This window comes from Chelmon rostratus, chromosome 14 (genome assembly GCF_017976325.1).
Source record: "Chelmon rostratus isolate fCheRos1 chromosome 14, fCheRos1.pri, whole genome shotgun sequence".
In the NCBI taxonomy this organism is placed as follows: domain Eukaryota; kingdom Metazoa; phylum Chordata; class Actinopteri; order Chaetodontiformes; family Chaetodontidae; genus Chelmon; species Chelmon rostratus.
This window is the reverse complement of record NC_055671.1, coordinates 23,632,300-23,893,752: the sequence shown is the minus strand read 5'-3', so window position 1 is coordinate 23,893,752 and position 261,453 is coordinate 23,632,300. Positions and strand designations below refer to the sequence as shown.

The 261,453-nt window shown below is 41.6% G+C and overlaps 10 protein-coding genes and 1 long non-coding RNA gene across 20 annotated transcripts; 6 read left to right on the top strand and 5 right to left on the bottom strand.

Moving 5' to 3' along the window:
* Positions 1-9,869: 9,869 nt before the first annotated feature.
* vps37d (VPS37D subunit of ESCRT-I) lies at positions 9,870-43,145 on the bottom strand. Its single transcript, XM_041952467.1, has 4 exons — positions 42,939-43,145; positions 36,816-36,987; positions 22,198-22,280; positions 9,870-14,269 (listed from the first exon to the last, which is right to left on the bottom strand). The coding sequence occupies exons 1-4, from the start codon at positions 43,059-43,061 to the stop codon at positions 13,730-13,732; spliced, it is 918 nt and encodes a 305-aa protein (XP_041808401.1). The 5' UTR covers positions 43,062-43,145; the 3' UTR covers positions 9,870-13,729.
* Positions 43,146-45,711: 2,566 nt separating this feature from the next.
* On the bottom strand, positions 45,712-57,998 carry LOC121617728 (DNA-directed RNA polymerase II subunit RPB1-like). Of its 2 annotated transcripts, XM_041952946.1 has the most exons (5): positions 57,859-57,998; positions 56,930-57,048; positions 52,153-52,201; positions 51,442-51,518; positions 45,712-49,678 (listed from the first exon to the last, which is right to left on the bottom strand). In XM_041952946.1, exons 2-5 carry the CDS (start codon positions 57,045-57,047, stop codon positions 49,197-49,199), a joined length of 726 nt encoding a protein of 241 aa, XP_041808880.1. In that variant the 5' UTR covers position 57,048; positions 57,859-57,998; the 3' UTR covers positions 45,712-49,196. The 2 variants fall into 2 exon arrangements, with proteins under 2 accessions (XP_041808880.1, XP_041808879.1); XM_041952945.1 differs by lacking the exon at positions 57,859-57,998 and having other exon boundaries at positions 56,930-57,439.
* Positions 57,999-58,793: 795 nt separating this feature from the next.
* Positions 58,794-84,947, top strand: rabep1 (rabaptin, RAB GTPase binding effector protein 1). Of its 2 annotated transcripts, XM_041952581.1 has the most exons (19): positions 58,794-58,923; positions 62,530-62,658; positions 62,885-63,088; positions 64,091-64,251; positions 64,829-64,948; positions 66,212-66,347; positions 66,792-66,970; positions 68,481-68,591; positions 69,746-70,207; positions 71,014-71,118; positions 71,214-71,330; positions 74,038-74,136; positions 75,389-75,529; positions 78,072-78,261; positions 78,441-78,452; positions 79,727-79,782; positions 80,500-80,598; positions 81,038-81,154; positions 82,221-84,947. In XM_041952581.1, exons 1-19 carry the CDS (start codon positions 58,878-58,880, stop codon positions 82,320-82,322), a joined length of 2,586 nt encoding a protein of 861 aa, XP_041808515.1. In that variant the 5' UTR covers positions 58,794-58,877; the 3' UTR covers positions 82,323-84,947. The 2 variants fall into 2 exon arrangements, with proteins under 2 accessions (XP_041808515.1, XP_041808516.1); XM_041952582.1 differs by lacking the exon at positions 78,441-78,452.
* Positions 84,948-87,403: 2,456 nt separating this feature from the next.
* On the top strand, positions 87,404-104,413 carry mpzl1l (myelin protein zero-like 1 like). The gene is made up of 6 exons (XM_041952587.1): positions 87,404-87,538; positions 91,404-91,585; positions 94,706-94,916; positions 96,879-97,008; positions 99,011-99,116; positions 99,600-104,413. The coding sequence occupies exons 1-6, from the start codon at positions 87,466-87,468 to the stop codon at positions 99,693-99,695; spliced, it is 798 nt and encodes a 265-aa protein (XP_041808521.1). The 5' UTR covers positions 87,404-87,465; the 3' UTR covers positions 99,696-104,413.
* Positions 104,414-108,890: 4,477 nt separating this feature from the next.
* On the top strand, positions 108,891-117,468 carry lrrc32 (leucine rich repeat containing 32). Its single transcript, XM_041952862.1, has 3 exons — positions 108,891-109,102; positions 110,817-110,910; positions 113,053-117,468. Exons 1-3 carry the CDS (start codon positions 108,951-108,953, stop codon positions 114,892-114,894), a joined length of 2,088 nt encoding a protein of 695 aa, XP_041808796.1. The 5' UTR covers positions 108,891-108,950; the 3' UTR covers positions 114,895-117,468.
* A 13,162-nt stretch (positions 117,469-130,630) lies between these two features.
* On the bottom strand, positions 130,631-167,019 carry emsy (EMSY transcriptional repressor, BRCA2 interacting). 4 transcript variants are annotated; one of them, XM_041952970.1, is made up of 20 exons: positions 166,826-167,019; positions 163,667-163,775; positions 163,218-163,317; positions 163,010-163,084; positions 162,704-162,879; positions 162,467-162,622; positions 145,834-146,093; positions 145,508-145,742; positions 144,324-144,542; positions 143,938-144,087; positions 143,264-143,437; positions 143,038-143,174; positions 141,993-142,184; positions 138,450-138,615; positions 138,160-138,327; positions 136,915-137,070; positions 136,014-136,180; positions 134,651-135,220; positions 133,590-133,994; positions 130,631-132,563 (listed from the first exon to the last, which is right to left on the bottom strand). In XM_041952970.1, the coding sequence occupies exons 1-20, from the start codon at positions 166,826-166,828 to the stop codon at positions 132,393-132,395; spliced, it is 3,789 nt and encodes a 1,262-aa protein (XP_041808904.1). In that variant the 5' UTR covers positions 166,829-167,019; the 3' UTR covers positions 130,631-132,392. The 4 variants fall into 4 exon arrangements, with proteins under 4 accessions (XP_041808904.1, XP_041808903.1, XP_041808902.1 ...); XM_041952969.1 differs by having other exon boundaries at positions 130,631-132,575; positions 133,590-133,991; XM_041952968.1 differs by having other exon boundaries at positions 130,632-132,575.
* Positions 167,020-168,939: 1,920 nt separating this feature from the next.
* LOC121617046 (rho guanine nucleotide exchange factor 12-like) lies at positions 168,940-206,307 on the top strand. 4 transcript variants are annotated; one of them, XM_041952037.1, is made up of 38 exons: positions 168,940-169,561; positions 183,647-183,738; positions 185,678-185,776; positions 185,924-185,973; positions 186,545-186,602; positions 187,135-187,364; positions 189,490-189,567; positions 189,818-189,931; positions 190,193-190,318; positions 191,047-191,172; positions 191,368-191,469; positions 191,660-191,770; positions 191,935-192,033; positions 192,157-192,199; positions 192,375-192,480; positions 192,623-192,754; positions 192,862-192,894; positions 193,250-193,364; positions 194,263-194,368; positions 194,506-194,739; positions 195,601-195,751; positions 196,412-196,578; positions 196,679-196,825; positions 196,994-197,079; positions 197,863-197,988; positions 198,844-198,958; positions 199,038-199,138; positions 199,251-199,328; positions 199,452-199,527; positions 199,694-199,861; positions 200,478-200,565; positions 200,645-200,725; positions 200,808-200,902; positions 201,233-201,523; positions 201,680-201,913; positions 202,348-202,544; positions 203,002-203,074; positions 203,174-206,307. In XM_041952037.1, the coding sequence occupies exons 1-38, from the start codon at positions 169,530-169,532 to the stop codon at positions 203,185-203,187; spliced, it is 4,374 nt and encodes a 1,457-aa protein (XP_041807971.1). In that variant the 5' UTR covers positions 168,940-169,529; the 3' UTR covers positions 203,188-206,307. The 4 variants fall into 4 exon arrangements, with proteins under 4 accessions (XP_041807971.1, XP_041807972.1, XP_041807969.1 ...); XM_041952038.1 differs by having other exon boundaries at positions 196,409-196,578; positions 199,041-199,138; XM_041952035.1 differs by having other exon boundaries at positions 196,409-196,578.
* Positions 206,308-207,076: 769 nt separating this feature from the next.
* Positions 207,077-209,263, bottom strand: LOC121617730 (TLC domain-containing protein 5-like). Its single transcript, XM_041952949.1, has 3 exons — positions 209,144-209,263; positions 208,524-208,719; positions 207,077-207,737 (listed from the first exon to the last, which is right to left on the bottom strand). The coding sequence occupies exons 2-3, from the start codon at positions 208,711-208,713 to the stop codon at positions 207,196-207,198; spliced, it is 732 nt and encodes a 243-aa protein (XP_041808883.1). The 5' UTR covers positions 208,714-208,719; positions 209,144-209,263; the 3' UTR covers positions 207,077-207,195.
* A 2,918-nt stretch (positions 209,264-212,181) lies between these two features.
* Positions 212,182-225,915, top strand: rcc1l (RCC1 like). The gene is made up of 12 exons (XM_041952479.1): positions 212,182-212,322; positions 213,292-213,577; positions 213,934-214,063; positions 215,131-215,259; positions 216,466-216,532; positions 217,679-217,730; positions 218,116-218,200; positions 219,738-219,919; positions 220,456-220,543; positions 222,709-222,882; positions 224,548-224,633; positions 224,735-225,915. The coding sequence occupies exons 2-12, from the start codon at positions 213,293-213,295 to the stop codon at positions 224,810-224,812; spliced, it is 1,356 nt and encodes a 451-aa protein (XP_041808413.1). The 5' UTR covers positions 212,182-212,322; position 213,292; the 3' UTR covers positions 224,813-225,915.
* Positions 225,916-229,367: 3,452 nt separating this feature from the next.
* Positions 229,368-236,358, top strand: LOC121617253. Its single transcript, XR_006007395.1, has 3 exons — positions 229,368-229,903; positions 230,495-230,528; positions 235,546-236,358. It is a non-coding gene; the product is annotated as an uncharacterized LOC121617253 (long non-coding RNA).
* Positions 231,442-249,988, bottom strand: castor2 (cytosolic arginine sensor for mTORC1 subunit 2). Of its 2 annotated transcripts, none has more exons than XM_041952366.1 (9): positions 249,803-249,988; positions 244,589-244,659; positions 242,590-242,783; positions 239,814-239,946; positions 238,639-238,762; positions 237,140-237,250; positions 235,898-235,980; positions 234,111-234,205; positions 231,442-233,849 (listed from the first exon to the last, which is right to left on the bottom strand). In XM_041952366.1, the coding sequence occupies exons 1-9, from the start codon at positions 249,913-249,915 to the stop codon at positions 233,793-233,795; spliced, it is 981 nt and encodes a 326-aa protein (XP_041808300.1). In that variant the 5' UTR covers positions 249,916-249,988; the 3' UTR covers positions 231,442-233,792. The 2 variants fall into 2 exon arrangements, with proteins under 2 accessions (XP_041808300.1, XP_041808299.1); XM_041952365.1 differs by having other exon boundaries at positions 231,442-233,820.
* Between the last annotated feature and the right edge of the window lie 11,465 nt (positions 249,989-261,453).

Here is a 261,453-nt window from a genome sequence, read left to right as displayed (position 1 = left end):
ACTTTTTCTTCAGTCTTTATGTCTTTTGGTGTTTTTGTGGAATGTGTAAATACATTTACTCTCATGCTGCAGTTCAATTCCAACATGAAGTACTATTTTAATTGAGTATTTTTATATTTCTTTACTACATTTAGCTTGGAAATATTGTGTACTTTTTTAAATTTCAGTGCATATATTTACTTTACAGAGAAAGATTTTATGCAAAATCAGATCAACTTTATTGATCTCCTGCAGGAAAACTGAAGTGTCACAGCAGCAGTGCTGGAAGAAGTACTCAGATCCTTTGAAGTAAAAGTACCACAGTATGAAAATACTCTGTTATAAGTAAAAGTCCTGCATGTAGCTGACCCTGTTTCTCCGTCTCTGTATCTGTGGATGTGGCCTTTTGGTGCCGCTCCCTCTCTCTTGACACCTGGATACCTGCTTAACCTGCACACCTGCCTTGCATCAGCTCATCACCTTCTCCGGTGCATCATCCCCGGCTCGCCTCCCGCTCGTTTCCACATTGTTCTGCAGTGGCAGCCACATGAGTTATGATTCATTTCTTTGTGTTTCCTGTCAGTAACTGCTTTCCCTTGTGCCTCAGGATCGTCCTTCATCTGCCTGCCAGCCCACACCCAGAACGGTACTGTTTGTGTTCAATATGTCTATTATTTATTCTGCATTAAGACACATTTTAGCCCCAGGATTAAACTGTACAACAATTATCCTCATCAGTCTTTGGCTAAAGGTGAATCATGTCCTGTCAGGCCCAGGAACTGCAAACCACCACCTTTTCAGTTGTGTTTCTCTGGAAGAAAGAAGCTGCTTTGTGGTGCAAATTTCCCCAAGGATAAAGGTACGTAATCCAGATATGATCAGACATGACACGCTAAAGAAAGGATGACACTAAAATAAACTGAAGGAATGAGCGATCAGCAAACACGTATGTGCTCTACAACTGGAAAATAGTTTGTGTTAGCAGAGGGTTTGTGTTGCTCAGACAGGAAAGCCGAAGTGTAAAAAGAAGTTTGATGTTAGGAGAATACTTCATATACTGCAGTAATGGTACTGTTTTGTGTCTTTGGTTGCTTGTATATCTGCAGCTCTTAGAAAAGTACTGACTCCACTGCACTTGAATTCATCGCTCTTGAAAAAGGCATCTTATTTTCATCTGTCAGAGCGAGAGCATCACTGTGACCTCACGGCTCAGTCCCCACAGCTGCATTTCAATTGGCTCTTCACTCAATCAATCAATGATGGCTCTGACTGACAGAAATCACCCAGCATGCACCTCTGAATCCACAGCCTCACACCTCCTGATTATCCCAATGTGGGAAATTAGCACATTTACTTGTAATGGAGTATTTTCCGTGTGGTATTAGTAATTAAACATTCCATCACACATGCAGAGAAGTGTTGATGGAGCTATAATGTTCGTATGTTTACCTTTCTGTCTCCAGCAGTGTTGTTCTCACTGCTGAACAAGAGGTGAACTAAGGCGCACAAAGGTCAGCTTAAACAAGCATTAAGGGATTTCACATGCAAATACACTGCATACAGTGTTAGCAGCTATAAATCTAACTATCAGCCACAGCTAACAAGATTACCTTAAAGGATTCAGAAGCTTGTTTATGTGTGCAGGGCGCCATGTTTAGCTGTGCAAGTACTTTAGTTGCTGCTCAACAGGCTAAACAACTGGACAACAGGCTGGGCTAAATGTTATCAGTTAAAACTGAGCTCTGTTAAACTAGCTTTTACAAACATCAGCAGCCGTTTTCAAGCAGGTCACTTTGTTTTGGTGGGACAGTCCACTCATGTCAAATCCACTCATTGCCCAGTCATATGGCTGTAACAGTCTAACTGGCATTCAATCATTTTTCAAGAAAAAAAGGCAAAATCTTCTGATTCCAGCTCCTGAAATGTGAATGTTGTCTCGTTTCTGGTACTGTAAACTGCAGATTTTTGGGTTTTGGGACAAAACGAAACATTTGAAAATGTCATCTTTGGGTTTTGAGAAATTGTGATGAGAGATTTTCACAATTTTCTGAGATTTTACAGACCATGTCAGCCATGATAAAAAGTCATGAGACTGAGCTCCACTTTGACGAATAACATTAAAATTCTTGATAATCAACAGCCATTCAGCTGAGTGATGATACCTTTACTTTTGATACTTTAAGTACATTTTGGTTGAATGCTGGACCTACAGGAGTATTTTTGCATGTTGTATTTCTACCTTTCAGTGCTGGAATGTGACCAAGCACATTTACTCAAGCACTGCACTTAAGTACACCGGTACTTCCACTTTTATACTTTTTACTACAATTCAGAGGGAAATATTGCATTTTTTTTACTCTCCTATACTTATTTGCTATCTGTTAGTTTCTAGTAACTTTGCAGTTATTAAAATTAGCTCCACCTTTACCAGCTGCAGCATTACAATGATGAACACATCAATGCATCAATAATACAAGTTATATTGCTGCTTTTACTTGAGCAAAGGTCTGAGTACTTGTTCCACCACTGCTGGTTATTATTTCAGTACTAAAGGGAGTAAAAGAATACAAGGCAGCGAGGACTCGTCTACTGTCCTTGACCTTCTCTTTATCAATAATCCCCGTCTCTCTCCATTACAGGCTGTACACCCATAACAACTGTGGCCGCTGACCTGGCCACTAGAGAGCATCAGAGAGCTGCTATCATTAGCATAAAAATATTATAATAAACAATTAATGCTGCAAAAAATAGTGTTTTTTTTTCCTAGTGTGTCCCAGTTCTGCCAGCAGACTCTCTTTAATATGCTCAGTGATGTTTGAAAAGGTTCAGCAACAAACTACAAACTTTTGATGTTCCCTCTTTCCCAGATGCCCTTCAGTTTACAAAGCAACATCTGATCACCTGCTGCGTCACGCTGCAGTGATGGACCTCGCTGAAGCAGCAGTGTGTCTCCAACGGGGAGCGAGGTTGTTCATTTAAGACCAGCTCCAACATGAGGCACATTCCTGTTTAACAGCTTTCATCCCATTTGGATTTACAGAGGCGAGTTAACTGGGCTTCATCTGCATAACAATGAGAAGTGTAGCGAGGGATCGGCACAGCGAGTCTGAAGAGGCTGAGGCAGTGATGAGACGAAGATAGCAGCGTATGATAATGTTAAAAAATTAAGATTCCCAGCTTCTCTGGCCAACCTATTCTCAATACAAAATGTCTTGTTTCCAGTATTAGTTTAAATTTTTCATCATTCTTGTGCAACAACCTGCTTCATTCTTTGTTTCGAGCTACAGACGCTCATTTCTGGAGGTTTTTCAAATAAATGAAACTGAAAACATCAATCAACACTTCTTCCACCACAGATAACTTCACAAAGTGGCGTAGCATGAAATTCACCTCGTTCTTAGAGGTAACGCAGGGTTACCACTGTAGGTAGGAGGCTAAGCTAGTTAGCAGGACATGCTAACGTTGGAAAAGAAACTCACTCTTGTATTTTTGTTTGTGGACAAAGTATAAAAGAAGAAACCAAACTCTTAATATGAGGAGTATCACTCAGGTGAAATCCATAGTAACTGTAACTACACCTGCTGAGAAAAGATACGTTGCTGAGCTACGATTGGACAGTTGCAGTTTGGGGGCGGGGTTTAGCAGGGTTTTGGTGATGTTTTCTACTGAGGGAACATGTTTGTTATAGGATACTGTGAAAAGTATATGAGAAAAAAGATACTGTAGTGTGTATGTAGTATATCATAGTAAAGTATACTGTCAACATTTCACTGCAAAGTATTTTGCAGATAAAACTGACTTCTTTCTTTTAACATCACCACTTTACTCAAAACTTTTCAGATTTTGTTTACAAAATTCTGGTTCGTTGCCTTTGCTGTCACATACTCATTTAATATCTGAAGTTCTTTGTGACTGCAGCAGAAGAAGAACTGGAATTATCACATTAAAAAAAAGATCAAACTCCTTGAATCAGTGTCAGATGTGTTTTATTGACAACTCCTGTATCCATACGGGAAGCAAAATGGAATCATCTCACATGTAAACATGTTGTTTAAGGTCACTTGAATGTTGAGTGTTGGCAGGACGCACGCACTGTAGCAAGAAGAGACGATACCCTCTGAAAGTCTTCTTCCATAATGGGCTTCGTCAACGTGATCGTATTTTAGATTGTTTAAGTAAAGCTGAGCATGCATAAGAACCTCCCCAGCAGCCTTCATTCCACCACCTACAATCATTCATTAAGGTCAAAGACAATGCATCCGCTGCAGAACCTTTTTTATGTTTCGGAAATTTTCATCACGTCCTTCAAATCAATCATGTTTAACACCTGAGACACCTCATCGATAATCAGTGTTTGTGCCCTGAAGTAGAATGAATTGGGATTTATATGCTTAAAGCAACTGCTTACAGGCCAATGATCACCATTAACGGAACAGGTTGCACTTTTGGGGCAACACCTGATACAGGATGAGTACGTATTAGACACCGAAGCATCATGCTAACACCTGCACGCTCACAGTGTTGACTGACAGAAGGCTACGAGCTTCATCCAAACACGCCTGGATTTCTACATATTAAATGTTGTTTTTCACATCTTGACAAAAAAATTCAAACTACTCTGACAGTTGATTAATCGTTTCAGCCATTAATCAAACAACGAGACAAAACTTCTGCAGTCGTGCTAGAGGCTCTGTCAGGCCAGAGGTATGAGCTAAATGCTAACATCAGCATGCTAACATGCTTAAAATGACTGTTCACATGCTGATGTTAAGCAGGTTTAAGTTACCATGTTCATTTTACTTCTTAGCATGCTAACATGCTAATTAGCATAAAACACAATGCGCAGCAGAGATTGATGGTGAATGTCATTAATTTAGAAGGTATCCGACCTGATGATGGCACTACGTGAAAAGTTAAAGAAGTTATTACAAATCATCCTGAAGGGGAACATGAATTTGTGTTCCAAATTTCAATTCGGCCAATAGCTGTTGAGAATTTTACGCTAAACTGCGAATGTCAACCTGATGGTGGCGCTAGAGGAAAATTCAGTTGATCGCCAAAGTCATTGGGATTCATCCTCTGGGAACCATGAACGTCTGTAGGAAATGTCAAAGTGGTGGACTGACAGTGCCTCTCAGCACAAACACCGTCTGTCTGCAGCTTCTCCAATGTGTTTTCTTCTTTTCTTTGTTTAATTTAATTCTAAATTTAACGGATTTGGGACTGTTGATCAGACAAACAGGCAATGTGCAGACATTAGCTACAGTCCGAACTGAAGCCATTTTTCACATTTTATGACATTTTGCAGAATAACTGAATACAAAACTCTCAAAACATACTGACAATGAAAATAATGGTTACAGCTACAGCCGTCGTTTTTATTTCTTTTATGTGGCTTTAGATTCATGGAGGTTCAAGCAATCATTGTCACTTCTATAGTTTATTGATTCATTTAAAAGCATGTTTTTTAAAAAGAAAAAGCGTAATTTGTTATTGACGATGGGTTGAGGAGCATCATGTCGTGAACTGCTGTTTCAGAAAATACGCACAAATGCCTGAATTAGCTGAAAAGTTCTGTTAGTTTTGTTAGTGGTGAGTAAATCCGGTCTTGGACTTCCAGGTAGACGGATATAACATCATCACGTTAACACAGAACGAACTAATAACTGGCGCTCAGGACGATTACGGAGGCTGCACGCTGCGAGGTGACGGCGCTAACCACTGAGCAACTGTGCTGCCTTTTAATTAACTATTAAGTGATTAATTATTGTAGCTAATGGAGCTACCTTTTAATTATGACCTATTTCTGGTGGGTAATCACTGCTGTGCTTCATTTTTAGATGCTCATTTTCCACACACACACACACACACACACCTCCTTCAGTTCCCATAAAACCGAAGTGGCGTCTGCCTGTTTTTGATTCTGTATGTAAATTTTATAAAACTGCCAGATTTGACCGCATATTCTCAAAGCTTGCACACACTGGTTTTTACTTCCACACCTGAGATCACCTGTGAGTAAACACAGCTGTTACATTTTTAAGTCAACCTCATGGTGGCGCTTGAGGAAAACCATCGCTCTTCCTCTGGGAATCATGAACTTCCTGCTAATCTATCCAATAGATTAAAATCATCAATTAATGAAGCTTTAAAGGTTAAGATGCACACTAGCGACGGGATTTAGGTGAAGCATCTGTGTCTGCTCTGGTGTTAGCGGCTAACTCCCAGATGTGACTGTGGTGAAGGGACAGTGACATTTTCATTTCTGCAGCTTTTCTCCGAAAGCTTTCTGATGCCGGCGAGGAAAATGTTGCGCAACCCTTTCATGCTATTATTCTTGAAATTGTCTCCATGAGCAGGCTGGACACACACAGACACAAACACCCAACATCAGCAAATCAGATGTTCAGACAGCGTCTGATTGGACCAGCTGGTCAGCTGCCAGCGTAAATATCCATCACATTTACATTCAGTAGCTTCTCAACCACACGGAGAGAGGCGGAGGACGGTCTGATGGAGCTGATATGAATATTTTAGCGTGATTCTGCTGAGCTGCTTCATGAGGACGTGTTTCAGAACGTCCCACAGGAGTCACTCTGGGCTCAATGTAATTTACTTTACAAATTATGTTGTGAAATGATCAATTAGAGGTGAATTTCCCACAGAAAGACTTACTGAGCTCAAATCAGGTTTGTTCGCTATAGAACAGATGAGGTTTCCACGCTGAGGGTCACCTCTGACAGGTGTGAACACTCATGGTTTTCTCTCACAGCTGGACCAGCGATATAAAGCAGTGACCTTCCACTCACACGCCTGCTGGCACTAAGATAAGGGCTTTTATTCTTCTTCCCATTAAACACTTATTGCCCCTGTAAATCTGAACTATTGTAATATCGAGTCTGCACTTTTGCCTTCACTGAAGAGGAAAGACTGGATTTGACTTCTTCCTCTGTCAGTGGCTCAGAGCTCTGAATACTTATGAGACCTCTTCTCTTCCTTCATGTCTGTTGTGATCAGTTTAACCAAAGACTGATTTTTCCAGCATGATTTATTTTAATAATTTTTACTGGACCGAAGAAGTAAAATTATCCAGTAATTTAGAACTGCATTAACTCAACACAACACTGACATACAGTTTTATTATCCTCTTATGAAGCTGATATGGACAAGTTAGCAAACAGTTGCTTGTTTATAAATCCAGCAGACATGGTGGTACATTAGCGTTCGTCTGGAGGTGCATTTATGGTCGTTAAGTCCAGTGTGACCCTGTTTTTAGCTGTGGTTTAGCTGCTAAATGCTCCACTAAGGCTTGAACGCATGTATACTGATATTTCGTAAAACGTCTTCATGACTTTCATTATATAAAATATCTCTGTACACACAGGAACGCAAAAATAATTGCGGTCAAACAAGCATGCCGGGCCAGTAGGTGGCGATAACGTCTGCATCAACCATACGTCAAATACCATAGAGGAACGTTCTGAGCGTGCACATTTTCCTTCGTTGTTATTAACTTCAACACACAAACCAATCGTAACGCAGCAGTCCACCATTGTTGCACCCTCATTATGGCATAATTTCCCCCGCACAGACACACAGGCGTTTTAAAAAGTACGTTACCTGCTCCAGCTGTGACACTGAACCACGTAAAGTTGAGGTCTGTATAAGCACAACGATGCGTTCAAAGACGTTTAATTCTGGCCTGTTATCAGGTGACATTAACTGCACCTGCGAGGTTTATCAACTAAACCAGTGAGAAGTGACTGTTAGCGACGGCTTAAAACGAGAAGCTACCAGCTGCATGCTTTGTTTAGGTTTCGATAGCAGATGTTAGCACCTGCGCTCTCAACACCTCAAATAATTCTCACATTTTCAGTCGCATGTAGTGAAAGTTAAAGGAGAGCAGCTTTACAGGCAACTAGCTGAGGTGAATAAAACAGCTCAGCATAGAAAGGATCAGAATTTAATTGCTTTATTTTACCCGACACGGATCCATTACATTACATCCAGGATCAATACTGATCCCTCAGGACATGCTACTGGTTAGAGCAGCTTTAACGAAGCAAATCTAAGATTCTTTGCTTATTTTCAAACATAAAACTTTTACTTAGGAGAAATTGGGTTTGCTTATTTCTGTCTTCAAACGCCGTGAAGCGTTTTTTGTTTTAAAACAGATCATTTATATTTTTTTCAAGGTAATTTTTTTGCAGTACTTGACTTTAAATGTTTATTTTTATGCACCACCCTTGTATGTGAAAACCAACTGTAACCTCATTCTGTTGTTAATTACCTCTGGACCCCTCATATGCATCCTGTGGCCCCCTGTGGGGTCCCAACCCATACATTAGCAAACACTGTTCCTTACCACTTTGCCATTGTTTTACTTTTACTTGTTCCTTTATTGAATTCAGATTTTGGATGTTTCTGCTGGCTGCTCTGTTAGGCTCTGAGGTATATTTGACTTCTCTTGTGTATTTGTAACCTACTTAACTCACAGCTTGAATTGAGCTAAAACACATAAATAAGGATTTGCTTCCTGCGCTGAGCTTTTGTCAAACTGTTTGAATTTCAGCGTGAGTCTGGATGTTGTTGACAGACTGTTTCCACACAGAAGTTTCTGTGTTCTCTAACATTAAGTCGACGGGTGAAGCCTCTCTGCGTCACGTGCAGACTGAAACGTTTCCATCTTTAACGAGGAGCTGTGACTGTGGTCTTTTTGGTTTAAAGAGGCTGGAAAATGTAAAAGCTGTGTCTTCAGATCATTTAACACAATTATTTTGGCTTGGAAAGTAGCCGTCACGGCACATTATGGCCGCGCGTTATGCAGCACGAAGCCTCCTCTGGAGATTTTACGATACTGGAGCATCTCAAGTGAGAAAATGTATTCAAGGTCACAGCGCTGATGTGTTCTGCACACAGGAAGACGTGTTCACATGTTCTGTCATCATACAGGAGTCCGTGCGGTCGCTTTTCATGCTGCCCGTTAACATGAATTAATGATAGTTACTGTATGCAGAACAAACGTTTGATTCACAAACTGTGACATCTTCTTATTTCTTATTTTTTACTTTCTACCTGAGGCTCCTGCAGTTTTAGTTCGCCGCCATTTCAACAACATCTAAAGAGAGAACATCATTTCTTCTCCTCTGTGTGCAACCAGGTCAAAGATCATCTCTTGCAAGCTGACATTTCCTTCCTTCAGCTCTGTTTGTTCTGACAGCCACACGCGTCCAGTCACACATACTGTACCGAGGCTGCTGAGCACACGAGCTCCGTGCTGAGACGCGGGGATAGGAAATGACTTGACTTGGATATTATTAGCTCATCTTCACTCACTGCAGCGCTGATCGGCTTTGACATCGCTCATAATCATCTGGTACGAACGCCCGCAGCCCCGGTTCACTTCATCTGAGATGCTGCAATGCAAATCAAGTGAAATGTTTCAGGGCGTTTGGCTCAGCGAGTGGCCGCACTTTATCTACATTTAAATTCTGAAGCAATGTATTTCATTACAGCTTTCTTTTTCTTTCTTTCACACCCCTTCGAAGAAGGCTGCTGGGATAAATCCTTCATAGAAAAGAGACACACAGTATAATAGACTGGACAAACAAACCACAGCCGCAGAAACAACCACTTTACATTTTCAGAATATTTCAAACACATAAGCGTCCAATCTTACATGAATCATCTGGCCTGAATAAAGTGAATTCGTTGAGGGGGGGATTCTTGGTTGTTTTGGCCACAACAGACAGCACTGCTTTAAAAAAAAAAAAAACCTCAGGACTCAGCAATAACTGTTTCCACCTCCAATCAAATCTCACTGACACAAAGAGGACACCCAGGTATGATCTGAGTCTCTCTGGCATGCACCTGTAAAAAGGGGGGGGGGGCTCATCTGTGCTACAAGATAAGAAGCAGCACTGAGTTTGTTTGGAGCCAGCGCCCAGTTACATCACAAGTTTACGTCCTTACGATGTTTCTGGAAATGATCGTTTACAGATTTGTGGTTAAAGAAATAATTTGACACTTATTTGCTTTCTTGTCGCGAGATGACAAGATTGATACCACTTCATAGTGCACCACACACTTGTGCACTATGAATAAGAAGCTGGATCCGGCAGCCAGTTAGCTTAGCCTAGCATAAAGACTGGAAACAGGGGGGAAACCGTCCAAAGAGGTCAAACTTCCTGCACCAGCACCGCTAAAACTCATTAATTTACTTGTTCTATCACGTTTGTTTAATCTGCACAAAAACCACAAGCAGAAACCACAAGTTGCGGAAACTTCCTGGGGTCTTGTCATCACTGAGAGGTTGCCAGGCAACCAACGGAAACTTCAGGAAGTTGCTGCTTGCAGCTAACAAATAATTTAGCGCACACACTTACGAATCCTGACACGGCAAATGGATGATTCCTGTATGTGTTGTTGTGAGAATGAAACAAAATATAACGAGTTTATTACTGACCTTTAAAAAACTGGTGGGAGAATTTTATTACCTTTGAACAGAGCAAGGCTAGCTGTATCCCTGTTTACAGTCTTTATGCTAAGCTAAACTAACCAGCTCTTGGTTCTAGCTTGATATTTGCGTGCAGTAAAATAACGAGTGATTTCTCAAATCTTCGTTACAAATCAAACTTCTTTCTGTTGTGTTAACAGTTTGTATATTAAAAGGGCGAGATGTCCTTCCTTTATTTAGCATGAGCTCATGATCAAAACCCTGCAGGCAAAGACATTCAATTAAATAAAAATAATGACAAACAAACAAACAAATATAGAATTAAATGTCAGGTAGAGAAAAAAAAGGCTAAACTGGACTAAAGAGAAAAAGGAAAAAATATTGCAAAATAAAAAAGTCCTTTCATTCACCAATAAAAACAAGGATTTAACAATTCTTGTGTACCAGAAAACAGACTTCTCTTCTGTCTCTACTGGGTCTGTGAACCATAATTCATTTAACAATCACAATAACATCGTGTTAATCAAAGTAAGATCTGTGAATGTGGCGGCGTCGCTAAAAAGAAGGTCAAGAAACAAAAGCAGTCACATGAGCAGAAACCAGCCAATAATTAGAGCTCATAGTTCTACCATTCACCTTCATTTCCTCTCACTTTGACTGATCTGGAGGTTTGTTCGCAGCCTGTCTGATGGTCCGACTGCTTCTTTCTTTTCATCGTATTTTTATTCTTTTGAATTTTTCCACACAATAAATAGAAACACAAAGAGCAAAACAAAGCAGATGCACAGATACAAAAACCTCCCAAACAAGCCAGAAAAACACTAAGAATGAACAAATAAACTAAAGTGTTTGTATCGCTCATTAACTCATGTCGCTGCCACAAAAGCTGCATTTCTGTGTCAAAGTGTTGGGTGATGTAGTTTCCAGGTACGGTGTGAAACGGCCTCATGTTTTTTTTTTAACATCTGTAGGTGATGTTGAAAAGGAACCCAAGATCCAAAGCTGTGGGCAGAGAGGTAGAGCTAAAGACACAATATCACATCACAGTGCTTTCACTCAGAGATGTGGCATCTCTTCCACCTCCAGTTAGCGATGCAGCTGCACTCACAGATCTCAGCAGTTTGTTATTAGACAGAAACCGAAACCATCAGAGCCTTGAAATGCTTTCACGAATCTGACTCATTTCAGAAAATTTCCAGGCAATGACGTGAAATTAGACCTACTCAATGCAAATCTTAAAAGGTCTTTTCTTAAGATGCTTTATGCAACTGGGCACCGGCCTGCAAAAGGCATTTTCATGTACTTTGTCAAGCTGTAGTAAGCATGCACTTATGAGTTATTAATGAGCAAAATGTATGTTCAAGAGCAGAACCATCAAAAACTGCATCCCAGAGCTTTTCCCTTTTAAATTCTGAAGGATGGATAATAAAAAAACAGGAGAGTGAAATGAGAGGGAAGCCTCCTAAACCTCCTCATACTCGACTGTGGGCTGGCAGAGCGCTGGCATTCTCATAGAGATTAAATTCCCTTCACTCTGCATCAGTTCGGGGGGAGAAAGAAAAACAGTGGCTGCCTTGAAAGGAGATGCAGCTCTTCATTTAGCACGGTAAACAAGAAGCTTTGAAGTCAGCCATTTAAAATAGGATTTACATGAATAAATAAATCTTGTGAGCTGCAACACTGTTCATGAAATCGCACAAGAAGGCAGACGGCTTCGGGTGATGCTGACACACGTGACACTGACGGGCGAACGTCTGGGTATCATTAATAAACACCAGCTGCTGTTTGTTCCTGTTTCAGTGATCGAATATCAGCATTCATGATCTCGGGAATGTTTCCAAGCATGAATGTCTTTGTCTTATTGACGACAAGATGAAAAACAATGAGAGTTCATATCAAACATCATTTTATTGATGCCACATTCATGTCAGTGACTCCGGGCATCTCACAGCGTCTCTCTGTGCTAAGCTGTAGGAATGAACGATGACATCCTTTGTGCTTCACAACCCGGTGCTTCGCTTCCTCCCAATTATAAAGAAAAAATAAAATTAAAAAATAACAATAATAACTTTGGGATGGGGTTCGATAGCATGGAGGGTTACCTTTAAACACCTGCAAGTAATGAGTAAAATGAGTAACCCCGAGATTCTCCGTGACGAAGCGTTAGCGGTGTGTTTTTGTTCCGTCTTCCACCGGGCGCGTTTCAGAAGCGGAACATTTTGTCTCCCTGATTTTGTTACCTTACTCAGATTTTGCTGATTTGATCATTTTTTCTTGATATTTGTGCCTCCACCATGATTAAATATGCTTCATAGTTAAATGGTTTCTTTTGCTGTACGATCGGGAGTCTGCACAGGGTGTTTTATTTTGAAAAGATACCAGAGTCACTGCCCTCTTTCTGTGTCTGACTTCCTGCCTGCCTCATCCGCTCTGTGCAGACTGACGCTTCGTCTGAAGACACACTCGGTGCGTATTCTCCGGATCGGAGCGTAGAGACGCCTCTGAAACGCGCCCGGTGGAATTAAACACATCAAATAGAATGGCAGCGATGAACTCTGACGGACGTGTTGTGGACAGAAATCGCCCAGTGGAATTTAGAAAGAAGATGTTTAATCCGCACCTATAAATCAGATGAGCAGCACGGTACATGAAATGTATAATTCTAATTTTAGACTGAACATTTATTAGTTACAGCTGATCTGAACTGCTGTCGAATTAATATTCGAAGCTTTTCCAATAAAGAATTCACGGAGTTTGGTGATTTAAATAAGCTAGCAATCTATTCATGATGGGTTCAGTTAGCAAAAAGCGATGTGTTAATGTTATTTTCCCCCCAAATCTGTCCAAACCAACGTCAGACTGACTGACCTCCACATTCACGCCGTCAGAGCTGCTGATCGTGATCAACCTGAGCGTCGCTGCTTCCACTGTCGGTGTAAATGTGTTCGGTTTGGCTCTGCCGCCGCAGCGGTGGCAGCAGATGAATCAGCGGCCGGATTGGTCTAATATGTTTAGAGAAAATGAGGAGAGATAAAAGGTGGGATAAGGGATTGGTCGGCTATCGGAGCCCACCCCCGGTCCCTGTCGTCTGCCCCTCGCTGTCTCTGCTCTGGTTACATTTGTGTGTCGTGGATGGAGGACAGAAACGGACGTCTGCAGTGCTGCCTGTCTCTGGATCAGTCTTTGCTAACATGATTGTGACAGCCACTGTTTGGTTCCACGTCTTGGAAGACCTCTCAAACCAGCTTTTCACCCTCCTCCTCCTCCTCCTCCTCCTGCCCCTCCTCCCCCAGCTTATCGGTACGGCGGTTCAGGCTGTTGAGGGTTCGGCCTGTAAAGCTGCTGCACCCTCACCGGCCGCCCGTTGGCCGGCCAGCCGCCCGGTAACTGTCCGATGACCCTGAGGCCGACCGGCTGGCCGTGTCCTGCGAGTGGGGTGCTGGGGCTGAGGATGTGGGTCTGTCCCGGTTGGGGTTCTGGCGGGGGGGTATTACCTTGATAGCTTGGAGCCGAGGCAGGGGGAGAAACGGGGTAGTGCGGGAGGAGGATGGCTGGCGTGAGGCCGTAGCGTACCTGGAACACTCTAAGAGGTCCCTGCGCTACGAAGCCGTTGGGCCGCTGAGGCTCCTGCGGCTGCTCCGAGTCCTTCTTCACCTCCGGGACTTTGTTCTCCTCCGCCTTCTTGGTTTTGCCCGGCTGCTGCTTGGCCTGGGCCGCCTCCTGCATCTTCTCCGCTTGAGCCCGGCGGATGTGATACGTCTTCCTGGAGCTTTGGAAGGAGTCCAAGAACTCATCCAGGCTTAGGTTTCCCTCCATGAACTTCTCCAGCAGCTCCTGTGAAGAAGGGCAGACAAATAAACCAACATCGGCAGACAGGACAACACACAAAGGGAGGTCCAACCGCGGGGAATCGTTCAAACAAACTCCTCTGAGTATAAAGAGGATTTAATCAGCTCCGGGATGTTTACCCATGAACTTTGGCACAGTTTGTCGGCCACAATATATCACTGTAAGTACATTTTACAGCGCTAACAGCTAACGCTCCATGTGCTGCAACTGTTACATTTGGCAGGGCTTGAAAGGGGGGGGGTGATCTGTCTCTGTATGTGTTCCCAGGATGTGAGAAGCTGAGTGTGGGCCTCCTCTGCTTCAGGACAGAAGTTATATTTGAGAAGTAATCGCTGCGTAAACCGCAGTGATTGTTTAAAAGCCAATTCTGATTTAGTTTGGTTTTACAAGCCTGGGATTAAAAAGCAAGAGCTTATTCACATTTTGGTCAGTTAATAACATTCTGCGTGTTCACATTGGAAAACAGTGGGAGGTTTGTTTCCAAAATAAAGTGCTTCACGTGCAGCTCCATGCACTGAAGTACCCAGCATGCTGCTGGCTTTCTGCAGTAACCTGATTTCTTTCTTATACATCATGCAAATGAGGTTTCCATAATCGGGGAAAAGGATTAGAGAAACACAGTTAACGCAGCTGCATTTCAGCTGCTGGAACCTGATTTCTTGGTCATGTAGTCACATCACAGGTTCTTCTTTTTTTTAAACAAAAAAACGTGCATGACAGAGACTTAATGCACGGTATGAAGTACAAATATCGCTGTAAAATCAGTGTGGTGGGATGAAAGGGAAGATCCTCACACTCAGCTGTGCGTCTTTGTATTTCTGATTTCATGCAATATCTGACTAAAAGTGAAACTAACGCAGAGCTCCAGAAGTCTAAATTAGCCGGTTAAACTATTTATACTGAGAGGAAACACTGAGCGCTTCTGACTGTACTGCCACTTCAACTGTTAAACTAAACTAAAAACTCTGTTTATCACCTAATAATCAGGTTTCTCCTGCAGAAATCAAACCACATCAACCGGATCTCTTTCATTTCCATGATCTGAAAGAGGAAACCAGGTTTTTTTGTGTGACTGTGAGTTTCGACATCTATTAAACAGTGTGGAGAAGGTGAATCACAAACAATAACTGGTTGTTTGTACATGTTTTGTTGACAAAAACTAAAAAAATCTCTGCAATAACTAAACTAAAACTATGACCAAACTTCCTTTATGAATGAAAACATGACAATATCAGAGACAAACAACTGATTGAACATGCTGTTTGTTCATTTGATGTAGTTCTGCAACAAATCCTTTTCACTAACATCTTTTTGTCAATAAAATGTCAGAAAACTGAAAAATGCAGAGAGGTGAAATATCCAAGTATCGTGTTTCATCTGACCAGCTGAAATATTTTGTTTACTGTCACGTGAGACAATAAAAAACAGCAATTACTCACAATTGAGAAGCTAAACCAGCAGATTTTTCACATTTTAGCTCAAAATGTGACTGAAAACAATCAACAGATTACCAAAAGAGTCCTTTCTGACCTCCACAGAAATGGCTATTAAACAAGAGAAAATTTGCAAAAGCTGCAAATGCAAAGCACGAAATCCTCCCAATGAGCTGCTCGGATGGAGTTTATTAGTCTTTTTTCCACCAATAAACGGCCGTATTTCAACTGGAGGCCGACAGGAAGGAGAAGCAAGCAGCACGACCCGAAAACAGACACACCACATGGAGACCTAACTGATTCAGATTCAGCTGCAGCTTTGTGCTTTGTCCAAATTTGATTTCACGCACTTCTTATGAGCTGAATGCAGATTACTGTTTGCACATACCAGATCAAATTAAATGAGCGTTGCAGGTAACAGCTGTTGTGTATCGGCAGTAGGGCCGAAATATTCACTGCGACCTGCAGGTGGTTTAATGGCGTCCGAGCCAGATGGAGAAGCTCTAAAGTCACAGTGGGGGACGACGCGGTGGGAGGACGCATAATAAACCACCCATCACATGATGTGGTTGACCGGTGCTTAATGGAAGGACAGCGAACAACAGCTTTGGCAGAATTAACATTTGGTCTCTGATTTAAGACGGACTTTTCTTGCTGTTATTCTATATTTTTCTCACAGTCCACACATTTCAGGAATTGAGCCTGATAATAATCATTGTCTGAGCATCTAAAACCTGATAGGTCGTCTTCCTCTGAGCCACGGAGCTCCAGTGTTTTCCAAAACCCATTAAAAGCACATCAATGAGCCACACTGGGTGACATGTTCCTTTATTACCTGTAGTTATTCTGAGTCAACACGCTGTAACACCACAGCACTACATGTGTATTAATCAGCAGCTAAAAATAGTCCCCATTACATGCACTATTTGCTACAGTTTCATTAGCCTTTGCTAACGACTGTAGTGACCAAGTGTTTCAGCAAATTACTGACTTATTGTTTGTGACCTGTTCATGTGTATCTTCAGCAGACTGACTGGGCTTCAGACCGGTTAGATAAGACACACTAAATATTTCCTGACAATGAGAAAAAGCTAGAATAACACGAGCTGTACCCTTTAAATCTCACTGCAGTTTCTCTTGTTTGAGGACTTCTCTGGATATGAGCGTCAGGACGTGTAAACACTTGACTCGTGTTGAGAACGTAAGATTTTTCATTAACAGACGCTGTTAGACAGCAGCAGTGCATCTACATGCACGGGAGAAAGCAGGTCACTGGGACGAGACATTTAGATCTGAAACAGTCAATCAGCCGGTCGACAGAACAACCAGTGGCAACAATTTTAATAATCAATAAATCATTAGAGACATTTTTTCAAGCAAAAATACCAAACATTTGATGCTTCCAGCTTCAAACATGAGGATTTTCTGCTTTCCTATGTAACAAACTGAATATACTTATAATTTTTTATAGACAAAACAATTCATTGAGAAAATATTCTACTGGATAAAACTATATCAAATGAACTAAAACCACTTCAATCATTGTCTAATTTGTTCCTCTCTTTTTGATTTCTTCTGATTTAATAAATGTCAAACTTTCAAATTAAAGCTTGGCCCAAGTTTTGTCCATAATTAACATTTTATTTAGTTATTATGAGAGTTTTCATCAGTTTGTCTCAACACAGTCCATCCTCATTAACAGCTAATTACCATTTCTTTATATTTCGCCTCCTCATCACATTTTTTTTTACAGAGACTTTTATTTTGACATACAGCAGAAACAAAACTCTGCTTTTCTTCATCAGTTTAAGGAAATAAGAGAAGCAACATTTCTGCCGGAGAAGCCATATATCCAGTTTTCTAAAGGGTTTTTGTATCTGTAAACGCATCTCTTTGGCAGCAGTGCATCATTCCCCTCTTGGCTGCAATCCGACATCCAAACACAGAATCAGCAGGAAACTGAAGCTGTGAACTCGAGTTTAAACCCAGACCAGCCTGTGTGCCCTCAGTTCAGCAGATATCTGTACTGGAGCTGCACCAATCCACGTTTTTTCACCTGAATTTGGATGTGACAGCCTAAGCCATCGGGAAGCTGGTTTTATACACGTTACAAGAGGAGGAAGCTGCTGGCTGGAGTCTTCAAAGGCAGCGATCTTTGTCTGACACTGAGGCCAAGGAGAAACAAGCTTTTCCAGCTTTTCATGGTTGCGGTGCCACTACCGTTAACTCATCTGAGTTCTGAGAGAAAATGTTTCGTAAAGCGCCGCATTCATTATAGAACTACCACAAAAATCAAAACACACTTTTCATTGAAGCGATGAGCCTCTGAGGGCTTAATCTGAACCGACTGAGATCAGAGGAGAACAAGAGGCGCTGCACAGACGTCTTTGTATTGATTCTGGTCTACTAAAACAGTTACGTAGCACACGCCTACACACCGATGAGTGTCATTTTAAGGATTCCTTCATCAAGAGGTTCACAGAAATGTGACAACATGAATTAGTGAATATGTCAATCTTTAATACTGGGAACTACTGTTTGTCGTTTATTTATTAAAAAAATACAGGTATAAAATAACGGACGTGTACCAAACATACAGTGATTTGTCCGTCTCCTAAACAAACGCACGGAGGAGTTTTCTCAGCACTCGTTCAGCTGTTTGGTTTGTGCTGGGTGTTAATCAATCAGCGGACAGCCGCTCTAATGACTGAGTCATGGAGGTATTGATCAGTGCCACGTGAGGCGGGGGAGGTGTGCTGCACGGATCAATCCGAGCCTGGAGCAGCGGTGTGGGTTTCATGTGTGAGTAACACTCCCTCGCTGTCCTGATTAAGCCCAAGAACATGCCAGATTCAAGCAGGACCGCTTGTTCATGCATCATGTTCACAGGAGCGACTGTTATTAACCATCAGGCTGAAGCTCTTTGAGACTAAGATAAATGATGCAGCCTCTCCAAAGACAACACGGTTTAATTCCTCCAGCATACTTTATGTTTACAGAGTGGGAATAAAACACTGATAGGATAAACACGAAATGATTTGATCTTTAAAGAGTCAAAACGATTCTCAGACTGATTAATATTTTTTATGAGTGACAGAAACGAAAGATCAGAAATGCTCCTTTAGCCTCCAAGCCTGAGCCGTCAGGGTCCAGCATAAACCACCGCTGTGATGGACAGACGAACGTTTAGCATCAAAACGGACCAACGCTGATGTTTTTAAGCTGTTTAAAGATTTAATCCTTAAGACTTCTATCATATCTGACCCGATTTTTGATGTTATTTATGGCTGGCATTTTTATCCTCTCTGTATAGTTGTTTACACAGCCGTGGTGGACACATCTGTGTCACCAGGTCAACCAGAGCTGAAATGTTAAGGACTCTAACTTTAGATGAACTTATGACGTTCCATCCAAACAAGTTCAGGTTCGAACCTTTTGAATATCCTTTTCGGCGCATTATGTATATAAGAGGGAAAACCAATACAAAAGACATAGTATTTGTACATTATTTCAACATAAACATACCTACACATTACAAAACAAAGACATAAAATAATGTCCTATACTGTGCTGAATTATTCCCTCGCCTCAGCTTGACCTACATTTCATTTTCAAAGTGACGTGTGCAGAGTTTCCAGTTGGTGTCCGGGACGATCTCAATGTTCGGGACAAACTTATTATCTGATTATGGACCTGTTTTCCCATGTTTTCATGTGCGAGTGACAGATTTTTCAAGTTTGTTCAGTATTGCAGTGCAGCAGCTGGCAGCCATGAAACGGGCTGCAGCGTAATCCCCCCGGACGTTTGCACACCGTCAACATGTGTCCACTGGAAGTGTTTGTTCAGGCCACTGACAGCTCAGATTGTTATAAGTGTTTGACGCCTCAATATGAACTTTCACAACTGAATGGTCTGGATTTTTAGAATATTTGCTGACAGCCTTATAACTTGTGTGCTAGTTGGTTATCTAACCTTCAAAGCTTTCACCGGTGGATGTTTGGCAGCTCGTTCAACAAGCCGAGGTGCAGCACAAAGCACGCGGCCATGATCACACATAAGGAGGAGGCATCAGGTACGAAGCGTGGTTCAAAGTCGGCGGCTCTTTTTGTGTTGTGTTTGGCTGGTTTACTGCTTTACGCAAATTAATTTCTGGCTGCATAGTCAGAGAAACAACGGCGTTCCGGCTGGTTAATGAACAGACAGGGGACACCGAACATCTCACCGTTCTGGGTACTGATCTTTTTAAGTAATCTGCAGAGCACATCTGTGCAGTTCCTAACATGAAAAATATGCAGTTTCATTTCAGTAGGACAATGATTTGCTGTTAACAAACAGCCTGTGAAAAATCCTCCTATAATCCACAAAGAGCTGACTGGGCAGGTGAGACGAAGTCAAAAATAGAAATCTATGAAGACGTTTGAGGAAGACAGTATTAAGAGATTTCGGTCCAAAAATCTCTACATAAATAAAACCCACTAACTGCTATTCACCACAATTCAGAGAGAATGATGAAGAATGGGCCTCTGCTGACAGCTGTGGGTGCTTCCTGTGCTGTGTGTGCACACATGTCAGTACACGCATGTGAAAGAAAGCGTGTAGTTTTATGACGGGGGTTACACAATACAGGCCTACAGGCGAGAGGCAGCGAGCTCATGGAGGTAAACATGAGAACATGAACACTCAGCTTTTGTACCAAGCTGTTTGTTTGTCTGTAATGAAGCAATGCAACAATAATGAGCTCATCATCCTTCCACAGCCTATTTATTAGGACAGCTATGAATGCATCAAGGTCACCGGATAATACATTCTGTACTGTATTTTTCCAGCTATATCGACTTATTTAGTTCATGAGCCAGTCAATCTACAATATTAAACACGAAAACTGGTGCCTGCACACTTTGTTCGAGAGTTAGTCACTCTGCACCGTTATGATGTTGTAAAAGTTAGACAGGGTTTCATATTTTCACTGTTCAAACACCACCAGAGCGACGAGGCCGCCAGGAATAAACTATCCAGTGTTAGCTGACTCCGCGCCGTTCTCCAGGCCTGTACGTTGTAGCTAGACAGCAGTACTGACAAACTGCTAAAGCTAAAGTAAAGCTAGAGTAAAAATAATCAAAACCAGACAGAATTCCCTCGACACTTTTAAGCACATCATTATTTTAATCACTTTACCAGCAGCTTCCTGTCAATCTGTGAAAATGTAACTTTAGCTAATGTGACGGTAGCTAACGTTACTTGAGCTAATGTGAATTGAGCTAACGACACTTTAGCTAGTGTAACTTGAGCTAACATGACTTTGCTAATGTAACTTTAGCTAACATGACTTTAGCTAATGTAAGTTTAGCTAGTGGGACTTAAGCTAATGCGGCTTGAGCTAATGTAAGTTTAGCTAACATGACTTTAGCTAATGTAAGTTAGCAAGTGGGACTTAAACTAATGTAAGTTTAGCTAGTGGGACTTTAGCTAACGTGGCATTACCTCCACATTATAAAAACACGTAGAGCAGTCAGCAGCATTTACATCATATCTGAAATGTTCAGCTTTTACTGTCAGATGTGTCTAGCAGGTCCTAGCAATTTTCCATTAATAATTAGATGAAAGAGTAAAATTAAGCAATAGTCATGTATTTTCCAGTTCTTCGAAGTTGGCTTCAAACAAAAATGATTATCTTTGACTGGTTAGTAGTAGTGTTTGTCAGTGACCAGCTGCGGTGAAAACAAATGTTCCATACGATTTATAATTTCTTTATCATTTATCATTTTATCATTATATTTTGTGTAATAGAAAACAAAAATAGTTACTGTAAATGTCTATTTGTCTTGCTATCATTCTTGTCATTGTACAACATCGTTGGGTATTTTATTTTATTTTATTTTTGTATCATTTGTTATTGTCTGATTTTATTTGCCTCATTGCAGTCCTGAAATAGTTTAATCCTGGTTCAGCCATGTATTCATATTAATAATGGTATTATTATTATTATTATTAGTAGTAGTAGTAGTATTACAACAATATGTCCAATATCAATTCTCATAATATTATTTTGAAGCAATCACTGGGGTGCACATCTTTAACAGCACAGTCTATCGGCCTCCTTGTTGATCTGTGCAGCTGCAGCTGGTAAATATCCATCTCAAAAACAAACAAATGCTTCAGCACCACAATAAATGACCTGGACAAATAACATTTAGTAGCAAGATGCAGCGATTAGGAGAAAACACGTTTGTTCCAAAAATCCTTAAATCTGAGTGCAGGACTGACAGAACGCATGAGGCTGGGTTCGGCTGCTGTCAGATGTTGGTGGATTGCTCACTGTATGTATATGCCTCATGTCTCCAGAGATCAGATTGCACAGAAGTGGGTGGGCTGTCAGCTAGACTGCAGACATGCTTTTCAAGAACCATCAACAACTGATGAAAGAGTGTTAAGATTCTCGGCGAGAACCAGAGGAAAGAGCTCCATTTCTGTTCGTTTTACCTCTGAATGCTCCTCAGCATGTGCCACCTCTTCCTGCAGGAGGTTCTGCGCCGTCTGCAGGCTGTGCTTCTGGACACGAGCCTCTGCAATGACAAAGAAACATCAGTGATGTATGCGGAGAAAGGAAGATGAGGTATGACTTCACTGAAGTTGGAAAAAAAAAATCCAGTAACCAAGAAACCACAGCAGACAAAATTATTTTCCGAATCACAAAGAGCCTTCAGGGTATGTGCTGACGAGGAGATGGTGGTGATGGGGTGGACAGTTGTTGGCTAGAAAAAAGGGAAAGCAGGGGCTGTAAATATTCAACTTAAAGCTATTTTGGGAAGCTGGTCTTAGTTTGGTTTGGCCACGAAACTGAAACCCATTTTGGAGTCTTATTTATGCCATCCACTCATATTACTGTCTCAAATACAGCATTTAGATTTTATCATCTCTCCTCTACGCAGCCAGTTAATCTATAAAACCTCAACAAACAAATAATTATGGGTTCAATGTTTTATTAATTCTTTCAATGTTTTCTTCAACATCGTACCTCAGTGTTAACTCAATGTTCATATGTATTCACACACACACACACACACACACACACACACACACCATGTTTGAATTATTTATGTCCATGTCAATACAATGAAAAATGCAAGTAGCCTTGAGAAAAAGATGGAGGCATGGAATAAAATCTGCCGCAGAACATTCAAACCTGCTCATATCAACATGATATCAGGACAGAACAAGCAGTGACATGATGACAGGACCAGATACCGTCAGGTCTACAAACTGTCAGGAGACGCTGATGAGTTCCGAATGCTCCAAATTCTTCTTGAAAGGGTCATTAATTACAACTTGGGTCTTGTTTTTGTGGTTTTGACCACCATCTTTTCAGCTATGATTAGTAGTTACAATGGCCAGAACAATGTTGTTATTCATGATGGTGGCCCAAAACTACAAAAATGTGACGCAAGGTGTGAACATTTTTTCAAGGAAATCCTCAAGGCCTTAAAACATATTAACAAATGTTAGTTATTTAAGGATATTTCCCAAGGACGTGACTTCAGTTAAATTAGAATAACCTTTGTTGATAATGGAAATCTTAAAAGAGCTACGATTGGGGAGCTCTGGTTGCTCAGGGGTTAGAAAGCCGGCCCTGAACCACAACATTTGTTCATGTTGTTTTCGATCTCTCTCTCTCTCTGCCTTCGTTTCCTGTCATCTCTCAACCGCTAATGAAGCAAGGGCTTTCAAATAGTGAGGGTGAGTTGAGGCGGGGGAGACCTGAGGCACAGATAATGCGTGAGGTCAAAGATGTCGGTGTTCTAAAAACAACAGGAAGTCAGTTATTGTAGTTTTGCCCACTGATTTGGCTGCTTAGTAACGTGGTCAACAGTTGGAGCTGCAGCTGTGACAAACAGCTCGCTGAGGAAGATAAAACACTAAAAAAGGCTGCGTGATTGACGCACTTTGCATCAGAAATCTCAAATCTGAACAGGCATGGTGGACAAATTTTTAGATTCAGTGTGACTTTTACTTTCTGAGTATATCACTATCTCTGATGTCTGTCACGGTGAAACATACCATAAAGAGAGGATACTCCTCATAACTCCAGAACCTGCCCGAGAATCATCACGTTTTTAGGTTTTCTTTGATATCAAAATAATCCGCTGATATTTGTGTGTATATCCATGAGTGCTTTGCAGACAGGAACTGCTAACAGCTAATTCGTCTTATTTAAATGGTGTCAATTTGTCCAAATGTGAATAAATACAGCTTGAGATTTGCGCAAGTGACGTCCAACAGATACAGGCAGTAATGGGCACAGCCTGGATAATAAATATGTATAAGTGCAGCACTCTCACACGCTGTATACACAGCATGTGTTCACCTCCTGGGGATTGTGGTCAGTCATCATTATGAACAGGTTTGACCCAGCTGACTGCAAAGTGTGTCACGTGCCTCCAAGAGATGCTGTGACAGCAATGTTAACCCCCCACAAGTCAGACTGGGTTCGGCGGAGACTGAGGGGCAAAGAAAGGTCACAGCAATGACTCTAATAACGCTAAGCTCCTGAGGGAAATCTCTGCTCCCCATCTAGACAGACAGAGAGAAAACAGACAATGTGTGCAGGCAGTTTCATTTCCAGTCGAGATGTTCTCTTTAAATGTTCCCTGCTTGGCGCTGGCAGTCAAAGCGTCCACTCAGATCTTTACAGGTGATAAATTCCCTTTACAAAGAGGAGGATTTCTGCGCACATTATGGCTTCAGCAAACCTCCACTCTGATGCTGCACATTACTTTCTGCTTTCTACACCGCGGCCATCAACATTAATAATCTATCACACGTTACATTTCAGCGTTCTGGCCATCACGTGTGAACGCCGACTCTGCTGTAGTAAAAGCAAGCGTGCATTAAGGAACGGCCTTGTTCATGACCCCACACTGTAGATGTTGGGTGATGGGGGTGTAATGAGAGGTGACAGCCGGGCAAACAAAACACTCCTGCAGCAGCTGTATGTGACCTACATTTGAGGTGGTGGAGGGTGACGGGGGGGCGGTTGGACCTGGAGGCCAGGGCAGCGTACCCAAGTGAATGGTGTCAGTGATGGAGTAACACACTTTGTCTGGGAGCAGATATGAGATGATGAGGAGTCGAGGTAGCTGAGCTGCTGCAGCCGTAGAGAGGAAACACTGAGTTTATAAAACCCATATACAGATCCATAAAATCCCTTATTGACGAAGCAACCGGTCTTGCATAAATGCTTCATAGCAGACACTAAAGCTAATGTGTTGAGAGCTGATTAATCGATCAACAGAAAGCTAATCAACACATATTTCCATGTCTACAGTCTGCAGACTGTCCATTAATGGCGTCTAGCAAAATACTTTGCATGGACGATACAACACAACAACCGTTATAACCATTAAAAGCGGGTTCGTAAGCTCGTAATTGGACTTGGATGTTAACGTCAGGGACGTCAAAGCTGAACCAGAGTCGGTCTGTAAACTGTGATGGATGTTTACGGCTGATAATTTTACTGCTCATCTTCGTCGAAGCTGCCGGTTTCTTTACAAACTGATCGTCTGACTGCTCATGTTGCCCCACTGGACGTCTTTTTAGTGATGGTGTTTTCAGCTCTCAAGAAATAACTTGGCAAGTAAAATGTTGTTATCACGGACATCAACCATTGTGGATTATTAATCATTTTGATAATTGATAGTTTTTAAGGATTTTTTAAAGAAAAATGTCAAATATACCAGACTGCTCAATTCTCCAATGTGATCATTTGCTGCTTTTCTGTTTCATATTATTGGAAGTTGAATATCTTCGTTTGTTTTGTCCAACCGGCTCTGTGATACTGTGAGCGCCATTTTTCACTTGTTATGAAAGTGTTAATAAAACGAGGCTTTTGTTAAACAAGGCTAACGCGTTCAGGCCCTCCAGTGGCCCCTTGAGGCCTCAGTGGTTACTACACCCCATATAAGAAAACCACTGGGAACTGTGATATCTGCAGCAGGACCAGCGTGCTCGTCAGGCCCGACATAAAAAACACTTCATGGGTTAGAAAAACTATGCCGAATTATCCTCTGGAACAGACGGATGAGCAGGGGGAAGGACAGATGGACAGAGTGGACACCTCCCTCTGGTCCTGCTGTTGATGGGTCAGTTCACGAAGTTCAACTTATACAAAAAAACATATTCACCCAGTTACCCCGAGTGGCACCTATCCAGGCAGATTCTTTTGGTTTTGTTTGTGCAGGTTTTGAGAAATTTGCCTCTGAGATTTCTGTTTGCATTGGACATCCTTTCTACTGAGGAAATAGTCCCTATGAAATCTGCTGACTGCGCGTTCTGAGCATTACTGGCGATTATAATGGCGACACTGTTTCTGAAAAGAGATGTTGCTGCTGTATTTTTAAATCTACGCTTTAAGTGCTGTGAGCGCCACAAATGAAATCCCATCCATCCAACTGTACTGGAGTCGCAGCCTCAGAGCCAAATATCTCCTGGACGAGTCAAAGCAATACTGTGATTTGGCAGATAAACATGAGTGTATTCTGGAGTGACGCTATTAAAAAGATACCTCAGACTGTGACTGCATACTTGTTAGTGATAACATGATTGGTTGATTAAAGCATGAAAAGTATTAATCAATTAGACAATCAACAGAAAATGAATTAGCAATGATTAAAAGTCATTAATTCAAGCAAAAATGTTAAATACTCACTTGTTCAGTGTGTACAGTTTGGACCTTTTCACTATTTTTGGACATTTTATGTCTAATGGAATTAACGATGAATCTAGAAACAATCATCAGATAAGTCATTAATGAGAATAACCACTGGTTGCAACCTTGATTAGATTAATTACTGAGGTCATTTAACAAGCAAAAATACCAAACACTGTCTGGTTATATCTGTTTCTCAGTTTTATATCACTGTAAATTACACATATTTGGATTTTGGATGACTGGTCCAGTTCAACAGGTTATTTGAAGACATCATCTTTGGGCTCTGTGAAATAGTGATGGACATTTTTCACCATTCACAAGCATTTTAACAAAACACAGATGAGAGATTAATGGATAATGAAAAGAATCATTAGCTGCAGCCCCAAATCGATCAAGATATGTAGGAAATAAAATGATAACTTTCGTTTTTTTACAACCTGGACCTTATTTCTAGCATTAAATACGATTATCCTTTAAATGCATTCCTTTTAAGGGAATTATGAACTTATCATGGTGAACAAGAGGGGTTAGATATTTCTTCTAATGTAAAATGTTTTTAAAGTTGTTAAAATGAATTTCTGGTTCATTTTCATTCTTTTCTTCTTAAAGCTCCATCGGTCATTTCTCCGAACTGCAGTGAACCGACCAGACTCGACCAACCAAATCAAACATGTTTTCAAAACTCATTCTGTTGGGCTGTGACAGCTCTGGAGTCATTTAAAGTTGAAGAGCCTGTTCCCACAACAAAATAATCAGTTCGACCGTCAGGCACCGCCGCCCCTCGAGCTCCGGCTGTCAAGATGTCCGGTCCGGTCAGGTTTAGAGTCAGCATTAAAATCCTCCGCAGTGACCTGAGACGCAGCAGAGTTCAAACCTGCATCGTGTTCTTGAAGGAGTGCTGGAAACACTGATCAATGTGACAGTCACCGTCGCTGCGTGGGCACAGCAAACAGCTGATGTCGGCATGTTAACGGTCCACGCTGAGGCTACCGGAGACCTCCAGTAAACACTGAAACAGGGTGCAGGAGTGATCCACCTGTCTCAGATACAGATAGCGGCTGCAGATGCTCTGCTGCTTCTTATAATCACTTGTGTTTCTGCTGTGCTTTCGTCCCCATTCTGTGAGAAGATGTAACCATGATGCAACATCCCCAACACTGCTTCTATCAAACACTATGAGAGGGAGAGGGTTGGTTTCATGTCATGATCAGATGCTGAGGAAGAATTAAAGCCTCAGTGAACCTGCTGGAAATATTTTTAACTTTCTGAAACAGGCAACCCAGCAACCTCACTGACTTTATGTAGGGATCAACAGGTGTGCAGGAGAGCCTGAACGTCATTCTTCACACAACTTCTTCTCTGATTACAACACTGGGAATGCCTTTGAGGGGACGCTGTGAAAGTGTGAGCTCTTATCTGCATTTGTACAATTCATTGCATCGCGACAACAAAGGCACATGGCTCTATTTTAATCGCAGTGGGAGCTCTTGGGAGCATGGACAGTGTGGGCATCTCCAAGAGCCACTGCTTTTTGGGTTCATGTATGTGATGTATGTAGATCAGAAGGTGAGGTGATAAACAAATAGACTTTCATCACTCTGAACCGACCAGATGCGACAACAACAGCTCAATAAATGAAGAATCCGCCTCTTCAGGAAGTCATGTTGTCTGGATGAAGCTGTGAACACGCACACAGCACCGCAAACACGCAAAAATGCATTTAAAAATCAAAATATGAAACAACATTTTACTTAAAAACAGGTTGGAAAGGAGGCAGTGACGCACAGGAGTGATGAGTCGCTGTAATCTGATGACTCTTGTATAAACAGGCAGAGTACAGAGTTATATTAGATCGCTCTGATGTTTGCAGAGTTGAGTGTGGTTGGCCTGGTATCATTTGCATGTGCAGTGGATTGATCAACATATCTGCTGCCGTCAGAAGGCTGCAGGGTTTTTCATGCAGCTGTGGACAACAGATACTATAAGAGTCATTAACATGAATCTATCGATCAGTGCAGACTGATAGTTGTTGTCTTTGATGCAGAATTATTCACACATCCACTGGTTGGTGAGTGTTTAACTAAAATAGCTTTTTGCATTCAGGCATTTTTCCATTATTGCAATGCATTTAGTCCGATGACATTTTTCACTGAGCGAGCAAATCAACCACAAGAGACTGAAGATTTAAATGCTGCTCATTTATCATGAGATCGTTTTGACAAGAGAGACTTTTGAAAGCTTCTATGAAAATACATGAAAGTTTGGTAAAAATGCACATCAGGAAGAGGACCGATTCCTGCATTTGAACAGAAATGTCAGGAAAATATCAGCGCGGCTTTTCTTGCAGCATCCACTGTTGCCTTTAAGCACAACAGATTTCCGCGTTTCATGCCTGACCTGCCAGTAACATCGTCTGTGGTCAAAGGCTGCTAGATATCAGTGCAACTGACTGATGGAGCGCCAGCTGGAAACGAGACAAACATGGAGATGCCATCGGTTGATGATAATGAATGCAATTCTTTCCCCTCCAAAAGCTGCTAACACTACTGTACTGAACGGTTTTGAGAAATCAAGTGAAGAAACGCAGTTTAACATGCCGGGCAAGCGATCTGCAGCTGATTATACACAAATAGGTCACGGTATTACAGATGGGGCCTTGCAGGGCACGGACGTATCCGAGGCTTGAAAATTAGCCAGCGAGTCAGCAGTGAATTACACCCCTGCAGCGCTCCAGCCTCATGTTTGTCCTCTTTAACACAACGTCAAAGCGTGGCAACCTGAGAGGGTTTCTGTTCAATCCAACACGGGTGTGATAACGGCCTCACAGCTTCTTGCCGCGCTACAAACGGAGTAACACTCTGCTATTTTTAAGTTCATTCAGGATTCTCAGCCGAGTTTCGCCGCGCTCCACTGATAGGAAATAGCATTTGTAATGAAAACGATCAGCCGATGCATTTTTTTTTTCCATCATCTGTTCCTTTTACGCACTCACCACTGCGGTGTGTCCTGTCAATCACACAGTGCGATCGGCACCGTGACATCTTTTTTCCTTCTGTTGTTCGAGTTTGTCCGGGTTGATGATCTTTCCTCAGTCTGTTCAGTCATGGTCAATGCAGCTCATGGGATTAATGCTGGCTTTCAAACAGCCGTTTAAAGCCAGAACCCATGTGTCTGCAAGTGGAAGAGCCCCTCTGACAGCTTCATATTAAATCTATTTCAAGGCTTTTACAATGCTTTGTTCCCATTTGGAATACCCAAATGCCTGTGCACTGTGATCTATGTCATTGCTAACCTTGTTGTTGGTGAGGGGAGGGCTGGGTGGTACTTTCACACGATCCCCCAAATTAAATCCCCACTGTGTGTGCGGGGGCCCAGACAGTCACATATGTTATTTGCAAGAGTGTGATGTTCAAATTGAAAGAGCCAAGATTTTAATTACAACCTCACATGATTAATAGTGTCTTAACAAGCTTTAACAAGTGACAGTTTGAGCCGCCATCTGTGGATTTCAACCGTAACTGTGACATCCGGTAACCTGTAAACCTGTAGCAGGGTGCACATAACCTGGCTTTATTCTGTCCAGCCACATCTCGCAATATGGCTTCAATCGAACTCTGAAAATACACGTTCAACTCAGCAGTCTATAATTTTGACGTTTGACAAAATAAGGAGTGCGTCATTTTCAAGTGAGTCTTTTTCTTCATCAACAAGGCCGGTGATAGACTCGTGTCCATTTCAGACAGGTTAGCTAGCAGGTAGCTCGCTGGTTGTCGTACAAATGAGCAGCGCGTCATGTCAGTCTTTGGAGCTAACGTTAGCTTTAGAAGCTACAGTCCACAGCTGTTAGCAGCATCGCTCGATTGTCAGATATCATAAAATTATTAGATGTGAAGTACAACCCTGACTCCAAAAAAAGTTGGGACTTCGTGTAAAACATAAATAAAACAGAATCAATCATTAACAATCAAACTGTGTTTCCAGACAAAAGTGTTCCTGAGTTCATGTCATTTCATACCCAATCATGATGCTATCACCTGTAACCAATCAACCTGTTTACAACAGGTGTTTTTGGAGCGTTCCACATCTCTCCCAGTCTTTTGTTGCTCCTGTTTGAAACGTGTTGCTGCGTCAGATTCAGAATAAGCAGATATTTACAAAAATCAATGAAGCTGATGAGTTCAGACATTAAATATATTGACTTTGTGCTGTTTTCAGGTGAGTTTGTCAAAAAAGATCAGCAGGTGATCACATTCTGTTTTACGGTTTCAACAAAGTCCCAACTTTTTGGGGGGGGGGGTTACACTAGCAGTTGCTCATTAACATAAATGAGACATTAAAAATCTGTTGTGACTTACTAATAAATATAATGCCTCTTGGAAATATATCAAAAAAAGTACACTAATACTGTAATATTTGAAGAAATCTGAGTTAGACTGATCAGTTTTCCCACTGAAGGGGTTAACTTTTCTCTGAAAAACCCACAGAGGACCACACACCTCGCAATATTGGTCAGAAAAATCACAATTATCACAATTTTCCTCAGATCATTCAGCCATAGCGGCAGCAACAACAACAGAGAGAACCTTTGCCGGCTTCCCACCAGCAAACACAGCCAATTACACTGGAATGCACAAACCTCTGCTTCGACCAGGAATCCAACCCCGGGTTTAGGTTGACAGGAACTTTACCCCCGTGCTTTGTCTGACACCTTTACCTAACTGCCATCAACTGTGAGTAATACCCTCAGCATCCTTTCTTTCTCTGCGTATCCTCTGACACCACTTCTTTTCTCCGATTCCCTGAAATATGTATCAGAGACAGAGAACATGGATTTGAACTCACATACAAACCATGAATGTGACCTGACAGCAAAAAATATATGTCTAAATCTACAACACACGGCTGGTGAAAGAAACATTCAGATCTCTCACATCTTTAAAACCTACGAGTGACTTGTTGACTCTCAGTCAAAGAGCATGATGCTTTTATTCCAATCTGAATATGGAAAGTCCCAAACAAAAGGCTCAGTTACTAGACAGCATGTGCACTTTGTTCTCCACCTACAAACAGTCAGCTGGGTTCCCAGAGGAAGTGCATATAAAAGCCTCGTCTCACAGTCCACATTCACTTAGATCTGGTATGGTGGCAACAAACAAGCCCATAATCCCATTTTGATGACCACACCCAACATCACAAATACAAGTATGAAAAGCTAGCACAGTCCTGAGTAGGATGTTCAGAGGCTGACCTCTACTCGTCCTGAACTGGTGGGTGTTTGGTGAATTTAGTGTGCGGTCAGTGGGTAAAAGTTCAATTTCACAGTATATTTCTTATTTGTCACAGGAATATGTCGTCATTTTCATGCTCCTTTGATTTAAACACGGATTGGCACATGGATTACGGGGGATAAATAAAGAACTGTAATAGACAAAAGATGCAGTCTAGCCGTTGTCAGTAGACTGCAGCAGTCAAACAGCTGAAAGCGTTCAATGGCATCAAATGATCCGCCACAGTCTACCTACAACAGTCTGACTAAAGTGATGCCAGGAGCCAAACATGAGGCTGCTGCGCTGCCATACAAGCTGACAAATGGTGTAGCTGTTACAAAGCTGTCAAAGCCGTGCATTATTTCACGCTGTAGTAAAAATGTTAATATCTCTTTAAAATTTAACCAGATATTGACTTCAGCATCTCATAACAAAGGGTTTATGATGGTTCTTAGCTGCAGCAGGGAAGAGCTAAGCTACAGAGATAAATATCATCCATTTATGAATACTTTTCAGGAGCTATTTTGTGCTAATGTGTTAGCACGCCCTCCTGCAGCATTCAGTGATAACAGACTTACAGTAGAAATTATTTCTGATTTCAGACATGCAACTGTATATTTTGCCATCTGAAATGACAACTCTTGCTAGCAGATTTTGCTAGCTGCTGCTAACAGGTCAACAGCTAACATTAGCTTCATGAGTTGGATGAAAACAGATTCTCGTGGAGTTTTATTTGTTTCTAGCTGACTTGTTTTAAAACAAGAATCATGTTAAAAAGTAACTTTATTATGTGCTTGATGGCTACATACATGCGATCATGCTAATAGACTGATGCTAAAGCTAACAATGTAGAAGAAATGAGAAACAGCACTGCAGAATATGTGTGATTCTCACTGTTATTTTATTCTAACATAATGCTGTTACGACAATTAGCGTACAAACTCAGATAGAACAGAGATTAAGATTTATGATTCATTGTTTGTATATTGAAACAGTTATTTTTGCCTTTAACATTTCAAGAAAAAAGGCTTTTAGGATGAGGACTGACCAATGTGTTTGGTAAAAGTAACAGTATGCTGGATAACGAGTTAGCCTGTGGTTGCTGTGCAAACCTCCCTGAATGCAATAGAGCAAGTTGCTAACACTAGCCTACGTATTGATATCGTAGCATCCAGGCCTGTATCTCTCACAGGGTGTGGAAATACTTCACAGTGGAGGTGCTGGGGGCCGAACCTCACCTCACGAAATAATGTAATATGAAATGAAAGTAACGCTGGGTTAAGTTCCTCCTGTAGGTCGTCAGCTAGTTAGCCAGACGTGCTAATGTTAGCACCTTAACAGGAGCAATGAGAAGCTCTTTTCCTACATTCTTGGTTTAAAAGAAGGTAACAAACAAGAAACTACAATCCAAACTCTTTATATACAGATTATTCCGGATATAAAAGCCCCAAACACTCAACTTCAACACGCAGGAAATCCAAAGCTCGACAAGCCTGCTGTGCCTAGTTACGGTTGCTAGGCTAGGATTGGCCGAGTGCTGTGTGGGGGAGGGGTTTAACAAACTGTCCGTTTACCTGGGCCTGCCTCAGCTCGCCTACGTCTCCTTCAGTAATGACTTCACTAATGTGTCCCAGAATGCATTTCAACACCCACTGAGGACTTCGAAGTGGCCACATGAGCACATAAATACAGAAAATTAGCCACTTGTTATGTGAACGCTGACACAGGCTCATCACTGTGGACGTACAGCATCTTTAACTCTAAACAACACAGGTACAGTATGTTGTGGCTGCAGCACGTTCTGAAGCTGCCGCCTCTTGAAATGCTGGGATCTCTGACTGTTTTATGGATTTCTAATTGTATAATTGTTAAACCTCACTGCAAAATCTAGAGAGAAGCTCTTGCATTTTGATTCATAGTCAGTGACAGTGTGTTGATGTCGTAAATAGCGCTGTGACTGTGCCGAAAATATCTCAAAGAGATCTGATGCTGTCAACATTTGACCCATTATCCATGTAAATAAAAAATAGGGCTCAAGACTAAATAAATCAGTGTCTCACAGTGAAATTCCCTTTAAACAACCCTGTTTATCTGCTGTATATACTGCTAATTTACAAATCCAAATTGTGTTTATTCCATCAACATGAGGACATGTTGAAAGAGTAAATTAAGAGCAGCAGCAGGAAAGCATTGTTTCACTGATGGGCGCGTTCAGAAATGTGCTTTGTTGCACCTGCACCTCCCTGTTTTCCCCTGAATTCATGATTTGACAGATGGAGGCGTCTATAGGGTTTTAAATTTCATACCAAGACAAATACTGCGACAAAAGACTGTTCATTTCAGCACAGCAATCAACACGAGAAAACCTCTTTTTGTGCAACTTGTGCAATCTTTCTGCACAGCTTTTACTCTCCTGCCTCATTTTTTTGATAGAACAAAAAGGGAAAAGTTGAAGATGAGAATGATGAAGAAAAAGTTTTCCAATGCGACCAGTGGACAGATACCAGCAGGTGGGTCACATGACATGGAAGCTATAAACCAGTGCTGAATCTTGATTAAAAAAAGATTTATATAAAATAGAAGAAGCACTAAAATCTAATAATCTAATCCCTCCAACTATTTGTCCAGTCACTGGGTCACATGACATGGAAGCTACTGAAAAAAACTGCAATTCTATTCCAAATAAATTAATAACACAGCGCCAATCAAAGCAGACGTGCCACAGGAGACCAATTTAGCATATTTTTTATCATAATTTTCACTAATATGGGCGAGTCTGCACAAACATACTGAAAATAACATGGTGTCATTCCAACAGTATTTTATTTACGGTCCCTAAAGTGAAATCCTTGTGGTTCAGAGCGGAGCTCAGAGGTGAGCTAACCGTCCTCTTACTGCCAACACCGAGTGAAACCGAGTCAGAAGATGCTGAGTGAATGTTTGTCAAATATTCAACTCAAAACTAACTTCACCGCAGTGAATTTCTGCTCTCTAAAGCGATCGGCTCATAACATGGGCTGCTGGTGAGGTTCAAAATCCAGTCCTGCAGTCCTATTTACATCTGTAGCTCGGGATAATGCAGCTTTCATTACAAACACACATTCATTTGCCTCACGAATAACAGAATGCATCTTGATTACCTTCTTTTCTTGCAGAAATTATGAATGTGTCACATTCAAAATGGTAACGTACATTCATGCATGACTGGCGGCGGCTGCGCAGCCATCGGTCACTATCGGAGGTAATACTGATCGTTTAACTGCTGCGACGTTTAGCAGCTAAAGCGTTTTTTTACAGTTACATTTAGGCACTTTCAGTCCTTAGTTACACTCGGTCTAGACTGCGGTCTTGGTTTGATGCTGAAATATTCAACAGTGACTGGAACTTTATTAAACATTAAACTTAAGTAACTTTTTTAACGTGAATCAAAACCACAATCTTCCCCGAAACACCAAAGTGCTTCTGTTGCCTAAAGTAAACATGAGAAACCAGAGTCAGATTCCTTGTATGTTTACATGTACTGCCAAAAAGGCTGATTCTGATTCTGAACGTCAGCACACCTCAGACTCTAAAAAACCTCACAGAACATGATCTGGCCAGCGATCGCATTTCCTTAAAAACGTATGTGACAAAACAAATTTTCTAAAAAGACGCTTTAACAGACAGGGTCACATCTGTGCGCGCAGCGGCTCATCTTTCATCTCAAAAGCATAAAAGTCCAGTGTCGACGTTTAGCAGCAGAAGGGAGCGAGGGAAGGGAACCCGATGCCAGTAATAGTTGTGAGAAACTTTCCAGAATAGATGTTAAGAAACACTCAAGGTTTCAACTCCACCTGGGGACCACAACCGCAATACAGGCTGCCAGCTTTCCCTGGTCACAGATCCCCATCCACCAAACAGCAGGATGCATTAAACAATACAGCTGTCTGCCTTGATCCGCTCCCCAGTTTGTCTCTGCTGCCATTACCTGCCTCAAGAAAACCCTCTTCATTCATCTTTTTTTTTCCCCTCTCCCTCGTTGCGGCAAATGGGAATCAGATGTTTTGCAGAGGAAGGACAGACCCCCACCCATCCTGCCTTGCTGGGGAGGTGGGACAGCATCTGTGTAATGTGCACACATTGACAGGAAGTTTAACATTCCACCCAACTTCCATCACTGGCCAGCAGCTGAGGCTGCAGCACAAATCTGCCAGCGCGTTTTCACGAGGGTAAACCAAGCGCTGGGCCCGCTCCATAAAAGCTTCCACTCACAGTTGTAAATAAGCAGCGGCAGACATTACCTCTGGAAATTAATGCAACAGGATTTATTTTATCACCTGCTCTTGGCTCTTACGCTGCGAGGAATTTCTAAAGCTTGCCCGTGAGGCTTAAAATTTAGGGCTGAGGCTTAAAAAGACATCCTCTGGTGCTGCCCCGTCAAAAGCATGACTTGCCTAAACAAAGACAAGGCCCCTTTCACCCCGCAAATTCCTTGACAACTGCTGCAAGCTTCCTGCTGGCATTTGATATGCTCCGTTTCGTTCCCATGACCAAACTCCAGTCATGCTGAGGCTTTCCGCCGAGCAGTTGAAGGCTCATCTCGCTGACACTCTGAAGCTTTTCTGTACTCTGATGTGAAACTTGCCTCGTTCTCTGCACCGGCGGCAGTGTCACAGCGAGTCAGGGGAACTCGACGTGCATTCTGCTTTCTATGTCTCAGAGCGTGCAGGAAAGGCTGAACGTCTCACTGCAATCACAAGGTGAGACAATGAGGAGCCGCTGCGGGACATCACGTGTAATTAGTTTTAACCTTAAGTAGCTGGGAAGCAACCTTTTCTTCTCTGATTTCTTCTTTTGGTTTGTTTTCACTCAAGTCTACATGAAACCTTATGAAAGCTCTGTGGCCATTTAAATAAATACGGACACAACAATAGTCAGCTGTCTAAGGTTATAGATGCAGCTGCTTCACTTTCACTTAGCGAGGCCGTATTTATGCATCCAGTCCTGGAATCTGAACCAGTGACCTCGTCATCACAGCCACCAGCTCCTCCTGACGGATGTCTCAGCAGTGATCATCCACTGGCACCCGATATGAAACCAGACACAGCCCCCCTCTCTTTGTCTCGTCAATGATGGGGTAAACTCACCAAGCTGACTCTGTTTTTCCCAGCATGTGGTTGCCAGGTTGGACAGTTCCCGGTATTTCTCCGCCAGTTGGAGTTTGCCGTTACAAAGGCGGGGTCGTCGAGCGAGGCTCTCCTCGGCCAAACTCCGGTTGGAGGTCAGCAGCGTCTCCCGGTCCACTTGAAGCTCCTGAAACTGAACAAAGGTGCAAAGTCAACAAAAGATGAGCCTGTCCTGCATGTGATTCGGCTGTGCAGCGGTGTGCGTGCTGTTACCCTAAATCCTGTACGAGACATTATAAAGAGGAGGGACTTTTATTTTGAAAGGTATACGTTATTTTTCCTACTTCTCTGACCCTTTCTGAAGTGTTGTTGATGTATTGATGCAGGCTGGAGTCATGGTCTCTGCAGGATTTTAAGGACCTGCAGAAAGCCTGCACAGTATAGCAGAGTAAATACTTAAATTCATAGACTTTCCTACAAAAGGTAATGTCCTGGATTCGAACAGGAAATCTTTACTTCGTGAAATGCACTGCATACTTAGATAAGCTCTACTTCCTCTATTCAGTCTAAACTTTTCTCTGAAAGTTTGAACATTTTCTTTGCTTTCAGTATTTTTTCTATATATCAGAGCTGCAGTGATCAGTCAACTAATCTATTCGACAGAAAGTTAATCTGCAGCTACTTTGATATTGTAGAAACTCCCATCACTCGCTGGTTCCAGCATATTAAATATGAAGATTTGTTGCTTTTCACTATTTTATATAATTAGAAATGGAAAATCTCTGGGTTTGGACTGCTGGTCGGACAAAGAGAATGAAGACATTAGAAGATGTCATCTTAATAATTGTTAGATTAACAGATAAAGAAAATGATCGTTGCAGATATGTGTGACATTAAGTTACTTTGAACAGACTGTACTTCTGTTTTGGAGCTGCAGTTCCTGTGTCGGCTGCACCACTACAGCGGACTGTTGAGACCGTGATGACTAGCATAGCGCAGACAGAGACTCCGTCCACGGTGCTATAGAGGCTCAGAGAGCATCTATGTAGGAGAGACTCTTAATGCTGTTTCTCTACAGCTGCAGGAAAGTCCCAGTGGTTCCTGTTCAACACGAGGCAGAGTCAGACCCACTGCAGCTGCAGGCCTTCATATACCCTGAATGACCCCGGAGTCGGGAGGGAACCGTGGCTGAGCTGAGAGTTTTCTATGCATCTGAAGCTCACTGGGAGCTGCATGATACAATCACTGTCGTAGGCAGGATGCTTTATCTTCGACGCAGGACACTGAATCACCTGAAGGTGAAGTGTGCTGCTCAGGTACAGCTCAGCAACACCTGCTGACGGAGGGAAGAGGGTCAATCAGTCACATTCTCCACCCGCATCCCACCTGGAATACTGATGTCCACAGGCCTGCCTCTCAAACAACCATCAGGCAGGCTGAAGGTGGAAACAGAGACTGACAACCTCACAAGTCTGCCACAATCTCCCCAACCTACCTGCCCCCCCTGGATTACAGCAGCCTGTTCCTGACACAAACAATATCAACCGCTGGTCGTTTTATGACTTCATAGTACGTTATTTTTGAAAACAGAATTATTTATATCTTACAAATAGACTTTTTATTTCAAAATCAAAGCATTCTGGAATAAAACCCTCCGAGCGTCCGTGTTTCTGAGCTCCAGAATGAGGGAAACAAGCCTTTAGCATGTATTACTGTCGTTCTAAAAATAATCATGATTAAACTCTAGGATCTGACCCCACAGCAGTACCAGGTCCTGTTCTTCATGTGTTCCTTGTTCACATCATAACTTCGGGCCTGGACCATGAAGTGATATTAGTGCGTTAGTCGACCTTTGTTGGGCTCAACTCAGGCTGCCTTGTATCACAATGACTGCTCACTTTCAACAAGTTCACATCGCCATGGTAACTACTGATGGCTAGTCAACCAATCTCCTCACTTACTGAATACTGCAGTGATGAAAAGTAATTAACTACATCTACTCATGTACTGTACAATTATGATATTCTTGTACTTTGCTTGTGTATTTCCATTTATGCTACTTTATGCTTCTATTTCAGAGGCGAGTTTTAAACTTTTACAGCCCCTCAGAGAGCAGCGTCTTGTTGGGGCCTCCGGTCACGTTTCAGATGTCAACGAGTTGTTAGCAGTTCCACCAAAAAAAAAAAAAAAACCTTCTCTGACTGTTTCATTGAAATCATGTTTGAGGCCCAAAGGGCGCAAATTTATGGTCAAAGGTCATAATTCTGGGTGCTTTTGGCTTAAACGTGCTGTTGAACGTCATCGAAGTGCTGCTGGGAGAGATTGTGGTGGGGGTGTGTGGATATGGGGGAAGGGGGCGGGTAATCACTGTCGCTAGACCATACGAGCCAAAACTATGAATTATTCAACTGAACGCCACTCCCTTTAAGTGCAGCCAAACAATGCTGTGACGGTGCCGCCGTAAAGGACCAGTCGGCGTCTCAAAATGCCACTTCATGAGCTTCACACTGCGAAAAATCTGAATCCCCGATGACTATTTCATCACCGCGAGCATTCCTGCTATTCTGCCCAGCCGGATACTTTTCTTGCTCAATTGCTTTCTTTCAACAGTCAGTCACTTAGAGCCTGAAGGCCACATCATCGAGTCCAGCGCTGTACGGTGCATCTGTCTCACATTTTACGGGTCATCAAAAGGATGTACGAGTCCCAAGTTTAGAGGAATTTGCAGAATGTGCCCCGTAGTCAAAAGAAGGTCTGTCTGAGTGCAGGAGGAGATACTACAGATGTGCTGTTCATTCTAAAAATGTGTCCTCGGAGAATAAAGATAACGCTGTTAGTTTCAGACTTGCAGAACCAAATCATGCATCCTGTTTTCCTTAAACAGGAATCAATACGGACACTCCATTTCCTGCTTTGGTTAGTCCGCCCGCCTGTCAAACAACTGCCGCCGTCTTTGGGGAGCGAGTGTTTTTTGAATTTGATGCACGGGCCGTAAAGCAGGGCCGACAGTGTTTACCGTCCCTGACAAATGACACTCTGGGAGCACTTAAGCGTCGGGAGTTCTGCGCCGGAGAAGACGAGGAGCAGCGCTGTTGTTTTCTGCGGTTCAACGTGTCTGACCGCAGGAAAACGCAGTAAATAGGTGTTTTTCTTTCATCTCAAATGAGGCTCAAGCTTAATTAGGCTTCTGCAGTCCACAGCCGCCAATTTAACATTCAGCCTGCGATGAAATTGACGGGGTGCAAAAGTCTTTTCCATGAAAGAGAATTCTTCATGTAGCAGCAGGCCTGAGAGGAACGAAGGGCTCCAGACTGCGAGTCTCTGCCGGACGGCCGGCTCGATCACTCGCTGCTGTGATCAATATTTGTATAACAACCAACGATCAAACGTCTACGTGATGTGACAAACCCGCTGAACGCCACCTGCTCGGCTTTAAACAGCAGACACACAAAGTCAGCGAGTAGCCGGTGAACACGATGGAGCATTTAGCAGCTAAAGAGCTGCACATTTCCCTGAGGAGGTGGTGGAGACCAAAGCAGAGCTAAAAGGAGAGTGGATATTGGACTTCTATTCAAGACTTCAGATAAATGCTAATGTTTGTTTACAGCTTGTTGCTGGTTTAAAGGAAATTCCACCATTCACTACTCTTGTATGTTAATTTCTAATGGTAATGAAGGAGTTATCTGTAATCTGGCTGGACACTGTTTAAAAAAACGTCATTACTGGTGGAATGATGTGAGGAAAATATCTTACTGCTGTTTTTCTGCCCACCACAGCCACTATGATTTAAACTATATATTACATTATTTTCTCCAGGCTTGCATTTGTGGTTGACATATTTTTAAACAAGATATGTTTGCACCATGTTTGTACCACATGTTGAATGCTGCAGACATTCACGTCTGAGAGGTTCAACACCAGCCCGGAAGAGTTTAACGTCCTCTTCTGATACGGCTGGGTTTTTTTTTTTTTTGGGGGGGGGGGGGGGGGGTTACCTGTTTTGCTGTTGTGGCTCTCAGACTGAACTCCTGAGCCTCGATGAAGTGCTGCAGCTGTAGTTCACTGAAGGCTGCCGAGGTCTCCACACTCCTTTGTTTTTCTTGCAGTTTGTTCCTGCTAACTAGCTTCCCCTCTCGGGATTAATAAAGACATTTATCAGTCGATCTGCATCATTATTAACGGTCAATACAAAAAGTGTCCAGGAACAAGCTCCCATAGCCCCGATGACAAAACCTCATGTGACTTGATGATGATTCAGATCATTGCACTAGAAATGTTATGACACGCTGCTGAAGCTGGTTGTGTGGTCTGCTATTAATGAGAATTTGAAGAACGCTCCACCATTCAGGCTGTAGCATTCATGATTATGAATGATTTAACTCGGTGGTTTACATAACACTCATCATTAACATGAGATTAATGAAGCGTTCTGCTCCCAGAGCTCATGTGGAGATGAGAGACGGGTTGTGAAGCCGGCCAACCGTGATAATATATACAACCACATGTTTTGGTATATTCTATATACAGTAAAGCAGACGACATCACTGGGAGGCAGGCCACTTACTGAATAAACGTCCTCTGCAAACACACGTTCTGTATTATAAATGGGAGCCTCGATGAATGGTTTCTAAAACACCTCCGAGCGCTCTGCATTGTGGATCTTAGTGGCTCTGCTTTGCTCCCGGGGGAGAATTGTATGACCTCTCGGTGAGATTCGACCACTTTGGCTCCATCATCCATTCACAGAGCCAGGTTTCAAATGTCACAGCCTTCGCCAAGGACCCGGCAAATAAGTAATGTCTTTCTTTGTTTCTAAGCAAAATCACATGACAATCAGCTTTTGGCGTCTTCATCAATCAAGGAAGAGGAGCGTAGCAGAAGACAGCAATGCAAAGGACCCGTCCAGTTCTCGAAGCAGAGTCCCCAACCCATCGGAAACAGATGAATTTCTTGATTAATCAACTCTCTGGATGTTTGTACAATCACAATGAGCACATGCATGAGGAAGACTATCCCGCCCTGGTTATGTTTCACTGCACACACTGTTGCTATCACTCCACCCATGGCTGTGAAAGCAATGCAATTCTATAGCCGACTGGATCCAGACTGAGAGAGTCTTTTCTGTTTGAGGACCCCCAAGGCAAACCTAATCAAAATGGGGCCCATGAAAATGTTTGGGAGCCACTGGTGCACCTTGTATCTGTGTGTGTGTGTGTGTGTGTTAGTGTGTGTGACAGAGAGAGTGATGAGGTATCGCTTTACGTCAGGAAGGTCATCATGTAGCCCCGAAACGTGCCTCTCTGACACGGAGAGGAAGGCACGTGGAATTCGCTTTAAAAATCTGCCTATTTTAATTTGCCATGCTTAAACACAAAGACACACTCATGAAAGGATGCGACCGAAGGTGTTTCCTGCTTGTCAGAGACCACTGCTCAATTCGGCATAACTCCGACAAATCAAGACGCAACTTACTGCAGCCAAAGTCCACTTTTATTCAAAATGAACTCTGCTCGCCGACGCATCGTTTTGGAGACGAGAAGTGAAGACGACCAGTTGTAAAAGTTAAAATTTTATTCAAACAAGTCTTACTATGTACACCGAATTAATGCCGAGTTGAATAGTATGTTGTAAGAAGTCTAATATTTTCTCAATGCATCTTCTGCTTTGACTGCAGGTCCTCTATCTGATGAAGAAACACAATATTGCTATATTTTTAAAGGGAGTTCGGCGCACGGACGCATCCACATAACGGCGCGTATGGGGTCTTCACCACCTGGATATGATGCTTCCTGCATTAAATTAATCACTTGTACAGACCGCACAAATACATATCTTTGTAATGCATCTCGGCTTCAATAACTAATAATTTACCTCAGATATGGGGAGACCGGGTTCGTGGAAACGAATTGGAAATCAGACCACTCGCCACGCAGACAATCGATGAGCCATGTAAAGCGGATTTACGTTACACATCATTTGTGGTGACCAAAAACACCTAAATGCTGATTTGTAGCGGCGAACAAATGTACAGCCCGGAAACAACGAGACCACGTCGGTGAGGACAGAATAGGAGCTCAACAAAGCGTTAATAAGGCGCAAATTCCTGCTGGCACTTTGGTTCTTTGGGGAACAGAAGATGCCTACCTTCTCATTGAGCCGAATGATTTGGTCCATTTTGTCGTCGTTTTGTAAAAGCTCCCTCAGCTCACTTGTGCTTAAAGCCCTGTAGCCGTCGGGACAAGTGTTGGACTCCTTCAAGTTGGACATTTTATCCCTTCAAATTGCGGCTGAAGACGGTTTGGAAACATAGAGTCCACGCAGCGGTTTCATCTCGCTCACATCGGAATGCGATGCGATCAGCCCGCATGGAGCGTCAAACCAGACACCAACCGGCAACCGGTGCGCTTCCTGTCAACGCCTTCAAAATAAAATAAGTTTCCTCTTTTAGCGCTCTGAATGGGAAGTGGCAGGGGTGGAAAGGAGCGAAGTACATTTACTCAAGTACTGTAGTACTACTTAACGGCAATTTAAGGGTACTTGTGTCCACTTTCTGTGAGAGTATACTTCTACTCCACACATTCATTTGACACCTTTAGTTACTTTGCAGAATCACATTTATTAAAATCTAATAAACAAAATAAAATAGTATATGTGTGTATTTCAGTGTAAGCTACGACTTTGACTTTTAGAGCTCCACATTTACCATCTGCAACATTAAAGTGCTGTATTAATGATGCATAAAGAGTACATTTACTTTTGGTACTCTCAGCATGTTTTGATGCTGATACTTTTGCATTTTTAAGTAAACATTTGAGTGCAGGACTTTTACTGGTAACAAAGGATGTGTGGGAAACTTTGGTATTGCTACTTCTACTGAAGTACACAGTGATTGGTCAAATCCTGAGACGTATATTAAGCATATGTGATAGGTGGTAGCAAGACAGAGATAATTTTAACATGTGTGTATACTATTGGCTGGTTTTATAACGATGTGTATGTTGTAAAATGATGATTTGTTTGACTTATAAGACAGTTTGTTAAAAGTTATGAAATACATGTATAATATTTCCCTCTGAAATGTAATGGAGTAGAGGTGTGCATAGACTGGAAATACTCAAGTAAAGTACAAACACCAGGAATTTGTGCTGAAGTACAGTAGCTGAGTAAATGTACTCAGTTACATTCCACCACTGGCACATTACCACAAGCCAAAGGCCCCACACTGAAACCAGGTTTTTGGGGCCCCAGCGATCTGAGGTCTTGAACACGAGTGTGTGAATGAATCTGGGAAACATAAACATAAAAAACTGAGCCGTAAATCTTGTTCCTCAGTGTTTTATTTCCGTTCTTTACTTTGTTCGAAGTATTTTATTTGTGTGCTGTGTTTTATGCATCAGTGGTGTTTTCTTACATTGTGTGGTGAGCTAAAGACAATTTTCCACTCTGGTGGACAATTCTATTATTTTCTGTTGTTCCCTGCAGTCTTCTTATTCCTTTTTTTTTTTTTTTTGCTGTAATAGTGTCAATAAAGGTTCTCTTAGACATTAAATTATTTATATTTTAAATCAGCTGTTTCACAAATTGCCCTCAAAGGCTCATTACTCCATTTAAAAGGTGTCATAGTGGCAAACGCTGATTTTTAACTCTAGAGCAATTAACACAAGGCTGATTTTTATAACATTAAATGTTTTCTGTATTAAATTCCTTTTTATTTTCTGATTTTTACTGCCAGTTGTCATGCTGATGAGTTTCTTTTTGAAAAAAAAAAGTGACAACTGTCCCTTTCGTCTGTGTCAAGCTAGCGCCGTTAGCTCTAGCTTCACTTCCGTTTTAGATTTTTCAACATTAAAGTCCACGTGACAAGGTACAGGCTGAGAGCCCTTCATTAATAGCAGCAATGGACAAAGCATTCAGATTCTTTACTTAAGCAAAGTACAAATACCATACTGTAAAATACTGCGTTGAAAATGTGAGCCTACTTAAATAAAAGTATGTAAGTATAATCAGGAAAATGTACTTAAAATATTCAAAGTAAAAATATGCAGAAAAAATGTGTTATACTGTTGTATATGATATCATTAGATTATTATTACTTACACATTGATGTTAAAGCAGTATTTCACTGTTGTGGGTGTTTGAGGTGGAGCTCATTTTAAACTCTTTTGTACAGGGCAGCACCTAAAGATTATTTTCATCTTGGATTATTCTGAGATTGTTTTCTCTATTAATCGATTGATTGTTTATTTGGTTTATAAAAACAGAGGAAATGTAAGAAATGTCATCATGATTGCCCGGATCTCAAAGTGACATCCCAAACCTCAGCATCATTAAAACAGATGAAAATAATCTGTAACATTTCATCACTATCGTGTGTTCGGGCTGTTTTGTTCCCACATTTCTCAGAGCTCTCAGCTACTTTCTGAGGAAGTTCGGCCTCTCTTTGGACAGCTCTCATGTGATCAGTTCACTAAACCCTGAACTGTGGCAGACTACCAACATCCAAACCCTCTCATATCCATTGAACGTCTCAGGACTAAGTGAAGCCATGACTGATGGCTGACAAGATATCATTATGTGGTCAGTGTGAGGGATTATTAGACGCATGTAGGTCACCAAACTGTTGCTTTAGGGCGTTTTTTCATAAAGAGAGTCCATACGATGTTTTTGAACATTTTTGCCTTGTCTGCAGTCTAATACCTGGACTCAGCATGACCTGCCTGAGGCATAGACACAACCTCATGAACTGCCTCGGCTGCTAGGGGCCCTGCTGCCACCAGGGGGCCCCAAGACACCCAGCGTGAAAACGAAAATGAAAATGGATGAATGATGAAGATCAACATTTGTTTTGTTTTTTTTTACCAAACATGGTAAATTTATTAAAGACAATGCATGGTTACAGATTAAACCACTGGTTTCCTCAATTTGTATGTCCGTATAAAAGAATTAAGTGAGTTGATAGCAGCTGCACCAAAGAGACATTTCCACTCCAACCGCTCAGATGGTTCATTTAAATAACTTTTCAATGCCTAACGAGGTCAAATTATCTACTAGTTTATAAAAAAGCAAAGATTAGAGAAAGTCCCCCTTTCATTAATTAATCATAAATTGATTATAATTAACCATTTATTAATCCATATAGACCATTTATAATCCATTAATTAATCCAATTTATAATCCTCCTCCAGCACTGCGTTGGACCCTTTGACCACTTACCTTCTGTTAGATGGATTTTAAATATAAACTGTTCATTAATTATTTATTAACTTTTGCATTTGACGTTGACTGAACATTTTGCTGATGTTTTATGAGAAAATAAACCCACAATTGTTTATTAGTGACTAAGCAGAACAATCTACTCGTTCAGTAAATATTGCAGAAGTGGAATGAATGTAAATGAATTTCCATGTTGTGTTGCTTCTACTTCCACTTCATTACATTTCAGAGGCAAATATTGTACTTGTTCCTACTTTATTCAGATGGAGATTTACATTGAAAACATGTAATCAGATCGTTAAATACGACACGCTGTGGTTTCCAGTGATTTTGGGTTTGTACCACCTTGTCTTTGACATCAAGTTTGACTTTTGAGCGGTCAGAAAATGAACTCAGGTTTGGTTTGTTGCCGCTCGGTTGGCAGCAGGAGAACCACATCACCACTTCTGCTGATTGCTGCTGCAGTCGCTGCCAAACGGTGGCGAGATGCATAAACTCTGGTTTCAGTGGACAAGGCGCTCGTTCTTTTTTGTGGACTGAAGAAACGTGTCGGCTTCTAGTCAGACATCAACACAAAATATTGACTTTCTAACCACTCAAAACATTTCCAGGCGGTTTTTATTGTCAAGTGTTCTTCCTCTCAAGCTCAAGGATCATTTTAACAACTATATTTTCCTGATGTGGGATCAATAAAGTCTTATCTTATCTTAATTTTGTGCCATTTGGACCAGTTTTATACTTGATTCATCAGAACTAAAGCAGAGGCCCAAGAATGGCAGTTTTTCCTCTATGACGTTTTCAATAATGCAAGATAACAACTTCCTTTTGCATAATTTAATAGCTTTAATATCTTTAATACACAAACAATTCCTCTAAACTCGAAAGGCTTTGACGGGGCTCGAAAACCGCTGAGAAAAGGAAAATAATCTGAACCAACTAAAGGGAGCAAGAGGCTGAAGAAAAGCCAGAAAGCAAAACAAAAAAAACAAAAAAAAAGGCAACCATATGGGGCAAATTACACCCAAGAAGAGGACATATATAATTAATTGTGAGGATATTAAAGATGTTTTTTAAGCACTGACATGTTCTAATCAGTCTTCTGGCTTTGAAAGATGCTTTTGGAAAGACAGAAATCAGCTTTTTTCACAGCAGACTTTTTGATTTGTCAAAGCAGAAGTAAAAATGAGATGAATTCTGGTGCCGACGGCTCGGTCCCGTCAACGGTGAGTCGGTGTCCACAACCTGATCATTCTCATTCCAAGGTACTTTCTGCCAGTCTTAGAGACGCTAAAGGGTTAGCGATCTGTATGAGACGCTGAGGGACCTGATAAAGGTGTCGGTGTTTGATGGCAAAGGAATGAGAACGGTCCGGCTGTGCGAGCTGACTCACTGTGGTTTGACACCACGCTTGAACTCAGGAAGAAGCTCGCCGACTCCTGAGCTTACCCTGCTTTTACCCTGCCAAACCATCTCCTGTGAAAGAGTTCTACAGTGAGACAATTCAGCTTCCTGGAGTGCTTCATATCCTGCAGAGAATTTCAAATGTGCAAATTGATCAAAGGTTACGGTCAGTTCACAGGAAGTGAAAGACGAGGTTTTGTGATTGGTGCAAAGTGTCCGTGACCCCTTTAAATTACAGCCGTTCCCTCCTTCAAAGCAGTGTGGTCCATGACGCAGCAGAGAGCAGACAGGAAATCCACCAGAAAAGCTTCTCTCAGAAGGAAAGTGATCAGGAGTAAATCCACAGCAGGACATGGAGGTTCAGGTGACATCAGGTGAAAGGCCAAAGCAGACGGCAGGAGGCGGTCTGGTGACAGGAAACAGTCCCTCCTCAGCTCTCAGGTCGCGTTCAGCAAAATCAAGGCTTATTCTATGCTGCTGTAATGCCCAAATTTCCCCGGCTGGGTATAAATGAAGTTTTATCTTATCTCATCTTATAACACCTACATGCTCATTAAAGTCATTGCAATAGCAAACGAAGTACTTTTGTGCAATGTGTTTTTTTCCTGACCGAGTGGACTATCTTTAAGGATGTCAACAGAATCTCGCCAGCGTTATTCTAGTTTTTGCTATTGTCAACAAATCAATGGAAAAATCTGCATTAGTCTGTCATTCAGTACTCTGTGACTTCCTTACACTGTCTGTGCCGTTCAGCCTCACGTCTTTGTTCTTAGTGAAGATGTTAAATTTTCAAAAATACATCACAAAAAAGGCTAAAAAAAAAGGCTTAATAATCCCCTGAACCAGCTGGGCACTGTGGTTTTTAGCAAATGTCACTCAAAGAGGAGTAAATTGTGCATCTGTTGGGGACTATTTTCAGCTGTGGATTAATACATATTTTGGAGCTCTGGTATTTCTGGCAGCAGGTGACTCAAAACAATCCACAGCGCTAGTGTTAATCATAAAGGAGGAACGGGTCGGCCAGCGCAACAGTGTGGCTCTGTGACACACAGGAAGTAGATACATGTCAATACTTGTTAGTGGGGTCAATTCATTGCTGCTTCTGGATTTGTTGACAATAATAAAAATATATATTATAAAATTTAAAATAGTAATTCTGTTTTTGCACAAATTAAACGGACGTAACATGTTGGACAAAGCCTGGCTAGCTGTCTGCCCCGCTTTCAGTCTTTATGCTAAACTAAGCTAACCGCCTGCTCAGCACAAAAACAAAGGCATATTTTTAAAAATATCAAACTATTCCTTTAAATGGAGTTTTTAAAAACTTGAAGCATTTTTTTTAAATATACCGATATTAAATTAAAATAATTAAAAGTCTAGTTTTATTCTGATAGACCACCGCTGTCTGATCAGTTAGCCACATTTGTCAATAACTGACAAATACTGCTAGTCGAGTGTCCAGTAGGACGACTTTCTGTGGCGTATCTATACGGAGACTGTTTGCAGCCTGTAAACAATGTTGGCTAAAGGTGGAATAAATTAGCTAAAGGTTAAACCTTTCACCACTTTAACTTCCAGCAGATCTCTGCCTCTTCAGTGCTCTTCTTTGTGCCTTCCTGTCTAGCTGGTGCACATAAAACACAGATAACTTCATCGTTTTTTTCCTTTCTATGATTAATATCAAAAAACACAAATGTCAAAAGGTAACGTCTTTCTGGTCTCTCTGATCAGCAGGATCCAGATAAGAAATGTCTCTTAGAATAGTCTCCTATTTGCTCTCTTGTGGTCTTATCCCAGGTCATCGTAGTCTTCTTCGTCCTCGATTTCACCTTCACCTCCGATGTCATCGTAGTCCTCCATGGAGGTGTTGTCTGCTGGGTCTGGATCCTGGTATGGTGGTGGAGGAAGGAGAATCTTCTCTTCATCCACTTTCACATAGTCAGGGATGCTCTCCTCGTAGTCAGGTGTAGTCTGCACATAGTCAGGTGTGGTCTGCACGTAGTCGGCCACGTCCTGCTCGTAGTCAGGTTCGGCCTGCACGTAGTCGGCCACGTCCTGCTCGTAGTCAGGTTCGGCCTGAACGTAGTCAGGTGTGGCCTGCTCGTAGTCAGGTTCGGCCTGTACGTAGTCGGCCACGTCCTGCTCGTAGTCAGGTTCGGCCTGGACGTAGTCAGGTGTGGCCTGCTCGTAGTCAGGTGTGGCCTCCTCGTAGTTAGGTGTGGCCTCCTCGTAGGCGGGTTCCTCAGCCAGGTTCTCGTAGCTTTGAGCCTCTAAAACAACAAATTTCACTTTACTTCACTTCAAATCCTTTTCATATTATTACTTTTCAGAGTTACAGCGCACCAGTGTGAAGTTTGGTTAATAATGGACAATGTGATGGCAGTTTGATGGCTTCATTGTATGAGTTGATTGACTATAACTGGCTAAACATGAGAAGTCATTTGTTGCATTGATTATAAACATACACAGATTCACAAATTTTATTTGTCTCCATAAAAACACACATAAATACTTCATACGTGGCAAAAGCTATTTCTAATCTAATTCTTAAAATTATTCTTTATGGCAGCTGTGTGTCTCAATTTCATAATACGTACTATACAGTACGTACTATATAGTAATGTGGAAAAAATAGTGTCCATCAGCCGCACAGGTGTAAAACACACTTGAAGACACAATGAATAAATGTTATCTTTGACACCATCTTCACCGAAAATTTGAACTATCAGCTTTCACTTAAAGGAATAGTTCAGGATTTAGGGAAATACGTTTATTTGCTTTAGCCGTAGAAGAAGATTGAGACCACTATCTTGTAAAAGTCTGTTAACATGAAGCTACAGCAACAGTTTGCCTAACTTAGCAAACAAAAAGACTTAAAACAGGTGGAAACAGCTAGCCTAGCTCTATCTGAACAAAATCCACCTATCAGCACATCTAAAGCTCACGACTTAACATGCTATATTTTGTACAGTTTTACAGGAAGTTATGTGGCGGACTTTTCTTGGCCAGGCACAGTAACTTCCTGGTGTCTCCAGTGGTTGCCGGGTAACAGCTCCAGAAACCAGGAAGTAGCCAGCCACTAATGTGGCTAAAAATTACTTTTGCTTTTTTCAAAACTTTGTTGACAAACACAATATTATTCTCAAGCAACAAGGTAATCTTTATCCCACGTTAGCTTACTAACTTTAACAATGATACGTTTAGAGTTACGTTAGACACTTCTTTGTGTTTTTTACGTTAGTGTCAAAGGTTGCTATAAAAGACGCAAAGTTAAGCTAAATTTTCTTGAGTACTTGAACATTTCAAAACTTATAGCATCAGTCTTATACCGCAGCCAGGTCAAACCCAAGCAGCTTGTTCTTTTCTGGGCATTTAGCCCATAAGTAAATAACAACATCTACTGTATAGCCTATAGGCTTTTACTGCAAACTATTACTTATGTGCTTTTATATGCAGAAGTTAGCTAAAGCTAATCAAACTGCAGGAAAAACAGGGTAAAAGCTGCTGTGCATCCCTCCACAGTTTGTGGATCAGTTGCAGTTTTTTTTTTGGCGCGTCACTGCGCCAAAAAAATAATGTATTTTGGTCTGATTTGTAAAGAAACTGCCACTTGCTTTGTTTGGCCCGTGAACATCACTCAGTCTGATTTCATGACGCACGGATGAACTGATGGACTGAAACCTTGGATCAGAGTTTGTGGTTGTCTCTTGGACATGAATTCAGTTTGTGGGATCTTGCAACAGCAACAAAAAGAAGTCAACGAGTGATCTTTAACTGCCCTTCGTGTTGTCTAATTTCAATTGTCATCAGCGGTTGCATGTTTGTTTGGTTTGTCAAGACATATTCATTTGATACCAGAAATATCGGCCCATTGTTTTAGCCTTTAGATTTTGGGCTATTGTCAGATGGCAGATGAGGTTTGTTGTGATAATGTGGTGAAAGCGGGTGGAGGATGTGTGGTTCAGAAGAGGAAGGGGAATTTTCAGGGGAATCACTGTCATGTGATCCATTCTGAGAATCCACAGAGTCTTGCCTGCCGTGAGAAACTGTGTCCGAGGAGGTAAAGGTGGAGTCCCGGCTTTAAAGCTTCTCTCCTGGTATTTGTTGCTCCTGAGAAGTCGAGAAGACAAAGAGTCTGAATGCATGTTCTGCAGCCTGGAGTGAAAATTGTGACCTAAAGGAACGGTTCCACAATTTGGGAAATCCATTTATTAGCTTTCGTGCAGCGAGTTGGATGAGAAGATTGATACCACTGACAGATCAGTCTGCTACAGCAGGCAGCTAGTTAGCATAGCTTAGCATAAGGAGTGAAAACAGGAGCACACCTGGCTTGGGTCTCCTACCAACCTCTAAAGCTCAACAATTATCAAGTAATGTCTCAATTGTTCAATCATAGAAAACTTTGACGGGACGTAATGTGGGAAACCTTCATTCTCCCGCCCAAGAAATAGTCAGGCCCATAATAAATAACCACAACTTGATGTTTTACACTTCAGCTCTCGATTAATTAAACAGACAAGACGCTGTCTGACGTGTTACTTCACTGTAGAGGTACAGGTAGGATTTATCCTTTTTTCTGTGCCTTTATCAAGCTAGCCGTTTCCCATTGATTCTCCAGTCTTTATGCTAAGCTAAGATAACCACTTCATATTTAACAGACGAATATGAATTCGGCTAACTTTTAGCAATCCTGAGAAAATCCATGGATTTAATATCAAAGGTGAGAAATATATTCATGTATTACTTGATACTGAAGTCAGATCCTTTGTGGAGCTGTGAGATTCTGTGTTTGCCTGTGGAAAAAACAAAAGAGCATGCAGTTCAGCTACAGGAAGAACAATCTTTAATTAAAATAAAATAAAACTAAAACCCCAAAACACTTGATGTGAAACCGTTGAGGACAAAAATAAATTCAGGCCATATAATGAGGTTTTTAATTTACTTTCAGCTTTAAGTAGGACATAATCACAATAACAGTCAACGGTCACATTTGCACGTTGGCTGTTCCCTTAAATCCTGTTTACATCTAAATCCATGCACATGCAGGATTCATGGTTTCACATGTGCAATCTCCTTTTGTCTCCACATGTGCTGCTACTTATGATGATGAGTTGTGTTATATTACGTTCCCTTTATTTGCTCTATGTTTATCCATACCGTAAACCATCACTGAGCCCCCCTCTTTGCTGCTGCGGCCCAGTTTCCCCACAGGGATCATTAAATTTTCATCTAAGCTAATCAAATCCAGAGGGTAACCCTAATAATAGCAATTCATACAATTATAATAGTTTTTCCTCTGCTATGCAATGAATCCCTCAGATTAATTCTTTCACATGACAGCCTGGTTTGGTTTGGTTTCCCCTTTTTCCTCTTAATGTGCCTTGTGGTAACACAGTACAGTATATTGGTTTTTCTGTTAACTAAAAACAGGTAGTTGCTGACTGAAAATGAAACTCACTGCTCTCTTCTTTGTACTGTGAAATTTACTTTTTCATGGAATTCTTTGTGAACATGGAGGCCTGATGAGCACATTACATAGAAAAGTGTCTGATGGTTTGCCACCACTGTTCTACTGGCCATCGGTAGAAAGTAACTAAGTACATTTACTCAAATAATTCAAGCTACTTTATACTTCTACAGCACTACAACTCAGAGAGTTTAAGATTTTACAGACTACAATGAACAGTTTATAACATACGATGCACTGTTATATCCTAAAGTATCCAAAAATAGTTCCAGTTAGCTCAACTTCGACCAACTCTAACAGTAAAATACTGCTATCACATTTTTATGTTGCTAATAATATTTGCATATTTTTACATGAGATTTTCAGAGCAGCATCTTGTCATAAATTATGATATATGCTGCTGGTTTGTGCAGTTTATTAACAGCTTTTCAAAGCAAATGTCAATATTTCCAATAGAAATTATAGCTACTACTGCTATTTATTAACTGTATTATACTACTGTACAAAAAGCTAAAGAAACAGCAGTACTAGAACTAATAGTAATACTTCCTCTGTTAGCACAGGTTATAAAGGAGAATATATGTGCACCAAATCCTGGTGCACATATACTTCTCATATACTTATCTATTACTACATTATTTCCCACAAGAAGACTCCTTAGTTTAGGTCATGTTAACACTTCAGTACTTGGTATTTTCAGGATTTAAGACTTGTCGGGTCAGTAATTTTAAGTTAGCATCACTTTATTTAAACTCTGAACGTTTTGTTTATACCCTCTCTTTCACGGAGGAAATGTGCACCACAGGAGAAACACACTCTGTAAGAAGTGGTCTAGTTTTCACTGCATGTTCTGTTTTTTGTTGTTTTAATATTGCACATTTTATTGGTTTTGCTGTCTTTCGCACAGTCTAGCGTCACTTTACATTTCCCTTCATAGCCTGCCGACGCATAAGAATCCTTGAGTCCATGAACTTCTGATCAGTATCAGTATCAGACACATGTTGTAGCACGTTTCATTGGTGGGTATCATAACATTGGCTAATGAGGTGTGAGGTAATGCACGCCAAGACCTACAGTGAGGTTAAGAGCCAGCAAGAGCCAGCAAGTTACTAAAGCTTTATATTGCTGAATAGGAGCTATACGCTAGTGCATCCTAATATTACTAAGCTAACGCTGTTTTCCCATTAGCTCACTATTCGCACTGCTGCCTAGCTGGTTAGCTCGTAGCTTGAGCTAGTCTGACTAATTTGATCTAAAGGTCGGCACTGGCCTCCGTTAGCCCGGCCCAGCCTTGTCAGTCATTATAACATGGATCATATGGATCTTATCAGTCCATTACAATGTGCTGTGTATGGCCCGCACACTCGGGGGGTTGGACCATAATACAGGAGGCTGATCCTGCAGGAGGTTTCTCCCTCTGGTTCTCAATCATTGGTCCGGGGACCATTCTAGGGTCCTGCAGGGATCCTGTGCTGTAGCTTTAAGTCAGTGCAAATTATGATTAGGATTTTATTTTGCAGAACAGTCACATCTACTAGACAGCAATTTATGGCTAGTCATTAGTCACTGCTAAGAATTGTACTCATTAATATAGTTGATATAAGCAGCTTTTAATGTTTTGGTGGCAGTGAGCATAATTGTAGATTGTCAGAGATATATAATTATTATTTATTGTTCCTAGTTTTCACTCAGCACACTAATATTTAGCTTTACATTCAATGCTATAGCAGCAAAATCTCTCCATATACATCATTGGGACTAAAGTAAGATCCCATTTTCATCCTGCAGTTTCACTGCTGTGAACACATAGGAGAACCACAAAATAATGTGATTTACTGGTGGTTTTTGCAGGACTTCTACCAGCATTATTGAGCACCCTCTGGCAGTCACTCTGTCTTTGTTTGTTTCAGGGGTTGCAAAACATTTTCATGCCATGTACTATTCCTCCATTTGGTCATTGGAGTGAGCCCTATTCAACAGTGTCAACGTGAAGTTTGATTTGTGGTATATAGAGTATAAACACAGTATAATGACATAAACTTTGACAAACCGAAGGTACTGACCCCCAGCATATTCAGTAATACCTTATGTCCACACCTCAATGTCTTTCTAAATATAGGAAGACATTGCAAATGGAAAAAAACGTATAGATTTTTGGCCATTTTAATCAATATTTGGAAATGGAGTTTGTTGTAATGGTTTTAGTGTAATATAATAATAGTTATTATTAGGATGCTTTTGATTATTCAACTGTAAAGACTGATTCACCCTAACCCCCCCCCCCCCCCCCCCCCCCCCCCCCCCCCCCCCTTTTTTTTTTTTTTTTAGAAACGGTTATTACATCTAAAAACACTCTATAGGATGAGGCCTAAGCTAATCAAATCCAGAGGGTAACCCTAATAATAGCAATTCATACAATTATAATAGTTTTTCCTCTGCTATGCAATGAATCCCTCAGATTAATTCTTTCACATGACAGCCTGGTTTGGTTTGGTTTCCCCTTTTTCCTCTTAATGTGCCTTGTGGTAACACAGTACAGTATATTGGTTTTTCTGTTAACTAAAAACAGGTAGTTGCTGACTGAAAATGAAACTCACTGCTCTCTTCTTTGTACTGTGAAATTTACTTTTTCATGGAATTCTTTGTGAACATGGAGGCCTGATGAGCACATTACATAGAAAAGTGTCTGATGGTTTGCCACCACTGTTCTACTGGCCATCGGTAGAAAGTAACTAAGTACATTTACTCAAATAATTCAAGCTACTTTATACTTCTACAGCACTACAACTCAGAGAGTTTAAGATTTTACAGACTACAATGAACAGTTTATAACATACGATGCACTGTTATATCCTAAAGTATCCAAAAATAGTTCCAGTTAGCTCAACTTCGACCAACTCTAACAGTAAAATACTGCTATCACATTTTTATGTTGCTAATAATATTTGCATATTTTTACATGAGATTTTCAGAGCAGCATCTTGTCATAAATTATGATATATGCTGCTGGTTTGTGCAGTTTATTAACAGCTTTTCAAAGCAAATGTCAATATTTCCAATAGAAATTATAGCTACTACTGCTATTTATTAACTGTATTATACTACTGTACAAAAAGCTAAAGAAACAGCAGTACTAGAACTAATAGTAATACTTCCTCTGTTAGCACAGGTTATAAAGGAGAATATATGTGCACCAAATCCTGGTGCACATATACTTCTCATATACTTATCTATTACTACATTATTTCCCACAAGAAGACTCCTTAGTTTAGGTCATGTTAACACTTCAGTACTTGGTATTTTCAGGATTTAAGACTTGTCGGGTCAGTAATTTTAAGTTAGCATCACTTTATTTAAACTCTGAACGTTTTGTTTATACCCTCTCTTTCACGGAGGAAATGTGCACCACAGGAGAAACACACTCTGTAAGAAGTGGTCTAGTTTTCACTGCATGTTCTGTTTTTTGTTGTTTTAATATTGCACATTTTATTGGTTTTGCTGTCTTTCGCACAGTCTAGCGTCACTTTACATTTCCCTTCATAGCCTGCCGACGCATAAGAATCCTTGAGTCCATGAACTTCTGATCAGTATCAGTATCAGACACATGTTGTAGCACGTTTCATTGGTGGGTATCATAACATTGGCTAATGAGGTGTGAGGTAATGCACGCCAAGACCTACAGTGAGGTTAAGAGCCAGGATTTTAGAGACTCTGTGATCATGATTCCACATAAAAAGACATTTTTTACTTTATATGTGACATTGTATGTACTTTATTTCCCTATGTTATGGTCCAAATGCTGCTCCAACTGTATTATCATTCTGTTAATGCTCACACAAGCTCTGCATGTGTTAAACATAAATTACATAATGTTTTGTCACTCAGCTTTTCTTAAGATCATCAGTTTGTATGAGTGGCATTTCTTTTACACTAAAAGGAAAAGAAGAAGTGTGCGACAGAACAGGAAAAAGAACTAAACATTTTTATGTTGGCATGCAAATTGTGCCACTTCCACTAACTTCTGATAGATGTGTTGAGCAGAGATTCAACCTACCTCCTCTGGATATGCACTTGTTGATGAGCAGGAAGATGAGGCTGATCACCAAACACACAAAGAGCATCCCACCTATCACCCATACCCACATGTATTTACGCAGAAGGTCCATGTGCATTCTGCTCGACACCACCGAAGATTAAAGAGAGAAAAATGATCACATCAAAGCAGCCAAAAACTTCACAACGAGAAAGCATGTGAGCTGCTGCTTTTCAGTATACAGCACTGTGGATCGGAAAGAAGACCATTCACCACTTCCCCTTTTGTGCGTTGACTAAGTCACAAGGTTATTTTAGTGACAACTTTAGCATTCTGAGAGGCAAATGAGCCTCTTTACAATCTCTAGGGAATATTTTTTGTGAGGAAGTCGACCTCCTGCACTGCAACAATCACAAAAATGTTGTAGCGTCTGTTGTCGCTCAGCTGAAGTATCTGTGCCTGCACTTGACATGAACTTGTAAGGAGAAGGCAGTTTTCAAATTAACTCGTTACGCCAGCAAGAAAGACGTGTTTATGTTCCCATGTCTCTGTGAACACAATGATATAAATGCTATTTTCTATTTATCTGTCTGCCCCATATCCTCTCTTTGCAACAGCTTCCTGTCATCTTTAAAGACGGCAGAGAACGATCTGACGAATACTGCTGATTCAGAATTAAGTCTGGCTGGATATTGTGATAGTGTTTTGGATGCACACAAAGCCGTCAAGTCATCTTCTTCAGTTCCAAGTGACTTTTATAGTTAAAGTTAGGCTCAATATTTACATTTTATGGTAAATTCTCAGTTATTCACTCAAATGTCAATACAACGATTTTTATAAGTAATAATTTGATCTTTAACGTTCACTTCTAAATGCATTCGTGCATCAAGTTCGGCCTTATTTTACCAAAGATCAACTTCTTCTTTCCAAATGCTCAGAAGGCACCTTACCTTTTCAGAAAACAGCTGATTGCTTCAGGGCTTGGTTGTAGCGGGATGATGATAGTGGATGGCGATTTATGACGGCATATATTGTATTTGGATGACAGTTTCTAATTTTCTTAGTTAACCGAAGGAACTCGGAGGGTGAGACTATCTCCTCCCCACCCTCTGCCATGCTCCAGTGACTACAGCATTTGTGTGTGTGTGTGAGAGAGAGAGATAGACAGTCAAACATACATGTTAAATTTATACATCTCTGTGAAGTAGTGTGTTCTGAGGGAATGTGTGATGTTTTTGAAGGAATCATGGGCCTCACTCTGTCTCTGTGATGTTAAAGATGTCAAAACCAATATTTTTTTCACTGATGTCAATGTCTTATGACACTTCATGTCAAAGCCGACACAGAGCATAACATTCATTTCCGAGTCTCTGTACATTTTCAGTTCCTCTTAGATTAGCATAATGTTACATTGGTTTTCATCACTGTTAAGAGATTACATAAAAATGTGTATTTTGTGCATATTTTTAAATAAGTTTTTTTAACTGTGTCTTTGTCAAAGAGAAATAACTTGAATTTGATTTTGAAAGCTGGTACTTTCTAGTTCTCAAAAAAATAATTTAGCGTACATTACATTTATTTTGAAAGGCGCCACCGGAATATCCAAGTTAGACAAATTTAGTAAGCGTGATACAGGAAACAGACAGTTTGTCCTCTAAACATTAGAGCAAAACGATAAATTGTGAAAAATTAGTGGGACTTGTCTATAGAACGTTGGCGTCGACTTTCAAACGATCAATGCAGCTTCCTTTTCTGTTATGCTGTTTGTTTTTGTATCCGTACATGTTATGGCTAAAAACAGGCGTCATCGAGCAGCGACACATATATTTTATTTTGAAAGTTCAATCGGAAATCTTGCTCTTTCCCCTCGCTAGCTTAATACTAGTTGTGATGTTAGCCTGTTTTCTTGGACGCTCCTAGCGCTTATCCCACTTCCCTGGTAATTGCCTCAAGCCCCCCTCAGGAAACCATGGCCGAGCAGGCCTCGGGACCTCCTCTGTCGTCCCAACATGACGGTAAATTTCTTGTGTTTGTGGGGTTTTGTGGTGGGAGTATTGAGGGCTGGGAGCACCGAAGCAAGCGGCCTCTGCATCCTTGACAACATTAGCAAGTTAGCATCATCAGGGCGACGTGTCACTGGCTGTCACTGGCTTATGTTGATCATTTAACACTACGTAGTTGGTGCATTTACGAATGTTGACTTGAGCTAATTTGCGGGAAGTTACTAAAGCTTTATATTGCTGAATAGGAGCTATACGCTAGTGCATCCTAATATTACTAAGCTAACGCTGTTTTCCCATTAGCTCACTATTCGCACTGCTGCCTAGCTGGTTAGCTCGTAGCTTGAGCTAGTCTGACTAATTTGATCTAAAGGTCGGCACTGGCCTCCGTTAGCCCGGCCCAGCCTTGTCAGTCATTATAACATGGATCATATGGATCTTATCAGTCCATTACAATGTGCTGTGTATGGCCCGCACACTCGGGGGGTTGGACCATAATACAGGAGGCTGATCCTGCAGGAGGTTTCTCCCTCTGGTTCTCAATCATTGGTCCGGGGACCATTCTAGGGTCCTGCAGGGATCCTGTGCTGTAGCTTTAAGTCAGTGCAAATTATGATTAGGATTTTATTTTGCAGAACAGTCACATCTACTAGACAGCAATTTATGGCTAGTCATTAGTCACTGCTAAGAATTGTACTCATTAATATAGTTGATATAAGCAGCTTTTAATGTTTTGGTGGCAGTGAGCATAATTGTAGATTGTCAGAGATATATAATTATTATTTATTGTTCCTAGTTTTCACTCAGCACACTAATATTTAGCTTTACATTCAATGCTATAGCAGCAAAATCTCTCCATATACATCATTGGGACTAAAGTAAGATCCCATTTTCATCCTGCAGTTTCACTGCTGTGAACACATAGGAGAACCACAAAATAATGTGATTTACTGGTGGTTTTTGCAGGACTTCTACCAGCATTATTGAGCACCCTCTGGCAGTCACTCTGTCTTTGTTTGTTTCAGGGGTTGCAAAACATTTTCATGCCATGTACTATTCCTCCATTTGGTCATTGGAGTGAGCCCTATTCAACAGTGTCAACGTGAAGTTTGATTTGTGGTATATAGAGTATAAACACAGTATAATGACATAAACTTTGACAAACCGAAGGTACTGACCCCCAGCATATTCAGTAATACCTTATGTCCACACCTCAATGTCTTTCTAAATATAGGAAGACATTGCAAATGGAAAAAAACGTATAGATTTTTGGCCATTTTAATCAATATTTGGAAATGGAGTTTGTTGTAATGGTTTTAGTGTAATATAATAATAGTTATTATTAGGATGCTTTTGATTATTCAACTGTAAAGACTGATTCACCCTGACCCCCCCCCCCTTTTTTTTTTTTTTTAGAAACGGTTATTACATCTAAAAACACTCTATAGGATGAGGCAGGGGCTGATTTGATTAAATGCTATGTAAAGTTATCTGAAGCTGGTGATGTATAGGTCGCTGCAGAGTTTCCATGTGGGTTTCTGTGGGTTGGACTGTGTGGATGGGTTATTATCTGCCTGTCTACTGTATCAAGATATGCTTGTGCTGTTCTGTCTCAACGGTATAAAACTAACCCTAAAGTAGTAAAACATTTGGCTTTTTTATGAGGTGATAATGCAGTAAGTGTCAGGCTCATAGCATGCAGCTTTGCATAGTTTTATATGCACACCTTTAGCACTACAAATGCTCAGAGATGAATTCAGTTCTTAATCTGCTGTCAGTCAGCAATGAAAGCAGTATTTCCACTTCAGTGTCTACATTGACCCTGTTTATATGTTATGTTTTCTTATGATCTCCTAAGCCTCTTATGCGTTTATGTCCCCAGGCTACTTTCATTTGGTATTTTCATTGTTAATTCAGCAAACTGATTGTAGATGTTCGTGTGACTGCTGGACATTGCGGTGAGATTTAGCTTCATCCGTATTTGCTTCTCAAGTGAACTGGTGTTGTCTCTTGGTTAATTACCGGCTTTGTTTATATAGAGATTCATGTGATCTTTGTGCATTCTGGGCGTAAATGACTACTTTTTTTTCACAGCAACGCAGACAGTATGACAAGTCCACAAAAGTTGGTTTGGTTAGTCATTATATTAAAACCACAGAAGTAAAGCCTGACTGTGCTTTGAGTTAAAGTGAGTTGCGACAGAGCAAAAGGGCTTAACATACTGTAAGCTAAATTCTCCGAGAGCCCATATGAGTGTATGTTAAGCTCATGTAGTGATGGAATTTCTGCTGTGGAGTCTGTTCAGCTATCACATGATCGCGGTGGAGCTGAATCGCCCTGCTGCTTGTCCTCGTAAATATTTCCATTTGCCCGTCTGTGATTGGGGATATCATCGTGTCTCTCCTCGGCCCAATGGCTATGAATAAGAAAGGAAATAAATGAGATCGAAGCAGCTCTAGATGCAGGAAAACCCTGTGACTTCGAGCCAGTTTCATAGTCATATTTTATGCTAAGTATATATTTTTTAAATCTAGATTTGTCTGAAAGTATTTGTATGAGAAGACTAATGAGTCACCTGATATGCACTGATGAAATGATAGTGTGTGGCTAGATGGGTTTGAATATGCTTGAATGGTCCTGAAAGTCACACCTGTTGTCCAGAATCAGGTCTGGACCTTACAGAGGCTGTGTCTGTGTGCTTCATGTCTGATGGGAAATTAAAGTAGTTCAAGAAAAATCCACTCTTCAAAAATGAATCAACACTCAGAAAAGAAACAGTTTGTTAAAATCATAATGGTTATTGGATTGTGTTCGCTTGTTTTAGTTTTTTGTGTAGTTTTTTATGTGTTTATGTATCACTGATGTGCTCATTTTCTTTATTGTATTTGTCTTTGTGGGGAACAAGTGTTGCTGTCCTCTTTATACTCGTTTCTTCTGTTTTACCTCCTTAAGACCTCAATATTACAAGACAACACTATTATTTGAGTTGATTTTGGTGCTTCATAGGGACGTTTATGTCGAAGGAAATATTAAAAACAATCAGTAATGGTGGATGTTATGTTGTAATGTGATGTTGGCCTAGCAGGTAGAGGGTTTCACTCTTTATTTTACTTTGTTAGTACAGTCTGATGCTGTGGTTCAAAGCCTGATGGGGGCCGAGACCCCTGCCAGGTAACCTAAACTAGAATCATGATTTACTCTGCAAGCAGCTACTATTAAAATTAGAGCTGCAAATTGTTTGATTGATATGTTTTTTTTTGATTAATTGGTTGTTCTGTAACATTTCAAATTCCCTGCATCCAAGCTCGCATCAAAACAATTTAGTTTTCTTTCACGGAAGAGGAAGAACAGCAGTAAAAGCCCACACTGGAGAAGCTGCATGTTCGCCATTTGTGCTTAAAAAAAATTACTGAAACATTGAGTTGTCTCTCAGAGTTGTTGATTATTGTTATTTTGATTCGTTTGGGTCCTTTCTTATAAAACATGGAGTGATGTAGTGAATGAAAGTTGAATTTGTTCATTCTTTCTTTTAATTTGAAGCTTGAAGCTTTGAAGTTTTTAACTTTAACAGTTGATTGATTGTGTGTGTGTGTGTTTGTTTTTTTTTCCTCCATCATCCAGAGGTGCTCCAGCAGCGAGTGGCAGCTCTGGAGCAGGAGAGGGCCGAGTTTATCAAACTCAAGCAGCAGCTGGAGGCCGAGTTCAACCAGAAACGAGCCAAGTTCAAGGAGCTCTACCTGTCCAAGGAAGGTATGGATCCAGTAATCATTCAAGCTCACTGGATAGGCACATAATGTATCTTCCTTTGCTAGATAAATAATTAAAGGGAGAGCTTAGATAGGTACGGTAATAACGTCTTGGTGAGGAAGGAAGTCTCATAATGCACATTCATTTATGCAATAATACAATACACAGGTTTTCTTTATCTGTACCCCCATTAATGTTGTCATCTTTGATCCGACCCGTCCCTCCTCAGAGGAGCTGAAGAGGCAGACCGTGGCGCTGGAGGGCGCCCAGGTTGAGCTGAGCTCCATCCAGGACCAGCTGGCTCAGGCCCGGTCTGAGATAGAGACCATCAAAGCCGTGGCCACCGTGTCGGAGAACACCAAGCAGGAAGCCATCGACCAGGTCCGCAGCCAGTGGCAGGAGGAGGTGGCGTCGTTGCAGGCCATCATGAAAGGTAAACTGTGTGTGTGGTGAAAACCTGAAAATCATATGGTATCATTTAACAAGGAGCGTGTTATTAAGTACGCCACATATCATCACTTTGCTGTGGAAATTTCAACTAAATCAAAGTGTTCAAAATGAACCATTAAGTCTTAATTCCTGCTGTAAATTATTTTTATTATACCCAGATTTTTCATTTCATTTATTTATTTCTAAGGACAAAACACATGAATCAGCTTTACTGTAAATGTGCCAGCATTAGCCAGCTGGCTAATTTTCAGCTGCAGTCCTTTGGCGAGATGTTCTGAAACCTATAAAGGGATAAAATTTACAGAATCAAGACAACCAGTCGTCATAAAGACAGCGACAGCAATAAAACACGAATATTCAAGACAGAACACAAGCCATGCAGAGTAACACGAAGCGACAACACACAGCCAATCAACACTCACCTCAAGCATCTTTTTATACAAGCAAACATGCAGAGTGATCTGATTGGCTCTCATAGCGTTATCAATGAAATGGTTCAGACAGAGAGAGACGGGCGAGGCTGATGTGATCCTCAGTGAGAAGTAAGAAAGAGATAACACTGTTTCCATCAGTAGCTGGCAAAATCTATTGACTGGTGTGAAATATGCAGTGCTGTATTTTTTTTATTTTATCATGTGTTTTCATCATAGCTCTGCTAAATTCATGTGGACAGGAGGAGCTGGTCTGTGTTTGGGTGAGCGAGGAAGGCAGAGACTGAGAAAGAGGAGGGAGAGACATAACTCACATTTTGTTTGATGTGGCATAAAGACAGCAGAGGAGCGGCTGAGTGAAGGAAGAAGGCAGTGACACTGTAGTAAAGTAGTGGAAGAACCACCAAAAACAGTCAAACAGTAGTGCTTCTATTATAAGTACATGAAATATTTTGAAATAAAATTGATGCTCCTGCAGTACTTTCACTTTTCAGCAGATTTCCAAGGTTTGGTGCATGACTAGATGATTTGTTATCCTCTGTCTCATCCCGCAGAAACAGTGTGTGAGTATGAGGTCCAGTTCCACCAGCGTCTGGAGCAGGAGCGAGCCCAGTGGAACCAGTACCGGGAGGCCATGGAGAGGGAGCTGGGTGAGCTGAGACGCCGCCTCACCGAGGGCCAGGAGGAGGAGAACCTGGAGGACGAAATGAAAAAAGTAGGTTTCATTTTCTGTCTTACTGTGGGAATTTACACCTCTGCAGCACTGTTTATGTACTGTTCCAGATGAGCAATCAAAAATGTTTTAATGTTTTACTGGAAGAGAAAAGAGAGATTTGAATATGTAGATACTCAAAAGGATTTATGACACATATCTGTCAGATAGAGAGAAGAGAGATGACTCAGGGTTAGGACCTGGAAATTGTATTTTTTATGTCAGTAACTTAACACCCCTCCAGTGGTTTAACTTCTCACCTTGCAGCAGTGATGTGCAGGTGTACTCCAGGACCCTGTGACATCACTGTTAAGGGTGGTTACAGGTGGAGGTGTGGTTGAAGGTGAAACAGTGAAACATTGCTTTCAGGCCTGGTGTTAAGTTACTCTTTAAGTTTTGTGTTTTTTGGAATAATTTCCTGCCTTTGCGTGTTAAAGACCAGTTCAAATCTCTTTTTTGTTTAGACGGAAAATGTTTTTCAAACTAAAATGCAGCATTGGTTTCTGTAACATGTGCAAGCACGTTAAAGAAGGCGCACACATGTACTATAACTTTTAAATGAGTGTAAAACCTTTTACAGGCTCAGGAGGATGCAGAGAAGCTGCGTTCGGTGGTGATGCCCATGGAGCAGGAGATCGCAGCTCTGAAGGCTAAGCTGACAACAGCTGAGGACAGGGTGAAGGAACTGGAGGCCTCGAAGGTTAGTGAGCACTAAATCAGTGATTCAGCTTGGAAAATGAGTCACTAAGATGACGCTAACTGGCCGTGATATTGACCAGCTTTATCTAAGCAAATTTCATTTGAAAATGTGTCATTATATTAGAAGTAGAAAACCTTTGGGCTGCGTCAGACATTCACAACTTAAAACAGCTTTTACAAGGACGGTAACTCTAACCGGAGGACGGTTAGAGTTACTCTTCTTCACTTTAAGCATACTTCAAGTTAAGCAGTCTTTGTTAGTTCTGAAAGCAGTACATCCACAGGTCTAAAAACTTTTGTATTCTTTCTACTCACAACAAAGAAATAGTTTCTCTTGCCCTCTGTAGGTATTAATGTTTACAATGTTGTGCTAGGTGACTGGGGCCTGTCTGCAGTGATGTTGTATATGCATCAGGCCAGAGAGACTGAACAGGCACAGTAACGAGTTTTAGTTAAAATATAGAATAAATTAGAATTAGTAAGATTTTTTTCCTTGACTTTTTTGACTTTATTCATGTTTTGCTGCCAACTTTTTCAACCTTTAATCTATGAAGTTTATATAATGGGCCTTAAATTTATTCAATATTTTTTAATTAGTTATAATTGAAAGTTCTGATTAATTCTATTATTTTAAGTTGTTGTACAAACAACCTGAAAGTTCCTAGTAAATAATTCTAGGTGTTGTCACTCCTACTGCTTTTTCTTTGTACCTACGTACAAGCACCTACGTGCTTTGGTTTTGATTGTGAAACAGGTATTAAGTTTAATTCTATTGGGTAATAAAAAGGCCTTAAGAAGTCAAGAGTATTATCTATATATCTAGAGTACAGATTTATTACTATCAAACAGTGTTTGTAAATATATACAGTCACAAAAAGTCAGTATTTTATTTCAGTTTTAGCACAAAATAAAAAAATGGTTACGCTGAACCTATAATCTATTTTAGTGTCATAAGCCACTTGTAGTTTGTTTTTCAGACAAAAAGCTTTGATTAAATTTTACATTTACACTACCTGCACCCACAGTAAGCAACTAGCTGCTGCAGAAAGTGGAGCATTTAGCAGCGAAAGTTTCCCTCCAGTTAGTGGAGACCAAAGCGGAGCTGTAAGGAGCACGATTTCAAATGGATAGCCACTGTTTACGACAACAGCTTTATAAGGTGATAATATGTCAGTGTTGTGTTTGCAGCTTGTTCTGCTGCCACAGAAGTTTCTAAAATGAATTTTGAGCTCGAGAGTTGCATGTTTGTCATTTTCTTTTGCAGGTTAAGGAGCTCAATCACGTTCTCGAGGCGGAGAAGTCGTGTCGTACGGACCTGGAGATGTACGTGGCCGTGTTGAACACTCAGAAGTCGGTTCTGCAGGAAGATGCAGAGAAACTACGGAAAGAGCTGCACGATGGTACTTTGTTATACTATATATGAAAGCCCTTTGATGATTGGCAGGAATGATGGCAGGCTGGTTTCAGGTAGATCTGTCAGGAGGATGATGTGTTAAGTCCATTTTTTAGTTGTTGATTTCTCAGGACAGGAACATTTCCCTTTTAACGTAGGCTGCTGTCTACACCAGCTCTATATGCTTATCTCACTTACATCGCTGCTGTCTGAAGTGTCAGATAAAAACTGGCACCTCAAGAGATGACCTGGAAAATTCTTATGTCGGTACAGCCAGACTTGAAATTGCTGCACAGGTTAACGATTCCAAACTGTCGATGCATTTTGATGCAGTGTCGTGTTACTGTTTCTGGCATGAAACCCTTTCTACCAGTGTAAAACAGTGTCATCTCCCCCTGCTGTCTCCCTCCCTCTCTCTCTGTCTGTCTCTCGCTGCTGTTTGTTGTCTCAGTCTGTCACAAGCTGGAGTTGGAGCGGCAGCAGCACAACCAGCTGAAACACACGTGGCAGAGAGCCAACGACCAGTTCCTGGAGTCCCAGCGCCTCCTCATGAGGGACATGCAGAGGATAGAGAGCGTGCTGTCATCAGAGCAGCTCCGCCAGGTGGAGGAGATGAAGAAGAAAGACCAGGTACCAGACACACACACAGACCCATCAGTGCCTCATTTACTTCAGTTTACTGTGTTTGAGTGATCAGAGATCTGCTCTGGAGAGACTTTCACACTTCATGGAAACACAGAATGTGAGTTTTTTTTTGTCCAGTCAGCAGATTAATGGTTTAGATTTAGTTCCATTTCTTCCAGTTGAGACCTGTAATCATCTTAGCAATAACAGAACGAATTAGATGAGCTGTTGTGTGATCGGAAAAGTCGCCCAGAAGTGAGACGGCTTCGTTAATGGTCAGTTTGCTGGGCGGATGTGAGTCTTTGCCTCTAGGTCCATGTGGGACAGTTTGGGTGGATGGTGATGTGGACTGATGCAGGATCTTATTCTGTATTAACTTTATTTGGAGTTATAAAGATGTGGATGTTATGTGATTTTCTCAGTTCGGGACACCCTATGACCCAAATAATTGCTGCCAAAATAGTCTATTTATGTCCACATACTCACACACGGACCAGAAATTTTAGATGTGGTGCATCAGCTGAAGCAAAGCTCGTCGACTTTCCAGCTCAGGCTGTGTCGATACATCACCGTATGGGGGGGTTACACTTACCTGCTGAGTTACAGCGACAGTTGACAAAGATTACCGTCAAACTGTGTGCCGACATTGTTCAACTGAAATCAGGTTTTTCTGCAGAAACGGTTCTCGTCATAAACGGTGGCATCACCCAAATGCTTTAATTAGGAGAATGTGAGAAAAACAGACTGGAAGGCGAGTCCTCCTCCCCTCGGTGTTCAGACAGCCTCTCACTGCAGCTTCAGACTGAAGCAGTAACTCAGGCTCCAGCAGTGTTTGTCTCTGTGGATGTGTGACCACACTCAGTGTAAAGAAAGCAGGATTTAAGCGTCAGGTCAAAGTGTAAGTACAGTGTGCGGTCATGTGTGCAGTCGGTCCGCTGTGATGCTGTGTGTAAACAAGTTGGAGCGTTATTGACAATTGTTTAATTTATTGTTGTTATTCATTTTTTCTTATTGGCGTTATTTAAGTGCCTGTGCACTGTTCACATTTTCCACAATAAATGACAAAAATATTGTTTTCTACATTTTTTTCTTTTCACTGCTGTACTGAAAATATACTGATCCATAACCCTGAAACTGAGTTATACTAAACCAACTGTTACACCACTATATGGGACTGCATATGTATTTTCAATTAATTTGAATTATTGTAGACTAGGTTGTGTTGTCAGTTTGATTGGTATTCAACACAGAGACTAAGAACCAGAACCCACCAAGTGGGAGGTGTCATGGTTGTGGGGTGGGATGGTGTAATACAGTTCAGTCCCAACACCACTGCAGAAAGCAACCTCAACAATAAACATATAATTAGATAAATTTTCTTGAAAAGGTAGAATTTATTTGGATTGTATTGTATTTTTACAGGTGTGCCTAATAATGTGGCCACTTAGAGTATATTTAGATGGAACGGTGATGTGACAAAATCCTGATTAAACCTTTTTTTTGTCGTCCATCCAAGGAGGAGGATGAGAAAGAGCGGCTGAGCCAAGTGAAGGAGCTGCAGGAGGAGGATGTGGGAGACAACACCGAGCCTTTGGAGGATTTATTCCTCGGGCTGAGCGTCGAGGAGGTATGAGCATCATGTAACGCGATATGTCCTCGGAGAGTACAGAGCAGGCTATTATCGTCTTACGTCATCTTATATTCCCTTTGAGTAATGTGAGCCTCAAACCGGCAACACGGCACCTTCACTTTTGTCCTTGGTAATGTGTTTCCAGCAGCCATAAATTGACGCTGCTGTAACTGTTGAAAACTGTTTTCTGCTGTTTTCATATAAATTTTACAGCAGCAGGATTTCATAGAGATTCTTTTTGTTGTTGAATTCTAAACAGCTGAAGCGATAAGTTGAGATTTTGTTCGATACCAATTAAGGTATAAGTGTTTGTTAACCGAAAGAAAAAGTCTAAAGTCACTGCGACAAATTAGTTGATCTCACTGCAGAATATAAAAATAATGTTTCAGACATCCTGGAATCCACTTAGTTATACTGAGACTCTCAGAAATGTCATAAACGGTATTACTGTTATGCATAAAGGATGTCATAGTTGTGTATGCATCGAGCCAGGCAGACAATGCACACATTAAACCAGATTTTAACCTTTGTAACCATGGTCTATTTATAGAAATTAATGGGATTTACACACAAAATATGTGAAGTGTGTGTGTGCATGCTGTGACTAGTTGATTGAGCTGTACACTGTGAGCATACAAGTCACACGTTTCAGCTGGTTTAAAGGTGCCTGTGGAGTTTTCTTGAAAACACTTAAGTTCGGTGTATCTTTAAAATAAATTTTAAAAAGTGTTGAAAGTTTTTCCTTCCTCGTAAAACATCTTGAGAGCTTTTCTTTTTACACTGAGATGTACATTTTTAACACCCATGATTACTTGCAGTTTTCTTCTTCCTTTTTTTTTTTTTTTTTTTGCACATTGCTGTGTGTCTCTATGCAAAACCGCACCTCAGCAGAATGGAGTAAAACCATTGGTTGGAAGTGTATGGTGTCACCTCACCCACTTGCATACATGTTCGTCCTTGTATGCATGCATGAGACAAATAAAACTGAGATCCACTCATAAAACAGCTGCTCCATAGCTTTACCAGTGGTCAGATGTCCACTGGGGACCTTTGGAAACACGTGGTGTTAGTTGACACTTGATGAATAAGAAACTTAAGAAGCACCTTATTCACAGATTTCTCAGGACACTAATTTGCCCTCTCTCTTTCAGCCCCATGCCAACCACAGCGGCCACGGCTCCATGCACTCCTTAGACACTGAGGTGGTGGCGGGGGGCCCCATGGACCCCTACAAGGAAAACCTGCGGAGAGTTCAGTCGACAGACAGCCTCGGCTCCTCGCTGTCCGTCCAGCAGGGACTTGGCGGCCACAACCACAAAGCCAAGTCGGCCAGCCACTTGGACGAGTCGGACTTTGGGCCCTTGGTGGGGGCCGACTGCGGGGTGACAGACAGTAGTTTTGGAGAAACTTCGTCCCTCAGCTCCATCAAGCTGACGGCGAGTCACTTCCTCCTGACTAAAGACCAGGAGAAGGCCATCAAGGCCATGACGCCTGAGCAGGAGGAGACGGCGTCGCTGCTGTCCAGCATCTCCCACGCCCCCGACACCGCCTTCTTACCGCCTGCCGGCTACAGACTCGTCAGCGACAGCGAGTGGAACCTGCTGCAGCAAGAGGTGCAGCACAGAGGCTTTTACAGAGAAGTCTTCATAGTTTTAATACAACACTGGCAAAATACAGTCCAAATAATTTAGAGATTATAACAGGACATAAAATTTAGGTGAGGTTGAAGGTTTTCTTGGGAATTTCTCACCATAAAGAGGATTGATGGCATTTATTGTAGTCTAATTTTCTTATTTTATGCTTTCATATTCATTTATTATTTGTTTATTATAGTAATACTTTACTATAATCAATCTGAGCAGTTGTATGGACGTGTGTGGCCATCTTTAAAGGGCTTGTCTGAAGTTATTTCTGCGTGCAGTGGGAAGGAGAAGGTTGTAGCGACAGTTAGGACAGTCTTCTGTACTCAACACTCCACCTGTTGAATGTCTCTAAAATCAGACTTACTGGTCTAATTCTGGGATGGAAAGCTGCACTGTTTGTCTGATTTAGACACTTGTTGAACCGTCACAACACTATTGATACACAAGTAGACGCATGCTGAAAATCCTGGGAATGTGCTGTTATTTTTCCCAGAAATGGGCCCAAATTTAGGAAAGAATTCCTGGCACATACTAGGATGATGTTCCCTGTGTTTGGTCCTATCATTCATTAAGAATTGTTTTGATTATTTTGCCAACATCGCACACCCTGTTTTCAGTTTGAAAACAACTTAATGAACCAAAAGCTGTTTTAAAAGGTCTTTTTCAAGTGTTAGAGGAGTGTCGTAAAACCAAGTATATCGTTAAATTAGGTGTCAGGCATGACGTTGTCAAACAGCTATTATTAAGTGTTTCATGGTTTTCTTGTTGGCCATCAGGTGAAAAACGCCGGCAGGAAGCTCGGCCGTCGTTGTGATATGTGCTCCAACTACGAGAAGCAGCTGCAGGCCATCCAAGGACAAGAGGCCGAGACACGGGATCAGGTTTGTGTCCTCGCTGTCGCTTCTTTTCCTTTTTCCTACACATCAAACCACAGATGTTTTTAGAAGAACGGCGTTGTGTTCACACTGTCCTCCAGGTGAAGAAACTGCAGGTGATGCTACGTCAGGCCAACGATCAGCTGGAGAGGACGATGACTGAGAAACAGAGTTTGGAAGATTCAGTCAAAGTTGGCAACGAGGAAACTGCTGCTAAGGTTTGGACACAGAGAATGTATGAATACGTTTAAAGCAGTGAAAATGAGATAATCCTGTTCCACTCAGAGATCTGGTTCAGTGCTTGACGTGGAACGGACGTAAAGACTTAAAGCCTGAACTTTCAGTATGTACTCTGAAATTAAATTTGATTGTATAAAGTAATAACTAGAGGAATATGAGACCTTTGCTTTATTACATTTGCCGTCTATGGATTTTTTTTACCATCTCACTTTGTTAAATTCTCCATGAACTCTGCGGGACTGTCTTCAGTTCCCACAATGCTTTGGGGATGTAAACAGGAAATATAATGTTGCCATGGTTTCAGTGATTTTTTAAAATCTATATTTGTTTAAATTTTAGCTAATTGGCAGCATTAAGAGTATGCTGAATTAGCAATGAGCAGCTCGTTTATTCACGATTATTCACGATTATCCTTGGAAAGTTTAAGTCACACTGAATCTAAGAACCAAACTTTAAAAACTTCAACCTTTCACCTCACGCAGTATCTTTACCTTATTTCTCTCCCTCTTTAACTCTCCCACACACTCTGACTTTGAAAACCTCCGAGGGAGAGAACTGACTCACGTTTTCTTTTTTTGATCAAAGAAATAATCATGTATTGCTGTTGTTGCTGTCCCTCACTTTGAGCTAGTCGGTCAAGTCTCTTGATCATCATGGTTCTGCTCGGTCGATGTTCATTATGTCTATGTTATTTATATCAGGCTGTCTGCCGAGGCCAAGAACATCTATTTAGATCAGTACTTTAAAAAAAGTTTATAAGGAGTGAAGGTGTAGACTTCCTGTTTAAGAGCGTGCAAGAAAATGAGCACCATCCATGTGCAGGTGCACTACCTGGAGTGCAGCTCAGTGCACAGTAAGAATAAAGTTTTAGTCTAGTCGATGCAATAATGATGATCTGTCAGTTAATTGATTAGATGTTTCGGCTCTAAACATATGGCAGTTATGCTGCATGACGGCCTTGCCTTTCAGCCGATTACCTCCCCTTACAGCCACCCGAAAGCAGCAGGTGTGTTCCTCCTCTGCCGTCTCTGCTTTCAGTGATTAAATCATGAGCTGCTAGTCACAAAGTAATTGCTAAATAACCGCAGACTTCATGTAAACACAGTCACACATAAAACATCACATGAAAATCATATCACAATTAAAAGTCTGTCTCCTCTATACATCCATTCCCATCATTCCTCTCTCCTTACACAACAGCAGGTTACCAGGGCAACAGCCAAAGCATGACTCATCCTCTTTCCAACAGGTCTGACAGAAGTACTGCCTGAAGCATCACATTTTTTATTCAGTAGACCTGTGGGTGCGATGACGAGCAGAACGTAGCAGCGCAGAACCATAAACCGCTCATGTAGCTGTGCTGCTTCTTTTTCACGCTGCTCGTTAAGCCAGACTAGCAGTTCTTAATCTAAAGATGTTCAATTTATTCTCACGTGAGACAAAGAAAAGCTGAGATAAGACACCTGAGAAGCTGAAACCTTTTCCTTGAAAAATTACTTAAACAATAATTTAATTTGTTGTACAATCCTAATTCCAAAAATGTCTGGACGCTGTGTGAAACCTAATTAAGAACTGCATCTTAAGCAGCTACAGTCCAGAGCTGTCAGCAGCATTACTCGATAGTCACATATCAAAGAATTGCCCCAATAGCCCCAACTCCTAAAAAGAACATAAACATAAATAAGACCAGAATGCAATCATATAGAAATGAACATATTAAAAGCACTGTGATGCAGCTGTAAGCAGGGATTTTTATACTTAATTTATTAATGCATTTGACAATAACTGGAACTCCTTCTCTGTGTCTAATAACAGAGAGAGCAGAGTTGCAGCAGTATCCTGTGGTATGAAAACCATGTACATTTGCTTATCTACAGTATTGAACTGTGTTTTTATATCAAGTTTCACGTCTGTCAGGACATAATATTTTGTGAATTTATAATAACACAATGTTCAACCAAAAAAAGCTGTTTGTTGTTACAGAGTCATTGTAACTGATAGCTAGAATAAAAAGAATAATTGTGTATTACCATAAGATGTGAAACTCAAATCAATACAGTACAAGACACCTGTGATAATATGAAGCGCAAGAAGAGAATGAAATATGTTGTAAATGTTCTGAACGAGTGTGGCGTCACTGGACAAACTACATTTTCCTTTTACATTCTTTCACACAGACGTTTATATAAGTGTGAGAACTGCTTTTGGCAGTTCACACCCTCGAGAGTCATTTTAGACAGAACTGGTACCGACACTGTGCTACGTGTGAAACTGCTCGAAACAGGAAGGTCAGCAGTGCGTGTATCTGCTGACTCGTGCTGCGGAGTATTTCCCAAGCTGTGGTATCGGCCTTTGATTGCTGCTTGGCGTTGATCGGCTGTCAGGCTGTTCCTTCATGCACGTGCTGCTGCATGACTTCTTCTAGCATTCAAACAAACCATCCCTGGATCCTTTAATGCATCCTCACACACCTAATTCAGTAATAAAAGACGATGCAGCTCTGTGATTCATTTTCAGTGTACAACCTTTGTAGTGTAGATGGTACAAGATGAGCATCGTAATGCACAAGCAAGATCTCTGCTCTGTATTTTATTGTATGCATAATGCATATCCAGTATTTCTGACCACAGTCTAAAGACCTGTGAGGCCTGTCTCTTGTCTTAGTGATGTTTTTCTGTGTTGTAGGTGTCTGCCCTGTTGCAAAGAGTCCAGGAATCAGAAACGCTGCTCAGCACACTACAACAGGCCTTCAGTGAAGCTAAGAGGAACACCCAGGAGCAGATGGTGAGCAGCATATTCTCCCATCAGCCCCACGCTGCTTGTTCTTGCCAGCTGTGTTTGGTTCTGTAGTTCCCTCTAATGTCAGAATCAATTAAAGCTGGCAAGGCTTTAGCGCTTCAAATTAGCACATCAGTTTTTTGTTTTGACATCAGGCTCCAGCGTGATTATCGGACGTGCCTCCAGACTGGATTGAAGCATGTGGATACTCCCTGTTTGTGCCTCTGAGGCAATAACGTCACTGTTCCTCTCCTCCGCAAACATGTGCCGACACCACGGAGCTCTTGGCTGCTTGTGAAAATGACGTTAAACGTGTTCAAGAGTTGCGCACGCATGCATCACTGCAGGAATGCCATATGCATTGCTCAGTGAAGTAAGTGTAAAATGTACTTGAATAATGCCCATCACAAGTTTTGAGAGCCGAGGTGACATCTTTGTATTGATTTGTGCAACCAACAAAGATATTTAACTGAAAATAATATAAAACAGAGAAAGTGTTCACATTTTAGAGGAATAGTGTAACAAAAGTTGATTATCCAAGTTTTAATAGATTGGTTTTCTGTCTCGGACCACTAATTGATTAATGGCAAGTGTTTCAGTTTAAAGCTAAGAGAACAAAATCACTTTTTTGGAAGTAAAATGGAACCATTACATAACATCACTGTTCCTCTGAACCGCAAATATGTGCTGACTCGGAGCTCTTGGCTGCAGGATTTTTTCTTGCACAAATTTAGTTGAATATGTCCAATCGTTGCTCATCCGCTACAACAGAAACAAACAGATTAATTAGCTGTCCGTCACTGAAAAAAATCCCACACGCATTAGCCAGTAATGTAAGTGCACTTACTTTTTCTAGCAGATCATTTTCCAAATTGTGAGGGAAAAACAGGAAGAAGTGAGTGAGACAGAAACATTCTCAATAATGAATGTGCAGCTGCAAGCTGTATCGTAACACATACTTCAGTGCGCCTTTAAAGTCTCTGCAAACAAACTCGTCTGCCAGAAAAGTGAGGCATTCCTTTTGCTGCAGGTGGCTTTGATCTAAAGAAATATGGGTCTTGATACTGTCGTGAACGTAATGTTGCACGCAGCAGAAGTGCTAGCTCTGCGGGGAGAATCAGATGGAGTGTGGCTCTAAAAGTAGACGCTGGCTGGTGAGTCATTCTTCACCATGTGTTGAAATGGTGCTGGTTCCATATGAGAGACAAACTGACACATGATGAGGTGGAGAGATTTATTTTCTTTCTGTTTGTTTCAGGCGGTGCTGGTGAAGTCGAGGGAGCAGGTGGCAGATGAGCTAAGCCGACTGCAGAGAGACAACGACAGCCTGCAGGGAAAACACCGGCTGCACGTAGAACTACAGCAACAAGAGGACTTCCAGATGCCCAACACCGTGGACGTACGTCAAATCACAGCTTTCAAACTCAACATTAGCATCAGCAGAAGGGCTCGATGTCAAACCTCAAAACTTCATATGAACTGACCGAAATGTGTCGAGTACCAAGAGCTAGCACTGAATATTTTGTCAAATGTATAGTCTTATTTGCTTTTACTTATTGTTCCATATTTATATAAAAATGTGCCAACGTCATAATATTTAATCTGTGTTGAAGGATAACTTTCGTTTTTTACAACCTGGACTTTATTTGTAGCTTTAAATACGACCATTTACTCACCCAGACAACTTTGGTGGCATTTGGAGTCGTTTTGAAGAAATTAGCCCCAGAGGAGCGGCGCGTATATCCGTATAATGCGAGTACTCGGGGCATCCATGCGCAGCCTCTATATAACGCATAATCTGCGGCGAAACTCGTTCATATTCCAATATTTTGTTCTGATATGCTGGTGCTATTCCCCTCTGAGCGTGTGGTGGCATGTTATCAACATCCGGCATCTCTAGACAACTACCTCTGACGTGGATGATGTCATTACTGAACGCCGCGCGCTGCGAGCAGCCAGCCACAACACGGCTGACTCTGCGGCGGTCGGCTACGAATACGCAATAACGAACCACAGCTGTGCCAAACTACAGCTAAACTAGCCGACCGCCGGCTCAGAGGGGAATAGCACCAGCACATCATAACTAAATATTGGAATATGAACGAATTTCGCCGCAGATTATGTGTTATATAGAGGCTGCGCATGGATGCCCCGAGTACTCGCATTATACGGATATACACGCCGCTCCTCTGGAGCACAAAATACAATATTTCCCTCTGAAAAGTGTTGGAGTAGAAGCATAAAGTACTATATAATGATATTCAAGTAAAATAGATAGTAAAAAAATTTCTCAAGTACAAATACCTAAAAATTGCAGGTCTGAAGTAAATGTACTTCAAAAACCCGATAGATGATAGAAGTTAATGTGACAAAGGTTCACTCAGTAGCCTTTTTTGGAGCTTTCCACATCATCTCATGGTATTCTTCAGTGAATGACGCGATGTTCAAAAGCAGCATGGAAAAGGTCCAGAAAAGCTGGACCTTGAGTTGAGATCATTTTGTCACCCATACTGGTCCCAGCATCAGATTGCATTAGTATAATCTGGGTTCATACGAGGAGATGCTTCTGGGTTCGCTTCATTTGTCACTAAACTCCATTTAAGAGCTGTCACAGCATGGGACAAATGACAGAAGAATAATCCCTGCACTCATTGCTCCACTGTCACACTGCACATTTTAAGTTTTCTGACAAGGTGGGATTAGTTTTTATTTATTTATATTTTCACAGCCGTGTGCTCTCCTCCCTCAAACCTGCACACACACACACACATCTGCTCCCACACACACTGTTAGTCTTGGCCTCTTGCTGAATCCTGCTCTGGTAGTATATCTGGCAGCAGAGTGGGCCTGTGCCTAAGTGGAGGTGGAGTAGCACTGATGATCCAGTGACATGATCAGCTTGTTGGTGGTTAAACAAGCAGCTCACACAACATTTAAATCTGTATTTACTGTATCAAGATATCAGAAATCCTGGTGATACGAGGGAGAAGCTGCAAAATATGTCATCATTCGATGCCAACCAAGACTGGAAACACAACAAATCTTACCATTAATGTACCATTTCAGCTACCACGCCGTTATTTTAAGAAGTTACAAGCTAACCTTTATTCATTTGTTGAGGCAGATAAAACAAGTTAAATGTGTATATTAAGTTATCCTATTTTTTAAGGCTTATTACCTATATTCTTAAATTAAAATTTAACTAATGAACCCTCTGGTTTTATCAGTCATTATCTGGATACTCTTCAAACTGGCAGCATTATCAAATTATATTTTGTGATTAATGATGATATTGATCATTATTGAAACAGTTATTGTGATCTTATTTATTGCCATATTGCACAGCCCAAACACTGCACAGCAGTTTATAAAAATCTGAGACAGGATTTAATAACTCCTTGCATTGCCAGGCTGCCCTCATTGAAATGAATGAGAGGCTGTTTTGTTCTCGCAGGGCTGAAGATGGACTGAAGTCGACTTTAATCCTAATTAAACAGGTTATGGTTCAGGCTGGCTTTGTTTTACATATGTAAACATCATATCCTGGTTGCAGAAACCTGCATTGCTACCTAGAGTTCTCTGATAGAAACATGGCAGCTAAGATGCTGAGAAATCAAGACACAGCTTGTAAACAAGATATTCTGAGTTTACATGATGAGACTCGAAACCAGGATACTAGTTCACGTGTAAACACATTCATTCTGTCGACATTTTTAGTGTAATGGTAAATACTTTGCATATAGTGTAACAATCTTTATTTCAGTTAAGATGTATTTATAGATATAGAGGTGTATATCATCAGCATACGATCACATTTTCCAGTCTTCACATGGGCACTTCTTGCATATTAATGTCGTTTTCTTTGTGCTTTATCTTCACCAAACTGTGATGATGATGACTCCACACTTTGATGCCTGTAATGTAGTTTCATTCTTCCCCAGGAGCTACATGGCCTGGTGCTGCGTTTGCGCGAAGACCTGGTGGCGTTACGGACGTCTGCTGACCACATGGAGGAGAAGCTGAAGGCTGAGATTCTGTTTCTGAAGGAGCAGATCCAGGCTGAGCAGTGTCTGAAGGAGAACCTGGAGGACACTCTGCAGCTGGAGATCGAGGGCTGTAAGGAGGAGATAGGTGAGGCTCATACACGGTAGATAACTAACCAATCGCTTGTAGTAAAACTTCAGCAAACATGTCAAATCTCTGACCTTCAGTGGGGATTTATCCAGCACACATATTCTCATTTTCTGGACATTTTTACATTCTCTTCTGTTTCTGCTTTTGTTTCTTCTCCATTGATCACTGTCATTCAGACATCTTGGAAGGTATGACAACAATTTAAACGAGCTACTTTAACTGCTTGTATGTTTGTGTGTGTGTGTGTTAATTAGCTGTAAGACTAATAACCATAGTGAATCTACGACATAGTGCTTTCCCTCACACCTTTTGAACTTCCTTAGAAAGGCCCAAATGTGCATTAACAGATAATTCACCGTACTAAATGTTGTCTTGCCCCACAGATCGCTCATAACGTGTTTCACTGTTAAGTCAGATGTTAAATCAAGATGTTTCAGTATCCTGTTGCGCTGTTTGTTAGCGTAGTAAAATGTTTGTGTTCACTCACAGCCTAAGCCTTACAAATGTGTCGTTGTTTACTGAAAGGAAACCACTCACTTGTTTGGAGCTTTAGCTGACTGGTCACCTCTCCTTATTGGTGTCCAAATTGTCTCTGTTTCTGGTTAATACGTCTGCCTGGTGTGACATTAATATGATGGTTAAACTTGGGCTGCAGCTAACAGTTATTGTTGATTAAGCTGACACTTATTTCTTCAATATATTTTAATCAATTAGTTATTTAGCCTATGAAATGTATAAACAATGTATAAAAATATATATAGATATAAAATATGGACACTTTATTTACTAGTAACCTACGTTGGTTATCAGAATCGTTACCAGTTATGCAATCGACAAATTATTTGACTAATTGTTTCAAAGCTAGTTTAAACGTAGAAGATGATGTTACTGAAGATTTTTCTTCCTGAAAGACGTTGAAAACAGAAAATGCACAACACAATTAAGTGCTTAAGTTGTTTTCTTGCTGTTTTTTTAATTGGCAAATAATAAATAATCTGTCATTTTTGGATTACTAAAAGGTTCATCTTCATTTTGGATGCTAAAGCACCAACGGTCACACCTGACAGACCCCCTGGAAACACAGACGGGACTTTGGTTCCACTTCTCTGGACTTTAAAGTGACCCGTGAGCCGAGCTCTTAAAAAATCAATGTAGCCATCAAGCTTGAGTTTGATTGTTGTTTGTGTTTTATTTCAACACTGACTTGAAAGCTCAGTGGGTCTGTTAGCTTTTAGGGTTTGTCATGTAGATCACTTACTGCCTGTTTCACACAAGCCAAACACGCAGCAGCTTTCAGCAAAGCAGCTTTGCCGTCGTCACAGGTGCAGCTTTGTTGCATTATCCACGAATTGCCAAATAATTTTCCAGGGACCACGTAACGATCCCGGAGAGACTATCTGGGCTTTGAGATTCAGATGAATGATGAACAGTACGATCCTCTCATGATGTCTCCTTCCCACAGCGTCGTTCTCCAGTCTGAAGACGGAGCTGGAGCGAATAAAAGCAGAGAAGGAAGAGGTACTTACTCTACAATTACACCTCCGTGAGGAAAGGAAGTGACTCACTGAACTTTCTCTAATGCACATGTCGCTCATTTTGTCCAATGAAAACACTGTCGAAACACTTCCTGTGGTCAGTGAAGGATTATTGATTCGGATTTTCTTCAGCTGTATTAATCGTCAGATAATTAGTGATCTGATCTCCTTTGCATTCTCACTCTGTTAATGTGTTGTCGTTGACCTCATTGAGATCAGATCGCTGTCCTCCAGAGCAAAACCTGCATGAGTAATTTAAGGTGGCAGCAAATCAGGCCCAGAGTTTTGTGAGTAGTTTAATTAGAGGAAACTTGAAAAACTTTGTGAATTCGTCTGCGACAAATTCTTAATTATTTGTCCCCTCTTGTAAATTCAGCAAATACACCCAGTTACACCGTGAATTAACATGTGTTTTCCTTTTCCGGACAACATTTCCTTTTGCGGATCGCATTCTAATTCCAGGTGTAAATGGGGTCTTTGATACGACCACTGGGGGGCAGTAGAGGACATTTTTAAATGATAAACATGTGGCTTTAAAAAACATCCTAATTGTCAACGATCCTACAAATCACTTCGTCCCTAATTGCAACAACTCTGCCCTCTCACTCCCTTCAGTTGTCAACTCTTGATGTAAAGTATTATTTGCAGTACCTTTGCTTATTATTGATATATATTGGTTGAACACATGTTGTTCATGTAGTTGCAGAGCAGTCTGACAGAGAAGACGGAGACACTGGAGAGCATCCAGGGCCTGAGGATCTGCCTGGAGCAGCAGCTCAAAGAGCTCAGCACTGCAAAGGTGAGCGTCGTCACGCGCTCACCTGCAGAGCTCCCACACCAAACACCCACAATCTTACTGTAGTTAGTGTGAATATCACAGTGTAACTGATCCTGCAAGTTTATCCTGTTTGCTCATTTAAAATTAAAGCGATCTTCATCTGTTAAACGAAGCCGAGCACGATGATCTTTGCACGCAAGTCTGCGCAATATGTAAATATTTCACAGCGTTTCAGAAAATCTGAAGCCACGTGTGATCTGCTGTGACCACACTAAACTGTTCATTCAGCCAGTAATGTGAAGTCTTCATCCTTTTAAATTATTCAGTAAATGTGATTTAGTGAAATATTTATTTCACTTCATCTTTAATGGTATCGCAGTTTATTGGCTCCATTTAGCCTTTCTAACTGAATTCATCTTCTGTGTGTGTGTGTCTGTGTCTGTGTGTGTGTTCACTGCAGAGTGCACTAGAGAGTCAGGTCTTCGATGAGCGAGACAAAGCCCAGCGGCTGCAGACGGAGCTGGATGTCAGCGAGCAGGTTCAGAAGGACTTTGTCAAACTCTCTCAGACCCTTCAGGTAAGGAGGACTCGTCAGAGCACGGACAGAAGTTTGCAAACGAACTTAAAAAGGCAGAATCGTTGACTAAAACCAACAATGAACTGATCCCTCTAACAGGTTTTGTCAGTGTAGCCTCGCATGTTGTCTACCTTTGTGCCACAGAGCTCCTTTGTTGTCTGAAAACTGTTAAAACACTCTGCTGACATGTTCCTTCACTACCATGAACACACACACACACACACACACACACACTGCAGTTTATTTTGAGTCAGTCCCACACACACTGTCCTGCTGCCCCAAATACTCACTAGAGCACCAAATGAGGATTAATCTGCAGCTGGAAATAGTCCCCAATAAATGCACCATTTCTTCCTGTTTGCTTAAACTGACCGTGAGCTGCAGTTTTAGGAAACTTCTGATTTTTTTTTAATTTTTTTTTACAAATTAAACTATTTATTCATTACCTGTTTTTAAAGATTTAGGTCTTATGTTTCAGTAGGAACAAATAATAAGAACAAATGAGGATTTTAATGCCAAAGTATTGACAGGCGGACTTATTCGTTGTTGGTTTTGGTTGTTTTAAGAGATTTGTTGATGTGCATCAGCAGAAAGTTGTAACTTTTGTTGGGACTTAAATTCAATCAGTATTTTTTTTTTTACTTTTTAAAGCCAGTATTGAATAAAGGCTTTTTAAGTTGCATTAAAGGTTGAAATGTGGGTTAATAGAGTTGATCTTAACCATCATAAAGAGTGTTTGGTGTATAAAATGTCAAGTGATGTCACTTGAGTCAGCGTCCGTTGGGGCTGATCACTACAAGTTTTTGAGTTTTGTAGCCCACCCCTCTTTAGCAGCTGCTAGCATAACTCAAACCCAAATCTTGAACAGTCAGTGAGTTGCATTCTGGGTAATGTAGGCGCCGGGTTGTGACAAAGAGGGAGGACGTGTGGGATAAAGCTGACGATATCTCTGGTTCTGCTGCATCGATTTGATCTCTGCTTTCCTTCCATCACTAGTCTGACATGTTATAGGAGGACGGTGCTCATAGCGACAGTTTTATCAGTTCATGTTTGTCCGTGTCTGCAGGTTCAGCTGGAGCGAATACGACAGGCGGACTCTTTGGATCGAATCAGAGTCATCCTCAATGACACCAACTTGACTGACATCAACCAGCTTCCAGAGACATGATACCACTGAATGAAAACTGCCTTCAGTTTCATTCCCCTCTTTCTCTTATCACTGGCCCAATAACATTATTGATCTGACCCTTCCTCCTCCCCATAACCACAGAGGAAGAGTCTGGAGGGACGAGGACAGACGCGGCATGAGGAGCCTTTTGTGTACATTAAGAGTCTTGGATCATGGGTAGAATAATGAAGAAGAACACTACTAAAAAAATGTAAATAACTAAATGTGCGACTCTGGACGGAGGGAGTGGATAAAAGTCTGTGTCTTGTTTCTACTGTAGATATGACTGTCTGTATTAGCTCAACCAAAAAGGTTTGTCGTCTTCTAAAGCACTTTCCATCTGCAACTTCTCTTTCCAGGTAAATAGAAAACGATTGGATGCATAACTTTTCTCCTTCTGTTCTCAGAGCGGTTGATAATCGCTTCCTTGTTCCACTCGCTTGTTCTTTCCGTGTTTTTTTTTTTTTTTTTCTGCCTTTTCTGGCTGTTTTTCTGTGACATTTTCCACCTTGTTCTGGTCATTTCACCCCGTGACAAAGACATGATGAAGGAAATTCATGGAAAATACTTGCACATAACTTAACTGGGATAAAAAAAAACAACAACAAAAAACAGGAACATGACACAATTTTAGCAATACCCTTCATTTCTTCAACATCCTCGACTGTATGTCGCTTCGTTGTTGTTCTTAGCGTCTGACAGAAGCCTTTTTCTTTCTTTTAAAGCTGCAGAAATACAGTGAAGAAACATTCAGCCATGTCCAAAGTTTTGTTTTCCAACTTCACACTTGTTTGACTGTCGAGGAAACCACTGACACACTAGTTGACCCAGTTTGAGTCAGGTAAAGAAAGGGTTAGCTGAGGAGAAATAATGGATTTTAATACACTCTTTGCTCCTTTTATCGATCGCCTTTTTGAATTGACCTTGGTTGGACTTTCTTAATGTAATTCTAAAGCTCTTAAATTACAGTGGGCAGCTTTTAAACGATACACGATGGAAGAGCACACTATGACAACACAAGGCACAAGCAGAGGCAGCAGCTGATTGGGTGACGTCTTATTTAAGGCCACTTCTGGATGGTGGGGGAAAAACTAGCCTCTAGCTAATAAACCACCTGCTCCTTCATAAGCTCTCTGCAAACCTTCTCCTGCCTGACTGGTGTTTAATCCCACTGTAACGTTCATCCATCGCTACAAGATTATCTGTGAGGCTACTGATGGATTTAATTTAAGGATTTCATTACAAGCAAACAGTGAATGACATGAAAATCAGTAAAAACAGGAAAACTAGATGGAACATCCTGAAGACTAAAATCAGATGGACGAGAATTCACTGAGTCTTCATCGACTGAAGCTGCCACTGTTTCGTAGGAAATGTCAGATGGTCGAAAAGCTTCAGAAATCTCTGACCATTTCTGTAGCTTTCCGAATATTCCCGCCAGGGTTTGAACTTCTCTCTCCAGCTCTCTGTTTTAAATTCTGTCACACCTGAAACACCACAAATACCTGACTGAAAATGACATCACACTTCTCCACCCACCTGGTTTTTATGCACATTCTCAATCGTTCCCACTATTAGAGGTCGGACTGCAGCTCAGTGTTTCCTCTTCTTCTGTTTTAAAGACACCTGACCGGAGCATTATCGCCACCTACTGTTAACCCTAATGGACGAACTCCTAATATTAGCATAAAAGTAGTAGCACATAAATTAACTTTTTTTTTTTAATGCTGATTTTCTGAAATTTCAGTTCAAATTTGAGCTACATTTGGCTGGAAACCTGGTTTATGATGGCTGGCTGTTCACTTGTCGTCAAAGCTTTGAAGCTGACGTGGTCAGACAACACCAGGTCTTTTCTAGTATAACCTGATCCTTAGACAGTGACGTAAAGGCCTCAGTGTGCTTCATAAGAAACCAGGTCGTACAATGTGTGGTCCGTCTAAAGGCCAAAGTGTTTCTACCTTCTCTGAACGACTACACTCACAAGAACTCCTGAATCTCTTCATGACAAAATAAATCTCGTGAATGTGGACGACAGTCACACTTTCAGAGGGGTCCTTTGTGGTGTTTCACTCGGCCGTTTTATGTGAAAACGCGACAGGAGAGAGAAAAGTTTAAACCCTGCCTACGTTCACACCTGCCGTTGTTGTATTGTCTGTTTTGGAAAGACTAAAAGAAGCTTGAGATGCTGCTCGACGATCAGCGAGGCGCTTCGCTTGAAGCATAGTGAGGCCACAACACGTTCTGTGGGTTGTGTCTTTTTTAATTATCCATATCAGATCCAGGCAGTTTGATTAAGATCAGGATTTCGACCTCGGAGAGAGGGATTACACAGGCGGTGTTCAATAATCAGCCACACTGCAGCTTTTTTTTTTACTTCCTACAGGGATAAATAAATGCAAGAATATTCATAGGAAGTAGTACACGTTGGAATAATTGACCAGTTAGACAACAAGTCAAGAGGTGGCACATTACCAGCTGCTGGATGCCCACGTTTGAAATGTTCAGGCTATGTCTCCATGATTTTGTTAAAATCAGCACAGAGGAATATAATTTTAGGTATTAATAGAAAATAGAAAATAAGTCTAAAATGGCAACAAAAAAAAAACCCAAAACAAAACCAGTCACTGTAGGACCAGAGAGATTTCACCAAACAATGTGGAGTTTTAGAGCCCCGATTATCAGTGTCAATGCTTTCAAACGTGAACATTTCCCTGGAGCCGACAGTCTTGATCTCCTCTCATTAAAGATTGTGACTCACTTCAGATGTTTTCACACACGAAGCTTCTGAATGAATTTCCTTTGGTTCCTCAGATGGAGGCGTCGCCACTAAAACAGCACAGAACATACCGACATGCACACGGCAGCGTTGTGTGATTTAAGGACATTGATCACTGTGGTTTTTTTTTGTTTTTGACTTGCATGTATTACATTTCCTTATGTTGCATATGTGTATACTGTAGATATCTTGAGTTGATATTTATGATGGAGTCACGCAGTGTGTTATGAGATAATGTGGATGTGTGGGCGAGCCAGCCTGAGTTGCACTGACAGAAAACTGTATGATTGTGGGCTGATAACTGAGAACTGGTGAACTTAAAGTAGAAATTTTACAGTGTGAATTCCTCCGAAGGCCTTATTGCATTATTGGCTTGGTGTGTTTTAATTTTATTGTTGACATTTAGCCTCCCTCTAATTTCATGTCTATTACAGTGACTAATTGGCCCATGTGGCATTAATACTAGGATTCCTCATCCCTTCACAGACATCCACTAATTAGTTTTGGTCATGTTTAACAGTTGATTTTTATTGAGTCATTTCTGATCTAACATCGCTGGATTGAAAACGATGAATCCTGAAATATCTGTTGATTGGAGTAGATGTTAAAATGAGACCAACGTTCGTGGTCTGGAAGCTCACACTGTGTACTACCTGCTGCTTAGTTTTTAGTATAATTAGTTATAAGTCATGATAAATAAAGTGCACTCAAAGCCCAAATTTGTTTGTGCAATCTAAATATTGAGTAATGATTTGTTTTTGAGGAGTATGACTTGTGGGAAATGTGCTTTTTGTAGTTTTCATAACCTCATGTATACTGACAAATGCACCTGTTTCACTGCAGTCTTTATAGTGACTGTACATGTAAAGTGAAATTTCACAGCCTCAGAATATATGTTAAGCTGTAATACACCATCAGTTCTGGCATCATACGCATTGACAATAAATTATTTAAAAGAAGTCTTGTTTCCAGTAAATCACAATATTAAACAGAGACTTGGGTTCAGCCTTTTTAAGATGTTTTTGTGCTTTACTGGTTATTAATATTTACTGACTCAAGTGCACAGTTTGAGCTTTCAGAGGCAGTTTTTAATCCTTTTAACTGAAGAATCAACTCCTTGCTCATGAGCTCTGTTCTAGGGTTAGACCGATATTCTTGTTTGCTGATAATTTGATGGAGTTTCTACCTTTTTTAATGAATAATATATCAGCTGCAGGAGATGCAGTTGTGCCACTTAAATAACTGTGAAGTATGGGCTTCAGCAGAGATGGGAATGTGTCGAGAAGTCTTGAATGGTTTTATTTTATTTTGAATTTCGGTGCTTTTATGCCATAAAGATGGTCAAACTTTAGTACTCAATATTGGCTGTTAGCGCTCCAGAAAGAAGCCATATCGGTCGAATCCTATTGTGTGAACCTGCAAATCCACGTGTTGCATTTCAAACTGTCTAAAAAAAAAAAAAAAAAAAAAAAAAAAAAAGGTGAAATGTTGACTTGTACATTTACCCATTAGTTGAGAGAGAGGCATGAGCCGCACGCTGAATGATCAGTACAATGAAATCTGACATATATTTACCATAAAGTTCTGCCCACTGAATTTGTGTGTTGAGTTTTAATCTGAACACGGTTATCTTACATTCTCATCTCTTCCTGTCATGCTAAACATCATCAGAATGAAATATACGTCGTTCAGATGATGTTCAGAAAGTTCACAAGATAAGTGTAAACTTTGATCTGCTAGTGGAGCGACAGGAAAAGTATTCCAGTTGGATGAAACAGGCATTTTGGAGGTATCGCTCTGACTAGTTGAGATGGGCATTTATCACTCTTTTCATCATGTTTACAAACTGAACAATAAATTAGTTAATGGAGGAAATAATCAGCAGATTAATCCATAAAAAATTGGGGTTCTATACTAAATAGTTCAAAATGAGCACCACATCAACCAACTACAACAGTAAAATCCTGCTTTTATTATAAAGCATGAGTAATAATAATAAGATTATATAATATTTAATAGTATAACAGTCACAGGGGACATTTTTCTACTCTGGGTATTTTATTTTTAATAATATAATAAAAAATAGAACAATAAACATAAAAATATAATGATAATAATTATAAGTACATTTTCCTTAATATACTTAGATTATTTTTTAAAGGGATGTTTCCTCCACTGGTTAAAATCATAGAGTACAATGCAAGCAGCAGCTGCAAGCCGTACATGCACCTGTTGACCTGTTGACAGGGGGCAGCAGTTGCGCTCAGGACTGTGGACCCGCCCCTGCAACTTTCCACGAAGAAGAAACGACTCGTACGATAGAGGGTGGAAAAAAGCAGAGGGGCTACTCCTGTTTACAACAACATAATGGAGCCAAAATGGTCAACTACCCTCTGCAAGCGTGTTTTATTGACTGGATTTACGATATGTGTTGCATTAGGTGAGTGTTGAAGCCCAATTTGGCTTAAATTTCAATTTAGAAATGTTTGATTTTGAGCTCATTATTTGAGGTGGGATATCAGGTTAGCAAGCTAGCGATGTTATATCGCATCTCATGTACGGGAGACACCTAACCTCTGTTCACAATCTTGCTAATTAATGTAGCTACCTTTGTCCACCCTCGTAGCTAGAGACGAGATATAGCAGTAATGAAAACATTTTGCTTGGGATTGTTATCAAGACCCTTCTTCTTCACACATCGACATAACGTTACAGATAATGTGTAAAGGAATAGTTAAATTAACTAAAATGTGAGTGAGCATTGGTACAGAGTGGTGGCTACCGCCCTTGCTAGTGTCGTTTTGTAGAAGGTGACGGTGGCACTTAACGTGGAAGTAACGTTAAATGGAGAGGCTAAACACTTGGCACACGTTAATATTTAGCTGAAAGAGTGATTGCTGGGTTTGTTGGGTGTATGCCGATTTGAAGAGTGTCTTCTAGTATTTTAGAAAATGGTTCCAAGTGTGTCATACCTTTAGGCATTTTGGCGATAAACAAAGCCACATCAAAGTGGCAGCTTTTTCGAATAAGGTGTCGATAGTCGTGAACCTCTACGTTCACTACGTGTCGTCCGGGGGATGGTCATGTCGTAGGGCGAACCAGCACTCCAAGTTAACAATAATTACAGTAAATTACATCATAATATATATGTATAATTAACATTATATAACATTTACTGTATTTTATTAACACACAGTAGCTAACAGTGCCAACGCATCTTTCTCGACATCTGCGTCGACTAGCTTAGCGTCCCAAACACCTAGTTTTCTTGTTGGCTAACCTCTTCCTGACCCAGATAGTGAAGTTACCACCATGTATCAGTATACACTTAGTGATACAAGTAGCAACACAACTGTATGCATGTGATTCTGTTCAGAGTTTCAGATATTTATTGTAATGTTATGGCAGTAAGCGAAGTAATGTCCTCGTCTTTTAACTACGTGTTAGTGCTGCTGCCTCTAACGTTACTGCTAACGGCTGCAGCACAAAACTCTCAGCTCAGACACGAACAAATCTGGACTTTTGCACAAAGTAATATGTTTCGCTCAGATACTGGGAAATTATTTCCAGACTGAGGAATTATGTGGTGATTTAGGATGTGTGCATAAAACCAGGAAGAAACGATGGAGCAGATGCAAAAGTCCACCAGATGTTAATTTCCTATTTAACACCGGACAGTTTAAAGCAAAATAAATGTATAAAGGGCAGCAGCACACAGTTCACAAACACACTTCCCTGCACCCATTGTCAGGAAAACCACAAAATTCTGCAATGGATAGCAACATCCTACCCAGGGAGAAGTGCACTGGTGGCTTTCTGCTTCGAATCTCAGACTAATAACATCTGACAGGAAGAAATGGATGACGAACGCTTCCTTCTTTTTCATTTTGTGAATTTATCTTCATCTGATTATGGACTGGCTGCTGTCGTAACAGTTTGTTTAGTTTTTAATGCACAGTATTCCCTGAATCTCAGACTGTCACAGTGCATCAGACAGAGCATAGACAGAGACTGTCTATGCTCTGGGTGTATTTACATCACGTCTAATAGATCCTCTTATTGTGGGAGGAGACGTGAATGTCATGTGTCTCCGTTTGCCAAGGTTGTGACTTGGATTTTCATAGATGTTAACAATTGTACAGATCTCTGTTAGTTTCTGACATAAAGGTCAGTGTACTGTCAAACATTTCCCATTCAGAGCTGTCCTGTACCAGTTATTAATCGTTAAGCTGTGCAGCCAGTACTTTACATTGATAAACATAGTTCTGTTTTCTGTGTCCTGTACACAGTAACTGTTTTAGTCACTTATAACAGTGCACAGAGACACAGTAACATGAACACCTGGACAATATCACACAGTCAACAGTAAGATTCTTTAACAGACTTGTTGATTTGTTGTTGAAGATTGTACAAAGCGTTTCAGGTGTCACTTTAGAGAATTTGGGTTTATCCTTAAATTAATAATTTGTACATACAAATGAACAGAAACACATCAGCTAATATATTAAAACTGTGTATGTGGCATTAAAGATAACATATTGTTGTGTTTGCCATCAAACAACCCAAAACACATCCACATGTTTCAGTTAGAAATCAAACTAAACCTCCATTAAGCCCTATCTACTCGTTTGGATTGTCCGTGATCTGACCTCTGCTGTTTATTTTGCACTGCGCAACACAATGGAGCATTTAGCCCACAGCTGCCCGGCAAAGAGTAAACAAGAAGTACTGAAACAACATTCAACGTCGCAACAAAACAGTGAAAAAGTTCAGAGGCTCCGGGACAAATGGGATGACGACCGTTAATTAAACATATTAATTTGTGGGAAATTCAGTAGTTTGTGGGAACCTACACGATAAAACACAGCTGCTGGGCCACAACAACCTGTAACCTCACTTCTTACTGCTGCAGTAACGTAATGTAATGCCATCGATTTGAGGCAATTAATGAGTAATTTGAGGGAATGGTTTAGTGGATCGAGGGCACATGTTAAACATTTAAAGTTATGAATTATTAAGGCTTTATTATTATTATAACATGTAAATAATTAATATATGCACATTTTTCCCTTGATATTTGCTGGACACTGTGTGTGTGTGTGTGTGTGTGTGTGTGTGTCAGGGAGCTGCAGATTAATCTCTTTTGCTTATTTGATAAGTCAACAGACAGTTTTGATAATCAGTTAATAGGTAATTTTTTAGGCCAAAGAGCCCCAGATGTGTGTGTTTGAGCTTCCAAATGTCAGAATCAGAATCATCTTTATTGGTTTATGTGAACACACCACAGGGATTTGACTCTCGCTGCTCTCAATGTTCTTACAGTTCCAAGAACAATTTACAGGAAGCTGGAAACAGGCGCTCAGCTGAAAACAAGGACAACAAAGCTGAACAAAGACAGATGAAAATAAACAGAGCTATTATACATATACAGACAGGTGTATACATAACAAAGACCAACAACCTACAGTGTGTATGTACAAGTCAAGGGTTTCTGTAAATTGTAAACAAATACAATTACTGCACAAATAAATACTGAAAGGGTAAAGTAACAGATTGTATACAGGAAGTCGGTGCTTAAGTACAGTATGTAGATTAGAATCGTGTGTTTAAAACTAAATATATAACTTATAATTTGTAGGTGGGTGGATGTTTTAGTGTCAGAGGGTTTATTGACACCTGACGACTGATTTAGCTGTTCATCAGCGTGTTTGCGTCTGTCTGGTGTGAGTGTTGTCAAAGTCTCCTCAGTCTTCTCTGACGGTAAATTCTAGAAATACATCCTGATAAAATATCAGACAAAACAAGATCTTTGAAAATGTCACTTTGGCCTCTGGGGAATCCTGATGCGTGGTTTGTGATTTATTGACCAAACCATTAATGGAGAACATAATTAGCAGATAAATCATTAATGAAAATTATCGTTGATTGGCCTCTAAGGCCACATTCAGAGCCCCGAGTGAAGAAACGAAGCCCTCTCGCTGCTTCAGAGTTAACTAGGCTCAGCTTCTGCTGCAGAGCTGCGTCATCCGGCAGGACGCTGCATCGGCCAATCACATACACACAAGACACATTTCTGATTGATGGCTTTGTAATGTAAACTCACCGCTCACCTCCTGATCATTGTGATGAAAGTCGAGTTGTAGCATCTGTCTGTAGTGTTTTAGCATCTGAGGAGCTCAAACTTAAACAACATGCCCCCACCAACGCCGAGTCCCCGCTAATATGGTGACGCTGCACTCCTAGTTATGTTGCACAGACAACGGTAATACCAAGAAACTTATTTTTATCCTCTCATTCATTAACAGTCACAAAACCTGCATCAGCAATCGACATACACACCGACCCTGAAGTGATGATCCAGAACGGCACCTCAGGAGTCCTTCGATGCACCTTTAAGTCGAGCGAAGTGGTCAGCAGCTCCACCTCAGTGACCTGGAGCTTTCAGTCGAGTCAGCCCGACAACCAGTTCTCCAACGCTCCGTACGTGGTAAGTCCTCGCCGGTCGTATCCGCTCGGGGAAGGTTCCCACAGCTCCGGGATGTTTTCCTGCGATTGTTTTATCTGCGCTGACACGAAGAAAGGCTCAAGCTGCTCCTCGGGAGAGACGCTCGATGCTTCCGACACACACGAGGCTGCAGATTCATTTCTCCCTTCAGTCTCTGTGCCAGACGTTCATTCACATTCTGCTTTAGATGCTCCTTCCTGTTTCCACCTTGTGTCTCAATAACTTTATTTCTATATTTTCATGTGATTTGGGGCTGTGCTTCCATCTGTTTCTCTCGTGTGTCCACCTTGCTTGAGCGTCGTAATGTAATTTCACAGTGTTTTTGGTACTTCTGCTTATTTCTTGCTCTTGCAGCGCCCTGACAAAGCGAACACTAGCGCCGGAGGTTTCAGACGAGAGCTGCAGCGTTTACACGGCAATTAAATTGATTTGTCTCCGGCAAAATGATTCATGAAGCACTCGATTACCACAGATGTCATTTTCAAACAATCAAGATTAACTGTCAAGTGCTAAAACTGTCTCGGTCAGCTCCAGCAAACATAAATAACTGCTGTGACTCTATTAGCGTGGACTACTGGGCTCTGAGAGATTCATGTTTAACTGAGCTTTAGGTCCCACTGAAGATTTGTTCTTAGTGTTACGCTGAATGTAAACAGTTCATCCTGCAGAGCAAAGCCTGCTGTGCAGCTCACATCCCGCCCACCACACCTTCTCCATGTTTACAGACAGTCGGGCTGGACGGGGCCTACCTGCCCGCTGTGATCTCCTGCACACATAATGACATAGCCACAGCTGTTAAATTGCAGAGTAGTCACGCCAGAAGAGATGCACGCAGCCAACATTCGGAGTGTGTCGACACTAAGCCGGTTAATTTTCTGAGCGCGTCTTTTTCTCCCCGTCCAGACAAAACGCTCTCACGGCGTGTGAATCTGAAAACGTCAGCTCGGTGTTTCAGCTTGTTCGGCTTTGTGGTGATTCTGTCAGACGATTATGAAATAATGATTTCATCAGCGCAGTGCAGCAGCTGCAGAGTGACTGCAGGTTAACAGGTTGTCTTCATGAGATCTGGTTAAATCATCGCTCACGCTCGTTCAGAAAGGAGGGAGAAGAACGTGTGAACGAGAGCGTTTACATTAGAGGTCAACTGACGGCTGATACACTGATGATGGTTCGGAGCAGGAAGCTGATATCGCGGACGCTGCACAGCCATTGTGACGTTCTGACGAAGGCGTTCTCTGAAGTGGCTCTGCATCCTCCCAGATCCACATTCTTCATGCGTGTTTACAGTCTGTAATTCTGTCCATGCTGTGTTTTCACCGCGCTGGTCTGAACACACTCCTCTGTTGTTCCTCCTGAGGTTTCGTTCATATTTTCCTGTTAAATCAGCTTTTGGGGAGTTTATCCTGATCCAGGTCGAGGCTCTAAGGACAGACGGTGTTGGATCCTGTACAGTTTGTAAGCAAACTTGTGATATTGGGCTATTTAACTAGAACTGATTTGACTTTTCCTGTCAGCAGGTCAAGCCATGTGTTAGGCCATAAAGTTTTTCCTAGCTGGGACTTCTGGCGTACTCATGATTTGACCAGTCGCCTCAGCGGCGGGCTGTTATTTCCAGAGGAAAGCCGCCATCGACCTCGTTCCCTCACAGCACAGCAGGAGGGAGCTGAGCAGAGGTGAAACACCACATCTGTCTCTGAGGTCCAGACTGTGTGGCAGTGAAGTCAGATTTCTACGATCTCTCATCTGAAGTGTTGATTAAGGCGACGACACAGCTCATATTTAGACGACGTACTAACATGAACAATGATCTGTCGCACCAAGACCAAAGAAGAAGAGAGTCATCAGGCTTTGTTATTGCTCAGGTGTTTCTCTGAGGACACTGTGGTTTAATCTCACCAAAAACAGCGTTTGAAACTTGCAGTCGAGCTGAACAAACGCTTACAGGATGTGTGGAAGTGATATCAAACCAAACTGCTGAGCAAAGTTACAGGAAACTATGAACTACAGTAGAAAACTTTCTTTCTTCAGAGCTCTGTTTGCTCAGCTGACTCCGAGGCCCAGAGCCAGATTACTGCTGATGATGAAGGACGCTTGTTTCATGGTCCTGCCCTCGCTGAACGCCCTCGTTTTGCTCTTCGTCGTTGTCTCATAATAACTGTTGTTCTAGTTAACGTCAACGTGTTTTGAGTTTTAGGAGCGAGGGAACATTTCTAAAAGAGTTTGAGAGGAAGCAGGAAGCAGTGGTCGTTCTGACATGGCGACCGCTGTTTGTTGATGTTGTGTCTTGCAGCCGTTGGCAGGAAAAACACTCGGGTGTTAATGATGAAATGAAACGGCGGTGGCGTTGTGTATGATGAGTCACTGTCACACTGTCATGACTTACTGGAACGCTTGAATATAACAGAGCCATTGTTAATGTTATTAGTAACACCTGTTTTCTGCTGCGACGAGTCCAAACGGCTGCTGTGGAAAAGGACTTCCTCCTCTCCTGTTGGCACAGAGCAGCTTCCCGCTTCTCCGCGGTTCAAATGACAAACGCTGGCGGCGGCGGACCGTATCAGCTTTCGCTAATTAGTGTTAATTCTGTGAGTGCGTTGATGAAACTTGGCTGCGGTTGGTCTGCGTGCACGTTGCTGCGGTCGTGTGTTGTGTTTTTGTTGCTCCATCGGCTCCGACAGACGGATGCGTCTTCTCCGCTGTCGATCACTTTGTTTCCAGTTAAACGTTCATTCATGTCACGTCGATAATTTACAACAAGAGAGAACATAGAGCAACTGTCTGTCAGCATTTGGCTCAAGTAGCTCATAGAAAATAAGGTGGGCTGATTTTAGAAGCTTTCAGCTGTTCAGTATTTCATTAACGATGTAAGCATCTGATTGGATGAATGATGAAAACTGATGAGTCGATTATGAAAATAATTGTCACTTAATTTTCTGTCAATTGACTAAACTGATAATTGGCACATATACAGATATCTAGTTGTCACAGCTCTAATAATAGATGTAATTGATAATGATCTAATATATTCAAGTAATTTAGCATTAAAATCCAAAAGTCCACTCACAGCGACATTTCCTGACCTGATTTTCCTTCTCTCTGCAGATTTTCTACTATTCCCATGGGAAAGGATTCCCGGGACATGTTGAATTCAAAGACAGAGTGCAGTTTATCGGAGACATAAACAAGCGGGACGTGTCAATACAGCTGAACCCGGCTCAGTTCAGCGACAACGGTACCTTCTTCTGCGATGTGAAGAACCCACCGGATGTAACGGCGACACCGGCTCGAACGGAGCTCCGGGTCGTCCTGAAAGGTGAACCCTCTGGTTTCTGTTCAGACAGAAATCAGACAAAAGCTGCAAAAAAAGTGTTTATTCTAAAGGACCTGTGATGAAAATCTGCAGGCGGGAACGCTTTAAGATCGTGATTACACAAGATGCTTTTTAAATGCACCTGCAGCCTTGGCCAGACACCCACCCACTCACCGAGTCTCTCCACACACTCCACACACGCGAGCTGATTGGCTGGCGTGTGAAAACAGCGGAGAGCGGTCGGCCTCGTGCTGAATCTGTCATGTTTCCAGGCAAAGAGTCGTCTCTTCTGTCAGGGGGGGCTTTTCTCTCCAAGGTCTATAATGTGGTTGACTCGACAGCTGCCAGTTTGGACACAGCGGGCGAGTTGTGCCAGCTGGAATTAGTGAAAACCTGGATTAAATCATAACTGATCTTAAACTCCTGCTGCTCCAAGCTTTATATATTTACCTTTAAACCATCTCACTTTAGTCATCCCTGAACCCAGATCACCTCCTCCCATAACCAAATGTTCAATACGAAAGACTCAGGCAACAGGTCAATTATAGTTTTAATTCTGGGCGGGGGCAGCTGCGGCGCTACGAGCAGTGCGCACATGGAGCGAGTGTTTTCCGACCAGCAGCATGGCGGACGGAGGTGTTTACCTCGGTTGCCGTGGTGTTGGAGGCGTGCTTGTTCTCACAGTTGGCAGCAGAACTGGTTGTCTGCATGCAACTTTTCATCTAATCAGCACTTTGTGCCTGTTTCCTCTTGTCCTGTTCTGCCTGAAACACCCCCCCCCCCCCCCCCCCCCCCCCCGTGAAGCAGTCACAGTATCAGTATCAATACAGATATTTGCCTTTAGAAGGCTTTTAATGTGAAACAAGGCGAAGGCGTGGTTTTTAACTTCGGCTCTTGGAGATCGTTCTGATGGTGAGGATTGAACAACCTCTTAACCTGAATGTTTTGTGATTGACAGGTTGACATGTGAGTTAAATTCAATCTGACTTTAGGTTAAAAATTAGTTTTTAATGTAATTTACCATCCCTGGCGTGGTATTATACTCGTCGTGTCTCTTTCCTCCAGATTCAAACAAATGTAAAACAGATTTTAAATTAAATTTGCTTGGTTCATTTTGGATAATACATGATCTTTAGCTAATCATTACAGTGCAGTTATTAAAATGAATCGATACCTTCCAGCCAATCAGAACTGAGAGTATCTAGTGATCGTTACATAATTAGCATTAACTTAAAAGAGCTCTCCCAGCTCCTCTCAGGCCGGCTGTGTGTTGGCACTGTGAGACCTGGTGAACATATAAAAGCAGTTCCAGCAGGTGCATTCTTGTTGGTTGTTTTTCAGGTACACGAAGCCCACACGAGCATGTGATGGCTTGTCATGTTGTAGCCCAGCGGTGGTTGCCCCACCCTCCAGGTGGGAGCTCGGGCTACATCTGGCATTTCTATCTCTGCAGCAGAGAGTGTTCACCGGCGCCGTCATCTGTTTCCCGAACACACACAGACCTTCAGATATCAGCGGCGCTCGCAGCTGTGCTCCGAGTCTGACCGTGACCTTAAAACCCAGCTCAAACTTTAAGGCCGTGTTCGATCTATAGCAACACAACTCGATCCGTACATCGTGTTGAGACTGAAAGCGCTGATACGAGGCTGTCATGCAGCGCCTCACTAATGTCTGCAGACCAGGAACGTGTTTGTAGAAGTCAGGAGTCAGTCAGTTTTCAGTAATCGACAGACACACGCTGAGTGAAAAGGTTACACAGTGAGTTAAAACCACTTCACACATTCAAAGACGGCGTTACAGGTTTATTTCTCACATGTTTCTGTTTGTCTGTACTGAAACTGTATTATTTTACAATCATGAACCATCATCATGGTTGAATCATGGTTTCTGGGTTTAAAAGCATTTAGAAATGTCAACTTTATATTTTAAAACCAACCCTGTGTGTGTCTGTGTGTCTGTGTCCAGAATCTCTTCCTCAGAGCAACACGCCTGTTATAGTCGGAGCAGTTTGCGGTGCTTTACTCCTCCTCGTCCTCATCACCGTAGCTGCCTGCGTTGTCATGAGGGTGCTTTACAACCGCCATGATTATGAAGGGTGAGTGTTTCCACATTGCTGACGTTAACAGCCACAGTAAAACGACCCAGTTTCCAAAACAAGTAAGTCCATCAGATCATGGCATTAAAATCGTATGTAAACAGCATTTATAAGCAGTATATAAACACTTAATAAATCTGGATTGAGCTCTGACAGAAATGAAACTGAAACTTGACATTTTGGCTGACCTTTACTCCGTCATCTGCACTGTCTGATTGAAAAGCAGAATCAGACGTTAGCGGCTGGGCGGTGACGTTACATTTCGGTGTGTTCCTTCTCTTTTGCCTGCTCAAGCGTGATTGGTCAAAACTGCCAGAACTACAGTCGGACTACAAATGGAAACCAGAACGCTTCCGATATCAAAATCACTGTGTAGTTGTAAGCAGATAAAAGTGTTTGTTAATCTATTTGTCAACAATTAATTGTCCTCCAGTGGGCAGCAGTGAGTACAGACAGGTGTATACACAGGTAATGATGACAATATAACAAAAACACAGTATTAGTATGAGATGTCTTCAGAGAGGACGTGTGAATTGTGTTGTACACTAATTTACAGTGAAAATGTACATCAGTGTCTTATAAACCATTTATTAAAGGTTTGTGTACAAATGTTACACAGCGTCTTGTTAAAGATTATTTACATACAGTTTTAATGCCAGTTTTTATTATCAGTATTTTTTACTTCATCACCAAGAAATTTATACTTAATGATTCACTCTAAATGATGAGGATGCTGCATCATATGAACCTCTTGGCCAATCAGAAGTAAGTATTCTCAGAGGTGACTGGATCATTCATTAACTGCTGTCATGTGAAGATGTTTGATGTTGAATTGTTGAAGGTAGGTTTCTCAGGTGGATTTTATGACTCGTGTGACTGAGCTGGTTTCCTGAATCTTTAAAGTCACATTCGAGTCCTTCAGAGATTTGATCATCAGCCTGTAACACCTCGCTAACTCTCTGTGCATGAGAGGCTTCACTCTCTCTGTCTTTACCTGTGGAGGACGAGCTGTGTGTTCTGCACTGATTGGATGATCTCATGTTGTTACTAATTCTTAATACGTTTATTGAAAAAGCTAGACTTAGTTTCCTTTGTGTGTTTGAGGTAGTTCGACCATGTCTGCCTCGCATGCTTCAGCTTGTTCCTTCATGACCACATATTGACCATAAATCAGAGAGGTGTCGCACTCAGCATTAAGACTGATTCTGAAGTGAGAGCAGCTGACGGCTCCTGATTGGCCGTTGATGGTTTGAGTCTTTGAGCTGGAGGACCAGCAGTCTTTGGGGTTCCTGTTTGCACTGGTGCCAGTCACTTTCCTCCATCACTAATCACAACACCACTAATTTCACTGCAACACTTCCTACGAACTCCATTGATTAGCTCGATGTGGGCATGTTCTCGAGTCACCGTTCATCATCTTTTGTCACTAACGCTCAAAACTAACCGCTGTCTTCCTCATCTGAGTCCCTTCATCACCAGCTTTTTCTTTAATTGAACGTTTGTCAACATGACGCCTCAAACATTCGCCTTGAAATGTTAAAAAACTCAATATTTTGTACCTGAAGGTCTTTACTAGAGGTGCACTGACGGCCTGTTTCATTTTTCTGTCTTACTGAAGTCTATGGACTGAAGTCGAATGGATGGTTTATTTCTGTAGTATCAACACACAGAAGAATTTAGGATGATGTCCTAAATGTTGATTAAACATGAATCCGACACATTAAGATAATTTAACCTGAACTTCCTTTTGAATTGTCGTGGTTTTGTTCTTGGAAGCTGCAGTAGCCTCGGTCTGGTATCTCTGTAAACCCCCGTCGGTGCACCTCTAGTCTCCAGCGTCTGTCGCTGCCTTCAGGGTCTCTGCAGAGCATTTTATTTGCATCCACTGTTTCACGCTCATCTCTCACTTTATTTTTGTCTTGTGCCTCATCATTTGTCATCTGACTCCATTGACTGCGCACCACTGGTTGCTCGGCACCACGGCAAATCGTAACCCTAACAGATGCACGTCCTTGGAAAGCGTGAGCTCTCAGGCTCCGAAGCCACGAAAGAAGGTGGAGTCCAGCCTGGAGGGCTCCAGGTCTACCAGTCCCTCGGGTCCACTACAGGTAGGAGCTGGGGGACAGAAAAATGCTCCATGAAGAACTTTTATTAATATCGCACACGTTGAAGCAAAAAATAAACCCGCCAAACAAACTGCATCATTAAACAGTAGAATTTACGATCGTGTGTAATAATATTAAAAAACACAGCAGGAATAAAATGACACACAGATAAAACTGAAACGGTTCAGAACATTCACTACAATGAAGCATAATGAAACTTCAGATGTATGAAGTTTAGGGAAAGTTTGCTTTTTACAAAAATGACTGACATGACTAACGCAGTTATCAAATTAGTTTCCCCGACGTATCGATTAATTGTCTCAGTTCTTCTTTTTATATAATCGCCTGTCTGCGTGTTTCTGCTTTCCCGATGTGGTTGCTAATCACTAATTAAGACAGACACAGGTAAACTGTAAAAAACTCTATAAAAAAAATGGATCAAACTGTCTCGACCTGACGCCTCTTCATCCTCTTCGTATGTTCCAGGGCCCGGTGATATACGCCCAGTTGGATCACTCAGGCAGCAAAAACTCGTTCCATAAGATGGAGCCGGTGGTCTACGCTGACATCCGTAAAAACTGAAGAGGAACTGGGGACCAAAAGAAATAAATATAACAGTAAAGTATCAGACCTCTCTATCAGCTGCTCGTGGGAAGGGTGGGAATATTTCAACAGGGACAGAGAATGGTGCAGTTTTGTTGTTTTGTTTTTTTTTCATCTTTTGTCCTCTGAAAGCATGATGCTGTTATACGATAAAGTGATGTCTCTTTGTGCTTAATTGTAAAGACAAAAAAAGCAAAGAAACACTCTAGTGGACACTACATTACCCCATCACGTCAGCCGTGACCTGTCCTCCAACACAGGGATCAAAGTAAAGGTCAGAAAGCCTTCACAGATATCATTCCACGTGGAAGATTATTTTATTTTAATCATGGAAGCTTTGTGTCTACGAAAGGTTCTGCAGGCTGTTGCACCAGCTGATCAACACTAACATTTTAACCTCGTTTCACACTAAACTCACCGCTTTGTTCTGCTGGACCGTCACTACTGCATCAACACTACTGCAGCATCACTCAGATCTGAACTAAGATGACATTCATCAAAACCTTGTTGCAGAAATGAACGTGACGGACTAGCAACTAAAAAAAAAGATCAATTCATCCTGTCAGGTGAACTATCTAATATATGTCCGACTAACAGCCTCATTGTTTATCCATCACTTCTGCAGAAGTCTGGAGTTCTTGTTACAAATAACAAGTTTGCTTGTGGTAATTCCCATCGCCTTTGAATGCAGCGTGAAATCACATTAATCGTCTATTCCGAGTGAGGTTCACTGTCCTGCACTTAGACAGTGTGTGTATGTGAGTGTCAGCATATATGTAAAGGGATGTGTTCTACCACAATGTGCTATAAAATTTAAAAATAAAGTTGGGAACGACACTATGAACAGATTCTGAGTGCAGGATCTGAAGGCGAGGGACAAGATTTTGATATCGGAAGCGTTCTGGTTTCCATTTGTAGTCCGACTGTAGTTCTGGTAGTTTTGACCAATCAGGTTTGAGCAGGCAAAAGAGACGGAACACACCAAAATGTAATGTCACCGCCCGGCCGCTAACGTCTGATTCAGCTTTTCAATCAGACAGTACAGATGACGGAGTAAAGGTCAAGTTTCAGTTTCATTTCTATCACAGCTCAATCCAGGCGACAGTCATCCACCACATGTGAAACACCACGACATTAACCCTTTCATGCATGAATTATGGCAGCCTCGGTCAAGATTTTTTTTTTCCTCTGTTTTTATTAGTCTTTGACATTTAAAAAAAGGGTTGAACTTAATTTTTTTCAAACAAGAGTTTTTCACATGTCCACTCGGGTGAACAGCATGTGTTTGAGTTTACAACTGAAAAAATATGTATTTAACACACCAATGGAAATGGAAAACAATTGTATTACTCCTTAGTTGTTACTTGACGTTACCTAATTTTATTTCCCTGCAAGGGTCTCTTGTTATAGAAGGAACGGCAAGGTATTCCTGAGCCGTTTGAGCCGTTTGTGTTGCACTTACAACGGCTGGCCAGTGGGAGGCAGTGTAGGGGATGACGCACTAGCGACCACTATGCGTGAAAGGGTTAATATTTAAACCATCTTACTACAGTGCATGATGGATCTAAGTTACTGAGACCACAGAAATCCAACCGATCGTCCGACAGCTGAAGCAGTTAATCTGATAAAAGATTTTAAAATGAGTGAGAGGAGGCCACTGCAGGGTTACAGGGAAACTAATCTGCAGTTAGAAAGGAGTTTAACTGACTCTAACTCTGCAGCTGCTCCTCATCTCTGCTGGCATTAGCCGCTTTAAGCGAAACACACCTGAATCTCACACAGTGCAGTAGTCAGACATGTAGGATAAAGAAAAACAAAGCTTCTGGTGCTGCATTAACCTCATCGTGAGTCTGACCATGTTACACCACGTTACAACATTAACACTTTAAGCTACATTTAGACTCTAAAACTGCGTTGAACCTAACCTTTATTTGTCTATCTCTAAAATGACTTTGTCTGAATTTCCACCCAGCTGGTGCACCTGCTGAGGCCTCGGCTCATCTCCTCGTTGGGCAGTTCCATAGTGATATCTTGTTTTGTGGGGGCGTTTAATGTAGAGTTAGATTTTACATTGCCTTCAGTAACTTTGCATGCAGCTCTAATGTCATCTACACACTAAAGTTGGTACTCCTCAGATGTAAAACAGAAGAAGCCGTCTGACATTGTTTTACTGTGAATGCTTCAGTTTTCTGCAGACTTCTGGCATGTTGTTGTGGTACCTTTAATGAAACTGCCTCCCATTTGATTTTCACCTCAGTGGAACGTCTCTGAAAGCTCCTGTTTCTGCATATTTTGTTTTTTTTTTTAACTAAATTTGGCTGCTGTGTGTTTATTTTAATTTGTGCATATGAACACACAGACAATGCAACCTGCGTCACACTTTAAGGACTTTTGTAGGTGTGACTGGAGAGAGTTAAAACGTTTGCTACCAGTGGTAATCACCGGGGCAGCTTTTCTTTTCAGCTTAGTTTTGAGTCCTTTTGAAATATGCATTTTATATCTAAATGTTCAACTGAGGTGAAATATCTCCTTTTATGAAAACTGGGAGCGCTCAAATGCTAAATACACTGTTTGCATGCAATTTACTAACATAACAATTATTATTATGAAAGTATCCATCCTTTTTCATGTATTGTATAAAGCTCTTTTTTTTAACTAATGGACCAAATATATTAGGTAAGTTCTTTTCAGCTTTAAAATGCATTCCAAATTTGTATGACAACTGTTTTTCTTTAAGCATTTAAAAGCCAAATTTCTGTTCTAGTTTTGTCTGTTAATGGTTCGGTGACCTATGAGAATGATATTTGTGTTGCAGCCAGTCTAAATGCCTTGAGCTTCAGCTTGTGACTCTGAATGCAGTAAATTTCCATGTTGACCAGTATTTGTATATATCTCCTGCTCATGTAAGATATAGTGCTGTTTACTGTAACTCATTCCAGTGTGTTGTGGCTGCGGATGTCTCTCCAGACAAAGAAAGTAGTTTGCTGTAGAGGTCTAGAAAGCTGGTGGCATGTTTTCTCTCTTAGTCTTAATCATTTGTCACCGTACGCAGTGCCTGCAGGAAGTGTTGAGTCTGTCAGTTCAAAAAGGGCTTGAATGAAACTTTCTTTAGACAAAAGTGTGCACAATAAAAACAGAATTATTGTGATGTTTCTTGAGCTGTCAGGGGATGTTTGTTTCAGTGCTGCATTCATATTAAATCCAAAAGGTCCATCATCAGAAAGAGATCATGATAATGTTGTTCAACCTGCAAAAACATCTTTTTGGCCACAGTTGCTTATTTGCACATCCAGAACAGTCAAAACTGTGAGATCAGCGAGAGTGAGCCAAAACGGCAAAGCTGTGCGTTGTACAGATTGAGCAGTGGGCTGAAACTCACTATAAAGCTCCATAATGCAGAAGAAGTGACCATTCTGATGTTCTCTTACTGTCATTTTATAAAAATACAGATCCTAGCTGCAATATCCGAGATGGTACTAAGTAGGGTTGATTGTATCATCACTGATCATGTGGGGGTTTCACTGCGGTGCTCTCAGTTTGTACCTTACAAGACTAGAAGCCATATTTGCTGCAACGCTCATTAAACACCTGCAAACACAATCAGTGGGTGGAATAGAAATGAAGAGTGCTAGAAATCCCAGCATTTAGCACGCTACGTTAGCAATAATCTTAAAATATAGCCGAGGCTGGCAGGACGTCAGTCATCAGGATTCATCCTCTCATCCTTAAATCATAAGTGTTTGCACCAAAAATCACAGCAGTTCATCTAGAAAGTGGGAATCTTTTCAGTTAATTCTAAATAACTGACATGAATGCACAACTGTGGCCAATATTCTGTGTCATGTGATTTTCCACCATCTACTGCAGACCGACATTAAACTCCAGAGTTATTGTTTTAAGTTATGCTTCAACTTATTTCTGAGGGCTGAACTTATTTCCTGACCATATTTCCTTTCATAACTAGCTTCTGACTGAAGAAATGTGAATTCAGTCCATTTTGACTTGACCGTGGCTGTGACGTGCAGGCACTGTAGTCTTCCAGATTTCTCTGTAATGTTCCGGCCTTTTCTGTTGGTTTGTTCTTTTACTAGTTAGCATGTATTTCAACGTATTCGCCAAATGAAAAAGAAAACACCGTGTATGATACCGACAAACCTTTACCGCTGGTCGCTTTGCTCCTAATCGTGACTTGTCGCAGTGCTTAGTGCTGTTGTAGAAATTGTGATGTAAACTATAAATTATGAAAGATTTCCAGTTTGACCAAGCTGACGTGCAACATTTGGTGTCTTAAAGTTTGGAGCGAGCGCAGGTTGCCACGTTCGCTCCAATCCTGACGAGTCTTAAAGTGCGTGCTTAGTGTTTTTCGATGGTAAATAGTTGTGTGTTATTTGAGATTTGTTTGGTATGTTATGTTGTAAAATCTGCACTATGTCTTGCATATCAAAGACAACAAATTCCCTGTGATTTTTGTTTTTATTTTCGTTCATCTCGGAATGACCTTGGCCTCTGTTTAACGTCTTTAAAACTGGAATGTTGTACATTTAGTGCCTTTCACATTTCATCAGCTAACTTGAACATCTGCTCCGAATAGAAAAGATAAGATTCATTTATTTTCCTTTTATTGTATGTATTTTTTTATACACATAATATCGCCTCTGTATCCACTGTTCAAATTTTATATAAAACCTATTCCTGGCCAACTACATGTTTGTGTGTTCTGATTATTCTACCAAACTCAGAGCCGTCTGTTTGTTCAGTTTTCCTCTGAATAAGATGAAGACACAAGTATCAAGCTATTAAATCATAATTGATATAATCATATTTTCTCATCTTGAACACAACATCAACATCAGAAAACCAATCAGAAATGAATTTAGAAGAAGAAGAAATACCAGTGCAGCGAGGAGAATCTGCTGTTGGTAGAGCACAAATGTCAGAGAAAACCTAGCTTAGCGTTAGCAGTTGCTAATCACAGTCAAACATCAAGACGAAAATGAAGCTGGTTCCAAACCCAAAAACAAACAAAACACAATAGATAATACCGAGCAGCAACACAACCGAATAAATAATCAATATAATTAAATGGTTTAAATTAGCACTTATCAAACAAAATCGAGGCAAAGAATGAACCAAACAAACATACAAAAGAGATGATTACAGCAAAACAAGCAGCCACAAAATACACGACAATCCATGAAGTGAATGAAAGCAACATCAGACAGAAAGATGTGTTCAGTTAAAGTCTGCCTTTGGTACATCTGCACTGTTTCTTAAAAATACAAGCACTCGTTCAGTTTCTGATACCGATCGATAACTTGCTCCATTTCTGCATAAAAACTGCATGTTTAAAAAAGATCAGTTTTTAAGGATAACTGTCATTTATCCACATGATGAGAGAAAAATTCTGTACAATTGCTGGATATATTTACACAATCCTCCACAGAGGAATCAAGCTGGAGTCATTACATTATATACAACCTGTAGGCCACTAAAACAGTGTGTGTGTGTGTGTGTGTGTGTGTGTGTGTGTGCTGTGCTCAGCAAACTGTCACTTCCTATGTGCTTCTTTCATGTTCTACAGCCGTGGTTCCCAGTGTTTTATGGGCTTGTGATAAATACTCTGTTAGAAGTAAAAGTCCTGCATTCAAAACTGTAGATAAAACTATACTTAAAATACCAAAAGGACTCTTTATGGGGAGCTTTTTCAGAATAATATGTATTATGTCACTGGATTATAATTATTAATGCATTCATTTGTTTGTCACTTTAATGTTGTAGCTTCAACTATTTTACATACTGTCAGCTTGCTTATTACATATTTATGCATCATAATTCCGCTGTTGACTTTTGTATTAATAATAATAATAATAATGAGTAACTAGTAACTAAAGCTGTCACACAAATGTAGTGGAGTAAGAATACAATATTCCCTCTGAGATGTAGTAGAGAATGAAGTTCTATAAAATTGAAATGTTCATGTAAATTACAAGTGCCTCAAAATTTTACTTAAGTACTGTACTTGAGCAAAAGTACTTAGTTACTTTCCACCACTGCAAATAACAGAGCAGGCGGTGATTCAGATTCCTGGAACGACCTGCAGTGTGTGAGTGTGAGCAGCAGGAGGCAGAATTGATCTAACTGAGAATTAACAGGGTAGAAAAACTACACCTCCCTCTGGACTTGGTAAGGCCCTGATTAAATACTGGTCAGAAAAACATCCAGCTGCATCACCGTCTCCCTCCAGGAAACAAAGATCTGGAAAACCAAACAAAGCGCCACGAGCCCAGCGGCGGTGCTCAGCTGAGCGGCATGTAAAGGAAAACAAAAAGTCTGGGAATCCCGGTGAATAAAAGGGGGTAATCCCCCAAGCAAGGTGTGCATCATGTGGTGTGCTTTATTTGTAACATGAAGCCATGAAGTGCTGTGTGTGTGTGTGTGAACACATGACACCACTAATAAAACCTAATGAAGGATGAGAAGATGAATGTGAAACCAGAGCGGCTGCAAAGGTTCAGACACTGCAGAGGAGAGCAGGTAAGACTTCCTCTTATACGCGTATTTGATCATTTCTACTTTAATTTGAATCTTTCTCACAGAGCTTTAGATGCACGTCAGCTGTGCCGGTGGGCTTTGAGGTACTTTTACTCCCTCCACCTCATTTCAGATGGAGATAATGTACTTTTTTATTATTTGAAAGCTTCAGTCACTAGATTATACACAAAACATCACGTCATGACATGACTTGATGTTGGGAACAGTTCTTTGACTCAAGGCTCACTTACTAGCTTTTTCCACACATGAATGAAGTCAGCTTTGAATGCAGGACTTTTACTTCTAACAGAGTATCTGTCACAGTTCTCAGCCACATCACACTGTTTTCATCAGCACATGACCTTTGCTCAGTCGTCCTGCAGATGGATTTATCCATCCAGCTTTTATTATTGCGTTCGAAGCTTTTTTTTAAGATGTCTCACTCGTGTTTTCTTACATCAAATGTATCAAAGTTCAGCTGTGACACTGGAAATAGTAACAACTCAAAGTCCACTTACCAGCTTTTACTGGAGCTTTCAACCATATCACACTGCCCTCATCAGCAGAGGAAGACCATCTTCTTCATCTTCTTCTTGAGACTGTTTCTGTGAACGATGTAAAGTCGTTAAAATCGGCTCCAACTCGACCAAATACATCAATAATTATGATAATAATATGCAACAATCATGGGGAATGATTCTCTGCATAATGAGTACTTTTACTTTGATACTTAACGTTCATTTTGTTGAGGAAACTCCTGTTTTAGATTACACGCTCTGATCTAAAATACGTCCTCCACCGGTTCTGAACATATTTGTAAAATAATTCAAGAGAAGGAGTATGAAGAAAATATAAGAAAATGGAAAACAGAGTATTTTTACACTGTGATTTTGCTGCTTTTACCAAAGGAAAAGATCTGAATACACTGTCCACTGCTGTACGTCAGTAATAAAAAGGGTACATTATCTTCGAGTACTGTACTGATGCACCTGAGGTATAATTCTGAAATACTTGTACTTTAACTACTTCCATTTTATGCTACTTTATACTTGTACTCCTCATAATTTCAGAGGGAAATATTGTACTTTTTACTCCACTACATTTATGTGAAAGCTAAAGCTCAGTTACTTTTTAAGATAAGTACCTATGAAACGTTATCATATATGTAAAAGCCAAACGGCATTAAAAAACAACTGTAAGCACGGCTGTTCTCGGCTTCCATAGTTCACACATTAATGATAGCAGAGGCAAGTTTCCTGCAAAGTGAACACTTTTACTTTTGACACCCTGCACTGATGCACGAATCAATGTTTTTACATCATCAATGGCTTAAATGAATACTATATGTAGCATCTGTAGTGTGGATCCACAGAGGATTTTCACTCAGCTCTGCACAGTGCTGCAGCATCTTTAAGCTCTAACTGCACAACGTCACTGTTTCTTCAAGGTTGCTGCTCTTTTTTCAGCGAAAAAGGTTTCCCTCAGGAGTCGGTGGAGATCAAAACAGAGCTAAAAGAGAGTGGAAGCTCGTGTTGCTCTGTTGGTCTGCTGGATGTGTAAAGAGGCCACAAATTCACCATATGACCCTTTAAAGTGACATTATGTCAGGGTTGTGTTTACTGATTAAACTTTAGTACTTTGACTGTTGAATGTGCAGGTTTTATTTTAATCTTCTATTTATTCTATTATTTTTACACTATGTTATTACTATTTATTTTACTGAAGTATAAGAGAATACTTCTTCCACCACTGCATGTCAGCTGCGAGCACATTTCTATAGAAACAGCAGCCTACCAGAACATGAAAATATTAAATACCTGCTGTTTAAAGCTGTGAAAAATGTGAAATGATGTTGAGTATAAACAAGATTTTTAATTCCTTATTAAAAACATTTAACTTTAAGTAGAATCTATAAAAACAAGTCGGCCCATCGTGACACAGCCAAATTAAAACGGTGATTTCTGGTGACCTCCTGCTTCAGATCGTCAAACGTGGAAGCAGTCAGAGGTTCAGGCTCCTCTGGCACAGATTCCACTAAAGGAAGAGAAAGTTGTGCTCATTGATGTTCTCAGCTGGTCCAGACGTTCACACAGTTGTAGTCTGGAAGCTAACTGTTTGTATGTACTAACTGGCCTCACTCACTAGAGTTACGGTGTTGTTTGTTTACAGTGGGGCGAAACAGAGAAAAGCCACATGACAAAATCACACTCACTCCCACAGTCTTGAAAAGGATGTGTGATTTTTCAACACACCCACACGTATCCGACGGGCGGACAAATTCTTATAAATCCATCAATAACTGCTGCTGACGTTTTGTTCTCCCTGGGTGGAGATGTGGAGCGACCACACGTTCTCTTTTTATCCATAAAAGGTTGTTTTAAAAAATAATGAACATATGGAAGGCTGAGCATACTGTGAACTTTTGGCTTTGTGGTCAAACGTACTAAAATGGCCCAAATTCCAAATGGAGATTGGTGTGTGAGAACATCCAAACTATTTCTAAAGAAACGGTCCAAGTTTAGGATTAATACAGGGTATTCTTCCTCCTCTCCTTCAAGTGTCCCCTTGAAGTGGAGCATAAAAGTTGACTTCCCAACCCCCTTATAAGGCATTTCCCTGAGAACAGTGGGAGGGGGGACGAGGCCGAGCGATGCAGGATATTCTCACAGGATGTGATGGCTGGACAGCAGCCGGAGCCGTGAGATGTGGAGGGAAGAGTCAGCTGAGAGGAGCTTTTGGCTTGCGGTGTTCGCTCGGTTAATATCGATCTGTGAGTGGGTGGGTGTGCGCGGCGAGGATGTGAAATCAACATGGTCAGGAGGCACTACGAAGATTAGTCATCAGCTGAGAGTGAGGTAAACGTTTCAAGCATGTTGTTATTGCATGGATTGGATTGTGGACGCTTGGACTGGACTGTGGGAACAGATGCTGCTTGGTGGAGTACGTGTGCATGGTGACAAACGCAGTGGTGGAAGAAGTACTCAGTAAAAGTACCAGTAAAACAATATAAAGAAGGTCCTTTACAATTAAAGTTCCACATTCTAAGAGTTATCAGTTATCAGTTACAAGATTTTACATAAACATAATGTAAATACATATTTCAGATACAAATCTCTTATCATTGTGCTGTTACCTTAATTCAAGCAAAGGATCTAAATACCTCTAGTTACTAACACAACTGTACATTAAGTGGCCATAATTGAACAAAGATGGAAAATCAGCAGTTAAGAGGCAGGAAAGTGTGAAAAGCTTGATGTGTAATGAAGCCGTGTGTACACAGCAAAGATATTTCACTTTAAAAACAGGCAGCAAGGCAAGTTCTACTCACCGTATTCCTCATCCTCTGGCTTCAAATTTTCAGCTCCACTGAAAAAAAAGAGTAAAAATACACAAGTATTATCAGCAAAATGTACTCAAAGTATCAAAAGTAAAAGTACCTGTTTCTGTAGAAGAACATCTGCTGTGAGTGATGTCTTATTATAAATGACATTATTAGATGGTTAATTGTGATGCATCAATGTGTAAACAGCATGTTACAGCTCCAGCAGCTCGTGGAGGTGTCAGTTTTAACTAATTAATATGCAGTTAGTTTAGTCCAGTGGTCCCCTGCCTGAGGGTCGGGCCCCTTCAAACAGTCACCAGATAAATCTGAGGGGTCGGGAGATGATTAACGGGAGAAGAACAAAGAAAAAGTTCTGCAGCTTAACTTGCTTTTTAACTGCCAGCAAATCCAAATGCTTTTCAGTCGCACTAAATAAAGATGTGTGTAAAGATGTGCACTTTATGCAGCTACAAGCGCTCTTCATCGGCTCAGAGTTGGCGTTTGCTCACAATCATCACGAGAGAGCACTGCGATCTATCTGGAAGAGCAAATCTGTGTTTGTGTGAAGGTCTTACATGAGGGTCGAGGGAAAGTTTCACATGAACTGAACTCAGACAAAAGTTACAGGTCACGAGTTTTCAGAGCGACATCTGCCAACATCTCAAATTTAAAAACCTGACCGAGTCTTTTCTTCTGTTTGACCTAATTTTCCACGTCCTTATTGTCCCCACGGGTATTAACATTACCGCAGTGCTAATTACTCCCACACTGTCTGCCCTGCAAGGCTGCATGTTGTTGTGTTTTGTTCAGGGGAACCTATCAGGAAATATTTTTGTGACTTTCCACAAAATAACGAGGCACAGAACTTGTGTCTCGTAACAGATGACTCACTGAGGCCCGACAGAACGATCTCTGCTTTTTCTGTTTCCAAACAATAACCTACAGTTCAGAATTGATTACATTTACTCAGAACTCACGGAAACCCTTTAGCTTCATTTGCTTAGTCATTCTTTCTCAGTACTACCAGTTCTGCAGCTAGTGAGTGCAGTACAGTACACAGAAATGTCACAAGTAACAAAAAGCCCCTTTTGTATCAGCGGGCATAAATAGCCCTGTCACAGGTCCGCATGTCACACAGAAGGTAGGGCTACTTCCCTCTTCCTTCCCTTTTGAGTCGTATCACCTCCAGCACGCTTCCTGCATTCATGTGTTTCTAACGCCTGTGATCTGGACTCTCGCTGCTGCAGCACCATGGCCGGCTTCCAGCTGCTCTTCCCGCTGTTGGTCAGCTGCGTGGCGGCATCCACGCATCCTCCCCGCCACCTCCCTACATGCCAAGTTGTAAGTACAGCCTGATAAACAGACACGTCTAGTCGTGGTTCAGCAGTGACAATTTGACATTTAAGTACAGCATCACCGAGACACATTCCTCACACTTCCAGTTAAATAAATACTGAATACGTGTGTTTTTTTTCATCCGCCGTTGGTTTATTTTCATTGGTTGCCCACAGCAACTGAGACGAGGCACCAAATCCATCAGGTGCTCGAGGTATGTTCAGATTATCTGCAGGCAGAGAGTTTATTTGAAAGCTTTTGACCTGTGCAGATCTGGTTTATTAGTTCTAGCTCTTGAACCGTGCTGCCGTCAGACCTTCAGGTTTTAATATTTGGACAGTGAAACATTATTTGGCTTCACTGGAAGAAAATCTGGAAGTGTTTTTGTATTACGCTGCAGGGGTGACCGCAGTGTCAGTGCGTACAGTAGACCGTGACATCTTTTCCTTGGAGTTTCTGGTGAATCAGTTACTTTTGGCTTCTCGTGCAGTAGTTTGAATTGTGTAACGAACTTGAGATGTAAGAAGCATCACTTCCTGTGATGCTGGAGGATTTTCTTTTCCCAGGAAAGACAAACATTGAAATATGTCGAAGAGCTTCAATGAAGTGGCTTTTGGCTGAATCACTGCAGCAGCCGCAGTGATAGGAAACCACTCAGTGACGTTAGGTGTTACTGAAACTGGCCACAGACTCGGCTGTGGCCGAGCAGTAGTGTGTATCTGGGTAGCATGTCATTCACCATCTCTGCATCATTCTCTGTCATCTATGAACTGTTACTATCTAATTAAGTCAGAACATGCCCAGAAACTATAATAAGCACAAAACAAAGGTCCTGTTCAGCCAGTAGTGCCACAAGATTTATTTCTATTTTCATTTTCTTAAAACACAAAAGAACGACAGCCACGTATGACTGTGGCTGTCAAATAAATAAAAAGCACTATATTGTACTCCTAAATTAAGTGGAGGATGAAGTAAAAGTACCTCAAAATTGTACTTGAGTTCAGTAGTTGAGGAAATAATAAATTATGAAATAAGCATAAAGAAAAACTCTTAACACTTCATTCTAAAAATCTCTGTTTATGTGCAATTAATGTGACAGCTTTGGCAGGTGATGACAGCTCATTGGTTGGCAGTTGTCATAGTAACACGTCGTCACAGCAACGGATGGATAGATTTGGCGTGAAAAACAGAACCAGGATTTTTAGTGTTATTACCTGCAGGCTGAACTTCACTGAACTTTTTGAACAAAAACAAGGATTTATATGAGGATTTCATCCCCCATCTTCTCACACCAGAGTCACGCTAGGAAGAGGTCTCATTTGTTACAGCAGTACTGTGACTAATGAGACGTAAACCCACACACATATATCAGATGTTAAACATACAAAGGCTTACGTTTTAGGAATGTAAGCAGTTGCACTCCACACGAGCAGTCTGTATATATCACCGATAACACCAGAAGTCACACAGAAAAGACAAGACAAGTTTTCAACAAGACTTTCTCAAAGATAGGCCTGATTCGTTCATAATACCAGATACAAGACCTTTCGCCCTGCAGTAGTTCTCGAATAAATCAGTGTGTTTGTTTATGGCGGGCATGTAAGCAACGAGGAATGCCACTTTCAGGATACCACAAATATGCCAAGAAGCTCAATGTACTCTGCCTCAGAGAGAAAGCAGAGGAGGACAGTTTTATGAGCTGTTTTTGGACAGGGGGGGGGTCTCTGGCCATATGGTTTCAATTAGAAACTAAACTTAAATATTGGAATTTATTAAGGGAAAAGGGAGAGAAGATGAGAGAAACTGAGTTGGTAATAAAGGTGTGGGGTGTAACCGAAAGATCTGTGTTTTAAAGCTGTTTTTGGTTGAAGAACTTGAGAACGAGAGCTATCACCCCTCATTAAATCCGGTTCAGAATTAATTTAAAGAGAAATATCCATTGTGAAAAGTTTTTTTTCTCATTCTAATAACTCACTATCATAAACCTCAGAGGACTGTGCTGCTGCCAAGAACATGTTGCAGATACACTGACTCATAAATTGACCCTCCGCATATGCTTTAAACAATAGGTCTGTATTGTGTCATGGTCAAGCAATCTGGCAGTACGCCGACATAATCAGGCTTGTGTGTTTGTCTTTGTTCGTCCAGGTCCAGATGGATGTGTTTTGCAGCGATCTGAGCCTTAGAAGTGCCCCAGTCAACCTTCCTCATGGCGTCCAAATGCTGGACCTTTCTCGTAACCAGGTGCAAAATCTCACGCAGGAAACTCTAGCGTACCACACCGGCTTCCATCATCTGAACCTTCACTCTAACAAGATCCACTTCATCCAGCCGGGGCTCTTCAAAGACATGACTGATCTAAAAGTCCTGGATCTGTCCAGGAATCATCTGAATGTTTTCGCTCTCTCCAAAATCAACATTGGGCCTCTTACAGCTGTAAAGTCACTTGATCTTTCAAGCAATGGGCTGTACACAGGAATGTCTGACTATTTCCTGGCTGATTCTCCATCACTGGAAAACCTTTCCCTCAACAGCAACAGCATCACCAAGATAGCACAAGATACTTTCAGTGGATCCTCGTCCTTGACGAAAATCAGCCTCCACAATAACGTCATCTTGGAGATCGAAGATGGAGCTTTTGACTCCTTGAATCATCTGACTGAACTCGATTTGTCCAAAAACTCAATCACGTGCATCACAGACTTCAATCTGCGTAACTTACAAGTGCTCAATCTCAGCAAGAACAGCTTGGAGCTTTTCCAAAGCACGAAATCAAAAGACTCCTACGACCTTGTGCGTTTAGACCTGAGTGAAAACAAAATGCATTACTTTCCTCTTCTCCCTAGAAACAATGTGCTTGAACACCTGGACGTTTCACGAAACCAACTGCAGAGCGTCAACATCACAGGAAGTCCAGGAAAAAAGACAAATGTTTTTTTTAATCACCTGAGATACTTGGATATGAGTTACAACCAACTTAAAAGCTTACCAGAGTCCTTTTTTTACTGTATGGGATCTCTCGAGGTCCTGAACGTGAGCAATAACTGTATCAGCTCGTTTTCTACAACAAATGAAGGTCTCCTACAGACAGTGAAGATCATCAATCTGAGCTATAATTCACTGCAGAGTCTGACGTTTGGAGAAAACACTCTGCCACTGCTGGAAGAGCTCTTCTTACAAGGCAACGACCTCACCACCCTGGACCATCAAATATTTCAAAGACTTCCAAGTGTCAAACACCTGCAGCTCCAGCAGAATAACCTGCAAATCTGTGCCTCAGACCAAAACCACCAGGATCCTCCAGATTGTGTTTCCTTTACTTCCACGCCAAACTTGCAGTACCTGAACCTCTCTGAAAACAATCTAAGGACTCTGCCTGCAAATGCTTTTGCCAACACCCCTCTGAAGTTACTGGACTTGTCCCTGAACCCGGGCTTAGACATGGACAAAGACTCTCTCTCTGGTCTGGAGCATTCCCTGGTTCACCTCCTCCTGAGGGAAAACAACATTTCCAATCTAAACACAGACCTGTCATCACTGAGGAGTCTCAAACACATAGACCTGTCCACCAACCAGCTGACCACTCTGCCTATGTGGAACAAAGAGTCCTCCATTGAGTCACTAAACCTGCAGAACAACAACCTGGTCACCCTGGAGTACAGCACCATGCTCGCTCTGGAGCACTCACTAAAAACCCTTTACATGGGCTCCAACCCTTTGAGCTGCTGCAGCAACCTCGGCTTCCTCCACATGGTGCAGCACTCAGCTGTGGTGGTTCCTGACATCGCGACTGTGACCTGTGTTCACGAGGAGTATTCGGAACCAGTCAATATCGAAACCGTGACCCAGGAAATGTGTCACAGAGCAGGCATCCAAAACTATATCATTGCTGTCGTCCTCGTAGCGTTACTTGTGATGATCGTGCTGGGGCTGCTGGTTAAATGCTGCCAGTCAAGGAAACGAAAGCACAACCGAAGCTTTAGCGCGTAATGTGAATGAACATGTAGGGCCATGAAGGAATTAACATTTGGGACTTTTCCAATATCTGTTCACAAGGAGGTTGGTGGTTTCAACCAAAGACAGTCAGAAAACATGAATATAGCATCTGATGTCACCCAAAGTCTTCTGAAGAGACAATTTTAAGCCTAGATTTGGGTTTCCCACTACCATCTTTGCTACTAGAGGGAATTAATCCAAATTTGGTCAAAGGCGAAGAAGCTGGGTGAAACTGAGATGCCTGAGAGGCAACCACAACAAATGGTCAACATGTCAAGACAACATGATGCCATGCCACAATATCCCCTAGATGATGACTATACAATAGACAAACAATTGACACGAGAACTTCTTGTGAAAAATATTTGTCTCCTTCTATTTCGAAAGAGAAGTTTGGACTTTTTAAATGGACTTCTTGCAGTCAGCAGTCTAGTGGCCATTTCAGGAACTGCAACCATAGAGCCTTATGGCTACAGCAGGGGTGTTTCCTGCGTGGTGTTACTATCAAGCCTCATGCTAACCATCATTTTATTGAATGTAAATGAAAAATCCACACTAAAGCATTTCAACATGTTGACATTTTTCTCCACTGACAGACCACACTGAAATACAGATGGAAAATGTTAAAGGAATAGTTTTACTTTTTAGGAAACACCCTCACTTGCATTCTTGCTGAAAGTTAGATGAGAAGAATGATACCACTCTCATGTCTGTAAATTAAATATAAAGCTACAGGCAGCAGCTGGCTATCTTAGCTTAGCACAAAGAAAGACAACAGGAGGAAACATCTAGCTAAGTTCTGTCCACGGGTAATAAATCTACTCACATATTAAAATTTTGTTTATTTTGTACACAGTAACTCCAGGAAGTTACTGCAGCTGAGAAATAGTACATAATAAAACTGCTATGAGATAATGCGTTAATTATTCTTGCAGATGCTGGCAGATTTTGTTACCTTTGGAAAGATTTACGGTTTCCCCCGGCTTCTAGTCTTTATGCTAAGCTAAGCTAACCGGCTGCTGGCTGTGGCTCCATAGTTATTGCACTTTTCAGCAAGAAAGCAAATGAACACATTTAAGGGTCAAATTAAAAAGAAACGTTCTGGGAAATGAAGATAAATAGTGTGGAGTGGAACAAAGTCAGACGTCTTCACTCAATGACATTCAGTCAAATTTCCCTTCAAGCTAAGAATAAAGAACATAACACTACAAAAGGTCATGAAACAAAATGCTCTATTGATGAATGATGAAGTATGATTAGATGAAGTATACTGTGTGTAGGTTGAGAGTCGTCTGAGATAACTCTACACTGTCCACAAGAGTTTTTAGAAAGCAATCAAAGCCGTCCTTTTACCTTTTTATGTAATTTGCACTTTATATTTTCTCTGTGTCTCATTTTCTCATTTGTGTGATTGTGTCGTGTTCTGTGACTGTTAACACTAAGAAATTAATAATATTTTTATTACAAAAACTAAGATGGACATTTTAAATGGTATGTTTTCAGTACTGATCCCAGGCCTGTAGTGCTCCCCCCGGACACAATATCTATTGATTTGATATGACAATGTTTCAAAATGCTTTGAGGTTGAAGATAAAAGTTGGACTAAGCACTGACTGTGACACTCAGATACAGAAATAAAATAAAGATACTGTATTTTTCTAAATAAAGACATGAATATGAAATCCAGCGCTGTAATGTAGTGGGCTACACTGGGATCTACAGTTTCATGCATATTTAATGTGTTTATCCTAAAGGTATTATTGTTATTATCTACAAGTCAAGTTATCTTTTCTCATCCTGTGATGTTATTTTGTAATGTAAGCAATATTTTGTACCAAATGAATTTTCTACACTTAAACACTGTGTGAGACATTATTTGTGTAACAAAAACATGTAAACCTCTGAACACAACAGCCTAGTTTAAGTTTCTTTTCTCCTCATTATTCAGCTAAGGCCCTGAAATGATATTTCACTCTGTACATGTTTCTAATGTTCGGAGTTTGGCAGGTTTCCTGCAGTTAGACACAGACTATGGTTACATGTTTTTCAATATGGTGATGATATGGCTGAGCTTTCTAGCAGAGAGTTAGATGAGAATATTGATGGCACTGTATGGCTGTCTGTTGAATATAAAGCTATAGCCAGCAGCCATTTAGCTTAGCACAAGGATTGTAAGCATGGGGAAACAGCTTGCCTGGCTTTCCAAAGGTAAACCAATCTGCCTAACATGTAATTTAGAGACATCAGAAACAGGCTAGCTTAAAATAAGCTAATTGTCTTACATACAGACATGAGAGTGGTGTCAATCTCATTTAACTCTCTGCGAAAAAATGTATTTCCCAGAATGCTGAACTATGTCTTTAAGCACACTGTGAGTGCATGATGATAACTATCACAATAAAAAGCCAGCAAGGAAGTCTGTGAAGAAACAGCCCTCAACGACATGAGATTAAACTGAATGTAATTTTCTAACATTTGTCTCTTGATTACTGAACTTTTGTCTGCCTCGGACAGTCTAATATTAGTTTTTTGTATATTAATAAATTCTTCTTCTGTTAGAGATAAGCCATCATACAGGCAGGCTGAATATTTATTGATGCTTACCTGAACAATAATTAATACGCAACACAGAATATTCATTAAACAGTCTAATATCACATATGATATCATAAGATACTCAATTTACAATGATATAAAATAGAGCTGGAAACAAACATACTCATGGATGGTGATAATGTAAATGTGTTCTCAAACAAACAGTGGTGGAGTACTGTAGTACTGTACTTACTTACAAGCTTGAGGTACTTTCCCTGAGTATGTCCATTTTTTCTTATTTTATACTTCTACTCCACTACAATTCAGAGGCAAATAGTACTTTTTACTCCACAATATTTATGTGATAACTTTAGTTTGGCTACTTTGCAGATTCAGATTAATAATACAAAATATAATCAACAAATAAAGTATACCTTGGTACAAAAAATAAGACAAGGGGGGAAACTCACAAGTTGAAAGCAGCATAAAGTAGCTAAAATTATTAAAGTGATGTTTACAATTGTTAATGCATCCACAATCATAATACAGTGATGTATATTATTCTGAGATGAGCCATTCTGCACAATGAGTACATTTACTTTTGGTCTTTGATATATATTTTAATGCTAACACTTATGTAATCAAAGTAACACTTTCATACAGAGGTGGGAGTAAGTCACACATGTGCAAGCCAAGTCATAAGCAAATCTCAAATCTTCACTTCCGGGTGCCAAGTTACTGAAATGACAATCAAGCAAGTCGAGTCCCTGCTATAGACCCAAGTCTAAGCAAAACAAGACAAATCAAGTCATGGCTCAGATTAAGCAAATCTCAAGCCAAATCATACGAAATGCTGATAATTACCCCAGTTTCCTCATTGAAATCGGTGAAAAACAGTGGTCATGAAAAGTTGCAGCCTGCTAACACCTTACGAATTTTACTGATATTTGACATTTAGCGGCAATCAACAACAAGCCTCCGGCTTTCTAGGTGACATCTGCCCATCCAGCAAGTTAGCTAAACAAGTTAGCTAAATTAGATTAAAAAAAAAAAACAAGTTAGCTAGGTTAGCTAAACAACAAGTTAGCTCGCGCATTCACGTACCTTTCTTTGTGAGTTTTAAAGCGACGGATGGAGTTGGATGTTGTGGTGGCCGTGTCACTGCACTTCCATACCACCGTTTTCTTCCCACGACCATCATCGACAACATATTCCTTGAATCCAGGTCTTGATATTTTTGATACTAGCCCTCGCGCGCCGGGGTACTCTGTCCGGCTGCGTCCAGGGTTGCCAGGTTTGTGCGTACTGCACAGCAAATCACTTAATGATTTCTCAAAAATAAAACGTTACTTCTGAATATCTAATTTTTTAAAAATATTTAACAACAAATGGACGTCCTTTGCCTCGAGTCAACACCAAGTCAAAGTCAAGTCCAGTTCGTTATCAGTGCTAGTCAAGCAAGTCTCAACTCCTCAAATTCACGACTCTCCTCGCTCCAGTCAGGTCATGTGACTTCAGTCCGCCTCTCCGTTTTCAAGTCACGACATTTAAACTTACATTTAAATGTCCTATAATGTTCTCTGAATAGATTCAACATATAAAATAATCATAAAGTCAGTCTGTCAAGTTTAAGTTTACTCAGTTACCTTGAAGCTTGGCTCTGAGCGGTTGCGTGGCAACCATCGGACAATCCAGGAAGTGACTGGTTCTGTACACAAAACCTTCGCGACACAGCGAATCGTCGTTTTTACTCTGCGGTTTTGTACGGATTAAACAAACCACGTGTAGCGTGTTGATTTGTTATCTTTACATGTGTCGGTTGACAGATGAGCCAGGCTAACCGTTTCCAGTCTTTGTGCTAAGCTAGCTGGATGCTAGCTGCTCTTCACATTTAGCTAATGACAATAAAATAGAGTAAAAAAAAAAAAGTTTGCAAATACGAATTCATTTGAATGGTCGAATATATTCCTAATGTAAACATGTTTTAAATAACTGATTAAGTAATATGTAATATTCTCTGGTTCCAGCCTCTCAAAGGTGAATACTGATTCTTCATAGTCTTTGATAGTAAACTCAGAGACTTTGGGTTTTGGATGGTTGCTTTGGACTGTGATAAACATTTTTCTCATTTTCTGACATTTTGCAGACTAAATGATAAATATTGGTCAGATTCATTGTTGATCAAAGGAAACGTTGGTTGCAGGCCCACACTCGTCTCTTTATGTAAATAACAGGATGCTGTACTTTGACCAAGTGGTGCATCATGTGAAGTAGGAAATTTTTCATCTTACCAGCATGAAGCTGCTCTCGGTCAGTAATATGGTGACTTCCAGTGGTAACTGTGGACAGGTTTATGAGTTGTGATCTTTCACTTTAACACATGATAAACATTGCAATTTACCAGGCTAATGGTAATTACATCAATATAACTTCCCCTTAAATTTGTGTAAAATGAGCCTGACGTCATACATACAGCTGCTGATCCAGGCTGACATCCATCATTTGCATTTTACAGTGGCTGTGGCATTATAGGCCTACTGTCGCACTTAATTTAATATAGCTGCTACAGTCATGGTATAATAATGCAGGATTATGTGTACTGACGAAATGGGATGGTTTTATTGAGCCTGACTGAGTCCAGATGTAAAGGAAAAGTTGAACTTTGGGGCAATAAGCCTACTTGCTTTCTTAAGACTTAGATGAGGAAATCAATACCACATTCATGTCTCTATACATATTAAGCTACAGGGAGCAGGATCAAACAGCTTGTTTCTGTCCAAAGGTGACAAAATCCACCTGCTTGCACCTCTAAATCTCACTAATTAACATGTTGCATCCCATTACTTTTTTGTTTAATCCAAAAACTTCAGTTTATTCCGTTAAAGTCAGTTAATCCACAATTAAAAATCCAGACATTTATTTATCTATTTTTACATTTTTAATATTTTTTCTCAACCATCTCCTTACTAGAAGTGTTGATATCTATCAAGAACACAATATTTTTGAGGCAGCCTGGTGGTTAAGGAGCCATGCAAAGCAATCAGTGATTAGTTACTTTAGTAAACAATACCACAATGTAGAAATACTCAGCCGAGGCTTTTAATTTGAAAGTTTTGACCTTTCTCCAGCCTTTCTCTCGCCTGTGTTTACATTGGGATTAAGACGTAAAGACTGAGAAAGTGCTGTTCAGCATGAGAAGCTGTATATGAACTGTCTCATGAAAGCCTTTTACCCTCTGTGACTCAGACTCTCCACCCCCTCCTGCCCCCAGGAGAGAGAAACACACTTACCAAAGCTAATTTACCGTCCAGGGTGGTACAGGAAGCTGTTCACGAGCTGTTTTACGTCAAAGAGGAAAAAGCCTGTTTATCACTTTGAGGGCAGAAATGAAAACCTCACGGATGTTAAAAAGTATTCAGTTGTACATAGTTTTTGTCTTAATAATGAAACATCATGTTTGTTTAAACTTAATCAAATGTGCTTCATTTAAATACCTAATCTCATGGTGAAGCTGGTTAAACACCATGAAGGGTTTAAAGGAGAAGATGATGATTCACTTGATCCTCAGTGCTGTGAAGCTAAAGTAATAAATAAAGTTTTGTCTATATATTTTTGTTAGGATTTACTATAAAGATGGTTTGAGCTCCATAAATAAATACATCCATGATATTGTTAGACTTTGAAGCGTGAAGAAGGTTTTACCATGTGGCTCCAGCTCCTGTTTTAGTAGATCAACTGTCTTTCTGTCTGGATTTATCATTTAATTTGCATATTTAACTGTTGCTCTGTAGAGTTCACAGCGAGCGGAAACCCCAGAAGTAATCTACATCCTTTTTATCTCGTATCTAGAACTGTCTAGACAGTGTTTATGTGAGTGAGAGTTTGTTTGCCTTAATTAACAAGTGCAGCCCCTCTGCTGCTTCCAGGTTACATAACTGATGACCCAAAGTGTTCTGGACTGTATCCTGTGCTGTGTCCCACAACTTCATCCTGGTACCCATCAAATAAGCAGTATTTGAATTTTTAACTGAGGTGAAACAAGTTCTCAAATCCTTTCTTAAATGTTACCCGAGTAAAAGTACAGAAGCATCATCAGCAAAATGTACTTAAAGATTCAAAAGTAAAAGTACTCAGTATGCAGACAGTATATAATTCACTAACAAATACGTGTAAGGATATTTTAATGTAGTAAAACTGGGTAGATTAGTACCACAGTACTTCATCATATCATCTACTCAACCACCATGTATTCTGATCCTTAAAGACTCATGTTACTATATATATTAGTTATAATATCTATATATAATGTTATGTATACACTATCGAAATATAATTAAGAAATATTGTACTTCGAGCAGCTACAACAGTAACATGCTGCTCTAACACTGATGCCGCAGGATTAACAATCTAATACTGTCACATCAAATCAAATGCTGTCCATCCAGTCATTTCATTCTACCTGCCTGTCTACCTAAGCACCTGTCCACCTGCAGTGTGCCAGGCTGGGTAGCACATTCAGACTGAGATTCTCAGATTCTCATGATGGCTGTTTAGTTTGTGTTTAGATGATTGTTTTTTATTTATTTATTTATTTCAAAAATAAATAATTTTATATCAATAAAATGTTTTTGTCATCACTATGAGTCTTCAGGTGTTTTGGGGGAGGGGCTTCGAGGAAGGTCTGAAGGGAGGGAAGAGCACTTTTTAGTTTAATACTTTCAAATTCCAGTTTGCTTTTTTAAGCTTCTTTAAGCATATTTGCTGATAATGCTTATGTACTATTATCAGCACTATTACACTTTGGTACTTCTACTCGAGTAGGATTTTAAATGAATGACTTTCACATATAATGGAGTACTTGTAAAATTGTAGTTTTATTTATGTAGAATATCTGAGTACTTCTTCCTTCACAGTATGCATGTATGTATGTTTGTATGTATGTATGTAATATTTCTGGGGGTTTTGCCAGTTAAAGGAATGGTTGTAGTTTATGACCACAGAGTCATGGAAGGAACATTTTGGCCTGATGGCAGCCCCAGAGGAAGGATGGCTGACGGAGAGTCTATAATAGACAGTGCACATCCTTCTGGGTGCGTGAACATGCTCTGTACAGTTCATGGTAATCTGCCCTCCCCAGAGATGTGACAGCCTGGTCGTCTGCTCAGCAAACATCCAGACCAGAACCTGCTGCGGCTGTGCACACATCTGCTGCAACTGTCCTCCCAAGAAACGCGACACCGTCGTGTGTTTCAGCACATGTCCTAACACATATTGATGCTGTTATAAAGCCACATAGTCTGCAGAGGGAGGAGGTCGGGCTGGACGGATGGTTTCAATAAAACGTTGACGACTTGAGAGATAGCTGTAACTCCAACTCTTTCCCGTTTCCTGCCGTCATCTTTTCCTGACAATAACCGAGCCGTGTTTGTGCTGAAGCCTAAACAAAGCTTAAATTTAAAAATGACGCATTTAGTCAGTTAATTTTGAGGACTTGTTGATGGCTCAGCAGTGGAAGTGGAAATAGCACGATGTTGTTACAGCGCCATAAATCCTAGCCTCTGTGCATAAACCTAGCCAAACCTCAACCACAGTGGTGTGAGACTTGAACCCATTCTGACCTATTTTGTTGTGAACGACCTCAAATTTGTGCTTAATTACAGTACTGGAGTAAATGCACTTAATTGCATTCCACCACTTCTGACTACAGTAACGGTTTTTGTCTCGATGGATCAATAAAAGGGTCAGTGCGTAAGATTTAGGGAGCTCTATTGTCAAAAAAAAAGGCAGAAATGGAATATAATATTTATAAGTATGTATTCATTAGTGTAAACACTGACTCTAGAGAGACGTGTTTGTTTTCTGTGAGTTTTGCAGCCACTGACTTTTGCAGCTACCGTGCTTGGTAAGAGGTGAGGTGAGGGGTATTTAGTTGGTTGCAATCTGCAACCTCACCACTAGACACCACTAAATCTTACACACTGGTCCTTCAGCAGCAGTGACTGAATAACTGAAAGACTGAAATTCCTCCTTTGCTTAAATGGCTCCAGGAAATCTACTTAGGGATCGAATGAGACTACACTCTGACTTTATTTATTTTTCCAGCGTGGTATTGCCTCTCCAGGGCGAAGTAAAAAATAGACAGCGGTGGAAGCTCCTCCTCCTCAGGGAGACGTGGGGTCACGATCGTTCAGCCTCTGAAGGGAAGCTGTGTTCCTCCCGGTTCAGATCTATGTGGTCTACATGTATGCAGGAGACAAAGCTCCAGTGAAGTCCTACCAGCCCCTACCAGCTGCTCCACCCGGCCAAAAGCCCTCACTTCCTTTCAAAGACTTTTCCTGCTCTGTTGTAAAATTCCACCACGTTTTTTTCTTGTTTATGAGATGAGCACAGATAGAATCAGAGCAGGCCAACGGGAAGTATTTGTGGGTCCTTAATTGGAAGCAGACCTCAGTCACTTTTCCTCTTCTCTGTGACTGGGCAGTGAGTCATAAATGAAAATTAACCTGTATTTATCACAGTTTAGTCATACTAAGATGAAAAAAAGCTCTTTTATGAGGGGAGGCTTGACCAAAGCAGGATCAGGACACTTAGTCACACAGTTTGGAAAAGAAAGTGAGAAGAAAGAGAAAACACGTCCTGCATGTTCTGAACACCTGCTGTAAACAAACAAAGACGTGAATATTTTTCAGTTTATTCATGTAAGAGGTTTTTCTTCTAAAGGGGGAGGACGGTTAGAAACCCCTCCACTCTGACAGTACACCTGTAGATCACTGCTGACAGATAAAAACTGTAGTTTAAACATTTGTTTTAAAGAAATCTTAACGATAACATGGCTCTATGCAGGAGGGACAAGAATCTTGGCCTGCTGGTTTTATGAAACTCTCGAAAAGCAAGTGCTTTGAGCTAAATGCTAACATCAGCATGCTATCATGCTCACAGTGACAATGCTAACATGCTGATGCTCAGTAGGTTTAATGTTTGCTATGTTCACCACTTTTGTTTAGCGTGGTAGCATGCTAATACTTTCTAAAGTACTTTTGCAGGCAGTTTTGCAGGCATTTGGCCATAAACCAGTAAAAACACTGGACAAATTGTACCTGATGGCGAGACTCGATAAAAAGTTAAAGAATCACCAAAGTTATAACAAAACATCCTGAGAGGAACATGAATGCCTGAACCAAATATCACAGCAAACCATCTGCTGTTTCAGGCAAACCCAGGACACACTCAGCAGCTACTTGTTAGTTTTATGGCAGGGCACTTAAAACTACAAATGTCAACCTGATGGTGGCGCTACAAAGTCATAGGCTCACCAGAGCCGTTAGGATTCATCGTCTGGGAACCAAAAATGTCTGTACAAAATTTCACAGCCATTCATCCACTAACTGTCAAGATGTTTTAATCTGGACCGAAGCGGTGGGTCGTCTGGCTGACATGGCCTTCCCTCGAGCTCCTCTGAGAACACGTCTAAAAGGAGAAAATGGTCCATTATTTTTCCATTTGTTTGTTTATTTGGTGTCTAGTCAAAACAGTTTTTGGGGGTGGAAGTTGAACTCGTGACCTCAGCGTTTCTAAAATCCTGCCAACGGCCTTGTTTTCAGTGCGGATCATCCAGAGTAACAGGGACGCTGTTTCTCGAGACACATACCTCAAAATCTGGACCAGTAAAACCAGAACTACCTGTTCAGTACCATTAGGGGGTGAGCCATTTGGTGGAACCATCCCTTTAAGATCAGTAAACATTCAGGCTACGTTCTGAGAGAAACATTCACCGTCCTGTTGGAGTGCTGAGCAACCTCTAGTTGAATAAACCCTCCAGCATGTGCATGAACAATAAAATGGGGAATTTGGCATGATAATGTGTTTATCTCACAACCATATGCCCACGATCTCGACCTGCTCATAAAACAAACCGCCTGACTCCAAACTGAATCAACCTGGACTCTCAAACACAATGTTCTTGGAATAACCTCAAAGCAGTTGGAGTAAATATGGCCTTTATTTTTCAGCTGAAGCGGCAGATGCAGGATGTATGATCCCATTGTCCTGAGTGTGTGTCCTGTTTGCATTTTGTCTGCTGCCCTCCTCAAAGTTTCCACACAGCACAACAGCTGTTTAGTGGTACAACTCCAGATACAAGAGCAACACAAGGTTTGATGTAGAATACACATTCTATTAAGCATTCCATCAAATCCATGTAACTACAGGGAATAAACAGGGGTAGGTCGCCTCTGACCTTTCCCATGATCCTTGGCGATAAATCGGGATAGCGTGTGGGAGCACTGGGATCACTGTGGATGAATGATGGGGTGCTTTCTGCTCTGTTTGCCAGTCAGTGTGTCTGGAGATCGTGGAGGAAGGCACAGCCGATCGCACACAGATACACACAGGTCAACATGCACATCCATCTCCACTGAGATACTCCCAGAGACACTTTCTGGACTTGAAACAGATGGAAAAGGGACTGAATCATCATCACTCACATATTTGTGTTAGCATTGTCTGGTATGACTTATGAACGCAGTAGCGGTAGCATGGCTCACAGCAAGTCAAGATCTTGGGCATGTGGCTGTGAGGGAAACCAATTTCCCATTTTATTGTCCCAGTAAATGCTGAACACTTGATTTATTGATTGATGTGAGACTGTGATCAACCTCAAGGTGAGCAGATGACGAAAGGTTGCTCAGCACGTCTACAGCACGGTGAATATTTCTCTCAGAAGGAAAATTAATTGTTTACTGATCTTAAAGGGACGGTTCCCCCAAATTTCCAAAAAAAACAGATTGCCTAACTTCCCTCTGGTGCTATCAAAAGGATAGTTTTGGATAGTTATGTGCTTGTGGCCAAACCGCAGTGGATTGGACCAATCAATCATCCTACAAGAATTATTGGCAGCTACTGTCTGTTTGAAAACAATAATGGTGGCTCCTAGCGTAGATGCAGCTGTAGCTTCAGTTATATCAGAACTGGAGAGTATTTCCTCACACAGAAAAGCGAAGCGCACCACTGAAGGCTTTTATATATGGAAAAGATGTTTTCTGCTTCATCCCGACCGGCTTTGCCAACAGTTTCACTCTCCTACTACGTCATATGGTTTGCTGATCTGATTGGTTAAAGTAAGCCCATGATGGACATGGTTCATCCGAACACCTGCAAAGTATTTTTTTTTTTGCCTGCCAAACAGTTTCCATGAACGACCCCCAAGATGGTTCAAACCATTTACTGCTTCGGTTATCTGAGATTTCTGTCTTTAGGACCAAAAAAATTTAAGCATCTCTTTGCAGAAACTGTGTCCTTGTTCCTCTGGATGCTCTGCAGTCAACAGGGATGTGGACTGTCGGGATTTTAGAGCTCACAAGTTTGATTTTCCAGCGCAACTCCCACCCCAAAGAAATTTTTGACTAGACACCAAAAAAACAATTGAAAAGAAGGAGCCGAAGTTCCTCGTCTGCCCACGCTAGCGGCGTGGTTCTCCGGATGGAAACTTTGGTCGGCCCACCACTTCCAGTCCAGACTCAAATATCTCAACGACTGATCGATGGATTGTTGTCAACTTAAGTACAGACATTCATGCTCCCCCGACTTGTCCTCCGTGTGTCTGACATGCCGGTCTGCTGGATGCACGAATGGGCAACACTGTCACACTCTCTCACACGTTCGCCATATTAACTTTATACGTGAAAATAAGTCAGTGCTGTGTTTTCTGCCCCGAATGGGCAAAAAAATCTAACAGTACACATTTACATGAAGCTGCTCAGTTTCAACAACCACGCCTTGTTCAACTGAAACACTGAAACGTTGGAAAGTTTAAAGGTTTGCGGTTTTAACTAAACCACAATGACTCAGATTTCTTACAAACTGATCAATTATGATAAAGAACCATTGTGGCTCTTAAACACCCTGTGACGCATCATACAGTATAATCAACCTCCTGCAGAGAAACATTTCCTGTTAGTTTTATTTAAATAAGTGGTTATTTTGTTGAGTACTGACTACTCTTCAGACTCCTCATCAGTCTACTTTGTAGTTAAGACGAACCGTGTGAGCTTTCCAAGTAGGACCGAAGGACTCAGCCTGGACTCACCCTGACTGGGGTATAAAGAAGGGAAATTAAGTAAACTCAAGCTCCAGGAATGCTGCTCTGGCCCCCATGATAAATGACAGATACGTTGGAGGAAACTCCAACGCAGCCTGTTACACCCTGAATCTTTCCTACATGGTTCAACTGACTTTAATTGTTGACAACAATGCAAACAGACCACCAAACACGCTGTGGAGTCATCCAGTGAATGTCCACAATCTATGCGAAAGGCAGCCAGATTTGTTTGGTTTTGAGGTTGTTTCACCTCTTATCCAAAAAGTTTCATCAGCTCTATAAACTGATGAAGGGCTGATGAAGACTCTAGGAGCTTGTATGGGAAAATGTCTGTATGATTTATAACTAAACGTATCCTGCATATATGGATCTTGGCTCACTGCACATCAAGCAGGGCTAAACAATTAAATGTAATATCAGCAATATGTGTGTATAAGTGCAATATACAATGCTGTTGATAGCAATGATGCTATTATTACCCTGCTAACCAAGTTAGCTCAAGCAGTTTTATACTGGGACCCCTCCCAAACTCTTTCATGCTTTTTCCAATGTGCCGCTACATTTGAGCTTGCTAAATTTAGTCTGACTGCCTTACAGACTGAGAACATGTCGAGCATAAAGACCATGACCACACATTAGCATTAGCATTACTTGTTAACCTTGGTGTGTATAGCATTAGCATGTTGGCTTGTTATCAAGCGAAAATTGCAATGTTAGCATGTTAACATGCTAACATTTATACACACTTGAAGATGGCACGAAAATCCTGTCGTCATAGGGATAAAGTTGTTGAACGTAGCGGCTAAAACATCGGCAGCTGCCTTCTGGGGATGTGTCAGACGCCGTCGATTTGACTAGCACTCCCTCTGAAACGTGTTATGTGTTAGCATGTTGTCTTAGCATGAATCTCCACATGCATGTTACATACATACACATAGATGCTAATGATAGATTTCAAACTGCAGAATTAAATCTAGTTTTTCTAACCGAACAGCAGAGATGAGACATGCTGCTCCTTGCAGTTGTTTCTCAGTCAGGTGAGTCAGCACTGCAGCGTAAACTGTGTTATCCTGCAGGACTCTGGCAACATTATCCAAGCAGGGGTGCAGGGCGGAGGGACGGTAAGTCAGCATGCTCCTAAACAGAGCCACATGTCTTCAGGTTGAGGCCAGCCAATCAGATTCTGCGGGCTGGATATGAGCCCCCAGGAGCCCAGTGGATCACTTTCAACATGCGGAGAAAAAGCGCCTGTGTGGGGCTGGACTCTACCAGGGAGTGTGCATTAAGGCTTTTACAAGTGTGCAGAGCCAAGAGAAAAACCTCTAACACCACCACACAGCGCCCAGTAAACACAAAGCTTGGCTCGAATAGTCTTTATAACGCAATAAATATGTTTTTACATTTGCCAGTAGGAGCCACCATAAATCCCAGTTTTTTTGGCCGCCTGAGCCGATTTCAGGCCACGTGTAAGTGGATATATGACAATTGTATGTAGCCAAAAACGTCTCAAAACGCGCTATAAAACCTGATCTATGTGTTTTGAGAATCTGGATGTGTTGTAGCTCAAGAGTTGGGCGGCAGTTAGAGTGTCAAACAAGTCTGCGGCACATAAATGATCAATAATGAGAGTGAAACAGGTCAGCTAAAGTGCTTTTAAAGGTGATATTTTACATGCAGCATTTCTATTTCTAAGTAGAAGATCTGAATACTTCCACTACATCTAATCTAATGCTCCGAGCTGTAAAGACACATTCAAATGAAACTTTATTGCTTCATAAAACCATCCAGACTGCTCTGGGATTTCTGGACCGACATAACAAACTTCTGGTTTGACCTCAAACACGACTATCTGTTCCACCCACGAACCAAAGTGCTGCTCTCAATTTGTCAACATCACTACGCTCTTACCCGAACTTCTCCATGAAGGGACGCTTCTGAGGCTTCAGTGTGCATCTTTACATGGTATGAAGTCCCTCTTAAAATGAATGTCAGCAGAATTCTTGTTTAAAAGAGCTTCCTTTTTGACTCCACAGCTTTAGTTGGGTTGAGCTAAATAATAAATCCAGTTAATTTGTTTGACTTTTCTGTTTTAATGCTTCATACATTCCAGTATGGATCACTGGGAGCTGTGGAAATATTTACACCGACACTTCTGGATTACTGAGCAACACATGAGTTTAAGGTTTTTGTCCACCATTGGAATCAAAAGAAACCTGAATGTGAGGCTGCCTGACAAGCTGTGAAGCAACAACTGGTGGTGACGTGACCCGATTCTTCAAGGCTCTCCTCCAAAACCCAGAGTCTGCAGGTTCGTCCTCACGAAGTTCTAAGTTCTCCACCAAATTTACATATGAAGGTCAGCTTTTTGTGGCTCTGCAGGAGTTTGAGTCTGAAAATAACCCCAGATGATATCACAGTGATGTCATGGTTAAATCAGCCTGGGCCTGCAGATGACAAATTTCCAGTTTACAAACTGAAGGTGTGGACTTCAATAGACTTCTCAGGCAGGGAGGGTCAGGTGAAAACATGCTATCGGTTGCTTAAAGGGAAATTTGGGATCCAACGTTTTTGGACTTGATGCATACTAGAGACTTAAGGCTTGGTCACACCTCAAAAGTGACACAGGAAGATTCATTGGTGCGTCCTTGCCAAAACAAATGATGCTACAACCTTGGTGGCGTCGTGACTATCGACAGGGCTAGATGGCAAACTACTGCCCCTGGTGAGCTAACCGCTAGCACGTTAGCCAGCCGGCAACATGACAGCACTAACAGCTCCCACTGCTGCAGGATTTGTAAGTACTTAAACGCCTACTTGTGTGAAGTATTTCTGGTATTTGCCCCAAAGTGCGCTGTGACCATGATGTAACATCCTGTCACTTACAGAAATACAAAAACAGCAGCAAGAGCTGAGAGGAGTAATCAAATAATGAATTCAGCCTTTAAAACAGCAAGAGACACACAGATCTACTGCACACAAAATAGATGATACATGAAATCATTTTGAATGGTTTCTGTCTGATAAAAGATTTCTAAAAATATATCCTGACATGTATAATTTATCTTGGCAGTGCCAGATATGTGACATTAATCCTACCCGACCCATCACAGAGAACAGATTATTAAGTTATGACCTAATGAACCTTAAATCAGTTTATTCAAGAGTCGTATTTGTATGGTTGACCTCTGTCTGCAGACGGTTCCTCTTCTGTGGAACAGTTTATGTGCTGGTACAGGAAGTTCAGGAGTGGAGTGGATGAAGCAACACAGCTAATGAGCTATGATAACTTCTCTTGTTCTGGACTCTGCAGATCTGGCCTTCCTGAAAGGTCAGCGTCGAACCACATAAAAACTTTTTTATCGTTTAAAGCGGTGATTTTGCACGTCAACGTTGACACAAAAAGATGAGTAAAGATCTGTGGATCAAAGCGATTCCATAAAATACAGTATTTCATCCGCTGCTGGTTCCATTTTGACATTTTTCTTTATTGACAACTGCAAGAGATTTTGAGGCCCCCCGCCAGTCAAAAATGTGCTTTGCTGACTGTTAATTCACTTAAATGTTTAAGCTTCACTGTGCAGGATGATGTCTGACACTAAAAGGCCGTTTTCGGCAGACAGGGAAAGTTTCTCTGCTCACCTTGAATCTCAGTTTAAGACGTTTACGTATGAGCAAAATCTTATGAAATCTAAATAATCTAATCTGGAAGCTACTAAACTATTGTAACAAGGAAATGTGAAGCTTCCAGAGCTCAAACGCTGGGTCCAGCAGCAGGATTTTTCAATGAGGGGTTGAACTTTTCTGTGTAAAAACCATATCAGACATGAATTATTATTCAAATCAGAGTAACCTGGACAACAACTTGAACACCGAGACTCCCTCGTTTTGTCTTTCTACATCCAACAGTTCACTCTTTTTGCAACCAATCAAACTGTATAAACTGAGACATTCTACGCAGCTGATTTATTGTGCAGATTAAATGATTTTAACTATTCATCTAGTCTGAAAAGGTATAAAATGCATAGTTTAAAAGCCACTATGCAAAAAGCAAATGCATACTCAGTGAAATCCTCACAGCAACTTTTTGAACTCCAGAATATATCTTACAAAAAAAGCTAAATCTTTTTTTTCTTTGTTTTTTACATTACATCAGTTACAATGAACATTAACATGTGTTGACTCTTTCCTTCCTCCAGGACTCTTTTCTTTTATGTTTCAGGCAGCGATTAACTCCACTCTCATCTGAAAACTGAAATGCTTACAGGACTGATGTTGGAGATTCACAGATTTGCACTTCAGTCAAAAGAAAAAAAAACTGTTCATCTGGTGGTAAAACCTTCAGGTCATCCAAACAAGATGTCCATCAACAGCCTAACAACCGTCTTAATAAATGCAGGCCTGTGGTGGTCTGATCCGGCTGCTTGTTTCTGAGGCGACGCACAGTGGCACCAGGTACAGAATCCACATCAGTCTCATGAATGTGTAACTGTCCTGCAAAGTCCTGCAAGAAACACTTGGTCCAGTTCACACTGGAACAATTAAGTCTTGTATGTTTGGAGAGGCTGCTTTCCAACTGTCTGGGGCTGCACCAAAACTAATCCTTTCGCCTCGCTCCCACATTTGACACCCAGCGCTGCTCCCTGGCCATAAAAACCACACGTGTCGTTAGTTGTAGGGAAGAAACAATACTTGTTCTGAACAAACTAATATTTACACAAAAACAGAACGCATTTTTGCTCTTGCGCCATAAAAAACAGCCAGAAAGTCTTTGTCCACTGGGTCGGAGGCTAAAAACAAATCATTAGTCTGCTTGTTGGAGCCAAATCTGCTCAGCTCCCCTCAGCGCCTCCACCCCGGGGGGCTACGGTTGGTCCGGGGGACTGGCTGCCGTGGCCTCGTCGTTGCTGCTGTCCACCTCCTGCTCCATGGGGCTGTCCTCCTCCAGCTGCTGGCTGGTGTAGTTGGTGATCTCCAGGAAGCCGCTGGGCTCCACCACCACATTAGACTGGCTGGAGTCCGGCAGGATGGAGTACTGAGGAATCACCTGCATGTGTTAGTCACATTTGGGTTTCAGTCAGTTCGATTTCCAGTGAGGTAACAACATTTTTTTGTAATAGTCAATACTGACATATCGCAATTTAAATGAAGTTGATATTTTAGTTTAAAGGTACCTTTAAGCATACAAAACCACCTGCTTTTCCAGAGGATGTGTCTAATTGCTGGTGTTAGAGACTGTAAGTGCGAATGGTGAAGCTTCAGGTATTTTCCGTCTTTGTTGCCAAACATTTTCAGCTTCGAGTTGAAGCAATAGTTCAACCTATTTTGGAAAATCCAGCTGTTTGCTTTACTGCGTTATCAGTCGGCCGATAGATAGTTCCAGCAGATAAACCCCAAGTCACAACTTCTCGTTTTTACACTTCAGGACAGACATTAAAAACCTAAATTTATAACTTGTTAATTAGTGAGTTTTAGAGACGTTTTTTTCCCACCGTATCCAGTTTTTATGCTAAACTAAGCTAACCAGCTGCTGGCTGTAGCTTCATATTGAAGTGGACAAACACGAGTCAATCAAATTAAAGTTAATTCTAAAAAAACAAAATAGTCAGAGAGTAATGTTTTAGTATTTTCAGTTTATTTAGGTTTCACCTAAAACCTCATTTTGAAGGTTTTAGGTGAAACCTAAATAAACTGATATTATATCATATAATCCGGTTAAAGTATAAGGTCCATGTTGTTGTTTTTTCGGAGCAGTGTCGGGTCTATGGCTGAGAATTAACTCTTCAGTGAACCTAAGAGCATTTAAAGTGATGGTTTAGAAAACGTCAATGTTTATGAAGATGCACCAATTCTTTTAAAGTAAATACAAAAACTGTGACTTTTTAATATTTTGCAAAAATAACCATCTTTTGCCCTCTGCATTATTAGTGTGGTCTGATGCTTCCATCACATAACTCAGTTATAAATACGCTTTAATAAAGAAGAATATGTGAAAGAGACCTGGACAAACCAGCAGATCAGTCTGTCTCTGGAGCTCTGTGGGTACAGATAACTGTCTCACCTCAATCACCTCCAGGTCCTCTTTGCTCCTCTGTGCTGTGAGGCCCTGCATGCAGCTGAACTGCTGGGACTTTGTGTGGGAATGATGCAGGGAGGTCCCCGAGCTGCTGATGAACTGGCCCGAGTCCAGAGTGCCGGACACGGCCTGGACCTCCAGGGCCTTCCCCAGGGGGCCGCAGTCGCTGGAGGAATCCACCACCATGGGTTCTGTGCTCGGATCGATCTCCGCCTCCATCATGGAGATCTTCAGGATGTCCGACACCGAGGGCTTGTCTCCTGAGGGCCCAGAGCTGGACTCGGGGATCAGTTTGGCGGTGGCCTCGCCGCTGCTGAAGACCGGCGATGAGTGGTGGGAGCTGCCGAAGGTGATCTTCGTCACAGTGGCGCTCTGTGTGATGATTGGCTGCTGTGGTGAAAATATTTGATGAGGAAAAAACACATGTATAAGAACTGGAAACTGAGAGCTGCTGTTGTTTTGCAGTGAAAAGTATTTCTGTGTGTTTGGTGTCCGATTTTGTTCTCAAAGGAAACACAGGACGAGTGCCTTACAGAGCAGATATGAATACTTCAGCAGAGTATAAAACATGAAATCTGATTTCAGCTGAACTTCAGATTAACTTATTTTGGTTATTTATAGTCATAAATCTGTCATTTTAATGATCATTTAAAAATTAACCAATGCTCTTCACATGTAAGTAAGCGTGAAAATTATGTCTGAACAACTGTTACGGTTTTAGAAGAAAGCAGTTGCCACCAGTGGTGAAACAACCATAAATCAGTTTCTTGCTGTTATCAGTCTGTTCGAGGTAAACTTGACAAATGTTTTACTACATTTGACAGGAAGTCAGGAAAAACCCCTGCACCTTCACACGAACTGGTTATGCGTCAGGTGCCTCAAGAAAAAGCCATGACGAGTGTCGACTCCCTCAGGGCTTCTGTTGAAATTAATTTTGAAATCCAGTGATGCAGCTGAAGGCGTCACGCAACAGAAACAGAAAAGCCTGAAGCCGTGTAAGTCTTCCTCCTGGCAGTGCTGCCCGGCGCTGGGTGCAAACCACTCACCTGGCTGGAGGAAGTCTTTTCGGTGCTGACGGGGTGGTGCGCCTGCAGTGGGGGAGGGTGGGACATGGATGTGTGCAGGGGCCTGTGGTGGGACGTGGGTGCTTGCTGGAGCTTCGGGAGCTGCGGCGTCACCAGGGGCTTGGTTGGCGTGCCCGGGCTTGTGACCTTTGCCCCGGCTTGGGCTGGTGCGGTCAGGGGTCTGTCTTTGGGGCTCTGGGTTAAGGCCTGGGGTTTGGGCGGAATCTGCTCTCGTAGCTTCGGGAGTTTCTTTGTCAGAGGGGGAGTGGAGGGGAAGGCAGTGGAGGAAGAGGAAGGCTGGCTGATTTGAGGTTTGCTCTGCAGCTGTGGTGGCGGCGGCGGCTGGGTGGAGGCGGAGCTGTGCCGGCTCTGCTCGGCCTCTGCTTGGCTCAAGGAAGGCGGCTGAGTGCCTGCAGAGTGGGCGGTTTGCTTCACGGGATCTGCAGCTGGTTGGCTGGAGCGGTAGAACAAGCCCGTCTGGGGGTCCAAGGTGTCGCCTTCCATCTCCCCCACCTCCAACACAGCCTCCGTCTTACCGTGGCTGTCAGACGGCTGAGACAGTCACAAAGAGGACAACAGAAGGATGTTTTCAAAAGTAGGATGACACCCACCTCCAGAGAGCTAACCACATGTACATGATGTTCAGAAGCTCAGACAATCAAACACTCAAGCCGTCAGAATAAAACTTTGATTTAAAACAAACAGTTCAGATGATGAGTCTTCTGATTTATTTCTTGGTTTTGTTCATTTGCCTCATTTCCTGTTCTGCTTTAAAACATAAATAATAAAAAAAAAGACTTAATTTAAGTAACGGTAATTAAAGTAAGAACTAGAAATGAACCGCTGATCAGTGTTTATGTGTTATATGAGTGACAACACAAGCGTACATAACATGACTGAAAACATTTAGCCAACAGACTTCTCTGTGAATGTTTTTTACTGAAACTGCAGTACTTTTGACTGGAGAAATACTTCCTATGTAGACTAAAGGCAGCGTGCGCTGTGGGTTATCCAGAGTGGTTTGTGGTGCCCACAGTATTTTTAAATGGATTTTTAAAGGTTGTGAGCACCACGAACAAAATTCCACCTCCAATGAATGAGGGTGGAGGCAGAAATCACAAACATTGACCACATAAATCCAAAAAAAACTATTTATATGGTTAAACACCACTAGTGCTAAGTGAGAAAATGTTTGTATAATATGGGTACTGTGCACTCTGATGTATTACACGATCTACTGTTTTAGTTCACTTGTTGGCCAATGTGTCCTAAAACTGCCATTTATAAAAGCAGACCAGTTTGTATACACATGAGTATCTGCAGTCCTGCTCTCAAGTGTCCTCACCATGTGGCTGACGTGCGACACAGCGGCTGCAGACGAGACAGCGACCGGTTTGGTTACCACGGTGACCTGGCCGCTGCTGCTGGTTTTGTAAGGCTTCCCCATCTGCTGACTGGAGGACATGACCACGTCATCGTCCTCTGAGGCCACTCCCACTCTGCTTACTTTACCTGGACAGGGGAAAAACGCACAAGCACACACACGGGTGCACGCACCCACACCGACATACACACACACACAGGTTTCAGTTTGAAGTGTACTTTGTCCTGATGACATTTTGAGCTGCAAATAATAGGAAGTGCTTGGACTGATGACGTCATATATGTATTTCAGTGCTACATGTACATTTACTCAAGTACTGTGCTTAAGTACCATTTTAATGTACTTAATGTATGCGTGGTTCCACTGTATGCTGCTTTTTACTTCTACTCTACTACATTTATTTGACATTAGTTACTAGCACTAGACACAAAATATGAATAAACTAATAAATCCTGATGAATTATTCTGGATTCTGGAACAGCACCACCTTTATCAGCTGCAACATTAGTGATGTTTACACATTAATACACCAGTAATTACAACCCAGCAATACAATACACATTATTTTGCATAATGTAGTACTTTTACATTTAGTACTTTAAGTATATTTTGACACTAATACTTGTGTACTTTTATGACGTAAGTCTTAAATATACATAGTTTTGCCTCGCTATTGCCATTTCTATTGATGCTGCCTGTAACACCAAATTTCCCCAGCTGGGGATAAAAAAGGTTTATCTTATCTTATCTTATCTTAAATGCTGGACTTTTACTTGTTACAGAGTTTCTCAACAGTGGTAAAGCTAGAGTATTTCCCCTACCACTGTGACATCATGTCATGCAGCAGGCTGGAGAGACGTACCTGCCGTGACGTACTCAGTGCTGGGTTCAGCCTCTGAGGTGGAGGGTCTCGGGGACTCTGGGCTGGGCTTCTTCTCCTGGGCCAGCTGGATGGGCACGGCCATCTGGCTCAGGTCGATGGTGTGCTGTCTGGGTTTGGACTCGCCCTTTTCCTTCACTGCCCAGAGGGAAAACACTCAAACTCATATACCGATGCAGATCACTCATAACTTCTCTTTTTAACATGTTCACAAATTAATTCCAATTGTTTCTAATTTGCCATCCTTTCTTTTGGCATTAAGCTACTGATAATGAAACCCAACACTTCCTGCATGTGTTCCAAGTTAAAAGCCTACGAGGAAAGGAGGGGATTATGCCCTCTGACCCACTGGATTGCTTTTAATATGAAACATCTGTACAGGAAGTGTTGAGTTTCACCAGTGCTACCTTAACAGAAATAAAAAAGAGCAAAGTAGAACTAATTGATCATTCATTGTCAAGATTTCAGTCTTGGTTTCCAGCTGACTAGTTCTGACTCATATTAAGTGTTTTGAGAAGATTTTGAGACGTCTGTAAAAGGGGTCTACTTGATGGCCTTATTAACTATATTGTCCTAAAAGACTGAGACTTATGTGTCTGTGCCAGACTGAAGGTTAGCATCCTCACTACATGAGGCTCCATGAAGAGGACATGGAAGTAAAAAAACAGCATTGTTGGAGTTAACATGTAGAGCTAATTAATAATTAGTCAGATCAGATTTCTCTGCTTTTGGCTGCTTAGCCGAGGCCGTTGTTTTAAGTAGTAAGCTAGCCGGACGTGCTAATGATTGCAGCTTACATCAGAGCAGATAAACACAGTTGCGGTTGCTAAGCTGTGATTTGGACAAATGGGAGTTATTAAGCGGGTGAAAACAGTATTTGTAAGTCTTTTGTGATGCAGTTCTTATACGTGACCCAGTCTAACAAATTGTTCCTGCATTCAAATATTCCGTGGTAATCTTTATCTCTTCCTGTCTACTCATCAACCCAGTTCCACAGGTTTGGAGCCCAGTGAGCTAATGAAAACAAAGCCTCAGGCGGAAAACGTCATTACTGTGGGTCTGTGTCTCCTGAAAGGTCATGAACAACAAAGCATTGAATCTGTCGGAGGAAAGGGTGGGACGGTATGATGAAAGTTCTTTGGCTGAAACATTTCACCTCGCCCTCTATCAGCTGATCCCCCCCCCTCCCTCTCTTTTCAGCACCCCTCTACAGGCTTAGGGGCTCACCTGTCGTCTGTTGCAGCTCCAGCAGGGCTTTTATGGTGGAGGTGGCGGACTGGGATTCCCCGCCAGACACCTCCTGGTAGATAATAGTGGGGCTGGACTCAACTGATACTTCCTGCTCTGTCCAATCCTGCTCTCTGGAGGACACCACATGCACTACAGGCGGAGGTTCTGAGGAACGACGGGACAGTGTTCACAAACAGGCATCGTGTCAGGATTTTTCCAGATTACACTCTTTGCCACAGAAAAACGAAAAGGAAGTTAACTCTGAGCACATCCATAGGAGGCCTCACCCGCTAAGCTGCCCGACTCGTCCTTTGTGGACCCGTCCTGGCCTGAGGTCTGACCCTGCCCGATGTCTGCAGACCGGGTCACCTGCTGCAGCGTCTCAGTGACTAGCTGCCTGGTCTGTTCGCTCACCACCGCCGTCTGGAAGACCGGTTTGGGCTTGATGAGAACCTGGAAGGAAAACAAAAGAAACCTTCAGCGTCCTGTAAAGCAGCAGCTCCCAACCCTTCTAACTGCCTCCGCAGCCCCGTCAGATGAGCCCCCGCAGCCCCATCAGATGAGCTCAAGCAGCCCTTCATCAACACTAACAATCACGCTACAATATTCATTTCAAACAGTGACGTAGCAATCCAGGAATTGCTGATGGAGGGGCAGAAGTTGGATGTTTCCACCATTCATCCAGTCATATTAGGGATTTATTTGACGTCTCTGCTCACTAACTCACTCGCTAACAAGCTTTCACACATTCTCAACCATGGCAGGTTTTATAACAGTTGACTCAGGTGGGCTGGAGGCAATTCTAGTCTAATGGGCTCGCCGTAGCTGGTAATTGATTGGATATTGGTTGACTGGACGTGCAGCAAAGGGCTGAACCCAGGCCACTGCGGTTAGGACGCAGCCATATTACATATCTATATTACTCCAGTAACTACAGAAGTAATCCTGGGGTACAAACAGCCCAGGTTGGGCATCACTGCTATAAAGTAGGTGGCATGATGATATTGTTTTACTCATGACTTTCTATGACTAGGTGACATTTCTGTCAGCCTTGCTGTGTGTTCAGTAAGCAGGTTATACATTTTTTTAATACTTCAGCTGCTGGAAAAACATTTTATAAACAGGTGCTATTTTTGTCACTGGAAAGCGTTCAATAAATTGACTGAAAACATGCTTTCAGACTGCTGTTGCTGTTTTAGCAGATCTAGCTGGTGGTTTCCTGCACAGCGGCTCATCACTGTGGGCGTTCATAAAGCACTGTATATGTACATTAGACCTGACTCACCGACCTCAATTTCCTTTTAATAACTGAAAACAGAAACTGAATTCATGCTATTTTTAGCCTGGAGTGATGAGTTCGATATTGAAACTATGACATGCTGTTTGTGAATGGACTTGAAGAAGTCAGCACTATCTTGTTGCAGTAATTAAATATTTCTCATGACAAGTCGTTCTTTCTGACACAAAGCGAACAAACATTTTTATAGATGTTTCCCTTCAACCGTCTCACTGTGTAAACTGCTGTAACAGCAAAAAACACCTGGAAAATAGCAGGATGGAAATAACACTCTCTGAATATACTCTGACACCTGTGCGTTAAATTTAAATTCCCCAAAAAGATTTTAAAAAAATATTGGGGAAGATTCGGGTACTCAAATATCACTTTAGATTTCAGTGGGCGTTTGTTTAAAATCAGTAGACATACTTTCAAAACCCACATTTGACCTTCTTGGTATTTGTCAGAAATATATGAATTTCTACAGAACCAACCCTGTCTCGTTAAGTTTTACACTAAAAAAATCCCCAGGAACTGAAAATCAACCACAGTGTTGTGCTGGTTTCACTGAACAGACTCCTTTTACAGTAGATTCTGACAGGGGGCAGCACTGAGCACTGACTACAGATTACAGAACATAAATGAAATATGAAAACACGAAACCAAAGAGCAGATTTGATCGTTTATGTATCTTTCTCACTGTGACCACATCCAAGTATTCTGCCCAAACATCTCTTCCCACTTAACCAGACAGAGTGGTTACTGATGAACACAGCGTATTATCACCTGACTCTGCCGTTTCCCTCAACTCTACAGAGATTTTCAGCCTCTTTCATTGGTTTGGGTTTGCTCTCAGTGGAAGGAGGAGGCACACCCACCCTTTCTTAAATTAACTACTTAATAATACTGCAAAATGCTCCAGCACAAATATTTTAATTTCCAAGTACTTTGTGACAGATAAATAAATGAGCCACTGGTTCGATTTGCGTCCAATAACTGTGAGTCTTTTATCCGTTTTGGATGCCAGAACGCTCCTGAATAGACGTGCATCAAAATACAAGCAGTGGCTGGCTTGGCTGGGTTTTCATAAATGACAGCTCACTTGACCACAGTTATTAGTGGCACGAGGCAACGCAAGAGCCACTTGCCTCTATAGCTCAAAGAGTTAGCTCTGTTAGCACTGTTAGCTCTGTTAGCGCCGTTAGCTCTATTAGCGCTGTTAGCTGTTAACTCCGTTAGTGTTAGCTCCGTTAGTGTTAGGTCCGTTAGCATTAGCTCCGTTAGCTCTGTTAGCGCCGTTAGCGTTAGTGCCATTAGCTCTGTTAGTAAAAGGAAACTTTGGATGATAATAGAGATGGTTCATTTCCATTAAATTCATTCATGTTTATTGATTCAGTTAATAAGACCAGCAGCCCCCTCGTGCCACTGTCAAAATTTCGGCAGCGCCGGAATTGTCTAGTTCTTCCTACGCTGATTTCATGCTTGCAAATAATGTTATTTGAAGCATTGTGTCTTCAAGATTGACACTGTGTTAAGAAGACAGACTTCCTTATGAGAGCATTAAGCAGCTCAGGTGGCTGATATTTCTTTCTAATGCTCCTGTATAAGGTGGTAATATGTTAACGAAGTATTTCCAGTTTGTTTCACTGCTCCCAAGTGGTCCAAAAAAAAAAACAATCAATGCAGGTTTAACATCATGGGTCAGAAACATGATCCTGTTGCAGGAGACAAACACTGCAGCCTGCAGCTGTCTGACCTGAAAGAGCAGCAGACCGGATTGGCTCACTGACAACATTCAGCTGAGGACTCATTTCTCTCCCTGAATGGGGGAAGTAAATGGAGGAAGAGGAAAGGTCAGTGTTAAAGCCCCGCTATACATTTGTCAGCTGAGAGAATTGGGAATTTTTCTCTTCCGTTTGAATTGATGTCACGTTTGTTTTGATTACTAGTCATACGTTTGTCCAGAAAGTATCCACTGCAGGTGTCATCAGATTAGTGACTGAATGCAGAACTCAGAGAGGAGAACAAGCCTCCTTCTTCAGAAGACGTAAATTAGCCATTTTGTTCTCCTTTTCGGAGAAAGAAACTTCTGTCTGGTTTGATGTTTTTCTACAATAAGAAGTGCCCTTCTGTAACGACTCCCACATGTCTGTGGCTACTTGATGTCGGTCAGTAAGTCATATGAAGATCCACTGGATGTTTGTGAGTAGTCACATGATAACCTCATTAGCCTGTGGTTAACCAGGATCTCATGTCGACAACATTCTAATGTCATGCCTTAAAGCCTGTTTGAGGGGAAAATGTCGGAGTTTGACGGTTTTCCTCAGTGGGAAATGGGAAATTCAAGTCTGTTGGAATAACGGTGTGATAATTTCTTCCCGCTGCTACACGTGCTGCTGTAATGCCCAAATTTCCCCAGCTGGGGATAAATTAAGTTCTATCTTATCTTATAAAGGTTAGCTGGGACTGTCATTATAAATAAAGAGAACAAAAGAAAGAAGAAACCTGATAACACAATGAGAAACCTTTGATTAGCTGGTGCAGAGGGTCTCACCTGTGTCTTGCCCTGCTGGCCGTAGACGATCTTGGTCGGGATGATCTTGGTGGCGGTGGACTGGGATCCAGAGCTCATGCCTTTGGGCTGGGTGACGATCATCTTGGTGATGGGTCTGGAGGCCGTGATGATTGCTGGTTTGGTCCCCTGAACAGCCTGCAGGCCCTTCTCACCCTGAGGTACACACAGAGTCTGTATGACCATCACAGTTCATATTAATTTTAAACTCTGTGTCATTGCAAGGCCACACTGAAAGCATAACAAAACAGAATGAACCCTCAGTCAGCCTATGTGACGTGTCTGCAGAGGTCTGTGCCAGAAAAGCATGCTGGGTTGCAAACTACGACCAGATGTAGTAGGACATCCTGGTGTTTTTGGCATTCTGCATTTGTTGAAATTGGAATATTCCAATTCCAACATCAATATTTGTTGGATTATTCTAAATCTTCTTCTGGCACATCATATAATGTGGTAGTAGAGGTACTGCAATGGAGCGTATGTCTCTCCAACAAAGGTATGATGCTGTACTAGGCTAAGCTAGCCCAGCTGCTGGCTGTAGCTTCAAATTCAACAGATATAAAATCACATAAATGGGTTGAAAACACACAAAATAAACCAATTTTCACAATAAACGTCTAATTTTTCCACAAACAATCACAACATGCAATTTATTTATGGCTATTTTCATCATTAATCTGCTGTTTATTTTATTGATTCATTGATTAATCATTTGGTCTGTAGTGTTCTCTGAGTCCATGGTGGTGTGGTCTTGTTTTGTCTGACCAACAGTCCAAAACCCATTCAGAGATGGAACAAGTGAATAATCAACGATTCTGCTTGAAAAATTCCTGAAATAGTTAATTGATTATCAAGAATGTTGCAAATTAATTTTCTCTCAAAACAATAACTGTCATATGTCAAAACCTTTGTCACTTTGTCGCAGACCAAAACCCTGGAGTCTAAAGTCGTGGCTGTCTTTGATTACTGATGATCAATGAATCATCTCGACCACAGTGCTTAAACATCAGAGTGCTGTTTGACTGACCCCGGCGTTTAAAAGCGTGGTGACCACATTCTTGCCAGGCAGTCCTTGGATGGTCGCTCCTTTTCCTGTGGTTTTCTGAACCACGATGACATTCGGCTTGGAAGTCATGGGGATGGTCGTGATCTTAGTCGTCGTGCCTGCAGCAGAGAGAAGACCTTAAAAAACTGCCCAGATGATGTAAAATAGCAGCAGTAATAGATGTAGTCTGGGCGAGTCAGCGACGCACCAGAGACGATGTTGCTGCTGATGATCTTCCCGCCCAGAGTGGCCAGAGACTTGGGCACCACTGTGATGATGCTGCCGCTGGTGGTCTTGACGTAGGTGGTCCCACCACTGGAGGCTGATATTCTGGCGCCGATGCTGGGGCTAACAGTGGGTCTCGTATAGGTGGCCTGGGTAGCTGCATACAAAAACAGATTATTATTATTATTATAAAATAAAAAGGCCTGGTACGCGAAGCTTGAGAGCTCACTGAAATGTTTCCTGTAGCATCAAAGATTGAATCAAGTATAAAAAGTTGGGATTGACATTTTTTTTTACTTTTTTTGTTTAACCATTCTCTGATTAGATTTCAATCATGAACAGTACGAAGAAAACAATTAAGAATTAAAGGATCACAATCACATTCAGTGATATGACATTTTAAGAAAAAACTTCCCTCATCAGGGAAATTAAGTTGTTTACAGACAGCAATAACAGTAAGAATAAAAAGGAGACGTAGAAAAAGAACAAATAGACAATAAAAAGAAATACAAAATAAAATAAACTATATACATTTATATCTGCATTGTGTGCAAAAAGAGTGTAGAAATAAAATTTCCATTTTATTTTTTTATCTACTGGATTCGATTAGATTTGGGTTTACAGGGTCTACGCTGCTAGGGGTTTTGGATCACTCACCTGTGGGCTGAGTGACCAGTTTGGTGGTCATGATGGCTCCGTTGCTACTGACGACCATGATGGGGGATGAGCTGCTGCTGGACAAAGCCACTGATGAAGGCTTGGGCAGGATTTTACTGGGCTGAACCTGCTGAGTGATGATCTTGACCCCTGTGGAAGAAAAAACACTCTTATATGATGCAACACAATTAAATAAGTGATAATAAGTTTTTCTTCTGCAAGAACATTCAGAAAAATAACGGGTCATATTGTTTGTGTCTTAAGGACTGCTGCATTAAGGGTCCCTCAAGAAAATGGTTTATATTTCATTATATTTCTGTATTTTTGTTTAAATAATACCAATAAACTTTTTCTAAAGAAAGAAAGATCATGTTAGGTCGGCTTACCGGACTCTTGTTTGATCTGGATGGTGGGCTTTGATCCGGGTGAGCTGCTGGTGGTCTGGGTCTGGCTGACGCTAGAAGCTCCTAAAGGTGAGCTCTGCTGCAGCTGTTTGGGTGACTGCTGTTTGGGGAACTGGGCCAGGATCTGAGCAGGTGACCCCACCAGGGTCTTCGGTGAGGGAAGTCTGGCTGAAGCCACCTTCACTCCGGCTGAAGCAGCACCTACAGTGAACATGGAGGGTGAGACTTCAAAATGTGACTGTAGGAGCAGCTGCTAACAGTCCAAACAGCTCTCTGTCTGCTGCCATGCTAACACAGCTAACTGCAACTGAAGGTCAGAGTTCAAAGTGAGACTTAACGTCTGTTTATAGTAATGGGCTGTAAAGTTATTCCAAACTGTATCATTAAGATTATTTTTACTTGTTGATAAGGTGACTAAAATGTCACAAAAAGAAAGAACTGTGATAGTTTCAGCCTCCCAAATGTGAATTTGCTGCCTTTCATTGCCTCTTCATTATTGTCAACAGGACATCTTTATCTTTGACATGTTGGTCAGACTAAAAAAAGCTATGAAATACAACACTTTTGGCTCTTTTTTTTACCTTTTCTAGACCAACTAGACTAGACCACGTGATTAATATCTTATTTTAAGAATGGAACAACTGACTGTGTGTAATGTGATGGTGGCTTGTTGTGATAAAGCCACATAAAATTACCACCTAGCAGCTAGCTCCCTTCAGCTCTATCAAGCTTTTTAGCCCCTTTCAGCTCAGCGTATTGTTTTGTTGTACAGTTCATAAACTCATCACCAGCAGCAGCCAGTACTTTTTCTGGGAAAAAAAAGCTCTGGTAAACTCACTGCACACTACCTGCCAAGCACCAAACAACTAAAAGACAAAGTTAGCAGTTTGTTAGTGGTTGTGGAGGAGCAGTTAGCAGCAACAGCTAAAGATGAGGATTGGTTGAGATCAAAAACAAAGCATAAAGAAGTCTGACTATTGCTGGATATATGAATTGGCTGTTTCTTAAAACATTAATCAAAACAGCCTTAATGTTGAGAAGCAGCAACATGCCGATGAGCATTTGAGGCTATTCCTGTAATCTACTCATTTGTTTAAAAGCTCAAGTACGATCTTCCCGGGAACCTGGTATTCAGTCGCTTGTGCTGGTGCAGAAGGAGGACCTACATGTTGCGACAGTTGACATGACCACTGAAGGAGTAGAAGAGACCACTGTGGTCACGGCGACGGTGTTGGCGTTGGAGGAGGGGCTGGAACTGGCCGGGAAGACCACCGTCTGTTTCTGGGTGGGCGTGGTCAGCATGGAGGTGGAGCCCAGCTTGGACATAGCGGCGTTGTTGTGAGACTTGGACAAGATGTTTGGTACAAAATTGGAGCTGGGAGAAGTTGTCACGATGATCACCTGAATGAAGACGAGACATTTAAAACTCGTGGTCACTGTGTAGAGAGACGTGTTAATGGCGCATGAGAGCAGGTGAGCGAGCACCACTCACCTTCTGTGTGGTGGTGTTGGTGGTCTGGATGGTGGGCTTGGTGAAGGTGATCTTGACAGGGGACAGGTGGGGCGGCAGCGAGTTGGCGATGCTCTGCATGATGTTGCTCATCTTGGGGCTGCCGCTCACTGGGACCGTGATGTTCTTGGACACCTGTGGGGACACCTTGGTGACCTCCTTCAGCATCACCGGAGACGAGCTGGACGAGTTGGTCCGCCTTCGCTTACGAGGCTTCTCGTCCTCATCCGAACAGCTCACACCTGCGAGGGAAACGAAGGACGGAAATTCAGGACATTGCAGGGACGACAGTAGTTCTGTCTTGGGCTGCAACTAACAGTTATTTTCATCATCGATCAATCAGCCAATAATTATCTGGATTATCAGAAAATAGTGAGAAATGTCATTAAATGTCTTGTTTTGATGCACTAAACTACAGATAGAGCAGCAACAGCTCTCATTTGAAAAGACAGAAGCATTAAATCTTTAAAAATTGGCTTAAATTATTAATCAATTACCAAAATAAGTATGCAATAGGCAATCAACTAATCAGTTAATTGTTGCAGCTCTAATTCTGTCAATTTGTTATTTATTCATCACCTACATGTGAAATTTCAACGAAGAAAAGAGTAAAATCAGTGGCATACACAGAATATTTTTTTAAATCTTGTGTGAGGTTTGCAAAAATTTGCAAGTTCTTTCTCAGCTCAATGAATTCTCATAAATGCTAAATATAAATAAATAAGACTGTTTTCCAACTATAGTCCTATAACTAATAATAGCTTCCACGTTTATAATGTGGAGACACATTCTATCTTTCTGTTTCTCATTCCCTGTCGGGATCTGCTCACAACAGCTATTTAATGTGCACACACACATTGGGACACGTCGGCAGCTGATGCTCGTGGAATTTTCAAATATAATCCAGGAGATTTTAAGAGATGCTGTGTTTGGGAAATTTAAATCCCGGCCAGTAGAAAGTTTGCATTGGGGGGAGAATTTCTGAATCATTCGTCCTGCGGAAAGCCTGAGCCATCATACACTGTAAAAAAGATGAGCTTCCATCAGGGCATTAGTTTTGCTGTTCGCTCCTGATTAAATCACTTTGTGATAAGTAAGCAAGCCTTGTAGTGCCCCCTAGAGGCTGATCAGCGCATTTCACACATGCTTGAGCCAAGCAATGACCTCTGAGCTTCACTTTACCTTAAGGCAAAAGCAATGCATCTCCAAACTTCTAAATAACCCTGATTTCAAAAATAAATGAAAGAGAACGCGATAATTCAAACTAGAAAATTCCCCCTGGGAAATTTTGAAAGGGACACGGGGTGCGTTCGAGCCGACAAAATTATCTACGTTTTAAAGTTTGAATGAAGTCTCTAGGAGAAACTATGGCGAAGCAGCGGACAATTGAAAAAGGCTGCAATTTGAGAAAACTGCAGATATCAGAGGCAGTCAGTCCCTGATTAATGAATTGCTCCCAGCTGTGTTTCTGTGGCTTTCTCCTTGTCTGTCTCTGTTGATCACCTCAGCTGTCTGTGTCTGCTTCTCTCCTCTGCTTCATGTCTCTGTTAACATGAATTAATGAACTGAATCAATAAACATGAATGGAGCTAATGCTAACAGAGCTAACACTAACTGAGCTAACAGCTAACGGTGCAAATATCGCTAACGGCGGTAGCGCTAACAGAGCTAACTGTGCTAGCAGAGCTAATAGAGCTAACAGCGTTAACAAGGGGGCGGGGGGATGGGGTTTTCATTATGCATTTGTCTGTGTGTGTGTGTTTATGTATCTGTCGTTGTGTGTGACTGCGTATGTGTGTGTCTTCGTCTGTTTCTGTGGCTTTCTACTTGTCTGTCTCTGTTGATCACCTCAGCTGTCTGTGTCTGCTTCTCTCCTCTGCTTCATGTCTCTGTTAACATGAATTAATGAACTGAATCAATAAACATGAATGGAGCTAATGCTGACGGAGCTAACAGAGCTAACACTAACGGAGCTAACAGCTAGCGGTGCGAATAGAGCTAACGGCGCTAACGCTAACAGAGCTAACTGTGCTAACAGAGCGAATAACGGCGTTAACAAGGGGGCGGGGGGATGGGGTTTTCATTATGCATTTGTCTGTGTGTGTGTGTTTATGTATCTGTCATTGTGTGTGACTGCGTATGTGTGTGTCTTCGTCTGTTTGTGTGTGTGTGTCTGCTTGAACTACACAAGCAGCCCAACCTGCTCCTACATGGAGATGTGTCTGGTATATGTGTGTCTGAATGTGTGTGTGTGTGTGTGTTTGTTTGTGTGCGTGTGTAACTTCTGCCCCACCTGCTGATAATTACCTCTCTACCTCTCCCACTTTTTACCTGTTCCTGTTCAGTTTTGACGTGCTTGTTTTTAATCACTTTTTAGCTGTTGGTTAGCCCTGCTTGTGTGTGTGTTTGTGTGACTACTTTCTCAACCTTTTTGGCAAAGCGCTTGGTGAAGCTGAGTTTAACTGTTTGTTGGATGGAGATTGTTTTCAAACAATGCCCTTGTTTTGACTGAGCTCGTTAAGATAATCATTCTCAGGCTTGTTGTCCTGCAGATGTGTGTGCGTGGGTTATTGACCGGTGTGTGTGTAAATGACAGTTGCACCTGTTAAACTCCTCCCTTGAAAAGCGGCTTTTTCGCTGTCGGTTTCTTCCGAACAACTTGCGATTGTGTCAAAACCGTAGCTGCTATCAAAAAACCGATTACACTGTGAGATGCGGACAAGTCTGGGCCAGATGTACGTGTGTTTTATGTCCAGATATTCTTTAGAAAAATGACAAAATGGTCGACTTAAAAAGACTCTGCGACTCAGAGAACAGGAGTTTGTATTGTATGCAGTGAGATTTGGGTTCGGCGAACCTCCTGAACTAAATCCTCTGGTGAGAGAACCGTACCTCGTATCAGAGTGTACTATAGATCATCGGACTCCCGAGAACTTCCTGAGTCCGGCCATCTCCTCGTTTTATTCCTGACACAACAACTTTTCGTTTTATGGCGATCTAAAGACAGGAGGCATTTCTGCTTTGCTCACAAAACAGCTCTGAATTTTAACATGGGACTTAATGGGAGAACAGGAGGGCGCTGGCTGCACAAAACGTCTCACTATTTAAATTCAGTAAGTCTCTCGGCTTTTTCGAGGACATCACACGAAAGAGGACAAGTTTGTCTACAAAATGAGCCCAAAATTATGCGTGTAGAGTGTAATTTGTGGCCGTAGCGACGAGAAAAGGAGAAGATTTTCAGATCGTTTTTAGACTCTGTGCCACTCTAGCACGCACTCTAGCACGAACATTCCGCGCAATACACACCCATTATAATCTCAAAATTTCCCGCCAAACGATCACTGTCATTGAACAGTGACTGATCAAAAACTATAGGACCAATCAAAATGTGGATGAACACACCAATAGACCAGACTTGGGTCTACATTTTAAAGTTGAAATGAAGTCTCTCGGTGAATGTATGCCTGAGCTACAGATGTTTGAAAAACTCCAATTTCAATCTTGTTTTTTTCGCCCGTCCCATTCATTTCTTATGGGAAATTTATCGCAGTTTTTCGCGTCTTACGACGCGAAAAACTGCGATAAATTTGAGAAAAGTAATAGCACACCGATCCCGAACAATACGCACGTTTTGATATATAATTTGCGAGGGTTTTCTCAAAGCTGCGGGGCGAGTTAAGGGACGAAAACTTGGAGGAAGATGAAAAATAATAATAATAAGAAGAAGAAGAAACGCGCGGGATAGTAATAAGTGACTCGGGGCTACGCCCCGAGTCACTGGCTCCTGCAGCTATTTCATAGCTGTAGGAGCCAGTGACTCGGGACGTTGCCCCGTGTCCCTAATAACTAGAAAATTCCCCCTGGGAAATTTTGAAAGGGACACGGGGTGCGTTGGAGCCGACAAAATTATCTACGTTTTAAAGTTTGAATGAAGTCTCTAGGACAAAGTATGGCCGAGCAGCGGACAATTGAAAAAGGCTGAAATTTGAGGAAATTTCCCCATTCATTTCTTATGGGAAATTTATCGCAGTTGTTTGCGTCTTACGTCGGCCTTCGATGGTCATAGCTCGAAAACCGTAAGAGATATCAAAATGTGCCGAGGGTCATTTTGAGCCGACAAAATTATCTACGTTTTAAAGTTTGAATGAAGTCTCTAGGAGAAACTATGGCGAAGCAGCGGACAATTGAAAAAGGCTGCAATGTGAGAAAACGGCAGATATCAGAGGTAGTCAGTCCCTGATTAATGAATTGCTCTCAGCTGTGTTTCTGTGGCTTTCTCCTTGTCTGTCTCTGTTGATCACCTCAGCTGTCTGTGTCTGCTTCTCTCCTCTGCTTCATGTCTCTGTTAACATGAATTAATGAACTGAATCAATAAACATGAATGGAGCTAATGCTAACGGAGCTAACAGAGCTAACACTAACGGAGCTAACAGCTAACGGTGCGAATAGAGCTAACGGCGCTAACGCTAACAGAGCTAACTGTGCTAACAGAGCTAATAGAGCTAACGGCGTTAACAAGGGGGCGGGGGGATGGGGTTTTCATTATTCATTATGTGTGTGTTTATTCATTATGTGTGTGTTTATGTATCTGTCATTGTGTGTGACTGCGTATGTGTGTGTCTTCGTCTGTTTGTGTGTGTGTGTCTGCTTGAACTACACAAGCAGCCCAATCTGCTCCTACATGGAGATGTGTATGGTATATGTGTGTCTGAATGTGTGTGTGTGTGTGTGTGTGTGCGTGCGTGTGTGCCTGTGTAACTTCTGCCCCACCTGCTGATAATTACCTCTGCACCTCTCCCACTGTTTACCTGTTCCTGTTCAGTTTTGACGTGCTGTTTTTAATCACTTTTTAGCTGTTGGTTAGCCCTTTTTGTGTGTGTGTTTGTGTGACTACTGTCTCAACCTTTTTGCGAAACTGCTTTCTGAAGCTGAGTTTAACTGTTTGTTGGACGGAGATTGTTTTCAAACAATGCCCTTGTTTTGACTGAGCTCGTTAAGATAATCACTCTCAGGCTGGTTGTCCTGCAGATGTGTGTGCGTGGGTTATTGACCGGTGTGTGTGTAAATGACAGTTGCACCTGTTAAACTCTTCCCTTGAAAAGCGGCTTTTTCGCTGTCGGTTTCTTCCGAACAACTTGCGATTGTGTCAAAACCGTAGCTGCTATCAAAAAACCGATTACACTGTGAGATGCGGACAAGTCTGGGCCAGATGTACGTGTGTTTTATGTCCAGATATTCTTTAGAAAAATGACAAAATGGTCGACTTAAAAAGACTCTGCCACTCAGAGAACAGGAGTTTGTATTGTATGCAGTGAGATTTGGGTTCGGCGAACCTCCTGAACTAAATCCTCTGATGAGAGAACCGTACCTCGTATCAGAGTGTACTATAGATCATCGGACTCCCGAGAACTTCCTGAGTCCGACCATCATCTCGTTTTATTCCTGACACAACAACTTTTCGTTTTATGGCGATCTAAAGACAGGAGGCATTTCTGCTTTGCTCACAAAACAGCTCTGAATTTTAACATGGGACTTAATGGGAGAACAGGAGGGCGCTGGCTGCACAAAACGTCTCACTATTTAAATTCAGTAAGTCTCTCGGCTTTTTCGAGGACATCACACGAAAGAGGACAAGTTTGTCTACAAACTGATCCCAAAATTATGCGTGTAGAGTGTAATTTGTGGCCGTAGCGACGAGAAAAAGAGAAGATTTTCAGATCGTTTTTAGACTCTGTGCCACTCTAGCACGCACTCTAGCACGAACATTCCGCGCAATACACACCCATTATAATCTCAAAATTTCCCGCCAAACGATCACTGTCATTGAACAGTGACTGATCAAAAACTATAGGACCAATCAAAATGTGGATGAACACACCAATAGACCAGACTTGGGTCTACATTTTAAAGTTGAAATGAAGTCTCTCGGTGAATGTATGCCTGAGCTACAGATGTTTGAAAAACTCCAATTTCAATCTTGTTTTTTTCGCCCGTCCCATTCATTTCTTATGGGAAATTTATCGCAGTTTTTCGCGTCTTACGACGCGGAAAAACTGCGATAAATTTGAGAAAAGTAATAGCACACCGATCCCGAACAATACGCACGTTTTGATATATAATTTGCGAGGGTTTTCTCAAAGCTGCGGGGCGAGTTTGAGGACGAAAACTTGGAGGAAGATGAAAAATAATAACTAGAAAATTCCCCCTGGGAAATTTTGAAAGGGACACGGGGTGTGTTTGAGCCGACAAAATTATCTACGTTTTAAAGTTTGAATGAAGTCTCTAGGACAAAGTATGGCCGAGCAGCGGACAATTGAAAAAGGCTGAAATTTGAGGAAATTTCCCCATTCATTTCTTATGGAAAATTTATCGCAGTTGTTTGCGTCTTACGTCGGCCTTCGATGGTCATAGCTCGAAAACCGTAAGAGATATCAAAATGTGCCGAGGGTCATTTTGAGCCGACAAAATTATCTACGTTTTAAAGTTTGAATGAAGTCTCTAGGAGAAACTATGGCGAAGCAGCGGACAATTGAAAAAGGCTGCAATTTGAGAAAACAGCAGATATCAGAGGTAGTCAGTCCCTGATTAATGAACTGGTCCCAGCTGTGTTTCTGTGGCTTTCTCCTTGTCTGTCTCTGTTGATCACCTCAGCTGTCTGTGTCTGCTTCTCTCCTCTGCTTCATGTCTCTGTTAACATGAATTAATGAACTGAATCAATAAACATGAATGGAGCTAATGCTAACGGAGCTAACAGAGCTAACACTAACGGAGCTAACAGCACGAATACAGCTAACAGCTCTAACGCTAACAGAGCTAACTGTGCTAACAGAGCTAATAGAGCTAACGGCGTTAACAAGGGGGCGGGGGGATGGGGTTTTCATTATGCATTTGTCTGTGTGTGTGTGTTTATGTATCTGTCATTGTGTGTGACTGCGTATGTGTGTGTCTTCGTCTGTTTGTGTGTGTGTGTCTGCTTGAACTACACAAGCAGCCCAACCAGCTCCTACATGGAGATGTGTCTGGTATATGTGTGTCTGAATGTGTGTGTGTGTGTGTGTTTGTTTGTGTGCGTGTGTAACTTCTGCCCCACCTGCTGATAATTACCTCTCTACCTCTCCCACTTTTTACCTGTTCCTGTTCAGTTTTGACGTGCTTGTTTTTAATCACTTTTTAGCTGTTGGTTAGCCCTGCTTGTGTGTGCGTTTGTGTGACTACTGTCTCAACCTTTTTGGCAAAGCGCTTGGTGAAGCTGAGTTTAACTGTTTGTTGGACGGAGATTGTTTTCAAACAATGCCCTTGTTTTGACTGAGCTCGTTAAGATAATCATTCTCAGGCTTGTTGTCCTGCAGATGTGTGTGCGTGGGTTATTGACCGGTGTGTGTGTAAATGACAGTTACACCTGTTAACTGAAAAGCGGCTTTTTCGCTGTCGGTTTCTTCCGAACAACTTGCGATTGTGTCAAAACCGTAGCTGCTATCAAAAAACCGATTACACTGTGAGATGCGGACAAGTCTGGGCCAGATGTACGTGTGTTTTATGTCCAGATATTCTTTAGAAAAATGACAAAATGGTCGACTTAAAAAGACTCTGCGACTCAGAGAACAGGAGTTTGTATTGTATGCAGTGAGATTTGGGTTCGGCGAACCTCCTGAACTAAATCCTCTGGTGAGAGAACCGTACCTCGTATCAGAGTGTACTATAGATCATCGGACTCCCGAGAACTTCCTGAGTCCGACCATCATCTCGTTTTATTCCTGACACAACAACTTTTCGTTTTATGGCGATCTAAAGACAGGAGGCATTTCTGCTTTGCTCACAAAACAGCTCTGAATTTTAACATGGGACTTAATGGGAGAACAGGAGGGCGCTGGCTGCACAAAACGTCTCACTATTTAAATTCAGTAAGTCTCTCGGCTTTTTCGAGGACATCACACGAAAGAGGACAAGTTTGTCTACAAAAGATCCCAAAATTATGTGTCTCCTATTCACCGTTTGGATTTTACGGCAATTTTAGAAACACATTTCAGGCGATTTCTCACCGGCTGTCTCACTCTAACTTTTGAATTTATCCACTCTAGGGGGAGAAATTCTGAGCATTTTTGTGAGAAACTTGATGGTCTTCAGATGGTCGTAGCTCGAAAACCGTAAGAGATATCAAAAAATGTGCCGGTATTAATTTTGAGCTGACAAATTTATCTACGTTTTAAACTTTGAATGAAGTCTCTAGGACAAAGTATGGCCGAGCTGCGGACAATTGAAAAAGGCTGAAATTTGAGGAAATTTCCCCATTCATTTCTTATGGGAAATTTATCGCAGTTGTTCGCGTCTTACGTCGGCCTTCGATGGTCATAGCTCGAAAACCGTAAGATTTATCAAAATGTGCCAAGGGTCATTTGGAGCCGACAAAATTATCTACGTTTTAAAGTTTGAATGACGTCTCTAGGAGAAAGTATGGCAGAGCAGCGGACAATTGAAAAAGGCTGAAATTTGAGGACGTCCCCATTCATTTCTTATGGGAAATTTATCGCAGTTTTTCGCGTCTTACGACGCGAAAAACTGCGATAAATTTGAGAAAAGTAATAGCACACCGATCCCGAACAAACCGCACGTTTTGATATATAATTTGCAAGGGTTTTCTCAAAGCTGCGGGGCGAGTTTAGGGACAAAAATTTGGAGGATGATGAAAAATAATAATAATAACTAGAAAATTCCCCCTGGGAAATTTTGAAAGGGACACGGGGTGCGTTCGAGCCGACAAAATTATCTACGTTTTAAAGTTTGAATGAAGTCTCTAGGAGAAACTATGGCGAAGCAGCGGACAATTGAAAAAGGCTGCAATGTGAGAAAACTGCAGATATCAGAGGTAGTCAGTCCCTGATTAATGAATTGCTCTCAGCTGTGTTTCTGTGGCTTTCTCCTTGTCTGTCTCTGTTGATCACCTCAGCTGTCTGTGTCTGCTTCTCTCCTCTGCTTCATGTCTCTGTTAACATGAATTAATGAACTGAATCAATAAACATGAATGGAGCTAATGCTAACGGAGCTAACAGAGCTAACACTAACGGAGCTAACAGCTAGCTGCGCTAATAGAGCTAACAGCGCTAACGCTAACAGAGCTAACTGTGCTAACAGAGCTAGCGGTGCTAACAGAGCTAACAGAGCTAACGGCGTTAACAAGGGGGCGGGGGGATGGGGTTTTCATTATGCATTTGTCTGTGTGTGTGTGTTTATGTATCTGTCATTGTGTGTGACTGCGTATGTGTGTGTCTTCGTCTGGTTGTGTGTGTGTGTCTGCTTGAACTACACAAGCAGCCCAACCAGCTCCTACATGGAGATGTGTCTGGTATATGTGTGTCTGAATGTGTGTGTGTGTGTGTGTGTGTGTGTGTGTGCGTGTGTAGCTTCTGCCCCACCTGCTGATAATTACCTCTGCACCTCTCCCACTGTTTACCTGTTCCTGTTCAGTTTTGACGTGCTGTTTTTAATCACTTTTTAGCTGTTGGTTAGCCCTTTTTGTGTGTGCATTTGTGTGACTACTGTCTGAACCTCTTTGGCAAAGTGCTTTCTGAAGCTGAGTTTAACTGCTTGTTGGACAGAGATTGTTTTCAAACAATGCCCTTGTTTTGACTGAGCTCGTTAAGATAATCATTCTCAGGCTGGTTGTCCTGCAGATGTGTGTGCGTGGGTTATTGACCGGTGTGTGTGTAAATGACAGTTGCACCTGTTAAACTCTTCCCTTGAAAAGCGGCTTTTTCGCTGTCGGTTTCTTCCGAACAACTTGCGATTGTGTCAAAACCGTAGCTGCTATCAAAAAAACGATTACACTGTGAGATGCGGACAAGTCTGGGCCAGATGTACGTGTGTTTTGTGTCCAGATATTCATTAGAAAAATGACAAAATGGTCGACTTAAAAAGACTCTGCGACTCAGAGAACAGGAGTTTGTATTGTATGCAGTGAGATTTGGGTTCGGCGAACCTCCTAAACAACCCCCCCTCGGGAGAGAACCGTACCTCCTATCAGAGTGTTCTATAGATCACCGGACTCCCGAGACCTTCCTGAGTCCGAAAATCATCTCGTTTTATTCCTGAGACAACAACTTTTCGTTTTATGGCGATGTAAAGACAGGAGGCATTTCTGCTTTTCTCACAAAACAGCTCTGAATTTTTACATTGGAGTCAATGGGAGAGCTGGAGGGAGGTGGCTGCACAAAAAGCCTCACTATTTAAATTCAGTAAGTCTCTCGGCTTTTTCGAGGGAATCACATGAAAGAGGACAGGTTTGTCTACAAAAGATCCCAAAATTATGTGTCTCCTATTCACCGTTTGTATTTTACGGCAATTTTAGAAACACATTTCAGGCGATGTTTCACCGGCTGTCTCACTCTAACTTATGACATCACCCACTGTAGAGGGAGAGATTCTGAGCATTTTTGTGAGAAACTTGATGGTCTTCAGATGGTCATAGCTCGAAAACCGTAAGAGATATCAAAAAATGTGCCGGTATTAATTTTGAGCTGACAAATTTATCTACGTTTTAAACTTTGAATGAAGTCTCTAGGACAAAGTATGGCCGAGCTGCGGACAATTGAAAAAGGCTGAAATTTGAGGAAATTTCCCCATTCATTTCTTATGGGAAAGTCTTCGCAGTTGTTCGCGTCTTACGTCGGCCTTCGATGGTCATAGTTCGAAAACCGTAAGAGATATCAAAATGTGCCGAGGGTCATTTGGAGCCGACAAAATTATCTACGTTTTAAAGTTCAAATGAAGTCTCTCAGTGAATGTATGCCTGAGCTACAGACGTTTGAAAAACTCCAATTTCCATCTTTTTTTTTTCGCCCGTCCCATTCATTCTTATGGGAAATTTATCGCAGTTTTTCGCGTCTTACGACGCGAAAAACTGCGATAAATTTGAGAAAAGTAATAGCACACCGATCCTGATCAAACCGCACGTTTTGATATATAATTTGCAAGGGTTTTCTCAAAGCTGCGGGGCGAGTTCAGGGACAAAAATTTGGAGGATGATGAAAAATAATAACTAGAAAATTCCCTCTGGGAAATTTTGAAAGGGACACGGGGTGTGTTGGAGCCGACAAAATTATCTACGTTTTAAAGTTTGAATGAAGTCTCTAGGACAAAGTATGGCCGAGCAGCGGACAATTGAAAAAGGCTGAAATTTGAGGAAATTTCCCCATTCATTTCTTATGGGAAATTTATCGCAGTTGTTTGCGTCTTACGTCGGCCTTCGATGGTCATAGCTCGAAAACCGTAAGAGATATCAAAATGTGCCGAGGGTCATTTTGAGCCGACAAAATTATCTACGTTTTAAAGTTTGAATGAAGTCTCTAGGAGAAACTATGGCGAAGCAGCGGACAATTGAAAAAGGCTGCAAATTGAGAAAACGGCAGATATCAGAGGTAGTCAGTCCCTGATTAATGAATTGCTCTCAGCTGTGTTTCTGTGGCTTTCTCCTTGTCTGTCTCTGTTGATCACCTCAGCTGTCTGTGTCTGCTTCTCTCCTCTGCTTCATGTCTCTGTTAACATGAATTAATGAACTGAATCAATAAACATGAATGGAGCTAATGCTAACGGAGCTAACAGAGCTAACACTAACGGAGCTAACAGCGCGAATACAGCTAACAGCTCTAACGCTAACAGAGCTAACTGTGCTAACAGAGCTAATAGAGCTAACGGCGTTAACAAGGGGGCGGGGGGATGGGGTTTTCATTATGCATTTGTCTGTGTGTGTGTGTTTATGTATCTGTCATTGTGTGTGACTGCGTATGTGTGTGTCTTCGTCTGTTTGTGTGTGTGTGTCTGCTTGAACTACACAAGCAGCCCAACCAGCTCCTACATGGAGATGTGTCTGGTATATGTGTGTCTGAATGTGTGTGTGTGTGTGTGTGTTTGTTTGTGTGCGTGTGTAACTTCTGCCCCACCTGCTGATAATTACCTCTCTACCTCTCCCACTTTTTACCTGTTCCTGTTCAGTTTTGACGTGCTTGTTTTTAATCACTTTTTAGCTGTTGGTTAGCCCTGCTTGTGTGTGTGTTTGTGTGACTACTGTCTCAACCTTTTTGGCAAAGCGCTTGGTGAAGCTGAGTTTAACTGTTTGTTGGATGGAGATTGTTTTCAAACAATGCCCTTGTTTTGACTGAGCTCGTTAAGATAATCATTCTCAGGCTTGTTGTCCTGCAGATGTGTGTGCGTGGGTTATTGACCGGTGTGTGTGTAAATGACAGTTGCACCTGTTAAACTCCTCCCTTGAAAAGCGGCTTTTTCGCTGTCGGTTTCTTCCGAACAACTTGCGATTGTGTCAAAACCGTAGCTGCTATCAAAAAAACGATTACACTGTGAGATGCGGACAAGTCTGGGCCAGATGTACGTGTGTTTTATGTCCAGATATTCTTTAGAAAAATGACAAAATGGTCGACTTAAAAAGACTCTGCGACTCAGAGAACAGGAGTTTGTATTGTATGCAGTGAGATTTGGGTTCGGCGAACCTCCTGAACTAAATCCTCTGGTGAGAGAACCGTACCTCGTATCAGAGTGTACTATAGATCATCGGACTCCCGAGAACTTCCTGAGTCCGGCCATCTCCTCGTTTTATTCCTGACACAACAACTTTTCGTTTTATGGCGATCTAAAGACAGGAGGCATTTCTGCTTTGCTCACAAAACAGCTCTGAATTTTAACATGGGACTTAATGGGAGAACAGGAGGGCGCTGGCTGCACAAAACGTCTCACTATTTAAATTCAGTAAGTCTCTCGGCTTTTTCGAGGACATCACACGAAAGAGGACAAGTTTGTCTACAAAATGAGCCCAAAATTATGCGTGTAGAGTGTAATTTGTGGCCGTAGCGACGAGAAAAAGAGAAGATTTTCAGATCGTTTTTAGACTCTGTGCCACTCTAGCACGCACTCTAGCACGAACATTCCGCGCAATACACACCCATTATAATCTCAAAATTTCCCGCCAAACGATCACTGTCATTGAACAGTGACTGATCAAAAACTATAGGACCAATCAAAATGTGGATGAACACACCAATAGACCAGACTTGGGTCTACATTTTAAAGTTGAAATGAAGTCTCTCGGTGAATGTATGCCTGAGCTACAGATGTTTGAAAAACTCCAATTTCAATCTTGTTTTTTTCACCGGTCCCATTCATTTCTTATGGGAAATTTATCGCAGTTTTTCGCGTCTTACGACGCGAAAAACTGCGATAAATTTGAGAAAAGTAATAGCACACCGATCCCGAACAATACGCACGTTTTGATATATAATTTGCGAGGGTTTTCTCAAAGCTGCGGGGCGAGTTTGAGGACGAAAACTTGGAGGAAGATGAAAAATAACTAGAAAATTCCCCCTGGGAAATTTTGAAAGGGACACGGGGTGCGTTCGAGCCGACAAAATTATCTACGTTTTAAAGTTTGAATGAAGTCTCTAGGAGAAACTATGGCGAAGCAGCGGACAATTGAAAAAGGCTGCAATGTGAGAAAACGGCAGATATCAGAGGTAGTCAGTCCCTGATTAATGAATTGCTCTCAGCTGTGTTTCTGTGGCTTTCTCCTTGTCTGTCTCTGTTGATCACCTCAGCTGTCTGTGTCTGCTTCTCTCCTCTGCTTCATGTCTCTGTTAACATGAATTAATGAACTGAATCAATAAACATGAATGGAGCTAATGCTAACGGAGCTAACAGAGCTAACACTAATGGAGCGAACAGCTAACAGTGCGAATAGAGCTATCGGCGCTAACGCAACCAGAGCTAACTGTGCTAACAGAGCTAATAGAGCTAGCGGCGTTAACAAGGGGGCGGGGGGATGGGGTTTTCATTATGCATTTGTCTGTGTGTGTGTGTTTATGTATCTGTCGTTGTGTGTGACTGCGTATGTGTGTGTCTTCGTCTGTTTCTGTGGCTTTCTCCTTGTCTGTCTCTGTTGATCACCTCAGCTGTCTGTGTCTGCTTCTGTCCTCTGCTTCATGTCTCTGTTAACATGAATTAATGAACTGAATCAATAAGCATGAATGGAGTTAATGCTAACAGAGCTAACAGAGCTAACACTAACGGAGCTAACACTAACGGAGCTAACACTAACGGAGCTAACAGCTAACGGCGCGAATAGAGCTAACGGCGCTAACGCTAACAGAGCTAACTGTGCTAACAGTGCTAACAGAGCTAACGGCGTTAACAAGGGGCGGGGGGATGGGGTTTTCATTATGCATTTGTCTGTGTGTGTGTGTTTATGTATCTGTCGTTGTGTGTGACTGCGTATGTGTGTGTCTTCGTCTGTTTGTGTGTGTGTGTCTGCTTGAACTACACAAGCAGCCAAACCAGCTCCAACATGGAGATGTGTATAGTATATATGTGTCTGAATGTGTGTGTGTGTGTGTGTGTGTGTGTGTGTGTGTGCCTGTGTAACTTCTGCATTTGTGTGACTACTGTCTCAACCTCTTTGGCAAAGAGCTTTGTGAAGCTGAGTTTAACTGCTTGTTGGACAGAGATTATTTTCAAACAATGCCCTTGTTTTGACTGAGCTCGTTAAGATAATCACTCTCAGGCTTGTTGTCCTGCAGATGTGTGTGCGTGGGTTCTTGACCGGTGTGTGTGTAAATGACAGTTGCAACTGTTAAACTCTTCCCTTGAAAAGCGTCTTTTTCGCTGTCGGTTTCTTCCGAACAACTTGCGATTGTGTCAAAACCGTAGCTGCTATCAAAAAACCGATTACATTGTGAGATGCGGACAAGTCTGGGCCAGATGTACGTGTGTTTTATGTCCAGATATTCTTTAGAAAAATGACAAAATGGTCGACTTAAAAAGACTCTGCGACTCAGAGAACAGGAGTTTGTATTGTATGCAGTGAGATTTGGGTTCGGCGAACCTCCTGAACTAAATCCTCTGGTGAGAGAACCGTACCTCGTATCAGAGTGTACTATAGATCATCGGACTCCCGAGAACTTCCTGAGTCCGAATATCATCTCGTTTTATTCCTGAGACAACAACTTTTCGTTTTATGGCGATGTAAAGACAGGAGGCATTTATGCTTTTCTCACAAAACAGCTCTGAATTTTTACATTGGAGTCAATGGGAGAGCTAGAGGGAGGTGGCTACACAAAAAGCCTCACTATTTAAATTCAGTAAGTCTCTCGGCTTTTTCGAGGACATCACATGAAAGAGGACAAGTTTGTCTACAAAAGATCCCAAAATTATGTGTCTCCTATTCACCGTTTGTATTTTACGGCAATTTTAGAAACACATTTCAGGCGATTTTTCACCGGCTGTCTCACTCTAACTTATGACATCACCCACTGTAGAGGGAGAGATTCTGAGCATTTTTGTGAGAAACTTGATGGTCTTCAGATGGTCATAGCTCGAAAACCGTAAGAGATATCAAAAAATGTGCCGGTATTAATTTTGAGCTGACAAATTTATCTACGTTTTAAACTTTGAATGAAGTCTCTAGGACAAAGTATGGCCGAGCTGCGGACAATTGAAAAAGGCTGAAATTTGAGGAAATTTCCCCATTCATTTCTTATGGGAAAGTCTTCGCAGTTGTTCGCGTCTTACGTCGGCCTTCGATGGTCATAGTTCGAAAACCGTAAGAGATATCAAAATGTGCCGAGGGTCATTTGGAGCCGACAAAATTATCTACGTTTTAAAGTTGAAATGAAGTCTCTCGGTGAATGTATGCCTGAGCTACAGACGTTTGAAAAACTCCAATTTCCATCTTTTTTTTTTCGCCCGTCCCATTCATTCTTATGGGAAATTTATCGCAGTTTTTCGCGTCTTACGACGCGAAAAACTGCGATAAATTTGAGAAAAGTAATAGCACACCGATCCTGATCAAACCGCACGTTTTGATATATAATTTGCAAGGGTTTTCTCAAAGCTGCGGGGCGAGTTCAGGGACAAAAATTTGGAGGATGATGAAAAATAATAATAATAAGAAGAAACGCGCGGGATAGTAATAAGTGACTCGGGGCTACGCCCCGAGTCACTGGCTCCTGCAGCTATTTCATAGCTGTAGGAGCCAGTGACTCGGGACGTTGCCCCGTGTCCCTAATAAGAAGAAACGCGCGGGATAGTAATAAGTGACTCGGGGCTACGCCCCGAGTCACTGGCTCCTGCAGCAGAGCTGCAGGAGCCAGTGCCTCGGAGCGTGCCCCGTGTCCCTAATAATAATAAGAAGAAGAAGAAGAAGAAACGCGCGGGATAGTAATAAGTGACTCGGGGCTACGCCCCGAGTCACTGGCTCCTGCAGCTATGAAATAGCTGTAGGAGCCAGTGACTCGGGACGTTGCCCCGTGTCCCTAATAAGAAGAAGAAGAAACGCGCGGGATAGTAATAAGTGACTCGGGGCTACGCCCCGAGTCACTGGCTCCTGCAGCTATTTCATAGCTGTAGGAGCCAGTGACTCGGGACGTTGCCCCGTGTCCCTAATGATTTGATTCTGTTTTTATTTATGTTTTAGAAACTGTCTTAAACCACAACCTGCAGCTTTAATATACTTTATATCTTGATTAATTAATTACATTTCTCTACAGTGTGTAACTCTTTCAGCTCTTTCAAAGGGATAAATGATGAAGGGATAGATTGATTTGATGACTTTGACACTCACTTTTTACATAGACAGTGCTCCCACTGGGCAGCACCACCACATTGGATGAAGGACTCGGTGGTCGTGGTGATTTCACAGTTGCTCCTATGGTGCCGCTGGTCGCCGTAGCGCTGGTGGATGTGCAGGTGGTGCTTGTGTAGGAGTAACATACAACCACTGCAGAGAGGAAATTAAACACGTCATTCAATGCCGTATCTGTTTCAAAACACAGTTGAATGCAAAGTGATGCTGGCCCACCTTCTTTGTTTCCAGTTTCAGCTGGCAACAGAAGGGAGGCGTTCTGATTGGCTGTGGCACTGGCCACAGCATTAGCAGTCACAGTAAAGGCCGTCTGAGGGACCAGCCTTGGCATCAAGGGAACAAGCCGCCGCCCTTCAATGGACCACTCGGACGAGCTGTTAGGCCCTGACATGCTGAAATAGAAGTTCCCAGTCCAGTGGTGAGCATATGAGACACAACCTTACATTAACGGCAGCCTGACAGTGTAAGCTGCTGCACATGACGAATGACACTGCTACATGTTCGGGACAGTTATGCACTTACTGATACGCGATGGTGGTGAGGCGTTCATCGTTGACAGCCCTGCGGACTTCTGCACGATGGCGCTCTGTTGAGATGCTGGGAGGATGGGGGGTGGGCAAAAAGGGTAAAGCATATTTTAAATTGAGGTATGTTTGTGTGCAAAAAGTGCACACAAACATGCAAAACACACGTTTTTCTTCAAGTTTCAGAATATGTTGGAATTAATTACCCAAGGATTTTAGTGAGTTCTCCCAGCAGATCCTTTTTGTCCTTTGTCAGGTCTCCTTGTGCTCGCAGGGCACTAATTACCCCGGCATAAGCCTCCAGCTCTGGGAACCAGAAACACACATCAAACACCAGGCAGCACTGCAGCATCTTGTTCATCCAGTGAGGCAAAACCTTCACTGATCCTTTCCTAATGATGGCTTTTTCTTTTACACAGCTGATACACATGAAGAGCGCTGCATCCAGTGCGTCTATATCCAACCATTCATGTCCAAGCCAACGTTTTATGATCAATGTGACGAGTGAAAGATGGGAGTTCAATCAGATAAACTCAAATATGAATATCTTGGGCTGATTAAGATTTTTTGTCCCAACTTAGTTGTATAAAAGTGTGTAAAAATACTGTTTAGAGTGATGGTCAACAGATATTTATTGTGTATTGCATGACCTTACCCAGTTTCCGGAGAATTCTTTTGCACTCATCCCTGCCCAGGTCGAGGATGGTGGGCCATACCACAGGCATGGCACCAGTTAGCACTGGTTTCTCCAGCTGAATCATGGGCTAAGTGGAGAGCAAACAATAGTGGGAGTTAAGGCGAAGTTTTTGCATAAACCACACTGCTGATGCCTGTACCAGGTGCTGCGCTATGTGTTTACTTTAAAACGCTTCAACCAGAATGAGAAACAGCAGAAAGTCACTCATTCTGATCATGTGAAGCAACATAAGATCCGAAGAATGATGTTAGAAAAGTGGACGTTTACTTATTGAGAAGAAAAATCTGCTTCTCGTTTGTGCAAAATGTTAACTGTGTGCTAAAAACAGGGGTAATGATATACTAAAATTATATCAATATAGTAAACAAATGCTCAATTAAATTTCAATTCTGAGCTATTGACTTTGCCACAACTGAAAGATCATTACTTTCATACAAATACTGCATGAAGACAGCAATAAACCCAGTGTGAGCTCATTCTGTTTTCTAAAGTGGGTTTGGCGACGTATTTTGATGAAGTGTACTCACGGTTAATTGAATGAAATATTCCTTCTAAATGAGCTTTTCTCTCAGAAGAACTGCTGTGAGTATTAACTCTGCTAATGACTCATTCATGCAGTCATTATGCAGCTTTTATGCAAAACGCTGATAAAGGACAAAAGGTGCCTTATTGAGACGCTACGTGTGTGAAGTGAAAAGTTAATTAATGTTTCCGCAGCACGAAGGTTATATTCTTTTTATTATGGCACAATATTTCAGGATTATATTACTGTTTATCTTTGAACTGTCAAATAGAGTTGAGGTGACTTTGGTAAACTGTTACTGAGGAACAAATCAGCTAAATAATTGAACTACAACATGTGCGTTTATGCTCTACACTGCCTTTAAATTAAATGACAGTCATCAAATTATAATTCTCTCTTTGCCCTTTTGTTTCCATATTCAAAGGATATGGCTAGATATCAGGATGTAGACTTTAGACCAAAAGTCCTACTTATTTCTTGAAACACTGGAAATCATGGATATTGAGTGTATATTCATATTCGTCTACATTATAAAGGTTTATTTCAGATTATGTTTTGGTTCAGAAATAAATAAGTTTAAAAGAATGACAGAAATTGGAAATAGCTCATAAAGATACCATCAAGAATCAATAGTCACTTCCTGGGAAAGTAAACAAATCAATGACTGGCCACAACACCTGGGACATAGTTAAAGCATTAGACTGGTGTTATTCTAGATTTCATTAACTATCAACTAATCCCATAATATGAGTAAAACCAACAATATTTTAGTCCATCTATCAATACTTCTCATGTCTGCAGGACTCAGGTCCAAACCAGTTCATTCCTGTTTCAGACCTAAGTCTTTAAAAAGAAACCACTCACAAATATGTTATGTTATATTACATTAGTCAATCTATTACATTACTCTATCAGGAGTAACAGGAATGAATACTGCATTTAATGGCGACTATTTTCAACGGCAGATGACGACATAAAGTGAGTATTTCTGGAAGCACGATGGTGGGTGTAGAATTAACTCAAAATAAAACACTGGCCAAATTCAAGGTAATGAAGGAAGGTGCTGCCTAGTGCAACCGTGTGGCTGATTTTTTGGACAACAAGGGAGCACTAAGGCTCAGAGGAAGAAGCTACGTCAGGCTTAGCTACACAGACAATAGCTGTTAGTAGGATTCTGTGTTGGTTTTGGATGGTAACATAAATACAGCATGTCTCCTTGACTTATACTTTAAAGGGATGATGTCTACCTCTTTTCAGAAAAGCAGCAGTTTAATTTTAGCTTGTTTAATGGCACACGTGAAGCAGCCAAAACGTCTGCTCCGCATATACAGAACAGAATTCCCCAGGGGGGTACAAAGCAAAGCAGGTTTGATATAGCCAGGCTTTGTTTGCGTGAGCTGGCTAAAACCTAAAACCCCAGTCAGAGATAATGGTGGTGGTTATCAACTTTCTTCTCTTCATTAGGCTCTTTATGTGTTCCACAGGTTATTCTAATGGAGAGCTTTAAAGAATATAAAAAATCTTTACAGCAAAAAATGACACTGTTGCTGCAAATAAGGCAAGAGAGGAATGCCGGCAGCAAACTGCTAATGGTGTAATAAAACATAAGCTAATAAGTTTATTTTACCAGTCAGTGCACTCTCAATGTCTCCTGTTTATTTCTAACGTGACAAATGCACACTGGATGGAGCTCTTAATTAAACTTAATACAGCATATCTAAACTTACTCACAGGTCGCCTGATGAAGGATCACTTCTTTTTGGCCAAATCAAACCGAAATTAATTTTACTGATTGAATATCAATTGTGATAAACACCATAACTCATCAACTTTCTAATCACTGTTCTATTGGCTGCAGTGGTCTGTTGTTTCTGGACCTTTCATCATTCTTTTAGTGTATGGTGATATGCAGGTTTACACATATAACGTATTCCCTCATAGCGGATTTAACTCCGACACTGACAGAACCTCCTCCGGATCAGGTCAGCATTAGTTACCATGGAGATGTAGTTAGCCAGGATAAAAAAGAGCCACTGTCGTGACATTCCTCTTTGGACTCAACTGACGTCACTAACCCGTTTCTCTATGTTGCCACATATCTTCATAAAGTATTTCGGGCTGTTTACACTGACCAGTACCGCCCACCACCGGGCATCTCCGTAACTACAAACACTGTGGGCGTACCAGGCCAACCTCACACAAAAGTGGAGTTTTTGCTGAAAGCCAATGCTGCTTCAAGAACGATTTATATGCCGAAAATAACCGAAGGCCCTAAAAATCACAGTCCCGTGTGTTTTTTCTACCAGATTCCGACATTTGAGAACAAGAAAAGAAACATTTTGCTAATGTTTTCTGGGTCAAATTCTGTCAACGGGAAACGGCACATACCATGCATTCATCAAACTGAGCACTGAAATACGCAATAATGCTAAAATAAACTGGTAAAGTGTTCAGAGCAAGGCGTAACACCGTAGCAGGGTGACCCTCCAACAAACATTACATTTCGGTTTAGCGACGAGTAAAAACCTTCGCAGTGGAAGACATTAGCTTAGCTAGTTAGCTAACTAGTCCTATGAGCCAAATCAATGTCTTACCATTCGTTAGCAGTGCAACTTCAAGGCCTTGGAAATTCTGAGATCCAAACAAACATGGTTGACCGTAAGATTTTTAGCTTATCTACCGCATTATGTGGTTCTCCCGAATAAACTGCGCCGAAGAAAACAAAACCTAAATAGCTAAAATAGCCCAAAGATGGACTGGTGTTTATGTTTTCTGCTAACTAGCTGCGGCCGGCCTGGACAGTATAGGGTTTCTTCTTCGTGTGATATACGTGGACACGAGATGCATCTTATTCTCGGTATTTGCAGTGCTGCCACCTACAGGTAGAAGGCTTATGTGGCCAAATCACACACAAAAATGACAAAACAAATAAGATGAGTAATCCAAACATAAATAACTCACATCTTGATTGGAAACTAAACTAATGCCAAAACTGGGACTATACCTACATCAAGCGCATAGGAACAACAACAGCCTTGATATGCTTGTTAGTAGCAGAACACTCTTTGTTTCTTTATTGTTCCTAAATAGATCAGATTCATAGACCTTTTCCAAGGCAAACATTTTCATTTGTTTTTGGGAACCTTTGGTCTATACTATATCTGCTGGATATGTCTGCTGATTCCATCTATTCATGAACTGCTCCTATGTATATTTTTACACTGAAACAATAACGAACACATCTTACGAGATTGTGTGTGCTTTATTCTGTCCTTTTCCTTTTAGTTGACAAAACAGCCAGCAACCTATTTTACCATTTCATATATAAGACCTGCACAGCCAGGAACATAGCAAGGATTTTAAAAACAGTGAGGTCACAAATCCAAATTGTCCCTGCAGGTCCCCACCCCCCTGAGAGATTGTTTACAAGCCACCAACCAAACTTTGCAAAGTAAATCAAATAGTTACGCACCTTATTTGTCATTTTTGTTCAAATATATTTTTATCTCTGTATATTGATGGCTAAATGTTGTTTCACTGCCTTCTCTGCACTTGTTCTTCTTCACAGGTTTTTAAATCTGACGGACAATATCAAAGTATTATTTACATTTATTATCTTTATGTCTAAAAACACTCAAATTTCAAGTTATTTTAAGTCAAGTTATTTTAGTCTAAATGTCAAAATTGACTTTAAATAACCCAACATGTGTAACATGTGAGTAACTGTACAACGTAAAATCCCCTTTAAACCCCAACTTCCCCTAAATATTACCAGGGACATGGGCTCATGGTCAACGCTTTAAAACCTGGAGGTTTCAGATATACCAGATGCACCTGAACGCACCATTGTTGAACATCTCTAAACTGCTTTCATGTGAATTTTTTTGGTAAACAATCTTAATTTGAATTAAGATAAATGTAGTGCAGTGAAAAACAGAATATATCTTTCTGAAACGTAGTGGAGAAAAATTCTAAAGTAGTATATAATGGAAATACTCAAAATTGTACTTACTTGTAGTAGATGAGTAAATGTACTTTGTTGATTTCCATCAATGGCTATGTATGATTTCTATTTTCTGTTACTTCTATGTATGTGCACATATTTCTGCTCCAGCACAACTCAGTGTCAAACATTGTAACTTTTTATTAAAAAAAGGGGAACAATTATAAAGCAGCTAAAATTAGCTCCATCATTAGCATCTTCATCATTAAAGTGATGTACACAGCAACGAATCAATAGTTATAACCTAGTCATCCAGCCTATATTCTAAATGATTCTGAAGTGAACCATTTTGCATCAGAAGTACTTTTACTTTTGTAGATCTGAGTACTCTCTCCACTTTTGGTCGTGTATAATTTCTGCACAAGCCCGTCTTTCATTGCATTGAATATACATGTGAATATATGTATATTCTGATTGTTTAAAGGTTATCTGTTGCATACAGCATGTAACATCCAGCTGCACAATAATCGTGAGTAAAATCAAAATAAAATCGCAACGTCAGTTTTTAAATGTGACAGTTTAGCCAAGTACGAGGAGCTCCTGAACGCAACGGGATGGAAGGTGGGTTTTTCTCCTCTTTTTACTCTTTTGGGGAGGGGGCAAAGCATTTCCTTTTTCCATTTGCATCACACTGTGGAGCAAAAAAAAAACCAAGTCTTCCGTGCAAATGAGTGCGGATTAAAGCGATCAGACCTGGAAGAGGATGCCGCAGAAACTGCTCCCAGACCAGCAGCGAATGGACGGACACAAGAGCACAGAACTCATTTTGGATTTTGCAGCCAGAGTTTGACGTAATTCTTCCCGGGACATCAGGAATAGCCTGGAGTGTCATCATGGAAGTATTTCCCAAGGAAGAATAGAGATTTCCTCAAACTGGACGTGGAGGTAATGTGAGAAAGTTGTGAAAAACATCCCAAAGCAAGCTGAGAGCAGTGGCTGAGTTGTCGGTTTTCCAGATGTCTGTGCTGATGCAGACAGCGGCTGCTTAATGAAACACTCACACCCCAGAGAAAAAAGCTGCACTTTTCTTCATTTAATGCAACTTTCTGGATCTCAGCCTCCATCTGCGTCGCTGCTCATGAATATATGAGCAATTTGGGATCTTATAGCAAACAATCCCATTAGAATAACGGAGTTTTAAAGTCTCTGCAGGATTGAACGACGCGTCGACGGTTCTGGATATGGACGGACACCGAGGAGATGAGATAAAGGAGCCGTTTTAATCAAGAAGAGCCAGACATTATCCTGAAAATGTTATTTGGGTGAAGTCCTCGGAAACTCGGAAGAGAAGCTCAATGAGTGGCACACAGTCAACTCTCACTGACAGGTAGGCTAAATGCTCTTTCTCCTAACCTGCACTTCCTTTGCAGTCTGATGACAACACGTTTATCAAGTTTAAATGGTTTTCTGAAGCGGTTTATGAATGGAAGGAATTAACTGCATCGCGCCAAACCTCATTATAAAATCTCCAAATTTAAGGTTATCTTAGTTGTTGGAAACGTACATAAGGAGCAGAGCGTAGTGTAATACATTTTATCGTTTAGTTTGATGTTCTGGTGAATTCGGCGACGAAATGTTTCAACAAACAAGAGCAGAGTTTCTTTAAAGTATCAGTTTTTAGAAACTGGTTTGCCCTCCTCACGCCGCATTGTGGTGGGAGACGCCTGTGGAATCTGTCAGGAATATGTTTTTTAAAGTTGAGTTTTAGTCAAAGTAAAGGCTTTTGATCTACTACATGCACGCCGAACTGGATTCAGGTCTTTGGTTATTGTTGTGAGCTCTTAAGTGATCTTCTAACTTTTATGTCTATCTGGTAAAATCAGCTCAAGTCAAAAATCTACTGATTTCTCAACGGAGGTCGTGAAAGTGTTCCCTCCATTTAAACCAAGACGCAACATAACGGGGCTCGGTTTTTCCTTATTTACTGGTGAATGTGGTTGGTCTGGAGCGTTGATGACACGCTCCCCTCCCCAGCCAGCAGGGGGCATGTTCCTGGAATGAGTCCTTCTTTACTTGTGGCCCCTAGAAGGTCACCTTAAAGTTGTGGCTCCTTGGCATTTTTCTCTTCGTGACCTCCAAGACAGCTTGCTGAAGTGCACAGATCTGCCCTCTGGCAAATGTTTTGTCCCAGATACCTGAGTCTGAGACAATTTCCTTGTTGTCTGGCTTGACTGAAGGTGGATTGATTGAAACATCTCTGTGTAAACATGGCCTTCAGTATTTATACAGTGAAATATTTTGCAGGAGGCTCCTAAAGTTCCCATGGAGGGATCTATGGGGGTTTAGCAGACCTTTGAATACCTCCACTGCCATCACAATCACATTCTCTTATCTGTGATTGCAACTGGTTGCAGACAAACTAAAGTTAAAAGTCACGTTACCCTGTGCACGTCAATACAAATTTGATTATATGATCATACAGCTTCCCCTTCATTGATTAGAGCAAACACAGGCTGTCATATGGAAAAATAAGTCTTACAGCTCTGGAGTGTGGCGCCAACCTGAAACAGAAGAAGAAACATGTGAGGTGAATTGTTTTTGGAAAAGGTTAATGGCTGACTTTGAGCTTTTCAGACTCCACCGTTCATAAGTCACTTGTGTATTTTTACACTCAGTAATCAGGAGTTTCCTCTGAGGAAACGCCAAAACAAAGGCACACATGACTGCCTCGGAAAGTCAAACAAAGTCATTTGTTTCTTGACCTTCAGCCTGCAGAGAGGACCGAGCCGCTCGTCTGCTTTTTACAAGAATGGACCTCTTTTATGTAGTTTCGATTCTCTGTAGTGTTTCCATCACAAATTCCCCATCAGGACCATATAAAGTCTAAAATCCTGACGGACTGTGGAAGTGGAAAATCATGAAAAGCAAAGCACCAGCTAGAGTTTCTAAAATGAAACAGAAGTTACAGCTTAAAGGAACAGTTCAGCATTCGGTGAAGTACACTTATTTGCGCTCTTTGTGAGACTGAGATGAGAAGATCTGCATCAGTCTCATGTCTGAGCTGATGTCAGGACTCAGTTAGCCTAGCATAGCATAAAGACTGGAAGCAGGAGGAAACAGCTAGCCTGCCTCTCGCCCGGGTTTAGAATATGCCTGCCTGAAGCCCAACTGGTCTCGTTTGTTTTGTTCTTGCACAGATAGCAATCTGGAAACTGTGATATTAGAAGTTCTTGTCATCTGATTGGCCACCCCAGGTGCCACTCCACTGTCCTAAACTGTGATTGGCTTGCCACGTGGTCAGAGGCAGGATCTTTGTCTGAGCCGCCTGTTTGATGAGTAAACCGGACTTTTCATTTATATAATATTCTAAAACTTAATGAAAGCTTGCAGATGAAACTGTTTTACTGTTCCACTGCAGCACATTCTGTGTGAGATGTGTTTTGCAGAACATGCAGATGGATGATATGACAATATAGATCTGAGTTACAAAAACTCCTCTGTAAAACTTTATTTTTGTTTTCAGTTATTATCTCAAGGGGAATTAAAGGTGTGAACCACCTGTTCTGGAATAAATAGTTCCTTCTGTTACAGCATTTACATTTCATGGTTTTGCATCTCCTCATGTTGATCATATGGTGTTATGTATAGAAACTGATGGGTAGTAGTTGTTGCTACGTAATGCCTTTTTCGCTCACACTGACAGCATAGCTATTATAGAGGTCAACCTCTTTGCACCCTACCCAGAGTTGTTTGCTCTATTTGTTATTATTGTACACATTCACCTCCCATGCAAAGTGTATTTTCAGTTGACAGTATACTATAAAATGAGAATTAAGTGGGTGGGTACTGCAATATTTGGTCCACTCTGGGTTATTTACTGTGTGGACAAAACTGTTCCTGTGAATGTGGAATGTCTTGGAATTTCTTTTTGAGGACTTAAAGAATAAAGTGTGGCAGCCGTTGAATCACTCCTTTAAAATTCCCGCCGTAGTTGACTCCTGGTGACCTTTTATTAATTAAGCATCCACATATCGAAGTCTGACAAGAACAGGAGCATTCACACACGATGAGTCGCCCTTTATTTCCCTGCTGATGCTGAGCTCCGCTCAAAGGATCGTTGTGTAGGCCAGAAAACTGATCATAGAGCTTGTTTGTGAGGAAATTTGCTGCATAATAGAAAGTACATGAAACCAGTACAACTGCTCGAGGCGCTGGTCCAGCATGATCCCTCAGAGCAGCTTCAGGAGCCGCGAGCCCTCGTGCCTCGTTTGAAGGCATCGACATTTGCTGTGTTTCTGTCCAGTGGTGCCTCAGCGCTTACTGAGTGTAGAAACTGGATGGCATTAAAGCCAGAATGACTCTATGAAAGCTGTTTATTACTGAACTGTGGCCTAAAATATGTAAAACATGCTGCAAAAAGCTCAAATTTAGAGAATGTAATTGTTGTTTTAAAGTGAAATTTCACGCAGCGCATTATATCATCTTGGGATTAGTTAGGATGAGTTTTAGTAATTTTTTTTAGTTTTAGTTTTTTATGAGTGCGGATAAGTAAGATGTCAACCTGTGGGGAACACCTGAGCTCACACTTCTTCAGGTGAAGAACATCACATCAACATTAAAATTTCAGTCGGTGCAAGACTTTGTTTTATGACCAAAGTTCCTGCAAAATTATTGACACTCCTCTCAGGTGTACTTTGTTTTTTTTGCTATTTAGCAAATATTAGCATGCAAACATGCTAAACAAAGATGGGGGTCATGGTAAACGTTGTCTTTATTTGTATAGCACATCAAACATGACACCATATAACGTGTGCACAGTCGATCCATGAAATAAGAATTGATGTTTTCTGCCTGCACAAACCACACAGGTGAACCATGTTAAAGGATAACTTTAGTTTTTTACAACCTGGACCTTATTTGTAGCATTAAATACGACCATTTACTCACCCAGACAACTTTGGTGGCATTTGGAGTCGTTTTGGAAAAATTAGCCCCAGAGGAGCGGCGCGTATATCCGTGTAATGCGAGTACTCGGGGCATCCATGTGCAGCCTCAATCGCATAATCTGCGGCGAAACTCGTTCATATTCCAATATTTAGTTATGATATGCTGGTGCTATTCCCCTCTGAGCCCGTGGTGGCATGTTATCAACATCCGGCGTCTCTAGACAACTACCTCTGACGTGGATGATGTCATTACCGAACGCCGCGCTGCGAGCAGCCAGCCACAACACGGCTGACTCTGCGGCGGTCGGCTACGAATACGCAATAACGAACCATAGCTGTGCCAAACTACAGCTAAACTAGCCGACCGCCGGCTCAGAGGGGAATAGCAGCAGCATATCATAACAAAATATTGGAATATGAACGAGTTTCGCCGCAGATTATGCGTTATTTAGAGGCTGCGCATGGATGCCCCGAGTACTCGCATTATACGGATATACGCACCGCTCCTCTGGGGCTAATTTCTTCAAAACGACTCCAAATGCCACCAAAGTTGTCTGGGTGAGTAAATGGTCGCATTTAATGCTACAAATAAGGTCCAGGTTGTAAAAAAACTAAAGTTATCCTTTAACATGGGAAATGTGACACTGATCACTTCCTGTATCAATTGGTTCTTTTATTGATGACACTGATCATGTACACTCTGAACCCTGATTCCTAAAACGTCTGGCCTCCGCGTGAAACAAATAAAAACAGGACTGATCTTTTACAATCAAACTGTGTTTACCATCAACAGTTTCCTGAAGTGTTCCTGAGTCCAGGTGAACCTCGCTCCATCCTCGCTGTGAACCACTGAGCCTTTCAATCATGATACTATCACCTGTTACCAACCAACCTGTTTACCTGTGTTTTTGGAGCGTTCCACATCTTTCCCAGTCTTTAGTTGCTCCTGTCCTGAACTGGTTTGAAACCCGTGGCTGCAGTTTGCACTGTGAATGTTTTGATTGAGACACAGCTCAGAACAAGGTTTTACTTGCAAATTAGCAGACGCGGTACGTCTCTGAGGCTCATCCTTGCTTCAGTGTTAGAGAAGGAGACTCGCTGTTTGTCCTGCAGGAACCTGCTTTTGTGACGAGGTGATTTAGTTTCATTATCTCATCAACACACCGTCTGTGGATTTCGGAGGTTATTACCGAAGCCTGATCTACAAAAAAAAAAATGGGTTCAGTTGCTCGGCAACATTTGTGCCAGCTCCAGCAGTGGTTAGGTCACTTCCTGGATGTTGTTCAAGGGTTTCTCAGTGAGAAGAATTCGGCCTGAGCAGCCTGCTTGGTTTCTCCCAACGATTCTGATATTTTACTGTGTGGATGTGACGACCCCCAGCATGGGACATGTTCTCCTGTCTGCCCAGCCTCCAGGGAAAGACCAATCAGACTTCTTATATTATTATATACATACTATTGTTATTTCTGTCATTGTATGCATATTATTATATACATCAAATACCATCATATAGTAATATAGTATCATACATGTACATATTCTATTATTATTATATACATATTATTGTTATTATGTATATAAGCTATCATATATTAATATATGCATATAGCATCATACATATGATGTGTGTATATATATATATATATATATATATATATTCAGATTTCTATTGTATTTATTTAATGTTTACACAGCAACATGACTGAAAACAGACCCAACAAACACAAACAGAAAGACAATGTGACAAACAGGTTACTCAATCTTATTTAGGAGAGAAAACAAAAGCAGTTAGAAAAATGGAACAAACTGATCACAGATCATCAGAGTTTATAGACGAACTCTCTGGATCAACCGTGATTGGACTGCCCTGGATTTACCTGGATTGACGTTACTTGCCGTAGTTGTGTGTTTTTTCTGTGCAGGGATCAGCACGACTTTTCAGGTGTGCTCACTTTTAGTTTCACCTCCAAATAAATGATCTTGTTAAACTGCTCCCCTGTGGACATATTTTTTAGTGATGTCCTGTGTTCTAAGGCCTGAGCAGCTGCTTTTTGTTGTGTTTTCTTATATTTTTGCAGCGATTGGCAGGTTGTGTGCAGGTTTGAACTTCACTCTCAAGCTCTTTTTTTACTCTTCACACAACTGCTCCTCTTACTTTTCGTGTGAGCAGCTTAGAGCAACACTATCACCGTTTGTTTGATTCGTTGTGTGAAGACGACAAAGACACAGGAACACATTTACTGGGGCTTTGAGTCTCAGACACATGTGGTGTATTTATCTCCTCATGCATATCCATTTAATGGAAAATCATGCAAATAATAGGAGGAGACGTGGAAGCAGAGGTTGAATATGTTTTGCTGTGTTTACTGGAGCCATGCACTTTGCAACAGTTTTGAATGGAAACTGATCAGCTTTGAAAACAGCAGATGGGTTTTACAGGAACCACAGAAGGAAAACAGGCCTAAATAACTAAAAACTGATTCCAAACAAACACATCTGATTACTTCTTGCTTCCCATGAATGTTTGTTTTCTGAGCCTGGGGCCAGTTTCACAAAGCTTGCGAGCACTGCTTGCATGCGGATGATGAACTGTGGTAGCATCCTGTTTCACAGATGATTGTCAGCTGAGAGATTATTTTGTCATTTCTGTGCTGCTCTTGCTTGTGCATGCATGGGCTGGAAGAAGTGCACTTGGTTTAAATGTAAATGTAAATGTAACATGTAAAAGTTAATGCAAGAGGATCTTCTTTCTTTCTTATGCTGCATATCACAGCTGGCATCTTCCATATTTGTGGACATCTCAGATAAATTCTTTTTTTTTTTACTTATATTTTATTGATTTTCTCATTTAAACAACACAACACATATAGAACATAGTGTCAGTAAAATTACTTTCAGTCTTCATACTGTTTTTATAGACAGTCCATTTTTCCCATCTGCTCTCGCATAATGATTGTTGCAGTTTTATGATATGTGTGAGTCTCTCCATAACGTGTATCTCGTCAATAATCTCCATCCAGTTCCTCCAAGTAGGGGGGTCTTCTTTATACCATTTCCTTGTGATGGCTTTCTTGGAAGCTGCCAGTAAAATCTTAATCAGATACCAGTCTCTGTCTTGGATGTTTTCTTGAGTTACATTCCCCAAGTATAGTACAATGCATGTTTTAGGCAGCTCATAGCCCAATATCTTTTCCATCTCCTTCCACACATCATTCCAGTATCTTGTTATTTTGGTACAATGCCAAAAAATATGTGTGTGACCCACATTCTGTTCCCCACACAGTCTCCAGCAGAGTTGTTGTACAGGTGATCGTCCCTTTTTCATTTTTGGTGTGATGAAAAATCTCACAATGTTTTTCCAGCAAAATTCTTTCCATATTCTGGAATAACTAGTTGTTTGCTGTGTTTTCAATATATTATAACACATCTCGTCAGTTATTACTTCCATTAATTCTTTCTCCCACTTATCTCTTATGTACAAAGTTGTAGTGTTTTTATTTGCTACCATACCCTGGTACAATTCGGATATCACTCTTCTAAATTTGTTCTTGTGTGCATTACATAGAGTCACAATCACTTTATTTGGTTCACCTGGGAGGTCTGGCTTTATTTCTTTATTAAAATAGTCTCTGACTTGTAAATACATGTAAAAATCTTGATGTTCTAATCCATATTCCCTTCTTAATTTAGGAAAGCTTTTGATTTATCTTTTTTCAGTTACTGTATTAGTTAGTGTATCTAATATATTCAGGCCTCTATTTGCCCATTGTTTAAATTTCTGATTCAGAGTCCCTGGCTTGAAATTAGTGTCATAGGCCATCCAATTCAAACCTTTTTTGGACAATTCAAACCCCCCCCCCCCCCCCCCCCCCCCCCCCCCCCCCCCCACATCTTTAGAACATCTCAGATAAATTCTGTGATCAGAGTGTGTGTAGAAGTCAGTCCCAGGATCAGTTCTGCAGCTGACTGTGTGATGAGCTGCTGCCGTAGTGAATCAGGGGTTAAATGCATTTAAATGTGGCCCACAGAGTTCTTGTAGAGAAATCAGGGAGGCGGTGGGGTGCAGCCAGGAGGAGGTTTCTCAGCCCGTCTTTGAGTGTGGTCATCCCGAGCAGGTGAGACGACACAGCTATGATTCATTCAGCCATTTTCAAACCATCAGACAATTTGAATAATGACTCTCCCTCCCACAGAGGGCTTCCTCTCAGCCGCCCTGTTCAGTTTAAATATGACTAAAGCTGCCACACTCATTAATTTGAATTTACTTGTTTGCTCTGGGCAGCGGGCCGCGGAGCAGCTCTTTTGCTCTTTGTCACACAGTTTTGCTGATCTGTGTGTTTTCCCGCCCGCCGACCTCCCACCTTCCCTCTCTCCACCCTCTGACGGGAAGTGGTGACATCACTGTTAAACAATGTCTGTCGGGCCCAACAGGCCACTGGCCCTTCCTGACCGCCACTGCCGTGCATCAGCGCAGGATGGCTACCAACCAGCCCGCTGTCATGCTACTGCATATACAGTACAATATAACACGCCGGGATCAGCAGTATTTCACTGCAGCTGTATCACTGCTGGAGGCTTCTTAGATAATGGCATATAGTTTACTGTGATGAATGATTGTAGTGTTTTTCACCATTAACGCCCATGAAGAGTTTAAATTCTACACGTCGCAGCCTGACATTTGTTTTGCTTCTTCATTGCTTCCAGTGTGCAGAATAAAAGACGCGAAAACGCTCTAATTAAAGTCACGTTAGGGAACGAAGCAGCCATATAATTAAAAACACTGGATTGCGTCTGTCAGTGCAGCGTGATTTTGAAGAACTCGTCTCAGCATCCAAACAGAATGTAAACATGCTCATTTTAACACTTTCATATGAATTATTTGAGTTAAAATCAAACATTTTAATGTAAAACGTACATTTACATATGAACTGATGTGTGCAACTGACATGCACATTTGCTGACAGCAGTCCACCAGGGCTGTGTATGTATGTATCCTATCCTGTATGTATTCATTCACCCATTCACACACACTCACTCACACACCAATGGCAGCCAGTTACCGCGTAAACTGCCTCAATTTTTGTTTAACGAAAGATCATCTGACGACAGAGGACGACACATAATGCTGATCTGTATGATCAGCATTATTAATGAACAACTAAACACTCTTATTTTGAAGAAATCCACAGACGAGAGACTGTGAGTGCTTAATCTCTTCAAATTACAATCCCAAATGAGATTTATTCACCAGCAGAGACAGTTTTGTATTTCCACTGTCTGTCTCTGGCCGTCAGGAAGAATTAAACATAATTAATTAACAATTCACACACCACAGAAAGTTGATCATGATTGCCGTGGCTTTGTCTTTAATGGAGTGACTGTTGTTTTACATAATTTCTCTCTGTGCATTATGATTGATCTCCTTTGCTGTCTCATATCTATTGAAAAGTCTGAATTGGCAAACCACCGAACGGGAGTTGTTGTCTGGAATGAAATGTGAGCACGTACAAAAAAATGCTTGAATTGTTTTGTCTAGATTGATTTAGATAGTTATCACTAAAGACAAATAAAGCTTTATCATGACAAATGACCAAAGAGCCGGCAGGTCAGAGAACATATGCTGCGCAGTGAGCCGTCTTATTCATGCCGCACCGCAACGATTACAGTTATTTACTGATGAATGTTTCCAACTTTAAACTGTCTCTGAAGGGTTTGCTGTCAGGGTTTCTGCTGCATAATGAACTCACAGTGTTTACATTAGATTATTCTGGGATGGATCAGCCCACGGAAAGGTGCTCCAAGGGGACAGAGCCTCCAAGCTATCAATAGAATCATGATTTATGAGCCAGAGGAGCTTATTAATCAATCATGTGGTCAGGGAAAGTATTGGAAATTAAATGTATATTTATAATATGTATAATTACAAATGGTTCTGTATGCCACTGATATGATCTTTATCAATCAGCTGGTGTAAGGATTTAAGTTTTCACAACATTGCTTCTATTGTACAAACAGTATTAAAGCCTTAATTAGACCATTATGGGAGTTTGCGAGCTTATATTGAATTTGGATGTTTGTGGTGATGCAGTGGTGGGAGCCAAGTGACGTCAGAGGGATCGTGAGTCATTAATGGAACAGACGTGAAAATATTCGCTCTGGAAAGCTTATTGTTTACTTAAAGGTCGGGTGAATCGATCCCATGGACAAACATCGTGTGTTTATCTAAAGCCTGATATATCTTATTCCTCTGTGCCACAGAGTGTGACCAATTAAAAAGTTAACTGAGTAAAGGGGAAAGTGGTCAAGAGATTTGAATGTGGTTTAAACAGAAATTAAAGATGCCATTTTAATTACATGTTCTTATATCCTCCTGTTAGTTCATTACAAACATATGAAATTCATTTTGCTTGATTCTCATCTTGGCTGTATTTGTTTAATTTATTTAATCGGTGTGTCCCACAGAACTGCTGTTGCAATTATTTCTTATGGTTTAATAACGGTGCATTGATTCAGAACAACCAAAAACTACGTCAGCTGACTTGGAAAAGTTAAATTGTTGAGTATAACGATGATAACGTCTGTATTGTAATGTCCGTATAAATCAACTGGGCCAGCTGAGTCATGTTTCTGTTCTGCGCTGCTCACGGTTACTTATGTACATTATGTGTACTTGACTCAAACAATGAGCACTGATCTATGTGGATCTGAAAGCAGTAAATCAGAACGTGAAGGCACACATCTCGTTCTCTCTGCATTCATAATGAACGCTGAGATCTATGTGGACTTTCAGCCTCCTGGGCTCTTGTCTCTGGGCCTCTGGAGCCGAGTCCTTTGCCGTTATCACCCCAGAGGAATTGTCTGGTATTTTTGGCATCTGAGAGGCGAGTAGATTGCTGCATGTTTTTCTGTCCTCCTTTGATAACTGCGCAGTAAGGAAGTAAAGAAAGTCTGAACAAATTAGCCAGCGGACCTGTATCCCAGCCGAGTGAGCCTAATGCAATAATTAAATTAATGATCCCCTTTTATCGCGGTGCCAGTTAATTTTTCACATGGACGTGAACACTTTCCCTTTTGTAAACCTGGATTGGTGAACTTTTGAACCAGATTTTAAGGACCTCGTCAGAGGCGGGCCATATCACTGCGCTGCTGGTAACTTGGCAAGCTGTCTTGACATTTAGGAACGTTCTAGCTGGATTCTTCATCCGGCCCGGGAGATTTATTGAACATTATCAGCCAACAATAGCTTCTCACATATACATATACAGGACACCGGTATTGCCATGTATGTCGGCTGGTAAGTTACAAGAAATCTCCATCTCCTCACAAAAAGAAGAAGTGACAATGTTTTATATCCAAAGGTCAGAGGTCAACTTCACTGTGACATCATAATGTTCTGAAAAAGCACTTTTCTGGCCATTATTCAACACCGTAACTCAGGAACAGAGGGGGAAATTCTGACCATATCTGACATTTGGTCAGATACTGGAAGGGTGACACTAATCTGGAGCATCCAGAGATCTTCTTGTAGTCCACCTCGAGCCCATTGGTTCTACTGATACTGAATGTAAGATAGTTAGCCGGGCATGCTAACGAAGGGACCTTAGAGGAGATAAACACACTGTTAAATAACCTACAGCCCCATGAACTTTAGCAAACACTCAGTTATGAATATCTATCTTCTTAACCTTTTAATTTTGGGGTCACTTCCTTTAGTAAATTCATAGTTCTATCAGTTCTTGTGATAAAGGAACGTGCTTCCAGGTGTCTCGGTACAGTAGTGTTATCTGCCAAAGTTGAACGTTATCACCTGATCCGAATCAAAGAAGTTAAACCTCTGAAGTTTTTCTTCCTGATCGTGCCTTCAGTGGGCCTGTCTGAAGCAAAAGGCTTAGCTGCCACCCACTGAGCAGGATGTAATCTGTCCTTGTCTCGCCATATCTTATCAACTGCTGATCTCCTCCGGCCACAGCAAGGAGGATCCCGAAGTGGGCCTTCCCGTCTCAGAGAAAAGACAAGGTTACAACATGATTTCACCTTTTTTTTGTCTGTAGTTGTGACAGTCTTGTGGTGTCCAGGAGAAGAATGTGTTTCATCTATTTCCTCAGTTTACAGGAGAAATCTGGATCTGATATCCCGGGATTTAATTTGCCATCTTTTCTCTGCACCACAAGGTTAGTTTGGACAGGACTGTTCTCACACTCTGGCAGCTGAGTGGAAACGGCCTCGGCCCGGTCCTCCGTCTTCCCTCAAGACACTTGTGCGCCTCCTCCTTCCCGTCTCCCTCCTCTGTTTCTTTCCCAGCCTTCTCCCTCTTTCAGGAAACTGGAGCCGAGCCAAAAACCCTCGTCTCCGTTTCCGGGAATCTGTCCCACAAAGCCACAGTATAGTAAGTTGGCTCTGACGTGGGAGCCATTGTTAAAAGCCCAGGGCCCCCATTATCCAAGGGAGGAACAGCAGCACAAACAAAAGCCCTCTTGCGGAATGAGTAGGAGGAGCTGTAGGGGGGACATGGAGAGGGGAACCTCTGCTATTAATACATGAACTACCACCATCAGGGCCACCTCCCATGAGGGTTATCCATTTTAAATCAGTTAAACCCATACCAAGAAAGATGGAGTACATGGAGCCTGTTTTTATTGTCATTTCATTCAAAATTAGACATGAGCAGTTTTGTTTTTCCACTTCAATGATGTGGACGTGATTGGAGAAGACTACACTGGTCGTCTGTGGGAAGGCGTGGCTTTTAATGGCTAACTACACGCCGTATGAGTGGCAAAACAAGGTTGTTGTCCACACGAGGAAAGACCTGAGCGCATATTTTCAAGCTGTCGTTTGCTTAATGAAGCTTGAAAAGTGTGCGTTACAGCCCACCTCTGTTTGGGTTCTTTGGCATGAAGGTGAAGACCTTCTGCTGGGCTTAATCCAGCTTTACTCAACCTCTGCTCATGTTATCGTCATGCACGTATTTAGCAGCTTTGTTCAGGCCTCTGCAGCACGTCTGACTCCTCAGACATCTAAATATCCGTCCATTCAGTATGAAGCAATGGCAGACAGCTTTTTTAGCTTAGCATAAAGTGTAGCGGCCCACTTGGAATTAACACGCAAGACGCAGAGAGCTTCGACTGGTGTTCTTTTAATTCTCTCCTCTTCTCACCACTGGCTTTCGACACATTCTGTCACCTTATGACATCGTGAAAACTATGAAAACAGACGAAAATACAAATGCCGTGGTGTTATATTTCAGAAAATAATGCAGAAATCATGTTCACATTTTAACTTAATAAACAATCATTTTTAGTAAACTCAAATCATGAATTTTACATGAAATGATCCGTTTTTAGACAGTAATGAATTACAGCTCATATGTAAATAAAAATAATGACAAATTCTCTTGTTTTAAATCAATGAAACACTCGTTTCACAAGGAATACACCATTCGTCTCATCATTCATCCTTCTGCTTTCCAAGAGCGGTAACACTCCTTACACAAGATATATAAAACACACAAAAAACACGAAGCGAACCACAATAAAACAACTTTCTACAAGCTCCAACACAGCATACATGTAGTAAATAGTTCGTCTGCATGTTTTACCAGCTCTGGAGCAACGTGTGCATGTCGTTTTCTGAGACGGGAGCAAGAACCCTGGCTTCCGCAAAACAAAGTACAAATGGCGCTCTTCAAAATAAAAGCACAAAAATAAAGTGGCAGGACTAAATATCATAAACAAAATTCACTTCCATTTACATAAAGACTGGGAACAGGGAAACAATTACCACCTGAAAACAAATGTGAATGCACTTCCTTCCTCATAAAACATTCATAAAGCAAGTTTTAAAAAATGTTTTAAACTGGCACTAACTGTCAGTTACAGTGAGATAATGTAAAACCTTCATCGTACTCATCCAAACTGTTTTAGAGCTCGTGGTCAGAAACTCCACAGCTTCCATTAAAGCCTCTAAAGTTTTTTGTTTAGTCTGATATCTCATTTGTTTTGTTGCGCCTGTCACGTGGGAACAACTTCAAACCTTCATCTTTTGAAGCGTGTAACACAGGATAGCTGTGATTGACCAGCTTCACTGCGAGCAGGGCTATAATCAACCAGAAGAAGTGAAAACATCTGTCTGGGAGTGCCAGCTGCTTCCTCACAGTCAAACTATCCAGCAAACCTTCTGTCTCTGCGGTTGCAGCCGGTCTGACATTTGCAATATATTATCATACGCAGACATTACTAAGACTCACTGTGCCTGACACTGTCTACACTGTGAGTTTATACATGCATATTAGCATTGTGTACAATATATTGTGTGTTTATGTCTCCTTTTTTGCCTTAAAGATACACTCCCTGATATTGTTCTAACACCCAATGATGGCTCTAGATTCACTGTTGCATTTCAAAATTTCAGCATTGAGCCTGAAAGTAATTTGGGGATTTTTGGAAAACTTTATTAAACTGAAATGAATTTAATTAAATGTTAAGTGCATTTATTTATTTTGTGTCCTCACTTTGCTATATGTCCTCTAGGCCCCCAAGCATTCTCAACAAGGACCCCACAGACAAGAAACCCAAAAATGAGAAATCCTCTGGCTCTCTCAAACATGAGTTTGACCCCACAGGTAAGAGACGGAAGCAGGTTTATTTCTGCTCTATGATATTACTTCCTGAGTTTTCGATGATTTGATTGTTTCTTTAATTGCTTTTTTTTAATTTGCTGCTGCATTTCTTCTGTAAAGTGCTTCAAAATCTGAATATGTTAGCCTTTTATTTTACCAACAAAATTGAGTAATTGGCAGATTAATCCGTGATGAAAATAATTAGCAGTTGCCAGTCGAACTGAATTGCAGCTTTGAGCTCAATGAGAAAACTTGGATATAAAAGTCTGATTCTTATGTAACCTTAAATTAAGTCGTCTGTCATCTCTCTCTTCATGTTTTCATCTGACAAACATTTGCTTTAAACCAGGCATCTCAAACCGGTTCCATAAAGGGCCGCGTGGCTGCAGGTTTTCATTCCAACCAAGGAGGAACACACCAGGCTGGAATCAATTAATCAGCTGATCTCAGTCTTCAGCTGACAACTAAGTGATCCCTTGATGTTGATTGGTTGGCCTGATGTGCTCCTCCTGGGTTGGAATGAAAACCTGCAGCCACGCGGCCCTTTATGGAACCGGTTTGAGATGCCTGCTTTAAACTTTCAAATACAAATGGCCCCATAGTGTCTGCCACAGGTGTGAAGTTCAGAGCAGAGTGCGGTCGCAGGCAGAAACAAGCGGTTAAAGGCGGTTTCCTGGGTTTCAGGCTTGACATTAATCCTTCCTGCCCTTTGCTTCACCCTGAAGTCTTGAGGCTCCTTCATGGAGTCCAGAAGACAACCAATTATCCGCTCAGGAGAAGGAAAAGGAAAACCAGGAAACCCACCGATAGTGAGTCAATAAACCAGCTCGGTGGCTACAGGACGAACATCCTGGATGGCAGTGGCGTGCACAGACTTTTTGAAGGGCAGGGGCAAAAAGGACTTCACTTTAGCACGCGTTTTAGCGTCCAAGAGGGCACTTCAGCACGTGTTTTGGGGTCCAATAGGGCACTTTAACACGCTTTTTGGCTCCCAAGAGGGCACTTTAGTACGCGTTTTTCCCCCCCTGTGCACGCCACTGCTGGATGGACCTTTCTTCATCTCACAGATGGTCTTTGCACATTTCAGGGTGTTGATGAAGTTCGAGCGTAGGGTTGTGATTGACTCAGCTGACTTGGAGGCTCTGGCCTCACAGGGTCACGAGGACTTCAGTCTGGTGTTATTAGCTGAGCTCCTGGCTCGTGGCCGTGGGGTTTCCCTGACTGTCCGTAGAGCAGAATACAGGGTGGGTCAGGTTAAAGGTATCCTGTGGAGTTTTTGACTCCGCTTGTAGCGCCATGGAGCCATGTTTTTATGACCGTGAGTGTGTGTGTGATGCAAAACAGGACACTAATGCAGAAGAAGACTGAAAGCTAGCAAGCATGGGGGTAAATTAATTACGCATTTTTAATAAAGCTTACACAAAAGGTTTAATTTTAAATAATGTAGTATTGTTATTATATTGCAAAGAGACACGAGAGGAGAAAGATCTCTTGCTGGTTAGTCCACTTTTTGTTGGACAGAGAGCAGGCTTCTATTTAAAAACCTTTTCTGCTTCAGTCTCCTGATTTGTCTCTTCCTGTGTGGAGGATTTTTCCCACAAGTGACTGCACGAGGCGTTCTGTGCCAGAGTTTCTTTGAGGCAAATAGTGCAGAAGTGCGAGAGTAAACTTGCTTCGTTGGTGACTTTTAATGTTTTTTTTACTGGTTTTTAACTAACAGCAGAGTGCAGAATGTGAAAGAATACACATGTAGGTTGGATTTAAAGTCTCGTTTGATCAGTAATGGAGGAGACTTTGATTAAAAAAAGCTGGAAAAAACATGTTCAATATTAACGGCTATGAGAGGAGTTTCTGTTTGGTCATAATCATCATGCCGTGAAGTTTTACAGCCATTGGTCACTTTGTGTGTGTGTGTGTGTGTGTGTGTGTGTGCTAACGACAGGCCTTGTCCAGCGGTGTGTGATAATCCAGAGAGATGAAAATGGCTTTGGGCTGACTGTAAGTGGAGACAACCCTGTGTTTGTGCAGCTGGTGAAAGAAGGTAAGTAAGGCTCTCTCTCCCTCTCTCTCTCACACACACACACACAAACACACACACACACTGACGTGCCCTAACCCTAACCTAAACCTCCTTCCTAACCTTAACCTCATCTGTAGAAGCGGCATGACTCTGCCTTTTGTTTTGCAGATGGAGCTGCAATGCGAGCCGGTGTTCAGACGGGAGATAGGATCATTAAGGTGAGACTTTTTGTTTCCTGCTTAGCATCTCTGTGAATGATGAAGCTAATCCATTTAGCCTTAGCTTCTCTGTGAGGATGCCCTGATCCAACGTTCTGCCAACGCTTTTATTAAAACTAATTTAAAATGCATTTATTGTGAAGCGCGTGCAGCTGGCAGCTTAAAGAAAGCTCACTGTAGCACATGACCAGACCGGAACAGAAAGCTGTATTTAAAGTAGACCGGACGTGTTGCTGATACGGCAGGTCGGTATCAGATTGGTGCGTCCCAACTGGAGTGAGCAGCCAGGTGTGGAGTCACCAGGCTGGATGCCAGCTGTTCAGGTGTGAACACAGCTGCTGCAGTATGTAGCTGGGGTCACATCATGGGGGGAAAATGAGAAAATGTGAGAATTTAATGCTTGAAGCATGTGCAGGAGCAGGAGCGTGTGGCAGGGGAATAACACAGAGACTAGAACAAACCCTTTTAACCCATTTTATATTTGACAATAACAAAAACATAGAGCTCCTTCATCTAATACACGATGATCAGCTGATCAGCTGTTCTCCCAATGCTTTGTGTTTCCTGGCAGGTTAATGGGACCTTGGTTACACACTCAAACCACATAGAGGTTGTAAAGCTGATAAAATGTAAGTATGCACTTTTAATGACATCTTCAGTTTGTTGCGTCAGGTTTTCATTTCAGCGATTTACGCGACACATTAATAGTGTAATGTTACCTAGCCGGGTACGAGGCTAAAGCTGGGCACTGATCACTCTGTGTGACGTCACTCATACGTTTCTGGTGTAAGGCTTTACTGCTGGCAGCCATTTCTTTCAGTTACAGGAGCCATGAAATCCTCATGGTGGTGACTGTGATGGGCTTTTCACCCTCAGCTATTAAGACCTCAGCTTCTTCTTGTGGAAAACTGATATATCGGGGCTTTCCCATTCACTTGTGTGTACAGCTGGCTTGGACAAGACATATATTTAATGACATAATTTATCAGTATTACAGAATAATTTTGCCCTTTTATGTGGTCAGATGTTTCTCTGACGGGGCTCTTTCTCTCAGCCGGTTTGGTGATCAGATCTTCACGGTGGCTTCGATGCTTTTATGTATCAGCATTCTTCTTCTCCTCACCCTCCCTTCATTCCTTTCCCATGACTGCTCTCTGGCAGCGGGGTCCTATGTAGCCCTGACAGTGCTGGGGAGGCCTCCAGGGCTTCCCCAGATCCCCCTGGAGGAGGCAGAGGGGGAAGAGAAGGAGGAAGGAGCAGAGGTCAGCTCGTCCACATCTCTCTCGGCGCCACACTCACCTGCACTGCCAGGCGGGGAGAAATGCAGCCATGTGACCAGCGGCACGTCCTGCGGCCCTCAGGAGCACATCACCTCCGCTCTGCTTGACGGGGTAAGGTTTCATGTGTAGCTACTAATAATAAGAGGAGGCAGCGTGCAGATAAGACATAAAACCTGCTGTGTTTCAGGACTTCCTGATGAGATCTGATGTAAAGTTGTCTTGTTCAGAAACAGAAACTCAACGTCGGGTTTTGTTGTAAAATCAAACCCAGAAAACTCACTTACAGTCCCATAACCACAGGCATGCCAGACCAAATAACACAAACAAGATAAGCAAGTAATACACAAGTGCCAAAACTGAGGGCTAAATTAAAGATGCAACGTGTTAATGTTTTAAATGCAAGTGCACAGTTTACTGCTGCTACAGCTCCACTGTCGAAGGGACAGATACAGGAAATCTTTCCTGCCACATGCTATTGCAATATACAATAACAGCTAAAAAAAAAATAAAAAAAATCTAATAATAATAATACAATACTTATTACCACTACTGTTTGCTTTTGATATTTTATTATTATGTATATAATTTTTTACTGCTTGCTATTTTGATATTTTATTATATAAAGTTTGTTCTTACAGTCACGGTACACTTTATTTTCACTGCCATTTGCTTTTGATATTCTTATTTTGATATTCATTTTGCATTTGATATTCTTTTTTGTGCAATACTTTTACAACTGTTTACTATTTGGCTATTTTATTATTATGTTTATAATCTTTTTACTGCTCGCTACTTTTATATTTTATTATGTATAGTTTGTTCTTTATAGTCTTATTTTCACTTATTTTACTGTGTGTAATGCTGCTGCTGCACTGCAATTTCCCAGCTTGGGATAAATAAAGTATATCTATCTATCTATCTAGAATAACTTTTATAAAAATTTGTTTAATTTAGGCATTTTTTTTTGTTATTTTTTAAGTGATTAAAGAATGAAATGAGAAAACTGTTTGATATGTGGATGCACTTCCATTTGCACAATAGAAATCAGGGTTTGGACTTTTTCTTATTCACAATACAAATCTCCCAAAACCTTTTCTCTTACAAAGGATTCCACTGTTAAACCTGGAGTTTGTGATAAACAGCATAACAGCGGTTGACGTTCAGAAAAATACAGTAAATTGATTTCGTTCCTGGGCGATCATATTGGCGTTTCACGAGTCTGCACGCAGGTTCATTTGGAACGAACAGGTGCGGACGCGAGAAAGAAAAAACTTCCTGAGGAAATCTGCTAAAGGGCTGCGTTGGCTGACTTTGTGCCAGCAGGAAAATGAGTCCCTGTGTGTTGATGTAGCTGTTTTCTAATGTTTTCCACCAGCATGACGTAACACAAACTGAACAGGCTACGAAGCTGTTAGCCTCTTTATTTCTGCTCCTGTTTAAACCTCTTCTTTACATCCTGTTCAGTCTATAAGTTCAGACAGGTGAACAAAGTTAATGTTCAGTTATTCCTGCAGAGATACAGAACACATCTCATGCTGCTGTTTATATGCTTATTCTATAATAATATTCTCCAGAAGCGCACAGAAATTTTACAAGTGAAACACTGTCGCTGACATTTCCTTCTTTTTTAAGGTGGTATTGCTTGTGTGTGATTTGCTCTCTGTGGATCTCAGCGGTGAAGTGAAACTGCTCTGACGTGATAATATTTTCGGCTGTGATAAGGAGCATGATATCAGCAGCTTATCTGGCTGGTACAACCCACGCTGCTCATTATTTTTAATTAGCCCCATCGTCTCAGTCCATTACTGCCAGCTTTTACCAAAACTGCTGCAGCACGGCAGCGATTTGTCCCCTTTGTGACATCGAACGTGTCAAACTGGAGACTCGGTTTCATAAAATCTGCAGAATCTAAACTATGTGTTTATCGTAGCTTATTGGCCATTTTGTTGCCACATTCAGTTCTAACACTTGAATTTGAAGACATGCAGAAGACGTGTAGTAAATAACATTGTTGGAAATAGTCAAGTGAATAATTTACTGTATTTCTTTATAAATGTTCATGTTCCCCTTTTTTTCTTTTTCACTTTCAGTTTGATTTATATCACTTCTCTCTTCCTCTGTGTAAAGCTCCCTTCAGTCGCATTAGTATGTTACGGGAATAATGATGTTAGGATTTGTTTGTCACTGCATCTCTGACACTTTTAGCTCAGTGCTTTCTCTTTGTCTCCTCTTTTAGGCTGAGAACAAAAACATGCACAGCCAGAAGGCCGACATCCTGCAAAAGATGTTAACCAAGGAGCAACAGGACCTACAGGTGTGTTTCTGATTCAGTGAGACTGTGACACTCACTATCCTGTTTCGTTAATTATGAAGGATGTTATATGTACAGCATATTATTAACTCCTTAATATGTTCGTTATGGTTGGTCTGCCTTGGATCTTGTTGCCTCCGGTTACTTATTAAAATATTTGACCTAAAGTCATCTCAAGAGGTCATCAAATATCTTCAGTCTTCAAAATATATTTTGTGCCCCAACGTTTGTCTGGTGTGGGATTTATTTGAAGGCAAAGGAGGAGGAGTACAGCAGAAACCCCCGACCGAAACTACTGAAGGAGATCCAGGAGGCCAAGAAGCACATTTCACTGCAGCAGGAGCAGCTCTGCAAAGCAGCATTACAGGTGCTGTGCACACACACACACACACACACACACACACGCACACACACACACTCACTCAAGATGTGTTAGAACTCTTGTCTCTTGTCCTTTACATCCTTTGACAAGTTTGACGACATTTTTTCTGCAAAGTCTTGAGCTCCGCCTCGCCTGTCGCGTCCGCACACTTCACATTATCGCAGGTCACCGCAGGCGCTTTGGTGTGCAGGACCTGCGTTAACTGTAGCCGATAGGAGGGTGAACACGTTCTCATGTGTGTTTCAGGATGGAGCCACATGGTCCAGGAATACTGAATCTGAGGAGGGGGACAGCGGGCCTCCTCTGAGGGCGCAGACCCCGTCCTCGCGGGGTGACAGCGGTAACGACGGCTCCTCCACCAACAATAACTCTGTGGGTATAATGACAGATCACAGCAGTCAGTGTGGTGAACCACATTACCCAGAAGCACTCTGCACTTAACTTTGCCAACTGTGGTTTTGTTATAGTTGTGAGCCGGCTGCTGAAGTCAGTGTTGGTCGCTGCTTAAACAATTGTTGTAAAAAAACTAATTAACAGAAGATTTGGTCATTAATTCATTGTTTAAGGAATTCACTGTAAATTTAATTTGTTGTGGACTTTGGATTGTTGGTCAAACAGGACAAGTAATCTGAAGACGTGGCAATGAATCCAAAAAATAATGACGAGATTAATCAATAATTACCAAAATAGCTCCAGTTTCGACTCCAGCATGATTTTTTTTTTTTGTCATTTTAGTGACCGTGTTTTTCTTTTATGGAGGTTTTCTGGCTAATTGACCCTGGATCAGGTGTTTCTGCTGACATGGGAGCATTGTTAATGATGCGCTGTGAGAGAACTCAGGATCTGATGTTAAATACAACAGGAAGTCTGAAAATGCTGCTTACCCAGAGTCCTTTGTGAAAACAATCTTTTTTATCACAACTTCTATAAATAGGGATGAAACAGCGGTACTTTCCAATCTCTTGGGATTTCCCAGTATTAAGCACCAGACTAAACAATCAATTTGGCTTAAGTGTTGTGTTGTTCTGTGTGTGTGTGTGTGTGTGTGTGTGCGTGTGTGTGTGTGTGTGTGCGTGTGTGTTTCTATCTGTGTGTATTAGATTCACAGCAGCCCCCTCCAAGAGAGTCCTGGCAAAAGAGAGACACCCTGTCAGAGCCCAGACATCAGCCGCAGAGACGGCCTCAGCTTCTGCCCATCGCCGGACACTGAGGACACCCCCGACATGGTAATACACACTCATTCTCACACACACACACACACACACACACATAGTGACACACTCAATCTGATGTTTTTACTCCTCTTCGTTTGGTAAAATCATTACTGTGAAATCAATTTGAAGCCACAGTGACATTTTCGATGCAACACAAAGTGTGCGTATGATGATGACATGTCTGTGTTTAACCATGCCATGTGTCAGCAGGACTCCAGTGCTCAGTGCATTGTGGGTAACCCTCCCTACCTCCTCAACCCTCAGATCATCGGAGCAGAAGATGACTACTTTGACTCTCAGCAAGAGCAGGTATCCAAAGATCTAAGCAGCTTAGGTTGACTGGATGTCATATTTTCTTCATCTGCATGAACATTTAAAACAATAATCGTGTCCCCCTGCATGAGTGATGCAGTCATTCACATATTTTAATTTTCATAAAAATACCTGCAGATGGGATGCAAACCTGGGATACCCCCCTCTCTTTCTCTCTCTCTGTCAGATTAATGGAGAGTGCAGCTCTTTTCAGAGTTTAGACTTGCTGAAGTCTCGGCCGGCTCACCTCGCAGTCTTCCTCCATCATGTTGTCTCGCAGTTTGACCCTGCGCCTTTGGTAAATATGAACACACACAGTAGACACCAAGGCATAATTATACCCATACTGTTAATTTGGTGAGCTTTCTGTGGGTTGACTCCAATATGAAAGATGCATATACTTCTATTCTATATTACTGTGCTTCCATAAAGCAGCTTTTCTCGCCTTCTTTCCTCTGTTAGCTCTGTTATCTCTACGCTGACATGCACAAGCAAACCAGCTCAAAAGAAAGCCGACGCTTCTTCATGGAGTTCCACTCACTCTTTATAGATCGAGCGGCGGTACGTTGTTCTCTTGCTTTTTCTTCCTCAGTCAATTTCGTTTCTCGTAGACCACGTTTCTGGCTTTATTGAATCGTTTGTATATTTGTCGATGTGACTCTTTTTCTGGTCATCTTTTCCTAGAATCTTAAAGTACCACTGCCAGAGACAATGGCAGCTGAATTGGGTAAGGATCAGAAAGACACTAGCATGTACCTCAGATTTCTTCAATTAACTGACACAAAAATATTTCATAATTTTACATGTTAAATCACCATTACACTGAGATCCTCACAGATGGGAGCTGCAGTAGGATATCGACTGTGTTTGAATGCTTTGGGTGTCTTTGTGTCTCTGCACAGAGAAGCGGAGGTTGGAGTTAATCCCAGAGGAGCTCTGCAAACAGTACACCCAGGTTTTACAGGACACACTGCTACCAGACCTGCACAAGAACCTGGAAGATTTCAGGTCAGAGGCACACAATTGTATACCCACTCTGGTGATAACTTTTTAACTTTCTATAGGTTATTTTCAAGCAGGTGATACCTCTCCATGTTGCCCTGTGAATGATGTTATTCATGCGCTTGTGTTTATATTCATATGCATGCAGACAGAAGCGTAGCATGGGTCTGACTCTGGCCGAAGACGAGCTGTCTAAGCTGGACTCGGAGCAAGGAAAAGAGGCTTTGGAGAAGGAATGCTCCTGTGCTGAACACATCCTCTCCAAGATAGAGGATATCCTGTGAGTCCCTGAGCCCAGACAAACTTAAAGACACGTACATGTGTACATTCAACTCCTTTATTCTTTGTGTGACTGTGAGCGTGCTAACCCTGAGTTGCCTGTTGCAGGTTGACCTCACAGCCCACAGAAGAGGAGAAGTGGTAAGGCAGGACAGTCAGTGTGATTAACTGTTTCAGTTTCTGTTCAGTCTAATGTAATTTACATTAAATTACATGGAAATACCTCAAAAGACAACATTATGACAGTAGCTTGAGTCTCATGCATGAAAAATATTATGTGTTTAATCTAGAACTTATGATGTGTTAACTACTGCACTGTATACAAAATACAAATACTGTATTACATCATTATCATTGTTTTTTTTTACATCATTATCATTATCAAGAAGTTGGTATTGTAAAGAAATTTGAAGTTGAACCCCACTGATTTGTAAATATTGCTGTACAGTAAATAACAATTTGCTTTTTTGCCTGACTGTGTCGTGTCATGTTGCAGCCAAACGATGCAGTATGTGATTCTCACCTATATGAAGCACCTTGGGGTGAAAGTGAAGGAGCCTCGCGGCCTCGAACATAAACGAGCTCGCATCAATTTCCTGCCCAAGATTAAGGTCGAATACCTTGTTGAGTAACATGCACACACAAAAATATACTTTATCATCATGCACACACGTACATGTGAAACCAAGCTACCTATCTATCGGTCGTGCTAGCTAGGTTATTGCATCTGTCTTAGCTTGCTAACATTAGCTCTAGCAATCTATGTAGCTAGTAAATAGGAAATGCCTATCGATCCATCTGGCTATTGTAGCTAGCTAGGCTATCTCAACTATCTTAGCTTGCTAATATTGGCTCTAGCAACTAGTAGATAGTTACCAATAATAGTACCAATAATGAAGCATCTATCTATCTATCTATCTATCTATCTATCTATCTATCTATCTATCTATCTATCTATCTATCTATCTATCTATCTATCTATCTATCTATCTATCTATCTGAGCTAGTTTGGTAAATCTATCTTAGCTTGCTAACAATAGTGTCTATCTAAGATTTGTCTGTCTTAGCTTGCTAGCTTGTAGCTTTGTGGTTATCTCTAGCTCTCTCTGACCAATAATAGTACCATCTATCTATCTATCTATCTATCTATCTATCTATCTATCTATCTATCTATCTTAGCTTAGCTATCTTAGCTTGCTAACAATAGCTCTAGTAACAGCAATAGTGAAGATCTATCTATCTCTTTGTGTGTCTAAGGTAGCAGCTAGCTCACTGGTTATCTCTGTCTTAGCTTGCTAACATTAGCTTTCTGTTGATATATGTAACACTATCTGTGTCTCTATTGTCTATAAAACAGTTGCATGATATGATCATGACATTATGATGTGAGCCGCTAACTGGTCATTGTGAATTATCAGCAATGCTTTTAATGGCCTTTTAATGGATCATCTGTTTGAAATTCTGCATTTTCAAGTAATTATTTCAAATATGTGTCATTTTAACAAGCAGAAGAGTATCAAGCCCGAGAAGGAGGGTGAGGAGAAGGTGAAAAAGCCTCGGTTTCCCAACATCCTCGGCCCTCCTCGGCGTCTGAGCCGAGTAGATTCTACTTCAGGTGAGGAGAAAACTGCAATCTAAACCTTCAGTGTGTGGTTTTAAAACGTCATAGACACATTTTTACTAGAGGTAGTAAAGAGGTGGCCATGTTTTTTCCATCCTTGCATACATGCGTGTTTGTTGCTTTGCGTGCAGTCGGTAAGGCCGTGGAGCTGAACAAGCAGCGGTCACCAAAGCAGCTCTCCCAGCCAGCCTTCGGCATCCCTGAGCAGTCGGACTCCTCCGCCCTGAATTCTGGACGGATCCGTGGAAATCAGCTCAGCGAGGGATCCGACACCAGCACCCAACTTTCACCGTCCACCACCTCCCCGACACACAGCTCGCCCACTGGTCAGGCCTCAGACACCAGTGGACAAGACTCAGACTCCAGTAAGATATCCTCGCTTGTCTTCCTCCAGACTGTCTTTTGGGATATTATCAGTAATGTGACAGTTGTGTTGTAGGTCAGTGGCTGCCAACTTTTCTTTTGACCCCTCGTCACACGTTGAATGTTTATAAGTTATGAGCAGTTCAGTCAAGGAGTGATTTTCTCTCCTCTGTGTGTTTTATTTTAATGTTTTTAGGCTTGACAAGAAAAAAAGGAGAATCAGTGATTGGAAAAGAGTCCAAACCAAACCAAATTTTGTCTAACAGGACATTTCATGACCCTTTAGGCTCATCTTAAGACCCCTTTTGTTGGCTCTAAAATAATAATAATAATAATAATAAACTTTACTTATGTAGCACTTTTATTAACAATTTTTGAAAGGGCTTTACAAAAGAAAAAATAATACCAAATGAGGCTGGTAAAAGAGAGAAGAAGGCCAATAAAATGACCTGAATAAGAGCAAATAAATAGGAATAAAAACATTATACATCAAATATGACAATGCAGTTCTCACAATGGGGTATTAGGGCCACATTTACAACTTCTTCTCTTCAAATAATATGTTGATTTTAAAATATTAAAATGTTTTTTCCCTAATTCTGCCTTTTTTTTCCTCAAAATATATTTTCAACGTTGTCAACTGTTGAGTAGTTGCACTGAAAGTCACACTTGTAGTCTCCTTCAGTACATCTGCTCCTTGTCAGAATAAAATATTTTGGTGGTTTGTTATTACTTTTAGTTTGCTCATTCCTTCACTCACATATTTGAAGCTAACAGAAAAAGATTTGCATGTTCTTTTATCACTGAACCAGACACAAATATGAAAATACACACATATTTGAATGGACCTCTTTTCTCTACAGATGTGTCTCCATTCTGCATCCAGCCCAGACTGGGCGAGGGTCTGCAGGCTGGCGACCACCAGGACGGCATCTCCAGTCCGACCAGCACTCAGTTTGACTTCAGCCCCTCCAACCTGGAGCAGCTACAGGAGGAAGACCAGGAGGCTTTCGGGTATTTACAGGCTTTGGATTTTCTCTTAGTGCTCCCACTCCTCAGGGATGCAAGAGCGAGGTTAGAGGTGCTCAAAAAAAGTCGTGCAGTACAGACAGAAGCAACTATGTTATCACATCTTAGCAGAATATATGCATAGCAGCAGTAATGATAATGTCACCTCTTCACCTGTAGACTTCCACTCTTGCTGACTACCGACTGTATCTGACTGAATTGAACTTTCTTCATCAGTGTTCTAGATGGGCAGGAAAAATCTTCATTGCGATTTTTGTCTGGTGAACAGTCTGGTGAACAGTCCAAAACCCAAAGACATTCAGTTTACTGTCACATGTGACAAATAAGAAGCTGCAAATCCACACGTTTGAGCAATTGTTTTTGCATTTTTGCTCATTTTATTTATTGATTTTTCAAAAGAGTTGCATATTGATAAATTGTTTCAGCTCTACATTAATGGTTATCACAGGACAAATCACAGCAGCAGAGAATGTGGCATGAATTTCATCAAAAATAATACGAAAAATAAGCATATTTAATATTCTAGCATTTTTTAGTGCAAAAAGTAAAGATTAGCATGACACATAAAATCCCTCATCCACCCGTTTCCTCTACCGCCGTTATCTTTGTAATAGCCTCTCTGCCTCTGTCTTTATCCGGCAGCAGGATGGAGGTTCAGTGTGCGGTGAGCTCAGCTGACATCCAGAGTGAAGACGACCAGGGGGGTGAGATGGAGTGTGAGGAGGACCCTCTGAACTGGCAGAGTCTGGTCAGCCGAGGTGTCCTAGCAAGCCTGACGCCACAGGAGATCAAACGGCAGGAAGTCATCAACGGTGAGTCACCGACAGTTCGCAAATTTCAGAGCATGAAACGAAAATGACGGAATAAACATAAAGCATATCCCCTGACGTGTGCGCGTCTGTCCACCATCAGAGCTGTTCTACACTGAGCGAGCACACCTGAGGACGCTGAAGGTGCTGGACTGTGTTTTCTACCAGAGGTTGAACCGAGACGGCATCCTCCCCCCAGAGGACATCAAACACATCTTTATTAACCTGGAGGAGATCATCCAGCTGCACGGTAACGTCACTAACCCACACGCCTGCATGCCACAGAGGGATGAGCACAAATCATAAAATTTATTAGCTAATATTTGTAATTGTTTACTAATCATCCAGATTTTCAGTAAGATCAACATGAGACGCTGAATGTTTGTATTTCAGACCTTCTTCCCTCTCTGCTCCACAGTTTCTCTAACAGAGCAGATGACAGCGATCAGGAAGAGGAGTGAGACATCAGTGATCGGTCAGATCGCAGATGATCTCCTGGGATGGGTAAGACCAGTTTCAGTTCATGCAGGAGGCAGATTAAAAGCTTCACACCTGTACACACCTGCACACCTGTACTGTATGATCCAAAAGCAGCTGTAAAAGCAGATTACTTATAGTATTTATGAGCTAAAGCCCAACTTTCAGTCTCACCCTCTGCAGGGGGAAATGTGTTTGGTGTTTTGGTATTTTTATTATTGCATTGTGTGACACTTTGACTTATCAAGCCTACTTATAAAGCATTAATCAAAATTTCTTGTAATAACTTGAGAGTTTTTGGAGCTTACCAAGGGCTTCATGGCTCTCTGATTCATTCCTGTGACATTATATTTTTTTGTTTCTGTTGATTGGTGTCATAAACATCCCAATTACTGAAAAACTAAAACAGAAGCCCTGGGAGGAAGTTGAAGCGATTGGAAATAATTACTGAATGATAACATTCAAAAATCATTCTGTAAATTAAGACAAACTCAGAGCAGAGTTTGCATTAACAGGAAACAGCATCGACAGCGAATAAGAATTAGATCAAAAGAAACAAAATGTAAATTAGCCAAAGTTAGCCTAAAAGGCTAATTTTATCTGCTGTCCCAGGCCAGATGTTAAAGGCAACCTAAGAATATAAAAAAACGACCCAAATTCACAAAATTCAGTACAGTACATATCCACCAATAAAGGATAACACATTATAACACATGGTAGTTAATTACAATCCTTACTAAATAAGTAAGATAAGCAGAAATAAAGGCCTGCCTCTTATATTGTCTTTGTGTCTTTGTGTGTTGATTCCAGTTCAGCGATGAGGAAGAGGAGAAGATAAAGAGAGCAGTGGGAACTTTCTGCAGCAACCAGCCGTCTGCACTGGAGCTCATCAAGAGCAGGCAGAAGAAAGACCAGAGGTTCACTTTATTCATGCAGGTCAGAAAAGAGTCAACCAGCACAGTCTGCTGCCAGGAAGTGACACGTTTAATCAGGAGGAAGTCGACCTCTCTGCCTTCACTCATCGGAGCGGTTTGAGTTCTCCCATTCAGAAAAAAAGTTTGTTCATTATGAGTTCTCAAACTTTTCCTGGCTTCAAAAGCCTAAAAAGGTTCCCACACCACAATTTCAAACAGTCATTAACGACGGTAGACGAAGCAACTCATAAAAAAGGATCAAAGTTGAAATTTAGTGAAATGAAGGTCAGCGTGATAGCATCAGCAGACTCGTATTAGTTTATTTTCACTGCATGAATCCCAATAATTCCATGTACTTTTACTCCATATTTTTCCACTAGTCATCCACGACCCCGGCGCAGTGGCTCTATGGCCTCACAGGGGGCCCGCCCCCCAGTTTGAGAACAACCGGTTTAATGAGAAAGTTAATTCTTGACCTCATAAAAAATAGTTTGACAAAATAATTTTAATGTCCACATCTGCAGATGAAGACTGTGACATGCAGCACAGTATCTTTACAATAGAGTCAAATTATTCCACGTTACACTTAATTGTGTAACGCGGAATAATTTGACTCTATTGTAAAGGGCATAAAATACACTTACACATAAAGGGCTCGTATGAAATAACTAATATCATCACTGAAACTGAATTTAATGCTTCATTTATTACATTTTAATGCTTATAGTGCTTTTTAAAATGCTATATCTGCAGTGTGTATGTACAGTTATTTCTATAAGTGTAAATTCACGTGTTGAATCACTTGTGGACAGGGAGCCTCTATATGCTCATTTAGAGTGTATTTAGGACTCATAGTTTATGTTTTGTGTGTCTTCAGGAGGCTGAGAGCAACCGTCTGTGTCGCAGGCTTCAGCTCAAAGACTTCATTCCTGTAGAGATGCAGAGAGTCACCAAGTACCCGCTCCTGCTGGACAGCATCGCCAAGTACACAGGTACAAACTGCACAGGTGGGAATGTGCCCGAGGCTGTGCATCAAGCAGCCGTTGGTTATGTTTGTTCATCTTCCCGTAGAAGACGGCGAGGAGAAGGAAAAGGTGAAGAAAGCTGGAGAATGCTGCAAAAAGATCCTCAACCACGTCAACCAGGCCGTCAAAGAGGCTGAGAACAAGCAGGTGCAGACATGAGGATCATTGTAAAAAATCAGTTCGGGCTAAAGCAGCGCTTAAGTTCTCACAGGAGGATTTATTCATGATTAAAATAACGAGTTGTGTTCTTCCTCAACAGAGGCTGGAGGAGTATCAGAGGAGGTTAGACATCTCGTCCCTCAAACAGAGCGAAAACCCCATGATCCTGGAGCTCAAGGCAAGAAGCTAGCTATACATAAACTATGTGAACTATGGGCTAATATCTAGTCATGGGAGATGTACGTGTTATTGGTGAAGATGTTTATTGTATTGTAATTGAAAAGTGATTCTTATCCTGCAGAATCTGGACCTGACCAAGAGGAAGATGGTGCACGAGGGGCCTCTCTGCTGGAAAGTCAACAAAGACAAGATGATTGGTACATATGCACACACCTGTAAATGAGAATAACATTAAAAAACATCAGCTTGTGTGAATAAAGAGGCGGATCTTCAGGTGGAAGTTTGTGACTGAATGAAATACAAGAGGTCAGGTTACAATATTTACAGCAATGCAGTTTTATATCGCCTGTGTTTTCCTTTCAGAGCTGTACACGATCCTCCTGGAGGACATCCTGGTTTTACTGCAGAAGCAGGACGAGCGTCTGGTCCTTAAATTCCACGGCAAGAATCTGGCCAGTGCCGCCGACAGCAAACACATCTTCAGCCCCGTCATCAAACTCAACACTGTCTTGGTTCGTCCAGTGGCAACTGGTAAGAGCTGCACTCACTCCAAAGTACTTGTGGTCTTGTATTTTGTATCGCGCTGAGTCATGGTTTACTGGATCAGTCCTCTGTGTATTCAGCGTCCCCAGAGGATGAAGTTTCTGGTGATGCCCTGACTTTTTATCAGGTTTTGAATGAAATGTCTCGACAACTATTGGATGGATTGCCGTGAATTTTGATCCATATTCATGCTTCTAATAGGATGAATTGCAATCACTTTGATAAGCCTTTAACTTATCATTTAGCTCCAGCATCATTTCTTCATAGTTTTGTTCGAAACATACAAAACTAACAACATTCCCGTCAGTCTCAGCTCTATTTTGTGTTAAGTGCAAATTTGCAAATATTAGCATGCTGACACGCGAAACTTAGATGGTGAACTTTGGAAAAAGACCTGCTTAAAATCAGCATATTAGCATTGTCATTGTGAGCATGTTTAGCATTAGCATTTTCAAAGCATTTCTCACAGAGCTGCTAATGTGGCTCTTGTGCTTTCTTACTGTTTTGTGCATAATGTCACTGTTCTTAGCCGTTTGTGCTCTGTATACAGTGTATACTAAGTCTTATGTGTATATTTAACTGCTAATATTTTTTTCCTCATCAGACAACAAGTCTTTCTTCGTGCTGTCCATGTCGGAAAACGGGGCTCAGATCTATGAGCTGACGGCCCAGACGGTGTCCGATCAGAGGACGTAAGTCTCACACCACAAACATGGCTGCATGTCATCTGTTTCCTCCGTCTCATCCTGCTGTATCGCCTCCATCCTCCAGGTGGCAGTGTCGGATCACACAATGTGCAGACGCCATGAAGGCCAAACCTCACAACAGAGACACACCTCCAGCTCAGTCTGAGTGAGTCCGCTGACGCCTCCACTCACTGATCCTGAAGTTTTATTTATTAGTTCTTATTTTCATTGTCTCTGATGTGTTTCAGTGCTGAGCGGGATGCTATTGAGATCATCAAACATGGGATGCCCAAGACGAGCAAAGAGCCAAATGGGACATCAGGTGGAAGCATCCATTTTTCAGGTATGTTGCAGTTTTCATCATTATTAAAGTCACAATTGTGACGAGTGTCTGCTCGTCTCTGTTTATATCATTTTAAACTGAGTGTCTCTGTGTTTTGCACTGTTTGTTGGAAAAAACAAGCAATTTGGAGACATCACCCTAAACACAAATTAACAAACTGTGTACGTCTATCTGTAAATCTAAACAGTCAATAATTGAAAAATATAATTAAAAAATTTTGTGAAAAAGTGTTTAACATGTTACATTCAGTTTAAAACTGCACTTTTTGTATAATGTGTTTGTCCGATGTACGTTATCCCCCTTTTAATGAAAAATCTCGATGCGTCCCAGATAAAGACGCCGCCTCCTCTCCAGACATTCAAAATCCACCGAGTATGACCCCGTTCGATGGCATGAAATCAGAAGACGAGGAAGAGGAGCTGGCCATAGCAGACAGACGGGAGGAAGAGGAGGATGATGAAGAGGTGGATGAAGCAGAACTAGAGGCGTTCCTGGACGGGCAGCTGGCAGACAGACTGCCCTTCCTGCTGGAGGGGTCGCGTCAGGGCATCGCCATCGAAAGCCAGGAACACTGTGCATTCAGTATACCCCCCTCCAAAGGTGAAGAGGCTCTCAGGACATGTAAGTCACATGTTAAAGGGTCAAATCACCCTCTTGTGATGTCTTTGCTATGCAGATTCTGGTTTTATCTGCCCTGGTTTTGAGATGTCAGAATCGTCTCAGCAGAGTGTAAGATGACATTTACTTCAGAAAATAACACATTTTTCTTCGTCCCAGTGGCGATGCTGAAACAGGCTCTTTTCAACCACATGATGAGCAGAGAGGCAGAGGAGGAGACAGAGGAGAGGAAGCAGAGTGGGGCCGCTGAGTGTCAGCTGAGCTCTTTGCCTGGGAGCCCTGAGGGGCCCTCAGCTGCGTCTGATGAGAGCCCAGCGTCTGCAGGTTCACAGAAAGACAACCCTCAGCCCCCTTCAGGGCACGCCGCCATGTCTGAGACGGCGGAACGCAATGGTGAGGGATCCTCAAGAAGTTTTCTTTATGGGTCACTGACAGCCGTGCTGAAAGGTTAAAATAAGGTTACAGACAGTAACGGTTAGCTTAGCTTAGCATAAGGACTGGAAGCAGGTGGAAGCGTTTTGGTGTTTTTGCACATCTGTTGTTTTACAGATTCAAAAAACAAGATAGAACTTATTGATTAACAGGTGGTGCAACTAGGTGGAGTCTGTGACAGGTGTTTCCCCCTGTTTGAAGGCTTTATGCTAAGCTAAGCTAACTATATTAACTATAATATTTCATAGACAAATGTGACTAAGTGGAATTAATCTAAATCTGCAGCAAAAAATGAATAAATGTATTTCCTGACATGTTGAACTATTAAACAGTTTTGTTTCCAATGATTAGCAAAATCGTTGACTTTCTTCTGCCTGCTCCGCTCCTCCGTTCAGGTGGTTTTGTGGTTCTGGATTTCGGCGGGGGCTCTGAGGAGTGCAGCACTGATGATGATGGAGGAGGTGACGTGGGCATCGACATGAGGAAACTGCTGTCCTCCTCCTCGCAGACAGGGGGCAGCGGTGGCCCCAACCTCAGCAGGCAGCTCATGACCCACCTGCGCCTCCTGCAGGCCGACCTGCAGTATCTGAAGGTACTGTAACTGACAGCCTGTCGCCGTTAGCTGCTTTTACACAAAAGCCACAAAATGTTTAGTTCTGATGGTTTTAATGTCGGGAAATTGAGTTTTCAGCATGTCTCTGGAATTCGAGTCAAAATCTCTAAATGTTAATTAAATGTCTTCAAATGATTCGTTTATGCTGAGAAATCTCAGGAATCCTGGAGAAAGAGTTCTGTAGCCCAAGAAATAACTTTAAAATCATGGGAAAACCATTAACCCCAAGCAAAACGGCATTGTATAACCGTCAGAGACCAGCAAACGTTTTGAACGTACTGCACACATAAATCTACATGAAGAGGACATCTCTTACATTATGCCTCTGTCATCTGTTGATGCCTTCAGCTTAACTTCTGCACCGCAGTGTTTGTTTGCTCCATCATTGCCTGATCTGTGGCTCACAGTGAGTTTTGTTGTCATGATCTGCTTCCAGGAGGTGGAGATGAAGTACAACGAGCTGCGACAAGCACACGGCGAGCTGGCCACCGACTCAGACGACAACAACGGTGTGTTTCCCGCGTCTAGGTCACAATCGACTGATTTCCATCCACATCAGTCATCTGTTCATTTACTGAATCTCAAAAGCTCTGTTTGATATTTTACAGATGGGATTCAGTGATGAAAGACTTCCTGCTCTTTCTGTTGGATGTTTCATGTTGCTGCATGATGACTTTCTCCTGGACGGATCCTTCATCTTTAAACAGTGATGCTGCCCGGTAATGGAGGCTTAATGTCTGATCTCCCACTTCAGGCATTTGTGACAATCAGTGCAAGACGTTTTCATCATTATTAGGACCGTTCCACCCTAAACTGAGGAGAGACACTGTGGAATCACCTGAGGACAATTCAGTCGCTTTTTGCTATAACAACAACCAGCTGCATAAATTATCTTAAACACTGGAGATATGAAGTGGAAAGTGGTGTGAGGTCACACAGCAGAGAAGCATTCAGACATGAACAGAGACATGAAGACTGCGAGAGTGACCGGGACGATTCTCTGAGGATGAAGAAGGTAGATCGCCTTGTTCGGGACTCACCATCTGCAATAAGAAATAACCTCTACTGTGCATATTCAGCCCAACATGCAGTTGAAGAGGCTTAACGATAAACTTACTTATTTTGTAACAGCACTGAAAAGCAGCCGTTAGATGCCAATATGTCCTCTCACCACACTGATTATTATGCTTTTAAATTCTGCAACATTCACAAAAGTCGTGCAAGAGGCTCTTTCATCCATTCCTACCATCTCACAAAAGTACCTCTTTATTGTATATCTTTAGCCTAGCTTAGCATAAGCAGCTAGCCTGACCATAACACTTTATATCTTGTTTGTTTCAACAGTGCACAGAGAAATGTAATAATGACAGTTTATGGTTTTCAGGGGGTGTTGCAGATGTTGCACAAAAGTGCTGAGTGGATGAAATAATTCCAGCATATAACTCCCATTATAACCACAAATAGTTTTTCTATATGATTCTGTGTGTATTATTGTTCATTAATGGGTTTTAGAGGCTTTTGTAGGCATATTTTTGACCTTTGAGCAGAGCCAGGCTAGCTTTTCCCCCCTACTTTAACTGTTTGTGCTAAGCTAGGCTAACCACGTCCTGAATCCAGCTCTGAACTTAACTTGCAGACATGACAGTGATATTGATCCTCTTGAGCAAATAAGAATACTGTATTTCCAAAAGTGCAAATTTAAGTATTCCCTCTGGCACATGAATAATATACCATTTAAAATGAGTTATTAGGTGCTCATACTCATCATTTATTTTTGGGACTGGCCACAAATTGTCATATTTCTTGTTTATCGGTTGTCTTCTTGGTTTGAATGTAAAGACATAAAAATGAAATGTTCTTTAGCAGCTGACTTTTAAATTTCCTATAGCACTTGAATGTAGCATAATATAGCAAACAAACAGATCCAACAGTTCAGCAGATTCACGGAATAAACAAACGATACAGGATGCTGAACGGACGGATGGAGGTAAAAACAGAAATGCCTTCTAGCCTCTTTTTGTTTTTAAAATTGGAGTTTGGCACCAGGCAGGAGGGAAACGGATGTGGCAAATACAGTTTTTTTTCCTGAAGCTGCATGAATCTAAGAGCACAACACAACATACACATAGAAGCAAGCTTTTCAGAGCGTGTGCACATGTGAATTCACTGAATTTAACTTAATGGTAGAATTTATTTTCCTTTTGTATTCCAGACCTTTTTTCTGGCCTTCATGATGGCGAAGTGATCGACTAACCTGAGTGCAGTTTTCCACCTCTTTTGTACTTTGTCAAACACTAAAAACTACAATCTTTTATTCCCTTGAAATATTGTCAGGAGGTTTTCTGCAGGTTCGTTTCAGTTCCTGCAACAGGCTGCTCATAAAAGCCGCGTTCAGCTTGTAACACCAGCCTGTCGTCCCTTTAGGTACAAGCTTCAAAGATTCACTCATCACGTCAATGGTTGGACTGACCACAAGCCACAAGACTGCACAGAAGACATTATGGCTTTGATTTATGAAAGAAATATACAAAAAAATTAAAAAGAAAAACAAACCTGAAAAGAATATATAGAGAAAAAAAGGTTGTTATGAGCTGTAAAGGAATATAATGTACATTTATGACTGTATATCAAAGGTTTTCTGTGTTGTTGTGTTTTTTTACACCATGAAATCATGTAATGTTATAACAAAAACTACTTAAGGAGAAGTTTAAGTGTCCACGCAGCACTAATCTGTTTTATAAATGTTCTATTCAAAGTGTTTTATTTTATTATATCTTTATTAACCCTGTTAACGTGTTTAAAAAGCTCCTTTAAGATGAGGAGGGTTTAAGCTGTCGTTAAAAATGAAGGGAAAGGCTGAAACAAGCATCATTTCTTCTTCGATGGTCTTGGGTGGGGAGTCGGTTTTAATGACGGCATCTTATTTATCTTATCTTATCAGTTCCTTTACAAGCTATCTGTAAGTCTTGAAAATCCTTGAAAAGCCTTGAGTCAGCAGCGTCAGACCTGGAGCAAACACCATCACTACTGCAGCTGCAGAAGGAAACTCATCCACAGACAAGTGTCGGTTTCAGCTAAAACTTTAATTAACTTAAACTGACTCATTTTAATTGGCTTAACTCATCCATCCATCCTGGAAACAACTTAAAAAGTGATCTGATAATAAATAATTCTACACCATATTGCCCCCACTGGTTTCCCATCATGCTGTGGTAGGAAACAGGTATTAAATGTGATTTAATGTGATATTACAAATTTAAATTCAGTGTGTTGAACCCTGCAGAGACCCTACTTTAGCTCTTGCAAATGTTACTCAAAAAGCTGTAAATGTTGTATTTGTTGGGGACTATTTTCAGTTGTGGATTAATACAGATCGTCCTTGTGCAAGTAGCTGCACGATGATCCAGAGGGGTCATGAGGTTTTTTTACAAAATGGCAAAAAAAGATGCGTACAGATGTGGCACCTGTAGATTGAATGGAAATCAATGACAAATAACAAAGTGACAGTTACTGCTATTATTTTAATGTTATTTCTTTCATAGAAAGCTGATTCACATCTCAGCTTGTGATGGGCGACTCTGTTGCAGCTGAAAACATGTAAAAATGTAAGTGAGCGCTGGTTTGGTGGATTGAGGTAAAGTGAAATGTATGGCTGACAGCTACAAGAGAAGATGACTCCCAGATGTTTCTCTTTCCTAATGTGGCATGAAAACATTATGGCAGCAGCATCAGTCACACCGACATTAAAACCATTGACACACATCAACTAAATCAGATCAGACGTCCCACATGTCTCATCTCTGTTTCTCTGATTGCTTGTGGGTTTAGGCCACAAGCACTTTTACTACAAAGACAAGTAAGTGAGCTTCAGCTGAACTCTGCTTCAGAAAGCCAGACCAGTTTCCAAAGCACGCAGAAAAGCAGTTTGACACATGGACTTTTTTCTAGATGCAAAGCGTCTGAGGCGTCCGATCAGGTGTTGATGCAGTAGTACTACGTTTTGAACACGAGAATACCACAAAAATGGGTATAATTACTCTCACTGCATTCGTAGCACAGACGTTTTTTCTGATTCCAAATAGCTGAAACGGTGTTTAAAACATAAATAAAACCGAATGTGATGCTAAGTAAGGGAAAATGCGCAACGAGGTGGTGGAGGACGGTTGCTTCCGCGAAGTCCATTTATTTCTGATAATGGACACCTCGAAGGGCATTATCCCGCTTATACCATGGTCACTTACATGGTCATTGAGAGTCATGGCAGTGTAGCTCTCAAAGTTGATTGAGAGCTGAGTTTCTGTTGCCACGGTTACCAGCTAGCATTTCAGCGCAATAATTTAGAACAATCAGGCTATTTGACCGGAACTTCTTTTACAGGTGTCCTATAACTCTTTTTAACGGACACCCTGCAGCCAATCAGAATCGAGTATTCACCCAGACCATGGTATAACACTTTTTAACGGACACCCTGCAGCCAATCAGAATCGAGTATTCACCCAGACCATGGTATAACACTTTTTAACGGACACTCTGCAGCCAATCAGAATCGAGTATTCACCCAGACCATGGTATAATCCTTTTTAACATCTACTCAACTGGAAACAGCACAAAGACGATAGCAGCTGTGAGTTTAACTGTCTTTAAGGTGAATCCCCTCATCCCGTTTCTGTGTGTCGACCTTGTGGTTCTCCAGCCACCTTTTGTACTTGGCCCGACTCTTCTTGTAGCCAAACCGGGCTATGTCCACCATGAACACCCAGGCCAGTCCGTACATGACCACGCCGCCGAGCTTCATGACCAGCGTGGTCCTGGGGGACGTGAGCTCGCAGTAGAACATCGCCGTGCCCACTCCCACTCGCACGGTGGCGAACAGGAAAATGAAGAGCAGGTCCACGGCGTCGCCCAGCAGGCCGTCGTACAGGCCCAGCCGGCGGAGGAACCAGCGGGTCTGCAGCAGGGGGTTGGTGATCTCGCTGCCGAAGATAACGCCGCAGGTCTCGCAGCCCGACGCTCCCATGAGCAGAGCCAGCAGGATGCCCGCGATGCTGGCGGCGTGGTGGGCCATCATGACCGGGCCCTCGCTGCGGTTGCATACGCACCAGCACATGTCGAAGAGGAAGTAGCCCAAGCAGACGGCCAGGGAGAAGGTCTGGAGCTCGGTGTTTTCTGTGCCTGGAGGCAGATACGACATGTTAAATACCTACAGGAAGTGATCTCCTGTAAAACATGAGGAAGGCTCTTATTTATGATCATTATACTCGTAACTCATTGCTGTAATATTAATGAATTAAGTGTACAGTGAAGAACTAGTTTCATTCTCTGATAGGTGAAGTGTCCACTAGTCAGTGGTGGAAGAAGCACTTCTGTGTTTTACTAAAGTAAAATTAGCAAAACCATAAAAATACTCTAAAGTATCAGAAGTAAAAGTACTCATCATGCAGAATAAACTGGATTAAACTCACTGATGCATTAATGTGTTACAGCTCTTAAAGGTGGAGCTATTTTCAATCACTGCATGTTCTGTTGTGTATCTTAATCTATAATAATCTATTGGTTGATAATATTTGTATTAATAATCTGAACGTAAAGTAACTAGTAGCTAAATTGATGCAATAAATGCAGCAAGAAGTACAATATTTACATCTGAAATGTGGTGGAATAGAAGTAAATTACCTCAAAATTGTACAATACCTGAGTAAATGTACTTAGTTACATTCCACCACTGGTGTTTTTATAGATTAAATGAATAAAATCCATTCAGATTAACACAAGTAAAGCCTTGTCGCTTATTATTTAGCCATTTTATCCGTTCAGATGTGTTACAGAATGACTTCAAATCACAGGAGACACAAACATCAACTCACAGTCTGTTTCTATGAACGTGTTTCAGGTTTCTGTAGAAAAGCAGGTGACTCAGGTGCGTTTCTAAGTCGCTCGCCGTGGCTTCGTGTCACTGACCTGCATGTGTGAGGGGCCAGGGGCCGTCTATGAAGATGACGTACGCCGTCAGCAGCACTATGACCACCCCGTGGATCAAAGTGACGAGCCGGCAGTTCCACTCAGGCCCCCGCTGAGCGAAGGCGCAGCAGAACAACAGGTAGAGACAGAACCAGCCAATCAGGCTGCAGATCACCTCCAGCACCGGCATGGCTGTCTGCGTGGGACGATTGGAGTGATTTCATTGGACAGCTTGAGTCACCAGAAGCAGAATAAAAGCTACAGGTTGTTGTGTTTTCACCGCTTTGTGTCACTTTTAATGTCATTTGAATATTTTTCCAAACCAGCATCTTTCAGGATGACATTGCCGAGTTCTTTTAGACGATATTACACTTAAGAAAAGGCAATAATCAATCAGCAGTAAGTTATCTCATTCTGTTCTTTTTTTACTTACAAATGTCTCCTGACAGATACATGATACTGAGTTATGAACCATTTATTTGTGCTGTTAGCACATTAATGCTAAATTGACCCAGACTGTGTCAGCTTGACCCAGCGACCTTTTCTTTTTAGTGCGTATCACTGTTACAGAGCACATAGCCGCCACGTGAAGCACCTCACACTCTGGTCCTGGATCTTACCGTGACCCCTGGTCCTCTCGGCCGTCCTCAGATCCAGGAGACGAGGCTCCGGCAGTGGGACGCGGCCCTGGCCTCCATCACTGTTCCTGCTGCAGAAAAGGCACAAAGACTGAAGCTCAGCTCGTTCCAAATGGACACATGCTCCGTCTGTCAAGATGACAGAAATGCCATGTGCAGGCTACTATGGACAGTTAGTGGATCCTTTATCCCTTCCCCCTGGATCTCAGACTTGATCCTCTTAAAGGATTACAGACTTCTCTGCAGATACCTGCTTTTAGACGAGTGGGTGATACGAGGCTGCGGCTGAATCCTCCACAGCGCAAATAAACCAAATAAACAAGTTTTCTCAAGCAACACTTGTTTTAATGTCTTATTGTTTTTCCTTATGTCGCCTCCTGTTTTCATTGGCTGCCTGATTTCTGCTCTGAAAACGTCCTCAGTTCTGTTGTCATAGCAACACCATTAACTGTGTGTGTGGGATTCTGCATGTGTGTGTATTTGTACATCTGAGGTTTCATAGTTATTCATATTTTAATCTGCAGAGTGTGCAGAGACTCTTTTCTCTTTTTACTGAAGGAACGAAAACTACATGAACAAAATTAACACCTTGAGACTTTAAAATAATAATGATAACAAACTTTATTTGTGTAGCACCTTTCAAAGTAGAAATGCAGCTCAAAGTTCTTTAAAACAAAGGTGTCACACGCAGCAAAGGCTTCACATAAAAAGACAAAAAACACTGAATAATGATAATAAAATTAAGTTAAGAATGCGGTACATAGAACAGCTCAAGTCAAGTAAAATACAACAATGAAAAGTTTACAGAAAATTACACTGGAATGTGTTTCTGTTGCTCATTTTGACAAAATTTGAGATGTAAATAATCCATTTTATCCCGTTTTAATTCTCAAGAAATTTTCAAATGAAGAGATACTCTCTTCATTACATAAATGCTGGACTCCATTCAATCCATTCATCGACAACACATGTTTCGCTTTTCAGCCATTTCTTAGTTCTGGATTTCTTACAAGCCATCAATAATATCCACAGCAAACATGTATCCGTCTTCCTCCGTTCCAGTTCCTCCATTTTAACCAGTTTAACATCATTTACAAACTTTTATTGATGTTTATTGATGAGAAATGATCCCGGACTGACAGAAGATTTATATGTTCAGTTATTTAACTGACAGTGAAACAGGAAGTAGTTGATATTTCAGACAGAAATACACAGTCAGCACACACATCAACCCTCAGGCTTTTACCATGTTGCCTTATAAACTTTATTTTCTAATGTAATATTGATCTTGAATTGAAAATAGAACTGCATTTGGAGAAGAAACAGTGTCGCATATTGAAGCTGTGAGCCTCCAGACAGCGCATTAAAAATGGAGGAATGGATCAGTGTTCCCCCTGCAGACGCTGACATTTATCAGTAAGTATGAGGAATAAATACATGACTGGGATAAATGAGGATGAAGCAACAGTTCATGCAGCGTACATGCAGGTGGGATGTTTTCACATGTGGCTGTGCATGCATTCACTCCCCTCTGCTACTGCAGGTTTATAACCTGCGAGGCGAAGGTCAGGTACTCACCCGACAGCCCTGCAGCATTAACCCACTTCCAGAGTGGCTCTAATCTGACTCAAGAGTAGATTATTGGTCAATTGTGAACAGTTGAAGCAAACACAGGTATGATTTGTCCATCCTGCTCACAGGAAAGCGTCACTAATGTGTCTGAATTAATATTCATCGTGCAGAAATAGCTCCTACACTACATGCAGGGTGATATTAACATGTTGAATAGATAAACACTTATATTGTGGTTTACAGGGAGCTTTGTGCTAAGGTAAGCTAATGTCTGCCTGGCCATGTCTGAGCTTGCCTCAACTCCTCAGCTTGCTCAAGAACTTGCCTCTTCTGTCTACTGTGGTGTTTAGCCCTGAGACATCTGGAGTTATTGGAAAATTATGTTCATTAACTACAGCTGAAAACATAAATATTGAATAAACAATGAAATTAGATTGATTCCTATACAACTTCGACACAAACTATCACTGGACTGATATCAGGGCAGGTTGGGCTCGCAGGTTTTCAGGACTCAAAGGCAGTAACTCAGTTCACCCAGGAAAGGTTCAAAAACACGAGGCAGTATTTAACAAAAAACACAATTACAAGGATCTGGCAAAAACAGGACTGAAGTTCACAAAGTAACAAACAAACTGCGCTCTGTAATTCAAAGTACAACAAAAAGACTTGATTACAATAGAAAAGAACAAAAGGCGCAAGGATTCCAAAAATGTGCAAACTAGAAACTTGAATAGACTAACACTCACAGGTAGACAGGGATATCTTTCAGAGCTAGGCTTGACTTGGACTTAACAAGGTACACAAGACAATCTGGTACAGGACAAGGGGAGACGCAGACTATATATACACATGAGGTAACAATGAACAGGTGGAAACAATCAGGGCGGGGCAGACAATCAGACAGGCAGGAAACACATCAAGAAGTCAGGGTGTGAAACAAGAGGAGAGTAAGGGTTACAAACTAAAACAGAAAGTGTATGACAAGACCAAACACCAGTGAACAAAACAGATCAGTAGATTTGCCGAGACATTACAATTGATACCACAAGAGATCATTGAGAAAACAGTAATTTTGGTAATAATCTGGGTGAACTGATTCTTTAAATAGTGCAATAAAAGTCTCACAACATGCATCTCCCCAAATTTGTTGTTCCTGTTATTGACAGAATCGTTTTATTTGATGAATTTATGATTTTCTAAACACTGAAAAGCCTGTCTATGTGTAATTATAGTTTAACTAACTGTATTAACATATGGTACAATTAAATTTGTTTTTATTTCCACTTCCTGTCGCCATATTTTGTTATTTACTTAAATGATTTGAGAGGTTGTGCCCTGTATATGCCCTCTGGTCCAGTAGGTGGCGCAATGCTTTACTAATGGGACTATTATTTACAGGGAAGCAGAACCATAGAAGAACATAGTTTCCCTTTCCGGGGTCAGGTTAGGTAAAGATAAACAAACACGCGATAATGACATTGAAATATATTGCCACCGTTTCAGCAAGTTCACATCAATTTCTTTACAGCACAAGTTCGTTCGTCAGCCTGTGAAACACGTTTTTAAACCCGGTCTAACAGGAAGGAAAGGTAAGTTCACCTGAAGTCAGTGGCTGCATGTGGAAAAGCGAAGAGAACACGAGGTGAAACTCCGTTCATATTACTGATAATTTAACACTGCCGTGAATATTGCCAAACTTTTATTTTTAGTAAAATATTGTCTGTTACCCTGATCGAATGATTGGGAGCCACTTTGTCATTCGGTATTATTATTAGGATAATTCTAACCTATGTTAGCCGTTTCACGTGTTAGTCCACTCATCGGTGTCAACGTCCTGCTTTAGCTAAAGTTCGTTAGCAGTTAACGTTATTGCGGGGCCCGCTGGTCGTTAAGGGATTAAAGTGTGACATTTAATTAAAATTTAGAGCTGTTTAGTAAACCAGCAGCATGCCGAACTTATCAGTAGACCCTGACCAACCTTGGAAGTCCTTAATGGCTCCCAGTATCATATGTTTTTTGTTCAATAAGGTTATGGTAATTATTTGTCAGAATAAGTGAACGCAATTTGGCGCTTTTACATTTTCTCTCCATAACTCAGTGCACACAGTTGTACGGTTGTAGCGTATTTACGCTGTCTATTTAGACTAAAGCTGAAATATTTTCTGAAATTCATGACCGGACAAGCTGTGATTGCTCAATGATTTTGTTAAGCAGGTTCAACATTTCTAAGTGCCATTATTTTTCAACCTTATACTAAACATAATTTCTGCAGGTGATGTGTGCAAACGTTTGTCTATTTTAACAGTTCGTTTCATGCTGATTTAAAATTATTTAAAGACAAAATGCAATTTTTTACAATAAGGAAAATTACTATGTAGTTCTGATACACTATTTCAACTTAAATTACGAAAATAACCTCCCTCCAGATGTTTAAAACTGACTTATCTTGTCTTCAGAAATACAGCTGTCAAAATGATTTGTGGATATTCTCCAGGCTGTTTAAACTTTTACCTGCTGTTATGTACAGTTATGTACCCCTGCCTCGTCTCTTTCTGCAGGATGGCTCTTCCGCATGTGCGACTGTGCACTCGACACATGAGCACAGGGCTTCAGGTCTGTGGTTATGCGACACTCAGTAAAGCATCCAGACCTCAGGAGAAAAGCAGCACCGGTCCAGTTTTTCAGTATGTCGGCCAGCACAAAAAGCCCAGCCACAAGGTGTTTGTATGGGGCTTTAGCTTCACTGGCGCTCTGGGTATCCCCAGCTTCGTGGTGCCGGACAGCGGCAGGAAGAAGCCCCGCAAATACCAGCTGACTCCTTACCGGCTGGAGACTGCAGAGAAGGTGAAGTTTAATGAGCTTCATATGGAGCCTTATGAGTTAAGCTTGTTAATATTGGCCAGTGCATGTCAGTGACTATTTTTCAGTGTCATATCATAAAGATTTGATGCGCTTCAAGTCAAATCAGCTGCACTGCTGCATCATTGTAGTCTGGAAAGTATGAGTTTCTTTTGCTGTCCTCACTAACTGCTGAGCTGAATTCAGAAAAAGCAAATTTATTTTTTGATTTTATTTGTATGAGCCTTTTTAATCATTGAAATACACAGTCTTATTGTTCTAATTGGCTCAAGTGATGTCTTAAGCTCCATTTGGACAGGGGACGTGTTTAAATAGTTTTGACTGAACTCGCTCTGTTGCAGATCTCTTCTGCTGCTTGTGGTTACGGCTTCACTCTCATCGCCTCCCCGACCAAAGATGTGATCAAGCTGTGGGGCATGGGCCTGAACAAGGACTCTCAGCTGGGCTTCCAACGCACACAACACAGCCGCCGTAAGACAAAACCAGAAACGCTGCTTCCCTCTGCTCTGCTTGACTCGCTGCCACAGAGAATGAGTGTGTGTTAGCGTGTCGTTTTGGGCTAATTTCACATAAAAGCTGTGATAAATCCACTGCACAGCACCAGCCATCAAACAGCTGACCTGCAGGTGATCGTAGTGCAGCATTTAGCCTCTAAAGTTGGTGGAGAGTAAAACTAAGCTAAAAGCAGAGTGAATATTGGGCTTGCACTAGCCAGGTGGACAGAGACACGGCTCTGTATCTGCTGGACTGTTGACCAACACGTTCAGCTTAACAACTGTTGTTAATGTCAGATGTTTCTAGCTTGTTATTCTGCCCCCCAGGGGCCGACCTCAACCTTTTTTTGTCCAGATCTCCACAAACGCAGCACAGATAATAGTAGAGCAAAGAAAAAGCACCACCTGCTGTACAGAAACACCAACATCAGCAATGAAGACCTGAAGGAAATGTGAACATCACTGAAATGTGAACATCACTATTTATTGAATAGTCTGACTTCGATGGCTGTGTTTTTCAGGCACTGGTATCTTTCTCATGTTGGCCATTTGTCTGATGAAGGCAGCGTCCAAACGCTGTCTTTTTGAGTCAAATAAAGTTTTTGGGTGCTAAAGCCCAGTGTGTGGAGACTCTGTAGGGCTGCAGCCAGCAATTATTTAGTTATTTTCGTGATAAATTGATGGTGAAAAATGTTGTTTTCCTGTCATAGTGTGAAGAAACTAGAAAATACTCACATGTAAGAAGCTGAAATCAGAGAACTTTGACTTTGTTTTTCTTGAAATAAAACACTCAAAGCAATTAATCGGTTATCACAGTAGTTGCCGATTCATTTAATAGCTGATAGCTAATTGATTAATCAGTTAATCATTGCAGCTTTTTCCTGCATTGAATTTGTTTTCCTGCACTTGGGTTACATATAGGATGGGATGTGTACACTGCTTCCTCTTTGTGAATATCTGACTCCAGTCCACCCTGCTGGTTTTTGAGTATTACCACATGAATAAAGTCAGTGCAGCATGTTTTCCGTTCGGATGTCCCCGCAGATCAGAGCTACGACTACGTGTTGGAGCCCTCCCCGGTGGCTCTGCCTCTCGCGGAGCCTCTGCAGACCAGAGTGGTTCAGGTTGCGTGTGGCCGCGCTCACTCCCTGGTTCTCACTGACCAAGAAGGAGGTAAGAGACTCCTCCTGCACCAGCTAGCTGCAGCACATCACCGGTCGACTTGTACACGAAGAGCATCATCACTATAAATCAGTGAAGGCTTTTTAGAGGAGACGTGGCAGCGGAGTGCTCGTCACAGCTTGTGGGAAGAGGAAGAACACCTGGTATAGTGTTGTTAACAACCTCCTGTCACACTGTGCGTCCTTTACCATCCTCCTCCCACCACTCAGTGAGAATGAATGATTATCAGGCAGCTGTTAAATCCCATCTAAAAGCCCATAATGGTCTATAGGTCCGTTCAGTAAATTAGCATACAGATGTTCTAACAAGCACCAGTTAATGAAAGCTCAGTTTTTAGAATGAGTTCGTGTCTCTTTTGCTGCCCTCGACATTGTGTTGTTTTGCTTTATGAATTCAGTTTAAATGAGTTTTCACCATGCTTTGGATATTTGCCAAATTAAAGAAGGGTGCATTCATGTGTGTTCGAGGTCTTCACATGTTTTAGCAGGTATGTACTTTGCTGTTGGGCATTTAATTAGCAGATATCTGACTGGAGTTTGGCCTGACACAAGAGAATGATGTATCGTGACTCACTCAGTGTGGTTGAGACCTCCATAAAGATTTTTTTACATTCAAAGACGCTGCTGTTGATGCTTTGTGGTTTTCTTATCTAACGAGTGTTGGATGAAGTCACTGTTTAACCCTGTTTGAATTATGTTTTCTGAAAACTACACTGTCCAGCTGTTAGCTTAGAAATGAAACTTCATTTTGTGACCCGGTTTTACATCTTCAGTAGGAACCTTTGAGCTCTGGACACAGAAAGCATTGAGACGAACTCACACACAGTTGTAGAATAATTTAGAAAACCACCACACTTATCCCTCAGGACATACATGTTCTACCTGCCATGTAGCTTTTACCCAGCAGCGTTTAATCACCAGATTTCTGGCTGGAGTTTGGCCTGATGAGGGTGGATGTCTTGTATCGTCACCAGCCCATAGTGTGACTCAGGAAGGTCTTTAAAGGGAAAACGTTTAATCATTGTAGTTCATCGTTTTCTTCTTTCATAGGTCGCTTTGGGTCTTTTATTACAGAGTTTGAATATCAGGATAAAACATTCACATTTCACTGAAACAGATAAGAAAAGTTACGTCTGTTGCCAAGTTCATGATATTTAACATCTGTCCTTTCCTTCCTCCTTTGTGTTTCCTCTTTCAGTCTTCAGTATGGGAAACAATGCGTATGGCCAGTGTGGGAGGAGGATAGTTGAAGATGAAGATTACAGGTTTGTCCTGAAGCACTTGGTGCTCCTGCTCAGTCAAACATCTCGAGATCATTTTATTTTCATTCTAATCTGAGGTGTTTTCGTTCATTCTCATGTGCTGCTTTTGTTTTGGTTTATTACATTTTGGGTGATTTTTGCATCAATTTTATGGATTATATTCATTGCTGAGAGCTGAGAACATGGCGACAGGCTCTAAACAAGCAGTTTAGACAGATTATCTAAACACTTTATCTGGAGGTAAAACGTATATACTAATCCCTCACTGTATACAGGTGTGTGCAGCTCTGGTAGTGCCGTGTTCACATCATGTATCCTATCAGGTCGTGATGTGAAAGATGTTTACAGCGTTCATGTCATCAAACACTGCTTCCATTAAATCACAGTTTAATCACTTTAACGATGGATTCTGGCTGCTTGTTTGCTGTTTTAGACACTTCAGTTTAAGTCAGACGTGTTAGACTCGGTCAAAATTTGAGCCCGACTGTTGAAGGTAGTTTAGAAACAGTCACACAGTTTATTTGTAAAATCTTTAATAACCGAATTTAAGGAATCCTCATCAGAAAAATGTCTTTTCCAGCCTTTGTTTTTGCTTCCAAATAAGTTTGACTGACCTGCGAGTTTGTTTACAGCCTGTCTGATTGTCCGACTGCTCATGTTTCTTTTCCTGTTGGGCTTCTTTTTTTTTTTTATCACCTCATTTCCACATCCACAGTGCTGCTATTACCGCCAAAACTCCAAAAAATAAGACTCGGGCTGTACAAAACTTGAATTAACAATGTGTTTCTCCCCTTAAACGTTTTCAGTTGGGACCAGGTTCTTAAAGTTCATTCAAACCTCCAGTTAAAGGTCCAAAAAACACTTTAATTTAAGGGTTGAGCTTCATTCTTGACCTTAAGAACAAACAATGTGATAAAAACTCTAAACTTAAAGTTAATTCCATCAGCTGTTCCCGAAGGTTGGACTTTTAATTTGACACTCTACCTGCTGAAAAGAATAACTCACAGGCCGTTTCCCTCTGATTTATTCTTCATCTGGGAGTTGTGTTCTTGCAAATACAAGCGGCAGGTTGTTGAGAGACGGATGTGTGACCTCTCCTGCTGTCCTCGAATGACGGATCGGCCATTTTTCTGTCTCGTGTTCAAACAGCGGCAGTCACATCATTCACAAGATAGAAGGCTTCGGCTGCAGGGTCGTCCAGGTGAGCGCGGCCTCTGTCTGAGCTGTGATGACAGATGGTTTTGGTTGTAGGTTGTCTGCGTCCCCCCTTCCTGTACCAGACCTTCAGGTGCACTCACACACACACACACACACACACACACACCACATAGCCGGAGTCCACCAACACCTGCCCAGTGTGCGCATTAAAATCTAATTTGGCTGCATCGCTGCATTAATCACTTCTTCTCAGAACTCCATTCAGTAAAGCCCAAATTTTTTCCTCTTAACAAGCTCGTAAATTTAATCTCACCTAATGGATGAATTCAACATTTGCACTTTTTGGAGTTGAATTAGACGATCAGATTTGCATTTGCATGTAGCTGTAACACCATTCAGATTCCTGATTCCTGTTTCTTTGGTTCCAGGTGGCGTGTGGACAGGACCACAGCCTTTTCCTCACCGAGACGGGGAGAGTGTTCGCCTGTGGATGGGGAGCAGATGGACAGACGGGTCAGTGCACTTCATGTCAGAGTGACAGTTTGTCGTATTGGGCACAGTCGGCACTCTTAACCTCGAAGGCCAGATGAAAAATGTCTTCTCTGCAGTAGCCAGTTCTGCTGCACTGAAGCTGAACGGAGACACAAAATGTGGCTCGACCTCCTCGAGCTACTTGTGCAGCAAAATACATGTTTTGGATTATTAGAACTTTTCAGGTAATCTCAGTGAGATCTCTAAAAATGCTCTAAAATAAAAGATTAAATTCATCCAACGTGGTGGACATCATGTTCTGAAGTCCTTTGAGATGTGATGTGACTGAGGCGTCTCCAGTTGAAGACTTTTAAAAACAGAAACGACAGACTGTAGTTCTCGTCTTGTTGTTAGTGAGGAGCAGACTGCACGATATTTACCTCCTGTACTGAAACACAGCATGAAGTGAAGGATTTCTTCATAGTCGGGCACAGACGTGCTTGTTGATTCCACAATGCTTCTCCTGTCCTCAAGAGAAAAAACAGGCTTTATTCAGATAGAAAAATCTTCACATTCTGCACCAGTTGCTCCACATGAGGTTTAAAATTAAGACACGCTGAGATATTTATAAGCCTGAACAGCGTCAGTTGCAGTGTTATTATGAGTGGATGGCAGACAGATGGAAGATGGTATTATGTGTTCTTGAGAACAAAACATTTTGTCTCATCAGTATTCAGTACGAGTTTGAGGTTCTGCAGCGATGTCTGACGGTTCATCCTGAATGTCTGCCGTTAGAGTCCTACTTTGACCGTATGCACGCTAATTATGCACAAGAAATCAGGCCTTTGGAAAATCACCACCAATTCAAACAACATATCTACTCTACTTTTTGTTTCCCAAGATCTTCCTCGAGCTCTCCCGCCACCATCGTCAATGAGTCTTCATGCATTGCATTGTGGGACAATAAGAAATGTAGCACAAAAAGGATTTTACACATTGTTTGAAATGATAAATGTAGCAAATGGCCTCAGTGTAAAGATATATTGCCTAAATATAAGTAAACTGGCCTAAATATAGGTTGGCTGAATATAAATATAGATCTTTATGTAGTAAATGGCCTTTTTTTTTGAAAAAAAAAAAAAAACAACTCGCCATGCTGTTAGAAAAACATGCAAAATATTCCTTTTCTGTGGTATTGTTATCAGTTTTTATTGAACTTTGACTTGGATAGGGTTCATGCTTTGGTCCCTTAGTGTTTTCCAGCTAGTCAGACCCAGATAACGTCATCTGTAGGCATCTATTTGGAAAAAATATTCAGGCTGTAGTAAGTTTAAGTTTAAATTTGAAGGCTAATTGCATTGGAATGGTAAGAGAGAGTAAGTTAGGATAAAATACTGTGAGATTGGCTGAAATGGAAACAAAACAAAAAACAAACCGGAGCAGGAAAGAACTTGTGAGAACATCAGAGAAATCATGTAAGATAAGTGTTGTATTAAGTAAATAGCTTTTATTTTGAAAAAAACTTGAATCCGTCTCTTTTAGCAGTTTGATGAATGTCTCGTTCTTGTTTGTCTCGCAGGTCTGGGACACCACAACGTCAGCTCCAGTCCGGTGGAGGTAGGAGGAGACCTGGCTGGGGTGGAGGTGCGGCAGATCAGCACGTATGGAGACTGCAGCCTGGCCGTGTCCAGAGACGGACAGCTGTATGGGTGGGGCAACTCTGAATACCTGCAGCTGGCCTCGGTCACCGAGTCCACGCAGGTGAGTAGAGCTGACGTGGTGTCCGGCAGACAGGAGTGCGGAGGCCTGGCTGATATGACTGAAACGTGGCTGTGCAGGTCTGCGGGTGGCAGCTCATGTGGCACAAAGACTGTTTGACGGCTCCGTTGGCTTCTGCTTCCACCTGTCCATCACCTGTCCAGGCCGTCTAAGCAGCTCAGTTCACAGCCGTCACCGGTCAAATACACGAGATGTGACGCTGAAGCCATAATCCTGAGCCTGTCTAACTTTCTTCTTTGCTTTGCTAGTAATCAGATTCACATCGCTCTCTGAACTGCACAGACTTGTTTTAAATCGCTCATTTTAACGGGAAATTAATGGTGCCTGTTGACGAAGAGGAAGACCGTCCTCACAGGACTGCTGCTGTATGATGACACGTCAGGACCACTCATCATTCATACAAAAAGAGAAAGTTGTTGTCTTAAATCGTTCAGACATGTGACTGTTATGAACATGTGGCAGCGGCAGACGTCTTGTTATTCACCATCACTGAACGCTTGTTTATCTTTTCCTTCCAGATCAACTCTCCTCGACATCTTCCCCTGAAAGGCTGCGGAAAGGTGGTTCAGGCGGCGTGTGGAGGCACGCAGGTGGCCATTCTCAACGGTCAGTGCGTCCAGGAACACTGTGGACGAGGTGTTTGGACTGCGAGCGTCAGTTAGAGAGCTGCAGATGAAAACACAGACGCCTTAGATCCACTGAAACAAGGAGCTCGTTAGCTGTTAGCTGCAGAAGTCAGCCTGCTGGCAGAGGAGCGACTCCTCACGTGGCCTCTTGGTGGCGTCATAGATCACAGTTTTTGGTGTCTGGCATCTGTTTACCTTTTAGACAGTGTGACAGGGCCACCACCAACTGTCTCTGGCAAACATCTGTGTGAGATATGAGCTGGAGCTTTGACTCATCCAGACTCTGTGGTGTGGTGTGTTTTCCTCGATTAATGCTGTTTTAATGAGAGCTGAGTCAACCAGCTGGATGTTTTCTATCTTTAATGGGTTTTTTCAAGGCAGTGTTGATGTTCACAGATATTCAAAAAGCAAAGCTGGTGTTTATCAAATGTCACAGAGCTGGAAATTCGTCCTAACTGGCCTAAAATAATCAGAGTGATGCATTTTTGCTGCTACTTTTAGGCCTAGAAGTAAAGATCTTTTTCTTTACTACTATTGTGCAATACTGCCAATAATACCTGCAAGATATTGCACCATTATAGCCATTAGAGATCAAGGATATGTCGGGCAGCTACCTATTATTTTAAATTATTTCAAGCTGTGGTTTGTCAGTTTACTTCCAGCCTGCTGTGCAAAAGGTTTACTACCTCCACAAAGGAGGTTATCTTTGCAGTTCAGTTTGTTCGTCTCTCTGTCAGCGGGATTATGGGAAAACTACAGGCCCGATTTTCATGAAAGTTGGTGGGAGGTCGACATGTGTGTCAAGGAAGAACTCACTGAATCACGATTCAGATGCACTAATTATTATTCACTTTTGTCAACCGGTGAGGTTTGTCCCTAGCTGAATAAATAGCATCTAAAAGATAGATAGATAGATAGATAGATAGATAGATACTTTATTCATCTCCAAAGAGAAATTTGCAGTTCCAGCAGCTCAAAAGGTGGACACACAGGGGCATGCAAAATAAAAACAAGAACTACTTTCAAGTAAGAGGCAAAAATACAATACAAAATAACAATATAAGAAAAAATTATGAAATAAAAATAAAGAACTAAGCTATCCAGGATAAACATCTGAACATCTGGCTATTCAGGATAAAATCTGTCGTACAAGATAAACATTCGAGCAGTTAAATATGTATACAGTAGTGCAGTTGTGCAAAATAACGGTGTGCAATAGTCGGTTTGTCCACCCCAGCAAAGCCGCAGGTGCAGATGGAGTATCACCAAAAATCCAGTATGTGGTAGTAAAGTTCATAATGATGATGGTAATGATGATAAACGGTATTTTTATAGCACCTTTTATCCGAGAAATTCAGCTCAAAACGCTTCATGTAAGAAGACAGAATGAGCATTAAAGCAGGGAGAGAAAAGAAATGTTAAAGAATAAAACTGACTTGATAATAATAGTAGAAATAGGAAAATAAAAGCAATGCATAACACAAGATGGAAAATAAAGCCGCTGTATAATAGTAATAAAAGAAAGTTAGAGTACACAGAATACATAAAATACATCATTTGTAAAGAAGAGCAGCAGTGAATGAGTGTGAGGCAAAGCACAAAGTTTCAGGCCTGCATCAGGAAGTGAAAGCTAGTTAAAGGCTGAAGTGAGGAGGAAAGTTTTTAGTTTTCTTCTGATGCTTCATGCTAACACACTGAGCTAAGATGGTGAACATAGCGAACGTTACACCTGCCATGTGGCGTGTATTCTCACAGACAGTACATGAACTACATGTGGATGAGCTGCTGATATTATTCTCCCACCATCACATGCACAAAGGAAATGGAGGTAAACTGGTGAAGCTTGAAATACATTGTGGTTGTGGTGAAACAGCTCCAAAAAGTCTTGAAAAACAATAAGAAATAAATCTGAGGAAAAACATTTTTATGTGTATTTGTGAAGTTTGAAGTTGCATATTGCATCATTTCCTGTTATTGTAAAATGGTGACGTGTGTGATGCTAATCGCTCAAACAGAGGATTAGTATGCACATATTGTACCGAGTTGGTCTGTTTTATGGATTTGGGAACTGTCTCTGCATCTATTTCTTCACCCTGTGAGTGTCTGAATCTCAGCATGTGTGTTTCTGTGTCTCTGAATCTTCAGATAAAGGCGAGGTGTTTGTTTGGGGCTACGGCATTCTGGGAAAAGGTCCCAAACTGTCGGAATCGTCGACCCCGGAGATGATTCCCTCCACGCTGTTCGGACGCTCAGAGTTCAACCCCTCCGTCGCCGTCACCAGGATCAGGTGTGGCCTGAACCACTTCGCTGCAGTGACAGGTGAGAGCGCTCGTCTTAAAGCCGCTCTGATCTTTTTTAGAGACGGAAATTAAAGCTCAAAAAGTGCAAAGAGATTCTGTCTCATCCAGTCTGCAAGCTTTTAGACACTTTTTATTAGTCAAACTCAAACTTCCGAACCAGTAAAAAACAAGAAAAGTTCAAGGGTATTTTTTAACCAGGACACCATTTCCCTTTGTTTTTGTGTCTAAGTGACTAATGGGGACAACAATCTTTGAATTTTTTCCAGTATTGATCGAGAGCCCTGCGACCGGCAGCTGTGAAACAGGCTGCATTGTAGCTCCGTCAATGTGCGTCCACTTAAAGTGTTTGTTTTTGCCACCGACCGGCTCAAAATGTTATTCAAGTGTCTGACAGCATTATGGAAAGGCTCCCAACAGAGACGGACCTTTTTGTTAAAGAGTAAGATCCTTTGTTTAGCCAGAAACGGCCGCTGTGTAGGTCTCGCCAAAGCCACCAGACTCCATTTACAGAAACAGTCATTTTATCATCGGAAAACACTTCGTTCAAACTTGATATAAACAAAACAAAACTCAACAAATCCATATTGGTTCATCTTCCCACTGTTCCAACAGTCATGACCAACTCTAGTTTGTTTAAAAAATAAACCCTAAATTCACTGAATCGGGGCAGATGCGAGGGATGTATTTAGTTTCTGTCGTGTTTTAAGGAAATGGGTATTACAATGATAAAATTACTGTTTCTTTAAATGGAGTCTGGCGGATTTTGTGAGAGTGATATATCGGCTGTTTCTGGTTAAACAAAAAGGACCTTACTCTTTAAGAAAAAGGTCTATTTCCAGGTTGAAACAGACCAAAGTTACCCTTTATGTCAGAAGTATTTTCACCAGTGACTTTGCCTTCAATGGATCATTCGCTAAAATCAGTGATCGTTTCTTCGGTTTAAGACAGTGGTGGAAAGTAGGTAATATTAAGTATTGCACTCAAGTACAATTTGAGGTACTTGTACTTGTGGCTGCAACAAACTCTTCTTTTCCTTATCAAAATTAATCCGCCGATTTATTTTTCAATGAATTGTTTAGTGTATAAAATGTCAAAAAATGGGAACTTTGCAGAGTCCGAAACCCAAAGACATTCAGTTTCCTGTGATATATGACACCTGGAACCTGAGGATGTGTTTCTTTGCTTCACTATTTTTTCGCTTGAAAAGTCTATAAATTAATAATTAACAGTTGCAGATTGTTTTTCTGTATCAACTTTTAAATTAATTGATGAATCGTTTCAGCTCACGACATTCCAGACGTGAACATTGTACTTTTTTTATCCTCACTGCATTTAAACAGTCCGGCACAAAACCAGGCTAGCTGTTTCCCCCCGTTTCCAGTCTTTATGCTAAGATAGCTGGCAGCTGGCTGAGGCTTCATCTCTTCCACGCAGACATGAGAGCGGTATTAATCTTCTCTCAGGTTGAACTGTGTTAAAAAATGATTGTGCTTTAACAAAGCCGATGTGACGATCGTTTAAATGCAGCGACGTTATGAACTCCGGTTGTTTTTATGTTATCCTGTATGTCTCAGGGATCGTCCCGCTGAAAGCTCTGGCTTGTTGCAAACTGCAGCTGCCCTGCACCGAGGCCCAGCAGGCGCTCAGTGTCACAGCGGGCTCATGTTTGACTGTTGCTTTGCAGATCGAGGCGAGCTGTTCGTTTGGGGGAAGAATGTTCGAGGTTGTTTGGGCATCGGGAAGAGAGACGACCAGTACTTCCCATGGCGAGTAAGACAACACTGATTCAATATTAGTCATGTAAGCAAGAGGGTGAAAACTGTCCAGCTGACGCTTTGTGAGCTCGGAATAATAATACAAATTTCTGGCAGGTGACTGTTCCAGGTCAGGTGGTGGACGTAGCGTGTGGCGTTGACCACATGGTGGCGCTGGTGAAGTCCCTCCTGTGAGCTCCTGCGTTCCTCAGCACAAGTGGATGAAAGGCTGGATGTTTGGCCGAGCCCTCCCGCTGACCCCCGGGCGCCTCGGGGAGCCGACGGGGGCCGCGGCGGAGTCTTGAAGCCAGCTGCTCTCCGCAGGCGACGGAGCCCGGTGTCGCTCCGCAGAGCAGAGCAGTCGATTCTGCAGCAGACTGACGCCGACTGAGCTCGCTTTATCCTGCATGAAGGTCAGATGGGAAAGACATTAAAGGATAGTTTTGGTTTATCTCAGCTTGAGCTGAAACGACCAGATTTCAAGGAAAACAGTGGAAAAAATGCAAATAAATCTCCTGTTGCAGCGTCTCCGATGTGAGAATTTGCAGCTTTTCTGTTTCATATTATTACAAACTGAATTTCTTTGAGGTGGTCGGACAAAAAAAGACCTTTGAAGACGTCACCCTGGACATGTTTTTTAAAGACTATTCATCTGCAGGTTAACCGCTATGAAACTAGCTGTTGCTGCACTAATTGCAACTTGGTTTTACTTTCATAGTTTCTACAGTAATTACTTGAATGACGAAATGAGGCCCAAAGCTATGAAAATAAAACCCAGGTTGTAATAAACCAAAGAAGCTTCCAAGCAGAAAACTTTAACCACCACTCAGGTGGTTGAAAATGTCTCGTGTTCGTTTGCGCCTTCGCTGTGAGAGAAATGTGGCCAGTGAGCGAAGTGATCCACTGTGGGATCCACAGACTCTCAGACGACATGTTGTGGCACTCTGCAGGACTGCGCCATGTTTTAAAAACCATTTTAAAAAGGCCGTGAAGACATCGACAGTCAGAGAAAAGTTGTTGTCTCTCTGTCACCTGCAGATAGACTGAAGACCCTCCGCCGTGTCATCTGTAGTGTGTGCGTGTTGTGCTCGTGAAAACTACAAACATGGCCCCCTGACAGCTTGCGGCATGACACACGATCCGAAGACGTTTTTTCTTGTTCTGTCTCCCTGTATGAGAGGGTGAACCCACTTTTCCCCACACTGTTTGATGCCATTCAATACACATTATGCAATACTCCATATTTAATAAACATATTGTTACTGACCACATCATTTGTGTGTTAATAAACACTGAAATTAGACTGAATTTTGGATGGAGCTTTATTTTAGGATGATTTTGTGGTGCTAATTACAGGTTAAATAAAGATTCACTAACAGTACATAAAGTGATGAAATACTGCAGACAAACAGGAAGTCATTCTTCATCAAAACAAAGTCTGCAGTGACTCAAATTTACACAAACACCAATGACTCAAACAATATTTTCATTCTGCTTTTTAACACGTCGACACAGATTGATGCAACAGCACAGAGAGACCACAAGAACTGAGTGTCTGACATCTGAAACGTTATTTATTCAGTACGTTGTATTAATGTGATTCCAGAGGAAGATAATGAACTGAAGTTCAGTGATAAAACCGTGAAATGATGATTGTGGCTGATCTTCACTGCGTCTTATTTTCTCTGCGTCGACCACAGATTTTATTCAAGATATCTAAGAAATGAGAGAAACTTCTGTAACAGTCGATGCATCAACATTTTGACAGCGATAAGAAGAATAAAGATGACATTTCTTTCTAACCATCACGGCTGAACACGTTGCGGTGAAGTAATCTGCACTCTCGTGGCTGCTGAGCATGAGATTTAGACACAATAAACTAGAAAATCGAGCCAAAGCAAGTCTAAAATGCTCTTAACTTATAACAATTATTTGCTGTAGCTCAGTAAAACGTTTAATCAGTGCACCATTGATGCAGAAATGTGTAATTTGTCTACAAACAAGCTTAAAATTCAGTGTTGGTTTCTACTAAATGCATGATGAATATTTAATCTGGAAACCAACAACTGCTTTTTAAACTGTTGCCCAATAATTTGGACCAAACCGTGACATTTTGTTCTGATCTCCAACACAATTAGCCCATTAAGCAGTTTGTCGATTGTAAAGTATCTTGTAACACATTTTTAAATAATTGTTGAAGTAATTTTAAATGTAAAAACATTTAATGGCTCCAGCTTGTTTAATCGTTTTATCGTATCTTTAATAATTCTGAGGTTTGTTCTGCTGGTTGGACATAAAGAAGAGTGAAGGCACTATTGTGACAGCTTTTTTAAATTTATTTATTTTTTTACAAACCAAACATAAAAATAATCAGTTCTGTACAAAATAGTTCAAAATGAGCTCCACCTCAGCTAACCACATCAGTAAAATCAAGCTTTTACTTTTAAATGCATGAGTCATCATAATCTAATGATGTATAAAAGTATAACAGTCAGATTTGTTTTTGTTTTGCAGTGTGGTATTAGTACTTTTACTGAAGTACAGGCTCTGAATACTTCCTCACCGCTGCTGGACGGGTTCAGTCTGACAGTACAGTGAATGTGTCTGAGGTCAGCGCAGTAAACCTGGTTGTACCGTGTTCCCCCATCGAGTTCCTGTATTTCGGGGCCATTCATCATTGTGGCAGCTGCGGGGCCCTCAGGGGCTGTGGAAATGTATTTATGACAAAACTACTGAGCGAGCATAAAACATCCGACCTGGGATCAGCGTGTGAGGCAGGACGTGAGAACACACAGCGACGAGAGTCAAATCCAGATTCCATTCGCAACATTTTCCAGCTGGTTGGTCCGAGTGACGAACAAACTTTAAATTCAAAATGAGATCCGTTAGCGTGCAGGCTAACAGAGTGGAGCTAAACTTGTGGGTCAAACTGCTCCTTATTGGGAGCAAATAAAACTGCTACTGCTCACACAGATCAGCTGATAAAACATTTATTTAGTAGCTTTTTCTGAGCTTTCAACCATATCATACACTTGGTCATCATCAATGGATGTAGTTTGCTCAGTTGTCATGGAGATGGATCTGTTGACACGTGATTTCAGCCGTAGTTGGCGCTTTAAGGGCCTCTCGTTTGCGCTTTAGACTTGCATCTGTATTTTGGCCACTAGGGGGCAGCAGAAACAAGTTGTGAATGCACATCTTCGCCCTTTAAGCTGATGTGGCTGGATGATGAAGGCATGCCCCACCCTGCTCTGCCTCTGATTGGATAGTGCTCGTTGCCTTCTTTGGTTGGTTAGGTTTGGGCATGAGGAGTGATGATGGGGGGTGGTCCTCCATCATAAATTATTCATTTATGATGGAGGGTGAGAATAGGGCAAGCCAATCAGAGGCAGAGTAGGGTGGGTCACGCCTTCGCCATCCTATGAAAACATATTGCAATGTGGGAAACTTGTTAGCTAACAGTTGCTTATTTATCTTACAGCCATGCAGCTGTTTCGGAGCAACATTATCGTTGATTTGGAGTCCTGTTTGTGTCACCTGGTCAATGTTAGTCCAGTTTTTACTCTCTCTTAGCTCTGTTTTGGTCTCCACCAGCTGCCAAGGGAAACAAATGGCTGCTTCATGGTGGGGTTTTTACAGCTTTTTAGCCACATGTAACAGTGAACAGTGACAGTAAAGTTGTGGTTCAAAGCTCCAGAAAACAATCATCATGGTCGATGAACGTCGAAAACTGCGACCGGAGAGTTCCAGCTTTAAAACCAGGAAGTCACCAGTAAACCCAGTGACACCAGTGAGCTTGTCAGACTGGTGTGTGATGTGAGGACATGTTCTGTTGCTGTGTGTGTTTGTGTGGGCGAAGTGCTGACTCACTGCTGTTCATATCTTTGATTAGTCGTTTCTGTGGGTGGAGATTTCCCAGCGGTGACCTTGTAACTCAACAGACTGTAAATCGATCGCGCAGAGCGAAGTGATGCATTTCAATTAGCAGCGATGCTCCTCTGTTCGCGGTTCCACTTCACTTTTCACCTGTTACTTTGACAGTTGAGTGGGAACTGAGAGGTAAAAGTATTAGAGTATTTAACTCAAGTACAGTTACTTTAAATACATTTTATTTAAAGTGAAATGACTGTGTTTTATATTTAGGCTACAAAATTCAGATGCGTCAGCGTACTTCGTCAATGTGGAGCCAATTTAAGATTTTCTATACTACTTGCAGTGGTGGAAGAAGTACTCAGATCTTTTACTTTAGTAAAAGTACCACAGTATGAGAATACTCTGCTGCATGTAAAACTCCTGCAATCAAAATCTAAAACTACAAAAGTATAAGCATCAAAATATACTTAAAGTACCAAAAGTAAAAATGCAGAATTTCAGAGTAACGTACATTTATTCATCACAAATTGCAGGTGGAGCTGATTTTAATTACTTTACTTACTGCTGGGTAACTTCATTAGAACAATACTTCATAATGAAGTAGTTGATTCAAATCTTATATAAATCTGAATCTGCAAAGTAACTAGTAACTAAAGTTATCAAATAAATGTAGTGGAGTAAAAAGCACAATATTTAAAAAATGGAGTAAAAGTGTACTTGGGTAAATGTACTTAGTTACATTCCACCACTAAGTAATGGGTATATTAGCTGCATGGTACTGCATCATTAAACATCTTTTTATGTAAAAAATAAATCTCAAATACACGTACTGAAGTAAAAACTACAATACTGCCCTCTGAATCGTAATGGAGTAGAAGCATAAAGTAACACAATGAAAATACTCAAGTACAAGTATGTTCTGTGTGGAGTTGCAATAATGCTAATCTTAACCATAACATGCAAGAATACTGAAGAAAAGTATTTCTAAGTGTTTTTACCCATTTTAAAGGATACTGAAACAAAAGTAAATGTAATCCATTACTTCTACCCCTGCAGGTAATCACAAGCCTTCACTGACGAGTTGGTGGGCCTCAAAGTTGAGCTGAAGGAGATTATGTAAGAAGAAAGATGATCATGAGGAGAGAAAACAAACATACCGTGTCAGCTCCTCTAACCCTGCTCTGCAGAGGGGCTTTCTGCAGCTGGACCAGCCTTCCTCCTCCTCCTCCTCCTCCTCCTCCTCCGTCTGTGTACTGAAGTGAGCTGAAGCAGAGAAAAGGAGGCGTGTGGAGGCTACGAGTTCCTGACTGTTCTCTGCTTTGTTTACTCAGGTCAGATGACACAGACAGCTGATATACCTGCAGTCCTCCCTGCTGGCCTGGAGCCACAGTCCGCTGAAGACTGACAGGACAGGTGTGTGAGCTACAGGTGTGTTTTCACACATCAAGTTATGATTAAAACAACTACAGTTACACCTCACAGTGTGAAGAAGTGCCAGACGTTGAGTTTGCTGAATTTGGTTTTGCCATTTTGGTCTTAGGTGGGACTTTAGAAGAAGAAATGAAAAGCTAAAGTAAAAGTCCACTCAGGCTGCAGCTGTCCTCTGCTAGCTTATAGCTAACGATCGTTAATGATGGCAAACATTAGAAAGGTATTGCTTTATGGTGTTGATCCACCTGGGGTCATGAACCAAAAGCTTCATCTAGTGGAAATATCAGGTCAGCTAAATCATGAGTGTTCACCCTCAGGGGACCAAGCTGCAGTACTGAAAACACCTGTATTTTCACAGTATAATATGTACCTACAGTACTTATGTGTATAACCAGAACTTATTTTCATGCTTGGCACCTCACACCTCTGAGCGTCTGAATCGATGTGGTGCTGATTTAACAAACTCCGCCACAGGAAGTCTCGTTAGCGTCGCTGCTGCTGTTTGAGCTTGGCAGGTTATTAGAAGCACACGATGAGATCCTTCACTTCTGCTGTGTTGTGGTTGTTTTGCAGTTTGTGCCCAAACCTCGTTCAGTCCCTGCTGCAGGTAGGTCTCCGTCCACTTCCTCATGCTTTTGCATTCTGTTAACCCACAGATGGTGTTTTGTTCATGTGTGGCGCAGCAGTGAATTTACTTAATGAGATAAGATCATGTCACAGTCACAGGGGGCATTTTTCTGCTGTGAATACTTTTACTTTTAATACTTCAACTACATTTTCCTGATTTTACTTACGTTCTTCTGCTGAAGTAACATTTTCAATGCAGGACTTTTACTTGTAACACTGTGTTTTTTACAGTGTGGTGTTAGTACTTTTACTTAAAAGCAGGATCTTACTGTTGTAGTTGTTGAGGTGGCAACAAATTATTCTTTTAATTCTGGATGAATCTGCTGATTATTTTCTCCATTAATTGACTGAAAATTATTACAAATATAATTAGTTATTCAAGTAATTAAAAGAAATCTTCACATTTTTTTAAGCTGGAACCATGTTTTTATATTAAAAATGACTTAGAGAGTTAGAATAATTTCTGTCTGTCGGCTAATTGATTAATAGACTAATGATTTCAGCTGTACTTGTGTAAACAGTTGGGGAGTTTATATGTCAAATAAATATATGCAGAAATTTCAATGTATAAAGTAACTAAAGCTGCCAAATACTTACAGTACAGTAAAAGTAAAGTATTTCCCTCTGAACTGTGGTGGAGGAGGAGAAAGTGGTATGAGAAGAAAATACTCGTGTGAAGTATCTAACACGCAGTTCTTGAGTAAATGTACAAAGGTTTTCCTGTCTGAGGAATCTGAAGTTAAAGTTAACGTTGAGGCTCTGACGACCAGACTGGGCAGAGATGTCACCAGTTTATTGATGAAAGTACACACTGGGAGCAAATAACAGTGAGAGGACAATCCCCGTTGTTAAGTAAAGACAGTAAAAATGACACATCGGTGAAACTCAACAACTCCAAAGAAAAAAAAAAAAGCCTGTTTATTTTTTCCACACAAGAAGCTCCAAATGAAAAGCTTTTAACGTTTTCTTTGAAATGGAACCAGAAGAAAAGTCGCCTTCCTCATGTTTTAACACTGATGAACACAGTTTCTACTAATCACGTCTGATCAGAAGAAAGGTCGCCGTTAGGTGCAAAGTGTCGTGGAAAAACAAAAAAAAAGAGAAAAGAAAGAAAGAAACATGATCACCAAATGCTTAAGACCAACAGAAATCTCCCCATCTGGACAGGATCTCGGGAAAGTAAATAGCCCTCCCCGTTTTCACATCAGTACAGCAGGCCTGTGGGGCTGGAACCTGCATTAAAGTGCAGACCGGGGGCGGGGGAGGGGCAGCTTCAAGACCAGAATGGACACCAGGGTCTGGAGGGAACCGTTCCATCCCTGTGTGAACCTTAGCTTATGTTTAGCACGCTTGCACTCAGTCATTATTCTAGTACATTGTCAAAGTGGCTCAGTAATTTATTACTATTGTAGATGCGAACGTTTCCGTCATCAGCGGTTTCACACTGTGAGCAGCAAGTGATGGCAGCCCCTTAAACAAATCAGATAAAATGTGTTGGTGGGTGGCACGGCTAGCTGTTCTCCTCCGTTTCCAGTCTTTATGCTAAGCTAAGCTAATCGCCTCTCTGCTAACGCACAGAGACGAGGTCGATCCTCTCGTCTGATTATTCTATTAAGCGAGCTCAACTCGTTGACCTTTCTGACTCGCTCTGACGCAGGGCCGCAACTAAAGGTTATATGTCACTGACAATTAATCTGCATATAAATGACGATACGACCGGATTTTTAAAAACGATGTCCTGCCGTGAACGAAGAAACGGATTTTAGACCCTTTTTGTGGCCATTATAACAACAGGAATTGTAAGATTATTTTACTTAATTTTCCCATCAATTAATTTCTATTATATTAACATCATAATATAGTTGTAATGTTGTTTTCTTTGTGTTTTGTGTGATGGGTCAGGGTTGACCTCTGGTGTATCTATATATTAATCTATATGTGGCAGCAGCTTTAATCATCGTTTTATTTCTAATTGTAAAAGTGTTTGTTCTGGTATTTGTTGCTAACACGCTCACACTCACAGTGTTAACAATAAGAATGTTTAGCAGGTTATGTTTACCCTGTTCAGTATGCTAGTGTTAGCATGCTAATGTGCTAATAATCACTAAAAAAGAAACTCGTGACGACGCGTCGCCTGAGAACCGTGAACCTCCATCCAGTAGATGTGATATTTCATTGGATGAGTGAGAACTTTGACCTGCTGGTGGCGCTAGATAAAAAAAATGATGAAGGTTCATCCTCTGGGAACTTTGAATGTCTCTATAAAATAATTTACAGGAGGCTAAAGCTGCTTGTTTTAGTCTGACCCCCCCAAAGTTACTGAACTCACAGAATAAAACTGAGCCAACGTTTGCTTTGGAGAAGCTGCATCGCGCATCTCTCTGGATCAAATGATCGATTCATAAACTAATCAAATGTGACTCTGACGCCATTGATTAATGTCACATGAGCTGAGCCCGCAGGCCAAAGAATCAATTAAAAAAAAGAAAGGATTTGTTTAAAACCCGCTAACTCCATCCCTCATGCTGCTCACAGTGCGAATGAATCTATTTCCTCATCCGTGAGTTTAACCTCCAGGTCTGAGGGGCTCCAGCAGTCACACCATCGCTGTGATTAAAACACGCTCGACAGCCATCAAAAGCAGAAAACACACCGCGTTACTCAGCCGGGCGGCCGCTCGCCGCCGGCTCACAAATTGTCTCCTTCCATTGCACACATGAACAGTATTTTGACAAAGGCATCGGTTTAGGCATTCAAACATCTTGGCACTGAGAAATGACCTGTGGGAAACGAAAGGAAAAAAGATGGAGAGCTTGAGATATATTTCTTTCGTTTTTGAGAGTACATTCGTCATCCTTCCACGAGAGGAATTATGTAACTAATACAGTATGGTGCTCGTGAGGGTCAGGGAGTGGGAAGAAGCAGCTTCAGAGAGGAAAAGAAACATATTCAGTCTGGTAAACTAAAGAAAAACTACCAGAGCGGGCAGTGGAGGCCGAGAGAGGAAGGAGGGTGGGGGAGGGAAAATGACCGAGTAACAAAGGCATCCCGAACACGCCGTCAGCCCGCCACCCGCGCTTCGTGGTTAGATCCCTTCCTGTCAGAGCCGATCCTCAGGAGTCCGCTAACAAGCTCTTGGCACTTTTTGGACATGATAAACGTTTGAACGAAATGACTTTGAAAACGGTCGTTTTCGTCGTTTCCTGCCTTCACTGCGCCGTGCTCTTGGTCCGCAGAGCTCCGATCACGCTTTGGATGTTTTCTTCGGGAACCTGGAGAACACACGAGGTTTCATGACCCTCTGAAAGCAGCAAATCAGGCCTGTGACTCACCATTGTCCTTTTAATCACTGATTAACTGATTGATTGTTCGTAAAACATCACAGAACAATAAAATACAACACAACTTTCAGTCCAAAAATCCAAAAATCTTGAATTTAATCTAATGGAAAGACGAGGAAAAGCAGTAAATTCTCACACCGAGAGAACCAGGAAGCATCAAATGTTTGGCTTTTCTGCTTGAAAATCGATTAATTAAGCCAGTTATCGACTAACGGTCTTACCAGGGCGTGGTCAAACTTGAAGGTACTAATGTAGTAAGCTGGAATGTCAGCCGTCGCCAGCGGTTCTGATATTTGAGCCACGATGCCGCACTCATCTGCAACAAATGACATGATTGTATATTACCGACTGATTCAGTTATCAGCACGCGCGTCACCACTTCAATGTGTATTCAGGCTTTACAGCAGCGATTCCCAGCGTCCCCCCACAGACCTGAATCAGCTCAGAACGTGTCCTTTTCAACCGGATACTACAGTATGAATTAAAAGTGGATCTGATCATGGTAATGACAGCAGAATTCCCCCAGCGTGGGATAAATTAAGTCTGTCTTATCTTATCTTAGACTTTTTTTCGTGTTTGCATTCATGTTGCGCCCTGTTAGAGCGGCAGAAGATGAACATTTCTCATCAACATCCGCAATCATACTGTGCTTTTAATGTATATTATTTACACTGAATAATAATAATGCATTATTCTATTATTATTATTATTATTATTATAGTATTAGTATGAGCAGTGGTAGTATTCTTGTATTCTTATTTATGTTGCACAGCAGATGTATTTCTAAATAGCTGTTTGCTATTTATTGTAGCAAAACACAATATACATATTTCATGTTGTTTTATGATTTATGGTTGATTTAAAGTGTACAGATTTCTACATATTCTCTGAGATATTTCTTATTTCTATTTTATTGTTTATGATGGCAGCAACCGGGCTGATGCAGTATTCTGAAGTATTCTGATGTGTGTGTGTGATTGATCATTTATCAGTTAATGCAGCGATGTATGTAGCAGCAGTGAAATTAAAGCTCTGAAAAGTTTTTTTTTTTATTGATCGGAGAGATTTGCTTTTTTCTCTGTACTCTTTTCACTGGCTTGAAGTGGGCGGGGCTCAGTCTGGAAACATAATGTCACATTCTTCCATGCACCAATCAGGATTCAGGGATATTTGAATCAGACTGTGATGACACTTTGAGTGTTATACTCTTAATAAAAGAGACCTAAAGATGATTTTCCTGAACTTGAGTTTTGATTTATCATCATTTTGTCATTAATATTTAATGTTTAAAGTTAGAATATGTAAGATTTGATACCAGTTTGCAGGTTTATTTTCCTCCTAAACACAAATATGTGAGTATTTTACTTTAACCAAATCATCATTTCTGCTTTCTCAAGCTAGATGAGCTAATCCTTCCACGTAGTCCTGTTTGGGAATCAGTGCAGTACAGGATCCAACACTGGATCCGGATTAGTTAATCAAGTACAGGCTCAAAACTGACATTACATGCTGCTCATATAAATAATGTGACCTTTAACATAAGCCACCATGAAAGCTTTAATGTGACATTTGCACAAAATGAAAATGTCATTTGAACATTTTGGAACAGCTGCTCAAAAGAAAACTCATGAAGTTTTGTTTTCCACTTTCTTTTAGGATCATTGGCTCCAACACGGAACGACACATGCATGTATTTACTCTATGAGCTGCTCGTTTGGGGCAGACAGCACCAATCAACACCAGCTGAACAGATGTTTTCTGATTCAACTCGTCGGGTCTGATCCCGACGGTGGAAAAAAGTTCTTCCATTTGTTCTAACTGCTGCTAAGGGATGAGGTCAGTGTCGGGTGTGAAATTCTCTAAAAGCAGGTGGGTATGTGGAAGCTGTTCGAGCACCTGAAGACATCACGCTTCAGTCTGAGAGAGTGGACTGCAGCGACAGTCCTCATCAGTAATCTGAGCATATTTATTATCTACGATAGTGGGACTGTAGTCACGCAAAACTCACCAAATCCTAAAGGTTGTCCCCCGATACGAACCATTTTCCACAGCTCACCAGAAGCGCTGGTGAACAGGACGTTGTTTGGAAACCTTGAAGAGGACAAAGAATGAACAGATTAATTTGAATATGACAGTTTGGTTTATGGGGCAGACAGAAGCCTGCAGAAGCTTTGACACTTTCAGTTTCTGCAGCAGGAATCATGTTAAAGTGATTTTTACCTGCCTCAAAACCTTTGAGGGAGCCCATCAGTGTTTGAGTGACAGCTGAACGAGCCAAACAAACCTGTGATGCTAACCGTTGCTAAGGACCGAGCAGATGAACCATGTAGCATATGAACTAAGTCTGATGTTGACATTTTATGTTTTTTAGCCTTTCAGTGTGCTTCAGCTGACAAGCTAATTAGCCTGCTAGCCTGCAAACAGACGCTCCTTTATGCTTTCTGAAGGAAATGTAACTAATAATTACAAATGTAATCAACATGTAATTAAACTTTTTAAATGATAAAAAAAATATTTTGCATAGATTTTTGGGAGTTTCTCATCTTCAAATGTCACGCAGTGCCTCAGTCTACTTTAAAGCACTTCTTTGTTTTGCTCACCTGGAACAGGTAACAGATACTGTTACTGTGGAGCTGCAGCAGAAGAAGCTAACTGTTGACCACTCGGACAAACACGAGCAGGTGAATTCTGCTGCTGTTCGAGACGCTGCTCTGAATAAGAGAGCCATTGTAAAGCAGAGGGAAATGGGTGACCCATTCCTTTAAGGCAACACATTAGGTCTTACATAAACGAGGGGACGGGGCTGACCTACATGCTGCAGCTGCAAAATATGAACTTTAAAAACATGATGAAGTTTGGTCCAAATTGTATTTTACCTCCGCACGGCTTGAAGACATTACTGACCCATATTAGGGACACCTCATTTACGAATGGCCGATCTCTGATCAGATGCTAATGTGGCGGTAATAGATCTGCAGCTGCTCAGGGTTCATTTTGGCCTTTCTGCTTAATTAGAGAGTCTGCTGTGAGGAAGAGGAGAGTAAATGAGTCACACTGAACCCCACTGTGACTTAAGTACATTCTATATAACCAACTGCCCTGCTATTGCTTAGCAACAAGCTAATCGCCCCCTCTGACAACAATCATAAATCTGTTTCCCCTGCAGAAACATTATGTTTATGCAGGTCTCAACTAACAAAACAACAAACGAAACACGTTGCTGTGAAATGAGCGATTTCTGCTACTCAACCTTTGAGTTGTCTGTTCGTCCATGACCAGAGAGATGTAGCCCTCGATCAGGGAGAAGGAGAAGAAGCGGATGTGGCTGGAGTCCTCGCCGGATGCTCCGGGCTCCTTCGGCCTGCAGAGAAAGCAACGACGCTGAAATCACATTCACACGTTACGCCGGCGTCCAGTTAGGTTTCACACGTTTTCATTTTCATCCTCAACTAACTAACCTTTGCAGGCTAATCAACAACAAGCAATGATGGAAATGTGCAGTGTTGTGTAAAAAGACTTTGCAGAGACACACACTTAAAATAATGTGAATGAATAATGAAGAAAACTAAGAGTGCTGGCAGCACTGTGAGGCTAAACTTGGAGCTAAATGCTAACATGCTCCAAGTGCAGGTTATAGTTGATATAATGTTTACCACTGTTACCATTGTTATTATGCTAGCAAGCTACCATTTGCTAATTAGCACTCAAAACAAAGTAGAGCAGAAGCTGATGTGGATGTCGCTGGTTTTGCAGGTTCTGATCTGTTGATGGCGCTAAGTGAAAAGTCAGAAGATAATAATAATACTAAGTTAATTAAAGGATAACTTTCGTTTTTTTACAACCTGGACCTTATTTGTAGCATTAAATACAACCATTTACTCACCCAGACAACTTTGGTGGCATTTGGAGTAATTTTGAAGAAATTAGCCCCAGAGGAGCGGCGCCTATATCCGTATAATGCGAGTACTCGGGGCATGATATGCTGGTGCTAATCCCCTCTGAGCGCGTGGTGGCATGTTATCAACATCCGGCGTCTCTAGACAACTACCTCTGACGTGGATGATGTCATTACTGAACGCCGGGCGCTGCGAGCAACCAGCCACAACACGGCTACAAATACGCAATAACGAACCATAGCTGTGCCAAACTACAGCTAAACTAGCCGACCGCCGGCTCAGAGGGGAATAGCACCAGCATATCATAACAAAATATTGGAATATGAACGAGTTTCGCCGCAGATTATGCGTTATATAGAGGCTGCGCATGGATGCCCCGAGTACTCGCATTATACGGATATACGCGCCTCTCCTCTGGGGCTAATTTCTTCAAAACGACTCCAAATGCCACCAAAGTTGTCTGGGTGAGTAAATGGTCGTATTTAATGCTAGAAATAAGGTCCAGGTTGTAAAAAACAAAAGTTATCCTTTAATGGCAATTCATTCAGTTGTGGAAATGTTTCACAGAAAGCCAAAAATGTCATCCGGATTCATCCTCTGGAGACCAGGAATGTGCAGATTTCACAGTTTCTGTCGTCTCTTTTGGACCAACGTCATCATCTAGCCATTCAGGGAGTTATTATAGGTGACCTCCTACATGCCCCCTGTGGCCCAGGACTCAACAGTCACATACACTAAATCCTTTCACTTTCAGCTCAGAGTTGTTTTGAAAGCTGTAACACATCCAAACATCACAGAACAGAAAAGGTCTTTGTCCGTGTCCCTTTTTAAAATAAGACGAGCCGATTCTTACCCTCCAGAGTAAAACATGACGTCCATGAGCAGGGTGGCTACAGAGGGCAGTGTGTCTGGGTCCAGGCTGGTCACACAGAACATGTTGCTGGGGCTAGATAAGGGGTGAATGATGGGACGGGGCACTGAAAAACAACAATGATGGAACACATGAGGCAACAGCATGGCTGCAGCTTAATAAAAGGTCTAAACGGCAACAGCGAGCATTTGATCCCATCACATGATTCAAGAGTGAACCTTCAAACTCTGCATAAATAACACATGTTATGAAATGTCAGACAGTTTGGCTGAGCTCAGTCTGCAGATTATATCTTTGGAAAATATAAACGTATTAATTTAGCAGTTCTTTATATGCGAGTCCACTTTCATCTGCAGCATGTCACAATTACAAAAAAGGTCCCAAATGAATTTGCCTTTAATTACTTTGCCAACGATAAACTGTGTAAAAGACAACATGGATTTGTTTAATAACTTTAATATCACAGACTGAACACAGATTCTTTGTGGATTATTTTTTTATATTTTATCATTTTAGAGAAAAAATATAATCACCTAATAAAAATGATGTATTATTACTGCAAGATACCCAGTAATCCTGACGCCCCACCTTTGCCACATGCATCATTAATGTGATGTACACATAATGCATCATTATTTTACATGCAGAATCATATAAAATACATTATTCTGAAGTGGGCTATTCTGCATAATAATTTACTTTTTGCCCTTTAACTACATTTAGATGCAATAATTTAGGACTTTTGAATGCAGGACTTTTACTTCTAACAGTGTATTTTACATTGTGGTCTTACTACTTTTGATGTTCAACAGATGTTGATGCAATAACAGTGTTGGAAACTGTAGATACGTGGAGCCCAAAGTGAGTCCAAAAAGTTTCCAGATCTGTTTTAAGATGCATCTTTACTACAACCCTGATTCAGGGTGAGTCGGGACGCTTTGTAAAACATGAATAATACAGAACGTGATGATCTGCTGATCATTTCTGACAACAGCACAAAGACAATATGAATCTGATGCAGCAACACGTTTCAAACAAGTCGTGACAGGAGCGACTAAAGACTGGGAAAGATGTGGAACGCTCCAAAAACACCTGTTTGGAACGTTCCACGGGTAAACAGCTTGACTGGCAACAGGTGACAAATGATGAAAAGTTACCGAGCTTTGGCTTCACAAAACCGTTGGTGACTCCCAGATTGTGAGCAGCAACGGTCTCTCCGTTGACGACCCGAAGCAAAGTGAACTCGGAAGACAGCGTGTGCATGACCATCGGCAGGTCTCGCTCTCGAACCTGAGCAGGGAAACATGGAGGAAGAGACCAAACACGGCGAAGAGCAGCGTGAATCTCAGTGAGCGTTGCTTCTGTGGGTTATCTCACAATTAAATTTCAGTGGACCGCTTTGCTGTTCATGACTTCCTGCACTTCATAAAATAACTTGTGTGAATCTGCAGAAAAACGGGCTCAGAGTGTTCATATTCAGAGGAGGAACAGGAAACAGCAGCACAGCAGGTTAGAGGAGCAGCAGGAGATCTTTAGTGTCCACACATCTTTTAGCTGCACGGTGAATTAATACATATGGAGGGAATGAGCTACGTCGCAGAGACTGGGCAATATGACGAGGCGGGTTTACGAGTTTAACACCTTCAAAACACAGAGGTCATTCAAAGAGGCTAATAAATGCATTAGAGCAACATTTAAAAACACGACAGTTTCAATTCGAGCAGATGAAAACAGAATAAAAAACGAACAGACCGAGAATAAAAAAGAAGTAGAGTCGCAGCGTAGCAACAAACTGCAGGAAATAAAAGAGCGGCGGAGAAAGTTGGGATGAAGATAAACAGGAAGTGAAAGTTTTCCCGAAACAATGAAACCCACAAAACGCGTAAACTGAAGGTCAAAATGTTGCTAAAGGTCGCTCAGAGGGACCGTAAAGACAGCATGTCCAGCAAAACTCAAGGAAATTAGTTCATTTTGGAGACATCTCGTCTTAGAGAAGGAACGTCAGGTTCGTTTCCTTATTTAAACTGCAAAGATTCACAGATTTTACTATGATTTTTTTCCTCTTTTCTAATATAATGTCTTCTTACATGCTGATGCAAAGCTGATCTGTGGAGCTGCTGATACACAGACAAGGATAAAGGACATTTCTGCGTAACAGGGTGTTTCCATTCTGAGAGTGACAGCTATTACTTGAATTGAGTTTGTGTGTGTGTGTGTGTGTGTGTGTGTGTGTGCAGAAGGTAAAGTTGCTTGTGCGAAGCTGCTCTGAGCTGCTCAGTCAGGATATACTTATGGCGCCGTCTAAATGAGTGCATTCAACATTTGGGTCAGGCTTTACCGCTTTACGTAACAAAAGGTCCTAACAGTGAAAAACACACACACACGCACATCTTAAGCCGTTCTGTCTTCTGGTCTGTAATACAAACCGACACAGTGTGAGACAAAGACGGAGACAGAACAGGGGTGGTGGGTGGCGGCGGCAGCAGGTTTTCGCCTCTTTTTATCTAATATACCAATAATTAGGATTGTGGGTTGGAGCAGCCAGCGTGGAGACAGGAAACGAGCCCAAATGATACCTGGAATTCCAGCAAGAGGCTGAGCCGCTGATCCCCTTTACGTAACAGATTTTCAACATCGACACAGGTTTTTTTTTTTTTTTCCTTTCATTTTCATAAACATGCCAGAGCTGCACAGAAGACCTTGTTTTCCACCAAAGCAAGGCAATAAAGAGACACTCCCTGTGGCCAGAGAGGCTTCGGTATGAGAGGATTTCTTCCTAAATCAAAGGAAGACAGGTGGCGGATGGTTCACTATATCCAAGGTTATTGCTTTTGCACGTCAGCCGCCGCGTGGACGTAAACAACTGCATTGCCAGACGTTGCATAATGGACAAATAATGCAACTCTTAAAACTTGCTGTAAGGCCGGTCGCTTATTGGCTCAAAGACACAATTGATCAGCTTTCTAGCTGCGACCATGTGACAATCAATGACGTTACCATCAGTTCTGATCAGGTTTGTACTGGATGTTGTTTGTGACATCAGGGTTTTTCCTTATTCTGACTGATTTATTAAGTTTGGGCTGAAAAATACTTTTCTGTTGTTGGTGGTGGAGTTCCTGTGTGGGATTCAGACACAGCATAACTTCATCTCACTGATATCAGCCTCACTGTTTGCTGTCTGCTCTGCCTCAGCTGTATCAGAGCTTTATTAACTTTCTGCTAATGCAAAGCAAACATTTCCTACTGTTGCTGATTCACATTAGAAGTGTTCAGCTGGCGAACACGCTGAGGCTTTTATTCTGAAGCAGTCGCACGCGATGTTTTGGCGCCGTGTCGCTCATTAAAACTGCATCTACAAAACAGCGCAGACTGAATTCAGATCAGTTTAAATGGACTTCAAGACACAGGATACAGCTTTTATCAATTATATTTAAGACATATTTAATCACTGGAGATCCACACACCCTCCTGGAAAACAGAAAAGCGTTAACTAATTAACTGAATCATATGAGAGAGATGCTACGATCGTTTTGTTCAAGTCTCAGTTGGTGAAGGTTAAAAGATGGCCGCCCTCGATAGAGACTCTGCATGTGACGCTTCAATGTAGTTGACCTGATGTGCAGAACCCGAGGCTGACTTGGTTTGTTTTGTGTGTTTAACTGTGTGTTGCTGTGCATGTTTTTGAAGCCGTCATTCCCTCCCTGAGCCTGCAAACATGTATTCTGGCTGGACGGCACCTTAAAACACTCCGTCAGGCTTCATGTCCGACCAGCAGCCTGAGTTCAGGTGGACTAGGATCAGTTTCAACATGTGACGGGATGTTTTCAGTGCGGCACGCTGCTGTCCAGCGAACAATGTGTTCAGATATCCAGAAAATGCAAATCTCTTGTCATGGTACAGAAGCAGTACAGGAAGGTCGCTGTCCACACTCACCAGAATGAAGTCTGTCTGATACGTCGACAGCATGAAAACAGAGATGTTGTGGTCGGCCAGCGGCGCAATGACCGATTTAGCGATTTTGGTGACTCCGATTGGCTGCGAGTTGGAGGCGTTGCCGCCCCCTGACACCACGTTAAGGGCCAGCCATGTAGCATCGGCGACACTGATGTGCTCTGACTGGGGCAGCTCTGGGAAAGGACAGAGAGTCATGTCAGAAAGAGCCTTCTGTCGCAAAATGAACCAACAACGCTGAGAAGAGGCCACTTACACCGATTTATTCTGCTTCACGCCGCAGATTCATCTCTTTCACAAACACTGGTCACAACACTGTTGTGTTTGTAATATACAGCTGTGATTTAAGCTTCATACCCGGCGTCTGCCAGCTCGTCAGTGGGAAAAATGCACCAGTAATGATACATTTTTGGACACCAGTTTGGAATAAATTGAAAAGAAACTGGGAAGTTTGGCTGCGTAATGAGCATGAGTAATGATTCTTCCTATTTTTTTATGTGTTCTAGTTCCTGTTCTTCATCTTTCACACACATACTTTTTGAACTAAATATCGAGTACTATTGCCAATGGCTTTTTATTGCCTGGAATTATGGGAAGTAGGATATTATTCACGGCCTCCACCCCTCTGTGTTAGAGTCTCTCAGGCCGGCCAGTCTAGACGGTGGTGTCTCTCCCGGTTTGGGTTTTAAGTCTGCAGTTTATCAGCATTTTAAAAGTCAGTTCATTAAGAAAGAGAAAAACATCTGAGCTGTGAGTCGAACCTGCTCTTCATCCACAGTGTTGAAATAATGACGCAGCAAACAGCCAAAGAGAGAAAACACATTCAGGGGTTTTGCTGCTGCAGACTTAGCTTACGGTGGCTAATGTTTGCTAATCGTAGACAGATATTGCTGCATGTCAGACTTTGCTGTGACTCTTCTGGACATTCGTTATCATGCAGCCAGTCGTGGCGTCTTTATGATCTCGGTGCAGAAGCATCACAGCTGTCAGCTCTTTACATCAAACACATAAAACAATAAAAGCCACAATTATGCTCTGAAACTATGATCTTATAATATATATAACTGATTGGTCGAGTGAAAGAAAACTATTTTTCAAGGAAAAAGGTCAAACATTTTCCGGTTCCAGCTTCTCAAATATGAATATTATCTGCTTATTTTGATCATATATGATAGTAAATTAAATATTTCATGGTATGGGACTGTTTGAGGACGTCCTTCAGGCTCTGGGTTATGGGAGGTTTTCACTATTTTTATTACTATACTTAAGAAATAAAATCAGCAGATTAATCATCAGTGAAAATAATAAGCTTAACCCTGATACTGATCTGATGAACAAGCTAATTTAAAAGGTTAACAACAATACATAGCATTGTAGTGTAGCAGAGGCCTTTCATTTCACAACTACTTAGCTTAATTATTAGCCAAACTCAACTTCAATCTTCAGTTAATCAACAACTTTTAACATACAGCAGATTGATCATTGATGTTTCATAATATTAACACACATTAATACGTTAGCGTCGGTGGACTGGACTGTCTGATAGCCGTCATTCGCCTGTTAAGATGCATGTGGACATGCAGTTTTCTGTCTCTTCTGCCAGTTTTTAAAAACGTATCTCACGTCTGAGTCTCACAGTTTAATTAGCTCGCAGAAAACAGGCAGCGGCACACACAGAGCCGGTCACCAGTAGAAAATACCTGCGCCAGTTATGCAACACATAGCCTGCGGTCTCCAGGGTAACCAAGGAGGGTCGCCCTGGAAAAGGTGTGTAATGACATGGATTCACTCAATCAGCCGACCACAAAACACTGCGACTGGCAGCTCGGCCTCACATCCATAATGACAAAGTGTGCTCAAACACTGGCAGCTGAAGCTACGTGGTCCTGGACAGAATCGGGGATTACACAACGTGATCTTTCCCTGCCGCCCGATCTACGGTTGCCACAGCGACCTCAAAGATCCACAAAGCGAGGCCCACCTTTGAAGCCCTCCTCATCCACGATTATGGTGTAGTCCTCCGGAGTCTCCGTCAGGCTGAAAAACTTGCACCTGAATGGGAGAGACAGGAAGCAGAGGGCTGATCAAACAGCGGATACGGTGAGAGAGAAAAAAGATCCACGACAAGACAAGAGACGTAAGTCATCTCTCAAGTCTCCCAGCCAGCGTCTGCTGCCTGAAGCATTCATAGCATACACATCAAACAGTCAGCAGAATTAAGGAGACAGCTTCATATGAAAAGATGCATCCATGAAATGTGCAGGGAGCAACGCTAGACTGCAGCTATGCCTGTAAATGTCGACTTTATCATTTTATATTGAATCTGAGGCTCATAACAAAGCCATCAGTAAGGCCCAGCTCCCAATATAAACCTCCCCAAGTGCTGCGAGAGGAGGCTCGATGACTGAGAGACGGTTTTAAATATGCAAACATGCAGTTATGACCTAAATATATCACCTAAAACCTAAATCTAATAAATCATCTCATTTACCTCGTTAACAATAAATACAGCAGTACAGTTTTAGCTGTGTAGCTGCCGGCTCTATACGTCCGTCATGTCGGCCCAGACTGAAATATCTCGACAACTGTTCGATGGATCGCCTTGAAGTTTTCTGGAGGTATTCACGGTGCCCACAGGATGAACTGTCAGGACTTTAGTGATCCCGCGATATATCTGCTCGCAGCATCATCAGGTCAAAGTCTGAGAAAATGGTTTATCGTGCGGTTCTTTACAATGAGCGTCGGCTGTGGACTCTTTGTCTCGTTCACAGACTGATGCATGTATTCGCTGCGTTTAGTTGTAGTAACAGCTTGAAGTCATCGGTGTTTTCATGATGATAATGTGTTTTGTATCATGACCAACACACTGTGTGTCAGACAGGAATAAGTCCGACCACAGAACATCGGCTCAGTACCAGAAGCTGGCACCTAATGTCTGCTCAGAGTCAAAATCTTATTTACTTAATCAGTGATCAGTTGGTTCCTGATTAAAATCCAAATTTTTGCCAAATTCAGATTTTGTCAGCTGCACGGTGTCATTGAATTTAGTTAAAAGGACCCTTTTTCTGAAATACATCATGTCACGGTTATTTTTCTGTCTGAATTCTAACCGTCAAGATTCGATGTGCCAAACCAAAAACGTTCTGGGATGGTGAAGGATGAAGGATATGAGGACGTAATTCAGCCTGAAATCACATCCAGCAGACTTTCTCCAGCGCGAGGGGAAGCACTGAAACAGCATCCACAACACCGCTGTGATAATCACATCTTTACAGGCCGGAGACGGAATGCTCACACGTCATATTTGGCTGAAAGGTGTGAAAAACAACAGAAGAGACTCAACAATGCTTTCTATGGGAACAGCAGCGTTTCCTCTTACACGAGCTGTCAAGAGTCGCCGTGACTTGCGGTGTGATTTTGTCGTCAGGCCGATGAGCACCGGAGATTCGGCCGTGTGCTTTGGTTAATAATACTCCTCTAATCACGACCACGTCGCTATGAGCGCCACTGAACGACTCGCTTTATTCTCCGACAGCGTTCGTCCAGACCAGCAGCGAAGCCGCCGCTGCATTACTCACATTCTGTGTGCACGCAAGGAACTTCACAGAGACTCTCCAGATGAGTTTATACTGTGAAGGACTGCAAACAACCTCGACTGTGACGAAACACACGGAGAAACAACAAAATGTGTTCGTCAAAACGACCCTGCCGGAGGACGCTTTAATTAATGAGTTAACGAGAGGACGTATCTCATAAGTGTCATCATAAGGAGAATATTTCAGTCTCCGCTTCTCACATTTAGGGGGCTGAACGTCACTTTTCTGGCAGTGACCGAGACGAATCCGTGGAATCAAGAATCAAAAATGCCAAAATCAGATCCTGCAGCTTATTTAATGATCTAACTTTAGACTGTGCAAACAAAATTCTTCACCTAAAGCTGCATTCATTGATTTTTGAACCTAAAAACAAAACGCTGACACACAAACTGGTACACGTTAGCAGTCGGTTGCTTATTTACACACCCGGCAGGCGCAGAGCAACATTAGCAACCATTTGGAGCCCACCTGGTCAATGTAAGTCCAATATTTCCTCCTTTTACTGTTTCTGTCTCCGCTCAATGCTTCAAAAAAAGTTCTCTGCAGCTGCTAAATGCTCCGCTTTGTTCACCAGCTAGTCGCTAACTTTGTCTGTCTGCTGTGTGGAGCTGGGCAGGTGGTGAAGACTGGGGTTATCAGCGCTTCTCTGGCTGCTGGAAACGAGGCTGGTTAACCAAAACAATGACCTGAAAGAGGCTAAAAAGCTCCGTCATGGTGAAGAAACTGCAGAGGTGAGTGATAGTTCTGTATAAAACACGTGACGCCTTTCATTCGATCCATTGTTAATGTAAAAATATTGATTTATTGCAGCTTAAACACTGATGTATTTAGCAGTTCTACATATTTTGTTGAATGCAAAAAAACAAAAACAAAACGTTAATATGTTTATTCTCTTTACTGAAACTCAGGTATTCTGCATCACGAGTAGCGCCCGGTGGAATCTCAGGTTGCACACAGTACCAACAAACATGGCTGAACGTGAAAGTAACGTTGCTCCTGGCTCCACGGTGGAGGAGTTCGTTCCAAAGAGGGGAGCGACTACAGTGGTTAAAAAATCAGATTTACAACAAACCACTTTAATATATCAGAAGTACAAAACAACTAACAACACACTTATTCCCACACTGATCCCTTCAGGGTTTGACCGAGTTCAGTCAAGATATGGAACCTTTTCTCTTCCTTCACCGTCTTTCTTCAGACATTTCCTTCTTACAAACATGAAGCCAGTGCAAACTGTAGCGTGAACGATGCCCATATTACGCCACGGGGGGGAGGGAATTACAGCAAAGAAAAAGTCCAACGTGCAATGCTCAAGTTACAGGAACGAAAAGTCAAATGTTCACTTGCTAATATCCAAATCCAGACATGAAAAAGCATAAATGCTTCCAGTATCCTGCATAGAACACCTAGAGCCTGGACACACACATGCGCTGTGTAGACGTGGATGCAGTCTGAGGCTGATTCTTTGAAGGTGGATGTATCTACTGCTCAGTGATCAGCAACAGAAATCATCTTTGCTGCTAAATCAGCTGTTTATTCCAACGTCTCGTGAAGTGAAGATTTCAAACTTTCTTTGGCATCTGCAGAGACAGAAGAATTGGTTGGAGGACAAAACCACACGTATGTGTTTACTTCCTCTCTGACGCTGAACCAGTTGAGTTCTTCTTCTCCTATTTCAGACACTAAAAATGTGGTAGAAACAAATACTAAATGTTGAAGCACAGAAATGCTTGAGATATGTTGATATTTGTCATTCAGAAGTGTGTCTTAAATAACCAATTTAAAGAGCTGCAATGATTCATCGATTAGTTGTCAACTATTTAATTAATCCAGAAATTAAAGGACAGATTAATCGACTATGGAAATAATCCCTAGTTGCAGCTCTAATGTTGCTTCGGAAATATAATTGAAGTTGAATAGACAAGTTTCCCAGTCTTGTTTATGAATTGGATGGTTGACACCAACAGTACTATCCTGAAGCTGGTAGTTACAGCAACTCAGATATCACCTGAATGCAGCATTACCACCTCTGCAAAACTGACTTCTGGAGGAAACCCTGCAACACGCTTTCATTTGAACTATGTGTGCATCCAAAAAAATAAAAAAGAAGCACAATTTAAATATAAATTCTACTTCTGTTTGCAGACCAGAGCAGATTATGACCGTGCAAGATGATATTATAGGCTGATGTAACGACATGCAGCTCTGCAGCTTCTCTTACTGGACTTGTGCAATAGCCGTGGCAGCTGTGGGGGGCTATTTTCCACCAGCTAAACAAATCAGTTCACACTGGGAGAGGTGGCGGGCAGAGCTGGGAAATCACTACATGAAATGCTGAAAGCTACTTTAAAAAGCAAGGAGACGATGTGGTTTGATTACAAGGAGCCCCCACTGAAAAGATCACATTAATATAACTGCACTATTTAATGTGTCTATAAAACCAGACAGGAGAGGGAAGGATGTCCAACCACGAGGAGCTGAAAGTGACGAGATTCTGTTCAGGAGTTCAGAACTGAAACAATTCATTGATTAATTGATTAGTTGATGGACAGAAAATTACTTGGCAACACTAAAGTAATTGTTTACGTCTGGTTTCAGATTCTCCACTATGACGATTAACTGCAACCTTTCATTGCAACCTGCATGTTGTATATTTGAATTTTGGACTTTTGGAGGGACGAAACAAGACATTTTAAACATTTTTCACAATTTACAAACATTTTATGGAAGAGATAATATATTTTATAAAAATGAAAATATTATTCAATAATGCAAATCATGGTTAGTTGCAGCCCAATTTGAGTAACATCCAGAGGGTGATTTTAATTCAGGTAATCAGTAACCTGAATGCACTGTGTTTATCAGTAACTTCTCAGCACAGGGGCAGTTTTGATTATCACTGCTGACGGCCTGTCTGCTGTAAAGCAGCCAGTATGTCAGCTAAGTGAGCTCATTTGCTTATGCTAATATTAATAGACTGTGGTGGTGTTAGAAAGTGCACAACAGAGCAACGACAAGTGCAAAGGCTTGTTGTGATGCCTCTGCAAGGGCTGTTTAATCCAAGTTTCCTCGGGCTGAACAGTAAAACACACTCTGTGCTGCAAATGCCCTCTGCTGCCTGTCCAAGTTTGGATGAAAACATGTTAGAATTTCCCTGAGAGAAGGAAAAACAAGCTGCACGCACACACACACACACACACACACACACACACGCATACATGCATGCATGCATAGACACACACACACACACACACACACACACCCCCGCTGGCGTCGACCCAGCTACAGATGGCACAAAGCTACAAAATGACACTACAGAACAAGGACAGGCCTGGAAACTGGTGGCAGAGAGCGAACACACACACAATGACACGCAGGGCTGCATTTTGAAGCGTTAACACACCTGCAGAAACTAGCAGGAGCACGAATGAGCACCGCTGCCGTGAACGCCAACACGCGAGTCCGTGCAGCCGCCGGCGTTCGTCGGCTGGAGCGTGAACAACAGCGGGCTCCTTCCAGAAAACACGTACAGCTCCGAGCAGCAGCACAAACACGCAAATGACCGAGCGTGTGCTCGTCGTGTCTGCGAAGTTACATACCTTGTTTTGGAGGCCAAGAAAGCGAGTTTTATTAATCCGTGAGTGCAAATCTGGATCCCCTCTTTCTCTATACTCGCCACTTTCAAGCTGTGCTCTAAAATATGAAGCTCCATCTTTTACGTCTTCTCATTTGAGGAACGACTAAAATGTAAAAAAAACCTAAATACTTTCAAATAAGATGCATAAATAAATAAATACACACATACGGCAGGCTAAGACGTATTAAATAGAGAAAGAAAAAGCGAGGCAGGGTGGAATAAAGAAAGCAAAGAGGTAAAAACGGACCTGCTGTCAAACCTGCAACGGAACCGCTCACACTTCTGGTCGAAGGATTTCAAAATAAAAGTCGCCGGCACAAGATGGGGGCAGTGCGTTGAAGAAATCGACCGTGGTTTCGCGCCTCGCTAGCCCGAGTTTGTGCCTCTCGTGCCTAATTAATACATTCAAGCCACAGAGCTAAACATCAGTCTTTGTAAAATTAATAAACATAGCCATCAAATCTAGAAGGATTCTCTTATTTGCTCTCTGGTGGACAGTTAGACGATCAAAAAAGATGGACTGAAAGCGCTAACTATGAAGCTAACGTTACAGCTATTAGCTAGTCGTGCTACAATCTTAGCTAGGAGCTGAGCTGGTTGCCTAGCAACTGATCAGAGGTCTTGCACATAACCTGTAAAACAACAAATTGTTGTTTTTACACTAAAGTTTTTGTACAGATGAAAGAAATGAGAAATATAAACATTAATTGGTGACTTTTAGATTTGCTGGTAGGTGGATTTTTTTTTAACCATCAGATAGAACCAGCTACTACCTGTTTCCCCGTGTCCAGTCATTGTGCTAAGCTAAGCTAACCAGCTGCTAACTGTTATGTTTACCAAACAAACATGAGAGTGATATCAGACTTATAATCTAACTCTTTTTAAGAAAAATAAGCATATTTCCCAAAATGCTGAACCAGTCCCTGAACGACACTTACTGCCATTTTAAAGGTCAGAGTCCTCAATGATTCCTCTGCAGCAGGAACAATTTGTCGATTCATTAAGACATAGAAAGAAAGTTAAGTTTTTGTTCATCCATTAATTGTTTGAGTCATTTTCAAGCATAAATGCCAAACATCACCTACATATTTCCAACTACACAGCTGTGAGGATGGCAAACTGAAAATCTGCTGAACGGACAAAACAAAGAAAATTTTGACTGATGTGATTTTTTTTCAGTGTCTTTCTGACATTTATTGCAAAAATAAATGAGGTTAATTGATAATAAAAACAATTTCTGTAATAGAGTTCATATGCAGTTGTGTATAAAATATAATTCAACAGCTAATTTAAAAATCCAATTAAAAAACAGGGCTACAACTCTTGAACTCGTTATTTCTTACATCGTAGCTGAGGCCCTGATGACGTTACACTGACTTGGTTTGGGGCACTTTCAGTTATTAATGTGATTGGGAAAACGCCTAATGAACTGTTTCATACCGTTTCAACCCCTGTGCTTTTATGTTGAAGAAAAGGCGGAAGTGAGCTTGTCACCAGCTGCCCGCAGCTTGTCAGGCCTGTTAAATGGGAGCGCAGAGGACCGCTGCTCCCCATGTTTGCTCTCCGACTGGAATAGTTAGCAGCTGGTCGGACTGAAACAAACAACTTGCCATTCAAACGAAGGGGGCGGGTCTGCAGTAGAGACGAGCATCATGGGAAATGTTGTTCTCTATCTTATTGGTTGATACAGGCAGGTCTTTTCCACAGTGGACACTTTGAGGTGGCTTTGGGCCTCCTGCACCCTTTAGTTAAACACACCCCAACATTTAGAGAGTAATATGAGACAAGATAGCGTAAGATATAACTTTAAACTGTCTTTATATTCACATTTTAGCAACACAAGACAAAAGGTAAGGCTAACTATTTGAGTGAAGTATAAAAAAGAGATAAATGCAAAGAGATGAAAGAAAGTATGTCATATACAGTCCATCATGTATATTACATTTATGTGTTTACTGTTGTCACAGTGTAGCTTCACACAATCTAAACTAACAAACATAATCACTATTATTACATTATCACCTGGTCTCTCACGAGGCCGAGGCCTGCAGGTGTGTTTGCACCTTCAACATGTCATTTACATACGCAGCTCCAATTAAGCAATTACCTTCTCCCGTTGCCGTGGTAATTACGGCGTAGAAGGTTTGAAAGCTGTTGACAGTGGCGGTCAGCTTCTGCTCCATCCTGTCTGAAGCGACGCAGGTGAGCGGAGCAGGAAGCAGCGACGTGCTGTCGTTCTGCCTGGCTGTTGCTGTCAAACCGCCGGCTGCAGGGTCAAAAGCGTATTTCTCCATATTGAAGTCACAATAATTCTCATGTTCTTTCCATGAACGGGACGGTTTCTTTGCTGTTCTTACTCTTCCTCTATCGCCGGTCGTCTTGTTTGTACACAATCGCAGAGCTCCCTGCGGAGTTTTTCCCTGCTAACGCTGCACCACGCTGTTTATTTCAAAACACAGAATATTTTGATTGAATCTGTGATTAACCTGGAGCCACTTATGTCCTCTGTATTCATTATACTTCATAAAAACCTGGAGGCCACAGACTACGTGCACAGAAGGCAGGAGGTTGAGCTGCCCAACAGCACATTTTACCCTCAGGGCTGACTCAAAGGTTAATTCACACCGAGACTCAAATCCAGCTCCTTCTGCTAAGTGCTTTTGTGCCCATTAGGCTGCCCATAGTCCAGGGACTATATATATCATTGTCATAATTATTATTAGCAGTATTAATTCAGGTTAAGGGCTTCAAGGTTTAAACATGTTGCTTCCTGTTGTGTTGAACACTTTGGCCCAGAGGAAGAAGCTGTGCACCACCATTAAATCCCAGCCTCTAAATCTCAACCTCCCCCTGCAAACAATCCTGGAGTGCTTTTTAATCCTGACTGCAGCATCACCAATGTCACCAAAATTCTTCCTTTTCAGAAGTTTCCTCTCGCAGACGGGTACCGAAAAGGTACTTCTGCTCGGTTTTATCGCATGAGCACAAATGCAGCTCCTCCGTTCCCTCCGTCCTGACACCACCTCTGCCCCGGAGGCTCCACCAGTCTGAAACCGCTCCCCCGACGAGTGCGTTCCAGTCTAATAAATCAGCGAAGCACTGTGGTGTTAATTGTCTCTCGCTGAGGGCATCCGCCGTGATAGCATCTCCAGCCAACACTCTAATTGCAGGAACAATTAGATGTAACAGCCCACAACAAAGTATTAATTAAGTAAACAAAGACACAACAATAGAGTGTTGACGCATTTGAATGGGAGGTGAGTATTTTCCTTATGACAGGCAGCTGCTGCACTAATCTTCAATGTGAAGACAACCGTACCAGCCGCGGATATAACATCGTTTATTTCTCACAGACAATCACCTTACATAACAGCCCATTGTGCAGCGATCAATTCCCACCAGTGTATCTGGACGCCAGGCCTCTTAATATAGCTCCATTTACTTTTCAGGTATAATAGTAGATTACGTATTGATTACTGGAATGTGGATCTTTTATTGCCTTGTGCCTGTAAGTGAATAAACTGACCAGAACTCCACACAAGTGCACTATCAACGCATTTATAGATTCACTTTGATAATGGCGCCTCAGTGCTTCGCCGGGTGGTCATGAAGTCGCCGCTTTCACCCACAGTCCAATCACAGCTAAAGGACGTTTGAGTGCTTGTGCCTCACAGACAGGGGAGGAGGCCTGAACGGAGCTGGTCTACAGAACCGCTGCTCCACTCTTCAAATTCATCGTGGAGCTGGTTCCATTTTATGTCGGCCTCCCCCTGCACGGCTGCATCCCATTTCTTCTCAGATGTGTCTCTAAGAACGTCTTTGGTGTGTTTTTGTGGTCTCAGCTTGATGAATCGGCTCTCAGCAGCAGGTCTCTTCTCAAAGTTCCCTTCATCTCCGACTCCATCTCTGCAGACCGAGCCAGCAGCATGTTGTTCAGACGCTGGTCCAGTTCAACTTCTAGCAATAACACTGGAATTCCCCATTCACTTAACCCCTCCCGCCAACAATGACCGTCCAATCATAGCTTAGCAACCCTAACTGGACATGTGCAGTCAAGTTTTGAAGTGGTGTGATGTTCTAATGAGAGCGAGTCTCCTTTTCTTGCCCTTGAAAAACCAAAAACACAAACAGATTACAGTATATGTATGTGCTCTTAAGCTGCAACTATTAGCATGTCCAGCTAACAAGCTTGAAAGGTGTAGCATTAGCAACAGCAGCTAAAGTAGGGCAAGGTTTATCAGGCTGTCAATTCTGCATCATCAAAATAAGAACAAACTGGACATGGAGGAGATTAGCAGGTATAAACACAGTTTTATGTTTGTGTACTTGTTTGTCTCGACATCATCAGGATCTCAAAGTATGTTGATTTCGGTTCAACAGATCATTAAAGGACACAACGTACAAAATATCAGCCCCACACCTTACCTTTCTCAGAAGTGTCGTCCAGGTAACGCGATTTCACAAAGTGCTGCCTCATAATTGTCCACAGTGAGAGTCCAGCTTGACGAGGCCTTGCAGATGATTCCATGTGTTTGCTGCACAAAAACCAAAGGCTGATTTTCCAAGTTCAGAATAAACCCTGAGGCGTCAGACAGTCCCGTGGTCCAGTCCAGCGTAGATGTTATATAGGGTGCTGAATGTCCAATAAGGGATTTATGGATGAAAGTGCATGCAGTGTTTTTCACACCCTCCTGAACTCAGACTCTGACGGGACGTCGCAGCTTCTGTCAGTTAAGGTCAGTGAGGATTCAGTGTTTAGGGCTGAAGGGGACATTAGAACTGGACCACTTTCTGACTCCTTCTCATGACTTCTTTTATGTTCCTATGTCCTCCAGAAGACATTTGATATTATATCTAACTGTCAAGACGCAGATCCACAACAAAGGAGCGCCAGAACGAGAGATGAATAAGAATCCAGCAAAGTTCATGTTGTATATCGTACGAGACGTGACAGTCAAGAAGAAAACAAGCCTCAGGACTCTGCACTCGAAGTGATGAAGACGTGACGTCTCACTGTCTCAAAGTACAAAGAAATGTCCTGAAAAGTGAGGCACATTAATGCCGACTCTCCGAAAGGTCTCAAGTACCAACCTGTCAATCATCTGCTGTTTACGTCTGAGCTAAACTGATTCCACAAGGCCTGCAGGAGGTGAACGTTAGCTTAGCTTCATTTCTATAGACTGTTGAAGCCAGACCTCTTTCTGCACAGCAGCTATTAACACAAATTAACTCTGCTTGGCTAGATTTTTGGCTGACAGCTGCATGATATTCTCAACATGATGAAACTACTTATAAAGTCAGTGATCTTGTGCTCATTTAGAGTTGATTAATGTATGTAAACAGCGGTCACATGACCTCCGAAATGAACTGCAGCTTCACTGAGCGTGTGCATGCATGATAGGTGCGCCCCGGTACACCTCTGAACAAGATCGACGTTCTGTGGTTCTTCACTTCGCACTATTCAGTCAGACAGTATTTATAGGCTGGGTTACGCTGCCCCCCGGTGGCAATCCCAAAACTGCAAAGCCATCAAACTGACCCAGGCTGCTTCACCAGCTGCTATAACAAAACAAAAGAATGATCGGTATCGGCCAGTTTGGCTCACAGACGATCGCCAGTTGTATTGGTGTCACCCGTAGTTGCGGTTAAATGTTTGCTGAGTTTAGTTTTTAGTTGGTCTTGTTTGACTCCTCTGCCGCTTACTTAATTTTTAGAAATACATAGGAAAATCTGCAGGAACAGAACAAGCCAGAAAGTGTTTGCCTGACTTTACAAATTTAGCATCTGGCAACAAGATGGATCAATTTTACTAAGAGGTCCCATCGATGACAGTGTGGCACATCCTGTCTGGAGCTTATTACAGTCGATGCTTGTACTCGGAGCCTAAGAGATCACTCAATATGTGTTTTTAGCAGCAGAAAGCAGCCTTTCCTGCTGTGAGGACTGTGCTGTATCTACTTGAATGCAACAACTCTGAGCGGAAAGCTTTGGCGATGAACGCATACGATTCAGAGGGGAATATTTTATCTATGAAAAGATGGTGCATCACCGTTTATGATCTCAAGCCCCTCCTTTGTGTTCCTGCAGCTTCTCAGCACTTTTCTAGATGTCCGTAAAGGTGTATAAAGCATCACGTCGGTGGCTCCGGATGGCAGCAAGAGGAAGGAAGAATTCTCTGTAATTTGTCTCAGGAAACAGAACAAACACACAAAGTTCATGTGATGTGATGCTTTATATCAAAGGATGCTGCAGTAAAGCTGAAACCTGAATTAGTTTGGATTCATCACCATCTGTGCGTCATGTCCAGACCATGCAAACACCAAAATATGATTCAGAAAGGAGATTCAAGGCTCACAGAAAAAAACATAGTTCATTTCACACAGGTTTAATGAGGTCTGGTCTACCTGTTGAGCAACTTTGATCATGACGGCTACAAGAAATGTAGAGATATACTGACAACTTTTTGTTTTGTGCTAGTTTAGCTGCAGCCCAGACTTATATCTGGATAAGATTTGTGGAAGAACTGAACTGAGAGTGATTTTAGACATTAGCTGGAATCAGTCCAGCTAATGTTCACTTTAAAAGAGCATAACGTGAGCTCAGATGTGGCCTGATGGTGGTACCAGAGGCATTATTTACAGTTTGCATACAGGTAAAGGTGTGTCAAGATAAATCAATTACATAATCTTTCTGATTAGGACGGAGGAGACAGGAAACAAGACAAGAGCCCAGAAAACAAAAACTGCAGTTGCTTGAATGGCCACTTGAGGCTGGCTCCAAAAGTGAGTCAGTCCCCATAGACCTCCATATTAAAATGCTCAACTTTACAGCTGAAATAAACACGTTTACAGCCTTTAAGTACTAAAGGTCTGTGTTATTATGCCCATCAAATAAACCTAACTGCACCCTAAAGACGTAAAGATCACGAGTACACTTTGCTGACCTGTGCTGGAGCTTAAAGGCAGTTTCCCACTAAAAGATATTCCTCAATTGATTTGAATAAAAGGACACAATGCGTGCTGAGGAACGTTCCTCTCTCCCCGTCTGTCAGCATGTCTGTGCGAGCTGTGATAATGAGACTTTACGCCCTTCCTATTGAGTTTTCTGTCTTTTCAGTCACGTCTCTGTCAGTTTAATGACAGTTTAATGACACATTTAATGACCTGTTATCCTCTGCAGAAGCAGACGAACGGGAGGAAGCATTTGTTCTGTGGCTTTGTACCATTTATCCAGGATGAATGTGTGAGTCCACCTGAGTGTCTGAATCATCAGAATCAACAGAAATAGCAGAATCAGGTGCTGGGAGTCAGAGATTTGGCCTTTGCTCAAGGATTAACAGAGCCATGTATTTCAATCTTAATGTAATGAAGTGAATTTGTGGCTGTGAGACACTTATATTGCTAAATTGAGAAAACACTTATCAAGTGAAGTCTGAATGTATTCTGCACTCATGTTGAAGAGTTTCTGTGCTGCTGCTGGGTGTCGTTAAAGAGGCAGCAGAGCCTCAGACAGAGGCATGTAAGATGGAGGACAGGGGTAAGCTCTAATCTCTTCCCCGTGACCCAGATGAAATCCCGAGAACAACCAGGGTGCTGGCAGGACTCAGCCCACGTCTTAAAGTACCTCCCCGCACCAGAACACACAGCTGGGATCTGTGCAAACACTGCTCTCCATGGATGAATGGACTTTGCACACCCTCAAGAACACACACTGCCGAAGCCTAAACCGACGGGTTATATAAGTGTCGACTGCAGCTGTTACCAACAGTTGAGAAAAAAATGGCTGCGCTTGGATTATAAGGAGCTTTCTCATATGCTGTAATCACAACAGTTTGCTGCTAACATCCACCTCTGGCTCAGTTCTGCAGGGGTTCAACTGATGCAATGCAGGAACATTTCTGCATCCTGGATCTCTTTTTCTGGGAGATTCGTTTAAACACTGTTTAACTGCACCAACTTGTGGTAAATCTCTTGTTTGCAGCCTGTTGAAAGCCTCCTGCTCGTGTGCATTTGTGAATTTTCATCATTAGATAATCCAAGATCCTTAAAGTGTCATTGACAGAAATGTCAATGAAATCATCTAATATTTAATATCTAATAATAAGAATAACCAAACCCTTAATTTCTGCTTTCGGCTGATTTAACATGCAGTGCGGTGTTACTGCTACGTAGTGAGGGATGTCTGTGGTTGCCATGGTCACTCTGGGCTCAGTGCTGCCTTTTTTGAAAGCAGAAATCATCACTTCAGGTGCCAACTGTCATTTACTGACACCCTGCAACCCCTGCTCATATTTACTGGTCGCATTCATGAAGCAGAGATATTACACTTACAACCTTTAAGGGTCAAGAAAGTGAAGGTACGCACCCCAGCATCACGTTTCATTCCTGTGTTTTATTGCTGGCTCTGCTGTGCGACAGGCTGTAATGTTTTCCTCTGTACCTGCTGAGTCCTCAGAGTTCAGCTGCAGCATTCAACGAGCCACCGGAGCCACTCGTTCATCATTTCATGCATTCTCCATTTGCTAGATAGATGGCTGAAAGCTCACATTTTCTCATTTCTGTTGTGCTCAAAGACATAAATCACAAGTTCAAAATCTTAGTCTTGACAGGAAAGTAAATGGGCATCCTCCACACGTCTGTATATATTCCTAAAAATATATAATTTTAATGCTGCTGCCTGACAAAACGCCATCTCCTGTCAGCGGGAAAATACAAGATAAATACAAGAGTCATTTCTGCTCTTTGCTCTAAGTTATTTTCCTCGCAAACATCTTGTCAAACAGTGTTTAAACGAATGGAGGGATGTGCCATGATCTTTCTGATGATGATAATGATGATAAGCAGCTAAAGTAGGGCAAGGACAACAAAAAGAATAAAACTTTCTGTCATCTGTTCCTCTTCCTGAACTCTGACTTCATCGACTAAAACAATGTGATAATCTATAAATTAACCAGCTACTCTTTTGCTTAGAAGTTGGATTAATTGGCTTGTTGGCCACTAGGGGGCAGAACCTAAACAGCACACAGCTGTCGCCTGAAGTTAGCAAACAAGTTAGCAAACAGTTTGCATATTTACACACCCAGCCGACATTAGCAATACTGTGGAGTCAAGCTGCTGTCTGCGGGGTGAATTTAAGTCCAATATGGAGTGCGAAAGCCGCCCAGCGTCCCTCTGATTGGCTTAATTTGTCATAATTGTGTTGACTTACATCTAATTCTTATGCACATAGTTGTTGTGGCTGCGACCGTGGTGGCTCACACTCATCGTGCTTCCACCCAGAATGAAAAAAGCTGTATCAATAAAGTTTTTTTTGCTTGCTTACGATGCAGGTGAGGTGTTAACATGAGACCCAGGTGACTGCTGTTACCTGTCAGTGTTACCGATCATCGGATCAAGCCTGTTAGAGGATCTTACAGCTCGAATGCTGCCGACAGGGAGTTCACACTCTTTTGCCGTTGTCCGATAATGAGTTGAATTAGCCGATGAGGGCACAAAGAAATGGGCGGTCACACAGCTAATTGATTTTCCTTTGTTCCCTGCATGTGAATCTGAGCTGTGCAGCCTTATGGCTTTCTGCAGGAGTAGCCTGGAAAGGTACAAAAGGGAGATCTTGACTTTCTTGAACTGCCTCTTAATGTCCTTAGAGGGGAATAGTACTTGAAAAATCGTCTGTCTTTTCAATAGAGCTGCACAATGCAGCTGCGCTCTGAATAAGACCAACTCACAGTGCAAGAGACAGTTAAAATGCAGTCAGACATATCTGCTCACATGTATTTGAATGTGTGTGTGTGTAGTGAAACATTAACAGCTGCAGCAGCTTTAACCATCTGGTTAAAACTTTTATTTTCATTTTGTACGTCACTTCTTAGCAAGCTATGCTAATATGCTAAATTAACTTGGTAAGCATTTGGCATTGTGAGGACTTACTGCAGGCCTGCCTCACATCAGTGTTCAGCTGTCACCATAGTGATCAGCAGTCATCTACTGTAAAACTTAACAATAAAAGCACGCACATGAATCTACCTTGCTAGCTATGCTAAGGTAGCATACAGACATAAAACTTGCGTGATGACTGAGGCCTTGTGTCAGCAGGAAACACAGCGGCCGTGTAGCTTCCTGTTGCTCCCAGTCAAAATCCATCACTGGTATCACTGAGCCTGCAGGAACCGCCTGCTGTTTGCAACAGAAAGTGACCTGAGCTGCAGAGATGACGTCACAGGAAGTCACTGTGCACCTTAACTAAGGATTCATTTGATGTTTTCTTAGTGCTCACACAAACTTTTCCACTTATGCAAACTTCCTCTGTGGCTCTTATCAATATAATCTAACACAGTGTGCAGAAACAGTAATATTTTCATCTAATTGACAACATTTATGCAGCAAAACACAACCTGCTGCAACCAGAAATTGTGTGTTTTCTTAATTTTCTTTCATTTGTCTATTTGCATGTGCTTTCTTCTATTTAAAATTATTGCAACATACTGTAAATAAACTATTTATTATAAAAAATTCAGCAATTCATTTTTAAATTGCTCTCCGAAAAGCATAAATAATGGAAATGGAAACAAGGGAAGCCACAGTAACCTTCCCGTTTGGCGAAAAGACTAACATATAATTTGAGAAAATGCATTTATAGTCATTCATTCAACAAACCCGAATAATGCAAACCAGTGCCTGAGAGTTAAAAAGGAAACAAAACAAAAAAGGAGAGATTTTAATTCACATCAAGTCACGCTTCCAGATAGTCAATACAGCAGCCAAACAGGCAATGCGATAGTGTTCAAAGGTACAAAATGTTGTCCAGAAGAAAGACCGACTCATAGCGTAATCGTAGAGCATCCACAGTCGAGTGTTTTGTTTTTTATACAGAAAACAGTATCAAACATTAGGCAAAGTCATCTCATGACAAAACCAAGAACAGATGCATGCAGTTTTGTTTTTTCCATAATATTGAGCTTGCATACAAAGGCAGACAGATTACAAAATCAAAATCACGTCGGTTGTATTCATTACATATTCATCAGAGGGATCACTGTTGTGAGTATATTGAGATGCCGACAAGGTTTCACAGCCGGTTTGTGCCTCACAGATCGACGTGGCTGACGAGGCTCTTCACACGCAAAGAAAACGGCGATGTGATGCTATGAAGGCGTGATGCCGTTTCTCAAAATCTTTCTTCAAAACAACTGAAATGTGGCGCGAAAGTTATGTCATAGTTCCAATAACACGAGGTCAACGATTAAACCACGGGTCGAGAGGGGGAAATAATAGACTAGAATAATGGACTGTAGGGCTGTTTGTCACCATCCAGCAGCTGCGATTAGTGAGTGAAAATGATGCCATTCTGAAAACATTCAGCCGCGCTGACAGAGCGACGTGCTCCTAAAAACACACATGCCTGGCCTATCAGGAGGAGGCAATGACAAAAAGCTGCTAGCTGAGCCGCAAGCCTGACAGGAATCCTGAACAGCGCACGAGGACTACTTGTGTTGCCGGTCAGTGCACGGAGGGAATTTACAAGAGAGGTGGAGGCATGCAGAAAAGGTCATAGTGCGGAATCAAACTCATAAAATCACAAATACATGGCATGCATCCCAGCCTGCTGATCCATGAG

What these genes read in the sequence shown, in the direction of transcription:
- vps37d (XM_041952467.1), bottom strand. Translation starts at nt 43,061, where the DNA reads ATGTCCAACTTGAAGGAGTCCAACACTTGTCCCGACGGCTACAGGGCT. An exon ending in TCATTCGGCTCAATGAGAAG is followed by an intron (nt 36,988 to 42,938) that starts GTAGGCATCTTC and finishes ACCTTTGTTCAG; the next exon opens with TTTCAGGAGCTTCAAGTGGA. An exon ending in GGAAAAACAGAGTCAGCTTG is followed by an intron (nt 22,281 to 36,815) that starts GTGAGTTTACCC and finishes TTGTCATTGCAG; the next exon opens with AGGCTCGTGTCCAGAAGCAC.
- LOC121617728 (XM_041952946.1), bottom strand. Translation starts at nt 57,047, where the DNA reads ATGCACATGGACCTTCTGCGTAAATACATGTGGGTATGGGTGATAGGT. An exon ending in CAAGTGCATATCCAGAGGAG is followed by an intron (nt 52,202 to 56,929) that starts GTAGGTTGAATC and finishes TTTTTTCCACAG; the next exon opens with GCAAACACAGAATCTCACAG. An exon ending in GACACAGTTTCTCACGGCAG is followed by an intron (nt 49,679 to 51,441) that starts GCAAGACTCTGT and finishes TTGTTGTTTTAG; the next exon opens with AGGCTCAAAGCTACGAGAAC.
- rabep1 (XM_041952581.1), top strand. Translation starts at nt 58,878, where the DNA reads ATGGCCGAGCAGGCCTCGGGACCTCCTCTGTCGTCCCAACATGACG. An exon ending in GGAACCTGCTGCAGCAAGAG is followed by an intron (nt 70,208 to 71,013) that starts GTGCAGCACAGA and finishes GTTGGCCATCAG; the next exon opens with GTGAAAAACGCCGGCAGGAA. An exon ending in AGATGCCCAACACCGTGGAC is followed by an intron (nt 75,530 to 78,071) that starts GTACGTCAAATC and finishes ATTCTTCCCCAG; the next exon opens with GAGCTACATGGCCTGGTGCT.
- mpzl1l (XM_041952587.1), top strand. Translation starts at nt 87,466, where the DNA reads ATGGAGCCAAAATGGTCAACTACCCTCTGCAAGCGTGTTTTATTGACT. An exon ending in TACGATATGTGTTGCATTAG is followed by an intron (nt 87,539 to 91,403) that starts GTGAGTGTTGAA and finishes ATTCATTAACAG; the next exon opens with TCACAAAACCTGCATCAGCA. An exon ending in GCTCCGGGTCGTCCTGAAAG is followed by an intron (nt 94,917 to 96,878) that starts GTGAACCCTCTG and finishes GTCTGTGTCCAG; the next exon opens with AATCTCTTCCTCAGAGCAAC.
- lrrc32 (XM_041952862.1), top strand. Translation starts at nt 108,951, where the DNA reads ATGTGGAGGGAAGAGTCAGCTGAGAGGAGCTTTTGGCTTGCGGTGTTC. An exon ending in AGTCATCAGCTGAGAGTGAG is followed by an intron (nt 109,103 to 110,816) that starts GTAAACGTTTCA and finishes TCGCTGCTGCAG; the next exon opens with CACCATGGCCGGCTTCCAGC. An exon ending in ACCTCCCTACATGCCAAGTT is followed by an intron (nt 110,911 to 113,052) that starts GTAAGTACAGCC and finishes TTGTTCGTCCAG; the next exon opens with GTCCAGATGGATGTGTTTTG.
- emsy (XM_041952968.1), bottom strand. An exon ending in TGAAACTGGAAACAAAGAAG is followed by an intron (nt 162,623 to 162,703) that starts GTGGGCCAGCAT and finishes TCCTCTCTGCAG; the next exon opens with TGGTTGTATGTTACTCCTAC. An exon ending in AGGACCTGGAGGTGATTGAG is followed by an intron (nt 132,576 to 133,589) that starts GTGAGACAGTTA and finishes TAACACATGCAG; the next exon opens with GTGATTCCTCAGTACTCCAT.
- LOC121617046 (XM_041952035.1), top strand. Translation starts at nt 169,530, where the DNA reads ATGAGTGGCACACAGTCAACTCTCACTGACAG. An exon ending in TCCAAGATAGAGGATATCCT is followed by an intron (nt 192,755 to 192,861) that starts GTGAGTCCCTGA and finishes TGCCTGTTGCAG; the next exon opens with GTTGACCTCACAGCCCACAG. An exon ending in CAGCATCGCCAAGTACACAG is followed by an intron (nt 198,959 to 199,037) that starts GTACAAACTGCA and finishes ATCTTCCCGTAG; the next exon opens with AAGACGGCGAGGAGAAGGAA.
- LOC121617730 (XM_041952949.1), bottom strand. Translation starts at nt 208,713, where the DNA reads ATGCCGGTGCTGGAGGTGATCTGCAGCCTGATTGGCTGGTTCTGTCTC. An exon ending in CTGGCCCCTCACACATGCAG is followed by an intron (nt 207,738 to 208,523) that starts GTCAGTGACACG and finishes ATCTGCCTCCAG; the next exon opens with GCACAGAAAACACCGAGCTC.
- rcc1l (XM_041952479.1), top strand. Translation starts at nt 213,293, where the DNA reads ATGGCTCTTCCGCATGTGCGACTGTGCACTCGACACATGAGCACAGGG. An exon ending in GGCTGGAGACTGCAGAGAAG is followed by an intron (nt 213,578 to 213,933) that starts GTGAAGTTTAAT and finishes GCTCTGTTGCAG; the next exon opens with ATCTCTTCTGCTGCTTGTGG. An exon ending in GTTGAAGATGAAGATTACAG is followed by an intron (nt 216,533 to 217,678) that starts GTTTGTCCTGAA and finishes GTGTTCAAACAG; the next exon opens with CGGCAGTCACATCATTCACA.
- castor2 (XM_041952365.1), bottom strand. Translation starts at nt 249,915, where the DNA reads ATGGAGCTTCATATTTTAGAGCACAGCTTGAAAGTGGCGAGTATAGAG. An exon ending in TTTTGTGAAGCCAAAGCTCG is followed by an intron (nt 238,763 to 239,813) that starts GTAACTTTTCAT and finishes GTTGTTTTTCAG; the next exon opens with TGCCCCGTCCCATCATTCAC. An exon ending in TCAAGTTTGACCACGCCCTG is followed by an intron (nt 233,821 to 234,110) that starts GTAAGACCGTTA and finishes TGTGTTCTCCAG; the next exon opens with GTTCCCGAAGAAAACATCCA.